Raw genomic sequence first — 264,527 nt, 5'->3', positions numbered from 1 at the left:
TTAGACTTTTTGGTGCAGAATTTTCCCTGAAGTTGATCACCATTTTGGAAAATCCCTTGTTAATTGGCATGTGGCTCATGGTATTTGTTTGCCAATACAACACACTTGCATTGTAGCTGCCACATGCACAATGAGTCTACTTATGAGCATCTGAGTCCTATATTAGTTATGAAGTTAATCAGACCAGAGAGCATTTAAGTATGGACTATAGGTTATTTAATTCTAATTATTTTCTTTGATTTCTCTTTTAAATTACTATCAAGAAATTATTCTCATTTTTTAAATGTGTGACCTGTGAATTTCAAGATAGTAACATGGACATTATAAAAAAGGTGGGCTGGTATTAAAATGCACTTTAAATGAAAATTACGATTCATTTTACTCTGTAGTAAAGGTACAATTCCATACCTGTATATATTTTGTATACACATATATGAATGTGAATAAGTATCTGTAAATTATACACACACACACCCTGATGAGATTTAGTAATGAAAAAGATATGTATTCTCGTTATTTAAATATATAAATATTCATTCAGATATAGTAACTTTATGAACCACAACATGTCATTTCATAATCAGGCCTTTTAAATCTTCATTACATGAAGATTTTTCAAATGAACTAGAATGGAACTGAGGAAAGTGTTTTATCTCTCGGTTGTCCAGATACCGGGTCAGAAATTTAAACCTAGAAATATAGGCCTTGAGTGGAAAAAAAGAAAAAAAAATCTTAAGATTGAGAAACTGCACTGGATGAACTTATATACGTTAAAGTTTAGTTATACTGCACTCTAAACCCAAGGTTTAGGTTTTTTTAGATATGATTTGATTAGGTCTGGATGCCAAAATGTTTTCCAGTAGGATCTTCCATACTTTCAACTTCATAAAGGAAGACAGTGAGAAAATTAGATTCCTATATCAGGCTTTGTTGAAACACAGCTACTGGAATCAAAGTACCACTAACCGACCTGTCTTGGAAAGAGCTCTCTGCGGTTCCTGCGATTTTCTAGCACTGTGATTAGTAGGTCCCTTCATACTGTAGGGAATGTATTAGAGGGCAGCAGATAATTAAGCTCTGGATCAAACACCAGGATGGAAGAACATATGTTAGGCCACTAATGTGGTCTTGGCACATTAAGCTTTCTGCACATGCTCTTCCCTGCTCTAAGGTCATTATTATCTTCATTCTGTAGAGCAGGAAATTGATGCAAAGGGGGCTAAGTGACTTACCTATTTTATACAGCTGGTAAATGAATCTGGGTCAATCTGACTTCAAAGCCTATACTGTTTTTAGAGCACAGTGCTGGCATTCTGAATTTTTAGTACATAATGTTTGAACCCTGTTTACTTTGTAAAGTTGTGGGGGTTTTTTGTTAATAAAGATCTATATTCCGCTCCCCCCCCCTTTTTTTGAGTTTTTGTACAATTGTTTATACAAATTCAACAAAGGTAAAATGGCCCGAGGGAAGGTCTAGGAAAACACCACCTTACAACAATGGCACTTACGAATGCATGACTTTACAGTTAGGAAATAGTCATGTAATAACCCTGAAACAAGACCTCAGTTCACACTTCAAAGGAGAGAAAAAGGAAAAGGAAGACTATGCTGGATCATTTATTCTATTTCATGACTCACTGTATAAATTAGATCTCTAGAGATTACAAGAACTCATGCTGGAGTGAAGCCCTCTTGAGAGCAAAGGTTGAAGTCTGAATTTTAAAATTTTGAGAATAAGGTGAATTCTATATAAAGGAAACTTGGCAGAGAGAATCTTACTCAACTAATAATTTACATATTTTCACAACATGCTTGTGTAACTTCTTAACTTACAGAGCAGGCTATAAAACTTCCAGTTAAACATGCTTTTATGTGGAAGATCTTAACCCACTCTGTCAGATCTGGGCACATTTGTAGATGGATCCTTTTGGTCGAATGAAATACAAGTTAAATTCTCTCCTACTTTAAAGAAACTGTGAAAATTGGCAATCTTAATAAAAACACTGGTATGTGTTCAAACCTCGCATAAATAACTTTTAAACAAAAATCGTTCTGCCTAATGCCAGATGTAACAAACCAAACAAAAAATGTGTCAAGATGGCAGCAGAAATGTGGTGTGTGGTCCGCTCTATAAAAACACTGAATCCTTGGACTATAAGGGATGAGGTGTCCAAAATACAAGCAAACCAAAAAAACACCATCAACAAAACTAACAAGTTCAAGCTTAAATAAGAGAATTGCCCCAAAGTCCGTCTCGTTCCTCTTTGATGGGAAGGTCTTCTTGATAAAGGCCGCCTTAGAAACCGTCTGTAAAGCAGTGCAGTTACGTTTCAGAAAGACTAAAGGAAAGGGTCCGGCCTGCTCATTCTAAGAACAGGCAGTTGAACAGTATTTTCCTTGGTGAGACTTGCAAAATGGAATCGTTCTGTGGTCTGTTGCTCCAAGTTCCAAACTGAAAATGAAATCCTTTGTTGTCAAGTCTTTCCCCATCCCCCACTGGGTTCCCTCCTGCCACCTGCCCAGTATTTACACACTTGCCCTTGAACTAACTCAGTTTTTGCAGTTTTTCTATATTCCCTTTTTTTTTTTAAAGATTTATTTATTTATTTAATTTCCCCCCCTCCCCTGGTTGTCTGTTCTTGGTGTCTGTTTGCTGCGTCTTGTTTCTTTGTCTGCTTCTGTTGTCGTCAGCAGCACGGGAAGTGTGGGCGGCACCATTCCTGGGCAGGCTGCACTTTCTTTCACGCTGGGCGGCTTTCCTCACAGGCGCACTCCTTGTGCGTGGGGCTCCCCCACGCGGGGGACACCCTTGCGTGGCAGGGCACTCCTTGCGCGCATCAGCACTGCGCATGGCCAGCTCCACAGGGGTCAAGGAGGCCCGGGGTTTGAACCGCGGACCTCCCATATGGTAGACGGACGCCCTAACCACTGGGCCAAAGTCCGTTTCCCTATATTCCCTTTTTTAATGTTCCATTATATACAACAACGTATTTATCCTATCTTCTATGGGATACTCTTTTTTTTTGCTTTTTAAAGCAAAAATGTTTCCTGTATGTAATGTGTATCTACTGTGTTATGAGAACATTCAATTCTGTTTTAGAGGGCAAGAAAAACCAAAAAAATGAAACTCATATGTTTGGGATAATTGGTAAACAAGTGTTTGTGAGATAGGCAGAATACTTACAATGTGTTAAGTGCAGAAAATATACTGTAAGACATGATAGAGAATAAATGAATATATGATAAAAATGATAGAACAAAAAAGTGTTACTAACAGAAAAAGATGGAAAGGTCAAGTCATAGGGACAGATGGTGCCAACTTCAGGCCAACGGCTAGGTCATTCCTAAAATGTCCACTCACTGTTGACATCCATTCTGGTCCAATGCATGATTTGTCCCAGAAACACAGACTGAAAACCTGGCTCTCAGCAGGCCATGAATCAGGCATACTTGCTCCTGCACGTACCTTACAAAGCAAGCTAGTACTGGCTCTAGGCACCCTTCCCTCCATCTGCTGAGCCTTGCTTTCACCCTCAGCTGTGGTCCTCTCAACCACCCTGTCAGAGGTGAAGCCTAAAGGAGCAGAGGCAGGCCATGTCCACATCAGGTGACACAGGATTCAGGTAATGTGGCGCTCCCACCTCTCGAACATCCTATCCTGTGTGTCAGCTTTCCCTTTAACTTTCCAATGTACTTCTCTCTGTTTCAAATTGATTCAATAAACCATGTAATTGGAGCATCTTAATTTGGCCTGAGGCTTCCTGCCCCATGATATCTGGGACCTGCCTTCTGGTCCATTTGGAGGCTGCCATTGCATCAAGGTGATTTCCTACATGACATCATTTGTACGTGGATCTTCACACAGATGTACAAATATTTCTATAGGACTATATCCTAGAATAAGCCTGTTCCAAAGAGTATGCAAATTTTAAATGTTGATATGTTTTGTCATACCTTTTTTTTTAAGATTTATTTTTATTTATTTCTCTCCCTTTCCCCTGGTTGTCTGCTCTCTGTGTCCACTCACTGTGCACTCTGTGTGTGCTTGCATTATCCGGCAGCACTGGGAAACTGCATGTCTTTTTTGTTGCATCATCCTGCTGGGTCAGCTCTCTGTGTGTGCGGCGCCACTCCTGGGCGGGCTGAGCTTTATTCACGCGGGGTGGCTCTCCTTGTGGGGTGCACACCCCCTGTGTAGGGGTGCCCGTACATGGCAGGGCACTCCTTGTGCACAGCAGCACTGCACGTGGGCCAGCTCACCACACAGGTCAGGAGGCCCTGGGGAATCAAACCCTGTACCCTCCACACGGTAGGCGGACACTCCATCAGTTGAACCACTTCCGCTTCCCAATATTTTGTCATACTTTTATTCTCTAGAAGTTATTCCAGTTTATCCTCATTAATAGTGTATGAAAATGCACGTTTTCACATGCCCTTGCCAAAGCTAGCTGCTTTTAATCTTCAAATAACTCCCAAGTTAGTAGGTGAAGAGCGTCTTCCCTAAACGATTTGTTTGATTACTAGAGGCGCTGAACATCTTTCCAAAAACTAATCAGTCCTTGATATTAATCCTTTTATGCATTGTTTTGCCTAGTTTTCTTCCTGATTATAAAGAGCTCTTTCTTTATAGGGGCTTTTTAGCACCTTCCCTATTTATATATTGCAAACATTTCCCCTAATTAGTAATGGCCTTTAACTTTTTTATGATATCTAAACCTTTTTATTTTTATGTAGGCAAATCTGTTCATCTTTTCCAATACATTTTCTGGCTTTTGTATCATGCTTAGAAAGCCTTTCTCTTTCCAAGGGAGGATTATAAAAATGCAATCTGTGGTTTCTCCTAGCGCCTTTACTGTTTGATTTTTTTAAGTGTACATAGTTGATCTAGCTGGAATTTATGTTGATACACAGAGTTAGGTTGGATTCCAAATGTATGCTTTTCCAGCTTGCTAGACAGGTGTCCCAACAGGTACTGAATAATAGTTCTTTCCCGCTGCCTTAGGTGATGGCTTCTCCAGGAGGAATTGCCTTAGGTAATCTTTTAGGCCTTGTTTAGTAAGTCTATTTCCTAATCAGCTAAGTGGACTGGGTAACTCTGTTATTATCATGACTAACACATTTCTATTACTCTCCAAAAAACAAATTGATTGTGCTCCAGGTACTTTTAAGTACACACTCTTAAGTACTTCATTTAGTGCTTTATCTAGAAGGCTATTTCTCCTGCTCTGCCTGACATCTCCCCTCATTTTTCAGATCTCGCCCTGAACGTCACTTCCTCAGGAAGGCCATCCCTACACCCCGCAGTTTTCACGTCTTATAATAAGCTGTCATGGCTCTGCATTTCCACGTAGCATCTATGCCATGGTTTTTGTTGTTGTTTGTTTTTTTAAAGATTTATTTTATTTATTTACTCTTCCCCCTTCCCCTCCTCCCACCCTTCTGTTTTTGCTGTGTTGTCTTCTCTTCTCATTTTCTCTCCTCTAGGATTCCCTGGGATTCGATCCTGGAGACCTCTGATGGGGAGAGAGGTTCCCTGTCAATTGTGCCACCTCAGTTCCTGGTTTCTGCTGTGCTTCACCTTGACTCTCCCCTTGTCTCTCTTTTGATGCATCACCATCTTGCTGCGTGACTCACTTGTGTGGCTCACTATGCGCACACTCACGCAGGCACTGGCTCACTGTGCGGGCACGCTTTTTTCTTCTTTTTCAACAGGAGGTCCCAGGGATCAAACCTGGGTCCTCCCATATGGTAGGCAGAATCTCTATCACTTGAGCCACATCCACTTCCCTGTGTCATGTTTTATCTTAAAAAGCTACAGTTTTCTGTCAAATCCCCTCACACACACACACACCTTTTCTGAGTAAAGAATGCAAGAAATGGATACACAGCTTAAATTGGCACTGTGCTTTTATTGTGATCCTAACACGTATTAACTACTACCAAGTCTTCATAAAATAGCCTGGTATCAGGTTTTCCATCATCTCCAAGAAAGAAAAATAAAAATAAAAAATGATTTGTCACAAAATGACAACATTTGCACAGAGATTACAGTATGTCAGCATAAAACCATGAAACTTGATATTTTGGAATAATATGTTTGGTGGCAAAATTATAGTCAGTATACTAGATCTGACTATACTATATAATATGATCACTGTGAACTGCATAAATAGTTCTGGAAACAGCTTGTAGTCAATATGATCCTAGGAACTCTGGTATTAGTAGTCGTTTTGTTTCATCTTCCCACCTTAAAATTGTGTTAGTGTGAACACGTGTGAAACACAGGGATAAAAGAAGAGTTGAGCATATGGGCTAAGAGCAGCTTGTGTCATAAATAGGTTTTTCCAAATCTGGAGCACGATCAATTTGCAAAGTACTTTTGACTTCAACTCAGGGTAAAAAAGGCAGAAAGTGAATCTGGCAGCTCAGTATTGTTGCCTTTTTGTTCTTTTTCTAGCATTCCAAGGTAATAAATGATAGAACTCTCCAACACTCAAAAAACACATGGAACTAAAGCCTTCTAATTCCATTCATTACACAGCAGTAAAGTGCTCTGTTCTCAATGGACACTCAAATATTTTTAACTGAATAAAGCATTTTTTATTACTACCCATCTAGGTTAAGATTGGTAATATGGCAGACCTATAGTTAACAATTGCAATATATTAGTTATGTCTCAATTTCCCTTTCTAGAATTGACCACTGCTTTTTAGTTATTTAATTTTTAAATCATCTATGGTGTTCCTGCAGTATAAACCCGGGTATCAATCAGAGGATTGACGTGGAGGTAATCAGAGCTTCTCAAAATTTGGTAAACATAAAAATTATCAGCTTAATAACAATGAATATTTCTGGCTTCCTGCCACAGAAATTTCGGTTCAGCAGGTCTGGGTAAAGGCCCAGGTTTCTGCATTTTAGACAATCATTCCAGTGATGCCGTTGTTGACATTACCAGACCCCACTTTGAGAACTGCTTTAATGGCCTTCCTGCTTTGTAAAGTCCTCTTCCTCTCTCCTATGCAAATCCTCCCAGCCTTCAAGCCTTACCTCTAGGCAGCTCTGGCCTGACTATCCCATTCAGAGATGGTCTTTCTGAATTCCCATAGCACTTAGTGTACAGCAGAGGTCTCCAAACTTTGATTTAACTACCCCTCAGCAGAAACTTTGAGCAGGCATTCCCAATTAATGTACTTAACTTACAAATCAGTATTGGGCTATACTAATATTTTATGTACATTATGAAATACACACAAAAAAAGAAAGTGCAAAGATGAATTAAAGAAAATAAATATGACAAATTTTTAATTAATGCAACAGGTCTTTTGGATTATTTTTTCTTAATATAGTATGATATGAGAGTGTATCATTTAAAATGAAGCAATCTTGAATATGCTTTATTTTTTAAAATCTTGATGTAGCCTTTTGACGTACTGTAATACAGATGCAAAGTCTAGTTCTAAGTTAAGTTGATTTCAATAACTGTTATAACTGAAATTGATACTTCATTGGCGCAAGAGAAGGACACCATTGGGTGTACTTAATAAATTATGGTATTAACTTTGCAATCTCATCTATCAATATTCATAAAGGTTTTTGTTTCAATTTAGCTTGTAAAATTATATTTCCCCTAATACCAGTCAATTCTTGCAAACTAATCATAAAATGTAACATTCTTTAAAGTATTTTTGGGGAGTGGACGTAGTGCAAGGGGTTGAGCATCTGCTTCCCATATATGGAGGTCCAGGTTCGATCCCTGGAACCTCCAAAAACAAACAAATAAATGAAAAAAAAAACAACAACTCTTCTTGGGGAGTGAATGTAGCTCAGTGGTTGAGAGCCTGCTTCCCATACATGAGGTCCTGGGTTCAATCCCTGGTACATTCTTAAAAAAAAAAAGGTACCTATTTTTAAATAGGTGACATATATATAGAACAATATTCAAAAGTGAAAAAATGAAAACTCTTTCTCCTAACCCTATTACTAGTCACCAGTCCCACTCCCCAGAGGCAGCAAGTGCATTTTCTATTCATTCATAAATAAGGAAGGACATTGGTTCTTCTATACCACACCCCCTCCATATTCCTCAACTTTGTTTTGTCACAATTTCAATACTAATCACTTAATATTATCAGACTAGGCAAATCCATTGTTCACAGCTAGGCCATAGAATCTTCACAACTACTCCGACTTTCTTAGGAGTAATTTTTCTTTTGTCAGTAACTGCTAAGGGTGTGTTGAAGTTTGTGTTCTCAATATTTGGCAAAAAGTTTGCTCTTTGGCTTTGACCTTGGCGTTTGGTAGGCTGAAGAGCAGAATGCCTCTTTCAGTATCATTTTTGGCATCCTGGCATCCCTGAAATTGTGCTCATCAATCATAATGGCTTTGTTATCAGATAAACATTATATCTGATCAGATTCACAACATCTGCAATATGAACAGGGCAAGTATATTAGTTAGGGCAGTACTAATTGCTAAAATAAACAACTCACACATTTCAGTGCTTCAGCACAGTACAGTTTACTTCCAGCCCACATAAGAGTCTGCGTTCCTGGTCTTTGGGCCTCCTTCCTCTCTAATGTGAATTAAAGATCTACTTCGCTCTTGTGGATCCACCATCCCCAAAGACTTTGTAGTCATCTGCCTCCAATCAGCAAAAGGAAAAAACAAACAAACAAGATTCATGGAGAAGAATACCCATTTCTAAAATACCTTGGCCTGGAAGTGAAACACACTGATCAGTTGGCACTGCATTGGAAAGAATTGACTGTAGGCCCTATCTAGATGCAAAGGAGACTGAGAAATACAAGGGCTGGCTAGCGATTTCTCATGATAACTGCAGAGTATGAAAAGGGGAGCACACATTTTTTGGTGGGCAGATAACTACTACAAATAATTGAGACTTATTGCTAATATACTGTATTAATATTCACTGGTAGATAAAGCAAACATTCTGGATATTAAAAAATCTCATTACAAATCTCCTGAGAGAGCTCATTACAAATCTTACTGGGACAACCAGTAAGATGGCAGCAGAGTAAGGAGCTCCTAGAATCAGCTCATCCTATAGGGCAGCTAGTAATCACCCAGAGCTATCTAAAGCACCTGTTTGGGGGCTCCAGGAGATCAGAAGAACATCCTGCAACATCTTTGAATGAATGTCTGTTCTCTGTGTCTATTTGCTGCATCCTTTTCTTTGTCTGCTTCTGTTGTCAGCGGCATGGGAATCTGTTTCTTTTTGTTGCGTCATCTTACTGTGTCAGCTCTCTGTGTGGGCGGCGCCATTCTGAGGCAGGCTGCACTATCTTTCACGCTGGGCAGCTCTCCTTACAGGGCGCACTCCTTGTGCGTGGGGCTCCCCTATGCGGAGGACACCCCTGCGTGGCACGGCACTCCTTGCATGCATCAGCACTGCGCATGGGCCAGGTGCATATGGGTCAGGGAGGCCCGGGGTTTGAACTGCTGACCTCCCATGTGATAGACGGACACCCTAACCACTGGGCCAAGTCCACTTTCCCTTTGTTTTTCCTTTTTAAGATTTCTGGCTATTCAGGACCTCTTACCCTTCCAAATAAATTTGATAATCATGTTTTTAATTTATTTAAAAAATGCTGGTGGAATTTTTTTTATCAAGATTGCATTGACTCTGTGTATCAATTTGAGTAGAACTGACATCTTAATGATATTTCATCTTCTAATCCATGAGCATGGAGAGTTCTTCAGGGCTTTTTATTTTTTTTTAACTTCGTTTAACATTGAGTTGTAGTTTTCTGAAAACAAGTGCATTACATTATTGGTTCAGTTTATTCCTGACTATTTGGGTTTTATCTGTCATATTTTATTTTCACCACTCTTTTGACACTTTTAGTTACTTTATTGATATAATCTTCATATCTAGACTCTCTTCCAGGCCTCTCTCTCCTGTCTTTTCTTTTCAGGCTGTAGCACACCCTTTAGTATTTCCTAGAAATCTTGTCTGTTGGTTAGAAATTTTTTCATTTTCTGTTTATCTGTGAATATTCTAAACTTGCCTTTATTTGTGAAAGACAATCTTGCCCAATACAAGATTCTTGGCTGGAAGTTTTTCTCTTGCAGTATCTTAAATATATACCACTGTCTTCTTGATTCCATGGTTTCTGGTGAGAAATCAGCACTTAATCTTATTTAGTATCCCTTTTATGTTACCCATTGCTTTTCTCTTCCTGTTCTCAAAATTCTCTCATTTTCTTTGGCATTTGACATTCTGATTAGTATGTGTCTTCGAATGGTCTATTCAGATTTTTTTTCAGATGGGTGTACGTTGTGCTTCTTGGACATGGATATCTATGTCCTTCAATTGGGTTGGGAAATTTTCTACCATTATTTCTTCCAATATTCCTTCTGCCCCTTTTCTCTTCTCATTCTGGGACACCCATGACATGTATGTTTGCACATCTCTTGCTGTCATTTATTTCCCTGAAACCTTTTTCATTTTTTCCCCACTCTTTTCTTTATCTGTTCTTTTGTATGCTCACTTTCAGAGGCCATTTCTTCAAGCTCACTAATCCTTTCTTCTGCCTTCTCAAATCTGCTATTTTATGATTCCAATGTATTTTAAATTTCATTTATTGCAACTTTCTTTCCCATAAGATCTGCTATTTTTCTATGTATGCTTTCAAATTTTTCCTTGTGCTTATCCAATGTCTTTTTTTTTAAAGATTTATTTATTTATTTATCTCCCCTCCCCCCCAACCCTGGTTGTCTGTTCTTTGTGTCTTTTTGCTGCCTCTTGTTTCTTTGTCCGCTTCTGTTGTTGTCAGCGGCACAGAAATCTGTGTCTCTTTTTGTCGTGCCATCTTGTTGTTGTGTCAGCTCTCCATGTGGGTGGCGCCATTCTTAGGCAGGCTGCACTTTCTTTCGTGCTAGGCAGCTCTCCTTACGGGGCACACTCCTTGCGCGTGGGGCTCCCCTATGCAGGGTCACCCCTGTGTGGCATGGCACTCCTTGCGTGCATCAGCACTGCTCATAGCCAGCTCCACATGGGTCAAGGAGGCCCGGGGTTTGAACCACGGACTTCCCATGTGGTAGACAGATGCCCTAACCATTGGACCAAGTCTGCTTCCCAGCATCCACTTCTAACAAGAAGTCTAAATGCCATTCTAAAAACTGGTCCTTTTTATGTAACCTGTTTTTTCCTTTTTTTTTTTTTTTTTTTGATAAGCTTTTAGGATCTTCTTTAACCCTGGCATTCAGAAATTTCATGGTATCTTTTTCATACACTTAGTGGACCCTTTAATCTTGGAGTCTCATATCCTACCATTTTTGAGAAATGTTTTTGTAATTTTTTTCTCTCACCGCCTTGCTGTGTTCTCTCATTTTGGAGCTCCTGGTAATCAGATGTTGCATGTCATGCTGATCTTTTGTTGTTGTTCTTTCCTATTTTCCATCTCTGCCTTTTTGTTCTTTCGAAATTTCTTCAACTTAATGTTACATCTACTGATTTTTAAAAAAATAGCATCCTGTTCTTATTTCGTGGAAGCAATACCTCCTCCTATGTCTTTGAAAATATTGATTTTAAGTTCTTTGAGAAGTTTTGTGTGCCCTGTATTATTTCCAGTTTTTTTCTCCAGTTTCCTTATTTGTTTGACATTGATCTTTCTTGACACTTTACTCAAATGTCTAGCAATCGTGGCTATTAGATTATAGTGAATTGAAGTGACCTGAAAGCCATGTATAAAAGAGCAGGGATTGTGGACTCTGGGCTTCACTGTAACAAATGGTCAACTGGCAAGTTGTTATTTATATTACCCATCTTTCTGGGTGGGTGGAGGGTGAAGCACACACAGGATGTGGAGTAGGCAGGGCTGGGTAGAAACCCAGTTGTTAGATTCTGTAGCTAGGAAGAGGGGGACTAGCGGGTCATAATGTTCAGAATACTTACTTTCTCTTAATCCTTGTGTTTTCAATATAGCACTTCATTACCACCCCACCATTCCTTGGTCTCCAGTTGTAAGTCTCTTTGGCCAAATTTCTCCAGAGAACAAGCTTCCAGTCTTTTTACTAAAAGAGGGATGGTCACCTGGCTACAAAGGAAGGGGAAAAATAAACTTTCAGCCAAACCCCTTGTTTTCAACTTTAATCCTCACATCCATCTTCCAGAGTACCTTGTACCTTCAAATCCTTGAGTTTTTTGGGGGATTCTAAAAGGCAAAGATGCTGTTTCAAATTTGTAGGTCTTTTCTGTGATGATGAATGTCTGCCAGAAATGGGCTATGAGGTATTTGAAAACAACCTTGACAACTAATCTCTCTACTGACAAGACGAATGAGAAAGTAACTTGGTTAAAACATTCACAAACAAACCCATACTTCCTTTTGAAAGAACATTTTGAAAATTTTCATGTCTGGAAATGTTTGAATGTTTATGTGATTATTTTAGCCAAATACAATGTGTCTCCTATAAAAACTCTATCTGCAATTGGGCTTCCTCCTCCACCACAGTTCTAATCTTGGAGGCAACTACTGTTACCCTCTCTCTTCTCCCATCAGGTATTTAGAGCTAAGTAAACAATATATAATGGGAAGAGCCAGGCTGTTTCCTGGGGAGCTACATGACTACAACCCAAACTTAATCAATGTTATTAACACATATATAGGGTTGCCACATACCATACTGGCCACCAGTTACATTTTAATTTCAGATAACTAATGAATAATTTTTTTTCTAGCATAAGCATATCCCGTATTTCGCTGTTTATCTGAAATTAAAATTTATTTGGGCATCTTGCATTTTCATTTGCTAAATCAGGCAATTCAGAACATTTAGAGAAATGTTTCATACGTAGAAAGTGACTAACGTAAAAAGAGACAGTGGTCACCACCATACAACTCACTTTGTGCTAACTTCCCATGGAATGCATTGGCTGTGGCTGACATTAATATTCAACCTTCAATTAACTTAGGAATTTGAGTTCTCCAGCTAGTAGGTGGCCCCTTAATAGTGTCACCAAAGCTCTGCCACTCTTATCATTTGGTTACTGAGGACTTCAATCACAAAGCTAATTGTATTAGTTTCCTGAATGTTAAATACCATGCATTGGGGTGGCTTAAACAATGGGAATTAATTGCCTCATGTTTTTGAGGCGAGGAGTTCAAAATCAAGGCATCATCAAGGTGATGCCTTTTTTCAGAAGACTGTGGTGTTCTGGGGCTGGCTGCTGGTGATCCTTGGTGCTTGGCTTTTCTGTCACATGGAAGTGGGAATGGCAACCTCTCCTGGCTTCTCTCTTCTATTCCTCTGGCTTCTCTTTCTCTGTGGCCTTCTCTAGAAGACCTTCTGTATCAGGTTTAAGACCCATCCTGATTCAGCTGTGCCATGCCTTAAATGAAGTAACCTCTTCAAAAGGTCCTATTTATAAAAGGCTCACACCCACAGGGATTTTTTCCCTGAGGTATATAGCTCCAAACCATCCCACTTATTTAGGGTCTTTTTTTTTTGATGGAAGATGGCCATCACCTTGGAATGTTCTAATAGTTCAGGCACCTTCCAAGTAAAGTTGCTCTTACTGGATCATTGCCAATATGTCATAAAACATGATTTGGTTTATTGGGCACAAGGTCCCTCAACTGATACCATGGAAGGAAGGATAACATTAAGCATGGGCTTAGCAGTAAACGCAATGATTTTCTTCAAAATAGGGAGCTATTACTGGTTCCTTAATTTACTATCTGCAATCCTCATTTTAACAGTTTCATCTGGCTTGCTGAAATCTAACTTGATAACCTCCAGCCCAGTTTCCATACACACTGAAGCTCAGTTTTAGTCTTGTTAGGCTGACCAGCATCATGGGCCTCCTTCTAGGTGATTTATAGTTAGGTCTTCTCTAGGCAAAAGGGCCTAACTCCCTGAACCCAGGAGTTCTCATATTTCAGGATCATGTTTCCCCAATTAAATTTACATTTTATGACCCAACTCTAAACTGTCGCTAACATTTTTTTTAACTGACTCCACAACTGCATGCTATCATGTATTCAGGCACATTCTCTGACACTCCTGAACAATTTTTGTCACTGAGTCAAATGCTCTAAAATACTCTCTGGAACTGATTTATATTTTTCCCCCCAAGGTTTCACTAGTCATAGCTTGCTGTTCAACTGCTGTTTAGAAGCAACCACCCTGGTACTATTGCCGTTATTTCAGATTATCTTTTCTTTTTCTTTTTTTTTTAAATTTTGGCATTCATTTTTGATACCTCATTGAGAAGAGTTGGTCTTAGCTCTCACAGCTCACAGGCAGCTGGGTAGCTGTGAAGTGTCAGGTCATTGTGGTATCTTCAGCCTTTCCATCTCCAAACCCTTTTTAAATATATAATCCCACTGCTGCCACCAATTGACAGGAAGAGCATGCGTACAACAGACTGAAACATACAAGTATTAACTAAACTTTGCTTTAAAAATTGGCAAGACACAATCATAGAGATTTTCCTCCTGATAACAGCAAATTGGCACAGAAGAAATCCTGTGGTTGGTTTCAGCTAGCATAGCTCACCTATTTTCCTCAGTTTCAATGGAAATTGCTCTTTGGTAGACTCATATGCCAGCAACTTGCATAATATGGTCTCATGAGGTCTGAGAAGTATTCTAGATTTTGGCAGCTTCTTTTATACACTCCAGACATATGAACGAAGCACATCTGGTACAGATCTTTGTGTGCTATTGCTTCCTGAACTTAGAATACACAACTTAAATCTGCATATAAAATACCCATATATTTTACTAACTCCCTTGGATGACTACCCCTTGGGAGTTTCTGTGGCATGTGCTCTCCACATAAATCTCCACTACACTTAGAAAGTCGTCCCACCTTTTTTTAAAAGGAGGTACCAAGGATTGAACCCAGGACCTTGTACATGGGAAGCTGGCAGTCAACACTGAGCTACATCCTCTCCCCAATGAGTTATTTTATTTTTAGGAGGTACCAGAAATTGAACCCAGGACCTTGTACATGGGAAGCAGGTGCTCAAACATTTGAGCTACATCTGCTCCCACAATTCTTTTATATGACCCTCTACTATATGCAGTTTTCAAAGTTGAAGGGACAGTATAAGGATTAGGGGTTGGACTTAATGTGATGCCAGAAAGCAGAAATGGTAACAATGGCTAGAATTTTTGGGATAATGTATATTCGTTCAATAAGATTTAAAACTAAGTTCTTATGCATAATTATCTTATTTAATTTTGTATTCCCAGTGCCTAGACCATAGGAGGCACACTATTATTGGATGAATGACCAAATTTCTAACTAGAGATATTTAAACTGAATGGGCTGCTCTAAAAGACACTGATTTTTCTAACACTGGAGCTAAAAGTAGAAAGCCACTTATTAGGTATTAGTATTTAAGAAAACAACCAAAATGACTTCTAATGACCCTAGCAGATTTATCTAATAGCAAAACTTTCTTTTCCAGAGAAAATTTTTAGATGGAGAAGTGTGATGATAGCTCCAGCAGGAAAACCCCTGACATCTACCCTCCGACTATGCTTCAATTTTCCCTTTTTGTAGGATGTAAATGCGATTAAAAGACCTAATTATGGTTGTCAGGGCTCAAGGTATCTGCTTATTGGCATTGAGAGAGAATACTTTTAAATAACTTGTTAATGTCCAGTGGTTTAGAAATACTACTTCTTTACTCCTTTGCTAAATATTTCTATAAATAGAGAAATTTGTCCTCTTTATCTTAATTGTAGTGTCTGCATTTAACCAGAAGCCTATATATATAGCAGAGTGTGAAAGTGGTAAAATTCACCTTCATCCGAAGTCCACGGCACACAAAAATAGGTCAAGCCTTAAGGCTTAGATAGCTATCATTTTGGGCAACCAGGGATCACCTAAAATGTACAAATGGATTCAAAGGTGGGTCTTCACTGAATATTTGACATATTTTTCTTCAAGGGTGTTTGTTCTCTAGAGCTGTGAAGTCACCTCCTATGAGTGATTATATATAGCTATATTTTATTAATTCTATTCAGCACTTAATAAACGTTGCATATTCCTTAAGCAAAGCAGGATCTATTTCATTTGTTAAAGAGAAATGACCAACTCTGTCCAGCATGTACACAGCTGTTAGTTTATTCAGTGGTGAAGCTGGGGATACACTTCCTCTTGGAGTGAGTAGTAAAATAAGTTCATAAGCAAGGCACTTTTATACACATACATAAAACCATATTATGGTTACATAAACATCACATACTTTAATTCTCAGAACCTACTCCCTACATCCTCCATTCCCCCCTAAAAAAAAATAAACAGGTTCTTGTAATACTTATAAAATCAATTTCACAGAACATCAACAACATTAAGAACAGTTTCTGATACATTCATTTTCAGTAACAATATGATATAGTTCAGGTCAGTAATTTTCCCACTAACAATTTTTTAAGCTACTGCAATTCCATTCTTCTTTCTCTTTAAAGTTGCTACACATTTATAGAATTTGTAATTCCATTACGGCTTCAATCTTTCTGATGTCACATTGCAATCTGCACTTAATTATGGAGACTAGGAAAAAGCAAAACTACAATAAGGGAGAGGACATAGGATATACTTTTAACAGTCCATTTTCTGATTCCTTTTAGATGCCCAGTCAAGGAGGCCCACACACAGATTTTCACTCTTTATTGTAGGGTGTGTTAAAATATTTAATGGTCTAAGGCTTATGATGATAATTTCTATATTTTGATTTATCTACATAAATACACCAAGCCTCATTTACAAGGGCACACACTCTTCCTTCTTCAGCTAGGAGAAAAGCTAAAGCTATTCTATTTAGAAAAACAATGCTGCTAAAACCCTGAACTTCAGGTTTTTTATGGTGAGGTTCTTTAAAGTTACAAAGGTTCCTGAAAAGTTTGCAATGGATGTGAAAACTGCATAAACTCTGCTTCAGGAAACGTTACAAAGATAAATATTTTAATCCATTAGAGGTTAATACTGGAAGTGTAAGTGCTCTTAATCCTATACCATTTGTCTTTTTGGCATGTGTTGGATTTGCTCTTGACAAAAGTCTGTACGCCAAGATGCAGGAAACAATTCCTAGAGAAAAGCTGCCTGTTTTAATCCCAAGGGACGATCTTATATATCAATTCAGCCAGAAACACCCCAGTGGGAGCCTATGATAGAGAATGTTCACGCTATAATCAAAGCCACCATAATAGGTCTGTTGTAATATAGACCAGGTTTGTAACTGTAACCCATACCCTCCATCCCCCCCCCCAAAAAAACAGGAGTCCCTAAACGGTGACATATGTAGGCCTATCTATTTATAAGTGGGAGACAAATCCATATTCCTACCACTTTTCTCAACATTTCCCTTTGTCCAGGTCAAGTTAATCCAACTCTCTAGCAATAAATATTACAGCAGAGTATGTTCTGAAAGGTTTTCTCATAAGTGGTCAACTTCCCACAATGGCTGTTCTGAGGGCTATGTAACAAAAAAGGTGATGGCATATTTGTTCCTTCCTATTAGTAAGTGGATATGTGGTTAAGAGTCCATTTAGATGGGTGGAGTAAACTGGGGGAAAGAAATGGGTGTTTTTGGAGAATAGTCAATTTATCTTTTGTAATATGGTCCCTTCTGAGTAATTCTCCTTTGAAGGTCTCATTTTCCCCCACAGTATTTGTTAAAGGGGATGCCCACAATATATACTTTCCATAGATGAACTAGGAGACCCTTGGGTATAAATATTCAATACTTGGTAAATTCAGCTTGTCAGGGGATGGTAGTTTGGTTGCAAAGGCATTAGTTTCTCAACTGGAGCTGTGTAATGAATAACTTTGTTCTCTTTTCTAAATTCGTTCTGAAAGAGAGAGTAAATGGTGGACCTTTATAGTGATGAGGTGAGGAGTTTATTGACTGCCTTTTGGAAGTCAGTGTAGGAATAAGTAGTGTTGATGGGTTCAGTGCGAGTTGTTTCCTTAACTGTCTTAGTTAGCCAGCCACAGCAACAACCAGAAACACAAGAATTAGGCATATGTTTTAGGTATTCAGGTATGGGGGTGGCTCTACTTAAAGTTCGGCCTAACTGTCTTGTGGCAAATTGTAGTGCTCCATTTAGAGTGGCATGATCTCTAGAGAGCCGGCTAGGGCTTGTAAGTGGCTTTTCAAAAGGTGGGACTCCACAAGAGGCGAAAGGGGGCCATTCTGGAATTGGCTCCAGTCTGGGTACACAATGGGAGCAATGGGAGAGTCTTAGTCCGATCTCTCGAAGTATATGGACCGGTGTGCTTGGATCCAGGAGTTTAGCATGATATAACCAGGAATTAGGATTTAAAGGTTTCCAAGTTGTAGAATATTTCAAAAGGCACTTAACCTGCCAAGCAAGACTCTCAAGAGGTGTTAGGTTGGGCACCACAGGATCCTCTTCTTCAGAGGAATCCCACTCTTCCCCAAAACTCTCATTTAGGTAGTTAGCATTTTCCTCTTCCTCACTTTCCGATTCTGATAGGGGATCAGGAGAGGGATTTCTGGGACCCATTAAAATAGAATAGAATAAGGAGCCAGAAAAAGGTAAACAATCTAAGCCAGCAAAACACTGACCAATGCTGGCAAATAGAAACAAGGGACTGAAAATCCCTTCAAAGAGATTAATCTGTCTCTCAGTCCATTACATACACACAGTATACCTCTGGTCTACAACACTGTGCACTTCTTCAAAAATATGCTGTATATTCTTCATTTACAAAGAGGACATCTCAGTTCTCAGGGCCAGTTCAGTGTAAGTTAGTCACTTACCAGTGGTGCAAATCCTGGCTATGCAAGAAGGGCCCCCATCTAGGTAAAGCTGATTTTCTTAGTATGATGTCAACTGGTAGTGATATTGTGAAGAGGCACTAGTGTACTCTGTTTTGTTGAAAGCGATATTTATCTAATTGGGAATGAAAAGCAGCTTGGTGGTCCGCTTCGTTGTCTGCTGGTGCCCTAGCTTCTGTACAGGGAATGGCAGGATGAGTTGTTAAGAGAATCTGGTGTGCAAAGATCCGATGTTTTCCGCAGGTGGTTCAAATGCTCTTGGAAACTGATGACTTAGTTGTTGAACTATCTGGAAAGGTAGCCTTAACCTGTGAATGATAAGACTAGAGACATGACATTAAAGCCTGAAAGCATTGGGTAATATTACTGACCATCTTACTTTAGGGTATCTGAGAGCATGGATGATGAGCAAGAAGCATAATAGTTCTCCCATCTCTATCTCATAAGCTTATGCCTATTTTCCTGTTGTGAATGGCTCTCACAACCACAAAATTGCAAGGGAGAGCCTAGGGCCATTTTAATCCTTTGTTGATATATATTTGGGCCAGTCTACAGAAGTAAATGTCTGGGCTAGAACACCATAGTTAAAAACGAAGTCAGATCCCTTATGCCCAAACTACAAATAGAGATCTATAAGTTATCTTTTTACCTTTCAGTGTGCTTGTTGGGATTATTTTTAAGGGCCCTGTCCTGGCTGTAGAATTGCTAAATTCTTGTTGAGACCCCTACAGGTATGAGTCGATGGCAGATATAAATCTTAATCTAGCAGCAATTACAAAAAATGAAAACAGGCAAAGTCACAATTAAAAGGCAGATACTCAGACTAGATTAAAAAAATAAGATTCAACAATATGCTATGACAAGAGATACTTTAAAACAAAGACACAGAAAGGCAAAAAAAGGATGTAAAGAAGATAGATCAGGGCACTGTGAATCAAAATAAAGCTAAGATAGCAATCTTAATATCCAGCAAAAAATAATTCAAGCCAAGAAATACCATAATGAACAAAAATGGATGTTAACACCAGTAAAGGGAAGAGAATTAGGCATAAACATACATGAACCTGAAAATATACCCTAAAAATTTATCAATTAACTTGATGGAACTGAGATTTTAAAACCTCACAGAAATGGATAGCTCAAACATAAAAAAAAAAATAAGCAGGAGTAAAAGAAGCCTGAAAGACATATTAAATATACAAGCCTCTATACCAAACAGAATAGACATTCTCTATGAGCACAAACAAAAAGTCATGTATTAGGTAAAAAGATAGAATTAGATTCCAAAGACTCAATTTCATACAGACCACTTGCATAAAACCATAAGGGCAACAAAAGGAAATATCAAAGATTAGCTAATAATAACCCATGTTTGGAAATTACTTTGCCAGTTAAAATGAAATCATAAAGAAAATTAAGAAATATTAAAACTGAATAATAATATAAACCCTATTAGGCAAAATTTGAGGGACAGGACCAAACCAGTACTTAGGAGAAACTCACGGCTTTGAATATTTATCAGGAAACAAGGACGTTTAAGCATCTACAAGTTAAGCTTTCAATTCAAGATATTGGAAAATGGACAAGAGCAGGAAAGAAGGAAAGATAAAGGCAGAAACTACCCCCCCCATCCCCCAAAAAAGACAAAGGCAGAAATGAATGAAATAGAATATAAAAAGAATATTACAATAGGATTAATAAACTAAAGAAATCACTAAATTACAAAAGATTATAAAATTCTAAAAGTTGTGTAGGAAGAAATAAATAACTTGAGTAGAACAGACCAGTAAGAATTAAAGAAAATGAACAGGCAATCAATGATTTCCTGTCTGATGGTTTCACAAGTAAGTTCCAGCAAACTGCCAAGGAAATTAATTCCTATCCTGAATAAGCTGTTCCAGAAAGCAGAAAAGAATGAAAACTGACCAACTCTTTTTATAATAAATTAATAATTCTAAATCCAGAGGACTAAATAAGGGCCATTTCACCTGCAAAAATTCTAAATAAAATATTACTTAAAAAACTCCAGTGTATTTTGGAATAAAAAAAAAAAAATGTTACAATATAGTGGTGCTTATCAAAGGAACGCAAGGGAAGTGGAACGTCCAAAGGTTTATAAACATAAGTTACCTGAGTATAGACTAAAGGAGAAGAACCAGATAATTTTATCAGTTGTGTATATTTAACCTTTCTTGTTATTGGTCAACTTATTTTGATTTAAAAACTAAACAAAATTCTTACTAAATTAGGAATATTAACTTCTTCAACTTGGTAAAAACTTTGAGCAAACATTATCCTAAATGAGAAATTTTAGATATATTCCTCTAAGAATGAAGTTAGATAAAGATGGATAATAACTGATACCATCTGACACATTATTGAAAGTTCTCAGCAATGTGATGAAAAAAGAAGAAATGAGAAAAGCAACAACTGGAAGAGAATAGATAAAACTATTAATTTACAAATGACATAATAAACAAAAAACATAAAATAATTAACATATAAAAAGAGTTTACCATGGTTTCAGCATCTGATATCAATCTATGAATACCCATTAGTTTATTTACTTATACAGCACTTACTATTTTCCAGGTACTATTTTATGAACTTTACAAGTATTAATACATTTAAAATTCTCCTAACAACCCTACATGGTAGGTACTTTTACTATTCCTATTTTACACAAGTGGATTAAGTTATCTGTCCAATATCACACATTTAGTAGGTGATACAGCCAGGACTTGAATCCAGGCACTTTTAACTTCTACACAAGCGATACTAACTAGGAAATACATATTACATAAGTACCATTTATAATGGGGATTGGGAGATGGAAATCAAACCCATAAAGGATCTAGGAATTACCTAATAATATATGAGATCTCCATGAAGAAAAACATATTATAATAAAGCTCTAATAAAGAATAAAAGATGACTTAAGATATTCTGGCTTTTGGATGTGACAACTTAACATTATAGATGTCTACTTTCTCGAAATTAATCTATAAACTCAAAGTAATCCCAATCAAAAGTTTAGGAAACTCTGTACCCAAACTTAAAATTTATATGGAATGGGAAAAAAAAAAAAAAAGTCAAAGAAACTGGATAAACAGAAGAGTAAAGTGGTTCTTGCCCTGTAAGGTATTAAAAGTATATAGTTAAGAGCTATAATGCAGGAGGGCAAGGGAAGAGACGACTTATTTAAAAAGCATTAAGAAAAAAAAAAAAGAAATATTCACATCAAAATTAACCATTTCTGGACAGAATTAAAGACATTAAGAACAAAGTTAACTAAAAATCACGAAGAAAGAGGCAGCAACCTTAAAAACAAAACACAACAACAAAAAAAATTTGACAGTACTTAGTCAAATTTATTACTTCTACATCTCATGATGCAGCAGTTCTACTTCTGGGTGTGTATATATATATATACTAAAGAAACTCTCCATAAGATCATCAAGTATGAGGAGGATATACACTGAAGCTTCATTTGTTAGGGAGGAGTTTGAAGCATTTTGGGTCTCCATCACTGGAGGCTATGTAAATTGTGATGGAAGCACATAGGAAGTATACATAGCAGCACGGCTGGACTTAAAAGGCATATTTCTAAATAAAAAAGCAAAAGAGTATCTCCATCTCATTTCTTTCATTTTTGAAATCGAAAGTCAGCAATTATGTCCAGCTTCAAATACACTGAGTTGTGTTAGCAAGGTCATATGAAATGGCTGCAGATCAGTAATTTTTCTCTAAATGAATATTTCTCTCATTTCCACACATTATTATTATTTTTTTAATCTCTTTCAGTTCCTAGCACAGTTTCTGACATATATTGGGGACTCAGAATATGTATTCAAAAGAATTAATGGGAGAATAATGAAGGCCTGCAGCAACTACACAAGCATGTTCTGTTCTTTTTTTCCAGGAAGACAAAAATTCCCCAATTATATTTAGGTAATTTTGTAATACATTGGCTAAAGGGAAGGTAAACATTTTTTCAAAGCAGTAGATACTACTTCTGCAGCAATAAAAAATGAACTTGTTGTAACTTGATATTTAAGAAAGTCATATATAAAAAGTAATATATAAACATGAATATAAGTATTTTTTATATTATTCCTAGTTCAATCTGAAGACAAAAACATTCAAGCTGTATCACAGACTGTAACTGTTTTCATTAATTTAGACAGGGACAACTGTTGACTTTTATCTCTTCTGTCCTTTTAGATTTTTACTGTTTTCATTTCAACTTAATTCCATCCACAAGACTATTATTGGTTACACTTTGAGTTACTCACAGCATTCTTAAAAAGGCTCGCTCTTTTTTCTTTAGCAGAAGAAATCTATTTGAAAGAATATGTAAATTCTAGTGAGCTCATAACTTGTTTTCTTCCTTCACATTCCACATGTATAATTTTTCACCCATAGTCTATATGTGCCCATGTATAAATTATTTTTAATGAATGACTTCTTGAATTTTGAATCTCCTTACTATTCATATTTTTTAGTTTTTGTTAACTCTGCAACTAACCTAAGTTATCGAGGACAGAAAAGACTTCTTTCAACTACGAGTTTACTTTCACAGTTGCTGCTGTTTGTTATTTTCTTCTATAGCATTAAAACCAAAGTCAGGAAGTGTATAAACTTAAAGGCAGTGAGATTATGATGTTTAAGTTTAATATCTTTTTTTTATTTTTAGGATTTGTTAAAAAATACTGAACAAAAACTTACAGTAATAATGCTAATCAAAATATAACTAGGCTGACCTCTGCTGGCCAGATGCCTCTTATCCCTCATTAACTATGATATGATGATGATAGTTAAGTCTTCCCTTCCAGAGGGAGAGAAGCAGGATGCACTTATGCACATCTCAGCAGGATCTCATTGAGTGCCAAAGTAAATATTGCCTCAAAGAGGGGCAACATCCAGACACTACTTGGGAACTTATGCTCCCCAGTGTCAGAGTTGGCTCAGTTGTGGTTTCCCTACACATGGCTCTTCTGCCCCTTCTATGTGAACCTGTAGTTAGTGCAAGAGTTGATAGGTTTATGTCCAAGAGACTTAAATCTTTGGGCTTTCTTTGTGCCAGTTGGGCCCTGAATCTCAAAATATTTGCAACATCATCTCTACAGTTCATTGGACTCACCCAGGAAAACTAACAAGGAGATGATGATGGACAGCGACCACCCCAAGGAAGAGAGAGTGTCTGTAACTGCAAGCAAGATAGTCCCATCCATCTGCCCCAGGGATCTAAGCCCCTTTTCAATTACAGGCAGAGTGGACATCACCATCCCAGAATCCTCAGGATTGGGGAATGAACGATGGACTAGAGTAGACTTTCTGGTATTCTAGTATAGACTTACTGTGATTCTATCAATGGAAGAGCTTTTATCATTGATATGGACGCCGTGGCCACCGGAAGTTCTGAGAGGAGGGAGAGGGAAAATCAGGTGTAATATGGGGATATTTTCGGGACTTGGGAATTGTCCTGAATGACACTGCAATGACAGATACAAGCCATTATATATCTTGCCATAACTTAAAAAATTGTGTGGGAGTGTAAATACAATGTAAACTATAATCTGTGCTTAGTGGCAATGCTCCAAAATGTGTTTACCAATTCTAACAAATGTACCACACTACTGAAGGATGTAGTTAATGTGGGAAAATGAACGAGTTGGGACTGGGGCATATGGGAAATCCCTGTATTTTTCATGTAACATTTATGTAATCTACGTATCTTTAAAAAAAACTATTTAAAAGTCTTATATTTAGTGAGCTATCCAAATAAAATATACATTTAAAGAAAATAATATTGTCAGAAACTTTAAAGCAAACAATAAATCAAAGATAGAAGGTATCCAGAGCATAAAAAGAACTGAGGAATTATTAAAGGCCACAACATAAGAAAAATAGCCCCAGAATATCAGTTTACTCTCATTTTTAGATTACCGGCTGACTTTATATTAAGAACAAATAATAAATGCAGAGGTTCTCAAAGTTGGAATTGTTCTAGCTGTCCAATATTGTCACCACTAGCTACATGTGCTTACTGAAATGCAGCTAATGGGAAATGATTTAAGTGTAAAATAGTATCCAATCTTAGAGATTCAGCATGAAAAAAGAAAGCACATTATCATTAAAATTTTATATTGATGACATGTTGAATGGATAATATTTTGGATATACTGGGTTAAAAAAATGCTCTTTCTAGGTTTCTCTTTCACTACAGCTTTTCAGCATTCTACATTTTAGCTACAGTGAGATTACAAATGTTATCAGTATATTCTATGCATTCTTGGACCTTTATGATTTTGCTTTAGCTGCTTACTCTGCATTACCTTTCTTGCATTTTCAGAAAGTAGACATCCTGATAATTCAAAATATGAACTCAAACGCTACCACATTAAACATTTGAACACCTACAATATTTCAGGAATTAGGGACATGAAGGCATAGACTGGATGAATAAATCAGTTTGTGCCTCCAGTTTCCTCATCTTAAAAGGAAGTAGAAATTTCGGAGGTTGTTTGTAATGATTAAATGAGGTAAAGTGCTGAGAACCTCAGAAACAGTTCTAATTTAAAACACGTATATGATTACTCATGTAATATTAAGACATGCAAAACAACGCAAAATTATTACTCAGGGATTTACCCATGTCGTTAACACATAAAAAATCGCAAGGCAAAGAGTCACAATAAATTCAGAAAAACCCTTACTTTTGGGGAGGGAAGGTAATCCACTAAAAGAAAGTTACAGGGCGCTTCGTCATGTTCTAGTTCTTTAGTTGGCAGTAGGTGCAGACATGTTCGCTTTCGTCTACCTGACACATTCTATTTTTTTTTAAAGGTCTCAAGACGTAGTTCCTGTTCTAAGGCATTTCAAATTCCTTTACCTCAACCACTATTGTAAAGACCCTCCACGCTCAGTGCCTTCCTTTGTTCACTTAAGTGACCTTACGTTTACTTCGTAAAGTAGGCCTCGAAAGTAGCTACGTCTAGAATCAGCTGTGATTGAACAGTAACTCTCCCCGCAGCGGTTCCAAAGGCGGCCCGGTTCCCAAGCAGACCCTCCAGACTGCCCTCCTCCAACGAGGACCTAAGGCCTTACAAAGACCCCGGCCCGTCTCCGTCGGCAGCTCTCGGGGCGCTCCCCTCCGTCGACGCCGGCCGACTGCCCAGCCAGGAGGCCCTGCCTTTCCCTCCTCGCCGTAGCCCCCAACGTACCCCTTCTGCCGGGACCGACCCCTGCGCAGGGGGAGGGCTTGCATCCCAAGGCAGACCCCCACCCCCGTCCCACGCAAGGAGGCTCCTTTCTTCCTGCTCACCTCAAGCCGGGCCGCACGACCCGAGCAGGCCTAGGGCTGCCAACTTTCCCTGCCAGTCGCAGGACCACTTGGCTAGCCCTCCCTGCCCACCCTGCTTCCGGCCGAGCCAACGCCGCCGAGTCCTTAGGCCACTTCCCACCCAGAAAACGGCTCGGCAGAGGCTGCGCGCATGCGCCAAAATGCGAGCGCGGGGGACGAGTGCGGCTCCCTCTCTTCCAGCTCCCGCCCCCTGTCGCTCTGGCTGCAGACTCGCGATATTTCCTCGGCTTCGCGGGAGTTATTTGAACTCTCTGGCGGTCGCCGCGCCCCGGACACTCCCGGGCCCTCGGCGGCTGGCTCACTGAGACCGAGGAGCGCTCGACTTCGGGTCGGCGGTCCAGTGGGTCCGCGGTAGCAGAGGGAGGGCGGGTTCCGGCCCACTCCCAGCGCCATGGGAGCCGGGAAGAGGCTTCTGCCGCTTAAGGAGGCCTTCCAGCTGGCCCAGCAGCCGCACCAGAACCAGGCGAAGCTGGTGGTGGCGCTGAGCCGCACCTACGGCACGGTAAGGGTGGCCGGCCCTCGGTTCCCGGCTCTCCCTCGTCGCCCTTCGCTCTCCCCGGCCCTTCAGCCGCCAGCCCCCGTCCTTCCCGGCCCAGCCTCTCTCGGGGGCCTCCTTTGACCCTCCGGACTGGGGCCGTCGCCACCCGTCGGCGCCCCGCGACCCCAAAGCACTTATTGAGTCCCCTCTCCGTGCCTGAGAGCTCGGGGACCTGCTTTAACCTTTCCGACCCGCTTAGGAGGGACCTGAGGTGCGGAGAGGGCAGGCGTGAGCCCAGGGCAGAAGGACCCTGAAGGCCGGAAACGGCTCACCCAGAGTCCCGCCTTCGCTTTTTTGTACGTACCCTCTCCCCTGGAGCTGCTGCTGTCCACGGCTCGGACCGTGGATAAGGACAGAAAGTTTAAAAGCACCCGGGCGGCCAGGCGCCAATTGTTTGGGCGGCAGAGGAGATCCTGACTACAGTCGCTCAGAGGGGGTTGTACCTCCTGTCACCGCCCGCAGCAGAAAAACCGCAGTCCTCCAAATTAATCCATCTCTGCCCCCACGGTTAAATTAGGTCTTTTCACCAAATACTAAATTACTCATTGTAACTAGGCACTTCTTATTCAAGCCAGTATTGTTTTGTTTTCTTTTGAGGGGAGCCCGGGGGAAGCATAACACGGCTTGAGGATATAAGAAATTATGAAAAAGTTATGTCAAAAAGTAATTGCTGTGTGATAGGAAGGCCTAAATGTAATAAATATAAAAGCTAGTGTTGATTTTGGCTTGTTCATTAAGGAGCCTGATTTTATTAAACTGATACCAAAGGCATACAGAAAAATTCAAAAATATTGAAAAAATAAAAATAATCTTTTAACTGTCAAAATTCATGTTTGCTCCCTGGGAGAGTAAATTATAGCCTGGACAAAAATTTGTGCAAATTTATTTCCCGTTTGTTGAAATTGAGTTTACCAAATAAAGGTTTTAGTTTGAATTATGGTTAGTGTTTTCAGCAGTCTTATGGTAATGTTGGAATAAAGGATTTTATCTGTGCAGTTTTTGAAGGGTTTCTTTTGTCTTTCAGATGGATAATAAAACAGTTTTTCATGAGGAATTCATTCATTACCTTAAATATGCTATGGTGGTCTATAAACGTGAACCAGCTGTGGAGAGGGTAATAGAATTTGCAGCAAAGTTTGTTACTTCATTTCATCAATCAGAGATGGAAGATGATGAAGAGGAAGATGGTGGCATTTTAAATTATTTGTTTACTTTCCTCTTAAAGGTATTATAAAAACTAACATTTTAGGGAAGTATTGTGGAAAATTTTGCGATATAAAAAGGATATGGGGGTTTATATCTTTTAGAGAATGAAACATCTAGTGTTTGGGAAAATGCCTATGAAAAAGTATTTTTTTGTAGGATATATTCAAACATTAATGGAAAAAAGTGGACATTTTAAATAACTGCAGCATTAAATTTTTAATGGCCTCTCTAAACCAGTTTTTGTATGCATTTCTTTTAAATGAGTTCTCTATTTTGGAAGGAAATAGTCCCTACAAAGAGAAATAAGCTTTTATAATTTAGCAAATACTTATTTCAGGCTGTTTATTTTGAGGCTACATAAAAAGTATATTTAGTATGCATATAGATCAAGGTAGCATTGTTATTTCTTTGCAGGAAATAAATTACCATTGTAACTTGAATTCTGAACATAGGGAAATTCAGGTGGTATGTGATTATTTAGGAATGGTAGTTGCCTGTGAATAAATCTTGATTTATTTCTATTTCAGTCTCATGAAGCAAACAGCAATGCAGTCAGATTCAGAGTGTGCCAGCTTATTAACAAGCTCTTGGGGAGTATGCCAGAAAATGCCCAGATTGATGATGATTTATTTGATAAAATTAATGAAGCCATGCTTGTTAGATTGAAAGATAAAATTCCAAATGTGAGGATACAGGCAGTTCTGGCTCTTTCACGACTTCAGGATCCCAAAGATGATGATTGCCCAGTGGTTAATGGTATGTGCAGCTTCCTAAATCTTTTTTTTCAGTTTTGTTGATTTTGTTAATATCTCAGTATTTGAATTTTTCTAGTATGACCTATATATTGGAAGATATAAGTTTTATATATATATATATATAGTTCAAATAAAAAACCAAATATCCAGATAACTGCTGCTCAGCTTTTAAAAAAAGGATATAAATAGTACTTTTGAAGCCTTCCCAGTGTCCCTCTCTCATTCTCCCTTAGAGTAACTACTATTCTAAATTTTGGGTTATTTATTCTCTTGCTTTTCTTTCTAATTTTACCACCTGTGTATATCCCTAAATAATGTTAAGTTTTGCCTACTATATTATTTCCTAGATATTTTATTATTCTCTAAGTATTTTCCTGTGACTTTTCTCTCAAAGTTATTTCTGATTCTAATGTTCATCCATGTTGGTACATTTATTTTTTACTGTATTATAGTGTTCTATTGTATGCATTTAATATTAGTAACAATGTTTTTAAGAGCAAAATAACAAAAGACAGTGTTGATGGACCTTTTTGTTTCCTGTTACTTTGCTCTTAAAAACAGTGTTACTGCTAGGAACCTTCTTGTACACAGTTTCTAGAATACATGCTTAAGAGTTTTTCTAAGAGTGAATACAGGGTTGCAAACATTTTTACACCAGTGTTTATAGCAACATTATTCATGGTAGCCAAAAGCTGGAAACAATCCAAGTGTCCATCAACAGATGATTATATAAACAAAATGTGGTACATATACACAGTGGAATATTACTTGGTCGTAAGAAAAAATAAAGTTATGAGACCTGCTGCAACATGGAAGAAACTTGAAAAGGTTTATGCTCAGTGAAATAAGACATATAAGACAGAAATTATACATTTATAAGAGATGACTAGAAATAGCAAATTCACAGAGATAGAAAGCAGATTAGAGGTTACAGGTGGGAGTGGGTGGGTAAGGGTAAATATGAAAAAAAAATGGGGAAAAATTTGCAAGATCATACTTATTCCATTCATTAACCTTTATTAAATATAATGGAAGGCATCAAATAACCAGAATAAATAAGAATTCTCAACTAAATAGAGATAGTTTGAAATACTGAACCATATCATAAGGAAACCAGCAATGTAGGCTGTCCTAGAAGAAGTTGCTATAGTTTCAACATATATTCTGTCAACTCCGTATAGACAAACCAGGTAGCTAAACTGAAATGCATACTCTAGACCTGTTTCACTCTAATAGATCCAAAAATACAATTTTTTTTTTTTTTAAAGGAGGTACTAGGGATCGAACCTGGGCCCTCATACATGGGAAATAGACACTCAACCACTTGAGTTATATCAGTTCCTAAAAATGCAGTTTTAAGTGTAATTTTTAATGCAGGAAATAAAAGGTTCTACAAAGCAATAAAGATGATCTGATTTTTTAATGGGCAAAGATAAAAACACTCATTTCACAAAAGAGGAAGTTAAAGAGGCCAATAAGTTTATGAAAGGGTGCTCAAAATTATTAGTGATCAGGGAAAAACAAATTAAAATTACTGTGGGAAATAAATTACTGTGAGATAACACCAGCCTCCTATAAAATTAAAAGGACTGACAATACCAAGTATTGGTGAGGATATAGAGCAACTGGAATCTCCTGCATTGTGGGTAGGAATGTAAATTTGTAAACTGGTCCAACTGTAAAGAAGTTTGATAACATTAACTAAAGATAAACATAAGCTAACCCTAAAGAAAATGAGTACATATGTTCTTTAGAAACAAGGTTCAAGAATGTCCATAACAGCCCCAAATCAGAAATACTGCCCATCAACTGTAAACTAGATAAATGTATTGATATAGACATAGATTAGAGAGATACTTAGGTAGATAGAGATAGAGATGGAAAACTACATAGCAATGTAAAAGAAATACTGCTACACTTAACAACATGGATCATGGTTACACAAGGAAGAAGAAAAGGGTTTTTTTAGGGTGTATACCTGGGGTAGACTTCCTGGGATATGTATTGGTTCAGCTTTATTAGGTAATATAGGAGTATTCTATAAAGAGACTTTACCAATTAATAGTCTCATTAGCAGTGTATAAGTTTTCATTGATCATATCATATCCAGTATTTTGTATTGTCAGACTCTTGTCAATCTAGTGGTGTGCATGGTTATGTCCTTACTATACATCTTTTCATGTATTTAGTGGCCAATTATATTTCTTCTCTATAATGCCTCTTAAAGTGTTTTGGCCATTTTTCTGTTGGGTTGTCTTATTGATTTATTGGTGTCCTTTATATATTCTGAAAAGAAATCCTTTGGTTTTTTTGAAATTCAGATATCTTCTTACTTGAAGTATCTTATTCTCTCACTCTCTTTGGAATATCTTGTTGAACACAAATTCTCTATGTCAAAATTTTCAATCCCATACTTGGCAGGGGAGATACCACGAGGCTTATCCATTTCACTCTGAATGTGCTGACTCCTGCAATTTCCCCAAACGTGAGAAACTCGACTACATAATTTGTGATAAGGGGGGGACTGCATTTGCGTTCTCCCCCATTTAAAAAATTTATCAGTCCCTTTATGATTTGTACTTTTATTTAAGAAATGTATTTCCTCTGGGAGCATAAAGATAGTCATATTTTACTTTTCTATATATGCTTAGGTATATTAGGGTGCCCTTCCCTTTCATTGTTCAATGTGTCTATCCCTGTAACCTCAGCTTTAAAACCAATCTTGGTAACTGGTATAATTAATATTTTTGGTGTTAAATTATATACAAAATAATCCTGTGCTAGACATCCATGTTTAATAGTCAACATGTACTTGACCATAAAGCTTGGAAAAATGTGTGAAGTAGAGGTAAAATAGAAATATTTAAACGTAGAAACTGGATTTTGTTTCAAGGAGTAAAACCAGGAAGTTATTTCTTTTTCTTACACATTAAAAATAAAAATAATATGCCCTATAAAATCTCATCAAAATAAACTGCCTGTCTCTTTTTCCTAAATCTTGAAGAATAGGTAAAGATGTAATCTTAATAATGGAATTTCCAAGGCCTTTATGGCTTTCTTTCAGTTTTAGCCTTTGTGCCCAGTCTGTTGACTAACTTCTCATACTCCTCTTAGAAGAGAAGTTTTGGGGAACAAGTCTTCACCTAAAATTAAATGTGTGAGGGTAAAAAATGGTATCTTTATCATTTAAAAAATCTTTTAAACATCAAAATATGAGCTCTTTTGTAATTATAGTTAATATTTCTTAAGTTTACTAAAAACATATTGCTCTACTTTTAGCATATGCAACTTTGATCGAAAATGATTCAAATCCAGAAGTTAGGAGGGCAGTGTTATCATGTATTGCACCATCAGCAAAGACTTTGCCGAAAATTGTAGGGCGTACCAAGGATGTGAAAGAGGCTGTCAGAAAGTTGGCTTATCAGGTAAATAAGTTCACCATCTTACATAGTTGTATTCTTTATAGATAAGACGTATTAAAGTAACCTTTGAAAAATATTTGGCATATAACAAGGATTTCTCCAGTTCAAATTTTTATGGAGAGTATAGGTAATTTAGGTAGACTCTTATTGCATTAAATGTGATTACATATACTAATTTTTTTTTTTTTTGAGATTCTGGGTAATTTTCTCAAATGAAAGGGATATTAGTTATGAAATCTTTATATTGTGTCGGGTTTAATGACCATCTTTTAAAAAATTATTGTTACTTCTTTAAGGTTTTAGCTGAAAAGGTACATATGAGAGCTATGTCCATTGCTCAGAGAGTAATGCTCCTTCAACAAGGTCTTAATGACAGATCAGGTAAGATATATGTCTTTATATATAAAATGTTAGTAGATTTTGAGGTCAGAATTACAAAATTTAGGAATTGACACTCGAATCCCAATGACTCAGGGGGAAAAGGAATGCAGTGATTTTGTTTTGCTAGGCCATTTGATTGTGAGCCTTACCTTTTCTAAGATTCATTTTATTTCTTTCCCCCCTACCATTACCCCCGTTGTCTGCTCTCTGTGTCCATTTGCTGTGTGTTCTTCTGTCTGCTTGTATTCTCTTTAGGCAGCTCTGGGACCCGATCCTGAGACCTTCTGTAGTGGGAGAGGCGATTACTCTCTTGCGCCACCTCAACTCCATGTTCTGCTATGTCTTCTTATTTTCTCTCCTCTGTGTCTCTCTGCATCGGCTGGCACTCCTGCGCCGGGTGGCTTTCCTATGCTGGGTGGCATTCCCACGCAGGGTGGCACTCCTGCATGGGGTGACATTCCTGCGTGGGGCCAGCACTCTGTGTGGGCCAGCTTGCCCTCCCCAGGAGGCCCTGGGCATCAAACCCTGGACGGGAGCCCAATTGGTTGAGCCACATCTGTTTCCCTCATTTTTTTTTTATATGAAAGTAAGCACCTTAGCAACTTTGCATTATCATTGTCAATAAAGACTTTTTTTTTCTTTATTATATTTTGTTCTGCCTGTAATCTCACATTTGTATTGTAAATATCAGCTTTTTTACATTGATCTCATAAAAGTTAATTAAAACAGACAAAATACAGGAAATGGAAGCTAGAAGGAGACTGTTCACTTATGTTTCAAATGACTTAACAGATGCTGTGAAACAAGCAATGAAAAAGCATCTTCTCCAAGGCTGGTTACGTTTCACTGAAGGAGATATCTTAGAGTTGCTTCATCGACTGGATGTGGAAAATTCTTCTGAAGTGGCAATCTCTGTTCTTAATGCCTTATTTTCAATGATACCTCTTAATGAACTTGTAGGAATGTGTAAAAATAATGATGGCAGGTACGTGTAATGGATTCATTATTTGAAATATATATTGAAATTGATGAACTTTCTGCATAAAGTTATTTTTTTTCCCTCCATAACTTAAGATTACTTCCATACCTTTTATTTACACCTCTTTTGTTTTCTTTACTCTGTTGAATATCTTCTTTTCCTGTTTGGTTTTTCCTCCCATAAGAACTTATTACTTAATTGTAGATTTATCTATTTTAGATACAGTTTTTATTTTAATTTTTTCCATTTTGTTACTTAAAGTTTTGCACTAGCCTGTCATGGGAAAATTAAAAACCATGTGTCTCTGTTATGTTTACTCATTGAAATATTTCTTTTTTTTCTTGATCTAAGTTTCTTCATTACTTTTTGTGTAGATAAGTTAATGATCTTGAAATTATAAAGGATTTGGTTATAAATTAGATCTACTTATTCCCATTTTTATATGCACTTCAAATTTTTTTTTCATTTACAATAATGACTTTATTTTAACAATATTTAATTACAGACATAAAATAGCTGGGGAAGGGGGTAGTCCCCAGCCTAGCCCTGCCCTGGGGCTACTGGGACACACTTCAAATTTTTAACAGGATATTAAGACTGTGCTCTCTCTCATTCTCTCTCTCTAAATGAAGGAAATTGATTCCAGTGGAAACATTAACTCCTGAAATTGCTTTGTATTGGCGTGTCCTTTGTGAGTATTTGAAATTGAAAGGAGAAGAAGGTGAAGAATTTTTAGAGAAGATTTTGCCAGAGCCTGTAGTATATGCAGAGTATTTACTGAGGTAAAATTTCTTCCTTTGTTTTGGACTGTGCTTGTATCGTTGCATATGTCAACCTTCCAGTTCCCTTCCTCAAAGTCATGATTGATTGGAAACAAGTTACAAACCAATTTTTTGTGGACATGCAAGGATAAATAGGTATGCACATTGGGACTTTCTGAATACTCTTCCATGCTGTTTAGTATATCAAAAGAGCAATGTCAATATGTTTAGGGTCATTTATTCAAAACTCTTAAGATGTGGCTATGAACATTTCTCCATAAAGTTGATGAGGATGTGTTACTTTTTGAAATTGATCTGCAAACTTTTTCTGCTAAATGCCAGGTATTTTAGACTTTGTTGTCCAGACCATTTCTGTCATGACACTCAAATGACACTCAACTGCCATTGTGTACAAAATCAGCCAAAGAACATATGTAAATATTAGTAATATATGTAGATGTTTTTGGTGAAACTTTTATTAACTTTTATGGACATTAAAATTTGAATTTCATGTAATTTTTACTTGTATATGTATTTTTTCTATTTAAAAAATACAAAATTTTTTCTTATATAGAGCTGTATAGTAATAGTGGATTTGGCACATGAGCTATTGTTTTCTGACTCCTTTTTTATATCATTGCATGGTGAACTTTTATAGCAAGTTTTATTAAGTAAAAACTGTTATCTGGTTTTTGCTTAAAATATTTTTGTTTCAAAATATATCTCATATATATAAATTATTTTTCATTAATTTCAACCTAATTTCACTGTTAAAAATTGTAAAAAACATGACTGCATTCTTTTCAATATATTCAAATTTAGAAATAAAAAATAAAAATGTGCAATTCCTCTTTTATCTCCTATACCTCCAATCTCACCAGTATCCATAGAATTGACTAAATATTTTTTCTCTGCATTTGTGTTACACATATCTCGCATATGCATAAATGGATTTCTTTTCAAAATATGTATGTTTTTTTCCTGCTTTATTTTTTTTTTACCTATTGATATCTGAGATCATTATATGTTGGAACAAACCTATCACATTAACAACTGCATAACATTTCATAGTATGATAGTAATATTTAATTTATTCCTCTATTGATGGACATTTAGAGTGTTTCAGTTTTCACTGATAAAAAATAATGATGTGTTAAACTTTCTTGTCCTTTCAAAAAATTATTTCCTTATTAACTTTTTTTTTGTTAAAAGAAGTTGTGGACTTATAAAAAAATTATGCATATAATACAGGGTTCCCATATCCCTTCTGTTTTTATCAGGTTGCATTGGTGTGATACATTTGTTACTATTGATGAAAGCACGTTTTTTAAATTGTGCTTTTAATTATAGTTCATAGTTTACCTTAAGGTTCACTGTGTTGAGCAATTCCATGTTTTTTTTTTTTTAATTTTCCTTGTTGTAACATGTGCAACCTAAAATTTTTCCTTATAACCATATTCAAATATATAATTCAGTGCTGTTACTTTTTCACAGTGTTTTGATATCATCACCACCATCCATCACCAAAACCTTCCCATCATCCCAGATAGAAACTCTGTACAATTAAACCTTAATTCCCTATTCCCTGTCCCAATTCCCTGCTAACCTGTATTCTAGATTCTGAGTCTATGAGTTTACTTATTCTAGTTATGTCATATCAGTGAGATCATAAAATATTTGTCCTTCTGTGTCTGTCTTATTTCACTAAGCATGATATCTTCAAGGTTCATCTAAGTTGTCGCATGTATGAAAACTTTATTCCTCTTTAGGGCTGAGTAATATTCCCTGTGTGAATATACCACATTTTATTTATCCATTCATCAGTGGACATTGGGTTGCTTCCATCTTTTGGCAATTTTTGGATAATGCCATTGTGAAAATTGGTGTGCAAATATCTGTTCAAGTCCCTGCTTTCACTTCTTTTGGGTATATACTTAGAAGTTGGATTGTCGGGTCATGTGGTAATTCTATACTTAATTTCCTGAGGAACCATTAAACTGTCTTCTACAGTGACTGCACTACTTTACATGCCCACCAGCAACGAATGCTATTTCTTTGTACCCTCTCCAACATTTGTAATTTTCCTTTTTTTAAAAATAGTTGCCATTCTAGTGAGCGTGAAATTGTATCTTGTGGTTTTGATTTGCATTTCCCTAAGGCCTAATAATGTTTAGCATCTTTTCATGTGTTTTTTGGCCATTTGTATGTCTTTGGAGAAATGTCTGTTGTCCATTTTGTATTTGGGTTGTTTGTCTTGTTTGCTATTGAGTTGAAGGATTTATGTATTCTAGATATTAAATCTTTATCGGATATGTGGTTTCCAAATATTTTCTCCCATTTGTAGGACTTTTTTAATGATAATGTCCTTTGAGCAAAATTTTCAATTTTAATGAGTTCCCATTTATCAACTTTTTACTTTCGCTGCTTGTGGTTTGGGTATAAAGTCTAAGAAACTTGCTTAACACAAGACCCTGAAGATGCTTCCCTATGTTTTCTTCTAGGAGCTTTATAGTACTGGCTTGTATATTTAGGTCTTTGAAACTTTTTAATTTTTGTATATGGTATGAGGCAGGGTTCCACCTTCATTCTTTTGCAAATCACGATCCAGTTTTTGCAGCACCATTTGTTGAAAACACTTTTCTTTCAAACCATTTGAGTGATCTTTGTCCTCTTGTCAAAATCAGTTGGCCATAAACGGGCCATAAACGTGAGGGTTGCTTTCTGATCGCTCAAATTGATTCCATTGGCCTATATAACTGTCCTTGTGCCAGTATCATGCTGTATTGATTACTGCAGCTTTGTGATTAGTTTTTTTTTTTTTTTTTCTATCTGGTTGGATCATGATCTTTTTTTTTTTGTCTTTATTTTTTTAATGTTACATTAAAAAAAATGAGGTTCCCATATACTCCCCACCCTCTCCCCCTACTCCTCCCCCCATAACAACCACCTCCTCAGTCATCATGAGACATTCATTGCATTTGGTGAATACATCTCTGAGCACCGCTGCACCTCATGATCAATGGTTCACATCATAGCCCACACTCTCCCACAGTCCACCCAGTGTGCCATGGGAGGACATAGAAGGATCATCATCTTTTTGGTGCATCGCTTTGCCGTGCGGGGGCCTGTGCCTCTTCGTGCAGGACTGGGGCATCTGTTTTCTTTTTCTTTTTCTTTTTTTTTTTAAACTGGGAGTTCCTGTGGATCGAACTCGGATCCTCCATATGGTAAATGGGAGATCAATTGCTTGAGCCACCACTGCTTCCCTATAATAAGTTTTAAGATCAGTAAGTGTGGGCCCTCCAAATTTGTTCTTTTTCAATCTGCCTTTGATTAGTCAGGACCTCTTACCCTTCCATATTAATTTGATGATTGGCTTTTCCATTTCTGCAAAAAATGACTTTTGGAATTTTGATTGGGATTGCATTGAATCTGTAAATTGTTTTGGGTAGAACTGACATCTTAACAATATTTAATCTTCCAACCTATGAACACTGAATGTCCTTCCATTTATTTAGGCCTTTGATTTCTTATAGCAACACTTTGTAGTTTTCTGTGCACAAGTCTTTTACATCCTTGGTTAGATTTATTTGCTAGATATTTGATTATTTTAGTTGCTATTGTAAATGGAATTTTTTTCTTTCTTTTTCTGATTCTTCACTACTCCTAGTGTATAAAACACTACTGATTTTTGGGTGTTTCTCTTATATCCTGCCACTTTGCTGAATTCATTGATTAGCTCTAGGAGCTTTGTTATGGATTTTTCAGGATTTTCTGTGTAAAGGATCATGTCATCTACAAATAGAGAAAGTTTCACTTTCCAATTTGGATGCCCTTTATTTTTTTTTCTTGCCTATTTGGTCTGACTAGAACTTGTACATTTTTATGTATGTTAATGATTTTGTGGTGCTGAAGTTGAATTGAAGGGGCAAAAGATTATGTATTTTGAAGATATTTGTATGCAAATTTTTAATTTTAATTTTTTTTTGGAGAAGTTGAAGTTTACAGAAAAATCATGCAGAAAATAGAGTTCCTATATACCATCTTCCACCCACTCACCCCCAGTTTTCTCATTTATTAACGTGTTGTGTTAGTGTGGTAGCTTTGTTACAGTTGATGAAATAATATTTTTATAATTATACTATTAACTCTATAATCTGTAGTTTTACTTTAGAGGTCACTGTGTTACACAGTCATATATTGTTTTTGTTTTTTTTAAATTTTTTGATAGTTGAATAATAATATTGACTGTGGGAGTCCTTGTCTTAGTCTCGATCTTAGAGAAAAAGCCTTTAGTCTTTCACCATTGAGTATAATGTTAGCTGTGGGTTTCTCATAGATGCCCTTTAGCATTCAAAGGAAGTTTCCTTTTATTCCTTGTTTTCTAGGGTTTTTTTTTTTTTAATCAAGATAGTGTGCTGGATTTTGTCAAATGCTTTCTTTTTTTGCATCAACTGAGATGATTATGTGTTTTTTCCTTTGCTCAATTAATATGGTATATTATATTTACTGATTTTCTTATGTTGAAGCACTCTTTCACACCTGGGACGTATCCCACTTGATCATGGTGCAGAATCCTTTTAATGTGCTGTTTGATTTGGTTTGCTAGTGTTTTGTTGACATTTTTGCAACTATACTCAAGGATATTGGTATATAATTTTTTCTTTCCTTCTGTTATCTTTATCTGATCCTGGTATGAAGGTGATGCTGGCCTCATAGAATGAGTTAGGAATTCATTCATCTTCAGTTCTTTGGAAGCATTTGAGCAAGATTGGTATTACTTCTTCTTGGAGTGTTTGGTAAAAATTTATCGCCAAAGCCATATGGTTCTTGGCTTATCTTTGTTTGGAGGTTCTTAATAACTGATTCAATCTCTTTACTAATTACTGGTCTTTTGAGATCTTCTGTTTCTTCCTGAGTCAGTTTTGGCAGTTTTTTAGGTATTTGTCCTAAATTCACATGGGTTATTTAATTTTTACATACAGTTGTTCATTATATTCTTTAAACCTTTTCTTTTTTCTGTGTGATTGGTAGTAGTGTTTCCCTCCTTTCATTTCTGTCTTTATTTATTTGCATCTTCTCTTTTTTTGCCAGTCTAAGTAAAGGTTTCTTGATTTTATTGATATTTTGAAAGAACCAACTTTTGATTTCATTGATTTCCTATTTTTTAATCCTTTATTTCATAAATCACTGTCTAATCTTTATTTCCTTCTTTGTGCTTGCTTTGGGTTTAGTTTGCTCTTCTTTTTCTGGATTTCTCCAGTTGTGAGATTGTCTCTGATTTGCGATTTCTTTTTTTCTAATGTAAGCATTTAAAATTCTAAATTTTCCTATGAACAGTGCCTTTGCTATATCCCATAGGTTTTGGTATGTTTTTATCATTTGCCTCAAAATATTTTCTAATTTCCCTTGTTACGTCTTCTTTGACTCATTGGTTATTTAAGAGTGTATTGTTTAATGTCCACATTTGTGAATTTTCCAGTTCTCCCTCCATTATTGATTTCTAACTTTATTTCGTTACATTCAGAGAAGATATTTTATATGATTTCAATATTTTAAAATTTATTGAGACTTGTTTTGTGACCTAAACATATGGTCCATATGTTCTTGATGAATGACCCATGTGCACTATAGTAAAATGTATATTCTGCTGCTGTTGGGTGGAGTATTCTATATATGTCTGTTAGGTATCGTTGATTTGTAGTATCATAAAGTCTTCTATTATGTTATTCATCATCTGTTTAGATATTCTTTCCAATATTAAGGATGGAGTATTGGCATCTTCTATTAATGTAGAACCATGTATCTTTTTCCCTTCAAATCTGTCAATATTTGCTTTTATATTTTGGGGCTCTGCAGTTAGTTCCTTGTATATTTAAAATGTGTTGTTGAATTGATCCCTTTAACAGCATATAGTGATTGTTTTTGTCCCTTGTAACAGTTTTTGACTTACAGTCTCCTTTGACTGATATTAATAGGTATCCCTGCTCTCTTTTGGTTACTATTTGCATGTTTTTTTACTTCATCCTTTTGGTTTCAACTTACTTGTGTCTTTCTTTGTATATGGCATGTAGTTGGATCATGTTTTGTTTTTTAATCCATTCTTTCTATCTCTTCCTTTTGACCAGAAAGCTTAATCCATTTATGTTTAAAGTAACTACTTATAATGCAAATCTTTATTCTGCCATTTTGCCATTTAGTCTTTGTAAGTGTTCTACCTTTTTGTCCTTCACTTTTTTTGTTAATGCCTATTTTCATGTTTACTTGTTTTTTAGGTGTATCATTTTGAGTCTGTTTTCCTTCTGGATATATTTTTCAGATATTTTCTTTGTGGTTACCATGTGCCTCAAATTTGCCTTAAATCTGTAACAATCATGTTTGATTTGATACCAACTTAACTTAAATAGCATATACTAACAAAATGTTCCCTATGGAGAACCATACTTGTTGATTGAATATAAACTTGGTTTACTGTAATCAGTTGTGCTGTTAATGAAAATAGAGTGACTGCATCTTGTTTATAATTGTCTTCTTACTATAATTTGATGACCACAACATTAAAGTACTAACATATGAGAGTTGTTGTCTAAATTGTATCAGTGATTGTTTGAAATTATATGGTTTGGTTTATTGCCATGTTGTGACAATTGAAAACAGTAAAGGGAGATAGTTTTAAAACTAGTTTATATGAAAACAGTGGACTTCTAAGACTTTAAAAAATCGTTGCTAATGAATATGATAAATCTGCCTGCAGGTTCCAATTAAACCCATTTTCTAGATGTTCCGTAAATTTAATTTTGAATAGTCATTATCAGTTTCTGAATGTATAGCAAATGGCAGCATCTTTCCAAATAAATATTTGTAATTGATTTCACTGGTAACTTCAAATTAAGAACAAAATATGATGTTTATACTTTATCCTGTTTCAGTATCATCCATTAATACTCATAAGAATATTTGCTTTATTGATGCTATTTTAAATTACAACAATTCTTTGATTCAGGTTGAAAACTATAAGTTCAGAGTTTTTGAACTTTAAAGTGAAAAAATTAAATAAAATAATCAGCAGATGTATATTAAAAAAAAAACCTTCCTTTTTGTTGCCCTTGTTGTAAATTTTATCTTTATCTGTTGTATATCCCAAGTCATAGATTTATCATTTTTTTAATGCATTTGCATTTTAGAATCTATAAGAAGTAAAAAGTGTAGTTAGATACCACAGTAGTACTGGAATTTATAATTAACTATATGGTTACCTTTATTAGTGGGGAGGTCTCCCCCCCCACTTCAATCTACTGTCTAGTGTCTTTTCCTTTTAGTCTGAAGAACTCCCTTTAGCATTACTTGTAGTGCAGTTCTGGTGATGATATAGTCACTCAGCTTTTGTTTTTCTGGGACTGTTTTTAATCTCTTCCTCAGTTTTTGAAAGTATTGTAACTGGATTCCTCTAGGTTCTTGGCTATGTTACATAAAAGAATTTAAGAACATATATTTTTAGTTAGGCCAGTACTTTATTAAGGTAATGAGAAAAAAGGAGAAAATAACAGATTACGGGTTCCCAGGTATATTTGTGGGCTGGTCTAGGTAAAAAAAGGGACAATTGTGCCTGTATGCTTGTTTTTATTTTTTATTTATTAAAAAAAAAAAAGATTTACTTATTTATTTAATTCCCCCCCTTCCCGGGTTGTCTATTCTCTGTGTCTGTTTGCTGCGTCTTGTTTCTTTGTCCGCTTCTGTTGTTGTCAGCGGCAAGGGAATTGTGGGCGGCGCCATTCCTGGGCAGGCTGCACTTTTTTTTCCCGCTGGGCGGCTCTCCTTACGGGCGCACTCCTTGCGCGTGGGGCTCCTCTATGCGGGGGTGTCCCCCGCGTGGCATGGCACTCCTTGCCTGCATCAGCACTGCTCGTGGGCCAGCTCCACACGGGTCAAGGAGGCCTGGGGTTTGAACCGCGGACCTCCTATGTGGTAGATGGATGCCCTAACCACTGGGCCAAGTCCGTTTCCCCCTATGCTTGTTTTTAAATCAATAATTACTTGTCCCTTTGTTAATGTTCAGAGGAGGGGTCCCAGCTGTTTCATATTTTGATTGGCTACCTCATCTGTCAATTCCCCTGTGGGGGTGGGGGTGGGGTTGGGTGAGGTGGGTGCCCAGTAACAAGGCCCCTTGAGAATATCTGGAGCTTTTCTTTGATCCCAGAAGAAATCTTGTTCCAAATGGAGGATTTTCGTGAGGTTCTTCAAGCAGCCTTTTGGTGGGGGGGTCTTTCCCTCAGGTGGGTTCCAGGCCAGTTCCATGGCCACATATTTCATAGCCATATTTTTCTGCCAGATTTTAGATTTGTCTCCCCATTCCCTAAACCAGCCTCCCTCAACTCTCCCCTCAGAGGGTTTACACCCTTTTTCTTAAGGGGGTGCTGAAGGACGATGGTCATTCTTCTGTAATTTCTGCTGGTTAGGGGCATTAGGCCCCTACTTGATGAGGTATAAAACCCTTTGCTACTTTATCACAGTTGAGGGAAGATGAATCTGGCACTATGGGTGGAACTGGATGAAGTTCCCTTATGGTTAACAAGGCATCAATTCTGGAAGAAATACATTGAATTAGAACTTTGAAGATATATGGTCCCACTAATAGCATACTGGATGACAGGAGTAGGTCCAGGTGCCTTCGGAGGCTGCATCCTCCCAAAGTTGATGGGAAACAGCATTTTTCCTTGAGTTCTTTTATGCTGTTCATTAACTCTAGGAAGAGATTGTGGTAGACCTGCTGGGTTTGGGTATAAACTGCCAACCCCAGTTCCCACAGCAGTGGTAATGCTTAGGACAACTAGGAAAGATATGGAGAGAGGCACTGCCCTAGACCATGTTATATAATGTGGTATCAACATCCATATTTGGACTGATAGGAAGATGAATAATCTTTTCTGACCAAATGGTGGGAATCAAATTTTTTTTAATGTATTCTTTATTTTATTAATTCTGCTTGTTTTAGTTATATTCAGAACATTCCAGTTGTTAATGATGAACAGAGAGGTGATTTTTCCTATATTGGAAATTTGATGACAAAAGAGTTCATAGGTCAACAATTGATTCTAATCATCAAATCTTTGGATACCAATGAAGAAGGAGGAAGGTATGTCTAAATGTATCGCTTGTTTTAATTTGCTTTTCTGACTTTCTGTATTAAAATATAGTCCTGTGAAAATATGATTAAATACATTTAAGCTAGCTACCTAAAGTGCTATATGAAGTTTTCTTTTCCCTTTATTTTTTAATATGCATATCAGCTTGTTATTCTGTTTTTTTCAAAATCAATAAAATTGCAGGGTTTTGTTTGGATTAAAAATCTGCATTATTCTAGAGATGGCTAGTAATACTATATAAGAGAAATTTTTTTTCACTTCCCATATTTTATCATTTCACTGTATTGGTTTACTAAAGATCATAGAGTTGTTTATAGAAATTATATTTTTGCAGAGCATGAAATTTTGACGTAAAGTCTTTACATAATGATTTTTATATGTATATTTATTTATTTTTAAAGATTTTATTTATTTCTCTCCCCTTCTCTCCCCCCCACCCCCGCCCCAGTTGTCTGTTCTCTGTGTCTATTTGCTGCGTGTTCTTCTTTTGTCCGCTTCTGTTGTTGTTAGCGGCATGGGAATCTGTGTTTCTTTTTTGTTGCGTCATCTTGTGTCAGCTCTCCATGTGTGCGGCACCATTCCTGGGCAGGCTGCACTTTTCTTTCGCACTGGGCGGCTCTCCTTACCGGGCGCACTCCTTGCACGTGGGGCTCCCCTACGTAGGGGACACCCCTGTGTGGCAGGGCACTCCTTGCGCGCATCAGCACTGCGCATGGGCCAGCTCCACACGGGTCAAGCAGGCCCAGGGTTTGAACTGCGGACCTCGCATGTGGTAGACGGATGCCCTAACTACTGGGCCAAGTCCGCTTCCCTTTATATGTATATCTATAAAATAATTGAAAGGACTGAGATAGATATAATTAAGTCTGCACAGTGAGTGAAATATTAGAAATAAAATGTCATAATGATATTAGGTTAAAATGACTCTTTTTGAATACAGGAAACGACTGCTGGCTATCTTGCAGGAGACTCTTACTCTACCCACAACACCTGTTTCCCTCATTTCTTTTCTTGTTGAGAGACTGCTCCATATTGTTATTGATGATAATAGGAGAACACAAATTGTAAGTAATTTTTCTCATTGTTAAAAAAGGCAAGAGGTTTTTGTTAATGACATTGTGGCTTATTTTATAATCTGTTTGGAACTTTTTCTTTCTTTCTTTTTTTTTTTTAAGATTTATTTCTCTCCCCTCCCCACCTCCCCTCACCCCCAGTTGTCTGCTCTCTGTGTCCATTCACTGTGTCTGCTTGTATTCTTGTCAGTGGCACCATGAATCGATGTCTCTTTTTGTTGCGTCATCTTGCTGTGTCAGCTCTCCATGTGTGTGGCACCACTCTTGGGCAGGCTGCACTTTTTTCGCGCTGGGTGGCTCTCCTTATGGGGCGCACTACTTGTGCGTGGGGCTCCCCTATGCGGGGGATGCCCCTGCGTGGCATGGCACTCCTTGCGCACATCAGCACTATGCATGGGCCAGCTCATCACATGGGTCATCACATGGGTTTGAACCCTGGACTGCCCATATGGTAGGCGGATGCTCTATCCGTTGAGCCAAATCCACTTCCCAGAACTTTTTCTTTATTTGTCTTTAATTATGTCTTGTTTTAGTTTTGTCTCTCCAAGTTTATATACTTCTTAAAACAAAATCTTAAAAGTAGCTTTCAGGGAAGTGGATGTGGCTCAAGCATTTGAGCTCCCAACTCCCACATGGGAGGTCCTGGATTCTGTTCCTGGTGCCTCCTGAAAAAACAAAAACAACCAGCAAAACAAAAAAGCCACTCAGGAAAGGTGGTGTGGCTCAGGGGTTGAGTGCCAGCTTCCCACATACGAGGTGCTGGGTTCAATCCCCAGTCCCCGGAAACTCAGAAAGAAAGAAAAAAATCAAATTCATATATCTTTTTCCTCTTCTTAGTATAACTGTTATTGTGTTGAATCAATTTGAAATGGAGCTTCATATTGAGCTAACATATGATATGAGGTTTTGCCTACGAGTCATTCATCACTACAGTGTTTGAGAGCTGGCTCAAGTTATACACAGCTGGGTTAAAATCCTCTCTGACACTTTTTGGCTTTGTGTCCTTGGGCAAGTTATTTAGCTTTTTTACTTGTCTGTACAACAAAACCTACCTTTCATTGTCCAGTGAGATAATGCTCATAAAATACTTAGTTAATACAGAAATTGTTACCTATTATAATACTTCTTTTAGAAATATTGTTTTCCCTGGGGCAGCCAAAAAAGACCTCTATTATTGCTTTTCATAAAAATCATATCTTTCCCAAAGCTTCCTAATACATAGGAAGTTATACATAAATTACTTTTTTATAACATTCCCATTAAGTGGTTATCCAGCCTCTGCTAAGTATATCCAGTTATGATGCAGCCTTTTCCTTAATAGGCCAATTGTAATGTTCCAGTGGCCCTGATTGGAAAATTCTTCCATATGTTCTCATTATGTATTCGTTGGCCAAAGGAAGAAGAAAAGAGTCTCCCATTTTTCTTCATGTAGCTGAACAAAAGAGGGATTGGGGATTGTAAACAGAGAATTTTAGTTTATAGTATTGTATTAGTCAGCCAAAGGATTGCTGATGCAAAATACCAGGAATTGGTTGGTTTTTATAAAGGGTATTTATTTGGGGTAGGAGCTTATAGATACCAGGCCATAAAGTGTAAGTTACTTCTCTTTCCAAAGTCTATTTCCACATGTTGGAGCAAGATGATTCCTGATGTCTGGGAGGATTCAGGCTTCCTGGGTTCCTCCCTTCCTCAGACTTCTTTTTCCTGGGCTCAGAGTTCCTTTCTTTCTAGGGGCTGGCTTCTGTTTCCTCTGTGAGCTTACTTCCCAGGGTTCCAGCTTAAGGCTTCAGCATCAGACTCCAACATCAACACTCTGACATCAAAAACCTCAACTCTGTCCTTTTCTATGGCTTTTATCTGCAAATCTGTACTCACCAAGGGGCGGGTACTCAACGCCCTCCTGACACAAGAGGTTTACTTGATTAAGTAATCAAGTAAATCTCTGCATCCAATATTATCTCATATGCCCAGAGGAAAAGACCAGTTTACAAACATAATCCAATAGTTCTTTTTGGAATTCATCAATAATATCAAACCGCTGCAAGTATCTACTTTTAGGTACCATAATTCATTCTGTTTTTCGAATACTGTATATGAGGGGTTATTTTCAACATCTATGTGCCAATTTACCTTCCTTTTTATTTTAGAGTTTTCATTTAGGTTTATTGTTTTGTTTTCCTCAAGCAGCTGTCTGAGGTGTTTTACAAACTAAATATATACTATTTTCACCTGGATACTTTGCTCTTTTTGCCAATAATTTGTGATATTTCTTGGCGTTTTATATAGCTGTTTTATATAATTTGCTGATATAGAAAATGTATTAAAGCATGTTCTCTGAATTATAACTTCCATTACTGATATCAGGTTACAGAAATTATCTCAGAGATTCGGGCACCAATTGTTACTGTTGGTGTTGATGATCCAGCTGAAGCAAGAAAGAAAGAACTCAAGGTAAGTCACTTCTAAATTAAATAAATGTCTGAGTATAGTATAGTTTTCTAAGTTAATTATTTCCTTTTGCTATACATTTTAGAAATTGTACTCAGAAAAGTCAAATTGTTGATTAAATATTAAACTATTAGAGTATCTAAAATGTTCAGATTATGTCAGCCTATCTGTTTCAGGAAGATTTTATAACTTTATCCCTATATGTCACCACTGTTTAAATTCTGGATTATTGAGCTATTAAATAATACTCTTTAGAGTGCTACAGATTTTCATAATATTTGGCGTTTAAACAATTTATATCTTTCTTAGATGGCTGAAATAAAAGTTAAACTTTTTGAGGCAAAAGAAGCTTTGGAAAATTGCATTACCTTACAGGATTTTAATCGGGCATCAGAACTAAAAGAAGATATAAAAGCATTAGAAGATGCCAGAATAAGCCTAATGAAAGAGACAGAACAACTTGAAATTAAAGAAGTCCACATAGAGAAGGTATAGGTAATGCTTGAAATACTAAACAGGTGCTATTAATCATCTTAACTAAATCTTGTTTTCTTAACCCAGAAAGCTGCCAAAATATATTTACTTGGCCGGGTTTTAGAACAGCATCATAAATCAGAATGAAAAAAAAGTATTTTTCCTTGTGTTCTTTTCTACTTTGGACTTTGAAAGGCTTTAATTAACTCTAATTATTCTAAGTAGGACTTTATTTGCTACCTTCACATGCTAATCCCTAAAATCTGAAGGTTTTCTTCCTTGTCAGAGAAACTTATCTTCTATTGGTTTCCTTCTGTAGAATATGTAGATAGATGAAAGTTCCCATAGTCTTAGAGAAAACAATGGGGACATCCTTACTAATGCTGAATATTTTGTCTCTCATTTTAGAATGATTCTGAGACACTACAGAAGTGTCTTATTTTGTGCTATGAACTATTGAAGCAGATGTCTATTTCAACAGGTATAGGTGCAACCATGAATGCGCTCATCGAATCTTTGGTATGTTGATGACCTCTAAGACTTTTTTCTTCTAACTTACTCTTCCCTGATTTTATAAGCAGTGTGTTCCCTTAGGGCTTAAAAGTATGGGAAAAAAATGTTATTTTAAACATCTGGTAAATACAAATGGTAAAAAAAATTAATATAGTGGCTACTTAGTATTGTGAGGGTTAAATGAGATAATACATGTGAAGGATTGTTACATAGTGAATACTTAAATACTAAGTTATAATTATTTAAATAAAGGTTCTCAGTATTAATCCACAGTATTATTTCATCATGTACCTAGTAGTAAAAAACTTTTGAGATAGTCTACATTGTTTTTCATTCTGTTCTCAACACATTTCAGTTTGGATGAGTCACACTTCAAGTGTTCAGGAGCCACCTGTGGCTAGTGGTTACAGTATTAGAGCAGCTCTACAGTAGTTTTCTTTTTTAAAATGGTATTACATATCCAAAGCAAATTCTGAATGTGCCCAAGCTCTTACAGGTCTCCCAAAATTGTTTTCACCTGGGATTAGTGAAAAGCAGCCAGTGGATGTCATCTGAAATCTGGTTGCTTGAGTTTTCATGAGTTTTCTAAATGCAGAAGACTATTGTTTATAACAATCAATTGCTTCTGATTCAAAACTAGATTCTACTCAACCATTAGATCTTAGTTTTATTTTTAGTGAAGATGTCTTCAGTGAAAAATGGTAATATTTGGGTACTTTGTCCTGTCCTATTATAAGAAAATGGATAAAGTAAATTATGACTTACTTAAGCAATTAAAGTAATAAATATGAAGGCTGTATATATATAGGAAAGTATATAACTATCGAGTGAAGACAACATAAAATGGAATGGGCATTTAGGTGGATATAAAAACAATCTATGGATAAAGATTAAAAGATATGTAGGAATGTAAACAGACCAGGTGTTTACATCAAAGAGTCGATATTTTTATCAAGTTACATTATAAATAACAATCCATGAATTATTCATTGAGTAAATATTTATTGAGTGCACCTATTATATACATTAAATTGTGGGGATAGATTCCTCAGTATACGAAACAGATATGGACTTTGTCCTCATGAGTCATTCTGGTCAAATGAGGGAACATCAATCAGAAAAGCAAATGGAACCTTTTTTCATTAATAAGTGCTCCAAAGAAGAAATACATGGTCAAATGTGAATTATGAGGGGAATGTGACCTATTCGTGGATAGCATGATATTTGATCTGAATTTGAGTAGATACTAAGTATAAAATGGAGAGAATGTTCTAGACCTGCTCTCTTGAATGCAGTAGCCACCAGTCATACGTGGCTGTTGAATGCTTGAAATATGTCTAGTCCAAATTGAGACGTGTTGTAAATGTAAAAATAAATAGGGATTCAAAGACTAGTACAAAAAAAGAGAACATAAAATATCTATGATAATTTTTTATAATGATTACATGTTGCAATAATATTTTGGTTATATTGGGTTAAATACATTAAACTTAATTTTACCTGTTTCTTTTTATTTTTAATGTGCCTACTAGGAAATTTAAAAAAAAATTACATATGTGGTTCTTGTTTGTGGCTTGCATTGTATTTCTATTGGATAGCTCTGCATAGGAGGCATTGAAATCAGACCAGTTGGACAAGCAGAGGATAAGGGGTAGCATGGTACAATGTGAACTTGGTAAAGATGACACAATGGGGGATCTTATTTGTCGTGTTAAGGAGCTTTACTTCTAACCTGTGATCATTGAGAAGCCATTAAATTAGTTTTAACACAGTGGGGTCTGCTATATTCTTCTGTGTTATCAATTTAATATTTATCCTTTTTATTTTTATTTTTGCTGAAAAATAACTTCTAAGTTAATAGACAATACAGAAATGAAGTAGATTCATGAAATTCCACAGGAGTTATTATTTTGACTATGTTTTTAATATAGTGCTTATCACTTCTTGCCCAGGCCACAATTATTTTATTTCTAATTCATTTTATTTTTTTTATTTTTTTCTTTTTTCTTTTTTTTTATTGACTTTGTAATAATATTACATCAAAAATATATATGTGAGGTCCCATTCAACCCCGCTCCCCCACCCCCCCCTCTCCCCCCCCAACAACACCCGCTCCCATCATCATGACACATCCATTGGACCTGGTAAGTACATCTTTGGGCACCTCTGCACCTCATAGTCAATGGTCCACATCATGGCCCATACTCTCCCCCATTCCATCCAGTGGGCCCTGTGAGGATTTACAATGTCCGGTGATTGCCTCTGAAGCACCATCCAGGGTAGCTCCATGTCCCAAAGACAGCTCCACCTCTCATCTCTTCCTGCCTTTCCCCACACCCATCGTCCACCATGTCCACTTTTCTCAATCCAATACCACCTCTTCTATGTGGACATTGGATTGGTTGTGTCCATTGCACCTCTATGTCAAGAGGAGGCTCAAATTCCACATGGATGCTGGATGCAATCCTCCCATTTTCAGTTGTAATCACTCTAGGCTCCATGGTGTGGTGATTGTCCTTCTTCAACTCCATCTTAGCTGAGTGCGGTAAGTCCAATAAATCAGATTGTAGGTGCTGGAGTCTGTTGAGGCTCAGGACCTGGCTATCACATTGTCAGTCCAGAGATTCAAATCCCCTAAATATATCTTAAATCCCAACGTTAACTGCTCCTCCAGCACATTAGCATGAAAGTCTTATGAAGGGAGATCCCATCTGAGTCCAGATTCATCACACATAAACACCATTTCCAATGAGGGGCCATCTGCCCTGGTAGTTAACCCCATCGGCCATGGCCAAAACTCTCATGGGTCTCTTTAGCCTTCAAAGGAACCAATATCTGGGGGTTGTATCTGCTTTATCTGTCTCTCTGACTCTGCTCAGTTGTGCATGAGGGCAATCCTTCTGCCAGCCTCCAGACTCTTTTTTAGAAACTCATAGCCATATAAACTCATTTCTCCTTTCCATTTCCCCCTTATTTTAGGTCAAACAGCATTTTAAAGTCATGTTATTTTATGTAGACATGGATATTCTGCTGATCCGCATTGAACCTTCAGTATAAGGTCCTTTTCCAGTTGCATCATCAGTTGGTATTTGATAGTGGTCCCTCGTTGCCAGGGAGGCTCGTCCCCGGGTGTCATGTCCCACGCTGGAGGGAAGGCATTGCATTTACATGCTGAGTTTGGCTTCGAGACTGGCCACATTTGAGTAACATGAAGGCTGACAGGAGGAAATTCCCAGGCACAATGTTGCTCTAGGCCTTGTTCTTATTTTAGGTTTATCAGCTCACAAGCATAGTCATTAGCATCAGGGGCTCACCGTTGAACCCTCACTCCCTCCAGGTCCCCGCCGCTGTACCTGGGAGACTGTCGCTGCTCCCCTAGGGACCGCGGCAGAGCACCACTGGCCAGGAACCCAGTACCCCCCCTGCTGTGGTTTTTAATTGTTGCCATTATGAGTATATCCAATCATTACCATGCACCCTGGACATATGTTCTGTACAGCTCCCTGTCAGCCATATATCACCTGTCATTGGTATCCCATACCTGTATCCCTCCATTGCCATTGTTGAAACACTCTGTGATCCAGAACTCCCCGAAATTTGAAGCCCAATATAATGTCATGGTCCCTTACTAGGGAATGGTATATAGCAATGGGTTTAAAGGATGGATAAAGAACTTGGATAAAGTTAGATAAAGAACTTAGATAAAGAATGTTGACTTGAAAAAATTCCACATCCTATCCTTTTCCCCCCCCCCCCCTAATTATTCAGCATTTCTTCACAGGAGTCCTAGACCACAGCAATGCATATATATAATATACAGCACTCCCATACATCCACCACAAAACCTTTTTCCTTCCACAGCTATACTCTTACACCCTTTTCACATCATATTTACTTAAGGTGATGTACAGAGTCTGAGATATTAGCTTTCTAACAAGGTAATATCTGTGCTTACATTATGGTGCATACCTTAGGATACACAGTTCTTTACATTTTTAGTTATCCTATGTTTTACATTATGGTTTACATTATCAGTCTGTCATCTCCTATATGTTATGGTGTAATATTACATGTCTTATATCCATCCTTGTGTACTCTCAAAAAACTCCTCTCCTGCCCCCCCTTTACCCTGGTTCCACACATTCAACGTCCACCTTCCCCTCCACCCTGGTGCCCACAGTGACAGCCAACCCCCGTTTCCCGAGGAGCCACCTCCAGAAATAGATGGAATAGTGTTCAGGGCCTAACTTGCTCAACTGCCCCAATGCCCTGGGAGCCACCCTTTCTCTCGAGGGATACAGTTCCCTCTATTTGGTGGCATTAGTCCTCCCCAGGATGTGGGTCCACCCCCACTCTCACTACTTGGGATTTTACCCCATGGTGTCACCCACTCTGGCAGAATGAGCATTTAGGCATTCCCCAGGAGCCCGTCCTGCATCAGACCCTCCCCTCCGAGCATTCTAAGCAGGTAACCCTCTTTATTATATTTTGATATGATTTTCTCGGCATTTTACTCTCCACCACCTCCTGACCCTCTCCTGTGTTCGTATGCTCCCCCTCCCTCCCCCCACTTTTGGGCAACGTTACCCAACCATCCCTCCCCAACCACCCTCAAACCCGTAAAGCCCCAACCAAAGGCAACCCCTTGCCCCCATTTTATCTCTTCTTTGTGTTCATACTTACCACCATCTCGTCTTAAATTCCCCCCCTGCAGACATCGGCTCATATCCTTCCTCCACCCTCCGATTTCCTGCAAGCCTATCGTTCAGTCTCTTGCTATCTAGGGCAGCTTGTTTATTTCATATCATTGAGGTCATGTAGTATTTGTCCTTCAATGCCTGGGTTGCTTCACTCAACATAAGGTTCTCAAGATTCATCCATGTTATCACATGTGTTTGTAGTGTGTTTGTTCTTACAGCCGAGTAGTATTCCATTGTGTGTATATACCACATTTTATTGATCCACTCATCTGTTGATGGGCATTTGGGTTGATTCCAACTTTTGGCAATAGTGAACAATGCTGCTATGAACATTGGTGTACATATATCGGTTTGTGTCCTTGTTTTCAGTTCTGCTGGGTATATACCCAGCAGTGGTATTGCTGGGTCATATGGCAAATCTATGGCTAGTTTTTTGAGAAACCGCCATACTGTCCTCCAGAATGGTTGGATCCTTCCGCATTCCCACCAGCAGTGGATGAGTGTTCCCCTTCCTTCACATCCTCTCCAGCACTTGTATTCTTCTGTTTTTTTCATAGCTGCCAATCTTATGGGTGTAAGATGGTATCTCATTGTAGTTTTGATTTGCATTTCCCTGATAGCTAGAGATTTGGAACATTTTTTCATGTGCTTTCTTGCCATTTGTATTTCTTCTTCGGAGAAGTGTCTGTTTAAGTCTTTTTCCCATTTTTTAAATGGGTTGTTTATCTTTTTATTTTCAAGATATAGGAGTTCTTTATATATGCAAGTTATAAGTTTCTTATCAGATATATGATTGCCAAATATTTTCTCCCACTGTGTGGGCTCCCTTTTTACTTTCTTGACAAACTCCTTTGAGGTGCAGAAAGCTTTAATTTTGAGGAAGTCCCATTTATCTATTAGTTCTTTTGCTGCTCGTGCTTTGGTGAGATATTCATAAATCCATTTCCTATTACAAGGTCCTGTAGATGTTTCCCTACACTGCTTTCTAAGGTTTTAATGGTCTTGGCTCTTATATTTAGGTCTTTGATCCATCTTGAGTTGATCTTTGTATAAGGTGTGAGATGGTAATCTTCTTTCATTCTTCTACTTCATTTTAGATCCTCCCTGGAATAATAAGTGTTCATCCTATAGTAAGAAATATGGCTGTTTTATGCTTGGCATGCTGTGGACTACAAAACCAGGATTTTGCAAGTAAACACTTCGTTTTACTATTGCAGGTAGGATTGATTTTCTTTTGTGACAAAACTTCAAGAAATATATACTGTCTCTGATGATAGTGCTAATACTCTATATTTTTTTATTCCAAGTTTTATTGAATTGAGTCCATGGATGATTTTCAGGGGCTGTATGATTTTCATTTTTTATTTCTTATTAAAACTCCTTTGAAGAAGAAAAAAGTCAATTATTTAAGATTTTTTAAAATTAATCATATAGGAAATATTGAGTGCATATTATGTGCTGCATGGTACTTTTCTGGTCTCAAATTATGTGACAGTGAAAGAAAAAACAAGATAAAAGTTCATTTCCTAATGGAACTTACATTCTAGAAGAGAAGAACACAATGAAAAATGTAGAATGTCAGATGGATAAAAATAAAATAGTAGGAAAATAATGAGTAGGAATAGGGAGAGAAAGCTGTTTTGTTGAGAAAAGTCTCACAAATAAATTGACATTTGGGTCAATATTGGAAGGAATTAGAGTGAACCGTGTGGATACTTGGGGTGAGTTTTCCAAGCAGAGGGAAGAGCAGGGGGAGAGGCCTTGAGGTAGGACTTTACTTGGCATGTTTAAGGAGAGTATTCTTGCCCTGTCCACAGATTGCTAGGGTAGATTGAGCAAAGGGGAAAATAGTAGGTGATAGGTTTGCAGGTAGCAAAATGGCCATTTCTTCTAGGGACTTATAGACTAAAGATTTTAACCTTTACTCTGCATAAGATGGTAAAGGATCTTAGGGTTTTGAGTAGAGGATTGGTCTGGTCTGACTGGTGTGGTATGGGGTAGGCTAGGTGTTAGCAAACCTTTTCTGTGAGGGGCCAGAATAATACTTTAGGCTTTGCAGACCATATAGTTTGTCTCAACTGCTCAACTTTTCGGTTGCAGCCTATAAGCTGCCATAGATAATACATAAATAAGTGTGTCTGTAAAGCAATAAAACTATTTGTGGACGCTGAAATTTTAATTTCATATGATTTTCACATTAGCATTTAAAAAGGTAACTTGGTATTAAAAGAGATCCAAACTTCCTATTACCCTGTTACCTTGCAGGCCTACAAAAAACAGATGGTGGGCTGCATTTAGCCCGCTGGTCATTTTAATACTTTGCAAATCCCTAGTGTTAACTGTAGAGGTCTGAGGATGGAAGCAGGGATACTGATAAGGAAAGTCTTGCAATATTCTAGGAAAAAAGATGATGATGGTTTTGACCAGGGCAGTGGTTATTAGGGTAGTGAGAAGTGGTAATCCAAGATTGAAGATAAAGTCTAGAATTTGCTAATGAATGTGATGTGATATGTAAGTGAAAGAAGTCAAAGATAATTAAGAATTTTGGCCAGAATAACTGGAAGGGTGGAATTGCCCTTTCCTATAATGGAGAAAACTGAGAGGAGCAGATAGTGTTCCTGTATTTATATCCAGGTTTCTATATTTCCAAAGGAGGAAAGAAAGAGGATGAGGAGGAGATAAAGAGTTTACTTTGGGATATGTAAATTCTTAAATTTGAGATCTAAGTGGATGTATTGATTAGACATTTGTAGGTGAGTTTGGAGTATAGTGGAGAGGTCCAGGCTGGTGGATGAACCTGGATGTCTTTATTCTATAGATGATATCCAATGCCTAGAGAATGCATGTAGCCAGAGAAGAGATCCAAACTTCCTAATACCCTGTTGTTGATTCACCATTTAAAGGTTGGGGAGAAAATTAAGATGAAATAGTAAACAGTAACAGGGAGAATGTGATGTACTGGATAGCAAGTGGAGATAACGTATTAAAGAGGACAGAATGAACAAACTGTCCAATGCTGTTGAAAGTTTGGTAAGGATTAATAGTTGACTATTGCATTTGGCAGCCAAGGAAGTATTTGGTAGCTTTCAAGAGAATAGTCTATGTGGAGGCAGCTTCTGAGAGGGCAGTTGATTGGGTGATATTCTTGATTAGGCAAGAGGGGTGGAATCTAGTTTATCAGTGGAAGGATTTTACTTTTTACTTTTTAATTCCTTAATTTTGGACATCTGTCTTAGAAATTTGGGACTAGCTTAAATAGAAAAAGATAACCCTCTTTCACCTCTAATGTGTAAAAAGACAGTGTAATTCATGGAGCCTCTGGTGTTGGCAAATGTAATGGGATAATAAAGCTGCAAGGAATTTTGGTGAAAGTTGCTGACCAACAGGTAAGTTAAGGTAGCAGAGAAAAGCTTTGTGTGCCTATCTTGAAAATAACATGGGACAGCATGGATCATCAATTTTCAACATGCCAATTTTACCCACCATAAACCCTTCTCTTGAAACATCCTTTAATGCTGCTTATAATTTTGCCAAGAAAAAGAATGCATACATTAGAGATCCTGGGGAAGTCATTTGTCCTGAAAACTGAATAGTGGCTTGTATTGATATAAAAAGCAATCCTCAGGAATTTCAGGATTTTGTTTAAATTTTCTGAAAGATCAAAGAGAAATTTGCAGATAATCAATTGATTTTAATATGCAGTGATGGAATTCCTGATGCCTCCTTATTTATATTTATCAAGCGCATACTGCTATTAGCAAAGGAAAAAATCCTATTTTGTGGGCCCCTTTTGGAAACTTGGAATATCAGCAACATATTTAAAATGGTGAATATTTTTTTTTTAAACTGGAAGAAAAGACTTGGTCCTTTGTCCAGATGAAGCATTGATAATGTTGGCCATACATACTTTTTTGATCCACTGATCCCCATTATGTTACGGGGCCTCATTACTTTCTAGGCATCAGCAGGCATTGGTATCAGTGATTCTCCCAGCCATTCTGAAGGAAGTCTTGTTTACTATTGTGAAATTTATTGACTTTAAAACAGTACATTTTTAAAGAGATTTTTGAAAGAAATTGTAGGAGTAATTTCACTGTTACACAGTTTACTGGCTTTCTAGAAGTTGGGTCTTGAAGTGCCCTTGGTCATTATTTTTTTTAAGTTGAAGAAAAATTGTATTAGAACTTTTCATAGAGAAGAATTTATTTATTTCTAACCTACTAAATGGTCATTTAAGGGAGCAGAAATGATGCAATATGAATTTAATACTTAATAATTGTCCCATAGCATTCTGGAGCTATTTAATAGAATATCATTTTCAACTTGACAAAGAGAGCTAAAAGAGCCTTGATACTGTTTGTTCCTGTGTAATCTCCTGTAGTGAAAAGGAATTGTCAAAATCAAATTGATGTAAAAATGAATGTTGCCTTATCAAGAATTTAAAAAAAAAAGAATTTTCTACAAATTCACTTTTTTTTCTTCCACCAAAACAGTCTGTAGCAGCCTTGTCATGGAATTAAATTTTTTTTAATTAAAAAAATATATATTTGTTTTATTTATTTCTATCCCCTTTCCCCGCCCCCTGCCCCAGTTGTCTGTTTTCTGTGTCCATTTTGTTGCGTGTTCTTCGTCTGCTTCTGTTGTTGTCAGTGGCATGGGAATCTCTGTGTCTTTTTGTTGTGTCGTCTTGCTGCGTCAACTCTGTGTGTGTGGCACCATTCCTGGGCAGGCTGCACTTTCTTTCGCGCTGGGCGGCTCTCTGTATGGGCGCACTCCTTGCGCATGGGGCTTCCTTGCGCATGGGGCTCCTGTACACGGGGACACCCCTGCGTGGCAGGGCACTCCTTGCACGCATCAGCACTGCACGTGGGCCAGCTCCACACAGGTCAGGGAGGCCTGGGGTTTGAACTGCGGACCTCCCATGTGGTAGGCAGATGCCCTATCCACTGGGCCAAGTCCGCTTCCCTATGGGATTAAAGTTTTAAAGAATTAAAGTCTACCGTTGTGTTTAAAATACCTTTGCTTTCTAAAACTTTCTGAGGAATTACTGATCTTTGCCTGATAAAAACATACCTGTTCTGTAAATTTAATCTTTTGTTTGAGAAGAATATTAGATTGAAATGCAGTAAAAAAAAATTGTACATGAAAATTTTTTTTGCATTTATAGTTTGTGTATTAGTCTAGAGTGAAGAGTTTAGATTTATCCTCAAAGGGGGAGTCAGTGATCAAAAGAAGATAACCACTGAATAGATTCAATTATTCATCTTTATTAAGGTATTTTCAGGGCTATCATTGGAGGGGAAAGCTAGTTATCTGTTTTTGGGGTAAGAAATCAGTCCTATTTTTGCTTGGTTTTAGTAACAAAAATTGATTTAAGAAATTTGTAAATACTTGTAAAGGTAGATGGGAGAGTAAATTATTTCTTTTTAAAATCTGCTTTCTTAAATGAGTATTCAGTATTGAGAGCTTTTGTTAGCCTGCAAGGGACTGGGACGAGCAAGGAAGTCCAAGTTGCTGCTGAGAAAATGATATATTTAGAATTTGTAGAGAACTGTCCTAACAGTATATGGTTATAAGCATTTGGCTTTGGCCTCAGAAAATATGCAGTAGATATGTCTTTGAAATTTCCTTCAATTTTTGTAAATTTGAGCCATTTTTTTTTCAATTTGCTGATTTGACCAAATTACAGGTGATTTTTGTTCATTCTAAAGGGCAAGTTTTATATAGCCAAGTAAGCTGTTAATGATTAACATTTAAGTGTATTAAAAGAGCATAGTAGGGAAACGGACTTTGGCCCAGTGGTTAGGGCGTCCGTCTACCACATGGGAGGTCCGCGGTTCAAACCCCGGGCCTCCTTGACCCGTGTGGAGCTGGCCATGCGCAGCGCTGATGCGCGCAAGGAGTGCCGTGCCACGCAAGGGTGTCCCCCGCGTGGGGAGCCCCACGCGCAAGGAGTGCGCCCATGAGGAGAGCCGCCCAGCGTGAAAAGAAAGAGCAGCCTGCCGAGGAATGGCGCCGCCCACACTTCCCGTGCCGCTGACGACAACAGAAGCGGACAAAGAAACAAGACGCAGCAAATAGACACCAAGAACAGACAACCAGGGGAGGGGGGGAAATTAATTAAATAAATAAATCTTTAAAAAAAAAAAAAAAAAAAAAAAAGAGCATAGTAATTCTCTTCATGATAGAAATATTCAGCTCTCTATATTTTTTCATAGTTTTCAAATTTGGTGTTTATTTTTTCTTAACCCAAGATAGAATAATACAAACTGCTGGTGTATGGTTACCTTCTTTTATAAAGCAGTCCAGTTCATTGGAAATTGAATTCACTATTAATGAAGTCTGAATTAATGTAGCTAATAAGAGAATATTTATTTTCAGTGAAACTTCATAACCTAGAAGAGTGTTGACAGTCATAATGAATGCTTTTTGTTTGTTAGGATTAAATGTTTTTCTTTTGATAGGTCAAAAAAATTTCCATATAATTGGTAGTTTTCTAGATTTTAAAAATAAAATCCAAGTTGAAGGCATTCTTTTTGAAATAAAAATGAGCAAGTAATAAAATTCAGCCTAATCCAGGTCCAGGAAATTTTTTGGCTTTGAAAATGAATTTTTTCCTAAAGGAAATATAGCTTTAAATTTTATAATAGAAATAAATTAAAAAATAAAATTTTAAATTCAATTTTTAATTTTATTTCTAAACAGTAATGTTTCTTGTAGACTTGATACTTGTTGAAATTAGAGTATGAGAAAACTAAGACATGTTAATTTTATTTAGGATAAGCACAATTATAACAATTTACTGAGTTTACTTTTTTTTGGTGGGGGATATCTCAATTTAGGTTTTGCAAATTGATGATGTGACAATAAAAATCAGTGCTTTAAAGGCAATCTTTGACCAATTGATGACATTTGGGATTGAACCATTTAAAACTAAAAAACTTAAGGCCCCTCAAAGTGAAGGTGCAGAATTAAACAGTGATGCTGAGCAAGAGTCAAAAGAAGCTGAAGAAGAGACTGCTACAGCTAAGAATGTTCTGAAGCTCCTTTCTGATTTCTTAGATAGTGAGGTAAGAAATAATCATAGCACTATGATTATGAAATATTTTCAGTTTGTATTTGTTTTTGCTATTTATATATTTTCTTTTTTTAATTTTGATATTTAAACCTGACTCAAAACTTTTTAATATGCTATTTTGAATATCTTACTTAAATTTCAACTATCACTTCTAATATATACCTGCCTTTCTCACTATATATACAGAGGATTGACATGCAGAGTAAAATGAAATGACTAGTGAAGGTTATTTACTGTTTTTCCATTTCCCCCCCATGGTTTATGGCCCTAAAAATTACCCCAAGAGCCTTAGGAAATAACTTATAACTTACTTTGGGTGGGTGGTAGGTCTAGCTTAGGGTATGGATTGGATCTCCTTCCTTAAGATACTCTTGAGCTGCATTTTTATAATATATATATAAATATTTAATTTTTTCATTTTGAATCATTAGCCAAGTGATATACTAACTTCCTGTTGGGAAGGGTCCAGTACCCTGAGCTTGATACTCTAATTCAGATTCTTGCCATTCAACTTAACATGAGTTACTATTGCTATTGGATATGTTTCTTATATTTAGAAATGTAAATAAAACAAAAGGTGCACATAGGCTTTGGAGCTGTAGGCTTGTGTTCTGGTTGCACATGTGCAACACTCAGATAAGTTGTTTACTGTCTATCCTGTTCCCTCCTCTGTTAAGATGAGGATAATAATGTTTCTTTAATTTGACTGTTCTTTAATTCATTCAATGAGTGTGAGTGGTAATTATGTGCTAGTCAGCAAACCCTCTTGAGAGTACAGTACTAAATGAAAGTTTTTGCCTTCATAGTTGTTGTGACCACTGAATAAACAACCACCACTTATTAATGTCATCAGCCTTTGTTTCTTCTCCCTTTTTAAGTTTTGAAAAATTTTTTGAAATATCTCTTGAATTTGCTCATTCCACTGTTTTCAGTTCTGTGCTTCTAGATTGCACTTGCTCTTTCATTCCTAGATTATAACCTGTCAAGATAATTTTCCTTAAATCTCACTTAAGTCATGTCTTCCCACCTTTTCAAAAATCATCAATAGCTCCTTACCCTGTATCACTAAGCTTGAATCTCTCTATCTAATTTTCATGGTGCTCTAACCTGACTGCCAAGCAACTTATTTTCCATTAATAATAATAAATGTTAATATTTATTGAGCATTTTCTTTGTGGTAGGCACTATCATAAGAGCTGTACAAGCAGTATTTCTTCATTCTTGTGACTGTCTTATGTGATAGCTACTTATATTATTTCCTTTTTGTGTATGAAAACAGTGAGTCACAGAGAAGTAACATGCACAGATAACACAGCTGGGTTGTGTCACGTGCTTGAAATTTCATAACCTTTTACTGAATGTTCTTGAGACCCAATAGCCAGTATTCTTAACCACCACTCTATTCCTGTACCTACACACAAATACCAACATATTCTTTTTTTTCCCTTTTCTTCCTAGGTTTTTTTTTTCTTGGAATGTCTTTTCTCACTTACAGACCTTGTGTTTATATCCTACCTATTATTTGTACATATTACCACTCTCACTCAGGAACTTTTGTTTATAGGTGCCTTCTCTGATGGCAGGGACTAATTATTGTTAAGAATTTTCTGTCTTAGAACAGTTAGCACTATGCTAAGTATTCAATTACATATTTTGTTTCTTGGCTTAGCAAAGTTTCTTCTCCTTGTTTCTTTCGTTTTAAAAAGTTTTTAAGGGAATTTAAGTTTTCATGTGTAGGCTATAGATACTTCATTTAGCCTTAAGTTCAAAGGGTTAAAAATCTTTTGTTGCCTTTAATAAATTCATAGCAGCATGAGTGATTTTTGAGTATAGTATAAATAAAAATATTGTAGGATGGGCTACATTTTAAAGCTTAAAAATGAAATCCATTAAAATTTATCTGCTAATGAAAGTCGATTTTTTAAGGTGTCTGAACTCAGGACAGGAGCTGCAGAAGGACTAGCCAAGCTGATGTTCTCTGGAATACTGGTCAGCAGCAGGATTCTTTCTCGTCTTATTTTGTTATGGTACAATCCTGTGACTGAAGAGGATATTCGACTTCGACATTGCCTTGGGGTGTTCTTCCCCATGTTTGCTTATGCGAGCAGGTATTGATTTGTATTGAAAACTCAAAATCTGACTTGAAGTCAAATTCAGGTCTCCCCATGAGTAATATTTATAAATGTCATTTTGTTGATAATTTGTTTTTTTAACTTGAGTGAATGAACAATGAAATGAGAAGAGCTTGATTTTTTCTACCTGAATTATTTTTGGCTCTTCCCTAGGTAGAAATATATTTTATCTTGATGGGATGAATCTTATATATAATATTCTTAAAGAATCATGTTTCTTTTCCTCCTAATATACTATATACTATTCTGTCAGCATACTTTCAACTTGTTTTTCAATAGGACTAATCAGGAATGCTTTGAAGAAGCTTTTCTTCCAACTCTGCAAACACTGTTCAGTGCCCCTGCATCTTCTCCTTTAGCTGAAATTGATATCACTAATGTTGCCGAGCTGCTTGTAGATTTGACACGACCAAGTGGATTAAATCCTCAGGCCAAAAATTCCCAAGATTATCAGGTGGGTGAGGAGTGAGCCTATGAATAGCAAGGATGATGGCAGGCAGATCACTGTTGTTTCGAAAAAATATAGATTGAGAGTCAGAAATTGGATTTTGATCTTGAGACTTCGGATCTTTAAGGTGGTACAAGGCACAAAGTAAGACAATTATTTGGAAAATCAGTACTGACATCTCTGTTACTGACAAGAAGTTACCAAAAGTTCATCACTCTTGTACTGGCTATCAACATTCCAAAATAATGGCCTAATGTTCTCCTTGAGTCTTCAAAATGTTGCCTTACTTAATATGTGCCTGATACAAGAAAGAATTCAATGAATGAAATGGCCCTAAAGCTTATTTTGGTTTTTAATTAAAGTAGACAAATCAACTACAAACTGACATACAAATTAAACTTAAGCTGGGTTTTGAAATCCTTTAATGTCATCTGATCAAACTTGTTACTACCTTGAAAATTAATCTGCTACTGGTAAATTGAAAGTATTGCACTTCTATCACTTTAATCGACATTTAGTGACTGCATACTCAAGTCACTATATTGTATGCTATTAGAAAGATAGGATTATAAAGAATATTAAGGCAAATTATGGCAGGAGTTGAGTCATACAGCTCTTAAGTGCTTTTAGTAGTTTCAGTCAAGACTCATGTGGTATGATCGATGTGTATAGTATTAGTAGATTAAAAAAAAAACTGTATAACACTGGATTAGGCTTCGTTGGGATTTGGAGAATGGTTTGGGAAGAAAGGAAAGGTATTTTAGTAAAGGTGGTACATGTAGCTGGGGTCTTGCAAGGCACATTAGATAACTATGAAAAAATCATTCTGGCTTCCTGAATGGGACTATTTGGGCAGAAAGCTGAAGCAGATTATAGAATTCTTTGAAGGCCAGGGTAAGCAATTTCAAGTTTGCTCTATTTGCAGTGATTAAATGGCAGGCTTTTGATGACAGAGTTACAGTGAAAGTGTTAATTTGGTGTTCATAGTGATGGCTACATGAGGTGGATTGGTGAGCAGATGTTAATAAAGAGACTGTTAAAAATCTATATAAATGAGAATTTTGAACTAGAGTAATAGAAACTGAAATAGAAATAAATATATGGGTATAAAAGCCTACAGGAAGAGTTTTTAAGCCTAGGAGGAAGAGCTTTGAGAGGTAGGAGAGATGGAAGAGTGCAAGTTCCTAAGTATGGATGACAGAGGACCCCAAAGGAACTGTTAACAGAATAGTTTATTGGGGAGTACTCACTCAGGATCAACATTTGCGGGAGGAGTGAGGGAAGTACACTGGGGCAGAAGGAAAAGTTAACTGCCATGTAGTTAAAGGCCCCAGCTGATCATCAGGAGTTCAGAACTGGGATGGCTGTCTGAATTGTCCAGAATTGAGGCAAAGGAGGCTGGGCCATTTCACTTGTACATCAACTAGTTATTGGATATAGATTGATTCTGGGGGAGGTGTGGCCTTGGGCAGAACTCACTGTCATCAGTCTGGATCATTTCTGCAGCTGGGAACTTTTAACCAGGACACTTGGAGCTACTAGGGGAATTGAGGACTTTAGTCCTAAAGAGGACAGATTTGGGTCCTGTACCACAGCATCCACAACAAAAAATCAAGAAGGGGAAGTTCTTTTGGGGGGATGATGTTAAATTTGGTTGTAGGCATTTTGCCTTTGGGATTATGACTAGATAATTAGTTGGGAATGTTTGTTACATGTGTAGGACTGTATTTTAAGCATACCTATTTACAAAGAATTTTTTCTTGATTTTCTAGGCCTTAACAGTACATGACAATTTGGCTATGAAAATTTGCAGTGAGATCTTAACAAGTCCCTGTTCACCAGAAATTCGAGTCTATACAAAAGTTTTGAGTGCCTTAGAACTCAGTAGCTATCTTGCAAAAGATCTTCTGGTTCTACTGAATGAGATTCTGGAGGTAAAAGTAGTTGTAAATTATTCTTAGTGTATATATATATTTATCAGGTAGAATTTACGTGGTTTTATTAAATTATACATGTTGTTTCTTGACTCAGACATTGTGACAAGTTTATTGCCTGTTTGAAGTAAACATTGCTCTTGTAAATTTTGAAAATGTTTTCAAAAACTCAATATTGGTCTATAAGTGTTTTGAAAGAAGTTTAGAAGATGTCACATTTAAAATACATTAATAATATTTTCTATTATAGCAAGTAAAAGATAGGACATGTCTGAGAGCTTTGGAGAAAATCAAGATTCAGTTAGAAAAAGGAAATAAAGAAGACTGTGACCAAGCAGTAGCAGCAGTGCAGGATGCTAAAACGACTACCATTATTCAAAATGAAGATGGTAATGATATTTTAACCTGAATAGTTTTAAGATTCTATTCCTTTCAACTTTACTAGACACATTTTTCTTCTCCTTTAACATGTGTGACTAATTTTCAGAAGTGATGGGAAATTTCTTTCAATTCCCTTGGAAGACAGAATTACTAATAAATGTTTATTCTACATTTCTGGTTTTTTAAAAAATGTAAATTTCTTACCTAATCAGCATGAGTACTATCTTTTTAGGAGTGTTTTGCTTATTTTTCAGTGTTCATATTCTTTAAAGATTGATTTATTGTAACTTTTTAATAGCTGTTAATGGAATTATCAGTTTGTTTTATGAAAGGTAGATTTGAAAAGATCAGTTAAAATACTTCATGAGGTGATCTTCTATTTACATTGTTGTATTTTTTCCTTTAATAGAAAAGAATAATGAAGTATATATGACTCCTCTCAGGGATATAAAATCAACCCAAGCATCAAAATCCAATCAGCAAAAGACTAACAGAGGTAATATATAGACTGATTCATGTGTAGCTCTAAGCTTTATAACTTTTCAAGTTTGTCTTCCAATAAAGTATTTCCTTTGTAGTTTTCCTTATCTTTGTTTCATAGGGATAAAGATTTTTAAATGTCTTAGGTATCCATTACTTTCAATTCTTTTAGTTGATATCAGTTTTTGCTTTGTTTCTAAAAGATAAAATTAATGCTGCTCTTAGGTGCTTTTGACTGAAAGACATATGATATGAAAGATCATATTGTAAGTGACTATTTGGGTTAAATTAAGATTTAGTCAAATGATGATTTTTATCAGTTGTTTGTTTTCTTGCCTTTATAGATCTAAGAGTTTTTGCCCCGTTTATTCCCCTCAGTATTTTTCTGGACTTCTCTTTTCCTTCTTTTCCTCTTATTTCATATTTTCCCAATTTATTTATATTCCAAGGGATATACAACAATAAGGGAGCTGTTAGGATCAAGTAAATGTTGAATATTAGGGCATCACTTGGAAAAAAATCTGAAATTCAAGATCTTTTAATTACTTTATTTTTACAAAAGTGGTGCATGCTTATTACAGAAGAATCAGAAAGTATGTCCAAGCAAACTACTTAAAGACTGCCGATAATCCTATCCATGAACTAACCACTATTTTAATCCTTAAAAAATATTTTTGTGGCCCTTCTCTACGCAGATTTAACTTTTTTCCTAAAATGGAATCTGCCGTAATACTGTCTTGTAACCAATCAGTTATTTAGACACAAGTCACTGGATATTATTCCCAGTTAGTTCCATATTGTTGGATGTTTTCTCGGTGATAAATGAATTAGAAATTTAAAAACAAATTGTGGGAAGAAATCACAAAATGTCTACATGAGTGAGTGGACGATATTTTTGACTAATTATATTGAACAACTTGGTTTTGATCAGAATACTTTTAGATGCTATACAGAACCTATACCCTTTTAAAAAAATGGCCCAAACTTCCTTTATACAAGCTGTTTTATTCCTTATCATAAATGAGGAATATCACAGGCCACACTTTATTATCCTACTTCTTCACTTTGTTTCTAGCAAGTAGAATTTTTGCAACTCCCACTATATAGTTTAATATTCTAATTTTTACATTAAAATATATTTCATAACTCTAACTGGCCATGCATATGTTTGAATATTTCACAAGATGCCATTGCCTGCTTACTAAAGTTCTACTTCTTTAGAACCTGTTTATGGGCTTACTCTTCCAACCTTAATTTTCATTACTTTATTTTATAGAACATATTATTTACATGATTCTGTACCCAACTACATTGAACTAAATTTTGTCTCATTATACTTTGCTCATAATTTCCATATTTTCCCTTACCCAGACTTAACAGAGCTTGGAATAGAAATTAATATAAATTTTACTCTTGCTTCAGTTCCTTTTCACTATGTAGTTCATAATTGGTAACCTGGTAGTAGGGAATAAGGAATAAATGTATTGATGAGGGAAAATAAAGGTACTGGGTAGCCCAGAAACCAGATTTTAAAATGATAAGCAATTGATAGTAAAGTTTCATAATGAATGATACCACCTTCAAGGACGGAGAAAAGTGACAGCTTCAGCTGTGGTGAACAGGAGACGTCAGACTGCTGAAACTGATTCTGAAAGGTATTCCATGCATGTCTATAATATAAAGGCCCGTCTTCTTTTATTTTGTCTAAAAAGAGAAAATATTGTCGTTTGCTTCTTCTATGAATGAGAAACTCAATATATATTAACATAGTGAAAACTATAAATGACTAGCTATGTCATATATATATACTAAAATTCCATTGCCAAGAGCATATTTGACTCCCTATGACTTGTGTTTTTGTTTATTAGCTGGCACGGCCTTTATTATTAGGTAGTCATCTTCAGTAATATTTTCTCATTTAATTTCTATTTCTATGTATTCTAATTATGTGGCCCTGTATGTATGTCTCCTCTAAATTTGATCTTGAATTACCAAATTTTTGAGATAACATTTTGGTTTTCTACTTTTACAGTGATAGAATAATTCTGCTTATAATTTAGATACATTAGTGGTTTGTGTGGCAGAATGTTTATTTTTGGTTAAGTTATTGTCGGAAGTTGAAAATTTGTAGCTGTTATGCATTTATTGGTAAAACTGGTATATTTTCAATACATATCTTTAAGTTAAGTTTTGACTAAATATAAAGTGCCATTTTTGGGAAATCTGCTCTCAGTATTTTAGAGTTTAATTGCCTAAATAACAAGGATTAAAAATTTTTTCACTCGACTTACAGAAAAAAAGTTGATGGTTGTTACAGTCCATTTGCTTCACTGAAGCAATGTTGGGACTTTTTTTTCTGTATAATACCAGTTCCCATAACATATAAAAATTTTTGCTAGGTTTACCATGATGCATTTTGCTGGATAGCCAGTAGTTTTTGGTTATTGAGATTTTAGTTTTTAAGTTGAGTAAATGGAATCAGGCTATCTGATTACACACTGATAGAATCAGTCAGAAACAAAAAAGAATGTTTTATTTATAAACTGTGGTTTTAAAGCTTGTACTTAAATTGGTGTATTTTTAACATCTGTTTAGTGATCATGAAGTTCCAGAACCAGACTCAGAAATGAAGATGAGATTACCAAGACGAGCCAAAACAGCAGCACTAGAAAAAAGTAAACTTAATCTTGCACAATTTCTCAGTGAAGACACAAGTTAGGAAGAGAGAAGATTTTAAAATGTCCTTTAATATTATGCTTAATTCTTGGCTTGAATTAAAGTTACCCTTGTGTCAAAATCAGTACAAAAAGCCTGGCTTCTTGTAAGACTTTCTGCTGTGTGACTCCACATTGTTTTGGCCTGTATTGAACATTAGAACAGTCTCAGTGTGGTCCAAGGAGCACCTGCATAAGTCAGACAGACTGTTCAATCAAAATCTGAGGTGGCCCAGGAATTTAAGCTCCTGTAGTGATTCTTATGAGTGGTCAAGTTTAAGATCATGGCACTGTGAAAAACTAAAATATTACTAAAACTCTAGTAGCTTGCATTTGAGCAGATCCCAAATAGATGAACACATCACAGAACACATTTAAAAAGTGACCTCTCAAGGACAACTGAAGTACCACAAACTGAATTGCAGGGGGTGTAATTCCAGGGAGGAGGAAGGGTTCAACTAAATAAGTCCACTAAGGTGGAAAAAAACCTCAAAATTGACTAGGGAAAGTAGGGAGCCTGTCTGAAATTCAAATTAAAACATAGATTTGTATGCAGTTTATCTTGTGACTCTGCTTGGCCTCAAGTTCCTGGGCCTCCCTCCATAGGACAGCACATTAGTCTATGATATTAGAAAATTAAAAGACATTTGGTTCTGGCTCTGGCATTGTGACCACCTATGTGATTCTGGATCCCAGCTTATTAATGAGGTAAGATTGAAAGAACTTCAGGCTAAGAAATGGGAAACCAAAATTCTAGATTCATTTCTCCTTTGTGCCACATGGAGTTAAAATATTCTTTTGCTCTGATCCTTACTTTGATCCTCTCAGATGAAGGGTTTATTTAGATCAAATGATTCTTAAGTGCTCTTCTAAGTTTTTTAAGGAAATGAACCAAAGTACCCATCACCCAATTTCAAGTTATCATTTTCATAACCTTCTTTCACTCTTTCTGTGCTGAAAATAATTTTGATAACGCGATACCTGCATGGATGATCTCTCTTCCTAAAGCATTTGCACATGGAGCCCTAGTTTGCTTATTCTTGTGCTGATGTTTCCAGTTTGGGGAAATATCAGCATATACAAATTCTGTTATAAAGTTGGTTTTTTGGGTTTTTGCATAATAAAAGAAATATTTTACTGTTAATAAAAAAATACTAGTGAGAATGACTGGAAGTCATTTTTATATATTTATGAGCACTATTTCATCACTGTCAATTCATGTCATCTTCTAAAATTGCACTTGCCTTATTTATGAAACTTAAAATTGCATGAAATCAGTACTCTTACCTTCTGTAATACACAACTTAAAAGCCCAACGAAACACCTTTTCTCATTAATATTCAAAATAGTAATGTCCTAACAATGGGCCTGTTTTAATAGTCATTGTGCTTTTTTAGGTTTATTTACCAGAGGCCATTTGTTTACAGTGATGGACTTAGATGGAGCTAAATAAAGTAAGATGGCTGGCTTTTCAGAACCAAATTGCTGTATTACATACATATGTGCTCTGTAGAACTCAGAACTATAAAAGGAGTCTCAAAGTTACAAAGCAAAAAAATACTTGTAAAACAAAAGGAAAAGACAGATATGGTGATGCTTAAAAAAATAAAAAACTGATGATTCTTTTTCTTCCTTCTTTTGGCTCTGTGTCTTTTCCTGTGCTTTAATTTTCTTATACAGGTCTAGATTCATCCCTGTCATTTAAAAGTTATTTAGGGGAGGTGGGTAGGGAGAAACAAGAATTTAAAAGGTATACAAAATAAGCTATGAGGAAAAGTCTTTAGAAACCTAAGTTAATAAACTAAATCCCATTTACCTCATGACCAGGCTATCTAAAAGGAAAGAAGCCATGTTTTGATAAACTTATATGGACCACCATACCAAAGTTTACTTTCTTTGGCATGAGAAGGTAAATCTAAGCACCAAATCTTTAATATTCTTACTACTGAAGTCTTGGACACAATCAGGTAGCCATTGCTGAAACTACGCTTTTCACTATTAGGGTTAAACTTGAGGACTATATTGCTTTTAAAAGATATCCCTTGAAACTTTAAATAAATGAATAGATAAAAGTCTGTTTACCATATTTCATTCAAGACTGGTAGCCCAGACAGTAATTTTGTCTGCAAGATATGGAGGCATAGGTTTACTAAAGAGTAATTGTACAGTTGTCCCATAGCTTTTACAGCCCACAGATTAAAAGAAGAGAGAAAAATAACTGCTCAAATTCTCCTAGAAATGGAAACATGCTTTTGGATGATAAACTGATTGATTTTTCTATACATATATAACTTTGAAAGAGAGATACTTCCAAGACACCTTTTTCTTTACCAATTTGCTTCGAGGTAGTTGGTATCCACCTACTATACAACTGTTAATAGGTCAGGTCATCATCACAAATCTTTACAATACTAGATTTCTAAATCACATAATGCATTATATTCAAACGTTTTTGCACAGAGGTAAACCAGGACAATTATGTCTTTAAACGTAGGGTATACAAAACTCACAAAATGTCATTAAAAAGAGAAACATCAAAATCCATTTGTACTACAAAGTTCCACAATGGTCCGGTGCAAAACATGTAAAAAAAATATATAAAGAATATAATCAAAATGATTAATGCTAATGATTTAATATAAAGACAAATCACAGGACTAGAAATATTTCAAGATCTATTGATAAATGCTTATTCTGCAGAAAGTATTGACGTACAAAATGATAGTGCAAGAAGAACTGCAATCTATTTCTCTTCACTTTTGAGATTTTGGTTATGAACTGTACAGCTCGCTAGAGATGCTGCTGTCAAATTCAGATTCCATTCAATGGGATGATTAAGGCACATCTTAATGGGGCTCAAAGGGCAACTTGATGTATTCCCATCAGACAAATTCAATTTCTCATCAGTTTTCATTTGTAGCATGCTGGAAAAAAAAAAGTTTAAGGCATTTTAGTTTTATTTTAATTTCAAAGATATCAGCTTCATGAAAGAAAATTCAACAGTTTATTGGTTGGACCTCTCAACATTGGAGTACACAGCACTTATCATCCTGAGTACCAGGGGTTTTTTGTTAGTTCCTGCCATCTTACCAAACTGAACTGAATACAATGAACAGTGCCAACTGTAAGCCAGAGGTCACTCAGATACCATTGGGGGGAAGAAAAACTTCACTGCATGAGTGGTATTAGTATGTCATTTAACCTACTGAACCTGGTAGAATTCAATCCTATAACTTGTCCTTTAACCTAAAGCCACCATGAAATAGAAAGGAATTAGCCTTTGTTGAATGTCTACTGTATTCCAGGTACTTTCACACCCATTTTATCATTTAAATTTCACAACCAAGCAAGTTCTACATACTATGATAGATGATAAAAGGGAATCTCAAGAGAGTTATGTAAAAATATGCCTGAGGTCACACAATCACCGGGCTGGAAGTGGAACACAGGCCTATTTTGACTCCAGAGCCCTTGCTCTTTACATTTTTGCTTGGTTCCTAGCTCTGAGGTTGCTGATGCACATCAGGAACAGAAAAATTAGTCCTATTTTGATGGTGGAAAAATGTCACTGTCCATAGTGTATGGTAGTCAGCTCATCAGAACAAATGTGACATCCATAAGATATTTATTCTGATTGCTTAATTCAAAGAATTTCTGTATTGATGGAAAAGTCTTTGGCTTGTTTGGATTTCAATTAGGTTGGACAGATCTCTACTCAGTAACTTTATTCCCTCATGCACACTCTGATCTGCTCAGTGAGCACAATCCCATCTGCTCATGAATGTTTTTCCCACCTAGAAAACTTTCCCCTCCACTTTGCTTAACTGACCACGCCTTAAGGCCTAACCCAAACCCCATAACATCTCTATAAACATATTTCTGGTCTTTCTATCTCGTTTTGGTACTATTCTGGGTTGTCGGCTACTGTTTCATGTGTGATAGTATGGTAACCCTACTAGACCTGAAGGGAGGGATGTTAACCTTATCTCTACAGAGACAAGAAGTGCTGAATATACAGTAGTAGCTCAAGAAAAAACTGATAAACATTTATAAAAATCATACAATGAAACATAGCTAGGTCAGAGTGCTGCTATTTAGACACAGAAATGAGTCCAAAGGGTAGCTAGTCCACCCTGTGACACATGTAATCCCTTATCTTGAATATTACTTATGATAGTGAATTCACATCTTCAGATATGAATCCTTATGTTTTTAAACTACTTTAAAGTTTGCTACACATAAGCTAATTTGACACTTAACTCTGACTAGTCTGGTTGGGGACCAGATCCCTCTTAAGCTTTCTCCATCTATAAGTCTGAGTTATGCTTTATTGAGGAAACCAAGGTGGCCAGTATTTAAGTGATTTGTTAGAAGTGGTCATTGCAGCAGCATCCAGATTCCAGTAGCATTTTTCACATCCCTCCTTGCATCTTCAACCAGCTGATTCATTTGTCATGCAATAAGCCACAGAGTTGCAACCTATCATTCCAAACTTTAACACCACTATCGTTGGCTCACAGCGGTCTCTCCAGGCACATAGTCTCAGTCTCACTGAGTGATGTGGGTCAACTTATGTCAGTATTACAGGTGTCAGACAGTTACACAGACTTCAAGGTAACTTAAAAAATTCCTAATAAAAAATTGCAATTGTTTTTAAAAAGCCAAAACAGAAATATGATTAATAAATTAATAAATCATGGCTAATGTGTGACAGGTGAAAAAAGCCAAAATACAATATTTGTATCAGAAATCTTACCTGATTTTTGAAAAAATTTAAGTTGGTTGCTATTAGGCTGATGGCTCAGGGACTTCAACTTTTTGTTCAAGTTGGCAAAGCTCAGATAAAGCAGTAATGTTTTCTCTTTGTATTTTCTAAAGCAAAAAGGTGTTTGATGTACAGTTTTTGGGAAATTCTAAGGAAAGCTATAAAAATACAATTATATTGAGAGCTTAGTAGATAAGTATATCAAGTGTTAAATTCCAAAAAAAGGAAGGCATGGAGCTACACGTTTTTCTGTTTTCTCTTCGCTATTTATTTTACCAAGTTGTATTCATTAAAGAATATTTTCACACCTGTCTTATTTTTCTTTTCAATATTTAAAGGTAATGTTTAAAAAAGTTTTGTAGAGCAGTGTACTCCAGAGTTGGGTACACAAAGCCCAGGGGTTCATAAGACTATACACACAAAGGGGACGAAAAAATTTTGTCTTAATAGGGAACTGAACTTTACTTGTACAAAATGACATGTTTAATTCATAAATACACTAAGACAAGTGGTGGGTATGCAAATAACGTTTGAGCACCACTGATCTACAGTACACTAGGAAAAGAACAATTCAACCATTTTTTGGGGTGTTGGAAGCAGAGACACTAGAACATTAGAGCTAGATGGGTGCTTTTTAGACCTTTTTCTTTATTTTAAAGAGATAGGGAAATTTAAGGTACAGAAAAATACACTGCCTTTTTTTCAGGGGTTTCTAAAACCAGATGTATCTGGACCAATTTAAAAACCTGAATCTCTGATTAATCTAATACCAGAGCACTTTTCAATTCCCTTTTCAATGCCACAGTCAATTCAATTTAATTATTTAACAAACACCTATTGAGAACCTGTTAGGAAAGCCCTTTTGGGAAGCAAACGAGTTCATGCTCTCAAAGAATTTGCAATCTAGAAGTTATTTTTTTCCTATTTTTTAAAAAAATGTTACATTCAAAAGATGTAAGAGGTCCCCACATATTCCCCAACCCCCAGAGGAGTTATTTATACATAGTCTTTTATATTTGGAAATTAAAAATTTGCCTAGTTAGGTTTGTCATATAGTCATGTACCTTTGTTCCAAGTGAATAATTAGTTCCTCAACTTTTCTTGATGTATTTTTTTTTTTTTAAAGATTTATTTATTTATTTTAATTTCCCCCCCTCCCCTGGTTGTCTGTTCTTGGTGTCTATTTGCTGTGACTTGTTTCTTTGTCCACTTCTGTTGTCATCAGCGGCACGGGAAGTGTGGGCGGCGCCATTCCTGGGCAGGCTGCTCTTTCTTTTCACGCTGGGCGGCTTTCCTCACGGGCGCACTCCTTGCGCGTGGGGCTCCCCCACGCGGGGGACACCCTTGCGTGGCACGGCACTCCTTGCGCGCATCAGCACTGCGCATGGCCAGCTCCACACGGATCAAGGAGGCCCGGGGTTTGAACCGCGGACCTCCCATATGGTAGACGGACGCCCTAACCACTGGGCCAAAGTCCGTTTCCCTTGATGTATTTTTTAAAGTAATTTTTTTCTTTCATAAATGTTTTAGAAATAGGTAATATGTTTGCAAAATTAAAAAATCAGCACAAAATGTTATACAATGAAATAAGTCTCTCTGCTCCTGTCCCTTTCCTAGGGACAACTATTATTACCAGTTTGTCTTATTTTTCCAGATAATCTCTTCACATTGTATTATATACTTATTTGTGCATCAACTCTCTCCTTCCCCTCCAAACAATTAAAACACTGTTCTCTCTATATATTTTTTAAAAGGTAAACATTTCGGAGATTATTTCATAACTGTACAATAGACAAATTTTTAACAACCTCATAGAATTCCATTCTATGGATATACCAGAGTTTACCAGTACTCAACTGAGACATTTTGGCTGTTCCAATCTTTTGCTTAAAATATCAGTGATGCATTGAACATTCTTGTATGTGTGTCTTTAATCATGTGTGCAAGTACAACTATAGGGTTTTGATTTTTAGGAGTTTAATAGCTGAATCAAAGGGTATGTGCTTTAAAAATGTTGACGAATTTATCAAAAATGCCCTTCATGGTGTACCAATCTGTACTCTGACCAAATATGTATAAAAATGTCTTTCTTCCCTCATACTTTTATAAAAGTGTAAAATAAAACTTAGGAATCTTTGAAAATTTGATAGGTTAAAAGTGGAATATCATTATTTTAATTTGCATTTCTCCTAAGGAAGGTTACATATATTTTCATATTTTCAAAGCCATCATTGTTTCTTTCCATGTGTCCTTTGCCAATTGGGATGAATATCTTTTTTATTAATTTTTAAGAAATTTAATCCTTTTTTACTGGAGGTACCAGAGACCTCATACAGGCAAAGCAGGTACTCCACCACTGAGCTGCATCTGCTCCCCCTGCTATATGTGATTTAGAATACCATCCTGTCTCCTTCCTCTCCCCCGTTTATTGTTTTCTACTTATGGTGATTTCATTGTGAATACATTTTAAATATTATATAGTCAATTTATCAGTGTTTCATTTCACAGCTTTTCTGTTTATCATGATTAGAAAGGTGAAGAACACAAATCTGATGTTGCTTTATCTGTCTACATTAAGGATTCTAATGAGAGTTAAGCAATAGTGTATACACAGGGGCCTCTCTAGATAAGTTGGGTAGGAGAATGTAAAGATCTGGTTCCAGTTCTGATAATAGTAATAGTCACCCTTATGACTTTGGAAAAGTAACTTTTATCTTCAGCATAATTTTTCTCATCTGTGAGAAAAGAATTAATGGCATCTTCCACCCTTACCTTAGAGAGTATTTTTATGGTCTAATGAGAACCAATGAACATGTTTTAAAAACCATAGGAGCTAATACAAATGCAATGGTTTGGTGAAAGTGGGCAGGAGGAGGAAGAGAAGTACTCATTATGTAATGTCTCTTCTATCAAACTGATTCTAAAAGGCAAGTGCAGGTTCAGCCAGGAGCAAGGGAGTTCCTGAAATGGTTATCTTGGCATCTAAGTCTATTTTCAATACTTCAAAAATCTCATCAATTCTAAATTAGAGCCCCCTTCTCCATTATCTGAATGGAAGTTTGCATATGGAAAGACTGAAAGATGGAAATCCAAACATCATTTGTGAGTTAATGATTACTGATAATTCTAATTTAAATTTCCGTATACCCACCTCTAATAATTTAAATTGTTTTACTCATGACTGGAAATATTTGACGATTCACTCCTGTCATACAGACACAAAAGCTTTCATATTAGCTAGCCAAGTAGTAGGAAACAAATTTTAGTGTGATGAAGACTGCTCTGGAAAAATAATTTATGAAGCAGTTGCTATATGCCAGCCTTTTCCTAAAAACTTTTATACATTATCTCACCCATTCCTAACAATCATCCATTAAGGATCAGAGAAGTAAAATGACTTCCTCAAGGCCAAACAACTAGCAAGTGGAAGTCTTTGGGGCCCATGATCTTTTACACTATACTACTTACTAAATCTTGGGTGGTTGTAATTCTTTTATGATTCCCTCTTCATGTTAATACCTATTTATCAATTTCTTCATGATACTTTACATGTGAGATTAGTGACAAATTTTGGACAAATATTCCTAAGCCCTATAGCCCTGACCCCAACCAAGAGAGCTGTACATTTAAGATCATTGCATTTCCTCACAGCATTCACCTAAGTAAGGAGCTGCTGCTTTTATCTTCAGTTTCTCAATGATGGGGGTGGGTGTGGATTGGGTGGAACCCATATCAGGGCATAAACTAGCATGTTTGAGAGCTACCATAAGAGTAGTCTTTGTGTCAAGGGTTTCAGTGAACACAAGTTCAGCTTTTGAAAGAAAAGAAGTCAGCAGTTTGTATGGATAAACTGGATTCTTGTATAGGACTTGGAATTTCAATAGTTACTATAATGTACATCACACCAGCAAACTTGAACTCATCTTTCTAACTCCAAGTTCTGGATGCCTTGTTAACTTTCTCCAGAGAATACCTCTGGAAATGGTGCCTTCCAATGTTAATTCAGTAAAAAATGTACTGAATACCTACAATGGCATAGCAGTATCTCTTTAGCTTGTGTCTCTACACACACACACGCACACACACACACATCATGGCAAGGTTGGTAAATGCACAAACCTAGATCACAAAACCTTTATGAAGGGGATAAGTGTAGTCCCATGTTTTTGAAGCAGTAAGAAAATATAAACATGAAAAGTCATTGGTCTATTGGACTCTTTTATTGTGATGGTTCCTAGGTTCCAGGAGGCTTTTATATACAGAACATTCTTGCCACAAAGTTGTGTTTCCGTTCTAGGAGGAACCAGTATATGTTCTTCAAGCAGGTCCAGTGGTGACTACAGTCAGAATTCTCCCCTCCACTACTTAACCAGTACCTAATGTATGATTACAAAAGAAAAGAGTGTCATGGTGTCTCTCTTCAAAAATTCTGCAGCTTGGTAAGAGAGCAGGGAAGAAAGTATACATAAATTACCAGAAGAAAAAGCAGTATGTGATAAATATAAAATAAGTAAACAAGAAGTAGGGATTACAAAGAAAGGAAATATTAATCCCAGGTGAGTGGAAGGATCAGAGGAAGAAACACTTAAAACTGGTCTTTAGGGATGAGAATTTAATAATTTGGGGCAAAAAATGTCTTTGTAGAGCTTGAGTTCCAATCCTGAATCCAACCACTGACCAGATGAGCACATTGATTCACAAAGCTTCAATTTCCTTAAGTGGTCAATGAATATAATGAAAGTACCCACCTCAGAGGGGTAATATGATTATTAAATGACTCTATGTAAAGCACTTGGCATTGAAAATAAGTGTAAAATATTTGGCCCACTGACTGACACATAATAAGGGCTCAATAAATGTGAATTAATATTGATACTATTAACAACAACAAAAAAATCCAAAGGCATGTGTTTTTATAGAGGATAGAATATGGCAATCTCTATGATTTGTTTCTGCAATGTCCATGGTATTAGGTTGTTCCTATAAATTGTGTAGAGATATGGTACAACAGTTTAATTTTGTATCTTTGGATTTAAAAGAGGTCAAATGTAAAAGAGTAGGATCTAGCCAGGTGAAACATGATCTGCCAGAGTGACACCATGAAGTTTAAAATTTGAGTAAATGCTTTCTCTGTCAGCAAACTGTTAGATTCTACAGTTTCTTGTAATAAAAAAGAATTTATTTCAAGTAAATTTTCCTTCTGGTAGGATCCTGTGAATTTAAAGGCTCTGATAGATTTTTAACAGCAGATATTAAGTCAAACTTTTCTTCTGATTTTCCTTTTGATTATCTGGTATTATTTGCAGGAGAAGCAGAAGAACAAGAGTTTGAAGTCAGATATTGTTGGATTAGAATCCCAGATTTGCAATTTACTAGGGACAATTTTAGGGAAAAAAAAATTGTATGTTCTTAATAATTAGTAAGTGCTATTATGACTACTCTGATAGTGTGCAAATCAGTGCAAATCAGGTGTGCCAGTATGAGATTTTATGAATCCAAAAAGAGAAAGATTATGTTTCTAAAGTGATCTATTCCTCTGGGTGTGATACCCTTTGATTGCATTAAACTCAACTGCCAGTGCCTTTGATTAGATTATCTGTTAAGATTAGACTTTTTGATTTGACTACATCAGAGAATATGACTCAGCCTGGGTTCCTGTCCCATTGTTGGGTCTGATTAAGAAGACAGAGAGGCAAGAACTTTGTCATTTTTGATAGAAAGGAGAAGGCTCAAACTGCTAAAGCCTGGGAAGAAAGAAACTCTTTTGCCTGATAGCTCACAGCTGAGATTGGCAAGAGAGCCAAGACTGATAAAGGAGGCCTGGAAAGAAAAAAAGCCCCATGCCAGGAGAGAGAGGACTTTACTTAAGCCCGGAGCTCAAAAGGAAGAGAGGAAGAAGCCCTGAGGGGAAGGCTGAAATTCAGCAGAGATCGCCTGCCAGCTTGCTTCAATATGGCAGCTGACTTTGGTGAAAAAGTATCTTTTATGGTACCCTGAGTTGGACTTTTCACTACCTAGGGACTATAAGCTTTTACCCCCAAATAAATACCCTTTATAAAAGCCAACAGATTTCTTGTACTTTGTATTGGCATCCCTTTGGAAGACTTTTACATCAGAAATTCATAAGAAAACAAGGAGAATGGAAAGAATGATTTTTCTCCTTGGAAATGGGACATGTAATTCGAACTTTCAGTTGAATGGCACATGAAGGTAATTATTCAGATCAAAAGCACAAAACCAATCCTATTCAGAAATAAATGGACACAGTTTGCAGGGCAATGCAATTTAGAAGTGTTCCTTGACCACAGAGGGGCCAAAAGACTTCCCCTACATATCTTAATCAACTTGTATATTAAATTAGAATAATACAGCTGTATCTAAAATAATGTCTTAACTATAAAAGATAAATGTCCAATGAATAAAGATTCAGACACCTTTTAAAATAGGATTAAAATAAGAAATTTCAATTTATATGAAATTAAAAGCAATTGGCGGGAAGCGGACTTGGCCCAGTGGTTAGGGTGTCCGTCTACCACATGGGAGGTCCGTGGTTCAAACTCTGGGCCTCCCTGACTCATGTGGAGCTGACCCATATGCAGTTCTGATGCGTGCAAGGAGTGCTGTGCCACGCAGGGGTGTCCCCCGCGGAGGGAACTCCACGCGCAAGGAGTGCACCCAATAAGGAGAGCCGCCCAGCGCGAAAGAAAGTGCAGCCTAAGAATGGCGCCGCCCACACGGAGAGCTGACAACAAGATAACAACAAAAAAAAGAAACACAGATTCCTGTGCCGCTGACAACAGAAGAGGACAAAGAAGAAGATGCAGCAAATAGAGAGAACAGACAACCAGGGTGGGGGGGGGGTAGGGGGAAGGGGAGAGAAATAAATAAATATTAAAAAAAAAAAAGCAATTGGCAAGTTGCTGATATAGAATAATGCTAATAAGAGTAAAAGACTGCAGAACTTGACATGATTTAGGATGTTTGGACCCTATACCCATTCTCAAGAACTTATCAATGTTGTTTTGTTATACCATCTGTGGCAGACTGATTGCTTTAATAGCCTCAGTTCTTCACCCATCCCTATATTCAATCTCTTTGCTCTACAGTTTTGCAGCGTTCTCCCATTCTGCCTCACCCATGTGATTTGCTATAGCCAGTGGGATGTTAGCAAACATGATGCAAAGTGAAACTTGAGAAACTGCTTAGGCATTCCCATGTATTTTTATATTTCTGCCTTTGTCATGAGAACATGCCTAGCTTAGCCTGCTGGATGGATGGAGAGAGAGAGACATGTCCCTAAGCTGTCCCACTTGATAGGCAGCTCACGCCAAGACATGAGGGAGCACAGCCAAGATGAGAAGCTCTCAGCCTAATTTGCCAACCAGAGATTCATGACTGAAACAAATGCACTTTTTCAGGTAATGAGTGTTGGGAGTGTAATATACCATATCTTTTTTCTCTACTGGGTCCTTTGCATGGTCTTTAAAAAAAGGCAAAGTTCTCACTCTTTCTTTTAAAAACACAGAAATAAAAAACAAGACTTCAATTTCTCATTTTCTTCAAGTTAACACTTGAAGAACCAGATTACTTTGAAGCGGCGTCCAATATTCAAAATCTCTACTTCCTTACCTCCTTACTCTTCAGTCTACTCCAATATGGCTTTCAATCCTTCCACTCCATGAAAACAACTAAATAAGTCATTGACCATTGACCTTCACAATGAAAAAATACAATGAATGATGTTTAGTTCTCAGCTTTCTTGCCATCTTAGCACCATTTAACACAGTCAGCCATTCCTACTTTCATGAAACTCAATTCTTGTGACATTCAAGACAACTCATGCTACTACTTGCTTGCTTCTTGCATTTTTTGTTCTTTACTGCAAATCATCCTACTCTTGTTGGCTAACAAATGTTGGGATTTCTCAATGCTCAGACCCAAGTGTTGTTCTGTTCTCTATCTATACTCTCTCTTTTTGGTCTCTCATCCATACTGAGTTAATGAGCACAGATACTGATTGTTGGTTTTGTTCCACACTTTATCTCCAGCACCTAGAATTAGGCCTAGTATGAAGTAGAAACTGGGAAGAAGGGAAACAAATGAGGTGAGCCCTGCAAGTTGCTCTGGCTTATTGCCTAGGGAGTTCCAGGCTGCAACACAGGGAGGGTGAACCCAAATGAGCTTGGAAGTCTCCCTGAGTTGAGGAGACAGAGTATGGAGTTCATGAGACAAAGACAGTACAGGAGAGGAGACAGCTGCAAAAAGGTGTGGGTTGGGAGGGAGGGCAAGTAAGCGAGCATGAGTGAGCACACCTGTGTGCTCCAGATATCTGCAGAAGGTTCCCCTAAAGTCTATTTACAAATACTGATCAGTACATGAATGTTTTCCAAGGCTGTGAAAAGGAACACTGAAAAGGACCAGTGAGAAATTCCTGGAGGTCATATAGGGTTGGATAATAGTTCATGTTCCCATCAGCCAAAATAGAAAGGCCTCCTAATACACGCAGTATTGAGTAGAGTCCTCAGAAAGCTATTGGTATTGCTTCACTAGTCGGGTAAAATTAGCCCTACAGCAGGGTTTATCAACCTTGGCACTTTTAATATTTTGGACAGGAAGTTTCTTTGCTGTGGGAGGCTGACCTATGCACTAGAGAATGTTTAACAGCATCTCTGGCTTATACTCTCTAGATGCTAATAGTGTCCCTAATTGTGACAACTGAATATATTTCCAGACATTGTCAAGTATCTTCTGGGGATAAAATCACCCCTGGTTGAGAAACACTGTTCTGGACTAATGGTTGTTCTGGATCTGCTTAACAATGCTTAAAGAAAGACTTGAAAGAACCAAACTCTTTCTGAGTAATTTAACTCTGTCTCAGAACAAAAACCCGAAATATTTGAAGCACTGCAAAAAATATCCAGCACTCAACAATATAAAATTCACAATATCTGACAATCAACCCAAAATTACCAGGCATGCAAAAAACTAGAAAATATGATCCATACTGAGAAAAATCAAACCATAGAAACAAAGAACACAGATGACAGAATTATAAGAATGTTAAACAGGTATTTTAAAAATATACTCCCTATGTTCCAGAAATGAGGAAAGCATGAGCATGATAAGAAATACTGTAGATCCAGGCAAACCTGGGAGATATTATGGGTTCCATTCCAGTCCACTGCAATAAAGCCAATATTGCAATAAAGCGAGTGACACAAATTTTTTGGTTTCACAGTGCATATGAAAGTTATGTTTATTCTATACTGTTGTCTATTAAGTGTGCAATAGCATTATGTCTAAAAAAAACCCCAACAATGTACATACCTTAATTAAAATGTGACAGACATGAAGTGAGCACATGCTGTTGGAAAAATGGTGCCTATAGATTTGCTTGATGCAGGGTCATGACAAACCTTCAATTTGAAAAGAACTCAATATCTGTGAAGCACAATTAAGTGAAGTGTAATAAAACAAGGTATGCCTGTATAAAGACCCAATTTGAACTTCTAAGAGGTAAAAAATGTAATTTATGAAAAGAAAAATATCCATAGTGGGATTAATAGAATAGACACTGCCAAAGAAAAGATCCGTGAACTTAAAAACATAGAAAAAGTAACTATCCAAAATGAAACAGAGATTAAAAAAAGTTGGAAAATAATGAGCAGAGTATCAGTGACCTGTGGGACAAAATACATGTGATTGGGATCCCAGAAGGAGAGGAGAAAGAAGAGCAAACATACTGAAAAAATCATTACTGAAAAACTTCCAAATGTGATGAAATCACATACCCAAGAATTTCAAAAAATCCTGAGCAGGAGAAACATGAAGGAAACCATGCCAAGTTACTTTATAATCAAATTGCTGGAAACCAGTGATAAAGAGAAATCTTAAGAACAGTATATAGAGATGAACAAAGATAAGAATCATAGCAGACTTGTCATCAGAAATAATACAAGCTAGAAGACAGTGGAGAAACAAATTAAAAGAAAAAGTAGGCAAAAATGAATTCTATATCCAGGAAAAATACCTTTCAAAAACAAAAGTGAAATAAAGACATACAAAGACAATGTCAAATTAATTAATCAGCAGCAGAACTGTACTATAAGAAATGATTTGGGCAGAAGAAAATGGTATCAGATGGAAATTTGGAATTTTGCAAATATGGAAGAGTGCCAGAAATAGTAAATTATTATTTTTTTTCTGAAATATCTTTGAAAAATAATTGACTTTAATCCAAAAATAGTAAGAATGTATTATGGAGCTTATAATATTTGTAGAAACAAAATGTATGATAAAAATAGCAGAGAGTTTGGAGGAGAAAATGCAAATATACTGTTGTAAAATATTTAAACTATACATAAAGTGATAAAATATTATTTGAAGGTAGAGGGTGTTAATTAAAGATGTATAGTGTAAACTCTACAGCAACCACTTAACTCAAATAAGAGGTTAAATAGATTAATATACTCAATGGATCCAAAAGAAGGCAGGAAAAGAAGAAAAAATGGGAGAGAGAAGAAATGGGACAAATAGAAAACAAACAGAAGGATGGCTAAATTAAACCCAATCATATCAATAATTACATTAAATGTAAGTGATGTATTAAACGGCAGGGACTGTCAAAGTGAATTAAAAAGAAATCCTCAACTATATGCTACCTAAAAGAAATTCACTTGAAATATAAAGGCACAGATAGATTAAAAATAAAATTACAGGAAAAGAAATACCATCTTAACTCCAGAGAAAAGTAAGCTGGAATGATGAAAGTAATATCAGATAAAGTAGATTTCAGAACAAGGAATGTTTCCAGGGACAAAGAGGTTCATTTCATAATGATAGAGGAGTCAATTCATCAAGAGTACATTAATTCTAAATGTGCTTACCTAATAATGAGCTTCAAAATACATGAAGTAAAACTTAATAGTCCTGAGAGGAGAAAGAGAAAAATCCACAATCATAACTGAAGATTTCAATACCTCTCTCAAAAACAAATAGAGAAAATCTCAGTAAGGATGTAAGATCCAGGAACAGCACTATCTATCACCTAACCTGCCAAACTGCCACTTATAGAACACTTACCCAATAGCAACAGAATACACATTATTTTCAGGTACACATGGAACATTCATTGAGAGAGAGATTGTGGACCATATAACAAGTCACAGTAAATTCAATAACTCACAGATCAACAAGAAACCTCAAGGGAAATAGAAATATATATTGAAGTTAGTGAAAATAAAAGCATAACAAAGCAAAATTAGTGAGATGCAGCTTTAGTAATGTTTAGAGGAAAATTGTAACATTATGCTTACAATGGTTCAGCACTAAAACACTTTACCTCTGTATCAGTGATTTTTAAAGTGTGGTCCTCGGACCAGCAGCCTCAGCATCATGAGGCAACTGTTAGAAATGCAAATTCTTGGGCCACACTCTATACCTACCACTGTTCTAGTAGTAATGGTTCTCTCATCTAGACTACCATAATGGTCTCTGCCTTCACTCTTGTCTACACCATTCGGTCTCCACAAAGCAGTTAGAAAGAGGTATCTGATGATGTCACTTGTCTTCCCCACCTATTCCCAATCCAAGTCTCTCTTCTAAGAGCATTGGGAAGCCATTCAAGTACAGAAGGTTAGCATGACTTAAAGAACCAGTATGGTCTGTCGCTCTACCTACTCCTTAATCCCTACCATCCCAGGCATCATGCTCCTCCTTGCTCTCTTGAATCCAACTAGCCATCTCTCATCTCTCCTACCTGCCATGAACCCCACTCCTCAGGTTTTTCCTACACGTAATCCCTTCCACACGGAAAATCACTCTTCCCCTACAGGTTCTCTGCTACTTGGCCTTGTTAATTAATACTCACCCTTCAGACCTCAGCTCAATGGCCATTTCTTTGGGAAGTCTTTCCTATCTCCCTGGATTGACAGAAATCTCTATATAATAACTCATAGTACCACATACTAATTGAGGACTTACCAGATTTGTGTATTTATTTAACCAATGTCGCTTCTCCAAATAAACTTGATGAGAGTAGGAACCATATCTGTTTTTGTCTTGCCATTATATCTCATATGTCCAGCATATTGCCTGGCACATAAGAGACAAATATTTTTGAATGAATAAATGAATGGATAATATGGACTGTATCTATAGATAGAGATTCTTAAATTTTGGCTTTCTATTGTTGTGTAATATAGAAACAAAGTAGCAAACAAATGGGTTTTTCAGATTGCCTGGATTGGGGAAAGGAAAAGGAAAACAAGGTACCAGCTAAACTGAAACAAAAACCCTAGCAGGATGGAATCATTCAGATACCTATCTATCCTGTCTTTTTTTTCCTTTTTGAAAACAGGTGAATTCAGTGGGATTAACATTAAGATAATCATAGAATGCTTAGCTCCACTGCAAAGGGAACAGTTTACTGCAAAAGCAAAAGAGACAGACAGAGAGAAGGCAGGAGAAATCAATCTGAAATTAATCCATTTCTAATAGGTTAGTAGCAGATGGTTAGGAAGGGGAGAAGGGTGACCTTTGAACTTACCTCAGATAGAGAAAGCAGGTCAGGAAGCTGCAGGGAGATAATAAAGATTTGCAAAACAAAACAAAACAAAACTGGCAGGACTCCCCCGGGACCACACTACTGGATAAAGACAGGTCTTGTTTCATAGAGGGAAAAAAACCAACACAAAATAAAACTAAAATGCCAGAAATTTTCAGAAATATATTGTGTGTAGAGAATGGGAGTTGGAGATGAATAGGACAGAATAATCTCAATCTATTAAAAAAATTCCAATGGCATTTTTTTCTAGTCACATCACATCAAAATTCTAATACTTTAAAGCATGGATGGCAAACCTCTACAAAGGAGCAAACAGTAAATATTTTAGGCTTTGAGGGCCATATGGCCTTTGTCTTAGCTACTCAGTTCAGCTTCTCTAGTGCATAAACAGTCACAGACAATATGTAAATAAATGAGCATAGCTGTTTTCCAGTAAAACTTTATTTACAAAAACAGGCCATGGGAAGGGCTCTAGGATTTAGATAATTAATCCTAAATTGGGAAATAGTTCTGGATTCCATATCTATTAGTAGGGAGAATCGACAAAATTATCATTCTTCAAGTTATACTATTTATGTTGCCAAAGTAAAACCAACTTAAAAACTCTTATTAGATATGTTCCTTGGGTTCCTTTGTGACTCTAATATCTAACACAATGCTTGGTAAATCAAAAGAGAAACTATACGATACTTGTTGCACGAATTGAATGGATATCTGTAAAAATTACTATATGGGGTAATTAGAAGTAGCAGGCTACCCCGTAAACTCAGTAATGGCTGGCATTACTGATATAAATATTCAAAAAAATTCTAAGAGAAAACATCAAAACAATGGCTTATCAAAGTAGCTGGTTTATATTTTAATAAAGCATGATGGCAAAAGTTAGACACACTTCAATGCAAAAAAAACCTTTTTTTACTCAATTCATAAGGAAATTACAATGGGAAAAAACCAATTGTAAGAATGTATTTTAATTTAAAAAAATAAGAATACTTCTAATAATGAAGTGAATGTTGTAATAGTTTTATATATGGCATGGGCAATTAGCAAAGTAGCAATATGAAACATAAAATAAAAGGATATGTTGTTGAATTATTTTTTACATTATCTATCTTTATTTCATTCAATATGTAACCAAATTAAAACTATGGTATATACTTTAGGAGACTGATCTTCTAAAGTTCACAGTAAGATATTTTCTCATTATGGTTTGCAAAATAGAAAGTAAAGCCTCTTGAACTGACTACTACCACAGCTGTTACCTTGTGGCCTGAATATGAAAGAAAATGTAATATACAAAAATGAAACTTAAAACAGACCTATCAGAATGCCATCATCTTTGGCTTAAAGGGATTTACCATAGCTCTCTTTTAATGGTGAACGTTAACAGAGCACTTCCAATTTAATATCCATTATCCTAACTTAATTTATATACAACAGGAACAAATCTAGTATATATACTTTATATTTTTACAATCAGTACAATCTCTCTGGGAATTTCACAGTAAAATAAAGAAAAACCTTAGGAGGAAACTATGTAGAGCTGTTTCCCAAATATGTTCCCCAAATTGTGTTCTGTGAGATAGTAATAGTTGTAAATGGTATACAAAACTAAAGGAATTAAATTTAAAATGCTAATGAAGCACTGTGACTCAGAAAGAGAGGGAGAACCCTTTGCACATAGAACATTTTAGGGAAACAGTGTTCCTTGGAATGCATCTTTGGAAATGGCTTGCATAGCTAATCAGACTAAGGTGACAGTGAATATTTGGAAATGCTCTTCTATCAAAATGAAATCTGGAAAGTCACCTACTCTATGCTTCACTTTTTTCCATTAAATGACAATTATGAAGTTGAATATTAGCACAAAATGATTTCTAACACTATATTCAATACTTTATAAAAAATGCTTAAGGATGTACTGTGCCAAGGATTGCCTCAATTACAAATTTAAAAGATCCTGAGTTAGAAGTCATGAAGTGGTAAAATGTTCATAAGAAGGATTAGAGGAAGATGCATTACTAGTCTTGGCTTCAGACAGTTGTAGTAGTAGAGTTAGTTAAAAATCACTCATCTCTGTGAAAACCAGAATTCTGGATGCAAAATGACAAAACAGAAGATGCCAAACTGAACTTTTTTTCCAAAAGTCATCTCATAATTCAAATAAAGTGTCAACTTGAATTTCTGAAGTTTTATGGAAAAATTTTACATGTTTTAGGATAAATGCTATTAGTAGAGTAGCTTCAAGTCCATATTAGGTTATTTTATTATGACAGTTTCAGATTTCTGTGAATCCCCAAAAGAGAAAGATAATGTTTGTAAACTAATCTATTCTTCTGCATGTGATTGTATTAAATTCAGTGAGGAGCCTCTGAGTAAGTTTACTTATTAAAATTGATTTAGGGCTTCTGATTGGGCCACTTCAATAAGGCATAACTCAGGTTGAGTCCCTGCCCCCTTGCTGGGCTGATATAAATGGACACTCACTCAAGAAGACAGCGGTGCTCCAGAATGTATTTGCCAGGTGCAGTGGATGTGCTGCAATGATGGAAGAGATTGTTGATGTGGGAGGGGTGGGATGGAGGAGGGGGTAGGGGTATATGGGGACCTCATATTTTTTGAATGTAACATTTAAAAGAAACAAGAAGAAGAAGAAAAAAGAAGACATGGGAAGAGAGAGAGCTCTGTCATTTCTGATCCTGGGGCCCTGGGGAGAGATGAGCCATTTGCCTGATAGTTTGCAGCTGACTTTGGGAAGAGACCCAACACTGATACACAAAACCTGGAAAGAGGGAAACGGACTTTGGCCCAGTGGTTAGGGCGTCCGTCTACCATATGGGAGGTCCGCGGTTCAAACCCCGGGCCTCCTTGACCCGTGTGGAGCTGGCCCATGCGCAGTGCTGATGCGCGCAAGGAGTGCCGTGCCACGCAAGGGTGTCCCCCGCGTGGGGGAGCCCCACGCGCAAGGAGTGCGCCCGTGAGGAAAGCCGCCCAGCGTGAAAAGAAAGAAGCAGCCTGCCCAGGAATGGCGCCGCCCACACTTCCCGTGCCACTGACGACAACAGAAGCGGACAAAGAAACAAGACGCAGCAAATAGACACCAAGAACAGACAACCAGGGGAGGAGGGGAAATTAAATAAATAAATAAATCTTTAAAAAAAAAAAAAAAAAAAACCTGGAAAGACACAAGCCCTATGCCAGGAGAGGAAGCCCTGAGAGACAAACCCTATGCCAGCCTGCTGCTAAGGGAAAGGAAGCCCAGGGGGGAAGGCTGAACCCTCAGTGAAATCAGTGACCTTCTTGCTTCAACACGTGGCAACTGACTTTGGTGAGAAAGCAACCGTGAGTTGAACTCTTTAGAGCCTTGTAAATACAACAAGCTTTTGCCCCAAATAAATACCCTTTATAAAAGTCAACAGATTTCTGGTACTTTGTATCGGTACCCCTCTGGCAGACTAATACATTTCTTCTTAAAAATTTCCTCAGAGGTGTCCAAAAACAGCTTGTTTACATCCAAATATTTAACAAGTAGAAAAAGGCCATATTTCCTTTTGAAACTTAAAAGACATTGATATTTTAAAAGGTCTATTATTTTCAATAGCTGCACTTCATGTTGGGCTGTCATAACTTCAAAAATCATTTCCTCCAACTGTCTCTTCACTCCATTTTGTACCCCAAATCTATATTGTGTGCTTATTATTAGAAAAGATTCTTTAGAGCTCTACTTTGATCATACAGTTTCTCACAATTGTTCAAAGACTGAAAAATACCCTTTAGGTTTGCTCTCTTTGTCCTTCTGTTAACACTCACTTAATGAAACCAACTACTATTAAATCTAAGGATCCACCTTTCTCCAAGCTTACATCTTGGCAGCTCAGATAAAACCACACAGTTATGCAATCCTTTATTCCTCCAGGCAGTTACCTGTCCTCCACAACTATTTCAAGCCTTATCCACCTATTCTTATCTATATTATTCTTACTTTACCTCTTGCTTCATAGAAAAATAGACCACATATAATATCCTCAACATTCTTCCCAAGAACTTACAAACTGTTTTCCAATATTTTTCCTACTTTTCTCATGTTGTAAGAGAAAGTGACCGTTCTGGCTATGACTAATCTCTCCTTACACCTTACATCCAGTAATCAACTCAGAGGCTTCACTCCATTTGCACTGTTTCCCATCTAATTTTTGTATCTTCAACCTCTCATTCTTCACTGTCTTCTTCCCACTGATATTGCTGGAGATTGAATCATGCCTCCCACAAAAGATATGTTCAGGTCCAAACCACTAAGTCTTGTGGAGTGAACCCATTTGTAAATAGGATCTTTGAAAGTGTCACTGAAGTATACTGGAAACAGAGACGACACGGGGACTAGCCAGAGCAGGAAGTCAATGGAACCCAGAAGAGAAAGGAGAAGATGAAGCCATGTTCATTGCTGTGTGGTAGAAAAACCAAAGAACCCCAAGGATTGAAGGCCAGCCAGACCAGAAGACACCAACCCTGAGAGGAAGCAAGCCTTCTAGCCTCAAACTGTGAGCTAATAAATTCCCATTGAGCCAACCCTCTGTATGGTAGTTGTTTTAGCAGCCAAGAAACTAAAACATTATTTAACCATCTTTAAAAATTTTTTCTTAAACCTGCTGTGAACCCCAAATTTTACTCTAGCACCTCCCTATGAATGCTCTCTTCCATCTCAGTGAATGCTATTACCATCTTTGCAGAAGCTCAAGCCCAAAATCTGGAAGTTATCCTTTATTCTTCTCTCATACTGATTCTACTTCATTAATCTCTCTCAAATCTATTTATTCTTCTCCATTTTTATTGCAGAAGGGCTCAAAACGTTTAGTTCATTAATTGATGTTGACCTCACCGTTTGGGGTATGCCTCTCAGTAGCTTTATCTTTTGCCATTCTATCCATGCCTCATTCCTATTTTATGCCTTAGGTATAGACTCAGTTTCCAAACAAGTCATGCTCTTTTTCATTCCCCAGGCTTTTCACATAGTGCTTGCTCTGCCTGAAACACTCCTCTCCCTACTTTTAATATTTGGTCTCTATTACTTCAAGTATCAGCTTAAATGCAACTATGTGGGAAAACTTGCCTCATTCCCTAAATCAGGGTTCAGTTTCTCTCCTACGTGCTCCTGTAGTCCAAATACAGTTCATCTTTATCCCTTATCATAGCACTCATCCTTCAAGTGAAATTGCCTATTCACTTTTCTACCCCTATGACACGGTAAGCACCATAACGGCAAAAACCATGACTTTACCCATTCTATTACTAATATGTGGCACACATTTAAAACACACTTTATTGAATAAATGATGTAGGCCTTCCACTTACATGGAAAGGGAACTTTTTGAATCTTCCACAGTGAGCATTTATTATTTGCTGAATTAAGAATGGGATGATCTAGAACTGCATTTCGTTTTCTTCCTTTCCATGTCTACTACAGCAGTACAAATAAGTGTGGTAGAAATTTTAAAACTCCTATGTATTAAACTATCTGAACAGTTAATCTCAAAACGTACAAAAACAAGACATTCGAGGTAAAAGCAAAGAATTTTCATCAATAGAAACGTTCCATAATTCATTATATACATTATCTGCCATAGGAATTTTTCTAGAAAAGTCCTCTTAAAAGTCAAGTTTAAAGTCACTAATTACTCTGTGAAGAATAGAAACACATATAAAACTAATAATGAGTTTTAGCATTATTTCCAAAAAGGCAAAAAGAAGTATGAAATACCAAGAATAATGAGTAAAAAAAAAAACACTTTAAGAAAACATTTAAAAATCAGATAAATATAACAAATGTTGTTATAAATACAATTTTGTAAAAATAATGTATTTGTTATTGAAAAAAGAATGTTAAAAAAAAAAGGAAAGTTATCAGTAAAAATAAAAACTTAAGCAGAACAGGAAATAGTACTAGTAATTTTAAAAATGAGAAAAGTAGGTGAAAAACAACTCTTAATATGATACTACAATTTTGAAAAATTTTGAAAAAGCAATATAAGGCATCTTCCATTTTATTTTTCTAGGATGTCTCATATTTAATGGGGTAAAGAATTATATTAAAATAAATTTTAAACTTATTCTGTAGGAAGATATGATGGTTAAGAAACTGGAAGGACAAAATACGGTTCTGTTGTAAAATGAATAATGCAAACTATCTTTGGTAAACGGAAACAGTATGAAATGAGGATGGTATAGACAATTAAAAATGAAACTTTACACTTTATTCTTCATTCATGGCAGTCTTTAAAAAATATTGGTGCATACTCTTAGCTGAATTATAAATTGCTTTTTTATTGCTATCTTAAAAATCACTATTAGATTTCTCCCCCTTTTTTTCCAAACAAAGTATTTGTTATTATGTTATTTTTAGTTTTCCTAAGGGCAGGAGACGAAGAACATTTTTTAGTTTTAATTTATTTTTCAATACTGGAGACTCTACTTTCATTCCCTTTAAAATTTTAATCACTGTATATTAGATATTACTGAATGGTATTTTAAAGTTATTCAGTTAAATAATTAACTTTTGGAGTTCATGGTAATCTAAACTATTACAACTCTAGAGTTTAATTACTGTTTTTAATATTTTAATATAAGATCAATACTACTGATTTTAGCCTTTAAAAAAAAAAAGTAAAAATAAAACCACCTACACACCCTCAACCCCCCAAAAAAACTTGTCTAAAATGTACCACGTAGCAATACATTAACTGTCCTTAAATTTCCAAATGTAACTTAGTACTCCTTCATGTTAGGGAAGCAATCAATAAGCAATACCATACCCCTAAATATTCTGGGTTGTCCAGCACATTTCACTAAGTTGGAAATGGCTACATTGGCAACCACAGGGTTCACATCCTATTTTTGCTAGGTTCTAAAGGTGACAGTACACCTGAGTAAAGCAAATACTTTGCTGAAGTAATTTCAGATTCTGTTCAGAATCGAGTATTACCTTAACATAACCTGTATATGACTCCTTCTCCCTTGCTAGGCCATCCTTTCTGTGGAAAAGATTCCTTATCTGTGGAAACTAATGTCTGACATGAACAAAAACCACTCAACCAGTTAGTTGATTTATTGAAAAAAATAAATTGTTCCTATGCCACTCTTCAAATAACCTGTCTCAAACTGGTCGCAGAAGCAATACCAAAGGACGTAAACAACTTAATCGTGTACAAAAAGTCTGATATCCCAGGACACTATATGTGATAGCTGTTATCAATTTAACCTTCAGATAATCTTGACTTCTATACATGGACTCACTGTTGCTATTTATTAAATTATTAAGGGAATAAATGTATCTTACTTAGCCTGAAGTATAGTATTAAATTATAGTTACTTGGGCATATTTATCTGTCAAAGTCAAACTGTTTTCTATACATTAGGTCTATTAAATATAAAATAATATCATTTTTACATTAATGATCTATTTTTATAAAAACTTTCTTTTGCCTGAAATCCTAGATACATTAAGATGTGGGGAAGTACACTAGTCTATTCAGTAGCACCTATTTTCAAGAGTTTCATACTAGGTGCCCAGAAACAAGGTTGTTCAAATATCTTGGAAATAAATTAAAACTGTGTCAGCTCCTTTTCTACCTATTATCTTATACTTTACTCAAGGCACCTACAATGAAACTTTAAAATTGAGAGAAAAACTTACCTAGTTGGGATTTTGAATAATAATTTGCCATTAGTCCATTGTTGCAAGACTGTTGTTTATATCTTTTTGTTGAGATTTCTGTGGTCTTCCATGGTGGTCTTTTTCTTTTGTTCAATTTGCTAAGTACTTCAGAACAATCAGGATGATTCCTGTTGTAAACACATTTATTTAATTTACTACTGTCCAGTTGGTCAGCAAATTTATTGGTTGAAGAATTACTTGCTCTAGCATTTTCTATTTCTTTAGATTGATTTTTAAAAGAATTTTGCTGAGCAGAATGGGATCTTAAGGTACAGCACTTTGATTCTTCCCTATTACTCTGGTGATTACTTCTACTATCAATAGGCTCAGGAGAGTAAATGATTGTATTTAACTTAAAAGTATTTCTGTGTTCAAGATAGTTGATCTTCCTCAAAAATATTCTACAATCTTTTAAGGATTTTGACCTCCAATTATTTGGACATATATTTCCTATTTTTGATCCCTTTTCTTCTTTTTGGCTGCAATTTGTTTCATTCTCCTTTGCTTCCGACTTACATTTATTCTCTAAACTAATGTGTGCTTTGAAGTTAGGCACTGCCATCCTCTGCTGCAGAAAGTCACCCCTGATCTCAGATGGCAAAATATACTGATGACTTAACGAGCTTTTTCCTTGGAGTGGGACTTCAGCATTTGTTCCTCTCTCAGTCTTTTTAAACAATTGATTCTGGCAGAAAAATCTTAAGTTTCTCTTTTTAGAGTTCCAAGCAACTGTTCCACGGTTATGCAGCTTTCTCTCTCTTCTCCATCTTTCATGTTGTAACCTCTTAAACTCAGTCCTTTTCAGTCTAGCCAGTGTTAAATGACTTTTCACATTTAAAACTGGAGTGCTAACCATTTTATGTAGGATACGAAATTTCCCTGCTGATTTTGAAGGAGAGGAGAGTGCAAATTTTTTAAAGTGCTTTTTGAAGGGGCTGGTATTAAAATCAGAATATTTGGTCCCTAATTTAATTCCTCTGGTATTTATTACTTCCAAAGGGTTTCGAGCATTAGCTTTTCTAACTAATGAAAGAGACTGTGTTTCTGTAGTTTGCATAAACCAGGTACAGAGTTCATTCAAATCATACTTTTTCTGAAAAAGCATTTTTACAGGTGAAACTTCAAGTTCTAAAAGACAGGTTTCCAAAGGGTTTGCTATTCTGAAATGATCATTTTCAATGTGTTCTCTTCTTTTATGAGCACAATTTTCAGCTTCATCTCCACTCACTCGCACCCAAGCATTTGTTATTTTCTCAAATCTATTGTTCAATTCCTCTAATAAGGAATCATTTGAAGTAGAAGTAGCCCACCACCTGAGCAAAGGCTCTGATGAAATTATAGGGTCCAAGGATATTTCAGTAAAAGGTATTAATTTATCCTCCAAACATTTTTTTGCAATCCTTGAATTTCTAGCTCCTAAGGTACCTTTAGAAGATATTTTTATCCTTGAATGCCTATGTTTTTCCTTCTGATCTTTACCTTTGTGCACATGGAATTTATATGATTTATGGAGCAGACCGTTTCTAAAAATAAGTGAGTTAGAAGATGCTAAGGAATGAAAGAAATGCAGAGATGGTTTTCTATCCCTAATAGAATGTCTCAGAGGTATAGAAGCAACCATACTTTTTGATCCATTCTTAAGTATTTTGGCTTCAGTGTGCCTTATTTTATCCATTTTACTGCATTGTTGATCACACTTTTCTTCAGACAGATTTTTTTCTAACATACTACTCTGTTCTAAAGGAGGTAAGCCACTGCTAATACTTACTTCTCTTTCCTGAGGTGAGATTCTATTAATAGTTACAGATATGCCAGAAATTTTCACTTTTGCAGGTCTTCCAGGCTTCCTAATTATTGCCAAAGGTTTCTGATTTGGTCGAATAATGTTCTTGGGAGTGTGAGGTATCATGAATTTGTTCTTGACAGGTCTAACATATTCATAGCCAGATCCCAAGACCTCATTTTCAGTAGTCAAACTTGGTACAGTACTTATTCTCTCTCCCGAGTCCATTTTGTGTGTTCTAATATGTCTCAGACTATTATATTCTGTGGAAAAATCAGCAACATTATCATTTGATGATCTAACATTGCTTACATGTATACTTCCTTCAGAAACATATCTTTTAGTTCTTCTTGACCTTCCATAAATAACAGTTACTGTGATACTTTTTTTATAAATACCTTCATTTACTTCTGATATGGGAGATTCTGGGCTTTTCTTTCCACTGCTAAAGGATTCATTTTTGTAAATAGCAATGTCTGTTTGATCATCTTTAGGTTTTGGTGGCCTTCCAATTGGCCTCTTAATTGGTTTCACAACTTGGGGACCTATTTTCTTAGGTCTACCTGGTTTTCTTTTGAAAGATGAGTTGACAACGCTGCTTGAATTTTCCTTAGGTTCTTCTTGTGGTTTATCACTATTCATATCAGTTATATATATTGCAGAAGATCCTGTAGTTTCTTTTGCACAATTAAATTTGTTTTGTTCTCTTCGGAGAGTGTCAATATTGTTATAACTACAATTTTCAAAGTTAGCAAATGGGATATCCTCATTATTTTCCATTCTTTTTCCAACTGGATGATGGGTTAGACATTTTTCAGAAGGAAGATCAGTATTTGCTTCAGAAGTACTGACTGAAGTTAAAGTATACTTGATTCCTTCGCTGCTTTTAACCTCAGATAGAAACATGAGTTTTATAGGACTAGAATAGTTGGAAAAAGAAGAGTTTTCAGTGCCTTCATATTTTGTTGGTATATTTTCAACACTGGAGACCAAGCTACCCGTATTTAAATCAGATAACTTTTTCAGATTACCAAATCTTTTATTACTCAAATCCATTGTAGGAATACAACTACATTTGATAATATTGCTGGATGCTACAACAGATTTTGATAAACTCTGCTCTTTGCACTTAATTCTACTCATGTTAAGAGTTGTAGTTTTACCAGCATTCTGGTCTTTACCATGGGCATTGTCTACCAATTTCTTGCATGTTTTATAGCCTTCTGATAATGGCTGATTATTCCAAGACTTTTTGGCCATATTTATGGTATCTTCCAAACGCTCAACAACAACTTGTAAATTAGAATTCATTGCAATTTTATTTAGGTCAATATTGTGTGAGCTTTCCAATTGAATATTTTTCATTACATCTTTTTTGTGTGTGGATTCAGATAACTTTTTGGCCTTAGGGGACTTTTTAAATACATAATTGTTTGTTACATATATAGAACACCACCCTGGAGGCACAACTCTTCGTTTGGTTCTGCTCAAAAGTCCAGGAACATCACTTTCCAAAGGAGTTTGGGTCTTCTCTAATTTTGGATTCTCTCTCTGATTTTGCAAAATTTTTTTCCCAGCTGCAGATTTCTCCTGTGATTTTATTTTCTCAGGTGAGGTTGTTTTAAAGCTTTCTGAAAATGTGTCAAATGTCATGTTAGTTTCTAAATGATGCAGAGGTAGTTGCAATGACTCTAATGGAAAATCTGGTGAAAAGGTTTCTACATGATTTTTATCTTGAAGACTTTCAGAATTTTGTAAAGATGTTCCTTGGCAATAATAGATTTCTTCTTGATCTGCTGAAAATATCTTACCATCATGCATTAATTTCCTTGAATTTTTTTCAGTATATTTTTTTCTTATAAAATTTTCATCAAGACTAGCAATTTCTCTTTTTATCTGTAAAGACTGCCTTCTAATCATAGGTAAATTGGGAGAATTGTGCATCGCAAACACGGTTTCTTGACGCTTTTGAAATCTTGTCTGAATAATTTTATTTTCTACCTTTTTATCATGTTGCCTCAGTAATTCCATAAAACTACAATCACTGGCCTTTGCATTATGCAAAAGAGAGGTTACTAAATCTCCCAATTTTATATCATTATCTGTATTACAATCACTGCTAGATAATTTTGCAAGGTTTGTCATATCTGTAGTTTCTATTGATTTTAATTTTTCATTAATACGATCCATTAAATCTTGAAAAATTACAGTATTTTCACTTTTTTCATGATTTACATTACAATTATTGCTGTCTTCTGAAAGCAAAGAATCAGAGATACTGGATTTTTCAATTTTATGTATTTTACGTTCATGATTAACCTTGTCACTGCTGATTTCTGCTGGTATGAGGGATGGAGGCTGGTTAATGTTTGTTTCAAGTTTGTTATTTTCTAAGGCTGAAGAATCTGAGATGGCCTCTTTCAAATTTTCAAATCCTTCAGTTTGTATAGGTGACAGTGGTGGGGGTGAGGGACTTCGAGATCTACAAACATCTTTAAGATTGACTGAAAGATCACAAACTTCCCTTGACAAAAGAGGAATATGAAAGGCAGATTTTGTAGAATGAATGCTTGGTAACACTCCAGAACACCTGTGAGAATTGTAACTGTTTGCAATTCCTCTATTTACTACTGTCTTAATGTGTTGAATAGTTAAGGTTTGGCAAGATAAACAATGTAAATCTTTAATACAGACTGGCAGAAGTGCTCTGCCAGGGTTTTGTCTTTCATTTTGTAAACACCCTCTTTCTGCCAGCCTATATTTACCACAACTACAGAATAGGCCAAGTAAGGCATCTTCAATTAGGGGATTTGGAGATCCTGAAGACACAGCATAAGATGTATTACAACAGCAAAGATAAGCAACATTTTGCTCTTGGACTAGGTATTTCAACATAGGCAACATTTGTTGCTGATGATACATGCACAAAGATTCCAAAACTTTGCTTAATGTTGATTTTCCTTTTTCCATTTTAGTAGCTTCCTCTGATTTTGCATCAACAGTTGAACTAAAAATAAAAATCAAACAAAAAAATGAATTACAGTAAAAATACCAGTAGTATAAAGGAGTTATAATGTTAAGTGTTTTAGACAAAAGATATTTTGGTATTGCTGGACTTCTAATTTCTACAGAGTTGCAACAATGACATCTTGATCACTGTTTGGCAAAATATAATGAAGTACTGATAATTTCTTATAATAAAGTTTAAGAGTCAAGGCAAAACCCTACTTTTGCAATATGAAAGCTGATGATTATGTTCATATATAGATACTTTTTAGTGTTTTGGATATAATAAGGATATTTCATAGAAAGTGCTTCAGAAGGAATTAAAGTTTTTGTAGACTTTTTAATGTTATTTTGATAATTATCAGCCCATATTAGTACAAATAAGGACATTATGAGGTAGAAATAAAATCTTCCCTATCTTTATTTAAAATAGATATTTTTTAAGGTAGTAAAGATACAATAATTAATTAAAAAGAGCTGTGCATAGTCACAAGAAAAAGTAAGGGATGTGGACTTCATATGAAAAACAGAATATCTTTTCTAAGGTTAAACTGTAGGCATTTGAACCTAATAAGAAAATTAAACTAAAATTTTTAGCTCTTTAAAAATGAAATCAATTTTAAATTGATTTTAAATACTTAAGTAATTACATCCAAACTAAAAGCATTACTTACCTAATTATTTAATTTCAAATGCTGGAAAATGTCCCACTGTAGAAACTAGTATACAGTTAACTTTAAATTTAAGACCCTGAATTGCTTAGCAACCAAAGTAGAAATCCACAAATATCTTTTTAAAAAATCTAATACCAGCAGCAAGAAAAACAAAATATATTAAAGAATTCTGTTTCAGAAAAGTATCTATTTTAATTAAACATATCACCAAACTCTGTACATGAAACTAGTGTTCCACTAGAGGTTTCTGAGATTTTTTGTTAATACATCCTGGTTGGTAGAAATTTTATTTAGGGTTGGAATTGGGATATGTTGATTGTGAATTGCTACCAAATAATGTATTTTGTTTAAATTAAGGCTTATTATACATCTCTAAAGTAAAATTAAAGCATTTTCTTTTATAATGAAAAATGAAATTAATCTTTTATTTTTGTCCCATAAAACTGGCTTAAACCTGTTTCAAAGTATGCAATATTTTGTTTACACTTATAAAAACAAAAAACAAAAAAACAAAACAACTAGGTTATTTGAGTAACAAGAACACCAAAGCAAAGTTTAAACATTTGATCAAAAGTTTTTTTCTGGATAAAAGGTAACTTTACTATATTCAACTAAATTCTCACTAAAACCAGCATATGATTTGACATCAAGTAGCTATCAAAGTAGGAAGAGTTATGAAATTACAAAGAAACTTGTTAAGTCTATTGCTGCTTCTAGATAGATGAAGACAGGACATGACACCAGTGTCTTTTCCTTTTCGAAGAATTATTTTTTGTAATTTTTATCATGGTTGGGAGAGTAAAATGATGGTAATTACTCCCAACATTCATTATTAGAGGATTTAAAAGCATATGTCGAGAACAAAGGCAAAAGGAAATGGTAGCTATCTCATATTGTTAAAAGTCATATATTCTTTTCAGCAAATAAAAATTGTAATTTTTACATAAACATTAGGAACCCAGAAAGTTCTGACAGGCGTGCTTCAACCGTTTCTTTAAATTACCTTGTGGCCTATTAAACATATCTGTTAACTAATTGAGAGACTTCACATGATTCTTGGGAAAATGTTATACTGTATTTTAAAGATTAATATTCTTCCATAAAAATTATGCTCGAAGGCTATTTTTACGTTAGTACAGTCAGGTGTAAAACAAGAATAATTTTTAAAAATCTAATGACCAGTGCTAAATATTCTGAAAAATGTTGTAATGTCAATTTGACAAAACTCATAAAATTATTATGAAAACCACCGCAAGATTTTGATATCCCTTTTCTTACAGGCCAAAGAAGTCTATACTTTAAAAGTTTTCTTAGCCAGTTTATTATTTTTGATAATGAAATTTCAAAAATAGCACAGTGGCTGGTAATTTCCATTCTAAAGTTAAATGAATAGCTTAATACAGTTACCAATTAGATATTCAGATATTTGATTCATATTTAAGTTCTCAAATTGTAGAACTCCGTAATATCCTTATTTGGTTTCAATTTTTTTCTTTTCCACAGTTCTTGTGTTTAGAATCTCAAAGAAAAACTTATATGAGGAAATAGTTTAAATACACATAAAAATCTCCAATCTAGAATTTATTTTCAAGTGACTGTATAAAAATTCTAAAATTGTATTAATAGATTTAGTTTTTAATGTTAAAAAAATTTGTAATTTTTTCCTGTTTGATTTATAAACCAAAACATTCTGCCTATTTTCTGTATGTTATTATCCATTTTGTCTATTACAAATCTTGTTGAAATATTTCTTCAGAGAAAGTAAATTTCTAATATTAGTGTTAATAAAACTGCTTCCTAGAGTGAATCAAAGAAGTCAGTGTAGTCAGGTTATTTTCATTGCTTCTTCTTTTTTCTTTTACTGAATGAGTAAATCAAGCACACGCAAACAGTGTTGTAAATTTCTGTGCAAAAGCATTTGAAGTGCTTTACTACAAATTACAACCTAGAAACACGTTAACTGAACAATTAAAATTCATACAATCAGATTTAGATATATAACAACACAAAGTAGGAACAGAATTACAGTACATTTACAACACAAGACAGATACATGAATTCATTAGAAAATATTGTAATAAATAATTCATGAATTATAGTGCAATTGATTTATGCATAAATATAACTAATTGCCTAACAATCAGTTTATATTAACAAAATCTGTCAAAATCAAGGCAGCCACAGAGTTTTACTAAATTACTGCGACAATGGAAATACTGCAATTAAAAAACAAATACAAGTATTTGTACTGTAAACAACTAAAAAAATCAGTCTCACTAAAGTTAGTATACAATTTAATATAAAATTGTCATTAGCTACCAGAAATGGTTTAAACAACTTTACTGAGCAGTAGTTCTAAAAACAGAGGCACTGTTTTTTCTTTTCTTTCTTTTTTTTTTTTAAATATAAAATACTTGAGGAACATTCAAATAAGTAGAAAGCACATATGAGTTGCTCTCACCTTCATTAAAAGTCTGCTGAAACTGTTTTTTTTTTTCCCAGAAAATTGTCACTTAATAAGTAGTAACTGGTAACTAAATTTATAAAGTACTTTGAAAGTTTAACATAAAGAACATCTTAATAGAATCACTGGGGAGAAGGGGAACCCATAAATTTCCCTGCCTTTCCTAGTTTGTATAATCATAAGTTAACTCAATAATTAGAAACATTTTGTTTCTCTTAAAAGTTATGGGTTGATCATTATCTATAAACTATCAAAAAATATTTTAATTTACTATTTCTGACCAAAAATAAATAATACAAGTACTAAAATGCTGCAAATTAACTATAATATTACCTATAAAACTACTGATCACTGTGAAGTCAATAGCAAAATGATCCCTGATTTTATGAATCCTGTAAAGTTTTTGGTCAGGTCATCTTTTAAATGATATAAAAGTGTTCTGTGTAAGTTTCCCTTTACTATAAACTTCTCAATCAATTTATTAATGTAAATATAGTGTGAGGAATAAAAAAGTTCGGTACAATATAAATATTATGTAATGCATTCACGCCCCCAAGGTTTTGCAAGTAAAATTCTGTATAAAGTGATATAACTGTTTGGAAATGCTAACTTTACCCTTAACTTTGTTTTTCAATGGGGGAAGGGATAAATATATTAAATAATCCAAGTTATAGTAAATAATCCAAGTTCTGGCCCTCACAAAATATGGCTTAATTCTTTAAAAAGAAAGATGACCCTGACATCTGCTGTTTTGTAATCTATTATGTATATTTTCTTGGGGGGAAAAAAAGAGCAAGAGGATTCATATCCTAGTATGCAGGTAACATTAATAGCTGAAGGGAGTTCAGTATAGATCTAAGAGACCAAGTAACTATGTGGTTGTGTAGTTTTTCACTCTTCAGTTTCTTTAAAAACATGTAAGCAGTTTTTATTAATTGCTGAAAATCTCTTTAGTATTCCATGTATATGTGATTATTAAATACACACAAACACAAGTGTAAAAACACAAGTGTTTAACAAAGTATACTTACTTTGTTTAAATTCAGCTAAAAGTATTCTTTTTGGATTTAGGAAAACTGACTTGGAAAAATGACCAGAACCTGAATTTTAACAGCAAAAAGGGGCACTCAAAGAATCTTGAATTTATAATGCAAAACCCCGTTTTTTAATATGGAGGCACACGCTTTAGAACATTTTACCATTAAAACTGCACACTCCATAAATCCAACATGAATACTCTGAACCGTATTTTAAAACTGCTATATAAAAATTACTGGTCTCTCTTATGAGTCTATTAAAAGTTAAAATGCACTGCCCAGCTTCTAACTACCCAATTAGTAGAAAGTTTACATTACTGAAAGTTCAAAACAGCTTCAGTGTTAAATATCTGTAAATCTATTCAAGACCCTGAACAAACTGCAAATTTGGTTATTAGCAAAATGATAATGTATCGCCCACCAAAATGAAATCTGTAATTCATTTTGATAAACTGAAAATGTTTTGAAATGTCACAGCAGCAAATATATTAAAGTTACACTGAGGTTTTTCAATAGGAGTGTGTCACATCCTTAAAATTTAAAGTAGTCATAACATCAACTAACCAGCACATTTAAACCAAAATTATCATTCTCAAGCTTTCTCTGTGCACATTATAAACATGCTCTAAGTTGCATTCCAACTTTCTTTTCTAAAAAACCTTACACATTAGCTTATTTTTCAAATGAAAAATGAAATTAAATTATTTTAATAATTAAATTTAAATTATTTTGTTTTTAGTATTCCATATTATATTAAAGGATTCTATAGCTGCTGGGGTTAACTGTCAGTTTTTTTTTAAAAAAGTATATATCATAAAAACCCCAACTTCCTGCTAAATCAACTATTAAATGATAAATATTAAATTTCATTATACATATCATTTAAGGTTTTCTTTTCTATTCCTGGTGGATGCACTGGAGTGCATTTTGTATTTCATAGAATGCACTGTAGTGTACTAATACTGTATATATTAATTTTTCTTAGTATGACAGCTGTCTTTTAAACTTTGATTGGTTGTTTGACTTACTTACAGTAACTGTAAGTATTTCTGTAAAAATGTTTACAAACTATTAGTATTATACTTCCATTAGATGGTTCAACTGAATGGCTGGAATAGTCTTTCACCAATAAAAATGCTTCACTTGACAATTACTCGTTTTCCCACAACGTTTTATGCTATTGACTACTAAAGAAAACCTGAATCTTTTTCACCTATTTATACAAGGATTAAATACAAACTATCAGAATTAAGTAAGGAACTATATAATTCTGTCCACAGTGAAAACCCTGAATAAAACTTTTTTTCAAAAGGCATGTAAGTGGTTTTTGAACTGTAAATTTTCATGTCTCCTGTCAGAGTGAGCATCTGTAATTCCCACACGTGTGTATATAGACACGCAAACACACACCTGTGCACATACACACACACGCACACATACATTTTCCTAACAAGTAATCTACATAGGCTTGCTGTTTTTGCAGCTGCCAGTCCCTGAATCTGTCATATTATATAACCCAGTGTCTGGTATTCGGAGTTTCTTCTTCGGAGGAGTCTTCAGTGTTCCAGATCTTTCTTTTACCTTGTATTCTAAAGTGCTGTGAGGTACCCCATAAATTCCTTGTGCTTTGGAAACACTCATTTTTCCACTCATTACCATTGCAATAGCCTCTTCCATTATTTCATGATCATATTGCCGATAGCGGCCACGCTTTTTCCTGGGCTGCTTATTATCTTTTCGATCTAATCCATCTTCAGTATTTTCAGAGGTTCCATCAACTGTTCCATTCTTAGAATTAAGACACAAAGGAGAGAGGTCCCCATGTAGAAAATAAGAGTCAACATTTGAATGAGTTACCGGTCCAGAACATTCTATTTTGTTCTGTTTAGGGAGTATATTTTTCAGTTTTTGGAGAGCTGATCCTTCTAGGACTGAAGAGGTTTTGGAAACTTGATACATAACATCCAGCAGACCAGAACCATCAGGTTGTGGTTTTGAAACAGAACTTACTCGTAGCTGAGGAATTTTTAACTGTACAGTAGGATTTGAAGTTTCAAATTGTAGGCTTTCATTTTTTTCTTTAAATTGAGTAACCATTTTCTGTAGAGTTAACTGATGGAGGTAACTGGAAGCTGTTGGGAATTTTAATTCTGAGGTTTCAAGTAGATTGAGTTTACTTTTTTCTGTGCGCTCTGCTTGAGCTCTTGCCCACAAGGCTACCTTTTGCAGCACTGCACAAGTTTCTTTACTGTCTTTATATGAGTAACTATCATTGAAATCTCGAGTTTTGTTTTTAAAAGATGCAGGCTTCCCTGCTGGTAAGGCTTCTAAGTGGAGAAGTAAAGTTTTTTGAGGTATGCCATAAAGTATGCCTGCTTTATTTATGTCCAGTGCTCCAGACTGAATGTCTTTCAAAGCTTTTGAGAGCAAACCATCTGCAAACTCAGCACTTCTTTCCACATAGTCCTCTCTGTTTCTGTGTAGTCTCCTGGATGGATGGAATGAAACGATGGTAAACTGATGCATGAGAGACTCTCACACAGCTATGGAAGGGGAGGGTCCACTCCTTTATTATACTCCTTGCTTAGGTAACATCACTGCTTATGACACTTTTAAGTCTGTGAGATGTAGTAGTTACTCCTTATCAAAGCAAACGCTACAGTCCTGGTAGGACAATGTGTCAATCATACGGTGGCCTCAACGGGCAAACCTTCCAAGAACATAAAATCCTAGCTCAGTATTTGTAAAAATATTCTCATGATGTTGCTATTCCTCTGACAGATGCTTGCAGAGCAGCACTTATAATTTTTATTTGTACAATTAGTGTTCCATTATAAAAAATACCCAAATCCTAAAGGAGTTTTTGTTAGTAGAAATGTGACGTTACCGCTAAACAAGTAATAAAAGAGTCAACCCCTTTAAAGGAAATTTGTAGTAGCAAGAATATTACCAAACACAAACATCCCATATTTCCACAAGACTAATTTTTCTCTAAACAAAAACTTAAGTAGGTAAATCATATTTAAAGTAATTTAATTTTAGATATTATAAATACTCTCACTATTTCGTGTATTGTACCTTTCAAAGTTTCTCAGACAGAAAGCTTACTATACCTGATGACTCAAATGTTACTTCAGCCTTAGTTGAAACAAATTACACTCTACATCTAAGATTTAAACGTGACATAAAGCTTCCTAGGCAGTTTGTTAATGGGAAGATGCAAAAAATACAAAGAAAAAATTTAAAAATCCAACAGAACAGCATTTCATTATTATTTATTTAAATTAATTCAATGACAGCTTTCAAAACATGAAAGGACTTTTTGTGGTGATTATTAGGTATATTAAATAGTTTGCCACCACGCCTAAAACACAATAAAAAAATGTGAACACTATAAGCTGGCTTAAAGAATTAAGTACAGTACTTTTAGAATTTGTTCATTGCTTTTAAAAAATTAAATATTGAAATTAAGTATTTCCCTTACAATTGCCTTCTGAATATTTAAAATTCTCTTTACTCATCCGGCTTCTTAGTTTGTTTTCTATGATTATGATGGTAGTTCATTTTAGCAACATGAACTAAAGTTTGGTGATTGTTCTGATAACTTTTCTTTAACAGAAATAATAAAAAAGAAAGAGAAAGGACAAATGAAAGGTATGAAAAAGACACACTTATGAGTGACGAAAATTCTGGAGGAAAACTATGTATGTAAATCTACTCAGAATAGTATTATGAGTTCTGCACAGAGGTAATTTTATATTAACATTAAATTTTATTCCCTAGATATTGCTTACCCAGCCACTGAATTTTCAGAAGAAAGATCACATATGGATGACTCTTCAGATTTTATGCTGGTTTTCTTTGTAGAGAGATCTAACACTCCATCCCCTATAAATTTTGCAAGAGAAAAAAGCTTTACATTTGTGACAGACAGGCAGTCCTTACATTTTAACATTTCATATTTTACCAATCTACTAATTTATGACCTAAATATTAATACTTGTATTTGACATTTGGCCATTACCTACTTATTTTATGGTTTTAGCAGTATCACATGACTGAGACTGCACTACATAGAAAGAGAGTAAAGAAGAGAAGCTAGTGTTGTCATGTGAGATGAAGAAACAAACCAACTGCATGACTTAAAATCAACTCTGACCATTACTACTGGTTACATCTGCCACCATTTTGCAATGAATCTGATTATTTATCCATAACTGTTTGTCACCAAAGTCTCTCAGATGATGCTTTGGGAAGATGGGAATGAAAGAAGTTGTACACAATGGATAGCATAGCAAATATGAAGACTAAGAGAACTGAATAATTAGCATTTACTAGGACCAGGAATATACAGAACATGTAACTTTAGGTAAGCTGCTATTCTATGTATAACCAATGTATTTTTTTAGAACTTAAAGTAGGCAATTTTACTATTTTCCACTATGAGATGTACAACAGTTGAGTTATTGCCTATGTAATATGTAATATATTGTGGCAAAATCTATGAGTGGATGAAGAATAATCAAAGACATAAGTTAAAACAAAATAATTTCATAGGAAAAATAACCTGTTATAAGATGACTGCCTAACTACTGATTTAAATGTAGTTATTTTTATTGTTTTATCATAATATTTAATTTTCATAAAACTCTGATGATTCACAATACTGTTAATCTGACAAAACTCCAGGATCAAAATGAATAAAAATATACTATGAATTTTACACATAGCAATAAATAATACTAAGACTATGCCCCTAGTGATAGCAAAAAAAAAAAAAAAAGGGAAATTTAAGCTATAAGGGATTGTTTTTTATTAGAAAATACATGTTAAATAATACACTAAAAAAATTCATCTGGGTTTTATTGTTACCATATGAATTCACTTAACACTTAAGTAACCTGAGAGTAAAAAGATGAATAAAAGAAAACATCCCATCCATAACATCTTACGTACACTTCAACAATTATGTATTGAGTGCTTACTATGTGCTAACCACTGTTTCAGGCATTAGGAGAACAGTAGTGAGAAAAGTCAGATGAATTAACTGTTCTCAGGATATTTAGCATTTAGTGACAGGATTCATACAATAAGAACAACAACAGTAGCAATGTAATACCAAACGTATTTCAGGTTGATGCTAAGTGCTATTAGGAAAATAAAGCCAAATAAGCTGATTAAGTAATGAGGTTAGGGCTGAGGGGACTGCTATTTTATAAAGTTTAGGCCTCTTTAACTTGAACAGTCCTGAACAAGGTTACCAATCAAGCTTTCTGGGGTAAAGCTTCTAGAATAAACAGTTTGTGCAAAGGCTGTTATATGCAATTACATATGGAATGTTTGAGGAAGATCAAATGGGGCAGTGTGGCTGGGAGGAATAAACTAGGCTAAGATGAGATGAGATCACAAATGTAAGAGATCACAAATATAAGAAGAAAGATCATGCAGGGCCTTGTAGGGCACGGTAAGAAGTCTGAATTCTACTTTGAAAGATAGGAAGCCACTGGAAGGTTTTGAGAGGAATACTCACGTGATTTAATTTATGTTTTTAGAGGACCAAACTCCTGTAGGGAGAATGGGTAGCAAAAGACTAAGGGTAGAGGAGGGAAACCATTTGGGGAAGTACTATGCTATTTCTCAGCTTTTACACATTCTGTTAGATTTCTCTGCCTAACATTCTCTTCCATCTCCCGCATTCATCCTAATTCTCACCAAATCTTATGTATCATTCAATCATTCAGGTCACACCTTGGACTTAGTTGGTTGTCATTCTTCTAATTTCCCATACTAGCAACAGTGACCTACATTATTTAGTAATTAACTGGCTGTATTCTAGTTTGTAAACTTAGCAATGTTATCCACCAGATAATAAGCTATGTGAAGGCAGAAACCACGTCTATTTTATTTATTGATGTTATCTCTATTGCCTAGAATACTACCTGGAATACAATAGGTGTTCAAGAAATATTTGCTGAATAGCATTTCAAGAATTTGAAAAAATTCATTATGGTTAGAGTGCCTATATTAAAAAGGTAAAGTGGAGACTGGAGAAGTAAGCAAACCCTCAGGCATACAGTACCTTAAAATATTTTTTAAATGGAATACTTGCCCTGGTATATCCATACAGCCTAATTTTCTATTTAGTCCCCAGCTCATCTCAAACCCCACATTCCTTATGTATCAAATCACTTAATCATACTCAAACAGGTACACAATGTCATGTCTCTGGAATTGCAGTACATTGTTTCCTATGCTTAGAATGCTCTTTCACCTATTCAACTTGTCAAATTCTTACTTTTCTTTAAAGATAAGATACCCCCCAAGCAGAAGGTGATCATATTCTCCTTTCTGTTAGCATCCTGTAACATTTATATATATTTATACTTGCTAGAAACTAAAAGAAATGTTGTTTTCTCTTTGTTTTACTATCATCATTTCTCTTCTTCAGCAATTAAAAATTTATTCTTACTTCTAGACCTTAACATCACTTCTTAAGTGATCTTAGGTGGTCACTGCCTAACTCATATTCAGGTTCATCACTGTATTCACTAATTTTGATTTTGCTCATGTTTCACGTACAGTTTGTGGCATAAAAAAACATTACTTCTTCCTAAGTCTGTTATTACCTACTAAAAGTTACAGAATAAATTAATGAAATTTTCCTAATTATAAACTATTCTAGACTTTTAATAAATTCATTTTTAAATTAAGTATTCCACAAAATAAAAATAGTAAAAGGAGGTACAGGGAACTCCTCTCTGCTTTACATAAACATTGTAAATAGGCTGTAACTTACTACTCTAGGTCAATAAAGCTACTCTTGTCCTTTTGATCCATCTTTTGCTGATTTGATGGCCACACATAGCACTAGTTACAGCTTATTTTAATCTTGAGGATAAGTTAAACCTAAACCCTGTTTCTCCTTTAAGAAACCTACCCCAAATCAGACCATTAGACCTGAGTCTTCCTCTTCGGGAACTACAAAGAATAACCCAGGCAAGGAATACTTTCATCTTTTTTCCTAAATTTCCTTCTTCACAACTAGGCTGCCTATGTTAAAAGTTCTGTTCTAAAAGAATTTGCTAAGTAAAGTTAACTCACTGGCTGTGTCTACGGAAAACATATTCCATTATATTTCTGGCACATTACATTATATTCTTTAATCAGGGAACACTGATTAGTGAAAAGATATATAAATATGTATATAAATAGTTCCGATATGCACTGAGGATTTTTAGGTAAAATTTAGTTATCTATAGGAAATCTCACTTCTTCTTAGCAGTATAAGCGCCTATACCATGATTTCCTTTTCTGTGCCTAATGCAGCTCAAGAGCTAGAAAAACAAAAACAGGTTAAACCTAGAATTGTCTGAACAAAAAAAGCAAAAGCAGTTAGAAGAGAGAGGAAAAGATAGATTGGGAATGCCAGAGAATAAGAAAGACTGGGATTTGAATAAAAGTTTATTTTCTTACTTTTGCTGATGATTACATCTATCAGCATCATGTACTAAAAATCTATTTACCATACCATAACTAATTTTTTTGGTATATTTATTTCCTAAGTACTAATTACCTCAATGGATGAAAACTAAGCATGCTAAATTCTCTAGAGTAGTATAAAACAAGTAAAAGAGATAAGATTTTGACAGTGTACATTTTACAGTCTAGCTAAAAACATTAGGTGGATTTATATGAAATAAAAAGAGGTAATATTCTCTAAGACAAGTATAAGATTTATAATATAAAAAGGAAATGTAGGAAACGGATTTGGCCCAGTGGTTAGGGTGTCCGTCTACCACATGGGAGGTCCGTGGTTCAAACCCCGGGCCTCCTTGACCCGTGTGGAGCTGGCCCATGCGCAGTGCTGATGTGCGCAAGGAGTGCCCTGCCACGCAGGGGTGTCCCCTGCGTAGGGGAGCCCCACGGAGTGCGCCGTAAGGAGAGTCACCCAGCGCGAAAGAAAAGTGCAGCCTGCTCAGGAATGGCGCCGCCCACACTTCCCGTGCTGCTGACGACAACAGAAGCGGACAAAGAAACAAGAGGCAGCAAATAGACACAGAGAACAGACAACTGGGGAAGGGGAGGGAATTAAATAAATAAATAAATAAATCTTTAAAAAAAAAAAAAAAAGGAAATGTAATAGAAGTTCAAATGGAAATACAAAAATTACCACAAAGTTGATTTGTCATTTTAATTACTAAGGATATGTTTTATCATAAGAGCTTATATTTTAAGTGGATACACAACTCATATGAAGGATAAAATTCTAAAGAAAATTATAAATAACCAAAATTACCTTAAAATTCTCTAGAGAAGCTAACATACTAGAGGTCAAAACAGACTCTGGGGAAACGGACTTTGGCCCAGTGGTTAGGGCGTCCGTCTACCATATGGGAGGTCCGCGGTTCAAACCCCGGACCTCCTTGACCCGTGTGGAGCTGGCCATGCGCAGTGCTGATGCGCACAAGGAGTGCCGTGCCACGCAAGGGTGTCCCCTGCGTGGGGGAGCCCCACGCGCAAGGAGTGCGCCCGTGAGGAGAGCCGCCCAGCGTGAAAAGAAAGAGCAGCCTGCCCAGGAATGGCGCCGCCCACACTTCCCGTGCCGCTGACGACAACAGAAGCAGACAAAGAAACAAGACGCAGCAAATAGACACCAAGAACAGACAACCAGGGGAGGGGGGGAAATTAAATAAATAAATAAATCTTAAAAAAAAAAAAAAAAACATTTCAAGTAAAATAATATTAAAAAAAAAAAACAAAACAGACTCTGTTTCCTCCATTGTTGGAAAGAATAAGCAATTTCTTTGCTTGAGTACCTTATGACATAGTTGACAGGTGTTCAGAATGCTTATTGATGAAAGATGAATATTTTTAAATATCTTTAGAGTAGCAAGGTTTGCACTTTGCTCACACAATGCTCTCTGGAAGACATGTCAGAACTGATTAAGAACAGTAGAATCTCATGCTCCATTTCATCTCACCGTGGAGCATTATGCTCACTGGATGAAATAAAGCAGAATTTCCCATACTTTTCCATGATTCCTTCTCTCTGAGTATTAAGCTCATATAGATTAAATAACCATATGATGCAAATTCATTAGGAATACATCAGAGTATTAGTCAAGAGTGAGACCTTTGAGCTAGACTGCTTCCAAGCTTAACTGTGTGACTCTGGGCTAATCTGCCATTCTTAAGTCTCTGTTTTCAACTCTGTAAAATAGTGATAATAATGGAGCTTACTCACAGGTTACTATGAGGTAAATGTGTTGATTTATGTAAAGTTCTTAGAACAATGGTCAAATTTTATGCTCTGTGTTTTTTTTCTAAGTTTCCAATTTTCTGTTCAAACTTCAAGGTCCATAAAGCAATGGTGGAGACTTCTAAATCAAATAGCAGACTGAGCTGATTGGAAGGCCCTACTCCTTCACACACATGGAAATGTTAGATTAATATTTAATGCCAAACATTTATTAAAAGTCAAATTTCATAATTTAAACAGTCTACCACTAAAAGACATTTGGGTTATTTCTAATCCCTTGCTATTATAAATAATGCAACAAAGAATAAACTGGAATATATATCATCCTATATTTGTACAGCTTTAATTATAGGCTTTGTTTCTTTAACTAGAATTGCTGGGTCAAAGGGTAAATGCCTAACTAATTTTAATTATTGTCAAGTCCCCTCCACAGAGATTGTAGCAGTTTGTATTCCACCAGTAATGTGTGACACTGCATTTCTTCATAGTCTCACCAAGTAGGATATGTTGCTAAACTTGAATTTTTATCAGTCTGATAGGTATGAATCATTTATGAGCATGGTTAGGCATACTCTTCTAAGTTTAAATGCTTTAAAAATTTCTTCTTCTATGAGTATGAGTGTAAATATGCTCATTTTTTTGTCAAGTTGAACCTATTACCTCTCAATATTTTGAAGCTCTTTATGTATTAGATTAATTCTTTATTTAGTAATATAAATGGAAAATATTTTTCCACAGACTATCATCTGTCTTTTCATATTTCTAACAGTATTTTCTTTTCTTTTATCACACAAGAGTTATTTATCGTTGTATACTGGAATTTACCATTCTCTTATTGTTAAGGTGCCAGAGAAATAAGAAGTACTGAAGGAAGAATATCTCTGTCAAAGGCAAGAGAGGAGGTTTTGAAGTGGCAAAGCTTGCCATGTGTCAGAAAAAGACAAATAGTATGACTTACACACAGCCAGGGAGAGAGGGAGGAGTAAGTCCAAAGAGGCAGACAAGGATAAGACCTTAGCAAAGTCCTAAAGGTCATGAAAAGGAATTTAAATTTTATTTTTTAAAGTAGTAGAAAACTAAGGAAGATTTTAAATATAGAAGTAACATCTGCTTTAAAGAATTAAGTTTTTTCTTAATGACTTTTTGTGAAAAGGATGATTAGGACTTCTTTAAACTTTTTAAAAAAGATTTATTTATTTATTTATTTATCCCCCACCCCCCCGCCCCTGCCGGTTGTCTGTTCTCTGTGTCTATTTGCTGCATCTTCTTTGTCTGCTTCTGTTGTTGTCAGCAACACAGGAATCTGTGTTTCTTTTTGTTGTGTCATCTTGTGTCAGCTCTCCGTGTGGGCGGTGCCATTCTTAGGCAGGCTGCACTTTCTTTCGCACTGGGCGGCTCTCCTTACGGGCGCACTCCTTGCGCGTGGGGCTCCTGTACACGGGGGCACCCCTGCGAGGCACGGCACTCCTTGCATGCATCAGCACTGCACATGGGCCAGCTCCACACAAGTCAAGGAGGCCTGGGGTTTGAACCGAGGACCTCCCATGTGGTAGACTGATGCCCTAACCACTGGGCCAAGCCCACTTCCCTTTTAAAGAACTTATTCAACCTGAGCACAAGAATCCATTTTGCACAATGATAATTTCAAGGATATGTGAGTTAAGGTAGATTTTATGAAAATTATCTCTTTAGACCCTGGCACGCCTGGTGCCCTCCTTTACCCCCTGCCTAAGGCAGTGTGGGGACAGCCAGTGCTCTATTGTGGTTCCCTGGCTTCTTTCTAGTTGGGAAAGCCTAACCTAGGACCTCCTTTTTGGCTTGCTTCCTCCATTTCCTGGAAAATACCCACTAGGCAGAAGAAGCTTGCAAGAGCAACTTAACATTTGAGTCAGGGAGCCTGTAAGGAAGACTTACATGTCTTAAATACTGTTGGGGAGCACTTGGGAGAGAGAGAGAAGGTATGTTTCCTAGGGAGTAAGGGAATATTCAAATTCTTATAAACAAGGAACTCCTAAAGCCACAAGGAATCACAAGGCCAGGACAAGATACAGATGCAAAAAAGAAAGGGAGGACTCTACACTTGCATTGCCTTAGGCTGACTTTCTTGATAGGAGAGCTGAAATATAAAAGAGACCATTGCAAAGCCAAATTTCAAAGACTATGAAAGGTGCCATTTGCATTGGTTTTATCCTTTGCTTAGTTCTGGCACTCAAGAAAATCTCTGGATACAACTCAAGAAACAGTCCAGGGATAACAAAAGATTACAAGACAAAGAAACAGGAAATAATGGCCCATACAAAGGAATAAGATAAAAATCCAGAAAACACCAATGAAAAATACCAGACTGAAAATATACCAGACCAAGACTTTAAAAATAAGATCTTTAATATGCTCAAGGAGATGAAGGAAAATGCAGTGAAAGGACTAAAGGATATCAGAAAAACAAAAACAATATGAGGAGCTCAATAAAGAGACAGAAATTTTAAAAAGGAATTAAAGAACTACTGGAGTTGAAGACTATAATAAATGAAACGAAAATTTCCCAGAAGGGTTTTAATAACAGCTTGGAGCTGACAGAAGAAAGAATCAGTGAACTCGAATACAATAATAATAAAATTAGTCAGACTGAGAAGCAAAAAGGGAAAATAACCTAAGAGACCTGTGGGACAACATCAAGTGTATCTTTACATGCATTATGGGAGTTCCTGAAGGAGAAGAAAGAGAAAAACCTGAGGAAGGACTATTGAAAGAAATAATGATAGAAAACTTCCCCCAAAGAGCAAAAAACATGAATATACATATTTAAGAAGGTCAACAAATAACAAAAAGGATAAATTTGAAGAGAAATATGCCTAGACACACAGCAATCAAACTGATAAATGCAAAGGACAAGGAGAGTATTCTAACAGTTGCAAAAGAAGAGTACAAGGGAGTTATGTACAAGGGAGTCCCAGTGAGATTGACAGTTTCTCATCAGAAACCATGGAGGCAACAAGAAGGCACCAGATTGAAATATTCAAAATGCTGAGAGAGACAAATGCCAAACAAAGAATTTTGTATTCAGCGAGACTGTCTTACACAAATGAGGGAGAGATTAATACATTTTTGGATAAGCAGAAGCTGAGGTAGTTCATTACCAACAGACCTGCCCTACAAGCAAAAGGAAAGGAAGCTAAAGTGGATCAAAACATGAGAAAGAAATAAAGACCTCTGGTAAAGGTAGCCATTTGGATAATTATAGATGCAAGTACTACTTAATGTATTTACTGGTACATAACTTTATTTCTTACTTCTTACAGATGCCAAAATACAAACGCATAAAAAGTTATTACAAATGAAGAAATTAAAGCTCTGATACTTAAGTTACTTGCTAAATAATTTATAAGTAGCAGAGCTAAAATTTTAACCTCAACTCCTATGTCCTAGTCTTTTTAGTATACTAAAGTGTCTTCCCCAAAGGAGATATAAAGGATGTAAGGCATGGAAAAGCAAAACAAAACAAAAGACTCTAAACACCCTTTCTGCTTTCCGATTTCCAGAATTCTATGTACTGATAATTTTTTCCTTATGCCTTATTAAAGTCATTTCCTTCTCTGTCTTATAACCTATCTAATTAATATCTTAATATTTCTCTGATCTGTCTACATAAATAAAATAATGCAACCTAAATTCAGGGAAGCAAAAAAAGAAAAGAAAAGAAAATTATTTCCATATATCAGCTCCTCTCAATTCTTTGCAAGATAGAAAAGACTACCTTCTTCAAACACTGACTTTACTGTTCTTTGGAACCCTGAACTAACACCACTGCCTTCCAATATCAAACTTAATACTGATTGCTTTCTGGCTTCATGAACTGACAACTCTCATCTCTAATTTGGTGTCAACAATAGCCACTTGATCTGTCTTTTCCAGGCAAACACTTATTTGGCATCCTTTATACCCACTTAAAAGGCTCTTCTGGGAAGTGGATGTGGCTCAACTGATAGAGCATCCGCCTACCATATAGGAGGTCCAGGGTTCGGTTCCCAGGGCCTCCTGGCCCATATGGTGCGTTGGCCCATGCGCAGTACTGCCGCGTGCAAGGAGAGCCATGCCATGCAGGGGTGTCCCCCTCATAGGGATGGCCCACATACAAGGAGTGCACCCTGCAAAGAGAGCTGCCCCATGAAAAAAAAACCACAGCCTGCCCAGGAATGGTGCTGTACACACAGAGAGCTGATGCAGCAAGATGACGCAACAAAAAGAGACACAGATTCCCAGTGCTGCCTGACAAGAATGCAAGCGAACATAGAAGAACACACAGCAAATGGACACAGAGAGCAGACAACGGGGTGGGGGTGGGGGGATAAATAAAATTAAATCTTAAAAAAAAAAAAGGCTCTTTCTTCCTTTTCTCTGTGAAGCCATGGTTCATCCTTCAACTAAATTCTATTAGATAAGTTCACTTCAGGCTCCTTAGGAAAAAGGTGGCTGGAGAGTTTATTATATGATTATACTATATCCCATGTATTAACATTCCACTTTTCCCAGTTCATCATAAACAACTGGAAAGCAAATCATTTATTTCACTATTTCTCACCAAAGCGCAAAAACTGAAGAGTAAATGTTTAATGTTCTTAGCTGTCCAGTATAAAAATAATTCTTTATCATAAACATCTCTTTACTTATATCCTTTATTTCTAAAGTGGTTTACTGACAATACACTTTAGATAAGCGATGACAGTATTTCAATCAAATTTCCTCTCTTATACAGTTAAATTAGTACTTCTTTCAAGCCCACATTATAAGTAGTAGTTTCCAAAATAAAGTTCTCTATGAATATAAACAGATATATATATTTTAATGGATATTAAAACACAAAATATTACACTTACCTTGCTGAGTACTTTGTTCTTGCATTCGATTCACAGTGAGATCTAAGGGGCCTTCCTGCTCTTCCTGTAGGGAGTTTTCTGCTTGATTCATTTTACAAATTAGACTTGGTCCAAATGAACCATTTCTATTCTCTTGAATTTTACCACTTTTGGAAATGTACTCAATTGCAAACTGACGTATCATCTTTTTCATTAATTCCTGAGCAACTAGGGGAATGTTAGGATCACAGTTCTGAGGAAGATCTAGGAAGAAATAAATATAATAAGCATTAACAAAGAGAAATGAAAAATAATATTTAACTTGTTTTTATTACAAGTCAATGATTGCAGATGACTTTTAGCATCATTCCATAATTGCCAGTTCTTTAGAACCCTGAACTATCCTGAGTTTCCAGGCTCAGCAATAGGAACCTCACAGATCTAGTTACCTTTATGATAATACATCAAGCCAAACCTTGGCATATTTGTTCATTTCTTACAAGTAAACATTTTGGTCCCAAACTAAAAGAGATAAAAATTAGACAAAGAGGTAGAACTTATTGCCACAGTTTCAATATTCACTCATATGTAATGTAATAGATGTTAAAACACTGTGTGTGAACATAATTTATATATCCAAGTAAACAATTTTAACTTAATATACATAATACAGGTATTAACATAGAAAACATCTAAACTCCTTTAACTTTGTATCCATTAAATTATAGATCTTTTACTTTCACCGACTTTTTTATATTAGAAAATTTAAATCATATTGAAACAATGAAAAAATTGGACAATAAACACGGACAGCCTCCACCAAGATTCAAGAATTATTAGTTTTGCCACATTTGCTTTCATTTTACTTTTATTGTTTGCTGAAAACTGAAAGTAAATTGCAAAACTATATTAATAGCATCTCATTCCTAAATATTCATCTAAGCATAAGTACAATCTCCTATAAAACCAGAGTCATTATTGAGGGTCTTTACCAAACCTCAATCCCAAAGCATGCTGATCAGCTACAACTATAATGAAGTTCAGCAGTGAAAAAAAAATTCTTCTCAAAACTTGTGTAACAGCAACAAATAATAAAAACTTTGAAAGTGAGAGGTATGACATAAAGACTGGCTCCAACCCTTTCATTTACTCTGCCCCTTCAGAGACAGAGTAATTAGTAAGTTGGAAAGGATGATTAGGCATACTTGCAGGCTCTATACATCTTTCTCTTGAAACTGGGCCTACTTCTAGACATACTGATTCTCTGCCTCAAAGCAGGACCTGAGCTGACATGAATTTACTTATGGCCTTCATTTTACCCATTTAGCCTATTTGCACATTTAACTGTAGAACTATTAATATATTTGATCATAGGGTACAGCCTCAGACCCTGCTGGAGGTGTCATATAATTTACTTTATGTACATTGTACTACCTTTTCCAAAACAAAGAATTTTAAATTCTGAAAGAAGGATCATGGGTCTATAATAAAAGTAACATGTTAATGGCCACATTTTATTCTGTTTAGGACCACACAGGGAAGAGGAACACTATTGATTATTAGTCTCAGAAGTAAGAGACCTACCTAGATTGGAAACCTAGCCACTGTCCATCTTTATGAACTTAGGCTAGTTGAATATCCTCTTCAGGTTTTAGTTTCCCCATCCATAAAAATGGAAATAATAATGGAGTATGAAAAATTATAATAGGATAGGGCTTTCTCATAAGGTTGTAAACAGGCAAACTAAGCAGTTATATTTTATTTAAATCACAAAATGGCAAATTAGTAATAACATACATTAACTAGGCTGATAAGAAGGAAAATAAAAAGATCATAATTTCTAAACCTATGTGGTATTTTTGAGCCAGAATACATAATATTAACACATAGAAATTGAAGTGAATTACCAAAGTAAGAAATTTCCACCTTTCCATGTAAGGTTCCCAATATCTACCATTTCTTAATATTCAAGGAATCTTTGAAAATTTCTGTGAACATACTTCTCCACCTAATCTTCAGATTAGGTGTTAAAAGGCAATAGAAAGTTAACTACCATGTACTCAAATTTCCTTGTTTTAAAACCTACAAATTATATAGCAGAGTAATCAAAACAGTGTAACGCTGGCATAATGACAAGAACATGGAACAACAGAATAAAACTGAGTCCAGAAATAAAGCTATGCACTTATGGTCAAATGATTTTTGAAAAGCTCCTAAGACAATTCAGTAGGGAAATAGTCTTTTCAACAAGTGATTCTGAGATAATTAGGTATTTATATATAAAAGAATGAAGGTGGACTCCTATCTCTACCTTACACCAAAATTAATTCAAAATGGATCAAATACCTAAAGGTAAGACTCTTAGAAAAAAAAAACATGTAAATCTTTGTGATCTTGGATTAGACAATGAATCTTAGATATAGCACCTATGCATATCTAAGAATGTATGAGCAAAGGAAAAAACAGATAAATGGGATTTCACCAAAACTGAACATTTTTTTTACTTCAAAGAACACCATCAAGAAAGTGAAACAGACAACCCAAGGATGGGGGAAAAATATATGCAAATCAAGTATCTGATAAGAAACATATCTAGACTATATGAAGAACACTTATAACTCATTAACAAAAAGGTAAACAATCCAATTAAAAGATGGACAAAGGATCTAAAGAGACATTTCTCCGAAGAATTATACAAATGGCCACTAAGCACATGAAGAAATGCTGAACACCATTATCATTAGAGAAAGATGAGATATGGAGAAATTGGAACCCTCATAAATAGATGGTAGGATTGTAAAATAGTACAGTTGCTTTGGAAAACAGTTTGGCAGTTTCTCAATAAGTTAAACACAGAATTACCATGTGACCTAGCAAATTAAACTACTTGGTATATACTAAAGAGTCTGAAAACATAAGTCCACACAAAATCTTGAATATGGATGCTCTTAGCAGTATTATTCATAATAGCCAAAAAGAGTAAACCTCCATCAACTGATGATGGATAAAGTATGGTATATCCATAAAATGGAGTATTAGTTATAAAAGGAATGAAGAACTGATACATGCTACAACACGGATGAACCTTGAAAACATGATGCTATATAAAAGAAGTCAGACAAAAATGGTCATGTATTGTATGATTCCACTGACAGGCAAATCTATACAGACAAAAGGATACTAGAAGTTGTCAAGGGATAGGAGGGTTAGGCAAGGAATGGGGAATAATTGCTATCTGCTAATAGGTATGTGCTTTCTTTTTAAGATGATGAAAATCAGACAGCTGTGATGATTATAAAACTGTGAATACAGTGAAGACCACTGAATTGTACACTCTAAAAAGGTATGTTTTATGGTATGGAATTATATCTCAATCTAAAAAAATAAAAGATGGATGACTCAGAGGGTGGACTCTAGCTCAGAAGGCAGAGTGAAGAGCCATAGAGAATTATTCCCAGGACTTAAGACTTCGTTAAAGAACTTCCATTATTTGCTAAGTTAGATTTCAGAATTGCTGTGAAACAGTGATGCTAGCATGCATCCCAATTCTCTATTTTTGAACAGAAGCATTTATAGGAGTTATCTTAAGCCTGTCCCATTGCTGCATGTTGGGTGTGCAGTGCCAGAAAATGTGTGTTCTTAAGTTTCATATATCTGTAAATAAAAGGAATTATACTTGATGTGCTGCACTGGGGATAAATTGATTCCCCTTTCAGCCCCCCTCCCTTGTATTCACACACTTGTTTAATACCCTTCCTTGCCAACAATTAGAGTTTAATGTAATCATGGAGGTACATAGGATAGCTGCACTTGGATTTTTTTTTAAAGATTTGTTTTCGCCTCCCCCACCCCCACCCGGTTGTTTTTGCTGTGTCCATTCACTGTGTGATCTCCTGCATCTATTTCTCTTTTTGTCTTCTCTTCTCATCCTTCTCCCCAAGAGTCATTCAGAGGGATTTGATCCTGGGGACCTCTGATGTGGAGAGTGGTGCCTTGTCAATTGTGCCACCTCAGTTCCTGGTCTGTGCTGCGATTCACTTTGACTCTCCCCTTTGTCTCTCTTTCGTTGCACCATCATCTTGCTGCATGACTCACTTGAGTGGGCACTGGCTCACTGCAAGGGCACTAGCTCACCACATGGACACTTGGCTCACCATGCAGATACTCGCACAGGCACTCAGCTCTCCATGCGGGCACTGGCTCACTGAGCAGGCATGCTTTCTCTTCTTTTTTACCAGGAGGTCCCAGGGTTTGAATCTGGGTCCTCCCATATGGTAGGCGGAGGCCTTATCACTTGAGCCACATCTGCTTCCCTGCACTTGGAATTAATGTAAGAATATTTGTTTTGGGCACAGTCTCAATGGGATTACTGATATGGTGACTTTAAATCATTAATCCAAAAAAAAAATTCAAACACCAGGATGGCGGCTTTTTAGTTTCTTCTCTTTTCTCATCTCCATTTCCTCTCTCTTCAAATTTGATGACAATCAATACTAACAGCAATATAGAATTTTATAGATCACAAATAGCTCTGACATATATTGATATCATTTTAGTAAAGGTAATGATATAAAGAAAAATAAAAGGGAAAGCAGAGTTGTAAAAACCATTTGTTACATATTTCTTACCTGCCTTTTATTTTTCTCCAAACAATTTATTTCCCAAATTTTCAATCTACAGAAAAGTTGAAAGAATACAATGTTTACCTTCATAAATTCTTTTTAAACATTTTATTCTGAAATACACTAAAACTTAAAGAACAGTACAAAAATAATGCAAACCTGATACAGAGAATTCCAACATCCCCTATCCTGCCCAGTTAGCCAGATCCACCAATTTTAACTTTTTGCCACATTTGTCTTTTCAGCCTATCTACCCATCTATATTAATCCATCCATCCATCCATCCATCCATCCATCCATCCATCCATCCTTCCATCCATCCATCCACCAATTTTCTAAACACCTGAACATAGGTTGTATACATCATAGTCTTTGAACACTTAATATTGTTGTGTACAATTCCTAAAAATAAGGTTATCACTTATGTAACTACTTTAGGTATAGTTATCAAGTTCAAGCAATTTAACATTGATATAAAGCTCACAGTCTATATTCCAATTTTTTCATATGTGCCAATAATGTCACTTTGAGCCTTTCCTCTTCCTTTGCTAGATCCCATCCAAGATCATATATTACATTTGTCACTTTCCCTTTAGTTGTTCTTTTTCTTTCTTTTTTTAGAATATACATGCATAATATAAACTTATATACATATATCCAAATAAACTTTCCCATCTTAATCACACCCAAGCATACCATTCAATGGGATTAATCACATTCAGAATATTAGGGAACCCTTACAGCCTTCCTTTAACAAAATTTTCCTGTCTCCCCAAACAGAAACCCTGTACCCATTATACATTAACTCCTCATTCTCCCTGCTTACTTGAATTCTAATTTCTGTCTCTATGAGCTTGCATATTTTCCAATATTATCTTTTAGTTACTCTAGGACTTAAATTTAACATCCTAAATATATAACTATCTCAATTTCTTTGATAACAACTTTACTTCAACAGTATACACAACTATGTTCCTATACCCCTGCACCCCTTTATTTTATGCGGGTCTTGTCACAAATTACATGTTTATACATTATGAGTCCAAAATCACTTATTTATCATTACATTTTGTGCACTGGCCTTTTAGATCCTGTAGGAAGTAAAAATTAGAGTTACAAACAAAAAATACAATAGTCCTGGCATTAACATTTACCCATATCCTCAGTGAAGATCTTCATTTCTTCATGAGGCCTCAATCTACTATCTACCGTCCTTTCCTTTTTAACTTGCAGAACTCTCTTTAGCATCTCTTATTAGGCTAGTGGTGACAAACTCAGATTTTGCTTATCTAGGAATGCCTTAATCTCTCCCTCATTTTTGAAATACAGTTCTGTTGGATATAGAATTCTTGGGTGGCAGTTTTTTTGTTTTTTTTTCGCTTTTGGAACTTTACATATATACCACTCTGCTTGCCTCTATGTTTTTTAAAAAAAGACATTTATAGAATTTTATTAATCTGATACTTGCTGTATTAGTCAGTCAAAAGGGGTGCTGATGCAAAACACCATAAATCATTTGGTTTTTATAAAGGGCGTTTATTTGGGGTAGACCATAAAGCGTAAGTTACTTCCCTCACCAAAGTCTTTTGCCACTTGTTGGAGCAAAATGGCTGCTGATGGCTGCCAGGGTTCAGGCTTCCTAGGTTCCTCTCTTCCCAAGGTTCATTCCTCTTTGGGCTCAACTCCTCTAAGTTTTCTCCACAAGGTCAGCTGTAGACTATGAGGCTCTCTAGGCTTTGTCTCTCTCCACAAGGCCAAATGCAGACTATCAGATGAACGGCTCTGTCTCTCTCTCTGGGGCATCTGTTGTGTCTAAGGAGCCATCTTTAATTCCTCTGTGTTCTTCTCCTGTGTGTTTATTTCCACAGCTCAAAACTCCAGCTTCAAAAATCTCCAACTCTGTCCTTTGCCATGTCTTTTATCTGTGAGTCCCCACCCCTTGGGGAACTGAACATCCTACTGACGTGGTCCAATCAAAGTCCTAATCATAATTTAATCAGGCTAAGGTACAGACCAGTTTACAAACATAATTCAATAACTATTTTTGGAATTCATTACTGTTATCAAACTGCTACACTTGTCTTTTAGCATTTCATTACATTGCATATTAACCACTTCTAATTGAATGTTAAGAGGAAGTTCCTCCATTGCACAATTAAATGGATTGTGAAATACAGAAATTTCTTCTGCACTTGCACTGAGATTCAAAAAATGCTGCTAGAACTGTAATTATTGCTTTGAAAATATACCCACCACAAATCTGTATAAGAGATATTTTTCTTCTAATTTTTAACAAGATCAGAAGCATATAAGCATTACTTGAGAGTCAAATATCATTAGCTATTGTCAAAATGACTATATTGCAGAATTAGTTTCATACATAAGTATTTTTTTGCTTTGTAATTTTAGATTAAATTTGTTAAGAAACATCGTCAAGTCTGCAGCAAAAGTTTATTCCCAAAGTTATTCAGTACTGTTTAATAATGGTCAATGGTCAGGGTCGTCGTCTAGAAAAATTTTAATCTTAGCCCTAAGCTAAAAAAAAAAAATTGCATTAAAACATTATCACTGCTAAGCCATTGTGATACAGCAAGTCAGGATATTTAATTTCTATTTCTGACAAAAATTCACATAATTGTGACAATAGTTAATAAAGTCCATGAGAATGAATGAAGTTCACTGTTGACCCTACTGGTTTAATAACACATGACAGATTTAAATACTTCCCACATAGTATCTGTTAATGAATAATACAATCAGTACCCATAGGCTTTAAACATCTTAGATTTTCACAAGCATCGTTAATTTGTCCAACTAAGCCTTTTTCTACTCCATGCTTTTTTTTTTTTTAATTTACTTTATTTTTCTTTTTATTATCTCCCTTTTCCTAGTTGGTAATCTTGTCTGTCTGTTCATTGTTTGTTTGCCTTCTCTAGGAAGAACTGTGTACCGAACCTGGGACCTCCCCACATGGGAGGCAAGTGCCCAACAGCCTGAGTCACATCTGATCTCCGTGGGCTGCAGCATCTGCTGCTTGTGGCATCTGCTTGTTTAGGTGCCTGCTCTTTGCAGTGGGTATGGTGCCTAGCTTGTTGCAGCATAGTGGTATGACATCTAGCTCACTGTGGTGCAATGGGCAGTATCTAGCTCGTTGTGGTGTCAGCCTGTCTTCTTTAGGAGGAATCAAGACCTGAATCTGGCACCTCCCATGTGGGCGGGCACCCAACTGGTTGAGCCACATGTGCTTCCCCCATGCATATTTTACTTCAGTTGCAATACATCTTAGCAGATTCCACTTCAGGTTTACTTAATGAGTTTTTATCTTCTGTGAAAATATACTTGCCTACAGTTGCTCCATGCAGCCTATTCATGGAGGTTCTTAACCAAGGGTCTGTGAGCTTGAATTCATATTTTAAAAAAAACACTATTCTTATGGGGATGTGTTGGTGTGGGTGTGATATACTTATTAAATAATACACAGTATAGGGTGGACTGTAAGGGGTCCGTAGTTTTCACCTAACTGGCAAAGGGGTCAGTGGAACAAAAAAGTCTGTGAACCCCCTACTCTAGGGACATTTCTTCAGCTGCAGTAATCAAACATGATTTAATTAACTCAACACTGGAGAATAGCTTTTCTTTTATGTTTAACAAATAAGTGACTCAGAAACTGCAACTTTGGTTTTTGTCTCATTTTCACTTTTTATTTTTTGAAGAAAGTCTGCTGTGATGGGACATTCTATTTTCTCATTTTCTGAACATTTCTTAGTCTAGTAATGTTAACATATATTGTATTCTTTTAGCTGAACTATAGTGTCATTGCATAATAAACACAATGCTTTGCCATCTAATTCAATAATAAAATAATCTAAGTTTAAACAGGTCTTAAAAGCATGACATTATATGTCTGTTTTTATACATCATGGATATGCACTGATATTAAAAACTAAAATGTCATGTACAATACATATGACACTTGAAATGCTTTTGAGCAGTAACTGTTACTACTCTTTGTAGAACACTGAGCAGCTGTGAGAAGAGATGAGAGCTCCACATTTTCTCTGTCAGAGCTACTCAACTCTGCTGTTAGTACCATGAAAGCAGTCAAAGACAACATTAAGTAAATAATTATGGCTGTGTTCCTATAAAAATTTATATAGGGATACTGAAATATTCCTAAACCTTTTCTTCCATTCTCTCTTCAAATTTTGTTTTGTTTTCCTTCCTTTTAGTAGGGAAATTTCAAATATATTCATTTCTTGGAAGAAAAGAAAAGAGTCATACTTGGCAAATGAATCATTGGCAGAAGGTCAATCACCTCTTTGCCAGAATTAAAGCAATACAGGAACATCCTTGACTTTCAACCAAGGAGCAACTGGGAGTATTAAGACAGGCTACTGCAGGTAGTAGATATGTAACTTTTCTAAAATAGCTCAACCACCATGATCATACATATATATATATATATAGAGAGAAATATTTACAAAGGAAATATTTCTATTTAGTTTTAAAATAATGCCGTAAAATGGAGATTAGATGAAACAAGGTTGATCATGTGTTGATAACACTGATAGTAAAGCTGAATGATGGCTTGTGGGAGGGAGCCTTCCTTAAATGAAACACAGCCCAAAGTAGGTAGCCACTGGCATAACCTGAACACTCATTAGTTAAAAAAAAAACAAGCCTCCCTGGAAAAAATAATGTACAGATGATACTGCAAACTATAATCTTCTCAAGGATGTATACTCCCTTCCCAGCCATAACATCATCAAGCAACCCATTTGTGAACTCTTGCAGAAACTCTGTTCTCTTACCCTATGGAATGTCTTTGCTCTGAAATCCCTTATATTGCCCCATTTTTTTCCTGCCTGTTTGTGAAGCACTATCTTCATTCTTTGAGAAGCCACCATTGAAGAGCCTCTCCTGTTCATAAGTCCCAATAAAGCTCATGTCTAACCCTTTGCTTGGTGCATTCTTTGGTCCTAGGCTGTCCCAACTCATGCCCTTCAAAGTTGGGTTGAAACAACTGGCGAGTCAGCCAGGAGACTGAAGGACCACGAGCAGTGGTGGGTATGAGCTTCAGAAAGGGAGAATCCATGGGGGGAATCCTAAGTTGGCCTACAATGTCCATGTAAGGAGGGGTGGTTGTCCTTCTGGTCAAGTGGGGACCAGAGAAGTGGTGACCACTTAGAGAATATGGGGTTGCATGCTTACTTGACTGTTGTGGAACTCTGTGTGAATATGGGGATGCCCTGAAAACGCTGATGAGAGTAGAGTGCATGGTTCTCTGTATCCTATTTGTGCTTCTTTATGCAGTTTTTCCTCTCTGGCAAGAGTTTGAGGGCTTCCCCACACTTCCAAAGATTTTGTCTCTATACCTGATCTCAAGTATACAGTAAAGGACTCAGTATCTTCATGGGGGCTTTGCTGTCTGATTTTACTAAGTTGTTCTAGATCACCTGATTTAAGGCGGAACTTATTCATTTCTCTGACTCCAGTTATGAAATTATTCTGAGTATACTTTGGTCCATACTCCTCCTTGGAGAGTTTTTTCTTTAATAGTGAAGCCTTGAGTTCTGCATCTATATTTTCTGCTGCTTCCTCAAACATTGGTACTTTGACAGTTAGTGATCCCTGTCCTCCTTTCTGAACGTTTGTGGAATGCAACTTCACATGACTCAGTTTACAAATACATGGGTGACTGCAGGAAACCATGTTTGGAAATCTTCCAAATGTCACTAAGTTCTGCCATTCCTAGTGGTTGCTAGAGCTGCAGACTGCCACCCTGCAGTGCAGACAGAGCTGGCTGAAGGAAGACCAGCCACATTTGTGGCATAGCAGTGGTGGCCAAGCCCAATAGTGGGCAGGGCAAGGACCCCTACTCAGACACCATCTTCTGCATCCGTGCTCTCGCTGCCAACAGCAGATGGCTCTATAGGCTGAAAATCTGCAGATACTAACTTACTTACGATTTCTGATGAGAAATCAGCACTTACACTTATTTAGGCGCCGTTGGATGTGACATATTGCTTTTCTCATGCAGCTTTTAGAAACTTTTCTTTATCTTTGGCATTCTAACAGTTTGCTTATATTATGCTATGGCATGGGTCTATTTGGACTAATCACATTTAGAGTTCTTGATGTCCTGGATGTGTATATTCATATGCTCTTCATTAAACCTGGTTAGCTTAACAGGCATTATTTCTTTGAATAGTCTCTCTGCCCATATCTCCCTTTCTTTTCCTTCTGGGAGTCCCACAGTATACACTGGTTCCTCAGGCTCTGTTCACACTTTAGTTCATTCTTTCTATTCCTCATATGGAATGATTTCAAGTGTCTTATCTTCAAGTTCACTCATTATTTCTTCTGCCAAGTCCAATATTCTGTGGTACCCCTCAAGGGAATTTTAAATTTGTAGTCTTCAACTCTGTTTGGTCTCTTCGTTAATACTTTGTTTCTGTTCATCAGTCTTATTGAGTTCCTTTAGGTTTTGTCCACGTTTTCCATTAGCTTGTTGAGCATATTTAGAACCATTTTATAAAAATTCTGTTTCATTTTATTCCACCTAGACTTCAAGTCATAATGAGAAAGGATTTGCCCTATAGCTTGGTTACAAAAAATTTTGCTAATATTTTCTTCTAGTTTTTCTGTTATATTTAAAGATTTATGACTAATTGAAATTTAGTCTGTTGTGTGTTTAAGGAATGAATCTAATTTATTCAGTTGGCTTTATAGTAATCCCCAAACCATTTATTAAAAAGTCCATTTCCCCCCCAGTGATTTGAAATGTCACTTGCATTACAAAAAATTTTCTTTGGGATATAAGTGTATTTCTCAACCAGTATGCTTGGCTAGTCAAGTGCCAGTAGCATAGTCTTAATTGTGTTATAGTATGTTTCAATATCTCGACGGGCCACTACTCCCTCACTGTTCTTTTTTACCAGGTTTCCCTGGCTATTCTTGCATATTTGTTTTTCCATATACTAGCTCCAGAAAAACACTTTCAGTATTAAAGAGACTATCTTACATTCATAAATAACTTAGAACTGAAATTTCTTGCATGTTTATTCCAAACTATTTTATCCTTCTATTACTACTACCAATAGCATTATAGCATTTGATTATTAGTATACAGAAAACTTATTGGTTGTTTGTTTTATATTATGATACTATATTAAATTCTTTTGTAGCTTGAGTTAATTTTATCATCAGTTCTCCTGGGTTTCTATTATAATTAGCCAGTAAAACTAGTTTCATTTCTTCTTTTCCAATTCTTATGTATCTAAAACATTTTCCTTTTGTTTAATTGCATTGGCCACAATGCCCAATACAATGTTAAATAGCAGTAGAGAAAAGGGGCAATCATGTCTTATTTTAATTTTAGTGGGAATGTTGCCAGTGTTTCCACAAAAAGTATAATGTTGGATTTAAAACTAGGGTAATATAGATTTTACCATGTTAGGAAATAACCACCAATTCCTATTTTATTATTTTTATCAAGAATATATATTCCAATTTGTCAAAGATCTTTTCAGCATCAATGGAAGGAACAGAATTTTTTTTATTGCTCTACAGAGTAACAGTTGAATTAACTGGATCCTTACAGAGTCATTCTTGCATTACCAGAATAAATATCACTTGATAGTAAGTATTATTAACTTAATGTAGTGTATAATCCTGTTTAAGATTTTGGGACTGTTATAAGTAAGACGTTTTTCTGTAGCTTTGTGTGTGTTTACTATCATTATAGGATTTTTATCTAGATAAATATATTGATGTTTTTCTATGCTCTGGACGCTATATGGAGCATAGGGAATTATGATTCTAGAAAGTTTGTTAAATATGTTTTTGAAACCTGAGTTGATGCTTTTGTTGTGTTTTCTTAATATCTTTATTTTTTTTCTGAAGAAATGTTCTGTTTATGCTTTCTATCTCTTCTGGGACAATTCTGGTAAATGGGATTTTCCTAGTAATTTATACATTTCATTCAATTTGTGCACAAAATAATCTTATGATTAAAAAATTTGTTTCAATTTTTCCCCTTGTCATGTCTTGTATATGTGTGGTGTCTCCCATTTACCCACTTGATTAAGTTAGTGGTTTACCTATTTTGTTGACTTTTTCCTAAAACCAGCATATTTTTTTATTTTTAAAAAGTCCTACTGTTTTACTACTTACTACCTCATTAATTTTTCTTTGCAAGTAGTCATTTAATTTTCCTATCACCATTTGTTGAAGAGATTATTCTTTTCCCTTTTAATTAATTTGACACTTTTGTCAAAAATCAGTTGGCCATATATGGGTGGGTTCATTTCTAGATTATCAATTCAGTTTCATTGGTCTATGTGTCTTTCCTTATGCCAATAGCACACTATTTTGATAACTGGGGCTTTATACCAAGTTTTGAAGTTGGGAATTAAATGTGGCAAATCATTTTGATGCCCTGTTGCACTTCCTTTTCTGTATATTTTTTAGGTATTTTCTTTGTAGTTATTATTTACATTTGACATCTCAAATATTCTAGTTTGAATTGATACCAACTTGACCTTAACAGCATATTCAATCTGCTCACAATTCTCTGTCCCACTCCCTTTATTGTGTTCATCACAAATTACATCTTATATTTTATGTGCCCAATAAGATATTTATGATAATTTTTATATATTTATATTTTACATTAAAAGGTTACAATCCAAGAATACAATAATAGTGACATGTATATTTATCCTTGTGATTACCTTTACCATGGATCTTTATTTCTTCATATGGCTTCAAGTTACTGTCTAGTGTTCTTCCCTTTCATGCTGAAGGATTTAGCCTGTTTTGTAGGGTAGGTCTAATGATAACAAACTCTCACGGTTTTGTTCATCTGGGAATGTCTTGATTTCTCCCTCATTAAAAAAAAATTATTAGGGAAGCTGTGGGTTTATAGAACAATCATGCATGCATGAACTACAAGATTCACATATCCTACCCCATCCTACCACCAACACCCTGCATTAATGTAGAACATTTGTTGTACTGATGACAGAACATTTTTATAGTTGTGCTATTTTTTTAAGCAATAGTTACATTTGTTACAACTGATGAAAGATTATTAAAATAGTACTATATTAACTATCATCCATAGTTACACTAGGTATATTTTCCCCATATACCAATCTATTAGTAACACCTTCTATTGGTGTCATACATTTGTTATAATTCTTTCATAAAAGAACATTTTTATACTTGTACATTAACTATAGTCGTTTGTCTGCAGGTTTCACTGTGTTGTATAATCCTATGTTTTGTCCTTCAATTTCTATTTTAGTAATTTATACATACTAAAGTTTCCCCTTTTAGCCACATTCATATATATATATATATAGTTCAGTACTGCTGACTACAGACACAATAATGTGCTATCATCACCACCATCTACGTCTAAACCTTTACCATCAGCCTATACAGAATACCTTTACAGGTTAAGCATCAACTCCCCACTCCCTAACCTGACTCTATCTCCTAATAACCTATACTCTAGATTCTAACTTCATAAGTTTGCTTATTATAATTAGTTCATAGTGGAATCAGACAATGTTTGTCCTTTCGTGTCTGGCTTTTTTCACTCAACATAACGCCCTCAAGGTTCATCCATTTTGTTGTTTGCATGCATCAGAACTTCATTCTTTTTTACAGCTGAATAATGAATATATATATATACCACATATGTATATTCCATCATTTGTATATATCACATTCTGTTTATCCATTCATCGGTTTAAGACACTTGGGTTACTCCCTCATTTTGAAGGACAGTTTTACCAGATATAGAATTCTTGGTTGATAGGTTTTTTTTTTCTTTCACCACTTGAATTATCTCTTCAGCCAATAAATTATTGTTGTTAAGCCAACCCAGAGTGAGATAATTTTCTTTTTATTTCTTTAAACTTATTAAAACATACTCACATTATACTATGAATAATTACAAAATCAACAATCTTTGAAGGTTTGGGTCCATTCTTTATAATTTCTGCCAACTCTTGCACATTATGCCTTGTTTGCTTACGTTTTATGATTTATATTTTTACCTGGATGGTGGTGGTGGCGGTGGTATTGAGCTTTTTGCTTTAGAATTTATACTGGAATTTGAGATATACATTTTAGATATGTTCTTCCAGGCACCTGGAGAAGTTACCAATGAAGTTGATTTTGAATTTAATTTCTGTACTTCTGAATTAGTATGAATTCAGATCTCTAAGCCAGGAGAGATTTTCACCTTTTTGATATAGATATATTTTCTTGTTCTCTATTTTTTTTTTTTTTTTTTAAGGTACTGGGGGGGCCAGGGATTGAATCCAGGACCTCATATGTGGGAAGCTGGTGCTCAACCACAGAGCCACATCAGCTTCCCTCAATTAATTTTTTTGTTTGTTTTGCTTGTTGTTACAGTTTTTTTTCAAGCAGCACTGGGAACCAAACCCAGGACCTCCCATGTTGGAGGTAGGTACTCAACTGCTTGAGCCACATCCACTCCCCTCTGTTAATTTTACAAGTTTTCTTTTGTTGTTGTTGTTGTTTTTTTAACTTAGCACTTCCTGCTGTTTCTTTAATGAGAAGCTTTATTATTTCTAACCTGTCATAATTCCAGAAATAAGTCTTCCCTTGGAATTATGAGGTTTCCTGTTATATCAAAGATTTATAATTAATCATACAAATTTTTAAAACTACGTTCTTTAGCAATTCATTTAACAAGGAAAGTATTCATAAACCTTAATTTAAAAAGGTATAATTTATATAAAGATTCAGAATTATCCTTTTAAACAATTTAAAGATACTATAAGGACTTACTAAATCTACCTTCAATAACCTTTTACATCTTAATGATTCAGATACATTTAAACTTTCTGTGAGACTCTTCTAGATAGCTCTAATCTCAGAGAAAAATTTTAAGAGTCTAAATGTAGACTCATAAGCAAAAAAAAAAAACCAAAACAAAACAGGATTTTTCAATGTTGTAATAATCTAAAAAAAATTACCAAAGACTTAGTGTTTAATCATCATAGGACAAGGGGAGAGACTGCTAAGTCCCCATAGTTAAGGTCTCTTCAGGCCAGGAATACCAATTCTGAGTAAAAGTACCTCTTTACTTTCTCTTCAAAATGTCTCAAAACTCAACATTCCTAGGCTTATTATAAGTGACACATTAAACAGAAGTTTTAAAAAAGAAAATGTTGCTGTAAAGCAACATATATTTAGGTAAGCTGGTAAAGAGAACAGTATAGCAGGCTATCCAACTTGCTGATCCATTATGACTTATTTAACACAGAAATGTTAAATAAGGTCTAAGAAGCTTATGGCAACAATTAAAAATAAAAATTGGATTAAGTGAAAAACCCATGATATGACTTCAAAATTTTTTCTTCCTTTAAAAAACTGTTCAGTAGATGGCACCAGAGATCTTTCAGAATGAGGAATCACACAATGCACTGTACTATTCATAATGCTTAGTTCTGATATTGAGACAAGCTTTGAGATTCATTTACTCATTAGTGAATAATCTGGTGATTCTGATAAAGAGTGTGTTACACACTCTTACTATATTTGTACTAATATTAGGTACAAAATATATACTTTCATAAGGAAGTGTGGTGGCTTGGAGTTACATATCCCTTAAGACATGTTCTTAATCTTAATTCATTCCTGTTAATGAACCCATTGTAAACAGGACATTGTAAATAGGACCTTTTGATGAGGTTACTTTAGTTAAAGTGTAGCCGAACTGAATCAGGATGAGCCTTAATACAATATGTTTGCAGTCCTTTAAGCAACGGAAATTGGACATGGAAGAGAGAAGCCACAGGGTACAGTTAAAAGCGGGAAGTCAAAGGAAGCCAGAAGAAAAAAGAAAAGATGCCACCATGTACCTTGTTCATGTGACAGAAAGGTCAAGGAACCACACAGACTGCACAGCAGCCACAATATACTGACCCTAGGAGTAGGGAAGCCTTCTAGTCTCAAACTGTGAGTCAATAAATTGCTGTTGTTAAGGCCAACCAATTGTATCATATTTGTTTCAGCTGCTGGGAAACTAAAACAGGAGGTAAATAATTCTGGAAATCTAGAAATGCAGATCCTGAAGAATTAAGGAGCAAAAGTAAATCTACATTATGAACAAATTAAAAAAAGTTGTTATATTAAGCCCCAACTCACTTTTTGACAACTATATAGCAAAGCCTTTTGATACTTCTTGACTACTTATGAGCAAGTATCTCAGTAAATCCTTTTACACAGTCTAAAAGCATTCACTAAATGTGACTTCAAAGCATTTAAAAATGTATTTTATCAAGTTGGTATAGAATAATATATGCTTTTGCCAAAAACTAGAGGGTAAAAACACATTATCATCAAGCAACCAATCACCCACTTTAGTACATTTACTAGAATTACTATTTAACATTTATTTCCATGAAAAAATTGAGGTTATTCAGAGTCCCAAATAAATCAAGCAATAAATTTTCAGAAAATAATTTAACTGTAGTTGAAGAGCAACTGAAAAACAGAATGAAATTAACTCTCGGTCCACATAAATTGAAAACTATCTTGGAAGTGAATCCCCTGATAGTGTACTACATTTTTCTAGGTAATACAAAGATATGTCTACTGATGTATCTCTGATTTGCCTAGAAATAATTGTATTAATCTTAATTCCTAAGAATAAGCTATGGTCACCACCTCTTTGAGAAATACACCTTGCACAATATTAGCACGGTGATACCCAATCTTCTATATATAGCTCTCTATTTGTGATTAAAAAACAAACACCAATAAGAGGTGAGCAGTTTTGTGTTGCAAATTTTATAAAATAAGAGTAATATACATTCTAGCCAAATATGAAGAAGCAGTTTTTTGTTCAATTTGCAGTCTTATTACAGGCAAATATATGACTTTTAGGCTTTCTGAAATGATAAAAATAGTTTTGGGACTCTCTTTACCACATTTCAGGACCACTAGAATTCTGGGTTCACCAGGCTGAGAGACAAAAATCTAATCCAATCCTGTCATTGCACAGAGAAAGAAAAAAAAGTACAGAAGAACCAAGCCAGAGATAGTGGCAGAGTTTAGAGCACTGACTTCCTATCTCCCAGATAAGCACTCTTTCTATCAGACCATGGAGTCATAGTAACAAAAAATACGAGTATGATTATCATACCTTACCCAATCTATTCAATTTCTGACTTCAAATAATTTGAAGAGTAAGTTCAGATAGCAAGATCTATTTGGCTACTAAGAGTTCAATAGTGAGAAACTTATTTGGAAAATGTATCCGAATACATTCAATTCCTGAGTTCAGATAATTAGAGTTCAAAAAAGAGGGAGATCTATATTTTATGAGAGGATGGAACAGAGACACTTTGATGTATTACTCTCCTTCTTGTCCAGGTGTTTCTTTTTTTTTCTTTTCTTTATTTTCTTTTAAATGTTACATTCAAAAAATATGAGGTCCCCATATAATCCCCACCCCACCCCACCCACGCCACCCCTCCCACATCGACAAACTCTTCCATCATTGTGGCACATCCACTGCACCCGGTGAATATATTCTGGAGAACTGCTGCAGCACATGGACAGTGGTCCACATTGTAGTCCACACTCTCCCCCAGTCCAGCCAGTAGGCCATGACAGGACACACAATGTCCAGCATCCATCCCTGCAGCACCACCAGGACAACTCCAAATCCTGAAAATGCCCCCACACTATATCTCTTCTTCCCTTTCCCGACAATTAGCAGCCACCGTGGCCACCCTCTCCACATCACTACAATTTCTTCCCTTAACTAATCACAGTATTTCCCCAGCAGAACACCAGTAAGTCCACTCTAATCCATACTCTATTCATACTCTATTCTTCCACCTTGTGGACCTGGGATGGCTGTGTCCAGTTCCCCTCTACAACAAGAGGGGGTTTAAGCAGGCGTTTCTAATTCATCTCAATTCCTAGGCATAACAGTGACTAAAATCTCTTTTTCTCTAATTTTCTTAGTATGGATGGTGAAAGGATAACTAAGTCTAATTAGAGAAGATCGTTCTAATTTCCTCCGGGTTGTTCTTAATGCATAATATTGAAGAAGCTTCCCAATTACCACCAGCAAAGCTACATAAAATAGCTTAAATAGATTAAAATGAACAGATAACATGCTATAAGTCAATATATCCAGTACTCAGGGATCATTTAACATTATTTTGTAAGAATTTTTGTAATTCATTATACACACTATATAATTTTATATAGTTTACAGTATAGGTTAAAGAATTTATAAAATGACATATATTAAGTGCCCTTTTGATTGATTCAACAGTTAAGAGTAATTCATCTTCAGCTTAGGTTGTGTCTCTATTCCTTGTGTCTATTCTGGAATGCCAAAATACTACTGCTGTGGGATAACATTCTAGTCATTTTAAAATTTTCAGTTTGCCAACACCCTATTGCAACTCTTTTTTTTTTTTTGCCATTTTTATTTTTTTATTGATTTTGTAAAAATATTACATTAAAAAAAAAAATGAGGTCCCATTCAACCCCACCACCCCCACCCCTCCACTCCGCCCCCAGCAACATTCACTCCCATCATCATGACACATCCACTGCATTTGGTAAGTACATCTCTGGGCATCTCTGCACCTCATGGTCAATGGTCCATATCATGGCCCATACTCTCCCCCATTCCATCCAGTGGGCCCTGGGTGGATTTACAATGTCCGGTGATTGCCCCTGAAGCACCGTCCAGGGCAACTCCAAGTCCCAAAGGCACCTCCACATCTCATCTCTTCCTGCCATTCCCCATACCCATCAGCCACCATGTCCACTTTTCCCACTCCAATGTCACCTTTTCTCTGTGGACCTTGGATTGGTTGTGTCTGTGCAACTCTTTTTCTAGCATTTAGTAACACACTTGCTAGACAGATTTCAACATAACAAGCTCTAGCATTTATACTGTATCAGACAGAGGGAAAAAACATTAAAAAACAAAGTTTCACATGTGGTAGATGCTGGACTATGGTTAACAGAACAAATATAAGAACACATTCACAAGAACTATAACAAATATACAATATTAATACATGGTGTTAATAAAAAGGTGATTTGTGGGAAAAAATATACTAATTGTAAACTATGGACTTTAGTTAGCAGTAATATTTTGATGATGGTCTTCCATCCTTTGTGACAAATGTTCCACAACGATACAAGGTGTTGATGATGGGGTAACATATGGGAATCTTTTATGTTATGTACTACTGTTGTGTAAATTCACAAGTTTTCTAACAAAAAAAAGGGGGGAGAGGATTTGGGAACACTGTATATTTTTTTCTTCTAACAATGCTATATGCCACAGATACAACCAAATTTCCTTGTCAGTTATACTATTTTACTCTGAGTCTTCTCTGAAAATACCTGTGAAGAACTTTACAGGAGAAGTAAGGCAAGTATATAATTTCAGTTCTGTCAATTAACATAACCCTGATAAAAGGTAAAGATGGGACACAAGCAAGTGTTCTGACAGGTCTTCTGAAAATCTTGAAAGTTATACAGCTAGTTACTTCTACGGGAAATAAAGGTATCCTGGTTGCCAAAGGTATTTTTTCTGGATAGATAAAGAGGCCCACATAGTAGCTAATAAAATATTAAACTTTCCTCCTGAGGAAGTCCTTCTTCTTTCTCAAATAAGATGGCAAAAAGCTCTGGAATAAGCCTAAATTTAATTAATGCCTAAGAGTTCCCTCCTGAAAACCTCCTTGTTACTCAAATGTGGCCTCTCTCTAAGCCAAACTCTACAAATAAGTTCTTACTTCCCCCTGACGTGGTATGACTCCCAGGGATAAGACTCTCTGTCAACGAGGGATTATTACCATGCATTAATCTATGATACATTTGGAGAAAGAAGTTGACCAAAAGAGGAAAATATTAAATAAAACAGAGTTTTTATGGCTAAGAGATTTCAAAGTGAGTTGGGAGGAAGCGGATTTGGCTCAACTGATAGAGCATCTGCCTACCACATGGGAGGTCCAGGGTTCAAACCCAGGGCCTCCTGACCCATGTGTGGTAAGCTGGCCCACGCACAGTGCTGACGTATGCAAGGAGTGCTGTGTCACACAGGGGTGTCCCCCGCATAAGGAATGTGCCCCGTAAGGAAAGCTGCTGCTTGTGAAAATAGTGCAGCCTGCCCAGGAGTGGCGCTGCACACACAGAGAGCTGACGCAGCAAGGTGACTCAACAAAAAGAGACACAGGTTCCTGGAGCTGCTGACAAGAATACAAGCAGACACAGAAGAACACACAGTGAATGGACATAGAAAGCAGACAACTGGGGTGGGGGGGGGGGGGGAGAGGAAGGGGAGAGAAATAAATAAAAAACAAAAAAAAACCAAAGTGAGTTGGGAGGTCATTCCGGAGGTTTCATTTATGCAAATCTTAGCAAGACTTCACAAGCTGCCACAACAAAGCTTCAAACAAAAGTGCTCCTGAGGGCCCTAGGTATGTCTGGACACCATCGGTAAGCCACATGGCCTTATGAAATCAACATCTCCTCAGTTGGCCCTATCTGGGAATATACGTACATATATTTCTCAATATAAACATATAGTTTTAATCATTTATAAATTCCCTAATCATGATTCATCTACTCCTTTTATCAGAACCTATAATTTTCATTTTATCTATTAAGTATATTTCTTAGAGATTTAAAGCCTTCAGATTGTTCATATGCCAGTTGAGCCCTGAAACTCAGCACATACACATTCAGCGTCTACTCTCCAGTTCTTCAGGTGTCTCCTGGTCAACTAACAATATAATGAGGACACATCAGTTTCACTCCAAAAACATGTAAGTATCTTCAATTGCAAGCACAGCAAGCCCATAATATCTATGTCCCTTCTCACCCTGAACAAGTCAAAACAGACCTTGTCCCAAACACCTCAAGACTGAGAAATGAATATAAATGGGGGGAGGAGAGGAGTAATCACTGATCAAAGCAGATTTATTGTTACTGTAGTTATCTTGTGTTTATTGAATAACTTGAAACACTGAAATAAATATTTTTAAAAGAAAGTTCTATTACTAAATACATGCCATCTTCTGCAATCACACCATATTATCAAGAAATAAAAACAGTATATGAATATATTTTACTTCTAAAGTATTCATAAGAGCAGAATCTAAGAATAGCTAACTGAATCTATGCTTTCAAAAGATACTTAATTTTCACTGATGATTTTACCTTCCCAAAATCTCCTGTGATAGTGGCAAATAAATGAAAAATCTCACTAGTTTAGATTTCTTCTTTTCCCCATCATTCTCCAGGGAAAGATATTAACAAGTACAACACTTAGGTGAAGAAACTGAACTAAGAAAATAAATGGATATCTGAGAGGTTGACAGAGGCTTTGTCAACTTTATTTTCTGAGATGGACTATAAAATTATTGTATATTTTAAATATTTTTATGTATCAAATTAAGCTTCAAATACAAAGAATGAAATAAAATTTTATTCACAAGATTATTATAGTATTTATAGAAAATATTAATTTGTAATGTCCAAGTAGTTGTCCACATGGCTTTAAGCAGGAGGTTAAAGCACTATTCAATAAACACAAAACTGAAAGAAGATTTGTATTTAAAATTTAAAATGAATGCCTACATATGAACAACAGTAAGCAAACAACCCAGGTAAAAATGGTTAAATGACTTGCATGAATCCTTTTAAAAAGTAGACATACAAATGGTCAATTAGAATAGGAAAAAGTGTTCAACATAATTAGTCTTCAGGGAAATGCAATTAAAAGCAAATGAGAGGAATGGACATGGCTCAAGTGGTTGAGTATACTCAAGCCCTCCTAGCTAAGCCAGAAGAGTCTATTCCACAAATAGTCTAGGAAAACTAGATATTCATATCCAAAGGAAAGAAAAAAGGCCCTTATCACACACTTTATACAAAAATTAACTCAAAATGGTATAAAGGACCAAAATATAAAACCAACAACCATAAAACTCCTAGAAGAAAATGTAGGAAAACATTTTTAAGATCTTACGGTAGGCAGTAGTTTCTTAAACCTTACACCCAAAGCATGAACAAAAAAGAAAAAATAATTTTGAGGAGGTATCATTTATCTAAACACTTCTGCACCTCAAAGGACTTTGTCAAAAGGGTGAAAAGCAATGGACTCAATGGGAGAAAATATTTGGCAACCACATATTTGATAAGGGTTTAATATCTATGATATACAAAGAGATCATACAACTCAACAATAAAAAGACAAACTACCCAATTTAAAAATGGGCAAAAGATTTGAAAAGACAATTACCCAAAGAAGAAATACAAGTGGCGAAGAAAACATGAAAAAATGTTCAACATCACTAGCAATTAGGGAAATGCAAATCAAAACTACAATCAGAAATAATTTCACACCTAGTAGGCTGGTCATTATTAAAAAGAAAACTGTAAATATTGGAAAAGACATGGAAAGATATGAACATTTATTCACTATTGGGAATGCAGAATGGTAGAGCCCACTGCAGAAAGCTGGCAGTTCCTAAGGAAGTTGAATACAGATATGCCATGTGACCCAGAAGAACTGAAAGCAGAGACATGACCAAACATCTGCACATCGATGTTCACAGTGGCATTACTCATGATTGCCAAAAGTTGGAAACAACACAGGTGACCATCAAATGCTGAATGGATAAACAAATTGTGGTGTATACTCATGAGGAGGTATTATGCAACAAAAAGAAGAAAAAGAAGTTGTGAAGCATATGACAACATGGATGAATCTGAATGACATTATGTTGAGTGAAACAAGCCAGACACAAAGGGACAAATACTGAATGACTGTGCTATAAACTAAATATACTGTGTAAACTCATGGAGTTAATAATTAGAATAATTGACTAGAAAATAGAAGAAAGGTAGAGAATGGAAAGCTGAGGTTTAATCTGTACAGAACTGTTATAAAGGTTGTTTGTAAATCTTTGGAAATGACTAGAAATGGTGAAAGCATATCATGGTGGTTGTAACTAGCAGTGCTATTGTATGGGTAGACAGTGACTGGAAAAGAAAAGTCTAAGGTCATGTATATTACTAGAAGGAAAGCTAAAAACTGTAATATGGGATATATGAGTGATATTGCATATATAAGACAGTTTTTACAAAATATAAATACAAATATACTAGAAAGAAAGAAAAAGAATAGCAGCTATGTACACCAGGAGAGGCACAGAGAAAGAGAGAGTGATGTGTTTTGTTTTTTATTATTATTATTGGAATAATGGAAGTGCTCTGAGAATGACTGGGGTGATGAATGCACAAACATGATTACAAGGAATACAAATGATTGTACTCTTTGGATGGATTTATGCTTTATTTATATGTATCAATAAAATTGAAAAAAAAAAAAAAGCTTAAAATAAAAAAGAACTCCTGATCTAGTAAGTAAAATTAAAGAGACATAAAAGTTTGATTAAACAAAATCATGCAAATTACAGCAGCAAAATAGTCTATGCTAATTTTAAATTGCACTAGTAAAATACTATACCCACTCCTTCATTTTTTTACAACTGTGCAGGGGAAAAACAGGGAAAAGTAAGAGGACAGTATGATATGCAAAGTAAGGTAAGAAATATCCAGAAGTTTTTGAGTATTTTCAGAAAAAGAAAAAAAAATCACATAGGATGTAATATTTAAAAATGTATCCCCATTAGGAATCACTTGATAACTATAACCATAGACAGTCAATACAATAATTATGCTAACTATAACCATAGACAGTCAATACAATAATTATGCTATTATCAGTGTACCTGGACTACCCACTCCCATCCTGCTTTATCAGTCTTCCACTTCTTATACAAACCACTGATCTATTCTACCAGGTTCTGAACAGATGAATGATAATGGTACAAGTCCTATTCAGCTGGCCTAACTGCTACCTAGAAATATAAAGTTAATTATGGTACTAAACAGGAAGGGTAAACAACTTTCCTCTAACAGGAATGGAGTCAGGCACTTTACTCCAGATACATTATCTTAATGGTCATATCTCTCTATAGAATAGTCTGCTTTGTAGTAGAAATTTTACTAGAAATTACTTGTAATACTGAGCCACTTCCCATGTTGTGATGTTTTTCTGCATCCTCAGCAGTGATGGCACTTGCTTACCTTAAGCAGTATTAATCTCTAATCCAACTAAGTGTTGTTCAGATAACATCTTATTTTTGGCACAGCCACCTTCAACAGAATTTAGAAGTCACTGCCCAGAGGCTAGTCTGGTGGAATTATAGCTGGGAGTAACACAAATGTTTGGCTTGTAAAGCACAGCCACTCTGGCCAATGTGGTACTTAGAGAGACATCGACGTCTCTAGACAAACTTTGAGAGCTGCTATGGCTGTGTTATTAATGGGAACAAATCGAAAACAAAGTAAAAGTATTGAAAAGCAGATTCTCTACCAAAGAATAGTCAGTATTTTAACAAGAGTGAATACCAAATAAGGTTATCAAAATTAGTTAAGCTTGATAAAGACTATACAATGGACCACTAAAGGATGTTAATCTATTTTTTTCTCTAGTCATAACTACAGTAACTGGTAGAAGGTGAACTGAGGACTGAGGTTAAATACTCAACTAGCAAGACTAATAATATTGCTCATACCTATTGCATATGAGCCATAAAAAATGCTTCCTAAATACTGTTTTCTTATTTTATCACTTTTAACTTTAAATGGCATGAGATCCTAAACAAAATGCAAATAAATTACTATTCTTAAGTGTTTAAAAAAATAGTGATAATGGATGGTGGTAATGTAGCACAACATCGTGAACATAATTAAGAGAAATGAATTATATATTTGAATGTGGTTAAAAAGGGGAATTTTAGGTTACATTAAATATTATTAGAATGAAAAAAAAACCATAGGACTGTATAACACAAACAGTAACCCTATTATAAATGATGGACTATAGTTAGTAGAACAAAATGTTTGTTCAGGAATTGTTACAAATGTACCACCCTAATGTAAAGTACTAATACTAATAATAGGGTAGTACAAGGTAACTCTATTTTATGTATGAGTTTTCTGTAAAATTACAACTTCTCTAATTAAAAAACAAGAATATGACCTCTACACATGCCTCTTCTCTCACTTTTACTGAACTGTGATTGGCACTGGGGTTTGTGCTCAGGACACTTGAATCTCTGGACTGCCCATGTGCCAGCTGGGCCCTGAGCCTCAACAGAGCTGCAATACCTACTCTTCAGTTCGTTGGACGTATCCAGGTCAACTGATGGGGAGGTGAGAATGGTCAACCACCACACCTGGGAACCAAGAGTGTCTACAACTGCAAGCAGGAGAATCCCATCCATCAGCCATGTGGGATTTACGCTCCCTCTTGATTTAGAGGTGGAGTGGACTTGGACAGTGCCATCCCAGAGTCTACAAGATGGAGGAATATAATATGGATTGGAGTAGACTTGCTGGTGTTCTACTATAGAACTGTTGGGAGAAATTGTATCATTGATGTGGAGACTGTGGTCACGGGAGTTGCTGAAGGCAGGGAGAGGGAGGAAGAGGTGTGATATGAGACATCTTCGGGACTTGGAATTTTCCTGAATGATACTGCAGGGACAGATGCAGGACATTGTTTATCCTGCCACAACCCACTGGATGGACTGCGGGAGAGTATGAACTACAAGGTAAACTATGGTTCATGTGGTGTGGCAGTACTCCAGGGTGTATTCACCAAATGCAATGAATGTGCCTTACTGATGAAAGGGGATGTTGATGTGGGGGCGGGGCGGAATGGAGAGGGGTATACGGGAACCTCATTTTTTATTTTTATTCCTACCCCGTCTGCTTTGTGTCCAGTTGCTGTGCGTTCTTCCGTGTATCTGTATTTATTTTTAATTATTCCCCCCTCTTGAGGCTTGCTTGTTGTCTGTTCTCTGTGTCCATTCACTGCGTGCTCTTCTGTGCTTTTACTTGTAAGTCTCCCTTTTTGTTGAGTAACCTTGCTGAGCTGGCTCTCAGCAGAGCTTGCGGGCCGGCGGCACCCTGTGGCACTTGTGGGCTGGGCAACACTCTGCGGCGCTTGTGGGCCAGTGACTCTCCGTGGCATGCGGGAAAGCCTGCCTTCACAAGGAGGCCCTGGGATGTGAACCCAGGGCCTCCTATATGGTAGATGGGAGCCCAACTAATTGAGCCACAGCTGCTTCCCCTCTTATGTTTTTTAACATATAATTTTGTATGATCTATTCATCTATATATATATAAAGAAAGGCAATAAAGGAAAAAAAGAACTTGTGAAAAAAAAAAGACTCTAATGTAATTATGTATGACATTTTGAATTTTGTGAACCCCCAAAATGGATTATGTTCTTAAACTAATCCAATCTTGTGGGTGTGGGGCTCTTAAAATGCATTAAGTTCAGTTAAGGGGCCTTTGATTAGAATACTTGGTAAGATTAATTCAGGGCTTTTAGTTGGATTATGTCAGTGAAGTATGAGCCAGGTTGGCTTTCTGCCCTCTTGCTGGGTCTGATATAAATGGAGACACAGAGAGAGAGAGAAAGTGAGCTGTCATTTCGGCCCAGCCATGTCAGAAGGACTCAAGTATCGCTAGCAGATAAAGGTGAAGCCCGAAGCCCCTCAGAGGCTGGGACCATGGAGAAGCTCAAGGTTCAAGAGATGAGCCATATGCCTAATAGCCCATTCAGAAAGAAAGCAGAACGACTGAGAATGACAGAAAGAGGCTTAGAAAGAGACAAGCCCTATTCCTGGTCACACAAAGCTGGGCTCCAGGGAATGGTGAACACAAAGGAGAAGGCAGGAAACTTAGCAGAGATTACCCATCAATTTGCTTTGCCACATGGCAGAAGACCGAGATCACCAAGAGTGGCGTTTGGTGAGAAAGCATCTCTGCTAATACGATGCTATGAACATTTCACAGCATTGGAACTATAAGTTTTACCCTAAACAAAATTTCCATTATAAAAGCCAACCCATTTCTGGTACTTTGCATCAGCAACCTACCGCAAACTAATATACTATGATACTTGCTCAGGGTAAAAAGAGACATCTAGGAAGAACGCATATTTTCTTCTCTTTGTGTGCTAACAATCCAGTGTGGAGGGAAACAAACTCTGTATATTTCCTAAAGGATCGTGATGCTCATGTGGTCTTCAATTTCAATATTCCAGAGTAAAGAGATTAAAGATAACAAAACAATTATGAGCACATGAACTATTCTATTGCATCACCATTGTCTCCAACTAAAATATGCCAGTCTCTTCCTTAAATACTGTGCCTTACTTATTCAGTGATCTACTATGGTACCATAACAGCATAATTCAATAAGCATGACATAATTGAATGCGTCTCCACTCTCCAGAGGATCAGGACTGCTAACAATAGAGCAATGAGTTAATTTTTTAAAATTAATAATCCATAAAAAAAACAAGGATGAGAGAATTATTCCCTTACTCCCTCACATCACACAAAAAGGTTGCAAAACAGTGGTTGAGAGGAATTATCAGGGAAAAATTATGGTTTTTTTTTTATCAGACTTATGAGCTAGTTGGTTCAAAAGACTGATAATGATGAAGCCTTAGACACTGCTTATGGTGCTTTCTCTTGGCTTTACTACTTCATGACTGAACAAGCAATGCTTTGTAAACATAAAATCAAAGATAAAGTGAGTAGGCACAGGTTTCCCAAAGCTTCCTTTTTATTCATTATGGAGGGGTGGCAGAAATTTGTTGGTCTCAACAATATACATAGATATGATGGTCTGGACAGTCCGTGCCAAATAAGAAATCTATCAGGTTAAGAGGAACACAGAAAACACAAAACCTCAGGATCTTTGCTTTTTATAACCTTTTAGGCTTTTATTGGGGGGTGGAGGGAGGGCAGGAGTAGAACCATGTTTTCATAAGAATCCCTACCATTATCACAAATGGAAACTCTTGCTTCACCCCAGTTACATACTTCCAAGTTTCATTTCTTACTCAGTTAGCCTGGTTGAGGTTTTAGTAAAAGCCATGGCATACCACAGCTTAATATAGCTACTCATCTGTATAAGGTCTTCCTTTAAAAAAGGATACAGGCATAACCTCTTTTAGCGTGAAATCTAACTTTTATCCTCTTTACCCTTCCTTCTCACCCCAATTTTTGCTTCTTTAAAGGCATGACTGTTATAATTGTCAGTGTCCTGGACTTCTTAAAGAAAAGTCCAATTCCCCTCTGACTATAACTTTCCCTATTACATCTTTCAGCAATTAAATATTCTTTGTAAGTTAGCTTACTAATTCTGTACTTTTTGGATTCTGGAAGAATCCATAAATCTCTAAGATAAAATACATCTTCAGAGCAGAGTTCTCCAAATGTTGTTGATTAATGCTCCTTGGTTAAAAAGAATTGAAAACTGTACTTTAAATACATGCACACTACTTATAAATAACAGTCACCCTAATTTTATGAGCCAAACATCTTAAAGCACAGCATATACTTGGAGTAAGATTCATCCATGATAGAATCTTTTTAAGTCACATTTCTTATTTAGAGACTTAATTTAGATAAAACTTCCTAGAAGAATATATAGCTCCACTTAACTGGGCCATATCAACTCCAATACATCACAACATTTTGAAAGCAAATCAAGGAACAAGTGTTCCTTATCAATCCCTCCTTGTTTGAGGAATTAAACTCTCACTCTTCTTTCCTCAGGGTATTAAGATCTCCTTTATTTGGCAGGAGTCATCTGACATGCATAAGTGTCACAGTCAGTACACTGAATACCAGTAAATTTCTTATTTTAAATTTTGTTTTTAATATCGAATTTTGAAGTAATTTTAGAATTATAGAAAAGTTTCAAAAATAGTATGAAGAATTTCTGTATATCCTTTTCCCAGCTTCCCCCAATGCTAGCAATTTTCCCACTAATATCCTTTTTCTGTCTGAGAATCCAACCCCAGATCGCATATTGCATTTAGTAGTCATGTTTCCTTAGTGTCCTCTAATAGGTGAAAGTTTTTCAGTCTTTTATTGTCTTTCATGACCTTGGCATTTTTTAAGGGTACTGGTCAATTATTTGGTGTAAGACTCCTCAATTTATTTGATGCTTTCTCATGATTAGATTGAGGTTATGCATTTTTGACAAAGAATAACACAGAAGTGATGTGCCTTTCTCAGTGTATGATACTGGGGTAAATAATATGTCATATTACTGACATATTAACTTTAATCACTTGGTTATAGTGGTGTCTGATGGGTTCCTCTTCTGTAAAGTTATTATTTTTCTGTTCGTAATTGATATATTGAAGATACTTTTAGAATCTGCAAATATTCTGCTTCTTTTCTAACTTTTGCCCACTAATTTTAGCATTCATCAGTGGCGTTATAAGGATGATTTTCATTTCCTTCATACTCCCTACAGTTTTTAATTGGAATTTACAATAAGGAAGAGTTGTCTTCCTTCCTTTCATTTCTTTCCCTTCCCTCCCTTCCTTCGCTTATATCTGTATGAAAACATGGATATTCATTTTATTCTATGGGTTATAATCCAATTCTATCATTACTTATTTTGTTGCTCAAATTGTTCCAGCTTTGGTTACCAGGAATTCTTTCAAATTGAGTCCTTCAACATGTTCTATCAACACATTTCCATTCTTTTTTGTACTTCCTGACTTTCTGCAAACACATGAGGCTTCAGGCTACAAACACTTCTCCAAGGAGCCCTGGTTCCTCTTATGGGAGATCCTCATTTTACCAAGGATAGTTTTCATCCTGTACTTAAATGGATTATCTCAAATAATACCTGCACTACATGCATGCACTATTTTGAAGAACACTGTTCTATAGCATTGTTCCATGACCATAAGTATCTTTTGTTCTGACAAAATATTCAACAGAAGAAAAGGAATACTCTCTGTTAATACCCCAAAACATTCCCAGGTTTAAAAAAGGCTGATTAATGTTTAAATAAATTAAAAAAAAAAGGATATGATAGGGAGATTCAGAGACTTGTCATTATTATCCATAGTTTAATCACTGTATTTCCTAGACATGTGTGAGACCTACAATTCTGGAGCTAACTCTAAAAAGAACTATGGAGCTAGAGGTACATAAACATACCTTAGCCAAGGCAGGACTGACTAGTACTCTCCAAAGAGTGATTCTTTTACAAGCAATGTCAGCAACATCAATCATGATTGTTAGTAAACTACACTTTTTTTTTGGTCTTTATTTTTTTAATATTACATTCAAAAAATATGAGGTCCCCATGTACTCTCCACCCCCCTCACCCTACTACTCCCCCCATAGCAACAATCTCGTCCATCATCATGAGACATTCATTGCATTTGGTGAATACATCTCTGAGCACCGCTGCACCTCGTGGTCAGTGGTCCACATCATAGCCCACACTCTCCCACGTTCCACCCAGTGGGCCATGGGAGGACTTACAATGTCCGGTAACTGTCCCTGCAGCATCACCCAGGACAACTCCAAGTCCCAAAAACACCTCCACATCTCATCTCTTCCTCCCATTCTCCACACCCAGCAGCCACCATGGCCACTTTCTCCACATCAATGCCACATTTTCTTCGATTACTAATCATTATAGTTCATGAATGGAATATCAGTAAGTCCACTCTAATCTTTTTAAGAAAAAAAAAATAAGTGGATAAAGACTTACAATGAATAACAGTACCTAAGATGGACTCAAAGATGGTTTTGTAGAACTCTAGAGCATTTTAGGTTGAAATAATGAGATGTATGGAAACTCAAGAGCCACTATGACAAATAATATTCAAAGGGATTTGGGGTCCAAATAATACTAACTAGTGTCTGGGATTAAATAAACTATCATATTTAGATAACATCATGGTCCCAATTGCTTATCAGAACTGTGATGGTTTGAAGCTGGATAGACCCCAGAAAATTATGTTCCTAAAGTTAATCCATTCCTGTAATGGTGGACCTATTGTAATTAGAGCCTTTTGATTAGGTATATTGTTCTGTTAAGGGCCTTTTGATTAGGCTATTTCAGGTGGGGTATGGCCCAGTGTGTGTCTTAATCCCTTCACTGGAGTCCTTTATAAGAGAATTAAATTCAAACATATCTTAGAGGAAGCCATGGAACCAAGAAGCTGAAAGCAACAAAATTGGGAAGAAAAGGGAGAGACCAAGAGATGCCACCATGTACCTTGCCATGTGAAGGAGTCAAGGACTGCTGGCAGTCACCCTTAGGGGAGAAAGCACTGCCTGATGATGCCTTGATTTGGAAATTTTTATCAGCTTGGAACTCTAAGTTTGTCAGCTAATACATCCCCATAATAAAAGCCAACCTATTTCTGGTATATTGCTTTAGGCAGCCTAGCAGATTAAAACACTGACTTAGTGTGTTAAAGACAGAAGCAATCCTAGAGCAGGCCACTTTTGAATATCTTCCTGGATTAAATAAAAAAGAAAATTACTTAAACACATATAAAAGCATTTTAACATTTCTGGTTACTATAAAGTACATTCTCAATTACCTACATCTAAAAAAGTAAAAAGCAATCTAAAACAATAAATAACCCTCCAGTAATATATATTTTGTTTTAGAATACATGATATTCCATTACATACATATATTCAAACAAGATTTTCATTCTATCATCTAAGTGAATATTTTAAAATTAATTTGCTTCTCAAGAGTTCTCAGAACATGGAAGGAACTAGAATAACGACTAACAGAATTGGCCAACTTTGTAAATTATCTCTGCTGAAGCTTTCCTTCAAAGTGACACACAATTATTAAGAGGCTGGTTGATATATGTGTCTTTAAAATAACTTTTCCAAAATTTCTATATGCTGTGTTCCCCTCCTTAAATGCTATATGGGCTAACAATATATAGCAATATACTTCAGCAAAACTACAGGGTTAAAATTTTTCCATTTGTCAACTAAGAAATTGAAGCACACAAGCGACTTGTTCATTTGTATAAAATAAAACAACCACAAAGAACCCTATAATTAGTATGCTATTCAGCTGACAATTCTACTCACCAAAGCATTCAAAGGGAACTATATTTGCTGCTGATAGTATACTTATCAATGACAAAAGTATTAAAATCTAAACTAATATCTATTGTTTTCATGAAACTATCTTTTTGTGGGTAAAGACAGATAAGAGTCTAAGCATCTACAATTAGTATGCCTCTTTTGCAGATAAGCAAACTAAAAAAAAAGCTTAAATTTTGTCAGAATCACACAGCTAATATATAAGTGGGGCTAGATCTGAATCTGTTTTTCAATAGTAAAGCTCATTTGTTGCCTCTTCCACTAAGGACAGAAATTTTAGAAGATTTTATTCAAAACATCTTATGAAGGGGAAAACACACAAAAATATAAATACACATGGAAAAAGGTAGGGGATGATTACTACTTGCTGCTAATAAATTCATGAGATCTAATCTCTAGATGAACTTTACCAAAGAATCACACAAGCTGTGGATATAATGGATAACTAGCAAACAGCTGACAGTAAATTGCAGCAGACTATTCATACTTATATGTATGTTTAGAATGGTGAGATGGCAATTTACAAACTAATCGCATTTTATAAGTACAGTATTAGTATTTGATTAATCCTCTGCTACAAAACTAGAATCCTTTTATCTGTGATATAAGAGAAAATCAGAAAAAATTCTACAGCCAACAAGCTTCCAATATCCCTTACAGAATAAGTAATTCTTGAAAAGAGAATTATATCTATATCATATTGAGACAGAAGTAAAAGAATATCTTTAATTTCTCAGAATATCTTTAGATTCTTTTTTTAATCTTTAAATTCTCAGTAAACAGAATAAAAGTGTTATGTCTACAAAAATTACACTTAAAAATGAATTTTATGTGAGAAAAAACTTGAAAATATCAGGCTCAAAATTATGACAAGATAGAACTTTAATCTTTTATGAAACAGTTAAGATGGTAGAGTAATTCAGTGGCTGGTTTATAACTCAGGTGTTTTTACTTAAGAGTTAATCACCCATAAAACTACAGTATAAGAAGAAAATAATCTGGAAAAAAAATAGCTAACTCAGCAACATACCCCTCCCTCTCCCTTTTTATTTCAATTTAGGATGCATGAACTATTTTGATGCTTGTCTAATTTCCTTGACCCATCAAGAGCTTTTTTGTTTTTCTTAAAGGCTCTCAATTTGAGATCCTAACTGCACTTCATTTAGTATGTTGGGATGTTGTATTCTTAAATTTGCAGCAAAACTACAATCGATATAATGATGTAGAGCTAAGAAAACAAGAGAAAATATATTCAAGAATTTTACATTAGAATTTTATTTGCATTATTTACAAATGCAATGAAAACCTTCCATATTTATGCTTTTATCATCTGAGTCTTAAAAACACCTAGGCAAAAAATCATCTCGGTAGTTTTTTACCAAAAAAGTTATCGAACAATCCACTGTTTTTAGTGGATTGAGCTATCATGTATAGTAAGTAGAGAATGCCCATTTTAAAACACATTCACATTTCACCTAACAACTCTGGAACTCTAGGCTATTCAAATACCTGGTCAATTTTAGACATCATTATTTTCTGAAGGGCTCTTCCCATCTTTTGGTAACCCACACTATAGATGGAAGAAGAGGCTAGATCTATCCTTTCTCCCAGAACAGCTAGGGTTGGGGAGGAAAAGCTGTTATATTAGGCCAATAGCATGATTTCCCTTAGGGCTTGGAAAACAAACATGAAATAGATGCATAAATAATAACAGGACATACAGACCTGTTATTATAACATGTGCTCTTGGATATGATTCCTTTGTATCCCTGGGTTCTTACTAATTTTCTAAGCTTGGTCCTCTAGACTCCAGCCAATTTTGAGAATCTGTACTACTCAAGAGCATCCCAGTAACTCCCCTTTTTATTTAAGATGGCCAAAGTTAGTAGTTTACCCTGATACAGGAGCCACCCATTTTCCTTTACTTTAGTCTACAGGGTAAATTCTGCTCAATTGTTAACATTTGTAAAGTCTGTACTGGCAACAATATATCTTCTCCCTAGCCCTCACTTCAATAATTTATTTATGACTTCTTCTGTGATTCCAAAAAAAATTTGTTATTCTCTCTCAAAACAAACACTTAACAAACAGTCTAGTATTGTGTGTGAAGAAGGCAATGATTCAGTAAAAAAGGAAGTTCAGAATGGTTTAAGAAATTTATGAACTATAAATTCTACATAATTGGAAGATCACAGGTGAAGCAGTTTCTGGTGACAGGGAACCTGTACCAGTCTTCCCCTATGAATTTCAGAAACTCTAGACATATTCTGGAGATATTGTGGGTTCAGTTCCATACCACTACACTAAAGCAAATATCGCAATACAGTGTATATAGCAATATTGTAAGTCACACTATTTTTTTATTTCCCAGTGCATATAAATGTTTGCACTATACGGTCATCCATTAAGTATGCAGGAGCATTATGTCTAAAAAAAAAAAAGCACATACTTTAATTAAAAAAAAAACTTTATTGCTAAAAAAAATGCTAACCCTCATCTGAGCCTTTGGTGAGTCATAATTTTTTTTGCTGGTGGAAGGCCTTGTCTCAATATTTACGGCTGCTGACTAAACAGGATTGCAGTTGCTGAAGGTTGGGGTGGCTGAGGCAATTTCTTAAAATAAGACAATGAAGAGTGCTGCATGGACTGACTCTTCATTTCACAAAAGATTTCTCTCTTTGAACATGCAATGCTGCTTAATAACATTTTACCCACAGTATAACTTCTTTCAAAACTGGAGTCAGTTCTTTGATACCCTACCACTGCTTCAAGTATATATTATAATAGTCTAAATCATTAGTTGTCATTTCGAAAATATTCACAGGAACATCATCAGGAGTGGATTCCCTCTCAAAGGACCACTTTCTTTGCTCTTCCATAGGAAGCAACTCCTCATCCATTCAAATTTTATAAGATGGCAATAATTCAATCACATTTTCAGGCTCCACTTGGAATTCTACTCTTGCTCTTTCCATCACATCTGCAGTTTACTTCCCCTACCAAAGTCCTGAACCCCTAAAAATCACTGACGACAGGGTCAGAATCAACTTCTTCCAAACTCCTATTAATGTTGATATCTTGACTTCCTGCAACAATTCATGACTGTTCTTTTTAAAACTTTTATTTGTAGGAGACACTAACTTATGTGACAGGTACAGTTTAAAAACTTTTTTATTAGAGAACTTGTGAGTTTACAAACCCATCATGCATAAAATAGATGATTCCCATGTACTACCCCACCACCAATACTTTGCATTGATGTGGAACATTTTTTACTATTGATGTTAGCACTTTTAAAAATAATCGTACTATTTTTATTAACAGTAGTTTCCTTTGTTACAATTGAGGAAAGATTACAATAGTTCTGCCTATTGTCCATTATTTACATTAGGTGTATTTCCCCCATAAACCATCTAATTATTACCACGTTGTATTAGTATTGTATATTTGTTCTAATTTGTGAAAGAACATTCTTATATTGGAATAACTAGGGTTAATTGACTACAATAGGATTTGCTGTGTTGCACAGTACCTTTATCTTTTCATTTTTATTCTATTACTAGAATAAACCTTTGCCATCAGCCTGAACAGAAAATCTCTACAAGTTAAGCAACAACTCTCGATATCTAATACCAATCTATCGCCTAGTAACCTATATTTTACATTCTAATTCTGTGAGTTTACTTATTATAATTAGTTCATTACAGTGAAATCAATGTTTGTCCTTGTGTCATTCATTTCACTCAACATAATGCCCTTAAGTTTCATCCATATTGTCACATTTATTAGGATGTCATTTCATTTTATAGCTGAATAAAATTCCATCAAATGTATATACCACATTTTGTTTATCCCTTCATTGGTTGATGAACAAGTGGGCTGCTTCCATCTTTTGGCAACTGTGAAAAATGCCACTATGAACAAGTGTGAGAATATCTGTTCACGCTCCTACTTTAACTTCTTCTGGGTATATACCTAGCAGTCGGATTGCTGAATCATATGGTAATTCCGTACTTAACTACTGAGGAACTACCAAACTGTCTTCCACAGCAACTGCACCATTTTACACCCCCATCAGCAACAAATAAGTGTTCCTATTTCTCCACATCCTCCCAACACTTATAGACTTCAGTTTTTTTAAATAGTGGCTGTTCTAGTGTGAAATATCTCATTGTGGTTTTGATTTTCATTTTCCTAATACCTCATGATATTACACATCTTTCATGTGCTTTTTGGCCATTTGTATAGCCTCTATGAAGAAATGTTGAATGTCTTTTGCCCATTTTTTAATTGAGATGTCTTTTGTTTGTTGAGTTGTGGGATTTCTTTATATAGTCTGAATATTGAAGCCTTATCAGGAGAAGTGGATGTGGCTCAAGCGACTGGACTTCCGTCTAGCATATAGGAAGTCCAGGGTTCGATTCCTGGGGCCTCCTGGTGAAGGCAAACTGGCCCTCGCAGCGAGCTGGCCCATGTGGAGTGCTGGTCCACATAAGGATGCTGGCCCACATGGAGTAATGGCCCATGTGGCGAGCTCAAGCAGCAACATGATTCAACAAAAAGAGACACAGAGGAGAGACAATAAGATGCAGCAGACTAGGGAGCTGAGGTGGTGCAAGAGATTGAGCATCTCTCTCCCACTCTGGAAGGTCCCAGGATTGGTTCCTGGGGCCGTATAAAAAGAAGACAAGCAGACACAGAAGCACACACAGTGAATGGACACAGAGAGCAGGTAGCAAGTGCAAAAACAATGGGGGAAGGGAGGTAGAGAAATAAATTTTTCCTCTTTTTTTAAAGCCTTATCAGATATGTGGTTTCCAAGTATTTTCTCCATTTAAGTAGGTGGTCTATTCACTTCTGTGACAGAGTCCTTTGAAGCACAAAAGTTTAAAATCTTAAGGAGGTCCCATTTATGTATTGGTTCTTTTGTTGCATGTACTTTGGGTGTAAAGTCCATGAAACTATTATCTACTACAAGATCTTGAAAATGCTTCCAGGAGTTTCAAAGTCCTGGCTCTTATATTTAGATCTCTGATACACTTTGTTGAGTTAACTTTTGTATATGGTATGAAATAGTAATCCCTCTTTATTTTTTGCATATGGACAGCCAGTTCTCCCAACATCATTTATGAAGAAACTTTTCTTTCACAACAGAGTAGACCTGGAAGCCTTGTCAAACATCAGTTAACCAATGATTGATTTCTGATTACTCAATTAGAGTCCATTGGTCAATACAGCTATCCTAATGCCAGTACCATGCTGTTTTGACCACTGTAACTCTGTAACATGCTTTAATATCAGAAAGTGTGAGTCCTCTAACTTCGTTCTACTTTTTCAAGGTGTTTTTGGCTATTCAGGGCCCCATATCCTTCCAAATAAATTCGACAATTGGCTTTTCCATTTTTGTAAAGTAGGCTGTTGGAACTTTTATTGGAATTGCATTTAATCTGTAAATCAATTTGGGTAGATGTGACATCTTAACAGTATTTATTCTTCTAATCTATGAACACAGAATGACCTTCCATTTTTTTTTTTAAAGCAATGTTTTATAGTTTTCTGTGTAAAAGTCTTTTCCATTCTTGGCTAAATTTATTCCTGGATGTTTGGTTCTTTCAGTTGCTATTTTTACTTGATTTCCTCAGATTGCTTATATATAGAACCACTGCTGATTCCTACTGATCTTGTGTCCTGTCACTTTGCTAAGCCCATTTATTAACTTTAGTAGCTTTTTGTACATATTTTGGGGACATTCTATATATAGGATCATGTCATCTGCAAATAGTGAAATATTTACTTCTTCCATTCCAAATCTGATCTTTTCTTTTTCTTGCCTAACTGCTCTGTCTAGAACTTTAGCACAATGTTGAAAAACTGTGGTGACAGTGAGCATCCTTATCTTGTTCCAGATCTTCGAGGGAAAGTTTTCAGACCACTGAATACAATGTTAGCTGTGGACTTTTCATATATCCCTTTTTATCATATTGAGGATGTTTCCTTCTAATTGTTTTGTTCAAGAAATGATGCTGGATTCTGTCAAGTCTTTTCTGTGTCAAGATGATCATGTGGTTTTTCCTGTTTGTTTTGTTAATGTGGTGTATGACATTAACTGATTTTTATTTTACTACCCTTGAATACCTAGGATAAAAGTCATTTGATCATGGAGCATAATTCTTTCAATGTGCTGTTGGATTTGATTTGCACGTATTTTGTTGAGGACTTTTTGCATCTACGTTCAAAAGAGAGATTGGTCTGTAATTTCTTTTTCTGGTAGAATCTTTATTTTGCTTTGGAATTAGGGAGATATTGACCTTATACAATAAATTAGGTAGTGTTCCCTCTGGTTCAATTTTTTATAAGAGTTTGAGCAAGATTAGTATTAATTATTCTTGGAATGATTTGGAGGAATTAACCTGTGAATCCATCTGGCCCTGGCTTTTTCTTTGTTAGGAAAATTGATGACCCATTCACTCTCCTTACTTATAAGTGGTATGCTGAGGTCTATTTCTTCCAGAATCAGTTTAGGTTGTTCATCTTGTTTCTAGGAATTTGTCCATTTCACCCAGATTGTCTAACTTGTTGACATACAATTGTTCTTAATATCCTCTTATGATAATTTTTATTTCTGTGGGTTCAGTAGTAATGATCCCACATTTTATTTATGTAGATCTTACCTTTTTTTTTTTGTCAGTCTAGCAGAGGGTTTGTCAATTTTATTCATCTTTTCAAAGAAATAACTTTGGTTTTGTTAATTCTATTGCTTTTTAAATTCTCAATTCCATTTATTTCTACTCTAAACTTCATTATTTCCTTCTACTTGCTTTGTGATTAGTGTGCTATTCTTTCTCTAGTTCCTAGAAGAGTGCAGTTAGGTCTTTCATTTGTCCTTTTTCTTCTTTTTTAATGTAAGCATTTAGGACAATTATTTTCCCTCTCAGTACTGCCTTTACTGCATTCTGTAATTTTTGATATGGTGTGTTCTTGTTTTTATTAGCCTCAAAGTATTTACTGATTTCTCTTGTAATCTCTTCCTTGACTGATTATTAAGAATGTTATTTGGCTTCCATATGTGTGTGTATTTTCCAATTCTCCAACTGATACTGATTTTCAGCTTCATTCCATTATGATCAGAGAAAGTGCTCTGCATAATTTTAACTTTTGTAAATTTACTGAGACTTGTTTTGTGATACAACATGTGGTCTATCCTGGAGAATGATCCATGCACATTTGAAAAAAATAAATATCCTGCTGTTTAGGGGAGCAATGTTCTGTATATATGTTAAGTCTAGTTCACTTATTACATTATTCAAATTCTATTACCTTACTGATCCTATGTATGGATGTTCTATCTATTAATCAGAGTGGTATACTGAAGTCTCCAACTATTACTGTAAAATCCTCAATTTCACCCTTCAGTTTTGCCAATGTTTACACCTCGTATTTTGGGGCACCACGATTAGGTGCGTAAATATTTATGATTGCTATTTCTTCTTGGTGGACTGCCCCTTTCATTAATATAAAGTGTCCTTTTTCTCTTGTAACAGCTTTTGACTTAAAGGCTATTTTGTCTGAAATTAGTATAGCTACCCTAGGTACTTCTGCTTACTATTTGCATAGAGTATCTTTCACCAACCTTTCACTTTCAACCTATTTGTGTCTTTGGGTCTAAGTGAGTCTCTTCTAAGTAAAATATAGTTGGTTCATACTTTATCCATTCTGCCAATCTTTGTCTCTTAACTGAAGAGTTTAATCCCTTTACATTGAATGTAAAGGCAGTACTTCAGCTATTTTAGCCTTTGGTTTTTATATGTCATATCTTTTTCTTTGTGTTTCACTTGACCATTTTAGTAACCTTTACTGATGATGATAATCTTCATTTCTTCTCTCTACTCCAAGCCTCTCTATCCTCTGTTTTCCTTTCAGCCTGCATAATTCCCTTTAGTATTTCTTATAGAGCATATCTTTTGTAGAGGAACTCTCTCTTTCTGTTCATCTCCCTCAATTGTGAAGGACGGTTTTACCAGATAAAGAATTTTTGGCTGGTAGTTGTTCTCTTTCAGTAACTTAAATATACCATACCACTATCTTCTTGCCTTCATGATTTCTGATGAGAAACTGGTACTTAGAATGTATAGGACAAATTGCTTTTCTCTTGCTGCTTTCAGAATTCTCTATTTTTGGCATTTGGCATTCTCATAAGTATTTGTCTTGGAGTATGTTTCACTTCTTAGGCATTGTGGAAGTTTGATATTATTTATGAATTCCAAAAACAGATATTGGATTATGTTTGTAAACTGGTCTGTTTCTCTGGGAATATTAGATTGTATTGGGTTCAGAGGTTTCACTTTTACTTGATTAAACTAAGATTGGGGCTTTGATTCAGCCATGTCAGTAGGAATGCTGAGTCCCCACCCCCCTTGGTGGGCAGACACTGATACAGAAGTAAATACACCGAGAAGGAGAACACAGAAGGAGATACACAGGAAGGGAGATGAGCCTGATAGTCTATAGTTGACATTGTGGAGAGACCAGAGCAGCTAAGCCCAGGAAGAAATGAGCTCCAGGGGAAAAGATGAGCCTTATGCCTGCCTACAGCTGAGATAGGAAGGAGCTGGGTCCACAGAGCCTTAAGAGGAAAGAGGAAGGCTGAATCCTCGCAGATATCACTGGCCATCTTGCAACACGTGGCAACAGAGTTTGGTCTTCATGGAAGTAACTTTGAGTCGGACTCTTTACGGCCTTGTAACTGTTAAGCTTCTACCCCAAATAATCTTTATAAAAGCCAACAGTTCTGGTAGTTTCCATCAGCAACCCTTCTGGCTAATACAGACATGTTGGGAAATTTTTGGCCATTGTTTCCTCAAATATCTTTCTGCCCCTTTTGCCTTCTCTTCTCATTCTGGGACAGCAATGACATGTATGTTTGCCCACTTTGTGCTTTCATCAAATCACTGAGACCCCGATCAAATTTTTCCATTCATTTTTCTGTTTTCCTGTAAGATTTCTATTGTCCTGTCTTCTAGTTCTGATTCTTCTGCCTGTTCAATCTCCTGTTGCATGCCTCTAGTGCATATTTTAATCTCCGTTATTGTGCTGTTCATCCCATAATTTCTGTTCTGTTTAAACTTTCAAATTACTTTTTATGCTCACACATTGTCTTAATACCTCTTAGCTCTATATCCATATTTTCTTTTATCTCCTTGAACTTATTTAGATGTTTGTTCTATTTTTTATTAGGTTTCCAAATTGTGTCTCCTCTGAAGTTTTAATCAGTTCCCTTGACTGAGCCATATATTCCTGTTTAATATGGCTTGTGAGTTTTTGCTGCTGTCGGGGTATGTAATTATTTTGATGTGTTAACTTTGAATGTTCTTCTTTCTTCACTAGGGTTTTATTTTTGATGCTTGGTTGAACTTACTTTGGACCTTCAGAGTAGGCAAGTTAAGTGGTTCAGATTGTCTCAGCTCTTCTTCATCTGATTCTTGCCCTGGATATGAGGTAAAATTTTTAAGATTGTACTTTTTGTGCAATTGTTACCCCTCTAGGAGTAAACTTCCTTTCCTCTGTTCCTTCTCCGGGAATCTTGAACTGTTCTGTTTTGTTTGTTTGCTTCTGTTTTTTTTAAAAAACATTCCTTTCATTACCGATAGCTGCTTTTGCCTGAAGGGCAAATTTTGGGATGAGGGTCAGTTGGGAAAGGAATTTCCCAAGTCAGTATTTCCCAGCCAAAACAGTGCCAGGGACCCAGAAAGAGAAAGTACACCAGCTCCAATGTCCCTTGGGGAGGGGATCAGGAAGGACACCAAAGGCCTCTGTTCTCCAAAGCTGTGTTTTCCTAGCCTACCCAGCAGATGCTGTCCTTTAGCAAACTGTTCCCCACAGCCCTGAGAAAGTACTGTGTCTTTAAATCTCTACCACCTCTACCCTTATGTGGTTCAAGCAATGGCTGTCACTGCCTTTGTATGAGGAGTGTTCAAATAGTTACTCAGATCCAGGACCCAGCCAAACAAATCTGCTAATCCAAAGCCACAATCAGTGTTCAGTGCTGCTCACTCCTGTTATTGGGGAAGAGCTGCCTTTCAGCACACTATTCACCACAGCCCAGAGGAGGCACTGTGTCTCCTCCACCCCTGCCAGGGCGGGGTTTAAACAATGGCTGCCATAGCCTTTATCTGGAGGAGGTTGAAACAGTAGCTCAAGTTAGGACCCAGCAATTGTAACTCATTAATCAAAAGCTGTCAGGAAGGAGATGTGGCTTACGTGATTGGGCTTCTATCATGAGAGGACCCAGGTTTGATCTCTGGGGCCTCCTGGGTAAAAGGGATGCCTGCACAATGAGCCAAGTGTCTGTGCAGTGACCCACATGCCAAGCCAGTGCCCATGTGACAAGCCATGAAGCAAGATGATAATGCAACAAAAAGAGGGAAGGGGAGAATCAAGGTGAGATGCAACAGAAACCAAGAACTGAGGTGGTACAAGTGACAGGGAACCTCTCTCCACATCTGAGGTCCCCAGGATCGAATACCAATGAATCCTAGAGGAGAAAATGAGAAAAGACAAAAAGAGAAATATACACAGAAGATCACATAGTGAATGAACACAGACAGGAAAAACAGCAGGGTAGGGGCAGGGGGTAGGGGGAAAAAAAAGCCATAAGAGCTTAGCCATACCCACCCTTGTTGTTGGGGAAGAGGATATTTATGTCCCTTTCTGTCAGAAGAACCTAGCCAGGAACTGCACTCCAAGGCAGTCTGCTGTGAGAGTGAGGGATGGGCACTAGCAGTCACTGCAGAGAGAGAGCTACCCACTGTCCTTTACTGTAGCTTATCAGTCTCTTCTTTCAGCTCTTCCCTGGATAGTGTACAGTGTTATTCTGGCTACCGGAGCCCCTGCACAGTTGTCTGAGACAGTTCTTGCCTGTTTAATAGCTATTTTGGAGAAAGTACTGAGTTCTGGAGCTCCCTACTCTACCATCTTCCCCAGAAGACACCAAATGTTCTTAATGGAAAATCCAGAATGGAGAATCTTTTCCAGAAGGTTTTCCATTTATTTTGTCTAGAACCATCAGAGAAATCACTATCTATGGTAGCTACAGCCTTATGAATAGTATTTTTTAAATAAAAAGACTTGAAAATCAAAATGACTCCTTGATCCATGGGATGCTGAATGAGTGTTTTGTTAGCAAGCATGAAAACAACATTAATCTTGCTGTACATCTCCGTCTCATGGATGACCAGGTGCATTGTCAGACCAGTCATATTTTGAAAGGAATCTTTTTTTTTTTTTTCTGAAAAGTTGGTCTCAACAGTGGGCTAAAAATATTCACAATACCATGTTGTAAATAGTTGTGCTCTCATCCAGGGTTTATTCTTCCATTTATAAAAGCACAGGCAGAGTTCTTAAGTGCCCTAGGACGTTTAGAATGGTAAATGAGCATTGGCTTCAACTTCAAGTCACCAGCTGCATTAACCACTAACAAGAGAGTCAGCCTATCCGATGAAACTTTGAAGCCAGGCATTGACTTCTCCTCTGTAGCTATGAAAGTCCTAGATGGCATCTTCTTCCAATAGAAGGCTTTTACATCTACAATTAAAAACATGTTGTTCAGTGAAGCACCTTCATCGACTGTCTTAGCTAGAACTTCTGGATAACTTGCTGCAGCTTCTAACTTGCATAAGCACTTGCAAGTTATGTTATAGAAATGGCTTCTTTCCTTAAACCTCATAACCCAACCTCTGCTAAGTTTAAACTCTTCTTTTACAGCTTACTCATCTCTTTCTGATTTCTCCCCTTTGCTAGGAAAGTCCTAGATGGCATCTTCTTCTAGTTGAAGACTGTTTTGTCTACATGGAAAATCTATTATCTATTGTAGCCACCTTCATCAATTATCTTAGCTAGATCTTTTGTATAAATTGCTAGTTTCTACATCAGCTTGCTATTCCAGCTTGCATTTTTATGTTACGGAGATGGTTTCTTTCTTTAAACCCCAATGAACCAACCTCTGCTAGCTTCGAATCTTTCTTTTGAAAAGCTTCCTCACCTCTCAGTCCTCATAGAATTGAAGAGAGTTAAAGGCTCGCTCGGGATTAAGCATTGGCTTATGGCAACGTTTGGCAGGTTTGATCTTTTATATAGACCACTAAAACTTTCTTCCTATCAGCAATAAGGCTGCTTTGCTTTCTTATTCATTTGTTCACCAATGTAGCAGTTTTAATTTCCTCCAACAACTTTTTCTTTGCATTCACAACTTGGCTAATTGTTTGCCACAAGAGGCCTACCTTTCTGCCTATTTTCAACTTGCCTTCCTACTAAACTAGCTTTTGATTTAAAGTGAGAGAGGTCTAAACCTTCCTTTCACTTGAACACTTAGAGGCCATTATAGGGTATTAATTGGCCTAATTCCAACAGTATTGTATCTTAGATAATAGAGATGCCTGAGGAGAGAGAAGAGAGATGGAGGAATGGCCAGTTGGTGGAACATTCAGAGCACACACATTTATCGATTAAGTTCACTGTCGTATACAGGTGTAGTCTGTGCCACCCTAAAACAATGACAACAGTAACATCAAGATCACTGATTCACTGATCACATATCACCATAACAGATACAATAATTATGACAAAGTTTGAAATATTCCAAGAATTACCAAAATAGGTCACAGAAGCACAAAGTGAGCACATACTCTTGGAAAAATGGTGCAGAAAGATTTATTAAACACAGGGTTGCCACAAACCTCCAATTTGTGAAAAACGTTATTTGTGAAGCACATTAAAATAAAGTGCAATAAAAACAAGGTATGTGTCTATTGTCAAATGTGTTTATGTCAGTCAACACATTTTCAATCATGATGAAACAGATTTTTTTGAAAAAAAAATTTCAAGTGTCCTTCAGACAGTAAAGAACAGTAGTAGAACACTAAGCTGTCCAAAGATAGTACAATACTGCTTTTAGGTAGAAATTGTAAAGATGATGGTAAGTTAAAACTTTTGTTAGTAAGTATTCCCAAAATGCCAGGGCCCTTAAGGTAATGTTAAAGAGAGCACTGCCTGTTTTACGATGTTCAAATCATAAAGCCTGCATGTATAGGCTGAAACTAGACTTCACCATTCATTAAACATATGAAAAAGAAAATCTTGCAAAGAAGACCATTCTGGTAACAGATGATGCTCATATACATATCTTTCTGGTCATGTTGATTTTGGGGATAATATTCAAGTGGTCTTGTTTCCTAATTAAATATCATTATCACAGCCTATGGATAAAAGTCATCAGATCCTTCTATGCATACTGGTGAATCAATATCTGGTGTGGGACGCTGATGAACTTGACATTTCTTTGATAAGGAAGTATGACAGAGCTTTGGTAAGAAAATATTCTAATTCAAATGCGGTTGAAAAGAGGCATCATGACAAACAATGAATGGAGTATGAAAGAAATTAGCTTTTTTCTCATCCCCTAATTTCCAGGAGTTACAGGAAATGATGGCGATAAAGTCTTAGATCTTGCTTAAAAGGTTGGATTTAATGAAGTAACAGTATACGTCTTAAAGAACTGCTAGCATCACATAGTAAAGGGCTCACAACTGAGAAATCTTATAACTTGATGCTCTTTGTTAGTGAAAAGAGTCACAAATACTTGACAAGAAATCTTTCTAAGGAATTTTTGATCATAGAGATAAACTGTTGTTACAAGTCAGTTTGATCATGACATGAGCAGACTCATCACAGTAAAAATGCAACTGCTAGCAAAGTTTTGGGTAACCAAGAGCCAAAAGCTGCAAGCGAAGGGACTTAAAAGTTCATCCATATTGAGTTTTGTTTTCTTCCCATTGCTTTGTCTACAGCTTCAGCTGATGGATCAGAGCTGGTTCTATGGATTCAGACATGGATGGACTTCAGGCATTTATTATTTCACTCACATCCTCCCGAATTTACTTTGGCTTACTTTTAGTCACCACCAAATAGCAAGAGTAACTAAAGCCTCTATCTCTTTTCTTACTATCAAACTTCACTCAGGCAACTTCATAATTCACTAAATTAAACATTTTTTAAACAGTCTTGCTTGATTATTTTGCTAAGTGCTATTTCAATATTAATTATCTTACATTATTTTATTATTTACATTACTGTACATGTTTCTTGGTCAAGTTATTTAATGGCTATACCTTTGTATGTAAAAGGAACAGAAACAAGTTCTAAATCCTCTTCTTGCTTTAAAACACTATAATTTTCAATTATAAGGAAAACAAATACTCTGTAAAAAAGAGGAATGGGAACAATAATTACCTACCACATAACCTACATGTAATTTTTCAAACTGATATATCTTTAACTCTTGAAATGTTCCTCTACTATGATACTGTATAGTTTGTCATCTCAACCTTTTTAAGTCTTTGCCCAGATGTCACCTATTCCTTGAAGGCTTTTCTGACTACTCTCTATAAAACTGAAATCACCACCTCATCCTGCCATCCACATGCTTCTCTCCCCACTTTGCTTCAATAGCACTTACCTACTATATATTCACATATATCCAGCGTATGTGTAAATGTGTGAGTGCATGAGCATGTGTGGGATACACCTTCAATCATAAAATATATAATTTATTTGTTTATTGCAGATCTTCCCTCATTGGAACATAAAAATCCGTAAGGACAGGGATATTTTTTGTCTTTTGTTTTCTGGAACGGTGCCTGACATGAAGTCTGAACTTAAAAGATGTTTGTTGAATGATGAATTGCCCTAATCATGAATCATTGTTTTATAAAGCTCAGTAGGCTAGTCCTGCTTGAGGAAAAGAAAACTTAAATTAGTAGCATTCTATAAAAGAACACAGGTTATGACACAGTTGGTGAGTATATCATGAGTTACTCCAGAAAAACAGGAAAATAATATAATAAGAATTTGTTAAAATTCAATAAATTTAATACTCAACAGTTATATAGTACATATTGGGTTCTGCTATTTCATTTGAAAGTACTTCTTATTTAGTACTTTGGTTATCGAATATTTTGAATATAGAATATTTTGGGTAGCATATATAGATTTTTGCTTATAGTGGACATAGGCTCACTTCACTGTCTGCCATATTAGAGACAAAAGCATAGGGAAGAAATATTACCCAAGGGGGGAAAAAAAAATAGGGCCCAAAATAGAATTCTATTTCTTCTGAGAACCAGGTCAGTGCTCTTACCTCTTATCTACTAGATTATATATTCTCAACTGAAATAGACTATGCAAAAAAATGATTTAAATAAACTCCTAAAGAATTATATATAAATAAAAGAACCATTTCTTCTAATTTTAAAACTTCCTTAAAGGGAATTAGGTCACGTGCAAAGCCATTCAAAGAATAATTCAATGATACTAAACATTTCTAAAGAACACAGAATTGCTTATATTTTTGTGGGTTTTTTTGTTTGTTTTTGGCTGATCCCTGGAACATCTTAAAATTTTGGCACTTGCCTCTCCCCTCAAGGACTAACCAACGATTTTTTTTTTAATGGTCTAGCACACCATGGCTCTGAGTCCCATTTTTAAAAAATGTGGGCAGGCAATTGTGGTTTTAAAGCTAAGTGCTATTACAATATTAATTACCTTAATAGTTTTGTGAAAGATTTAAATTCACTCAATTAGTACCCGGTACTAACATAAATATGGTAGTCAGGGGCAGTGCATTTAAACAGGTAATACTTGGGGATATGAAAGCTTGAGCAGTGCTCACTGATGGAAAAAGAATTCCAGATAAAGGTAGCAATAACAAGCATAAAGGCCCTGAGATGGGAATAAGATTGTTACATTTGAGAAATAGCAAAAATCCACTGACGCTGCAAGAAAATAAGCAAAATGAGCAATAAGAGATGCCATTAAAGAGAACATACAACTAGATCATACAGAGTCCTGAACAGATTTTATTCAAAGTGCCATGCAAAACCACTGGAAGTTTTTGGGCAGAGGAAAGATGATCTGGCTTATGCTTTAGAAAAATTGTTTTTGTCTTCTGTTTAGACAAAAAGGACTGGTGGGGAGGGGAAAGTAGAAGTAGAGAGACCCAGTTAGGAGGCTCTTTAGTAGTATAAGCCAGAGCCAATGTTCCCTTGGATTAGGGCACCAAGAATGGAAATGAGACATGGTGAGATTTAGAATTTGAAGGTAGAGCCAATACGACTTCATAAGGGGTTGGATGTAGGATGTGAAAGACAATGAAGAATTAAGAAAGGCTCCTAGCTTTTGCCTCTGACCAGCTAGGTCAACAGTGGTACTTTTTACTAAGATGGAAAAATCTGGGGAAAGGAAAGGCTTCAGGTTTAAAACCAAGTGTTCTGTTTTAGGCAGGTTATTATGAGATGCCTATTTGACATTCTAGTGAAGTAGTCCTCAGTTATCTCCTCTACTGTCACTCACTTGATGGCCCCACCCAGTCTTAAAGATTTAATTATTACGTGTGTGCTAATGACACTTAAATATTATATCTAATCCTGACTTTTCTTCCAGTTTGACAAGATTTGGGAGGTGGTAAAGTTTTAAGAATAACCATGGTGGCTGGAACGGAGTGAAAAAGGGTCAATGGAAATGAAGAGGTCAAAAAACTGAGAGGCCAGTGTGTTGGATGTGTCAGCTGAATAGATTCTGAAGTCACTAGGAACAATGATGGGACTACCCTTTGGAAGGAAGAAAGTGAAAATGCTGGTAGAGGTTTGTAACATGGTAATGTAGACAGAATAGTTTGACGGTGTATACTTCAGAAATGCTTGGGGTTTTGGGGTTTTAAGGGCAAATAATTAATTGGGAAGCAACTATGAAGATCTTGGCGGTTGTCTGCTAAATTTATTGCCCCTGTGGTACATAAAGCAAACAATTAAAAACAGCCACCAAATGAGAGGGATATAGGAGAAGCACCCTTCATGGAAAGATAGGTTTCAATTACAGCAATAAAATAAAAGAAACATTCAGAGAAAAGTCTGTGGACATATGGGATTTTGCTGATGAAAGACTACAAGGTTACAGAAGGCAAAGTAAAAAAGATTTAGGTTCTTAGAGATGGGAAAGGAACTGGGTCAAATTAGAGGTTGAAAGAGGCACTAGAAGATAAGAATTTGGGTGGTGATGAATGACCCAGAAGGTCTCCTTCAAATCCTAATACAGATGGTGTTGCAGGGAAAGGTTGATCGTACCAGAAATGGATAGGTTTTGAACAATTCAGATAAATGAAATTAAATCTTAAATCTAGTTGTAATTTTAGTTGTGCTTTTAACATTTACTTAATATATTCCAAGTATATGGTAAAACAAACAAGAACAAAACACAGCTCATAATGGTTAGTGAATTATTTTATGGCTCTGACATATAGCTCCTTGAGAGTCTCAAAAGAGAAAGACATATAAAGAGAAATTTGATGTATAACCAAAATGATAGTACAAAGGCACACTTGCATTAAAAAACCTTTAGGGCCTAAGTGAATCATGACCAATTTACACAGGCACATAGATGTGGGCATTTACAAAAAGTAATTTATTAAAGAGTAACACTCTCTGATCGTATGAAATAAAATATTTTATCATCAGTTAAAACTCAAATTAGTTGGTCAAAGGTGAATATGGACGTTAGCATTTACTGTATGCCATAATATGAAGTTTAAAATTTAAGATTTTGAAAGAAACACTGTTTTCATTCCCTGTTTTCAGAAAAAGCATGGAAAATGATATATACAAGGTGACTGTTATTTATATGTAACTTTTATATAAAATTTGGCTATCAATTAATTAAAGGGGAAAGCCTTGGTTAATAGGAACTTTAACTAACTGCATCAAATAAATCACTGAGATCTTTGAAAAGAGAAGGCCAGGATCATAGTTACCTGAATTCTAAATGTGTGTGGGAATAAAAGATAAAGTAAAATCATACTATGTTTTAAAGAAGATAGGTTTCCTTTTATTATGTATTTTAAAGTATGACTCATTCATTTACTATGTGCATACTATTTCACCCAATTTAGACAAGTCATGTAGTTGTCTTTAATCTAAAAATAAAAGAGACATTGTCCTGAATCATAAACCATGACTTATACTGCTTCAGGTGATCAAAGAATGTGAAGCTAAAAGCCAAAATAATTTAGTATACATTTCATGTGGACAGCTTTGGAAAAGGCATTTTTTATCTGTATGCCTATGTTTAGTCACATTAAAAACAATTTATTGTAATAAACCTACCACACTAATGAAAGATGTTAATGTGGGAAACTGTGGGACGGTATCTGGGAATCTCCTGTATTTTTTATGTAATCTAAAGCTTCTTTAAAAATTTAAAAAATTTAAAAAATCTGATTAATATTCAAACTGTACACAGTAATGCACATAGGTACAAAGTTGGGAAAGGTAACCTATATACACACATGTAAAATAATTTACATCTTCAAACAGAACAAATGAGATACTAATACTAATTTAGAGAAACTGAACCTAGAATACAGTTTATTTCAGTACTCATTCATTCAAGAAATATTTGAGGGCCTAAGATATGACAGATACTATTCTTGATAGAATAACCAAAACAAAGTTCCTGGTATCACGGAGCTTTCATTATATTAAATAATTTGTTTTAGGGTTAACCTTTAGAAGGAAATAAATTGGGAAAAATTTCTAAAGTAAAGAACATACAAAAGTAGTTAAGCATCCCCAACCCCAATTCCATTTATTCAACCCTGATAGGAGTATCTCTGTCTAGCTTTTAATTACATGGGCTCACACTAATTGCATTTTATGTAGTAAGTTTCTTTCATTCCCTGGAAAGTCCAATGCCAATGAGCATTCCAATAATCTATTATTAGACATTATAAGAATTATGAACTAAAATTGTTCATAGCTCATAAAAAGAAAACACAGAACATTTCTCTAATCTGCCTAATTCAATTAAAATAATCCTAATCCTAGGCTGCTAAACAGTGAATTTTTCCTCCTCGGTACTTAAAAGAATCTAGGTATTTCTCACAATGAACAACTTTCATCTTTTATATTTCTTATTGACAGCTTAAATGTACATTAAATAGAACTAAAAGACATGCTATTTAACTACTTGGTGCTTCATTGTCCTACTTCATAACACTGTTTTGGGATTAAACGAGTTAAGGCAAAAACAAACAAATAAAAAGGGCTTAGTGATCAATCATACTTTGAGAATATTAGCCATCATCATTTTAGACAGTAAATTCTCAGTAATATTAGTTTATATTTATCATTACCATCATCCCTAAACCCAGAAGTTGGCAAAGGCAAAAATACCAAGCTACTATAAGAATATTAAAAGATTTTTTTGTCTTGGTAAGATGACCAACATACACATGTTCCTCAAACTAAGCAACAGAGTTAGAGCATCAATAATACTAATTTTACCATTATCCACAATTCCTAAAAGTGGCTGAATGTGGAGGAATTTTCAGGAATCAAATAAAAGCATCACTAACAAGAAGCTTTATAAACATTTTATTTGCTATTCCAAAGACTAGGATATTTCCCATCTTTAAAAACATGATATATTTCTTGCAATTCATTTCAAGGTAGTGCTAACTGATGAATAATTTTTAAAAGCAAACAAAGGAGTTAAGACCATTTAAAAGGTAATATTACTATCTTCTAACCTGGTCCTAATCAGACTATACTGGAAATCTCTAACATGAGCCTATTCCAAGAAAAATAAAAACAAATAAAAAAGCAAACCCAAATAAACACACAAGCAGAAAATCCCTTACATTTAATTAAATCTGGAAAGTGATGATGGACTACAATGAAAGAATTAGCAAAGATAAGACCTAAAGTAAAGCCAAATATGGAAACAAATATTTAATGAAAAACCTCATGATCCTTCAAAGGATCTTGAAGAAAACCAAGAACTTTCCAAATGGAGAGGTCACTAAATATCCATGAACACTCACCCAACCATTCGTAGCAGACCTCTTGGAGACCCAGATGCTTGAATCAGCTGAAATAGTACCAAGTTTTTACTGATTACTCTTAATAGGGCAATGGAGCACAGGTTTACTCCATACTATCAAAAATTAAAATTAATATTGATAACTCTAGTTACTACCTTTACAAATAACTTAAAGAAGAAACTGAGTAATGAGTTCCCAAGTGAATAAAACTATGTGCATGTGTGCAAATGTATATATTTTCTCCTGTTCTCAGAATAACATGTCTGATAGCATAATCTGTCCTATAAATGTAATATACTGGTAGAATAAAAATGTCTAAATAAGTATAAAATTCTTAAAGAAAACATGTAATATACTTTAATTTTAATTCAGATTAATAATTTTGAAAGAAGCTTTCTTTCTTTAAAAATAATGTGAATATTTCAACATTAAGTACCACAATTCATTCAGTAATACACAGGAAAATATTTTCAGTTCCCTGAACTTAAAAAGGTATAGTTCTAGGGAGTGACTGTAGCTCAGTGGCTGAGTGCCTACTTCCCTTATATGAGGTCCTGGGTCCAATGCCTGGTACCTTGTATTAAAAAAAAAAAAAGCATGGTTCTTTACTTTAGGCCCTTTAACTACACTAATGCTTCCTTTAATCAGAGGATTTTCATATTTCTATACATAAAATAATTTGTAATACTTAAGATTAAACAAAAGACTCCTTTCTCAAAGGCAGGACTATTTCAACAATAGTAAGCATCAAACCCTGAAAATTAACATCAATATAAAATATCTGATGGTACTAATTCTAAACAGGAGCAAAGCAGGATCAACACCCAGATGAGAATGTGGCAATATGTTTTATTCCATCTCAAGAAGCTGGGTAGGATAAATTCACCACTCCAACCCCAACCTAATCTCCTTCGACTTACTCTGAAGATCCATTTGGTAAAAATTAAGACACTCTACGACTATAAGAATGGCTAAAAACAAAAAACTGAAGATTCTATATTTCTATATTTTTCCCAAATAACTAATACATAAAAACTACTTCTGTGTGTCAAATAAGGAAGTGAAACAATCCCAACTTAGTTTGAATAGCTTAGACAAGACGTAAAACGTACACTGACTTTCTAATGTTAAATAAGCATATTGCTATGAAATTAAACATTAAAATAGCAAGCCAGCAAATATGCTCCAACCTGACTGATAAATGACTTAACTGCTGCATTTCTAACATAGCTTTGCAATATAATATATGCATCACTTATTGTAAATGAAAGAATCTTTGAAGTCTTGAGAACAGGAACAAAATAAGGGAGATTGAGCATGCATAATTTTTAAAGGTGCCTAGAGGAGACAAGGAAAATGTATGATAACATAAGTTAGGGAGAAATTTGGAAACAGAATAAAGAAAAGTAGTGACTACTAAAAGACTAGCACTACAGTGACTGAGAGTACTATTATTCCTAAAATATGAAGTGTAATTAAGGGTAAAAATAGAAATCACCTGGAACAAAATACAGATAGACATTTAAAATATTTCTGTGTGAGAAAAATCCAAACATTTTAGATCTCTATGTCAAATATTAAATGACAAAGCATGTCAATATTACCTTTCTTTCGAAAGAGTGCATTTAGGTAATTTTCTGCTTGGCATTCAATCTTATCAGTGTTGGACTGGCCCTGAGATGATAGTTCCTCCGTTGGTGTTGACTGTGAAGAATCAAGAGATGGTATACAATCCTAAAATTACACACACACACACACATACACACATAAAAACATAACAAAACACTTTTTATTCATTCACAGAATTCCATTTAAAAAGGGCAAAGAAATTACTTCTCTAAATGCTAATTTGCCCTACATTTTAAATAAAACAAATTATATAAAGAGAACATAAGATTAGTGACAGGGTCAGGAAAAAAGAAATTTAACTCTGATAGAGGGCCCAATTAGTTTTATTCCGTGGCATAACTATAGTCAAAGGGAAGAGCAGATCAAAATATACTGCTGAATAAATTCAGTATATGACATGGCAGTAATGTAATCTTTTCAGAAGGTTTTAAGAAGCAGATATGTTTATCCACTAATCTGACCAAAATGGATGCAAGTTTTCAAGTTCTTATTTGTTCTCAGCCCATCTCCCAACAGTGTATAAGGAATTAGGATTTCCAACCATACAAAAATATGCTGCTTATGTAGTTTATACCCGATATACATTAGATACTTAATATTTAATCATTTATATAGGAGATAATTATGATATCCAACAGATTTCAAGAGTTAGTGAAAGGCTAAAAAACAGTAGCACACTATCCCCTACTAAATTATTCCCAAGAAATCAGACATCAAGGTGGCCTTAGACCAAACTAGGCCTTCAAGCTCACCCTAGACTATACCCAAATACAGAACAGACCTGACCTGAACTTTGAGACAGGAAAATTCAAGAAAGAATGGGAAATAAGCAAAAGAGATGAGTTTTCTCAGATTTTCACCTGAAAGTTAAGGTAAATGACTTCCAACATGACCCTTTAAAATATTAATCTCATTACCAAAATCAAGTATTTAACTTCCACTGTAAGTGACAATATTAGGAATAACTTAAATGAAAAAAAAAAAGAATTGTTTTACAATTATGAAATTCGGTTTAGACATAATTTCATAGCATTACAACTTACACTGACTGTTTCTCTCTGTAGGTTACAAAATGAACATTTTTCATCCATAGACCAGTCAGTCAGCTCTTCTGGTTCACAGTCTTTAAAAAAGGGAAAAATAGTAATTAAATTCACTAAATTTATTGAAACAAACTAAAATACTGCTCTCTGCAGCAATGGTTTATATAAAAATAAAACTATTCATAGTCAAGGAGGATTCCTAACTTTAAAATTAAAGTCATGACATCCAGAAAAGAAATAAACAGAAAATACTATAAAGAGAATAATTTGGCAATATTGTGGGACAAAGTAGCAAGAACAATAAACTGATTTTAAAGTAATTTTCAACAACAGGGTTTAAAGTATCCTCTAGCTTTGTGAAAGATACAATACAATTTACCATTGGCCATTAATTTTATTTTTTTATTTTAGCTCTGAAAGAAATCCTGACAAGGAGAGAGGAGCAGATGTGGCTTAAGCAGTTGAGTGCCTGCTTCCCACATGGGAGATCCCAGGTAGGTTCAGTCCCTGATGCCTCCTGAAAAAAACAAAAACCAAACAAGCTAAAACAAAACAAAACAAAACAAAAACAACAAGATTACAAAAGAAAAATCCAACTCAGGGGAGCTGATGTGGCTCAGTGGTTGAGTACCAGCTTCTCATACAAGGCCCCAGGATCATTCCCTGGCCCCAGTACCATTTAAAAAAAAAAAAAAAAAAAAAAAAGAACAAGGAGATATGTGGAGGAAAGGAATAAATTTTATATAATACAAAAGGTAAAATAAAATCAGAGTACTGGAGGGAAGCACCAGAAAAACCAAAGATTTGAGAAAATGAAATACTGCCATGAAAACAAGTAGAAATTCATTGCTAATAAATTAGATTAGATTTTTATTACATTTGTTTAAAGTTTTTGTTACAGGAATGAAGAAAAAAATACAGATAGATAGTAAGCTATATTATTCAACACAAAATGGATATTTCCATAAGAACATTTGTTCTTTATAATACAACTGTTTAAATATATTCGTTTCTGGAAGAAGTTTCTACTGAAGCAATTTTAGGAAATGTATAATAATATTGTCAAGCTAACTATAGTGGGTATAAACCAGGAGTTCTTAACCAGGGGTCCATGAGCTTGAACTGATATTTAAAAAACATTACCCTTGTGGGGACGAGTTGGTGTGGGTGTGTATATTTATTAAATAATACACAATATAGTGTGGAATTAATAAGGGGTCCATTGTTTTTGCCTAACTGGTAAAGGGGTCTGTGGAACGAAAAAGGTTAAGAATATCCCTGGTATAGACAGTGATTTTCAAATTTAATCCTTGCAGGAGAAATTCTCTCAATTTCTTTTCTCAAACAAATTCATATGTGGAACCTCAAATACATAAGAAAATGCACCATGCGAAGGCTAATTACGATCAAGGCAGGATTGTCAGTTATTAATTTTATTTTAATCCCAAGCAATCTCACATGTATTTTATAAGGTTAGTTTGCAAATGACAGATAATTTGGACTAAATATCTATATATAATCTATATAATTACAAACAGTCCTGTAAAATGATGAAACAGAAAGTTATACAGATTGCTCCTTCCAACAGGAAAACTAGAGCTGGAAAAAGAGATGGGAATTAACTAAGTGGTAAAACTGGAACTAGAATTAGAATGGACATTTAAACCAACTACAGGAGTGCCAGAGGAAGCAAGAGTCTGCTAAAGTTCAGTTTTTAAAAGTGAAATGAGAAACCAATCAGCTGCCCCTTTACTCATTACAGTCTCAGTGGCTATGGAGAAGCAGCCCAGATTCTGGGAATGGCCAAGGTAGGCAGAGGAAACTTCATCCTCTAAAATCTGGGGTAGAGAATAGAGGTCAGTCTGGGGGATCCCTGAGGGACCTCAGTTTCAGTCCTCGGAGCTTGTGGCTTCTGGCTTAGCAGCAGCAGGACATAAAGAGTCAGTATACCTTCTTTGGCTGTTTTTCCCTTTTTCTTCTGTGACTGTGTGTTTCCTGGTATGGCAGACTGTTGAAGGTCCAGCACTGACACTGGCCTATTTGGCCCTCTGGGCGGCAGTGGCTTCTGGTCTTCCACAAATCCTTGAGCATCCACTGGAAGGTTCTGAGCCAATGCACCTTTATTTCATTAGTTTTGTTTGTTTTGTAAGTGGATATTTCTTGGTCTGGTAGATCCATGAAGACCTAGCTAGCCTCAGTTTTATTCCTCTTGGCAACAGTGGTTTCTGGCTCCATGCCAGCACCGATCAGGACCTTCTTTTCTTTCTTATGGTTTTTTCTTTCTCAAGTTGTTTGGTCTGTGGGCCTAGGACCTGGTTTCAGCCCTCTCAGCAGCAATAGCTTCCAACCTTACATACTTGGACAACTGAAAAAGCCGAAACTCCTCTTTCTTTTATTGCACTTTTTAAAAACTTTCATAGTTGGCTGGTTTCCTTCCGCCCCCCCCCCCGCCCCCGCCCTGTTTTTTATGTTTTCTAGTAAAGCATATCCCAAAAAGGATGATCTCGGACACTGGAAGAGGTTTCAGTTTCAATAGCAGCAGTTTCTGGCTTCCTACTGGCACACGAGATATCTGGAGAGTGTCCAACTTCTCTTTCCTTGTTTTTTTTCATTTTAAAAAATGTATTTAATTAGAGAAGTTGTAGGTTTATTAAAAACACATATAAAAAAAAGACCCCATAAACCGACTCTCCCATTATCAACACTTTGCATTAATGTGATACCTTTGTTATAATTGATAAGAGAATATTATAACTAGACTATAAACTATATACTTTATAGTTTACATTAGGAGAAATTTTTTCCCCATATAACATTCTATTTTCCCATATAACACCTTGCATTAGTGTGGTACATTTGTTATAATTCATGAAAGAACATTTTTAAATTGAATTATTAAGTATAGCCCATCACTAATATTGTACAAGACTATGTTTTTTATTTTTGAATTTTTATTCTACAACCTAAAATCTCTCCTTTTAACCGTATTCACAAATATAATTCAGTGCTGTCAACTATACTCACAAAATTGTGCTACCACCATCACTATCCATTTCTAAAATGTTACATTCAAAATAGAAATTCTGTACAAATTAAAAATTAACTCCCCACTCCTTACCCAAAATCCAGCCTCTGGTAACCTATATTCTAGACTCTAACTCGTTAGATTGCTTATTCTAATTATTTCATATCAAACAAACAGTATTTGTCCTTTTGTGTCTTGTGTCTAGACTATTTCACTCAACATAATGTCTTCAAGGTTCATCCACATTGTTGTATAAACCAGAACTTAATTCCTGAATAATATTCCATTATATGTATATATATTTTATTTATCCCTTCATTGGTTGATAGACACTTGGGTTGCATGCACCTTTTGGCAATTGTGAAAAATGCCATTATGAACACAGGTGTGCAAATATCTGTTTGAGTCCCAGTTTTTAATTCTTTTGGGAATTTAGCTAGGAGAAGGTAATATGGTTATTCTACACTTAGCTTTCTAAGAAACAGCCAAACTGTCTTCCACAGCAGCTGCACCATTTTATACATTCACCAGCAATGAAGGAGTGTTACCATTTTCCACATTTCTGTAACACTTTAAATTAAAAAAAAAAAAAAAAGCTATTCTAGTGGCTGTGAAAAAGTATCCCATGATTTTGATTTGCATTTTCTGAATAGCCAATGATGTTGGACATCTTTTCATGTGCTTTTTAGGCATCAGTTTAACCTCTTTGGAGAAATGTCTATTCAAGTCTTTTGCTCATTTTTTAATTGGGCTGTTTACCTGTTTATTGTTGAGGTGCAGAACTTCTTTTTATATTCTGGACATTAAACCCTTACTGGATATGTGGTTTCCAAATATTTTCTCCCACTGACTAGGCGGTCTTTTCACTTTTGTGATAAAGAGCTTTGATGGAAAAAAGTTCTTAATTTTGATGATGGCTATTTATTTTTTCTTTCATTGCTTGTTCATTGGGTATAAAGTCTGAGAAACCACTGCCTAAAACAAGATAGTGAAGATGTTTCCCTACATTTTCTCTTCAGAGTTTTATAGCCCTAGTTTTTACATTCAGGTCTTAGATCCATTTGGAGTTAATTTTCACATATGGTGTGAACTAGAACTCCTCCTTTATTCTCTTGCATATGGACATCTACTTCTCTAAACACCATTTGTTGAAGACACTATTCTTTCCCAATTGAGTGGATTTGGGAGCCTTGTCAAAAATCAATTGGAAGTGAATGTGGCTCAACCGACAGAGCATCTGCCTACCATATGGGAGGTCCAGGGTTCAAACCCAGGGCCTACTGGCCCGTGTGGTGAGCTGGCCCACAAACAGCGCTGCTACATGCAAGGAGTGCTGTGCCATGCAGGGGTGTCCCCCATGTAGGGGAGCCCTATGCTCAAGGAGTGCGCACTGCATTGAGCCACCCTGCGTGAGAAAAGCACAGCCCACCCAGGAGTGACGCTGCACACACAGAGAGCTGATGCAGCAAGATGACGCAACCAAAAAGAGACACAGATTCCTAGTGCCACCGAGAATACAAGTGGACACAGAAGAACACATGCAAATAGATGGGGCGGGGGGGAGAGGAGGTAAGAGGAAATAAATAAATCTTAAAAAAAAAAAATCAATTGGACATAGATGTGAGGGTCTATTTCTGAAATCTCAATTCAATTCCAAGGGTCTATATACTATCCACATAACAGTACCAAGCTATTTTGACCAATGTAGCCTTGCAATAAGCTTTAAAGACAAGGCGTATGAGTCCTCCAACATTATCTTTCCTTTTAAAGATGGTTTTGGCTATTTGGGGTTCCTTACCCTTCCACATAAATTTGACAATTGGTTTTTTTACTTCTGGAAAGGAGACTGTTGGAATTTTGATTGAGATTGCAATAAATCTGTAGATCATTTGTGGTAGAACTGATATCTCAACATTTATTCTTCTAATCCATGAGTATGGAAAGTCCTTCCATTTATTTAGGTCTTCTTTGATTTCTTTTAGCAAAGTCTTGTAGTTTCCCACATATAAATCATTTAAATTCTTGGTTAAATTTATTACTAAATATTTTATTCTTTTATAGTTGGTATTATAAATGGAATTTTTTTCTTGATTTCTGTGCCAGATTGCTTATTGCTAGTACACAGAAACTTGCTGATTTTTGTACCCTGCCACTTTGCTGAATTCAATTATTAGCTCTAATAGCTTTGTTGAAGATTTTTCAGTATGTTCTCTATACAGGATCATGTCATCTGCAAACAATGAAATGTTTACTTTTTTCTTTCCAATTTGGATGCCTTTTATTTCTTTTCCTTGCCTAAGTGCTCTGGCTAGAACTTCCAGTACAATGTGGAATAACAGCAGTGACAGTAGGCATTCTTATCTTGTTCCAGTTCTTAGAGGGAAAGCTTTCAGTCTTTCACCACTGTGTATGATGTTAGCTGTAGGTTTTTCATATATGCCCTTTATCCTGTTGAGGAATGTTCCTTCTATTCTGATTTTCTAAGTTTTTTTATGAAGAAAAGACGCTGGATTTTGCCACATGCCTTTACGTATCAATTGAGATGACTGTGTGTTTTTCGCCTTTGTTTTGTTACTGTGGCATATTACATTAACTGATCTTACGTTGTACCACTCTTGCATACGGGGGATAAAACCCAGTTGATCATGGTGTATAATTCTTATAATGTGCTGTGGATTTGTTTTGTAAGTATTTTGTTGAGGATTTTGCGTCAATATTCACAAGAGAAATGATCTGTGCTTTTCTGGTAGAACCTTTACCTCTTTTGAGTATTACAGTGATAATGGCCTGATAGAATGATATAGACAGTGTTCCCTCCTGTTCAATTTTTTTTGGAAGAGTTTGAGCAGGATTGGTATTAATACTTCTTGGAATATTTGGTAGAAATTCACCTGTGAAGCAATCTGGTCCAGGGCTTTTACGTGGTGGGAGGGTTTTAATGACTGATCTTTTCAGAGAACAAGCTTTTGGTTTTGTTAATACCCTCCTTTTTTAATTCTCTATTTCATTTATTTCTGTTCTAATCTTTGTTGTTTCTTTATTTCTACTTGCTATGGGTTTAGTTTGTCGTTCTTTCTCTAGTTCCTCTAAGTGTGCAGTTAGGTCACTGATTTTATCTCTTCTTTTTTAATATAAGCATTTAGGGCTATACATTTCTCTTTCAGCACTGCCTTCTCTGCATTCCATAAGTTTTGATACGTTGTTTCTTGTTTTCATTCATCTTGAGATATTTACTGATTTTATGAATTCTTTTTTTTTTCTCCAAGTCAAACTGTATCCAGCTCTTATTAAAGATACTTTTCATAACCAATTATGGCATTTTAGGCAGGACATGAGCAGACAATTGTTAACAGTATACGACAACTTTCAAACTCCCTTCTTCAATGGACTACCAAAATCAGAAAGCCACTATAAAACCCAATGAAGTCTTTATGTGATGCTCTGAACAGAAGTTTAGAGTGAGGGTTGACATTTCACATTTAGCCTGTTGTTTAACAACTTTTCACAAGCCAACCCTGACTTTCAGGAAATAAAATGAAAACAGCAGAATTATCCATAATCTAAAAAAGGAATTGCTACGTTTTTGAGAGATGCCATATCCAAGGCATCACAGTAAAGTCCAGATTGCCTGACATCCGGTAACCAATTTTTTGGGGGTCAGGCACCAACAGGCCTCTGGGTTTAAGGGAGTCAAGTGTATGCTGAAGGCAGAGAGAGAGAAAAAAGGTCATGAGGACATAAAAATGAATTTTAGTTTTTCCACACCGCAAGGCATCTGTGCCAAGGTGAATAATGTTTATCAGTGTCAGGGACTCCCTTCTCCTGGGAGTCAAGAGGAAGGCTCTCAAAAAACTAGAGGGGAAAGGTGTTTTCTTCCATATTAACCCAGCTTCAGAGATATTCTATTAGTGACATTTGCCCCTTCTCCCCAAAACAATGAAGTGTTTGGTGTGCTAACAACATAGCTTAAAAAATAAAATAAAATAAAAATGTAGAATTTTGTTTTACAAGACTTGATAAAAAGTAGTATTTCAAACTGTAGAGTCACTACAAGTACACAGTTATCAAAAATGCACACCCTTCACTTGCAATCTCCAGCACCTTCAGCTTTCTGTGCCTGGTCTGTTTTGGCATCTCTATTTTCTGCAGGGTTATTCCCATCCTTGCCGCCATCAACTTTCCCTTTCTTCCCTTTCAGGACTATCTCTCCTTTCTTTGCAGGGGACTTTTTAGGGTTGGGTTCTGGCTTTGGAGGGCCAGGTTTAGCAGATAACCTTGCCGATCTTCTCGGTGGTTCGTCCTTTACCTTGGCTTTATCTCCTTTAACGTCCCCTTCAGCCTTTCTCTTTGGGCGTGGCAGCGGTGGTGGGATGTCGAAGTTGGACGCAGGGATGTAGCGGCACATGGTCTCTGGTCGGCCCAGGGGTTGCTTTTGACTCTTCTTCTTCTAATTTCTTCTTGAATTCACTAATTGTTTAAGAGTATGTTATGTTCAAGATGAGGGAACACTTCTTAACCATGAGGACACCACTAACCTGATAGCAAAGGCTTGCAAAGACATTACAAAAAAAGAAAACTACAGACCAATTTATCTTATGAATATAAGTGCAAAAATCCTCAACAAAATACTACCTTACCAAATATAAAAGCATAATAAAATGATTATAATAAGCATGACATAGTGAGATTTATCTGAGGAATGCAAGGGTGGTTCAACATCTGAAAATCAATGTAAAACACTACACAGAAAACATGATTATCTCAGTAAATGCAGAAAGGGCATTGGACAAAATACAGCAACTTTCTTGTTAAATACACTCAGAAAACTAGGAATAGAAGGGACTTTCTCAACATGATAAGGTCTATTTATGAAAATCTCAGAGCTAACCTTATACTGAATCATGAACCATTCAAAGCTTTCTCCCTAAGGTCAGATATAAGATAAGGATGACCATTTTCATCACTGCTATTGAATCTTAGAGTAGAAGTTCTAGCCAGAGAAATTAGGCAAGAAAAATAAACAAAAGGGACCCAAATTGGAAAGGGAAAAGTAAAACTATCTCTGTTTGCAGATGACATGATCTTATATATAAAAAAATCCAAAGGAATCTACAAGAAAACTATTAGAACTAATAAACTAGTTCAGGGAAGCGGACTTGGTCCAGTGGTTAGGGTGTCTGTCTACCACATGGGAGGTCCGCTGTTCAAACCCCGGGCCTCCCTGACCCATGTGGAGCTGGCCCATGTGCAGTGCTGATGTGCGCAAGGAGTCCCCTGCCATGCAGGGGTGTCCCCAACGTAGGGGAGCCCCACGTGCAAGGAATGCGCCCCATAAGGAAAGCCACCCAGTACAAAAGAAAGTGCAGCCTGCCCAAGAATGGAGCCTCCCACACGGAGAGCTGACAGAATAAGATGACGCAACAAAAAGAAACATAGATTCCCGTGATGCTGACAACAAAAGAAGCGGACAAAGAAGACGCAGCAAATAGACACAGAGAATAGACAACCGGGGGGGGAGATAAATAAATAAATAAATAAATCTTTAAAAAAATAAAATAAACTAGTTCAGGAAAGTGGCAAGGTACAGGATTAACACAAAAATCAACTGTGTCCCTTTATACTAGCAATAAACAATTTAAAAAGGAAATTAAGAAAGCAATTCCATTTACAATAGCATCTAACAGCATGAACTATCTAGGAATAAAGGTTTTAAATGACTTGTACACTGGAAACTACAAAACATTCCTGAAAGAAATGAAAGAAAACCTAAATAAATGGCAAGGCATCCATATTCATGGATTGGAAGAATTAATATTGTTAAGATGTCAATATTACCCAAAGTGAGCTACAGATTCTATGTAATCCCTATCAAAATTCCAGCAGTCTTTTTGCAGAAATGGAAAAATTGCCCTCAAATACATATGGAACTGCAAGGGGTCCCAAAGAGCCAAAGCAATTTTGAAAAAGTAGAAAGTTAGAACTCTCAAACTTCCCAATTTAAAAATGTACTACAAAGCTACAGTAATCGAAACATTGTGTTACAACATAAAGACAGTTAGACCAAAGAACAGAATTGAAAGACCAGAAGTAGAACCACATAAGTACTGCAAAATGATTTTTGACAAGGGTTCTAATAACATGCAGTGGGGAAAAAAACAGTGTCCTCAACAAATGATGCTGTTAAAGGTGGATATTCACATGCAATAATGAAATTAGACCCCTCATTCACAACGTAGACAAAAGTCAACTCAAAATGGATCAAGGACCTAAATAAAAGAGTTAAAACTATAAAAACTGTTAGAAGATAACATAGGGACAAATCTTCATGACCTGGAATTTAGCAATGGATTCTCAGATATGACATCAAAATCATGAGCGCCAAAATAAACAATAAATTGATTTTATCAAAATTTAAAAAGTTTGTGCCTCAAAGGCCATTATAAAGAAAGTAAAAAGATAACCTATAGAACAGGAGAAAACAACTGCATATAATATATTGGATAACTTTTATAGTGCAACAAGAAGACAAACAACCCAATTTTTAAAAATGGGCCACAAACTTGAATAGACATTTCTCCACAGAAGATATTCAAATGGCCAGTAAGTGTATGAAAAGACAGTCAACATCATTAGTCATTAGGGAAATGTAAATCAAAACCACGAGATACCACTTCACACCCATGGATAACTATTTAAAAATTTCGAATAACAAGGGTTGGAAAGAATTAATTAATACAAATGTCCCCAGTTTCTTTATAAATTACACTTAAGTTAGATGGGTTTTTCTAAGAATAACACTAAGTTGATGAGTATTATCAATGTTTTAAATCTGAACAATATTTTATAAAAACAGACAATAGTTAATATTTGTGATACTAAGTGTTAAAATATTAACAATTTAAAAAATTATTAAGAAATAAAAAAATTAAATGGCAAAGACAGTATTTTTCCCTTACTAATACTTTACAGGTGCAAGATAAAATGAATATTTTGGGAGAAAAAAGGGGAGGGGAGTGAGAGGAAGCAAAAGAGAAAAAGATGAACATTCTGGTTTGGGAACACAAAGCAAATATGATTCAGAAATGCCCTTCACAGCAAAAGGGAGCATACAACTGTTTAGACATGCTTATGGATATCAAAGTAAAAATCTTCAATAAAGTGACAAAAATGTGAAAGAGGAGCATGCACTGTTAAGGTTTTTAAAGGCATATAAAAAATGTATAATGCAATTAATATTTCATGCAGGCTTTGATGTGGTTACAAATTCACATTTATATACATGCCATGATGTCCAACTGAACCCTATGAATACTATGTGAAGAAACTGGAACTCTAGGGGGTATTGTTGGAGGCAAATGTAAAATGGTGCAACCACTCTGGAAAGCAATATAGAAGTACCTCAAAATGTTAAATACAGAATTACCATATGACTCAGCAATTCTATTCCTAGGTATATACCCCAAAAGAGTGAACACAGGTATTTCTACACCAATGTTTATAACAGCATTATTCACAATAACCAAAAGGTGGAAAAAGACCAAGTGTCCATTAACAAATAAATGGATAAACAAAATGTGGAACCTACACACAATGGAATATTATTCAGCCATGATAAAGAATGAAGTTATGAAAATGCTACAATATTGGAACATTACGCTTAGTGAAATAACCAGTGCACATAAGGACAAATATTGTTTGGTAAGGCTTATAAGAAATGATTGGTCATAGCAAATTTGCAGAGATAAAAAGATTAGAGGTTACTAGGACATAAATAGAAGGCAAAGGGAGAGTATGTATTTGGAAAAAACTTTATTTGCTGAGTTCAAAAATCTATGGCTATGTAGAGATATTTAATAATTATCCTTTCTGAAGCAGCTTTTGAATTTGAGTTCAAATAAATGATGATGTGATACATTTTAAATATATTTTTTATACTTTACTTTCATTTTTTGTATAAGCAAACCAGATTTTAAAAATCAACTCTCAGCCAGACTTCCCCCTTCCCAAGAGTATCTTTTGATTTATTAAAAATTAAATAAATATTGGCATAAACTAGTCATTCCATCTCTCAATATAATTTGACATAGAATCAGTTCTCTCTAAATTGTCGTCCTTTTTTGAAATTTTGAGATATAATGGTATAAACTCTAAATGGGTTAAATTATCTAAGTTATACTAATAGCCTTATTTAATAAACGGCAATGTTATATGAAAACTGAGAGTAAATGACCAAAAAGATCAACCTTTTCATCCTGTATATAAATTTCTTGTGGTTAAAGTCTGGCTCCAATAAGTTAATCTAACTTGGAAAGATAAGAGTCTATGAAATCAGAGAGCCCTGGTTTTTAACGACAGGTTTTCCCACACACTAGATATAACTGTGCAACTTTCTTAACTTTTCTGAGCTTCGGTTTACTCATCTGTAAAATGAGGATAATATCTGTATTTTAAGGATTTACCAGGAACTAAATTAAAATGTGTAAAACACCTAACCAGTTCAATAGATGTTACATTAACTTTTCTTCTTTTGAATGTTTTTATTCCTAATAGTAGCCTTTACAGCAAATAAACCTAGAGATCCAAAAGATGATCCCCAATTAGGAGTGTAAAGGGATAATGAGAATTTTCATAAGGGTCACCAGACACTAATAATAACTATGTTTATTCGAGAGGAATATACTGAACAGGGGAAAATACAATGAAAAAACAAAACAAAACAAAACAACTCCCTTCTGAAATAATAGGTTAATTATAATAAAAAATATAAAGAAGAGAAAAATCATCCATAAGCCCTTCATCCAGAGATAACAACTAACATTTTGCTTTATATCCTTCTACTTTATATTTTATGCTTTTTAAAAATTAGGTTATTACATACTTACCATAAATATTTCCCATGGTCAAGTATACTTCTAAATAATTTTTACTAGATAACAATATACCACCAAAAAGCTGTATCATAATTTAACCACTATCTCATTGGTGGATATTAGGCTGTTTCTCTGCTCTTTGTATTATAAACACTAAAATGAATACACTCAGATAAGTCTCACCTACATCTATGTTAAGAACTCAGAGAAGTCTCATCTATATCTATGTTAAGAACTAATCTAATTGACATAAATAACAATAAAATAGATTATTTAGTTTAAATTCTATAATACAATCAACAACTCATATTATAAAACTCTGATTTTGAGTTAAGACTAGGCCATGAATTCCTAGTAGGCAGAAAAGTCTATTCATTTTTCTTTCCTCATGCTTATCACAGTGCCTAACACAAAATAAGCATTAAAAAAATTTCATTCAATAAATTTTATTAAAAGGTAGTTCTGTCTCGATCACCATAGTATTAACAGTTGAAAAAAGGAAATTAAGTAAAAATAACTCATTTCAATCAATCATGTAAATCAGAGGTCAGCAAACTTTTCCAGTAAAGGGCACAATGGTCTGTGCCGCAGCTGGTAAACTCTACTGGTTGTAGTGCAAAAGCAGCCATGAAAAACATGTCAACCATTGAGAGTAGCCATGTATTTACTGGAAATTAAATTTGAGTTTCATGTAATTTTCAGAAGTCATGAAATATTAATCATCTTTTGATTTTTTTCAACTACTGAAAAAACTCTCTTAGCTCACAAGGCCATTTAAAAACAGTCAGCAAACTGGATTTGGCTCACAGATTATAGCTTGCCAACTTCTAGTATAATCTCCCTTTGATATGTGGACATACCTAGAGAAATATCATCCTCAACTGACCAGTTTTCACAGGCCTACTGCACTGAGATTCATGTTATATGGAATCTTTTTAAAATTTTGTAAATATCCATAGTCAAGATGAGTAAGTCAGATGATCCCTGGGATGAAAGAAACTAAAATATCAGTAAAACATGATTAACTAAAGCAGAAAACAAGAGTTCTGAATTCAACTTAAGAATTAACATATAGGGAAACGGACTTGGCCCGGTGGTTAGGGCGTCCGTCTAAAACATGGGAGGTCCGTGGTTCAAACCCCGGGCCTCCTTGACCTGTGTGCAGCTGGCCCATGCGCAGTGCTGATGCGCTCAAGGAGTGCCGTGCCACGCAGGGGTGTCCCCACGTAGGGGAGCCCCACGTGCAAGGAGTGTACCCTGTAAGGAGAGCCACCCAGCGCGAAAGAAAGTGCAGCCTGCCCAGGAATGGCGCCGCCCACACTTCCCGTGTCGCTGACGACAACAGAAGCAGACAAAGAAACAAGACGTAGCAAATAGACACAGAGAACAGACAACCGGGGGAAAGGGGGGAATTAAATAAATAATAAATAAATCTTAAAAAAAAAAAAAGAATTAATATATAAGCCTCTCAAGAGACTGATATATACGACATCAAAGATTTCAATTTAACTGCACACTGTGCCAAAGTTGAGTTTCATAGTGATGGTATGTACTTTTGTAATGTTCCATAGAAACAGTGGCCTGGTTGCAAACAGAACCTAAAGACCATATCATTGAAATGTGACAAAGATACAGTTCATTTACCTTTTTTTTTTTTTTAAGATTCATTTATTTTTCCCCCATCCCCTCCTCCTGCCATGCTGTTTTTGCTGTCTCTGTTGTCTTCTCATTTTCTTTCCTCTAGGATACGCCGGAATCTGATCCTAGAGAACCCTGATGTGGAGAGAGGATTTTCCATAGTGAACGGCTTCTATATGACTTTTTTTAAAAGAGGCTCTATACTTTGAAAGCATGGGCTTAAATTTCCTTCAAAACACAAGCCAGATTTATTACTAAAATTAGTATCACTACTTTATACCATCAAATTTGACTAGAATTTTTTAATTCAAGAAAGCAAGAGAAGAGAGGAAATATTTACCTAAGTTACCTAGAGAAAAGCTGTAAAATCTGGGATGAAAAAGGGCAATGAAATATGGACCTATAAGTGAAAAAAAAGACTGCTTGAGGCCCAAAGCTCTAGCTAATTTTATAACCCCTCTCCCCACAAAAAATGTACAGAGAAGACATAAAGTATAAGGATCTACGTGAATTAAAATAATAAATGGAATAAGTTATCCAGCCACGAGGTGTTAGTTAAAACCTTATAAAAAGATTCTCAAGGAAAATTGTGTAGCCATTAAGAATGATGCTTCAGAAGGATTGCATCCAGTATCCATGTGGAATCTGAGCCTCCTCTTGACATAGAGGTGCAATGGACACAACCAATCCAAGGTCCACAGAGAAAAGTGGCATTGGAGTGGGAAAAGTGGACATGGTGGCTGATGGGTATGGGGAATGGCAGGAAGAGATGAGATGTAGAGGTGCCTTTGGGACTTGGAGTTGCCCTGGACGGTGCTTCAGGGGCAATCACCGGACATTGTAAATCCACCCAGGGCCCACTGAATGGAATGGGGGAGAGTATGGGCCATGATGTGGACCACTGACCATGAGGTGCAGAGATGCCCAGAGATGTACTTACCAAATGCAATGGATGTGTCATGATGATGGGAGTGAATGTTGCTGGAGGGGGAGTGGAGGGGTGGGGGTGGTGGGGTTGAATGGGACCTCATATTTTCTTTTTAATGTAATATTTTTACAAAATCAATAAAAAAAAAAATTGGGAAGAAGGAAAAAAAAAAAAAAAGAATGATGCTTCAGAAGTTTATATAACCCAATAAAAATGTGTTCCTGATATACTGATGAACAAATATGGTAGTTATAAATAGTGTATATGTTATATGCATAGAATATCCTTATCTTAATAAGATAATAAATATATATAAATATATATTATAGTTACAGGAAATTGTTAACAACGGTTATATTTCTGGGTAGTGAGATGGGGTAATTCTTATACTTCTGGTTTATTTGTACTTTCTAATTTTCTAAAATAAGCAAGTATTACTTACATAATAAAAAGTTTTTTTCTTCTCTACCTCCCACTCCCCCTCCCTGCTGTTTTTGCTGTCTGTGTCCATTCACTGTGTGATCTTCTGTATCTATTTCTTTTTTTGTCTTCTCATTTTCTGGGGACCTTGATGTGGAGAGAGGGTCCCTGTCAATTGTGCCACCTCATTTCCTGGTCTCCGCTGTGCTTCACCTTGACTCTATCCTTCGGCTCTCCCCAGGTACACTGGCTCACCATGCAGGCATGCTTTCTCTTCTTCTTTTTCACCAAGATGCCCCAGGGATTGAACCTGGGTCCTCCCATATGGTGGGCAGAGGCCCTATCACTTGAGCCATATCTGCTTCCCCCCAATTTTTTTTAATGCAGAGATTTGTTTCCTTAGAATATCCTGTCTTTGTAGAGTAAACTGATCTCTGAAATAACAGACATACATATATATAAATACATAAGCAAACATAAATGAAAGTAGGTTAGCAAGTGGCTACTGCTCATAAATGCATCAGATAATAAATATTTAAGTGAGAAAATATACTAAAAAGAGATATGAGGATTCAAGTTAGGAGATTTCAGAAATAAGATCAGATTACCCAAAAGATTTATAAAACATTGGAATGAACACTTTTTGAACCCTCCATACTTAAAGTCATGTTCCTCATGGATGTCATTCTTCTGACTGAAGATAGATAGTTGGGTCAGATGATCTTTCACTGACACTTCTATTCTATTATGCATTATTCAATAATCCTGTGCAATATTAATGAAGAAATTACATTTCCAAGAGTGAGCAGAAAACTTTTGACTAGCTCCACAACACTATCAAACCCTCAACTCAAGATTTATTTATATAGAAAAGGGCCCTTACATATAACCTGGGTCGCAATAGAATGTAAGTTAACAGAGTTAGGATATTAAAATGACCAGATACAAGACTCAGAAATGATTCAATGTTTTTTTTTAAGTGAGGTGTTCTATAAAACTTAGGATAAGTCCACAGAAATATTCTCTGTTAGTGCTGAAAACCATGGTTACGTTTCCAAGGAAGCAAGGAAATACCTAAATTATGGTATCATAGCAATTATATCATAGATGAGAATCACCCCTCGATTTCTGTTTTCCAAAGACACAAGGCTCTTAGATCAAGTTGAGGATACTGGTCTAGAGAGAATCTCTCCCTCACCAGTTTCAGCATCTAAAGCAAAGTCCTTTGGTTACTGGAACTGTGGGCAGAAGTAATTATCTGGGACTGTTGTTATCCTCAAAAGGAAAAAGAAGGTGAAAGATAGTGAAGGCCTAGAGGCAGAAATGGTGAAGATGTTGTCCTCAAAACAGTAATGTCAAGGAAAAAATGAGGAGACATCTAGCCGGAAGGAGAGTTTCAGAAAGAAATTCTAAGCTGGGCACCCGCTGCAAACGCAGTGTGTCCAAGTATTTCTAGAGATTCTGTGAATAAGCCTGTAGTGTTTATTTTCAGTGGAACCAGGGAACTTCATTGTATGAAATTAACACTAAAAAACAAACAAACAAAAACACAGGACAGCTGAGATACCAAGCTGTTTATGGATAACCCTTCAAAGAGAGAAATAATTCTGAAAACAGGAATACTAGATATTGAAGTTATTCTCTGGCATATATCCCACCAGGATTTATGCTAGCATCCTGGGAAGAGGAGGCTATAATAAGTAGCTAATAGTATTAAGTAAATATGAACTCTGAACACACAAGGCAGTATTTCTTGGAGTGGTAATCTGAGGTCCTGGCTGTCGATATCATGAGCAACAGGAGATATAGCTGCAAACATGCAACCTACAATGACAACTGTAGCCAGGAACCCAAGGCTTTAATGAGTCATTCAGACATTTTTGAACACTGAGAAGTTGCTGGGAATACAAAATTGAAGACCATTTCCCTGACTTCAAAGACCTTAAGGTTGTAGATAATACATTTAAGATAACCCAGAGGTACTTTCAAAACTAGATGGGAAGAAGTGAAGAATTGCTAATATCTCTAAATACCTGCAAACTCCCATCCCCACTCCAAGCATAGTCTCAGAAAACTCAGGTTATACGTGAAAAGAAAGTGTTTATAAATTTGAGACTGCCAATAAAATTAAACTTCCTTTATGGTTCTATAATTTTATGAAATAAGATAAAGTTCATCTGATATTCCACATTGCTCTATAATAGTATTAAACACATAATATCACTGTAAAATCCAAATAGTTGAGACAAATAGCTAATACTCTTAATTTAAGTCAGTTATCACGCTTCCTTTGCAATATTTGTTTCAGTAAGACAAATAAAAAATCATGCATTTTTAAAAGATTTTAAAAATTATGTTATGCATGTTTCATATAGAAAAAGACAAGCATATAAAAGGAAATCAAAATTATCCATAATCTATACCTCCAATAAAACCACCAAAAATAATTTGGTAACTTTTCCTTCCGGTCCATTTTCTATAAAAACATACATACATTCCCCCTTTTTTTTTTTTTTTACAAAAATAGGGTGAATTTGAATATAGTACAATGAAAAAAAAAATAGGTAAGAACTCACACTTAGTGATGCCTCACCCCCTCATCCATCCTGAGTCTCTTTCACATATACTCATGCACTACTAATGTCCTTTCCCAATAGTAAATCCCCAAGTTGTCCCTGTCAGATAATGCACTCCAAGACTCCTCTTCCCCACTAGGCTGGAGCCCCATTTATTATGTGGAGCACCAAATTCAAATAAACCGTATAGCTCACTGAGCCAACTGCTAAAACCTCACACCTATAATGCTGTAAAAGGCACAGTGCACAGGTCCACATGTTCTTTGGTTCCTCACCTGCTTGGTTGAGCCTCACAATCTTGATGTGGTCTCCCTATGGAGCTGCCAGGTGTGCCACTCCTCTCTGTTCTAGGACCTGTGAGCATTAATAAACCTTTCTTTCATACATCTCTGGTGTTACTCTCCCTGCCACACCTGACTATCTATAATAAACACATAAATGCACTGCTACTTCCTAACAATGGGAATCTTTCCATGTCATTAAATCTACTTCTATAACATAGTTCTTAATGGTTGCATATAGTCCAATTATAAATATAAAGTAACTTATTAAATGGCCCCTTATTTTTTAAGACATATAGAAAGATAAATAAAAGAAGCAACCTCAAATTCATTTGCTATAGATTGAACTGTGTTCCCCAAATAAGATGTATTTAATTCCTAATCCCTGGTACCTATAAATGCAGCCTTATTTGGAAACAGGGTCTTTGCAGATGTATTCAAGTTACGTTGAAGTCATACTTAATTAGGGTAGGCCCTAATCCAGTATAACTGGTGTCTTTATAAGAAAAAGAGAAGACACAAGAGAAGACAGCCATATGAAGATGGAGGCAGAGAATGGAATAATAATACTACAAGCCAAGGAACACCAAGGAAGCCAGGAAAGAGGCATGAAATTGATGCTTCCCTAGAGACTTCAGAGGGAGCACGGCCCTGCCAACACCTTGATCTTGTAATTCTACCCTCTAGAACTCCAAGAGAATAATTTTCTGTTGTTTGGAGCCTCCCAATTTCTAGGTGTTGTTTATAGCAACCCTATGAAACTAAGACAGCTTTATAATGAACAGCTTTATCTACACAATACATCTTTTGCACACTGATTTTTTTCTGGAAATATTTAGAAGTAGAAATGCTATGTATGGATGTATATTCTTTACACTTGAGACATACTGATAAACTGTCTCTTTTAGAAAAGTTGTACTAGTAATGTACAAGGGGCCTGGGTTGTATAAGTAATATACAAAAAGTCCTTTTCCCATATTGTACTTTGAAAACATGAGGTTTTATCATTAATTACTTCCAATTTGATAATATACCTTTGTTCTTTGGAAGAAGCTGTATGACATATGATGGTAAGCATATAAGAAAACATTTGTAATATATTATATGACATACATAAAAAACATTAAGAAAACCATAGAAAATTATATAGATAGCAGAAGTAAAAGCCCACAACTTTTGGCAACTATTAGAAAAAACATTTTAGTATGGTTTGAAGACATAAATAAGTTTAAATAAAATAAAGTGGTAACATTAAGATAAATTACTGTTTAGGAAAATCAGTTCTATATACCAGTTGAAAAGAAAATCAAGGCAGACCATACATAATAAAAAATGTATTCCTGTTAAGTTACAAAAACAAAAACAAGGAAAAAAACCCCAAAAAACATATTGGTCAATATCAGCATCACACTGCAAAGCCACCTTTCCCTTAAACAACAGCAACAAAAGCTCCACTTATTTCATAAACTATCTGGAGTGAAGAGCCAAGTTTATAGATTAGAAATGTGTGGCCTTTTCAGGTCTAAGTGACCTTAAATGACCTTCCTAAATTCAGTAAGAATAAGAAAGAATCCGTTTTCTGACTTCTAACCAATATTCTATAGTCCTAATTGTAAAATCTGACAACACAACCTCTTCAGATTTTAGTAATGACAAAACAGATAAAAGGGGGTAAATAAGATATTAGTTCAACCACAGACACTCTATTATATTTATAACTGTTTTACTAAGAAAAATACAAAGACTATATAAAGATTGAAAAACTGAAAGAATAAAACTTCCTGGGACAGCTTTATAGAAGACATTTATTTAATTGAAACTTCTTTAAAAAAAAAGAGCATATAATATATAAAATAATAAAAGATAATTCCATCACTAAGCCAAAAGCAAATTTTGCTTTCTATTTTGATCTACTGTACAATCTTTTTTTGAAAGACTATATTATATAATGAAAGAAATAATCCTTCGATCATTTTTCTTACTCATTTAAAATTAAACAAAAACTAAAAAAACTCCATTTTCTAAGTGTGGTGGTTTGAAGCTATATGTATCCCAGAAAAAACATGTTCTTAAACCTAAACCATTCCTGTGGGTGTGAACCTATTTTAAGTAAGACATTTTTTTTGGGGGGGGTGGGGGAGGGCACAGAAAATAAAGGCAATACTTAAGCAAGCCATTCTTTTATTTTATAGGCAAGTTCATTAACTATTTAGAAAATGAATCAGGTTTAAGTAGGACATTTTGATGAATTAGGATGGATCACTGGAGTCTTTTATGAGCAAAATGAAATTCTGGGAGAGAAAGAAAATGCTACAGAGGAAGCAGTCAGAAGCTGAACATCAAGAGAACCAGGAAGAGAAGGCAAATGTCACTATGTGCCTTCTTGCCACGTGACCAGCTAGGGACTAAGAATCACCAGTAGCCAGCTCCAGAACACTAGTCTTTGAGAAGAAAGAATTACCTTGATGACACCTTTATTTGGACTTTCTCCCAACCTCAAACTGTGAGTGAATAAATCCCTATTTTTTAAACTGACCATTTCAATGTACTTGCTTGAGCAGCCTGGGAAAGGAAACCACTAAGTAAAAGGAATCACAAATTCTTCTTTAATATAAAGTTAGAGTAGAGCAAACAGTTAACATTTGTTAAATGAGGATGAGGCTAATACTTAAAAATAAGTAAAAAACATTACCTTCGAATAAACTGAGGTCTCTTCGTAGCCGTGGTCCATAGAGCCCTTCTAAAATACTCTCAAAACCTGTGTTTTTAAAGAAAAGAAAGTATATAAAATACTGGAAAAGCTTAATTTTACAATAATAAAAAACCATAAACTGTAAAGCAATCAGCAAATTAAAAATTTCACACACTATGAGTTGTTCTTTTTTTCTCTAGTGGAATTATTATTAATTAGCCAATATACATATACAGTAAATAGTCACACAGGACTATGAGAAGTAATATGAATGTAAAAATACTAAAATATTCACATGAAAATATTCACAACTAAAACAACAAGTAAAAATCATTGTCATTTAGAAATATTCCTGGGATTAAAATAGTTTGGGCAAATCTCTTATGTTTTGTAGAGAATGGAAGAATAATTAGAAGAGATATTTATTACCACTGTGTTAATTCTTATTAAAAACTATACAGTAGCATCTTAACTTGAATTACAAAACAGTAAGTGAATGCCAATGAATCCCCACTGTGAAAAGAATGAGCTATAAATTTAAACATACTAGTAAAAATTAAACACATTTTGTTCATAGTTATGGACTGTGTTAATTTTAAGAAAAAAGGAATCACTGAAAACCTTGCCAAGTTAGCAAAACCCCAGTTCACGAATTTACCGGAATGTTATTTTCCAATTTTACAAGTTACTTTATGTTTGAATCATATTTAGTTTTAAACACAGCTTGTTGGCATCCAAAGGAAATTGATTGGATGGGAAAATAATTGAGAAACCAAGAAAGGAATTGACTTATACTTGCTCACACTAGGGTGGCATGATAGAACAGACAAATGAAAGAAAAAAGTAGATTCCCTCAATAGTATTCCTAAATTATAAAACATTGGAAATACTCCTATAGAAATATTTCATAAATTATAAGATACTTTCAAAAAACATTTTAACATCTCTGAAATCCAGACAGATCTTTAAATCAGGGTATGTCATATATCTGACCGGCAACATTTGTTCATTTAGTTGAACTAATAATCTTATAATTGATTCTTAAATTTGTCAAAGTAAGGTACTTATCTTAGTCCTTGGTAAAAACATGCTCAATTATGAAATGACTTAGTTTTTATTAGTAGAAATTTTGGATAGAAAAGAGAATGAACTACTACTAGAGCGTCTTCAAGGATGTTATAGAAAAGACTTATAAAACAAAATAAGCCCAAACTCTCCAGCAAATATTAAGATGCTCTAGTTCTGTTTTGCTGTGATCCATGTGCTCCAGAAATATTAATGTAGTTTACTCTTTTAAGTTGTTTTTCTGTGATAAACTAGGTATGTACAGACTCTCCCTACATAAATAGGCCCACTGAATTTAAACAGTACACAGTTCCTGGATTTTCTCCTGAAGAAAAGAAAGCAAAGATTTATACTTAACTCCTCACTACACAGCGAAAAAAATTCTGAGATCATAAACGAACATAAATTATGATATATTAAATCAAAGTCTAGTAATCTGCCATAAATTTAGTCATCTATGTTATCAAATTATGGGGAAAAATTAAGAGGAAAGAGAAACCAACAGTGAATCCGGTTTACTGCAAACATTAAGGTTTCTTTCTTTAAAACAATTATATACTCTCAAAAGACTGGAGGTGCTCTAGAATCATAGTTCCTCCCTCTTTTCCCCATTCCCTTTTTCATCTTTCCCCTTTCTTCTCACTCACCCAGAAGTCTTTGTAGTCTAAAGAAACTCCTATGTTTGGGGCTTTGTGTTTGCTGCCCACGCTTACATGGAATGCTCTTCTCCCAAATAACCAAATGATTAATCTCGCCTCCTTAAGTCTTTGTTCAAGTGTCAATTCAATGGGGCATCCTGAAACTACCCTATTTAAAATAGCACAAACTCCCTTTCCAGGTCCCTAATGTCCTATTCTCTATATTTGCCTTGTTTTTTCCCAAAGCACTTTGGTGTATTAACTCTCTCCCCTATACAGAATATAATCTCTGCCTTTTATACTTGCTATTGTGTTTCCAGCACCGAGAACAGTACCAGGCACTTAACAGACAAATACTTTTTGAATGAAGAAATGTTAGTATGTTACAAACATACTATATAGGAAAATCAATTAGAGGGCAACATGACAAGATGATTAAAATAATGTTAGCTAATTCCAAAGATACTCATATTTGGCACTGACATGACTGATATGCTTTTATCCTAGTATCTTAAGTATACAGTCATAAATACAAGGTATACCATTATTATTTCCTTGACTTGTACAGAATATTTCAAATTCTAACATCTTCAATTCCAATCTGAAAAGATAAAGCATTAGCTCTAAAAAATAATCTGTACATAAAGTTCCCTGAGTTTAGAAAGTCTTTAATTCTTAAATGCCTGAATTTTACGCAGACAGTAGATAACAGAGAACATCAACAACACCCTTTATTTCAGCTTATTTTTTCTTCTCTCCTTACATTTTTGAGACCACTAGTCTCTATAAGAAATTAAGACTACTCTTTAAATTCCCTTTCATGAGATTTTGATCATTTACATTGTAACCCACCTTCTCTGTGTAGTGGATGGGATCTTGCTAACTTTGAGCATATTACACCCAAATGTTCCAAATATCACCACCATACTGCTAAATTTGGATAATTAAAAAATCCTGGCATTACCACTGAGCTCCAGGATTTTGGATACTAGACCTGTCTTGTTGAGCACCTCTCTGAAACCATTTTATGCAACCCAATCTTCTTATCAATCCTAACTCTGCTACCATTTTAGGTTTCATTCCCTCCCCCAAAACCCATCATGAAAGGGAAGACAAGTATGTATGATTAATGCCTGTTTCATTCCTTCCAGGCTTTTTGTTTTTTTTTCCAGCAATTTGGTGCGCATCTTGTCTTTTTATTCTAACATGGAGACACCTGGCTTTGGAGCTCCCTGACCTGTCCTCTCTGGAGCTGCTGGGCTGCCAGCCCCACTTCTAGTTTCAATCATCTGAATTTTTAGGCTTTGAAGTCTATATTTAATAAACAACCTCAATAAAGAGTTTCACAGACCTACGTTTCATAATCATGAAGTAAAAATCATTACTTCAATGATTGCCAAACTTACAAGTTACAGGTTTCTTGATAAGCTTAAGTCAATGCCCGAAATTGAACTATTTCAATGTCAGAAATTGGATGTATTGTTAGATGCAATTAGCAAGTATTTTATTGAGAATTTTAGCATCCAGATTCATTACAGAGATTGGTCTGTAGTTTTCTTGTGGCATCTTTTATGTGGCTTTGGGATTAGGGTGATGGTGGTATCAAAGAATGAGTTAAGTAGTTCCCTCTACTTCTATTTTTTTGAAGAGTTTAAGCAGGACTGATATTAGTTCTTTCCAGAATGACTGGTAGAATTCACCTGCGAAGACATGTAGTTCTGGGCTTTTCTTGGTTGGGAGGTTTTTGATAACTAATTCAATCTTGTTACTTGTAATTGGTCTGTTCTTCATAAATTTCTTCTTTCATCAATGTAGGCTGCTTGTGTGTTTCTAGTAATTTGGTAATTTTTAGTAATTTGGTTTCTAGAGATTTCTAGCAATCTCAACCTGCTGGGCTGGCTACAGCCAAGATTCAAAGTGGGCTCAGTTGGCCAAACTCACTGAAGAGAAACTACTCTCTGCCCTCCTCCAGACCCCTCTCTTCCTTCAGGGAGGAGGACTCTTTTCCCCCTCTCATTTGACTGCAGTTGAGTCAGGGATTTTACTGAGGCTATTTACCTTGAGCATGGAGGATATGTGCCATTTCCAGCCACAGAGGTTCACGGTTTTCATTTGGCCTGTTTGTTTTTCTGTCTGTCTCCCTCTTGGATGATGGGCAGTATTCTCCTGAGCTGCAGATTCCCAAAGCAGCTCCCTTGGATAATTTTTGCCCTTCCTTTGTTGTTTTTGTGGAAAACTGAGCCCTGCCTAGCTACTCTGATGCCATCTTCCCAGAAGTCCTTATATTTCTTATTAGAACTTTTTATATGGCACCATATACAATTCAAAATATCCCATTTTAGCCACTTTTATGTGTACAATTCACTGACATTAATTATTCACATTACTGTGTCATCACTACCATAAACAACCGGAACTTTTTCATCACACCAAACAAACTCTGTTGCCATTAAGGAACAACTCTCTATTTTCCATACCCTTAGCTCCTGATAAACTCTAATCTCTAGGAATTTGCTTCAAAATTTTAGGTATTTCAAGTAAGTGAACACATACAAGCCAATACATTTTATGGTATCTGCTTTTGGCAGCAAAGCAAAATAAAACACTTTCCTGTCAAGGACTTTAAACCACAGCACCCCTGCTAAGACTTCCCACGTCTTTATTGGGGAGAAGTAGAGGAAATCTTGAAGACACTTTGCTCCACTCTGACTCAGAATTTAGTGTTTTTCCACTCCTATCCCTTCTTCCTTTTCTTTCTCCCTGGCCCCTGGGTCCATAAACCTGTAAGAATCTTTTGTACAGTGCCCCTTCCCCCAACACACACAGTAAGACAACCCTCACATCTGTGCTGATCCATCTGACTCTTGTCTGGTGCAGTTTCATGGGGAAAATGGATGAGGGGGAGTTAAGACTTTCTCTGGGCTAGCTTCTTGACTAAAGGCTTACTGTTAGTTTCATTTCGGCTGCTGTCTTAACTGGTTACCTATTATTGGCTGCTCAGCTCAGCTCTTAACAAGTTTTCAGCTCACCTCTTAACAAGTATTCCCGATTGTCTTTTTAGTTCTTTTCTGTTTTTATTATTTTTTTTAATCCAGCATTTTTCAGTGTTTTCAGCAGAAGGATTGATCCAGATAACCTAGATCACCCTTATTCAAAACTATTTTATTCAGTTTATATATACTATACTTTCATATAAACAGACACGATCCATTTCCACAGACTACCAGGTGAGTTTTTTATCTTTTATTACAAACAGTATTACACTGAAAATTCTTATAAATGTATCATCCTCCCAAGTGAGTATCTTTTGGGTAGAAACTGTAAGTAGAATTACTTGGTCTAAGGTATGTGTATCTTCAACTTTACTAGGTATTGAATTATATGCTCCAAAGTAGTCATATATGCTTGGAATTCCATCAAAAAACATTTCTTGTTTTCACCAAATGCTTACCAAAGCTTGATATTATCAGACTCTATATTTGGTAAAATCATGAATGTTTTGAAGTTCCCTGATTATTTTTGATGTTCATCTTTTCAAATGTTCTATATTCAGATTTCCTCTTTTGTGAATTTCCCATTTTTATCTGGATGGTTGGTCCATTAATAACAAACTCATTGTTTTTTTAAATATATATATATATATATATAAAATAATCATCAATTTCAAGAATTATAAATGTCTCCCAATTATGGCCTGACTTTTCATTTTGTTTCATTTTGTCACACAAAAAGGTTTTTTTGTGTTTGTTTTTGCTTTTGTGTTATAGTGCCTTAGTCAAATATTTGTCACTTGCTAAGAAATTTTGCTGAAAGTCAAATATTATGTATGTGAATGTATATGTATTTCTAAAGTTTTGAAGCTTTGCCTTCGTGTAGTTCTTTAATCCATCAGAATTCATTTTTTATCAATTGCATAAAATAGAAGTCCAATATTGTACCATGCACTATAGTACTTCAATTGATTAGAAAGGGGAGGCAACATTTATTACCTATAAAACACCCAAATGTATGTGGGTTTGCTTTTTAAAGTAACAATTTTATTGAGGTATAACTATCATAAAATTTATGTTTTAAGTTTACAATTCAATGTATTTTAGTATATTTACAGAGTTGTGCAATCATTACTATAATCTAATATTAGAAAACTTCTATCATCCACCAAAGAAACCTTGTACCTATTTAGAATACATCCAGCCCCACCTCTATGTACCTATTTAACCTGTTTTCTGTATCTTTAAGATTTGCCTTTTCTGAATATTTCATGAAATGGAATTATAAAATATGTACTCTTTTGTGCCTGGCTCCTTTCACTGGGCAAAATAATGTCTTTGACATTCATTCACATTTAAGTACTTTATAGTTTTATATAATATTCCATTGTATGGATATACTACATTTCGTTTATCCATTTGCCAGTTGATGGTACTTTCACTTGTTCCCATTTCTTGGCTAGTGTAAATAATGCTGCTATGAATATTTATACCCAATTTTTTGTGTGGACATATATTTTCACTTCTCAGATAGATACCTAGGAGTAGAACTGCTGAGTCATATGGTAATTCTACTTAACATATTGAAAAACTGCCAAACTATTTTCCAAAGTGACTGCATCATATTATAAAAGCATTGCTTTTAATTTACAACACCCTCACCAACACCTGATATCATATGTCTTTTTGATTATAGCCATTGCACTAAATGTGAGTGGAATCTCAATTAGGTGTTTTTGTTGTTGTTTTCTGTTTTATTTTCATTGCTCCTTTTTATAAATTTTTTTCTTCCTTTATTACAGAAGCTGTAGGTTTACAGATCATGCATATAATACAAGATTCCCAGATACTGCCCTATTATTACACCTTCAGTGGGTTCTGATTTGCATTTTCCTAGAGACTAATGTTGAGTATATTTTTATGTGCTTACTGGCAATTTATATATAATTCTTTGGTGAAATATCTATCCAAATCCTTTGCCCATTTTCAATAGGGTTATTTGTCTTTTTATTATGCTGTAAGAGTTCTTTTAGATTTAAGTTCTTTTAATCAGATATAAAATTTGCAAATATTTTCTCCAAGTCTGTGGGTCATCTTCACTTTCTTGATAGTGTATTCTGAAATGCGAAAGTTTAAAATTTTTGATTATGTAAAATTTATTGCTTTTTCTTTGTAAGTATGTTGTTGGGCCCTCCACTGGCCTTTTTGTCTATTCCTAATGCTTAAAACATTATGGAATTAGCTTATTTGTTATGGATTGAATCATGTCACCAACAAAGACATTTTCAAGTGCTCTCTCTCAATCGTGTGGAAGTGAAGTGAACCCATTTTGAAAATAGGATCTTTGAAGATGTTATTAGTTAAGGTGAGGCCAAACTGAATCAGGTTGGGATTTAACCCAATATATAATAAGGTTTCTTATATGCAAAAGAAATTTGGACACAGTAGGAGGAGACAAATGGGGAGAGGGACAGCTATGTGACAGAGATTGAGTTGGTTATTGATTATCACCAGCCACCATCAGAATACTGCTTCAAAATAAGCATGATACTGTCAACATCTTGATTTTGGATTTCTGGCCCCCAAAACTGAGAGATAATAAATTTTGGTTGTTTAAGTTGTCTACAGTACTTTGTTATAGGAGGCCTGGCAAACCAAGTTATTATTATTCTATGTGTATATTCTAGTAGTATTTTGTAATTTTAATAATAAAGGTCTGGCATTTTGTTTCTTGGCGTTATTCTTTCTTACCTTATAGTTGTTACAGCCACCATCAATATTAACTTGAAAATATCTTATCTATTATTGGTGTAGATAGATGCCGCCAAATTATAACAAACTTATTGAACATTTTCACTAGTTCTAATAATATACCTAAATATATCTACAGATTTTCCTACGTCTGTCTACACAAACAAACATCCACGGGAAAACTCAATTTTATTTCCTCTTTCAAATCATTATGTTTAACATTTTCTTAATTGTTTTTGGTTAAGGCCTCCAGTAAATGTTTAAGCAAACTATGTGCATCCTTAATTCAAGAAATTACAAATGAAATTCTTCTCATGTGTCATAGTTAAGTATAACACTTGCTGTAGATTTTTGGTAGACATCCTTTATCAGAATAAAGACGACTTCCTTCTGTGGAATAAGTCTCTATTTTTTCCCAGAGTAATAGAATTTTGCTATTTATGGACAAACGGGGGAAAGGATAGATAGTATCAAGAGATAAAAGGTTTTAATAATATCAAAATGATTTTTCTGAGAGAAAATGTGGAGGATGATATCAAGCTACATTAGCATTTAAGATTTAAGATGTGGAAGAATTCTAGGCACATAGTCAACAGAAGTGTCTTTCAAACTTTTAGAATATAAATCCCTATTAGTAAAAATTTGACCATGAGCCCTCGATATCTATATACAGGTCTGAAATAAAAGAGAATTAGATAAAAATGAAATGAAAAACATTTTTAAATGTTTTCATACTGTTGAAGTGTTCGCACTCTCATGAGCTGATCTTTTATGGCAAGTGAATTAGTTTTCTATTGCTGCATAATAAATAACCATAAATATAGAGGCTTAAGACAAGTTTATTAGCTCACTGTTCCATAGATCAAAGTCCAGCAAAATGTGGTAGGCTCTTAATCAGGGCTCAAATCAAAATGCCAGCTAGGATGAGTTCTCATTTGGAGGCCTTAGGAAAAATCTCCTTCCAAGCTCAATCTTGTTCGCAGAATTCAGTTTCTTGCTGGTTGCAGGACAAAGGCCCTTGATTCCTTGCTCAGTTCCTACAAGCCACCCTTTTTCCTTGACACATGGCTCTGTCCAGATTCAAGCTAGCAAATGCACATCAAATCTTTCTTGTGCTTCAAATATCTCACTTCCCCTTCTGCCACCAAGAGGACAAAACTGCTTTTCAAGGGCTTATAGGATTAGGTTAGGCCCACTGGGATAATCATCCTTTCTTAAAGTCAAAAGTACCTTATTCTATAACCTAATCTCTGGAGTAAAATCCATCAAAGTCAGAGTCCTAGGAATTATGTAGGGCACAGACGTAGGATACAGGGAGTGGAGGTGAGGTTTTAGTTTGCCAGGGCTGCTGTAACAAAGAGCAGAGGGCAGTTGGCTTAAACAAGAGAAATTTATTGGCTCATAATTTTGGAGACTAGATGTTCAAAATCAGAATGTTGGCAGGGTAATGTTATTTTTAAAGTCTATAGCTGTTCTGGAGGTGGCTTTCCAGCCAAACCTAACTCAATCTCTGCCTTTATCATGTGGCTAGCTTTCTCCCTTTCCATCTCCTGCTATGTCCATATTTCCTCTGCTTATTAGGACACCAGTCATATTGGATTAAGGTCCACCCTGATCCAGTTTGATCTCAACCTTAACTAATAACATCCGCAAAGATCCTATTTACAAATAAATTTGCATTCACAGGACCAGGGATTAGGATTTGAGTGTCATCTTTTTGGGGACAAGATTCAATTCATAAGAGGGAGAATCACAGGGGTCCAGACAATCTTGCCTACCACATCATGATATACACTCAGGGTAAGAATCAAAATTGATGACATGGATATAAATTCACATATACCATTATCTTGATATGGTTCCATTTTTCAGTCTCATCTCTTTTCAAATCTGATTAAAATTTCACTGTTTTTACCTCATAATATGGCTAATCAAAATTCATACTAGGATGGCAGAAACATATCAACTCTGAAATTTCCTTCTTGTTAAGCTCTGCTTACTTATTAGTGCAGCTTCTTTGCAGGAACTTCTTTAACCTATTTATGTATTTTGTGAATCTTATTTAAAACTAGATTATAAAGCCATAAAAAATACACTTAACAGAGACAGGCAAACTCTATCTTGAAAGTGAATGTAAAAGTGACTGCACCTCTGCCAAGCTCAACCTTTGTGGAATGCACTCTCTTTCATCAGAATACCTCAAGTAACATAATTTGAAATGTGACCTCCTGACAAAGAACTAATATCAAGTTACACATTAATACAATAATCACTTTTTTAAAAAAACAAAGAATTACAACAAGATATTCTAATATTTTCTTATTCTATTCTATTCTTAGTAATCTTGCCTAGCTGAGTGCATCCCACACTGGAGACCATTTGTCAAAAGTACACTCCAGGGAAGTGGATATAGCTCAGTGGTTGAATGCCTACTGCCCATGGACAAAGTTCCAGATTCAATTTCTGGTAGCCTTTTTTTTTTTAAAAAAAAAAAAAAAAGGATGTTCCAGCTTTCACCCATAATGAAGAGCACTGTATAGAACACTGCTTTTACCCTAACAGAAAAAGGCCAGATAATATGCAATACCATAACTTTGCTTAAACATGTTACAGAGCTGAGGTTGCAGAGTAATCTGTTAGCCTGAAATCTATAAAACTGAAAAGTGCCTCCAAAGAGAGAAAGGAACATGAGAACTGGGACATGAAAACTCAGTCACCTGAGCATGGGATGAAATGGAGACACCATACAAGTGGGTAAGAAGAGGTCAACTAAAAATTTTAACTAATTGCTAAAAAATGGGACATTAGCTATTATGAACATATAGAATCCCTGCAAGCTGTGGCCATAAGGGAAGTTTACATGCACTCACAATCTCTTTTCCAAAGATCTCACCAATAGCTAAATGGGAAAGAATGGAAGAATGGTGGGAGACTGAAGAAAATCTCCCCTGATGGTGAGGCCTGGAAGAAGGGAGTGATGGCTGCTACTGGAAAATCACAAAGCCCTGCCCAGTCCCTTCTCCCTTAAGGAACAGAAACTTTAAGCTGCTGAGGGGAAGAGCAACAAATTAAATCACTCCCAGAGCACAGGGGAAGACCTACTGTTACTGGGGTAGGTGAATAAATAATCTCTCTATTTCCAGAGAAGTGGCAAGAAACTGTCCTGGTTCCCCAAACCATAAGATGTCACCCACAGCATGGAGGATAGCATGACTAAGAATATTCCACACTCAAGATTCAGGGACATAAAGCCTGTCAAAGACTGAGACTAAACCAGGACAAGAGAGAACCTTCTAACCCTAGCTGCTACCACCAAGCTAGCAAGCACAGAATAACAAGCCACTATGAAGCACAGGTACAGAGGGATAGCCTAAAGATTGAGGTGGAGCAAGAAGACTGAGAAAAAAACTCTCAGCAAACCAACCCCCACTCTAAGTAATAGGTAACACTAGAGGAATTTGAAGTTGGTGGTACACTGAATGTATCATGAAAATAACAAAATCGAAACTGAGCTTAACTCCTCACTGGACAGACTCAATTCCCAACAACAATAGCCCAGTAGAAGCAGAAGCTTGTCTATTCCCAGGCATATATACTATTAACCTCAGTTTCTACATTCTACAGCCTATGTCTGGCAATCAATAAAAAATTACATAAAAAACAAGGGAAAAAAAAACCTATCCACAATATCAAGAAACAAAGCAATTAATGGAACCATACTCAGAAATAACACAGATAATGAAAATATCAAAAAGGGACTATATGATTAATATGTTAGAGTCCAGGGGAAAAAGTGGTCAGTATGCATAAATAGAAGGGGAATTTCTGAATCAAATGAAAACACTAAAAACAAAAACACAGTGACAGAGATAAAGAATGACTTTAACGTGGTTCTTCAATAGTCAACATAGCAAATGAAAGAATAAGTGAGTTGAAAATAAACCAACAGAACACAGCTAAACTGTAATACAAATAGACAAAGAGTGGGCAAAAGAGAGTATCCAGGAGCCATGCGAAAATATTAATTGTCTAATGTAAATATAGGTGGAATCCCAAAAGGAAAAGAGAAAGAGACTAGAATAGAAGAAATATCTTAGAAGATAGTAACTGAGAATTTTAAAAAAGAATCTCAAAGAATACCAAGCAAAATAAATTCTAAGCAAAAACGAAGAAAACCACACATGCCAAAAAAGTTATAAAGCCCAAAACCTAAACATATCACTTTCTTAAAATCAAAGATAAAAAGAAAATAGTGAAGGCAAACAGAAAAAAAAGGACAAATTACATGCAGTGGAACAAGGATAAGAATTCAGCACATTTTATATTCAAAACTATGCAAACCAAAAGACCATGAACGGATATCTTTAAACTGCAGAAAGAAAAAAACTGTCAACACAGAACTCTATACCCAGCAAAAATATGCTTCAAAATAGAAGGTGATGGGAGCCAGTGTAGCTCAGTAGTTGAGCACCAGCTTCCCATATTCAATTCCCAGCCACGGTACCTTAAAAAGAAAAAAACAAAAAAACCCGATGAAAGACATTTCAAACAAAAACTGAAAGAATTCATTATCATTAGGTGTGCACTACAAGTAATATTAAACATTCAGGCAGAAGAAATATGTTACTATGCAGAAATTTGGATCTATACACAAAAAAATGATTTGTCAAAAATAGTTATATTAGTCAGCCAAAGGGGTGCTGATGTAAAATACCAGAAATCGGTTGGCTTTTATAAAGTGTATTTATTTGGGGTAGCTTAAAGTTATAAAGCCATAAAGAGTATGTTACTTCCCTCACCAAAGTCTGTTGCCATGTGCTGGAGCATGGCTGCCGGTCTCTATGAGGTTTCAGGCTTCCTCTTCCTCTTAAGGCTCCACGGTACCAGCTTCTTCCAATCTCAGCTGTAGGTTGGCATAAGGCTCTTCTCTCTTCCCAGGGTTAGTCTCTTTCTGGGCTCAACTGCTCTGCTCTCTCCACAAGATCAACTGTAAACTATCAGGTAAATAGCTCAGCTCTCTTCCTGGGGCTCCAGCTTCCCAAACTAAACTCTGTGTTCTCCTTCTCCATGTATTTACTTCCCTGTTTTTAAACAAGCATCTGTTTATATAGCCCACAAAGGGGCTGAGGGGTGGGGGGCAGGGACTCAAATTGAGTCACCCTAATGACATGGTCAAATAAAAGCCCTAATCTTTATTTAATAAAGTAAAAGTGAAACCTCTGAATCTAATACAATCTAATACACCCAGAGGAACAGATAAGTTTAGAAACACATTCCAGTATTTATTTTTGGAATTCATAAATAATACTGAACTGCCACAATGGTTAAGTTGAAAATAAATATAAAAGACATTTTTTCCTTTGTCGAAATTTTGCAAATATCTGATGAAACATTTGTATCCAGAATATATAAGGAACTCTTAAAACAATTTTAAAAAATCCAATTTTAAAAAAAGGGGACTAAAAGGTTTGAACATTATACCAAAGATGGCAAATAAGCACATGCTATGACGCTTATCATTATTGATGGCAAATTAAACCTTGTGACAATTTGAGATTAATTATAAATCCCCAAAAGAGAAAGATTATGTTTGTAAACTAATCTATTCTGGGTGTGATACCCTTTGATAATATTGGATTGAATTGAGGGCCCATTGATTAAATTACCTGCTAAGATTAGGGCTTTGATTCAAACATGTCAGTAAGGCATGACTCAGGCTGAGTTCCAGCCCCCTGGTGGGCCAATATAAACAGACACTCATTCAAGCAGACACGAGAAGACAGTGAGCTCTGTCATTTTTTAATTCTGAGGCCCTGGGGAGAGATGAGCCATTCGCTGAATAGTTCTTCAGAAGAGAAGAAAAAAACTGAGACTGATATAGAAGGTCCAGAAAGAAGCAAGCCCTGTGCTAGGAGAGAGAGGAAGGCCTGAGAGGCAAGCCCTATGCCAGTCTGCAGCTGTGAGAGAGGAAGCCCAGAGGGGAAGGTTGAACCCTCACAGATATCAGTGACCATCTTGCTACAACACATGGCAAGTGAGAAAGCAACCTTGAGTTGGACTCTTGTAATTGTTACCCCAAATAAATACCCTTTATAAAAGCCAAAAGATTTCTGGTACTTTGCATCAGCATCTCTTTGACAGACTAATACAAACCCCAATAAGAGTCATCATTACACACCTATCAGAATGGCTAATTAACAACAAAAGAACTATTAATACCACGTGCTGAGAAGGATGCAGAGCTAATGGTAGTTTCCATAAATTTGTTGGTGAAAATATAAAATGGCACAACAGCTTTGGAAGTTTGACAATTTATAGTAAGTTGAATATACTTACCACATGATCCAGCAAACCCACTCGTATATATTGAAAAACAAAAATTTGTGTTCACACAAAAACCCATATGCAACTCATCATATAGTTTCAATCATAATCACTCCAAACTAGAAACAATCTGAATGTCCTCTCAAATGTTGAATGTACAAACAAACTGAGGTACCATCCACAAATGGAAGAGGACTCATCAGTAGAAAAGAACAAAGCAATAAATGCCAAAACAGGGATGAATCTCAAATGCATAATGCTAAATGAAGGAAGTCATATTCAAAAGACAACTCATATGATTCCATTTATATGGCACTTTGGAAAAAGCAAAAAAGTAGATCAATGGTTGTCAATGCTTGGGTATGGGGGAAGAGCTAACTACAAATGGGAATAAGAAAATTTGGGGGGTGACAGACCTATTCTATATCTTGATTGTTGGGGCACTGTTACCCAACTGTTTATGCTTCTCAGAAGTCATAGGGCTGAAAGTTTCATAATCTTCAAAAATAGTCTTAAAAAAAAAAAAGTGTCTTTTTGCATGTGAATAGAACAATGAATTGAAAGTAAAGGCAAGATACAGACTACACATAGAAAAACTACCATTAAAGAAGAAAAAGAAAGCTTTTTGAAACAAAGGAATAAGGTGGATAGATATAGGAACAATGTGATTTGTTGATATGCATATGGAGTTTTTATTGAAGAGTTCATACCAGATGACCCTAATCCCTTCCCTGATAGGCGAAATACATATATTTAGAGGAAATCAGAAGAAATATTATTTTAAAAAACAAAAGATTTACCAAAGGATTTAAGTTAATCCTACTTTACCTAGCCAAACCTCTTTCACTATTAACCTTCCACTCTAATTAGATTTTCTAAGCCTGTCTCAACCCTATTCCTTCACTGGAGTCCTATATAAACTGAGGAGGGGGGAAGGAAAGGTGCCATTTTACCCTGTCATGTAAGAGAGGACTCCAGGATCACCTGCAGCTACAGAAACACATACACATGTAAATATTAAGAGATTTATTATAGGAATTGGCAACTCTAAATTCCATAGGAGGCTGCAAGCTAGAAACTCAGCGAAGGTGAAGTTATATTCCCCAGAAGAGAGCAGGCTGAAGTAGAGACAGAAATTCTTTCTGACTGCTTAACTCATAAGTTAAGACCTCCAACTGATTGGATGAGGATACTCCTTGCATTGCTGAAGACAATCTCTTTTGTTGATTGTCAGTGTAACCAGTCTTAGATACAACCATCTACCTAACTGTTCAAATCCATCCATGAAATACTCTGACAGTTATTAACAATATGGCCAATGCTTGCTTGACCAAACAACAGGATACCATAATCTAGCCAGGTTGACACATGAAATTAACCTTCACAGGCAGGTATCATATCTGATGCTTTCTATATACCTCACTCTGCTTATCACACATTGCTAATTTTTAATGTTGGTTAGGTGGTTACAAATGAAATACTATATTTTCATAATGAAAATACATTTGAAAGATGCTTTTCTACCTATAAACGTCACCTTTAGACTGTTCCTGAATTGCTAGAATTAATTCTAATTTTTAAACTCTAATTATATGTATGCACTTATTGAGGTCCTGAAGTTGCTGTAACAAATATGATAACTTTGACCTACATAACACAAAACTTTTTTTTCACTAAGGTAATTATTTAATGAACTTCTTCTTCAGTAAATAATGAGATGATAAATCCTTTTAAGTTTTTATTTTTACTTCTATGCTGATAAATCTATAAACCATATTCAATGTAAGTAAAGCTATAATCTGTTACAAAATTTCAATGCTTTCCATGTTATTAAACACTTAACTCCTGGATTTAAATGCAACAGACATTAAGTCAAAAGGCAATAACTTGTGACCTCTCTATGCATGCCTCGTCTGTCACTTTTACTGAACATGTGGTTGGCGCTGGAGTTGGTGTACGCTCAGGAGATATGAATCTCTGGACTGTCTATGTGCCAGCTGGGCCCTGAACCTCAGTAGAGTTGTAACACCTAATTTCCGGTTCATTGGACTTACCCTGGTCAGCTAACAGGGATGTGTGGATGGTCAACTACCACACCAGGGAACCGAGAGAGTCTACAGCTGCAAGCAGGAGAATTCCATCCATTAGTCATGGGGGATCTAAGCCACCTCTCAATTTAGAGGTAGAGTAGACATCCCCAGGACCCTCAGGATGGAGGAATAAAATATGGATTAGAGTGGACTTACTGGTATTCTGCTATAGAATTATTGTGACACTAACAATGGAAGAGATTATATCATTGATGTGGAGACAGTGACCACAGGAGTTGTTGAAGGCAGGGAGAGGGAAAAGGAGGTATGATATGGAGGCATTTTTTGGGACTTGGAGTTGTCCTCAAGATATGGACAGGGAGAGAGTGTAGACTACAATATAAACTATAATCCATGCTGTATAGCAATGCTCCAAAATGTACCCATCAAATGCAATGAATGTATCACACTAATGAAAGAAGTTGTCAATGTGGGATGAGTGGGGGTGTGGGGAGTAGGGTATATAGGAACCTCTTATATTTTTAATGTAACATTTAGTGTGATTTATCTATCTTTAAAAAGAACAAGATTTTTAAAAAGGCTATAACAGTTTGGGGTTGGGAGAGATAGGTAAGGATGACAGGGAAGGTTTTCCAGAAATGGTAACAACCAAGCTGAGTCTTAGTGGAAGAGCAAGAATTATCAAGGTAAAACAAGGAAGAGAATATCATACATTGAGAAAAGTAGCATGTATAAAGGCACAGAGGGAAAAGCAGATGTGACTCAAGCAATTGGGCTCCCGTCTACCATATAGGAGGTCCAGGGTTCGATGCCCATGGCCTCCTGGTGAAGGTAAGCTGGCCTGTGTGGTGAGCTGGCCCATGCAGAGTGCTGGCTTGCGCAGAGTACTGCCCTGTGCAGGAGTGCGGCCCTGCGCAGGAGTGCTGGCCCACCAGGAGAGCTGGCGCAGCAAGATGAAACAACAAAAAGAGACAGAGAGGAGAGATAGTAAGAGACACAGCAGATCATGGAGCTGAGGTGGCACAATAAGATGATCGCCTCTCTCCCACTTTAGAAGGTCCCAGGACTGGTTCCCAGAGCTGCCTAATGAGAATACAAGCAGACAGAGATGGATACAGAGGGTAGACACAGGGAGGGGAGAGGGATAAATTCTTTAAAAAAAAGGAAAGAAAAAAAGATACAAAGGAAAGAGAACTTGATATGCTCAAGAAAAGCCAACCCAACAGACCTTTCTGTGATGATAGAAATGTTCTGTTATCTGTACTGTCCAATATACTAGGTTACTAGTCACATGTAGTTACTGAGCACTTGAAACATAGATAGCGTGATTGAGAAACTGAGTTTTAAATTTTATTTAATTTTAATTCATTTAAATGTAAACAGGTCTAGAAATTGAAAAAGTATGCCACGAATAAAGAATGTGAAGAGAGGTGCAGGTCACAGATCTTGAAGGGCCGTCCATATTTTGCCAAGTAGTTAATTTTAATCCTGAAATGAGCCAAGGAAGGTCCTTAAGTGAGAGACAGACAGGATTAGCTTTGCATTCAGAAAAGATCACTCAAGCAGCAAGTGGCAAACAGACTGAAATGGGAGAAGAACAAAGAGAATGACTAGAAAGCAACAGAGCAAAGAAAAGACAAGACCGTAAATTTTGAAAGCTTATGAGAGAAAGGGGATCACTATGAGCAATTATTAATACAATAAAATGGAGGAGGCAAGATGGTGTCTGAGCGAGTGCACCTTATAGTCTCTCCTGCAAAGAAGTGGCTGGGCAGCATTGGAAATTCTTCAGGACCAGGCTGTTTCGGGATTTTGCAGGGCAAGAGGTGTCTGGACATAGATTTGGTGGGACGGTGACAGAGAAGATTCGTGTAAAAGGTAGAATTGATGCTCTCTTTCACGGAGATAGGGGCTGCGTGCAGGACGCCCCACCCTGGGGCGGGCCGCATGGCAGCGGCGATTCCTGGAGGCTCTGCGGTGCTGGGGAATTCATAAGCCCTGAGTGGGCTATTCGGGGGCTTGCAGGGCAGGAGGTCTTTTGAAACCGATTAGGTGAAACAGAGACAGAGGAGTCTTGCGAGGCGTGAAATTTTGGGTTTCTGACACGGAGATCAGCGCTTCCGGCTAGAGCCCTGCCCCTTAGGCCTGGCGGCCGATCTGCAGGGACCTTAAATCGGTCGCAATAGAGAGGCGCCCCCAGCACGCTGTTTCAGGGGCTTGCAGGGCGGGAGGTGTCCTGAAGTCAAATTGGTGAGACAGCAACAGAAGAGGCTCTTGTGAGAGGGGGAATTTTGGGTTTCTGACACAGAGGTCAGAGTTTGTGGATGTGACCCCCCCCATAGGGCTGGCACCCAGCTGCAGGGATCCCTGAAGGCTGTGTTGCACTGCGGTGCTCCCAGGCTCCCTGTTAACCAGATTTGAGGTTGCCAGGTCTGTGTCCCCTAAACTCTGGTGGCCCACACCCCAGAGACTCACACCTCTTGAGTCTGCAATATCACAGACTTCCCATTCCTGAATCCACCATGCCCTGAGGTCTATCTGAGGTCCTTGATTGTCCTAGCCCTCGACGTTTGTGCCCCCCCCCTTTTTTTTCCTCTTTCCTTTTTCTCTTTTTTCTTTTCTTTCTTTTTTTTTATTGTCCTGGTTGCTAACATTGCATTATCTCCTAGTCTTTTCTCCCATTGTATACCCCAAGGTCTTTTATCATTTATTTAGGGTTTTTTTTCCCTTTCTCTTTCTTCTTTCCTTTTTCTTGCTTGTTTCCCTCCCTTTTCTTTGCCCACACCCCCCTTTTTTTCCTTTTCCCTCTTTTTCTTCTTATTTTATCTTAATTATACAATAGGTGCTGCAGGGAACACCTCACATTTGCTGGGTTTCCTCATCCTCCATTTCCTCGTTTCTGTATGAATTGATTTTGGCCACCTACACTATCCCCTTTCCCCCATATCTTGATATCCTCCATCATCTACTGTCTCTCCTATATTCCACCTCCCTTTCTTTGGTCCCCCAATCGTCTAACTTTTAATTTCTAATACCTTTGTTTTGTTTTCTGTCTTTTATCCACTCTTGATACTATTGTCTTTCTTTTCTCTTTCCTTCTCATGAAAACACTGGCTTTTTAATTCATACTATATTCCTCCCATATTCAGCTGACTACCTCATTATAACTCTACACAACTTACATGAATCTAATATCCATCCTCCCAGATCTCATATTGTTGCTCTGTTAACATATATTACCAATACTACCTTACACATTTTCCTTTTATACACAATTGCCTTTCCCTGGCCCTAATATTTTCCTTCAAAGTGAACTCAGCCAGCAACAAGAAATTAGAAGAACAACAACAAAGTGACAAAGAGAAGATATAACACTTACGCAAGAACAGTAGCTAATTAATCCCCAAGACTAGACAAAGAAGCTAAGGAACTGATTAAACCTGTCAAGATAAAATGATGACCAGACAGCAACAAAAAACTACAAACCAAACCAGTAATCAAGAAAACATGGCTGAATCCAATGATCAAACTAAAAACCAGGAAGGGGAGCAGAACTTCGGACAAGTAATTTAAGATCTCAGAACATATATCAGAGACAAACTTAAAGAAGTAAAGGAAGAGTTTAACAATATGAAGAAAACACTTGGAGAGGAAATTGCAGACATACGAAAAAGATAACAGATATGATGGGAATGAACACCACAGTTCAAGAAATCAAAAATACACTCGCAGCAAATAGCAGCAGATTAAAAGAGGCAGAGGAGAGAATTCGCGATGTGGAAGACAGTACATCGGAAATCAAACAGATAGTAGACTTGATCGATAAAAAGATAGAAAAAATCCAGCTAGGACTTAGGGACCTGAATGACAATGCAAAACACACAAACATATGTATTATAGGCATCCCAGAAGGAGAAGAGAAGGGAAAGGGGTCAGAAGGGGTGTTGCAAGAAATAATGGCTGAAAACTTCCCAAATCTGCTGAGAGAGACAGATGTACATATCCAAGAAGCACAACGCACCCCAACATCATAAACCCCAACAGGCCCACCCCAAGACATATACTTGTCAAATTACCCAATGATCAAGACAAAGAGAAAATTCTAAAAGCAGCAAGAGGAAAGAAAACCATCACATACAAGGGAGGCTCCATAAGATTAAGTGCTGATTTCTCATCTGAAACCATGGAGGCAAGAAGGCAGTGGTATGATATAGTCAAGGTACTAAAAGAAAAAAATTTCCAACCAAGAATACTCTACCCAGCTAAACTAGCATTCAAAAATGATGGAGAGTTCAAAATATTCACAGATAAACAGAAACTGAAAGAGTATGCCAACAAGAAACCTCCCCTTCAAGAAATACTAAAGGGAGTTCTGCAGGAAGAAAGGAAAAAAACAGGACAGGCAGAGTTGGAGAAGAGTGTAAGAGCAACAAAAAAGACAAAAAGAGAAAAAAACAAACAAACAAAATATGACAAACACAAGTCCAATCAAAATATGGCTAACATAAAAAATTCCTTGAAAGTAATAACACTGAATGTCAACGGATTAAACTCACCTATCAAAAGATTCAGACTGGGACACTGGATAAGGAAATATGACTCATCTATAAGCTGTCTACAAGAGACACATCTTAGACCCAGAGATTCATGGAGGCTGAAAGTGATGGTTGGAAAACAATCTTACAAGCAAACAATAACCAAAAAAAGGCAGGAGGAGCTATATTAATATCAGACAAAATAGACTTTAAATGCAAAACAATTTTGAGAGACAAAGAAGGATACTACATATTAGTGAAAGGGACAATCTCTCAAGAAGAACGAACAATCATAAATATTTATGCTCCTAACAAGGGCACCTCTAAATACGTGAGGCAAACGCTGGAAAAACTAAGTGAAAGAATAGATGCCCCTAGAATTACAGTGGGAGATTTTAATACACCACTATCAACTCTGGACAGAACATCTCAAAAGAGAATCAATAAAGAAACAAAATATTTGAACAGTATATTAGAGGAGCTGGATCTAATAGACATATACAGATCATTACACTCAAATACAGCAGGACATACATTTTTCTCAAGTGCACATGGATCATTCTCCAAGACAGACCATATGCTAGGCCACAAAGAAAGGCTTAATGAATTCAGAAAGATCAAAATCATACAAAATAATATCTCTGACCACAGTGGAGTGAAGCTGGAAATCTGCAAGGGCCAGAGGCCCAGATTTCACACCAAGATGTGGAAATTAAACAGCACACTCTTAGAAAAACAGTGGGTCAAAGAAGAAATCTCAAAAGAAATCAATAACTACTTTGAAACAAATGATAATGATAACACAACATATCAAAACTTATGGGATGCAGCAAAAGCAGTACTGAGAGGGAAATTTATAGCCATAAATTCATACAGCAAAAAAGAAGAGCAAAAATTGAAGAACTGCACATTTGGAGAAATTAGTAAAAAAACAACAAAGTAATCCCACAGGAAGAAGAAAGAAAGAAATAACAAAGATAAGAGCAGAACTAAATGAAATAGAAAATAAGAAAGCACTTGAAAAGATAAACAAGACCAAGAGCTGGTTTTTTGAGAAGATCAATAAAATTGGCAAACCCTTAGCGAGACTAACACAGAAAAAAAGAGAGAAGATGCAAACACACAAAATAAGAAATGAGAAAGGAGATATCACCACTGACCCCACAGAAATAAAGACTATCATAAGAGGATACTTTGAAAAACTACATTCCAACAAAAATGACAATTCAGAGGAAATGGACAAATTCCTAGAAACACATAAGCAGCCCATATCGACGAAAGAAGAAAATGATGATCTCAACAAAACAATCACAAGTAAAGAGATAGAATCAGTCATTAAAAACCTCCCAACTAAGAAGCGCCCAGGGCCAGACGGCTTCACAGGTGAATTCTACAAAACATTCCGGAAAGAACTAACACCAATCCTGCTGAAACTCTTCCAAAAAATCGAAACAGAAAGAACATTGCCTAACTCCTTCTATGATGCCAACATTACCCCAGTACCAAAGCCAAACAAAGACACCACAAGAAAGGAAAATTACAGACCAATTTCTCTAATGAACCTAGACGCAAAAATACTTAACAAAATACTTGCTAATCATATTCAACAACACATTAAATGAATTATACACGACGACCAAGTGGGATTCATCCCAGGTATGCAAGGATGGTTCAACATAAGAAAATCAATCGTAATACACCATATAAACAGACTGAAGGAAAAAAAATCACATGATTATATCTATAGATGCAGAAAAAGCATTTGACAAAATACAGCACCCTTTCTTGATAAAAACACTCCAAAAGATCGGAATACAGGGAAATTTTTTGAACATGATAAAGAGTATATATGAAAAACCCACAGCCAACAACATCGTTTACAATGGAGAAATCCTAAAATTGTTCCCTCTAAATTCAGGAACAAGACAAGGATACCCACTCTCTCCTCTTCTATTTAACATTGTCTTAGAAGTACTTGCTCAAGCACTGAGGCAAGAACCAGATATAAAAGGCATTGAAATTGGAAAGAAAGAAGTCAAAATTTCATTACTTGCAGATGACATGATCCTATACATAGAAAACCCTGAGAGGTCTACAACAAAGCTTCTAGAACTCATAAATGAGTTTAGTAAAGTTGCAGGCTATAAGATCAATGTGCAAAAATCAGTAGCATATCTGTACGCCAATAATGAGCAAGATCAGGAGGAAATCAAGAAACAAATACCATTTACAACAGTAAATGAAAAAAAATTAAATATTTAGGAATAAATTTAACTAAAGATGTAAAAAACTTATACACCGAGAACGACATGAAACTGTTCAAGGAAATCAAAGAAGACCTAAATAAATGGAAGAATATTCCCTGTTCATGGATAGGAAGACTAAATATTATTAAGATGTTTATCCTACCAAAACTGATCTACACATTCAATGCAATCCCAATAAAAATCAACACAGCATTCTTTAAGGAACTAGAAAAACTTACTATGAAATTTATTTGGAAAGGAAAGAGGCCCCAAATAGCCAAAGACGTACTGAAAAAGAAAAACGAAATTGGAGGAATCACACTACCTGACTTCAAAACATACTACAAAGCTACAGTAGTGAAAACAGCATGGTATTGGCATAAGGGGAGACACACAGACCAATGGAACTGAATTGAAAGTTCTGATATAGAACCTCATATATAGAGCCATATAATATTCGATAAAGCCACCAAACCCTCTCCACTGGGAGAGAATGGCCTATTCAACAAATGGTGCCTGGAGAACTGGATATCCATATATAAAAGAATGAAAGAGGATTACCATCTCACACCTTATACAAAGATCAACTCAAGATGGATCAAAGACCTAAATATAAGAGCCAAGACCATAAAGACTTTGGAAAGCAGTGTAGGGAAACATCTACAGGACCTTGTAATAGGAAATGGATTCATGACCATCACACCAAAAGCATGAGCAGCAAAAAAACAAATAGATAAATGGGACTTCCTCAAAATTAAAGCTTTCTGCACAACAAAGGAATTTGTCAGGAAAGTAAAAAGGGAGCCTACACAATGGGAGAAAATATTTGGCAACCATATATCCGATAAGAGACTTATAACTTGCATATATAAAGAACTCCTATATCTTGAAAATAAAAAGATAAACAACCCATTTAAAAAAATGGGAAAAAGATTTAAACAGACACTTCTCCAAAGAAGAAATACAAATGGCTAAAAAGCACATAAAAAAATGCTCCAAATCTTTCGCTATCAGGGAAATGCAAATCAAAACTACAATGAGATACCATCTTACTCCCATAAGATTGGCAGCTATGAAAAAAACAGAAGAATACAAATGCTGGAGAGGATGTGAAGAAATGGGAACACTCATCCACTGCTGGTGGGAATGCAGAAGGATCCAACCATTCTGGAGGACAGTTTGGCAGTTTCTCAAAAAACTAACCATAGATTTGCCATATGACCCATCAATTCCACTGCTGGGTATATACCCAGCAGAACCGAAAACAAGGACACAAACCGATATTTGCACACCAATGTTCATAGCAGCATTGTTCACTATCGCCAAAAGTTGGAATCAACCCAAATGCCCATCAACAGATGAGTGGATCAATAAAATGTGGTATATACATACAATGGAATACTATTCGGCTTTAAGAACAAATACACTACAAACACACGTGATAACATGGATGAATCTTGAGAACCTTATGTTGAGTGAAGCAACCCAGGCATTGAAGGACAAACACTACATGACCTCAATGATATGAAATAAGTAAACCAAGCTGCCTCAGAGAGCTAAAGACTGGAAGATAGGCTTACAGGAAATTGGGGTGTAGAGGAAGGATGTGAGCTGACGTCTGCAGGGGTGGAATCTATGATGAGCTGGCGGTAAGTATGAGCACAAAGAAGAGATAAAATGGGGGCAAGGAGTTGCCTTTGGGTGGGGCTTTGCGGGTTTGAGGGGGGCTGGGGATGGGCGGAGGGGTAATGTTGCCCAAAAAATTGGGGGGAGGGAGGAGCAGCATACGAACATAGGAGATTGTCAGGTGTTCGTTGAGAGTATAATGCTGAGAAACCTTTTCAAAATATAATTAGGAAAGTTACCTGTTTAAGAAACTTAAAGGGGATAATCTGATGTAGGACAGACTCCTAGGGAATAGGTGAAAGCTCATTTTGCCAGAGTGGGTTATATCATTGGGTAGAGACCCATATAATGAGAGTGAAGGTATACCCACATCCTGGGGAGGACCAATGTCATCAAATAGAGGGAACTGTATCTCTCAAGAGAAATGGGAGCTCCCAGGGTATTAGGGCAGTTGAGCAAGTCAAGCCCTCAACACTGTTTCGAGTATCTCTGAACATGGCTCCTCAAAAAATGAAGACTGACTGTCACTGTGGGCCCCCAGGGGAGGGGGAAATAGATATTGAATAGATGGAACCAACGTAACTGTGAGGGCAATAGAAGTGTTTCACAAGAGTACGCAAGGATGGATATAAAACATGTAATATTACACCAAAAACATATAAGGGCTGACAGACTAATAATGTAAATCATAATGTAAAACACAGGATAACTAAAAATTTAGAAAATTGTATACCTAAAGTATAAACCACAATGTAAACACAAATTTTACCTTGTTTGAAAGCTACTGTCTCAATATCTGTACATCAGTTTCAGTAAATATGGTATGAATATGTTAAAAGATTATTGCTGTGGAAGGGAAAAGGTTTTATATTGGATATGTGGGAGTACTGTATATTGCATATATGAATTACTGTGATCTATGGCTCTTGTAAAGAGCAGCTTAATAATTAGGAAAAAAGAAAAGAAAAAGATAGGATGTAGAATTTTTCCACATCAACATGTATTCTATATCTAACCTTTAAACTCATCGCTATATTCCATTTTACTAGTAAGGGAACCTGGCATTATATTGAGCTTCACTTTTCAGGAAGTTTTGGATCACAGAGGGGTTCAACAATGGCAGCGGAGGAATACTGGTATAGGATGTTATTGACAGGGGACATAGGGTTGACAGGGAGTTATACAGGGCATGTGTCCAGGGTGCGTGGAAATGTTTGGATATACTCATAGTGAAAACAATTAAAAACTACAGCTGGGGGGGTGCTGGGTTCCTGGCCGGGGGAACTCGGTCGTGGTCCCTAGGGGAGCAGCGGCAGTCCCCCAGGTGCAATGGCAAAGACCAGGAAGGAATGAGGGTCCAACAGTGAGTCCCTGATACTAATGACTATGCTTGTGAGCTTATACACCTGAAATAAAAGCAAGGCCTAGAGCAGCAGTGTGCCTAAGGGTTCCCTCCTGACAGCCTCCGTGTTACTCAAATGTGGCCAATCTCAAAGCCAAACTCAGCATGTAAATGCACTGCCTTCCCCCCAGCATGGGACATGACACCCAGGGATGAGCCTCCCTGGCACCGAGGGATCACTACCAAGTACCAGCTGATGACGTAACTAGAAAATGACCTTGAATAAAAGGTTCAACGTGGACCAGCAGAATATCCCTGTCTACATATAATAACAGGAGTTAAAAATGCTTTTTGACCTAAATTAAGGGGGAAATGGACAGGACAAATGAGTTTATATGGCTATGAGTCTCTAAAAAAGAGTCTGGAGGTTGTCAGAAGGATTGCCCTTATGCACACCTGAGCAGAGTCTCAGAGACAGATAAAGTAGATACAACCCCAGGTATTGGTCCTTTTGAGGGCTAAAGAGACCCACGGGTTCTATGGTCATGGCAGATGGAGTTCACTGCCATGTCAGCTGGCCCTTCTTTGGAGTTGGTGTTTCTGCGTGATGGAGCTGGACTCAGATGTGATCTCTTTTCACAAGCCTTTCCTGCTACTTTACTGGAATTGTAGTTGGTGCTGGGGTTTAAGATATATCTAGGGGATCTGAATCTCTGGACTGACAATATGATAGCCAGGCCCTGAGCCTCAACTGACTTCAGCTCCTACACTCTGGTTTATTGGAGTTACCCCACTCAGTTAATATGGAGGTGAAGAAGGTCAACCACCACACCAGGGAGCCAAGAGTGCCAACATCTGAAAGCAGGAGGATTGCATCCAATATCCAAGTGGAATCTAAGCCCCCTCTTGACATAGATGTGGAATGGACACAACCAATCCAAGGTCCACATGAAGGAGGAATACAGTAAGGATAAGAGTGGACTTATTGATATTCTATTCATGAACTATTGTGGTTAGTAATCGAGAAAATGTGGAATTGGTGTAGAAAAAGTGGCCATGGTGGCTGCTGGGTGCAGGGAATGGGAGGAAGAGATGAGATGTGGAGGAATTTTCAGGACTTGGAGTTGTCCTGGGTGGTGCTGCAGGGACAATTACCGGACATTGTAGATCCTCCCATGGCCCACTGGATGGAACGTGGGAGAGTATGGGCTATGATGCAGACCACTGACCATGAGGTGCAGCGATGCTCAGAGATGTACTCACCAAATGCAATGGATGTGTCATGATGATGGGGGAGAGTGTTGCTGTGGGGGGAGTGGTGGGGTGGGAGTGGTGGGGGTGAATGGGGACCTCATATTTTTTGAATGTAATATATTTTAAAAATGAGTTAAAAAAAAAAGAAATGGGTATATTAGCCAGCTTTGCAATGATAGCAAAACTCCCCAAATTTGAGAGGCTTTCAATAATGAAGATTTTTGCTCACCCACAAGTCTTGTAGGCTCCAGGGTATCTATAGTTCTGAATGAGCTTTGCTCCAGGCCCAGGATGAAGGAACAGCCCCTTTGTGAGATATCCTCAATCTCATTCCAGAAAGGCCAAGCAGGAGAGGTGGTAGAAATTTGCCTGTTCTATATCATATCTGCTCAAATTCTATAAGTAAAAGCATGCCACTTAGCCAAGCTAAAGTCACAGAAGGTAAGGATAGACCTAAATAATAGTGAAAAATTAAATGATCTACCTGATGTAGAAAAGGAAAACCAAGCATTTCATATTTGAGTTATTAACAAATGTTTATGAATTACAAATACTAAAGTTTCAAGCTGGAGTATGAGAAACAGTGGAATAATTTATGTGACTGGGAAATCACAGCCTTACAGCTATTCCCAGAGTGGATCGTATACAAACATGTTTGAAGAATCTTAAAATTCTTACTGTGGGTACTTGGCGCCAGCATGAAACAGGGAATATGTCCATGCGTATAACAATGTAGGGAAAGTCTTATATAACAATTTATCACAAACTTGGTGGCTGAAAAAGTATAAAAATGTATTCTCCTATAGCCATAGACTCTAAAGTTCCAAATCAGTTTCACTGAGATGAAATCAAAGTTTTGACAGGGCTGGACTCCTTCGGAACTTGAAGAAAAATCTGTTCATTGCATGCTCCAACTTGTTGTGGCTGTCAACATTCTGTGACATTAGCAGCATCTCTCCAGTCTCTGTCTCCATGGTGACACTACCTTCTCTTCTGTGTGTGGACACTTGTGAATGGATGGATGTCCACTGTGATAACCATTGTCAGCATCCATAAAGAAACCACATATGCAGCCACCATTTCTCCAGACAAGGTAGCACGTACCTTACCCAGTGATTGGGACTTGGTAGCTTTAAGTATGCAGTATTCACCATAGTGATATTGACCTCTCAGGATCTATGTTCCAAATGGGAAGTCTGGGTGGAGCCCTGTCCAAGACCACACCCTGCTGCCTCTTCGGAGGAAAGCATGTGTGGATTCACTTCCTGTCCAGGAGACTTTTCAAAGGACACGATGTGCTTAGTAAATGCTGAAGTTAAAACATAGTCCCAATAGCTGTTACTGATGAGCATCTTCTCTGAGCCATGTAGTTTCCAATAGGTTTTAAAAGTAGTCCATCCCAATGGACAGAACAAATATTAGAGTGGTTTCTCATGAACTATAACAAACTTACACTACTAATACATGGATTTAAATAATAGGAATCGTATGGAAAAATATACTAGTATATTGAATGGACCATAGTTAGTGGTAATAGTCTGATGATGTTCTTTCATAATCTGTAACAAATATTCCACAGCAATGCAAGGTATTGGAGGAGGGGTGATATATTGGAATTCTGCTCATTCTGCATGACTATTTTGCAATCTCACAATTTCTCTAATAAAAAGTACAAAAGTAAAAAAAATAAAATAAAATGGAGACTACTTTGTGGCATAATTTCATTATTTTGAGTTAGGAATGACAGGAATCAAGATTTATGGTTTGAGAAATTAAGTAGATAAACATTCACTGAGATAGGAAATCCATGAGAGATTTTGTTTGTTTTATTTGAGTGGGAGGGACAAAAGTAGTTCAGTTTTGGGTATTATGAGCTGGATATGTTGGGTATAATTTTTTTTAAAGTCAGGGATAGAAATACAGACTTACAATTCAGCTGTTCATGGATGGAAGTTGGAACCTCATTTTCTAATTAAATTAATTAAAAGAGGTTTTCTTCAAGTACCAGAATCACAATATTTTAAAATTATCATTTAAAATTTTTTCTATTTTAATTGCTAATATTGTAATGATTTTTGTATTTCAATGTGGCAAGTAGCTACTGTCTTGGAAAGCACAAATACAGAACATTTCTATTTAATATTATCACAGAAAGTTCTACTGCGAAGTGTTATTCATCAGTATTTCAGTACATAACAGAAGAAAAATTAATATTACCATCTCATACCATGCCACTCCTAACCCCTCACCCCAGCCAACAGCCAAATCCTAAAAATTATTACATTGTGTCCCACTGCAACCATTTATTAGAAGCTGTTCCTTCAGCCTACAATACATACCCTTTCCTATTCCCATTCCTTAAACAAGTCTGGATAACTGTTACTTATTCTTCAAATCTTAACTTAAGAATCAATGCTCCAAGTTAAAAGCTGTATCTGATACCTCTGACTAGGCTAGACCCCACTGTTAAATTCTTCATATCATCTAACACCCTGTATTATTTATTCTCTTTGGAGCACTTATCATAATTCTAATTAATCATGAATAATTTTTAAAATATGTCTCTTCCCAACTATTCAAGTATTCACTTCAGAAATTCTCATGTCTACTAGATGTTCTAGCAGCTGGGGATATATCAGTGAATAAGAGATAAGACTTCTGCTCTCGGGAAACGGACTTGGCCCAGTGGTTAGGGCGTCCGTCTACCACACGGGAGGTCCGCGGTTCAAACCCCGGGCCTCCTTGACCCGTGTGCAGCTGGCCCATGCACAGTGCTGATGCGTGCAAGGAGTGCCGTGCCAGGCAGGGGTGTCCCCCGCGTAGGGGAGCCCCACGCGCAAGGAGTGTACCCCATAAGGAGAGCCACCCAGCAAGAAAGAAAGTGCAGCCTGCCCAGGAATGGCGCCTCCCACACTTCCCATGCTGCTGACAACATAAGCGGACAAAGAAACAAGACGCAGCAAATAGACACAGAGAACAGACAACCGGGGGAGGGGGAGGGAATTAAATAAATAAATAAATCTTCAAAAAAAAAGACTTCTGCTCTCAACTCAAACTGTGCTGGGGGTGGGAGGAAAAAATAATCACATAAATAAATTTGGTTATTTTTTGTTTCATAAATGCCACAACATTTTATAACCTTCAAGAAGAGCATTATGAAGGGGCCATTACGTTTGCCCAGTGCTTAGTCCATGGTAGGCACTCAAATATTTATTGAATAAATGTTTGGGGGGAAATTTTTACTCTGAAACCCAAGAAATACATTCTCAAATCAACTTTTAGAACATGGCCAATTTATAAGTTAAAAACTGTTATTAAATAATTATATTTCTTCACTAAGTATCTTTCAGAAATACAGAGCCACTTATTTATTTACATTCTACCTTGTTCTAAGACTAATCTATTTTTGTGGTTTGCATAGCCAAAGGGGTGCTGATGCAAAGTACCAGAAATCTGTTGGCTTTTACAAAGGGTATTTATTTGGTAAAAGTTTACAGTTACAAGGCCCTAAAGAGTCCAACTCAAGGTTACTTTTCTCACCAAAGTCTGTGACATGTGTTGAAGCAAGATGGTGGGTGATATCTGCGAGGGGTCAGCTTTTCTCTCTCTTAAGGCTCTGTGGGCCCAGCTTCTTCTGATCTCAGCTGTAGGCTGGAGGACTTGTTTCTTTCAGGGCTCTGATCTCTTCAGCTGAAAACTATCAGGAGAATGGCCAGGGCCCCAGGATGGAGTCCTCTCCTCTGCCGTGTCTATGGAATTCTTTCTATTCCCATGTATCTTCTTCTGTCTTCTTGATTGAGTGTTCATTTATATGGCCCAACAAGGGGGTAGGGACTCAACCCTGAGTCTCCCTAATGATGTGGTCGAATCAAAGCCCTAATCTTGATTTAATCAAGTAAACATAAAAACCTTTGTATTTAATACAATCAAAGGGTATCACACCCAGAGGAACAGACCAGCTTACAAACATTTACAATCTCAAACTGCCACACGTAGTTTAGTGCTTTTTCTGTGTCTTTGAATCTTGGAAGCTAATCATCCAAGACATGTAAGTTTCAGTGAAACCACTACCTCTTTCTTGAGCATTTTCTTACTGTTCTCTTTAGTCTGCTGTTTCTGTTGACTGATGTCAGATATATTTTCTACTACAACTTAAGGATTGCAACTGTTTCCTTTAGTAGAGGGGTCTCTATTACAAGGTTCTGATATCTTCCTAATCCCCAAATAAGGGAGTAAAAATGGAACTACATTTTTAATGACTGAAATAGCACCATTTCACTTAATTGAATGAGAGGTAGCCTAGTAGAGACATTTACACTTTGTTTCTTATATATACCTTACATTTGTATCTTATATTTATTTTAGTATTCTGGTGTTCCTATGAAATAAAGAGGAAGAAAACAAAGTAACTGTAGCAAGTCTGTGATTATGTATGAATTCCGAAAAGAAAGACTATGTTTGTTAACTGATCTGTTCCTCTGGTCATGATACCCTTTGACTGTATTAAATTCAAACTTGATTACATTAAGATTAGGGCTTTGAGTGGACCACATCATCAGGGCGATGCAGTTTGAGTCCCCGCCCCCTTTGTGAGCTATATAAATGGATACCCAATCAAGGAGACACACAAAAGTAGATAGCAGAAGAAATACACAGAGGAATAGAGAGCACTCCACAGATGTGGCAGAGGAGAAAACTTGATCTGGGGCCCGGAGGGAGATGAGCCATTCTCCTAATAAGTTTTCATTTGAAGAGACCAGAGCCCTGAGCAGCCAAGAAGGCCCAGAAAGAAACGAGCCCTCCAGCTTATAGATGAGATCTCAAGAAGCTGGGCCCACGGAGCCTCAAGAGGAAGAAGAAGACTAAATCCTCATTGCCTGCCATCTTGCTTCAACATGCAACAGAATTTGGTGAGGAAGAACCTCTTACGGTACCTTGAGTTGGACTCTTTAGGGCCTCATAACTAAGTTTTCACCCCAAATAAATATCCTTTGTAAAAAGCCAACAGACTTATGGTACTTTGCATCAGCACCTCTTTGGCTGACTAATATAGTAATATTGAAAGTAATTAAGAAAAGATCCAAATTCCTAAAAATGTGAACTTATCAATGTATTCAAAAATTTCAGGGAGGAAAATTCATAAAATAGAATGAAAATTAATACTTTTTACTGACTACCTCCAAAAACATTAAATCAGATTCTTTGCTCATTTGTAGATCAGTTAAGACAATCATTCTCAATCTGTGGTGATTTCGCCCCCTAGGAAATATCTGGCAATGTCCAGAGACATTTGTGGTTGTCACAAATGAGGTGGGCAGATGCTATAGCAATCTAGTGAGTGGAGGCCAAGGATGCTGCTAAGCACCCTACAATGCACAGGAAAGCTCCCCACAACAAAGAATTATCTGGCCCAAAAAGCCAAAGGTGCCAAAGTCAATAATTCTGAATTCAAAGTAAAAGAGAAAAATCCAAAGAATACCTTAATTATCTACCTCATTCCCTAATTTAAATTTATGCAACAAATGGAAACCAAACTAGTCAAAGATAATTACTGAGGAGTAAACAAGTATAAAATAAATGGTTACCCTATTCAAACCTTAATCACAGTTGACTTGATACTAGAATAATTATTTCTAATGAGGGAAATTGGTCTCACCCTCTTTTCAAGAATTCTTGGCATTCCCTGATTCTTATATCTCAGTCTGTTAAGCCCTGTCACCAAATAAACCATAATAGCTACGAAGTTAAGATCCAGGCTGGAGTCCCAGCTTTGTCACGTATTAGCTGTGTGATCTTGGACAAATGGTATAACCTCTCTGTATCACTAATTCCTTTTCCATAAAACCTGAGATAACAGTAACACCTCACGCTGAGAATTTAATTATTTTAATCGAAAAATTTACTAGAACACTTATATCCCATTCCATATTTGCATGGAAATTATTGGTAAAATGCAAAACAAGTGTTATCAGAAACTAGCATATGCAATGCAGATGTATGAACAAGATTTTACTCTGACCTGGGTAAATAGGCGCAAATTCAGGAGATACAAATTCTGACCAGGCTGTGTCCATACTGTTTCCCTTTGTTTTCTACTAGGGTTTTAAATTACTCTTATAAAATTGTAATGCTAGAATATTCATAAATTTATAGCACTGATATGCCTCTTTTTAAGCAATTCTTATATGTAAAATATCTAGATTTATTTACAAATCAAAATACAAAATCTGAGGTTATAATATACTTTAAGAAGCAATTTATAATTTAAATATTATAGAAGGTTTTTTTGGCATTTAAAATACACAGAAAAAGTCAATGTGGAAAAGAACAACTACTGTAAGATTGCACTATTATGAACTAAACATACAGTGTAAACTCATGGAGTTAATAATTAGAATACAAGTCACCAGAAAATAGAATGAGGGTAGAGAATGGAGGTTAATCTGTGCAAAATTGGTAAAAAGCTTATTTGTTAATCTTTGAAAAGGAAAAGAAATGGTGAAAGCACATCATAATGTTTGTAACTAGCAGAGTTATTATATGGGTAAGACTGGCTGAAAGGGAAAGTCTAAAGACATGCATATTACTAGAAGGAAAGCTAAAAAAATGCAACATGGGACTGTATAACACAGTATAATCTCATGTGAAATGTGAATATGTATAATATCTCATATGATTTTACAAAATATAAATACAAATAACCTAGAGAGACGGAAATAGAATAGCAGCTTTGTACAGCAGGTGAAGCACAGAGAAATTGAGAGGTGATGAGTTTTTTGTCTGGTTTTATTATTATTGGAATAATGAAAATGCTCTAATAATGACTGAATTGATAAATGCACAACTATGTGATTATACCAAATACCACTGATTATACACTTTGGGTGGGTTTATGCTTTATTACATATCAATAAAATTTGTTTTAAAAAATTGTCAAACTTTTGGAAAGACTGCTAGTACATATAGTAAATCTCACTCTCTACACATCAAGAAAAAATTATAGGAAGTAGACTAGCAATGCCACGTAGATGATTAATTGCAAGAGAAAAATATGTACCTCCAGGGATGGGGAAAAGGGAATGGGATGGGCAAATGAAAGACAGAAATTTCAATTTCATGTGTGATATTTTAATTCTTAAGGTGAAAGGTGCCTGCATATACATTATAGTCCTCTATAATGTTTCTTTTTTTTTTTTTCTGGAGGCCTGATATAGTTCATAAAATGAAAGGAAAAAAAAGTTTAAAAATTCCAAATAGTAAGTATTATTTTAAAGATTTACCTCTTTTGAACATTGTTTCTCTCACCAGTGCAGAAAATTTGGTGTTTACTGCAATATCTAATTACCAAGGCTCTAAGAGGGGATACTGGAATCACTTATCTAATCAACTGCTGCCTTTTAGAAGAGAAGACTATATCAATTCTGCTGAAAACTTTTCAATCTTGCTTATAGGATGAATGAAAAATATTCAAATATGGCACACTCCTCTGATCTAACCCCTGCCTATTCTACAATGTCATTAAGGTTATCACATCACCAAAAGTAAATTATATGCCATTTATAGGAAACCACTAACCCATCCCATGTTTACACATCTCAGCTTTTGCCTATGTTGTTCTTATCTGAAATGCTTTTTTCTCATCTATGTCCACAGGGCAAATGCCTCCTCTGTCTTCCAAACTAACCCACAACATTTTCTTCCAGCCTTATCACTAGCTGAGTAATTAACCATAGTAAGCAACAGTTTATTCATCTGTAAAATATACAGACCTGGCATATAATAAGTACCCTCTAAATGGTAGTTCAAAGCCCCCTTCTAATTTGTTACACAATTTGAGGTGTTTTGTTTTGTTTTGTTTTTGTCTTGTTGGGGAGGGGAAGGTAGAATGTTCAGCTCCTTGGCCAGAGCAACAAAGTTTTTGCTTTCCTATTATTCCCAGGATATGTCACAGTGATTCACCTAATAAAAAATGCAGTTGAATTTCATGGCTGATAGAGAATTTGGCATGAGGGGAGGGAGCGGCAATCTATATTTAACACTTTTCATGAAAGAGGTGGAAAACTTTTAAAATAATGAAAAAGATGACAAAGATGTAAAAACGAGCGCTTGTGGCAAATGACACTGCTTTCAGAGACTAAAACAGGTAAAGCCTTCATTCATACATTTACAACATTTTTATTAAGCTCCTAACAAACACTTCCCTTAAGATAGTTTAGTGGGGAGGAAAGATAAGCAGACAATATTAATAACAAGGGATTAGAAAGCTAAGTCTAAATGAAACAGGGATAATTAAGATGGTATTAACAGAAGGTACACTAACATTATTTAATCGAGGTGGGAGTGAAATCTTTAATTTCACAAGTGTAAGGAAAGGCTTAAGTTTAACTTTCACATAAAGGTAAAAGTTGGAGGAGGGAGGGAAACGGGTTCTAGTAACTTTGGCGCCAAGAATTTAAAAGGTGGCACCAAAGTGAGGGTGGGGCCAATGATGAGAAGCTGAGCAGAATCTGACAAGCAGAGCCAAGAGTCAAAGTGGTGCCGAGCCCACCTGGAATGTAAGGAACCGGGAGCAGCGATTCAGCAGGAAGCTGTGAAAGTTAGTTAGACCTGTTGGATAGGCTGTAACCCCTGAAGTACCCAATCAATGAGGAACAGGGAAGGACCTGTATGGTAGCTTTAGATTATAAATATCATTGTTTCTTGCTGTTTGGCACACCAGGCATTTCATTCAGGTCCCGTGCCCGTTCTTGCAAGATTGTTAATAAAATTCTTTTCTTCTCCACAATCGGGTGAGCTTTTGTTTTCTTACAGGTACACTTTCTTTCTAACACAAGAAAGACAAATTTAAGATGAACAAGGTTAAAAATGAAAAACAAAAAACTTTTCAACATTAATGAAATATTACTCTAGTATAAATTAAGTACAGAATAAGTAGCTTACAAAACCCAGGTTTCAAGGCAAAGGAACTCAAAGGCACGATTTACTATAAACTCTGGCTTATCTCAGTGGCTTAACTCTGCCTGAATCCAGTGACCAAATTTTGTTAAAGCCACGGCTGTTGGAAGGGGTAGGGGGGAGTCTATGTTTCTGAAATCTCAACTTACTTTTGATCATTCATCTAATTCTTCAGTCTTGGTTCCAAAAGTCTTATGGCTATTTCCAAAACTCAAGAACACCCTCTCAAAGGACAAACAGTGTATTTGCCACAAATAAGATTATTAAAAAGAAAACGCAGGAAACGGATTTGGCCTAGTGGTTAGGGCATCCGTCTACCACATGATGAGGTCTGCGGTTCAAACCCCGGGCCTCCTTGACCCGTGTGGAGCTGGCCCATGCGCAGTGCTGATGCGCACAAGGGGTGTCGTGCCACGCAGGGGTGTCCCCCGCGTAGGGGAGCCCCACGCGCAAGGAGTGCGCCCCCTGTAAGGAAAGCCGCCCAGCACGAAAGAAAGTGTAGCCTGCCCAGGAATGGCGCTGCCCACACTGAGAGCTGACACAACAAGATGACGTCACAAAGAGACACAGATTCCCTTGCTGCTGACAACAACAGAAGCAGACAAAGAAGACACAGCAAATAGACACAGAGAACAGACAACGGGGATGGGGGGGGGGGAAGGAAGAGAAATAAATAAATCTTAAAAAAAAAAAAAGAAAATGCCACAGTTATTTTTTTTTTAAGTATTTTGCACAATAGTCATGTCATTGAAATTCAGTGCCATGTCAGTTGGCCCTACTTTGGAGTTCGTGTTTCTGTGTGATGAAGCTGGACTCAGATGTGATCTTTGTCCACAAGTCTCTCCTGTTACTTTTACCAGAACTGTAGTTAGTGCTGGGGTTTAATGTATACCCAGGGGACCTTACTCTCTGGACTGACCATGTGATAACCAGGCCCTGAGCCTCAACAGACTTGCAACTCCTACACTCTGGTTTATTGGACTTACCCCACTCAGCTAACATGGAAGTGAAGAAGGTCAACCACCACACCAGGGAGCCAAGAGTGCCTACAGCTGGAAGCAGAATTGCATCCAGCATCCATGTGGAATCTAAGCCCCCTCTTGATATAGATGTGGAGTGGACACAACCATTCTAAGGTCCACAGGATGGAGGAATAGAGTATGGATTAGAGTGGACTTACTGATATTCTATTCATGAACTGTTGTGATTAGTAATCGAAGAAAATGTGGCATTGGTGTGGAGAAAGTGGCCACGGTGGCTGCTGGGGGTAGGGAGCGGGAGGAAGAGATGTGATGTGGGGGCGTTTTCAGGACTTGGAGTTGTCCTGGGTGGTGCTGCAGGGACAGTTACCGGACATTGTATGTCCTCCCATGGACCACTGGGTAGACTGTGGGAGAGTGTGGGCTATGATATGGACCAATGACCATGAGGTGCAGTGGTGCTCGGAGATGTATTCACCAAATGCAATGAATGTCTCATGATGATGGAGGAGGTTGTTGTTATGGGGTGAGGAGTGGAGTAAGGGGGATTGGGGGTATATGGGGACCTCATATTTTTTTAATGTAACATTAAAAAAATAAAGACAAAAAAAAATAAAGTTAACCCATAAAAAAAAATGAATATATAAAAGAGACAACATAGAGAAGTCTGGTGAGACCATTTAAAAATTTTAACATAACTTGATAACCTTTTTTTTAGGGTAATGCTGTATATCTAACCAAACAGAATAAATCAAAGACAGTGAGTAATTTAGTTTAATATCCAATTTCCATTAGACTTACACTTATTTACATTTCTTTAGCACTGGAAAGGTAAATGTATTCAAAATTCATTTACTTAGCAAATATTTGTTAAATACTCAGCAGATGCCAGGGAGATAGGGAAGAAAAATGTTGTTTTTTTTTTTTTTTTAACACATACGCACATGCTCAAACCTGATGGGAAATAAGTGAGCAGGCTATTACTGTATAGCATAAATGTTTATTATACAGGAAAGAGTGCTATATCAGTGCACATGTAAATGTACCAAACCCAACCTTGGAGAGGTTAAGAAAGGATTCCTAGAAAAAGTGACACCTAGATTATACACCTGAAGTTAGCTAGCTAAAATGAAGTTGAAAAATATTCCAGATTTGAACCAAAATTAAGAATGTTTAATGTGTAAGAATGTTTACTGTACCCTTATTTTTAATAGTCAAAAAATAGAAACAACCCAAACACCCTTCAAATGCAGAAAAGGTGAATAAATTATGATATAATTACATTAGATTATACAACAGTGAAAATGAATAAATTATATCTATCTACAAGATATATGGATGAATCTCACATAGTATTAAGTGAAAGAAGCTAGCAGACATAAAAGAATACATAACTATATAGTTCCATTTAAACAAAATATCCCAAAAGAGGCAAAAATAATCTGCAGTATTAGAAGTAAGAATATTATTAAACTTTGGTGAAGAGAGAGGGATTACTGATTGGGAGGCAACATGAGGGGGCTTTTGTGATTACATTACTTGACCTGGTGGGGGTTAAAAGAGTATGTTCACTTCGTTTACTGAGGTAAAAGTATATGATCTGTATACTTCTCTCTTGGAAAGAAGTTTTCTCTAGGTATGTTATACTTCAATTACTTCAATAAAAGGTGTTTACCAAAAAATAGCAGCATGAATAAACAAAGTATTCCAGAAGGAGAAAAATGTGCAAAAGCCCAGAGGCACAGTACTAGAAGATCTGAAAAGAGTTCAGTATGACTCCTCTATAAAATGCTAATTAATTATATCACATAGCTTCAAGATAACTGTGAGGATTTAAGGATATAATATTAGAAAAGCACATATCTGGCCAAAGTAGTAATAGGTGCTCAATAAACGTTAGCTGCTATTATTACTAAACTACCACTATTGGGCTACTGATGAAGAACTTGATGGTAGTCCTCAATGCAACATGACAAACATCAAGTTATCTAAGGCAGTAGAGAGTGACCAGATCATGGTGATTGTCTTAACCATACTATGGATTTAGACTTTATCCTAAGGTCAAGAGGGAACCAATGAAGATTTTAACACAGGGAGTAATATGATCACAATTGAGTTTACAAACATTATCCAGGAAAGATGTGAAGCTTTAAAAAAAAAAAGGTGTCAAATGTCAAAGATGTCAAAAGAAAGACTGTCAACAATCTTGCAGAGAGAGATTCAGGATAAAGACTGAACATGGAGCTAATTTGAAAATCAGTAAATAATAACTTTTGAGGGAATGGCTCATAACCTTCTCAAGGTCACATAACTAGTAAGTCTTACCTAGACTATATAAACTATAAGGTATAAACTCCAAAATTACAATTATTACAAAATCACAATACTTTTTATATAATTTTTAATTTTAATTTTAAGCACGTAAGCAGCAACAAAACATTTTCTTCAACTACTCATTAAAATGAAACTCAAAGTACTCATTTTTTAAGTCTCCTGGAATCATTGTTCATGACTAACAATTGTCACTAACTAAAAATTACATGTAAGTATATGTGTGTGCATTCTAAAATCAAATTTTCCAAAGCAAACATTTTAATTTGGTGTGGATTTTTAATAAACCTCTAAGACTTAAGTACCAAATCACCATCAGTGCTGCTAAATACTATAACAACAGAGTGAAAATATTCTTAATAAGTAATAATATTGTTATTTCAACAAGAATCAAATGAGATGAATGCTCTGAAGAAGCTGTATCGCTTTTAATTCTGTAGGTTTACAAGAATGAAAAACAATGAATAGCTGTTCAGCAAATGCAATGAGTCTATTAATAAGCAAAACCTTCTTTCACTGGTTTGCTTGATGAATATAAAATGTCAGGTACAGCCAAGACATAAGCAGTAGTTTCTTATAGATTTTAGAGCTATTCAAAATGGAGAACATAAAGAAGGTGCTCTTTCTAGACACTCTGGGGTTCTAGAACCCAACTTTTATTGCATGTAACCAAACTATGTACAACCAAAAACAGTTCATATGAAGCCTAAAAGCAAGCAATAAGATGTCATAAATGACACTTTGCACAATTCTGACGTAAATTCAGGACTACTGCGACAAAATGTATAATTAGGGTTTATTCAGATTAGAACATGGAATTTATTAAAGCTAACTTCGATTGAATCCCAATTAAATTCTAGAATAAAGGCCAAATTCCTCAGCACAATACAAAAAGTCAATCACAATCTGGCCTCCAGCCAACTTTTATATTCCTATTGTTTCTGCTACATTGCAACTTTTGGGGCTGCCATAATAATTCTCTAAAAACAGAACATTATCCTATGTCTCTGGTGCAAAGGGAAGCCATTAAAGGTCTGAGAGTAGAACAAACAGGTGATAAGATCTTTCTTTGTAGCACAGAAGACTGAACTAGAGAAGGATTAGATTGGAAGGGGGGAAACTTATTAGAATTTTTATAGTTCAGGCAAGTAGTAAGGCTGGCATGGAATGAAGAAAAAAATAGTGAAAATGGAGGGAAATGGATGGACTGAAGATATTTTTGGAAACAAAATAAATAATAATTGGTAGAAAAGCTTAGGAGATAAGAAAGAAGGACAGGGAAGCTGACAATAGATAGGGCGTCCGCCTGCCACATGGGAGGTCCGTGGTTCAAATTCTGGGCCTCCTTGACCCGTGTACAGCTGGCTCATGCGCAGTGCTGATGCACGCAAGGAGTGCCCTGCCACGCAGGGGTGTCCCCTGTGTAGGGGAGCCCCACACGCAATGAGTGTGCCCTGTAAGGAGAGTCATCCAGCTCGAAAGAAAGTGCAGCCTGCCTAAGAATGGCGCCGCACACCCGGAGAGCTTACACAGCAAGATGACGCAACAAAAAGAAACACAGATTCCCGGTGCCGCTGATAAGAAAAAAGCGGTCACAGAAGAACACACAGTGAATGGACACTTTGAGCAGACAACTGGGGGTGGGGATGGGAGTGGGGGGGAAGGGGAGAGAAATAAATAAATAAATCTTAAAAAAAAAAAAAAAAAGAGGGACAAATTAAAGAAGACTTCCAAGTCTCTAACTTGTGAAACAAGGTATACTGAAATGAAGAACAACAAAGGAAGCGATTTGGTGTTTGGTAGAGTAAGATCAAGAGTTAAGTTTCAGTCATGTTATGTTTAAGATACCTGAGAAACATGCAAGTAAGTGGAGAGAGGTCAAATAAACCAAAATATTGAGATAGGCTAGTAACTGCAAGGAGATATAGAAAAGGTAGTCAAGGAAATATTTTGCATTTTGTTTAAAGATGGAATCACTATATATATGTTGGATCTACCACGATCTAAGACCTCCAGTAAACCACGTTAAATTCACTCTACAAACATCAACATAGTAAGTGGAAATTGACCTGAATTAGCCTCTCCAAATTACTGATATTTATTATAAAATTATTCAACATATCCAAAAAATACAACATAAAATTACTCTGTCCATCTATGTCAAATTTTCCTGACAGATAAGCAATCAAATTAAAAAGAAAAGAAAAAAAAGATACACTACATACAAGAAAGAACTTTGGTGATATTATTCCCTGATAAAGGTATCTCAACAGAACCTGTAAGTCTGTTACATACATACAAACACAGAAGCCCCTGTTCTTACTTCAGTCCAATCATAAAAGACCAAGGAATGGGAATAGATGTGCTCAAGCAGTTGAGTATCTGCCTCCCACATGGGAGTTCCTGGGTTCGTTTCCCAGTACCTCCTAATGAAAACAAACAAACAATGAGCAGACAATGAGGAAAAACAATGAGCCAGGAGTGGATATGGCTCAAGTAGATGAGTGCCCATTCCCACATGGGAAGTCCAGGTTCAACTCCAGGTGCCTCTTAAAGAAAAAAATGAAAAAAGACAATGAGCAGACAATGAGCAAAAACAAGCAGAAAACAAGCACAAACAATGAACAAACAATGAGCAAAGGAGCGAAAAAAAAAAAAAGAAAAAAAAAAAAAGGCCAAAGAGGCCTAATTCCAGAATACTTTTCCCCATGACTGAAAAATCACGGTTCTGAAATGAAATGAAGAATAGCATTTCCAGTTTTAAACCCAGCTACCTAACCAGGAAGGATCAGACTTTCTACCTTTTTAACTGGTTTACTGGTTAAGAAAATAATATAGACTTATAAATATTAGCTATGATTTTTTCAAAGGGCAATCCTTACTGTTGAAAAATCTGTGAGATTGTAGACCTTTTATTTTCCCAACCTCTTTGAGAGTAAGTGGTCTACATGAGTGTTTCCTAAAAAGATATTCTCCTACAAAAACAACCATCAAAACAAGGCAATCAACATTGAAATATTATGCTCACTGCTACTGGAGTAAGGCTGCTCCCAAGCCTTTCTCAGAAAACCTTATAGGAAACGTGTGTGGATGTATATATATAGCATATATACATGCATACACATTTACTTCTTTTTTGTTTGTTTTGTTTTTTTTTTTAAACAAATTAATTTTATTGATACATATTAATAAAGCATACACTCCATCCAAAGTACAACCAATGGTATTTGGTATAATTACAAAGTTGTGCATTCATCATTTCAATCATTATTACAGAATTTTCATTTCAATAATAATAAAAACAGACTAAAAAAACAAAAACTCATCACCTCTTAATCTCTCTATGCTTTCCCTCATCTCTTAAAAAAAGAACAGCTTTACTGAGATCACATACCATAAAATTCTTCTTATTTTTTATTTTTATTTTTTATTTTTTTGTCTTTATTTTTTTAATGTTACATTAAAAAAATATGAGGTCCCCACATAGCCCCCACCCCCTTTCCCCACTCCTCCCCCCATAACATCAACCTCCTCCATCATCATGAGACATTCATTGCATTTGGTGAATACATCTCTGAGCACCGCTGCACCTCATGGTCAATGGTTCACATCATAGCCTACACTCTCCCACAGTCCACCCAGTGCGCCATGGGAGGACATACAATGTCCGGTAACTGTCCCTGCAGCACCATTTACTTCTAATTCCCATTGTTATATGAAAACCATGAATTCACACCAATACCTCTATTTCCAACCCAGTACTACAGAGACCCTCTCATCTCCCCCACTTTCATATTAGTAGCTCCCTTCTCTGACAGTGAATCAGAATGACTATCCCACATTATGCTTAATATTTACTAATTTCTCCCTGTATGTAACTAATCTCCCATTGTTGCTGCCTCCGCTTTTCCCACATGGATGCTCTCCTCACACCTCTCTGCCCCAACACACCCACTATTCCCCACTCTCCTCGCTCTTCTGGTCCCTACTCCTCATGCCTGGCACCCCTCCCACGATACCCTCCACACTCTTTTTAAGCTATAAAATCCCATATTGAGCTTACTCTCTCCTGGGATGCCTTCCTCACCCTAGCCTCAGGCTCTGAACACTTGCCCTGGGACACCCCCATGTGTGGACTCCCTTCCTCACCCTATTGGGGCCCCAATATACCCACACCAAGCTGCCCTTCTATCCATCCCCTTCTGGGTCCCTGACATCTCATGCAGGAACACACACTAAGCCAAGAGGATGCCTCCTCATCTCTCACTCTAGAACCAGCTGACCCTCCCCCATACAAGGCCAAGTGACTTCACGGATGTCATATTCACTCTCCTCGGGCTCCAACACCCAGCACCAGAGTACCCCTTCTACGGAGAAGCACTGCTCACCGGTCACACAATTCCATCATCCCACATGGAAACTCTCCTCACCCATTCCTGCTTCTGAGATGACATGGCTTCACACACACACACACACACACACCACCCAATAGGACCACTACCTATTTGGCCTCTCATGAAGGGTTTAATATTGAATTGCTCAAAAGGGAAGAAAGAGGAAAAGAACAAAGAGCTACCGATAACATTTTAAAGAAAGCAATACCAGTGCATAAATAGCCATAATCAGAGCCAATTAAATACCAGTTTATTTTCTGCTTAAAGAAAAATGTTCTATTCCTTTATACTAATTCCTTCTAAATTAAAATGTCAATTGAGGGAGTGGATGTAGCCCAAGTATAAGGTCCCTGGTTCGATTTCCAGGACCTCCTAAGAACAAAACAAACAAAAGAAAAGTACCAACTGAAAATTGATAAAAAGTAACCCTGATTTTTTTATCTAGTAAACATGCATTCTATTTATATATCTTACATAGGTCTGTAGAAAATCTTGCTAATTTTAAAAAGATAAATAACTACAAATTCTAAGAGTTCAGAAAATACAGTTATTTCAAAAACTAGGATTAAATATTAAGAAAAATATCCAGAAAATATAAATTTTTGTTTTCAAGATAATAGCAGCTGTACTGTTTCTGGTATACTTATTCCCAGATACAATCCTGCAAAAATTAGCCTCGATTATTAAAGGAGTAATACTTTTTCCTTACTTCTGGTTTTTATGAGGAAGGATTTTTCATAAGCATAATATGGGCCCCTTTTCACTCCTTGGGAAGTGAAGTGTCTTACCTGACTGGCGATTTTGCAAAGGGTAAGTGAATAGACAGAACTTAGTTCTGCTCTTCCCCTTAGGAGTTAGCTATCTAAGAACATACCTAGAGAAAAGTTCATACTCTTCTGCTTCCCTTGTCTTTTTGAGGACTGGCAAAACTAGTAGTATAAATCTGCCTTTGCTACATCACCTGAATCTCAGACCAAGCTATTCCTCTAACTGGCTTCTACTTATAATAAAAGTGTTATTTTGGCTCCCATCTTTCTACTTGTTATATTTCTCTCGTTCAGAACCCAGGCAGAAAAGAAGGGTGTCATTTTAGAGTATTTCAGCAATCCAACATTTTAATGAATATACTGAATTAGAGAATGTACATTTTCCCAGTTTTGACTTAAAAGGACTGCTTCATTTTGAGCTTCTTAAAACTATTATACACACACCCCTCTCAAACCTAAACTAACAAGATGTTCAAAAAAAAAATGAGCAGACTTACGTGATAAAGCTTACCACCGGTTTAAAACATTTTTAAGAACAAACAACTTCAAAAACTCCTAATTTCCTTCTAGAGGCCATAATCTATACTTACAGCTCTACTTTCTACCCCTACTTATACTCTAATAACACCAGAGCATTGGGTATTTTCAGAATATAATAGAATTATTTAGGCTTCCATATCTGTGCTTATATGACCCATCTGCTTTTCCCTCTGCCCTACTCTTAAGCTGAATCCTTTAACACAGGGATCAGCAAACTATGGCCTGCAAGCCAAATCTGCCTGCTTTTGTAAATAAAGTTTTATTGAGCCACAGTCATGCTCACTCATTTATGTACTACCCATAGCTGTTTTTACACTACACAACAGCAGATGTGAGTAGTTGCAACAGAGACCATATGACCCACAGAGCCTAAAATATTTACTATCTGGCCCTTTACAAAACAAAAAGATTGCCAACCAATGCTTTCACTCTATCCTTTGAAGCTCAGTTATCCAGATCTTTTAAGTAAAAATTAAATGCTCCCTCCTCTGCCTTTCCATTATATTAAACCAAGTCTAATACTTAACATCTCTGATAATTGCTAGCTCCTAAATCACGGTCTTAACCTTATTGCTTGTGCTGACACTAGTTTTTTTTGTCCAACCCACAGTTTCCAACTCTCCCATAAAATAGGGACTTCCACAAATACTTATCTTATTCTTGGGGTAAGTACACCGGAGGAAGCTTCTCCCAAAGGAAGGAGGAATGACTAATACTGGCAACATTCTAACAGCTGTCCCTCATGGGTTGGATTAATGTTTTAAAGATCATTTTTTCATTCATAGTCAAACCTCCAGCTCCTATGCCTAATGGTCATGCCTACCAATAAGCAAATCACATGGTAAACTCACTGGGATAGAGATTCCCTATATGACAGAAGAGGCCTAGAGTTCCTACTGCTCTGTTTTTGACTGAGTTATAAGTTCAATTCTGTGGGCTAAGTAGTAAGTTAGTACAATGTCTAATTTTGGCCTCAGTTCCAAATTGAGTTTTCCACAACAACCTTAAAATTTAAAAATCTTACACTTGGATCCCTGATTCCTAAGTCTACTTCTCACTTTGGAACCCAGTGAGGAAGATAAACAGAATTACACCCCAATCAACTGACACACAGCAGAACTCAACACATCTGATGACTGACAAATTAATCTGTAAAAATGTGTTACTTTAAAATGTTTAATGCACCAATGATACCTACCATATCTTAGCAATGAACTTTATTGAGTACTTTTTGAAGTTTAAAAAAAAAAAAAAGAATTTTAGGGCTCACGTTCATTAATTTAAACCAAACTCATCCTATTTCTTAATCTATTTGTCTGAATGTTACTATCATCTCTCAGGCTAATTAAATCTAACATATAAAAGAATCATGGATATCACAGATACAAAAAAATCAATCCCCATCTTACTTAATATCTTAAATGTCATCTCTCATCCAAAAAACAAATATCTGTAGACCCCTGATTCCTCCAGTTACAACCATATTTATCTCTTCTTCCTCAAAATCTAACTTCTCAAATGAATAGTCTACTACAAATGCTATTTCCACTCACACACATATTATTTACTTTCTTAATGTATTATACATGGCTTCCATCCCCACCACTCTGCTGAAATTCTTCAATTCAGTGTCACCCAGAAACTCCAGGTTGCCAGGAGCAATGTGCACTTCCCTGTTTCATGGTACCTGACATCTCATCTCATCCTTCCTATGACACTCTTCTCTCTCTCCTGGTTTTTCTACTTAGCAAATGATCTTACTTTTCAGTGTAAAAGGTCAGTGGCTTACTTTGAGATTTCTCTTCCTCCATCCAATCTCTGAATGTAAGGATTCCTTGAGACTTGGTTCTAGGACTCGACTACTCTCTAGCTATTCTATCTCCTACCCCTAGATGATCTCATCCATTTCTATGGATTTAAATATTTTGTGCTAATAATACCCTAAGAATTATTTCATTTCATCCATAAGATGAAATGACTTGCCTAAGGTTACAGTGACAGGCTAAAAAAAGAACGAGGTTCTTTCATGTATTAGTCCTTTTTATCATTTGTCAAGGCTTAACTTTCTTGTCACTCAACAATTTATTACTTAAATATGAAGACAAATGAACAGTTACCTTCAACACACACAGCACGTAACGAACATAACAGAAAAGAGTTGGCCAATTTGAATTAATGGAGGAAAGTCTCAAGTTTGTTTTTCAATAAATATTCTAGAAAAGACTCTAATTTGCAGTTCAATTTCAAAGATGAATGAAGATTCAGGGTAGAAGACATGAGTCATAAAAATAATATATACAAAAAGATGGAAAAGGTTGGTCTGTCTAAAGAAACTGGACAAGCAATTAGGGAAGAAGCAGTCTGGTAGCCTATGACCAACTAATTGAATATGGTCAGAAGCTTTTACTTGATAAAAAAAAAAAAAAAAAGACAAATGGGAGACACTACTGCTTTGTAAACTAAAAACTCCAAGGCAGCTATTTCAAGCAATGATTTAACATAGGTTATAAGCTAGACTCAAAAAAGAAAATCAGCCATGCAGATACTGATACAAACCAGAAACTTATCTGCATCTGCCTAAGTCCTTACCCCATCAGAAAAACTGAATCAATGAGATACTGTAAAGACAGCAGTAAGAATATGGCAATAGATTAAAGAGTAAAGAAAATTAATAAGCAACTGTAAGACCAAAGAGTTTAAATCTTTTTGATTGTTGCCAATTATGGGAAAACTATGAAAGGAAAGGAGATGAAATACAGAAAAGTGATTCTTTATCGTAAGTTCTGTTTTCTAGCAAACACAAAAATTTTCAAATCAAAATTTTTATTTAGCTTTAATTAAAAACAAAATGCCAATCCTCATATAAAGACAGCATAATTTTGTTACCTTAATTTTCTAGTGGTAGTAGTGGCTTGGTCTGGGCTCATTCAAATTTTCTTTAGATTCTGCTGTGAATAAAAACTTTTGAAAGTATTAATTATGGATGCAGGTCTTAAGTAGGGACTCTAATAAAGTTAAGTGCGTCTCCAAAATTTTGAACTTATGACCTTGGTGCTCTAACCAACTGGTAACTTTCACTCATGAATGTTAACCATATATAAAAAAAGCAAAGTATCATGAAAATAGGAAAAAGATAAGGAACTCTACACACACAAAAATGAGATGTAAAGTTGAATGAATGAATTTACTAATGAGGAAGAAAAAGTTACATAAGAAACGCTATGTGATAGAAAAATTGAAGACCAGCGCTGTAAGTCAGACAAGTCAGAGGAACGTGGAGCAACTTTTCACACCTATAGTCAATCAAGGAGGGTGCAAACATGTAGCCACCAAAGGAAGCAGAGTGCAAGACACAGTACCACCCAGAAACAAGGCTACATATTCAGACCATTCTGTAGCCCATATCTAACATCTGCAAAAATACAAAATTCACACACCAAAGATGGCAGAATTTTAACACTTCTAAGTACAAAATGATCCAGGAGAACATAGTATTTCAAAATGTGCAAGCAAAATTCATCAACTATTTTACAGAGAAACTTGGAAATATGTCGGAACCACCCAACTACTCATCATTGTCACATCATAGATTCCATTGCCTGATGTGTGTTATTTGATAGTACCACAATTTACACATCTTTTTAAATGGGTAATGTATTTGCTAGGGTTAAAAAATAATTGTAGCCAAGGTTTTTGGGTAATTTACCTATCCAAACCAGTCCACAGCAATCCAGATATCAAGATTTCTAAGTAAACCTTCTCTTCTGGGATTTACAAGATGAGGTAGAAGTTAGTGGTAAGGTAAAAAACAAACAAACAAAAAACCGTGAGGCAAGAAGCAGCTGGAAAGAAGTGTCAGGTTGATTAGAATTTTATTTACCTGGAATAGCCCATCTTTAAGTGTTTTAGCTTTATGAAGTGTTTCCATAACTCCTTCAGAGATCAAAAATGGAGGAAAAAAATATCCTTTGCCACTGATGCTGCTGATCATAATGTGGAAGGTAGTTTGGAAGGCAGGCCACTCTACAGAGAAAAGAAAGGCCACCTGTAAAGTGAGCAGAGCTGAGAGTGATGTGGCTAACAGGAAGAATAAAACAGACTAGATACCAGCAAAGAGTAGCTTCAAGATCACCCAGAAAAAAATTAAAAATTAAAAAAAGATGATCTAGAATGATATAGATTTTTAAAATGAATTAAAACGAATTTTTTGTATGCATTTACAACATAGTAAAAAAATTTCTTAGAATGCAGGAAGGACTCAAATGCCTTTTGGACTCTTCATACATAAAAAAGGCAGTTAGAGTAAATGTTACCCTATAATTCTAAAACTCTACGAGCCCATGGCTCTAGAATACAGATCGTTCAAGTCCTTACTATCTTTTCCTCTAATGTGCCCTATGATCTTTATATTGTTCATCAGTAGTCTCACTGGAAAGACTATATTGACAAAAGCATAAAGTTCAAACCTACAAATAGTCTATCTAAATAATAATAATAGCTAACATTTATTGAATCCTTTTTACATGGCAGGCATTGTTCTAAATGCTTTATTTATATTAACACAATTTTCTAATAACATGATCTCCATTTTACAGATGAAGAAAAAGAAGTACAGAGACATTAAGTAATTTATCCATATTGGTAAGTAGCAAAACCAAGATTCAAATGCAAGGAGTGTAACTCCAGGACCTATATTCTTAATTGCTGTACTACACAGTACAAATGAAATATTTGGAGAAAAATAAATCAATATATAGGTTTGGTTATACCAGCAGATTTTAAATAAGTGGGACCATGGTAACCAAGAGTTGGCTTGAAATACTACAGTACAGAGCTTGCTCCAACATGTGGCTATTAGCACCTAAAATGTGGTTAGCCCAATTTGCGATATGCTAAGTATAAAATAATACTGATTTCAAAGACTTAATATGAAAAAAGAATGTAAATTATCTCATGAATGAATTTACATAGATTAATGTTGAAATGATAATATTTTGGATAAACAATGTTAAGTAATGTGGCCACCGGAAAATTTAAAATTATATATTTGGCTCCCATTACATTTTTACAGTAAGACACTGGTATGTAGAAAGACAACAGAATTTATAGAAATGATTCTAATCCAATCTTCATTATTTGTTTTTACTGTGCAACCTTAGATAAATCAGGTACACTGAATATCAGTTTCAACATTTAAAAAAAAAAGGGAATAAAGAAAGTCCTGGTTGTGAACATAATAAAAGGCACTGAATTATACATTTTGATGTGATTAAAAGGGGAAATTTTAGGTTGTACACCTATTACTAGAATAAAAATTAAAACACAAAAACAAAAAACAGTACTGGAACCTAGCGCTCAGATTTTGGTTTTTATATCTATTTCCCACTAACAATACTTTGGAGAAATGACTGATGCCAGGACTGGGGCAGGTGAAATACAAAATGAACCTAGAATATCTTGTTTGGCAGAGAATAAGAAAATGCTTTAAAAAATCATATGGGGATTGTTATGGTTAAAAAAAACAACAAACCAAACAAACCACACAGGAGTCAACTTGAAGGGGCTCCCAAAGGCCAAACCTGGAACAATATGAGGATCAAAATAATAACAATGGGCTTAACCACTGAATAAAGTAAGAATCTATGACTTCATACTGATATAAATGAATGAGATAAATAATGGAAGAGATGGGAACACTTTCTTTACAACAGAATGTCAAAAATTACAGAAAGAAGGATAAAGCTTAAAAATCACCAATGGTATTAAAACTCAAAGGTGAAAGTTAGATGAGACTGTATAAATACCCTGTTCTTCAAAGTATCTCCCACAAATTACATATTAACCTCAAAGGATAAATACTTTTCAGTGGAGGACACCACCTTAATCACCTTTTCAAAGCTACTACCACCAACATTGGGATAAATGGACATCAGGAATCTCATGATACTAGGTACTGACAAGGAAAGAACATCATCTCTTCAGTGGTATTCCTCCCCGAAATGCTTAGTCAATCTAATCATGAGAAAACAACAGACAAATTTAAATTGAAGGGCATTCTACAAAATGACTGGCCTATACTTTTCAAAAATGTCAAGGTCAAGAAATACCGATTAAGAGAGACTAAGAGGAATGGTGACCAAATATCATGCATAATCCGGGAGTGGATCCTGACTAAAGGCTGAGAAAAATAACTATAAAACACATTACTGGGACAAAAGATAAAATCTGAATATGAACTATGAGTTACTTAATGGTAGTGTATCAATGTTAAACTTCCTGGTTAATAACTGCACTGTGGTTATATCCTTGTTCTTAGTAAACACACTGAAGAATTTAGGGGTAAAGAAATATGTCATCTCCAAATTATTTTCAAATGGTTCAGGAAAAAGATATAGAGAGATGGATATAGAGCAAGATTGATAAGGCAAATGAGGCACACCAAATGGTGAATGTGGATAATGGTATATGGGAATTCCCTGAACTATTCTTCCAACTTTTCTTGTAAATTCAAAATTATGTCAAAATAAAAAGGTTTTAAAAATGCTTGCCCTATCATCTAGATCAAATATACTAACAGATTTAGGCAAGTTCTGATGATATTTAAATATATACTAATGCATTACTAATGAACAAAAAATAAAAGCAAAGTACTCCAGATTAAAAGGCATTTCTTTTATTCTACACTTTACTTTTAGTTTTCTGACTTATCAAACCCTAATTGTATTATATCCTCCTTAATATCTGGGACTTTATCCATTCTCATTCCATATCATAGTGAACATTGGGATACTACTTGCTATATCCAAAAAAGACTCAAACATTTGTTAGATGAACATACTCAAAATTATAGCACAGTATAGAATGATTATAGAAAAATAATCAAATTATAAAAAGCACACATTACAAGAGAGGTATCATGTGGGTCATGGAGCTTATAGAATCACTCGTCAATTAAACTGCAAAAAAGGCAGGAATGAATCAGATTAGTAGTCACAAATCTAACCGTAAAGACATGTGTTCCACATAGAGAGGAAGGTAAATGTATCTTTCCTCATCAAGAGTTAAATATCTTAGCTTTTCAGCTAACTACAAGCAGTCATGATAACTAAAATAAATCTTTTTTCTCCATAAAACTAAAAACATAAAAATATACAGGTTATAAAAACAGAATTAGACTACGTGAAAGAGGTTAAGAACAGAGATTTAAAAAACTTCAGTACGGGTTCATTATTAATGTGCTGTACAATCGTGAAAACATGGCTGCAATTTCTGTATCTTACTTGAAAATAAAACTTTTGGACCATTTTCTTCCCCAAAGGCAAGAAAGATAATATCGTATAAAAATGGTTTGAAGCAATACTGCACTAAATACTCAACAGAGAAATATGAATACACACACCCATAATGCAAAGAAAAAAAAACATGATGTTTTTGTAAATATGCTTAAAAAGTAATAAATATAAACATATTAATAGCAACAGCTAACTAAAAAGAACTATACAAATCTTATTTTATCTCAATTCACACTAAGTACTTCACATATAAGGGCAATGAAAAAGTCCAATCAACAAGTGTATACCCTGAGTAGAAAGGTTTTATTGTTTATTTCCAAAGTGAACTGGCAAAAAAACAGAATATGAGATGAGTACTACTAGGTCTCCTGACTAGGACCAAGACTGTAGAAAACTATTCTCAGAGTTCGAGCCCTGCAAAAACTTTCCTTTCACATACATTAAGTTCTACAATGTAACCATAAACTATATTAGAAATGTAATATAAAGAATGCATATTAGAAATATAGTCTAACTTTTCAATATCTTGCTATATTACTTGCGTATCCAAGTAGGTTAAGGCTGAAAGAAATTATAGTTTTTTCCATCAAATCCAAATACTTTTTCATTTTATTAAATTTGCCTATCTTTCCAATGATCCATTATTAAATGTATGTAAATAAGCAAGAAAAAGAAAAAAAGAAAAAAACATCAAAATAGTCTATAACCTAAAAATTGACCAAAGACTTTCTCCAAATATTGTGTGTCTTGGTAAAACTCAAAACAGTAATATCCTGAGCCAGTAGTACAATGCTGTCATCCTGCATGAGTCTAACTGAATGGGCTCAATCTCTAACCAAGTTTTCAGTGAAAGGAATCTTTATATAAGCACTATATATAAAAACGTGTCCATGTTGCGTTCCAGAAGGGAAGGCACTTAGCTTTTTAAAACTTCTGAGTTTTTACATTTTTTTAAGAACTGAAATCACTGATGAATACTAGACTGAAGCTATTTCTCATCAACATTCCCCTTAAAATAACACCACAGTATAATTTGTAAGGCCAACAACAGTAAATTGTCTAAACGTCACTTAAATGCCCCTAATCCGAGCAATTTCCCTTTTTAGTACGTTTCCCTACATTCATCGTATTCTGCCGTGCACATTTCTGAATTAAAGTAGTGCCAGTTTAATCTACTACGACCCATCCCCTTCTCACTGGTGAAAACAATAAAGAGCTGTAGGCGCTAAACAAATCTGAGAGGGGTGGGGGAAAGGGGCCCGAGGTGGTGTAAGAACAGATGGAAACAAGGTAAAAGTTGTTTTCTTAAGGCACTAAGGTTACGCTTTAAAATCCAAATGCCAAGCATTCAACAACTTGAGTAGATCAAGCTGCTGCCACTATCCACTCCTTAGACAAAACCACCTTCCTCTCTACCTCTTCCCCTCCTCTCCTACTCATATCCTTCTTCCAAAACAAATACACATAACACTCTCATCTCATAACCCGCGTTATCCCGTCTGTGCCCATCAAACTAACCTGGTGGATAACAGCTCCAAGCACACGTCTCCCTTCTGCAAAAAGGCGACGGCAGCAAGATGGGGAGGTCCCACCACATCCAGGCACTCGGGGCAACCCATAGAAAGAGAGCCCCGAAGTTTAAAGGGAAAGGAACCAGACCCCATCAAAACAGGAAGGCGGAATTGCTGGGGAACGGGGATGGGAGGTGGGGAGGGCGGGGTGCGTGCGTGTGCATGTGTGTAAGAGTCCATCACATGACAGTAAAAGAGGACCAGAGTCGTTCAGGAGTCCGCGGGGGGGGGGGGGGGAGGGGGAAGGGGTGCCGTTGCCATGGCAACACCCCCCCATCCTTCCAGACTTCCAAAGAGGGAGGAAGAACTTCAAATCCCAACCGTCAGCGCTCGAGCGGCTCCTTCTTAAAGGGGCACACACAGAGCCGCCGCCGAGTGCGAGAGGGCAGCGCCCGGCGCCCCCCGCCCCTCGGGCGACGCCCCCGTCGCCCCTCGCCGGCCCACTCGCAGCCCGCGCCCCGCGAGGGCCCCCCGGGGGGGCGTCGGGGCCCCAGACCCCGGAGAGCTCGGCCGCTTAGGCCGGCCCGGCCCCCGGGCGGCGAGAAGGGGGTGTGTGCGCGCTCCGCCGGGGCGCTGACCAGCCCGCCTTCCTCCCGCCGGCTCCCCTCCGCCCGAGCGCCGACCCGGCCGGCGGCTTCCTCCCTCCTGTCAGGGGACCGCGGGCGCCGAGGAGTTGAGGGGAGAGCGCGAGCGCGGGCGACCGGTTTCCTCCGGGGCTCGGCGAGCGGGTCCGAACTAACAGTTCTTGGGGGAGCCAAAGACCTGACGAGGCGAAGGAGCGGGACCGCGCCGGGCGAGGAGCCCCAAGACAAAAGGCGAGCGCTGGAGCCGCCCGCGCCGCCGCCGCTCCCAGCTCTAGCCCCCCATTGAACTGACCCGAACCGGAGATTCAACTAAACCCCTCAGCCACAAACTCCTCGGGCTGCGGCAGCCGTCGCTCCGGGCGCCGGAGCCCCGGCCCGTGTCTCTCTTACCTACACAGTGCATGAGGCGGTGGCGCCAGGAGTCGAGTTCCCGCCGGAATCCTCTCCTCTCCGCCGCGCACCGAGGGCTCCGGCACTGAGCGGCCGCGGCGGCGGCGGCAGCAGCGGCGGCGGCAGCGGCCATTCTCTCTCTTCCCTTGTCCATCTGCGTCCCGCGTCACGCGCCCTCATTTACATACGAGCGGCGTAGGCACGAGGCAGGGGCGCGAGCCCTCGGCGCGAGCCCCGGAGCGCGCGCCCCCCGGAGGGGGGTTGATTGACACGTGTCACTACCTTCCCTCTGCCCTTCCCTCCCCCTCCCATCGCTCCCTCAGGGAGAGGCGGGAGGGAGCTAGCCGAGAAGGAAGCAACCTGCCGCTTCCGTTGACCCCGCCTCCCCATCCACTCCCCTCTTCACCCTCCCCCTGGAGCTTACTCAAGTGAGCCATACTGCTCCCGCCGCCCGCGAAAACCCCGAGCGGGAGCGAAAGGCCGGGAGTCCCGCCAGGAACCCGCGTGCTAACCGAGCAGACTAGCAACGCCTCCCTTCTGCCTTCACGACGGGCCGCGGGCGTCTCGGAGACTTCACTTCCCAGACTCCACTGCGCCGGGAGTCCGCCGCGGAGCCCGCCGCCGCGGCGCGCTGCATGGCGGGCCTGGTAGTTCGGACCGGGTGGGCGCGCACCGGTCCTGCTCCCACCCTTGGGGTTGCCGGCTGGCTCTCTGCTATTTCGCGCTGCACTGCTTCTGGGCTCAGCCTTCACTCTCTGCGCCCAGGACTGCGCGCTGCGGGCGTTGCCGGGTCTGACCTAGCTGCCCTAGCTTCCTTAAGCTCCGCGATCAAAACCGCAAGAGTTGTCGGCACCTTGCAATTCAGGCTGCACGTAGTGTTCTACCTTTCTTCAGTTCCCAGAGCGAAGAGAGATCTTGAAGAGTGGGAATATTTGCAAGGATTGTGAGGAAAGAAAAAAATAATGCGCGGCTTTTCACCGAAAATTAGTTACGGGGACTTAGGTGTGGCTGGGTGAAAATTCCAATAGGGAAACTTTTTCTAATCCTCATAATGTAAACTACTGCCAGCCGCAATCCAGTGGAACTTCCAGTGTCTGGCATAGGATTTAGCACTTTACAAATATTGTGGAATGAATTCTATTCTCTGCTACAGAATAAGAGAGAAAAAGAGATTTTGACTAAATTATAAGCTCCAAATATATGTTTGAGTAGAGAGACTGAATGTACAAAAGGACATGGCCAGATTATATATAAATATAGAACTCTGACCCACAACCTGCAAACAATCAGCCCTGGAAACCAAACCACAAATTCTGTAGCAATCTACCCCAAACTGTCAGGACTTGGTTAGTAACTGCCCACTTCCCTAATTTTGGCCCAGACAGACCGCCAATTTGGGTCTGAGAAAGCCAACTCTCTCCCCTAACCAATTGTAAAGGATGCTTTACTTGTAGTTAGCCCGCCTGTAGCTTCCCTATGCCAACAGCCTCCAATCAGGATATACCTTTTTTCCATTCTAACGCTCACCCACTCTTCTGCCTTCCAAAGTCTCTGCCAAATGCAAATGATGGTGGTTGAGTCCTTTGCTTGTAACAAGATCTCAAATAGTTCTTATATGAGTAGTCCTTTATTTCCAGAGTTTACCACCTGAGCAATTGCGTGGTTGTATATACACACGCAGAAAGAACTGAAGCTAAGCCACCTGAAATTTGCTTGGAAATACTGTGTATTACTTTAAATGTATGCACAAGTTTGTGGGAAATAGATTTTAACTTTTCTTGGAAACGCCTATAAATTCTGAGTTCAGTAATACCCTCCCTGTTTTGTGGCTTATCCTTATATATCTCTCTTCCTCTTCTATGAGAAAGTATTTCATTGCTCATCATTACCTCAGGAGTGAAGTATGATATTACCTTTTCTAGAATGATCACAACAGGAGAAGCAGGTGAAATCATTAGTAAAGGGGCTTTTGGAATTATCAGTCAATAATTTCAGTTATTATTCCACTCATACTGTAATTGCCAAGATGATCAGCTTTTGTAGTTTTCCTTATCACTTCTACAGAAATCTCCTGTGTCAGTCAGGATGGTGTAGGTCATGGTGCAGGATCCACGAATCTTAGTGGCTTACAACAACCAACATTTGTATTTCCTGCTTACCTACATAGTGACCTCTGTTAGGAGGAGGGGAATGGGGGACTTCCCACCATGTGGTTCTCTCCAAAGACCCAGATGACTTAGGGAGACTCTACCCTTTGAAACTTCCCCAGTTGCCTGGAAGGCAGAAGGAATATGATGTATGATAAAGTGGTTCTTTCTAAAAGTGATACAGTCACTTCCACCCACATTCCATTGACCAAAGCATAACATATTGAGATGTCGATCTTCATGAGGGGAGGGAAGTGAAACCCTGCATTTCCCTAGAATGAAGATAACCAGAATTTATTGGTGAACATTACCAATGATTACTGCAATCCATCCTTTTAGTCATCAGTTTGCAATTTACTTTACTTATCCTACAAAATTCATTCACTGCCATCATAAGTGAGACAATCCAAAAGTTCTGTTCAATAATGGTACCAATGTCAAAGTCCAACATATTTGGATGAAACTTGGTAGTTTTATGTTATAACCAGATATGACTTCTTTTGTTATACTGATCTAAAAAAACAAGGTCTCTATACTCTCTCCCCCATTCACCTGCATTCACACACAAATATATACACACACAGAGCATACAGTAGTAGAACTGAGAATGACCATGGTAACCATTATTTAGAAAGCGGAAGAATGAGAGACACATATCAGTAGTTTTACACAATACCTTACTTCAACTAGCATGGATTGCCAACTTTCCAACTTCTTACAACAGTTTCATGGCCACCCACCACTGAACTCTTAAGTCACAGTGACATTTTCTATCATAATTGCACCCCACTTCTGAGTACCAATTTCTATATTAATTAGAATGGGCTACATTATTCTGCAGTAACAAATCCCCAAATTTAGTGGCTTTCAACAAAGGATATGTCTTCCAAAGGTCAGTGTCAGGGAAGGTAGGAAGGCTGGTCTATGTCCAATCAGAGATCCAGGCTTTTGGAGCTTGTCCATCTGGAATCTCCCCTGTCACCATGACAAGAGAAAGAAGATGCTGAATCATACTCCAGCTCCTAAAAGCTTCTGACATAAGTAACACATTTCGCTGAATGAAGGAAATCATATAGCAATGCCTAATTTCAAGGAAGTGATGTATCAGATAGCTTTGGGAGCATAACAAACCAACCTTTAACTTAGCAGCTTAAAACATCAGCCAGTTTTTCAGGTCATGATTTTTTAAGATGGCAATTTAGGCTAGGCTCACCTGCACAGCTCTGCTGGCCTGGACTGGGTGGACTCAATCATGTGTTTGTGGTCAGCCGCTTGTCAGCTAGGAGATTCTGTTTCTGAGGATTAGCAGACAAGACAAGTGTCCATCATCATCTTGAGGCTAGCCCAGGCTATTCATATGGTGATAGTCACAGGGTTCCAAGAGAACAAGCCCCAATATAAAAGCACTTTGAAGTCTCTACTTGGGTCACATTTACTTCATTCCTAACATCTAAAGCAAGCCACATGACCAAACCCAGAGTCAGTGTGGGGAAATAGAGTCAACTTCTTATTAGGAATTGCCACAAGTCACATTGTAAATGGATATAAACAGAAGGAAGGAAATAATTTGTGGCTACTTTTGCAGTCTCCCACAGATAAGGAAGTGCAATGATGACTTGTGCTCACAAAGAAGGAGAAACAGAAATACTGATGAACAGAACTATTGAATATCACATCTCCAAAATATCTGGGGAAAGAGGAAAATCAAGGCCAAATATATTGAAATGCACAAATGGAGTTAACTTTGAAATTCAGTTTGACTTAGACAAGGAAATAATTTTCCATGGCAAGTTTCACAAATATATAATAATTACACCAAAACTTGACTTTAATCTAAGCTCAGTGAACACGGCAGACTGTGTTTTGAGTATTAGTGCTGTCCCAGGCACTTAGTTGGTGCTTAATATTTATTGATTGATGAAAGAGAGTCATATCCAAGATCATCTCCTACACTGAAAATCCAGTTACTCTCAGTGAATTTTAACCTAACAATAGATATATGATAAGAAAATGTTAATGATTTTGGAAAGATATTTTTCTTGTCATCTATTTCCTACACAAACTGTATCAGTTATTTATTGTCATGTAACAAACCATTCCATAAGTTAGAGGCTTAAAAGAACAACCATTTTTTAGGGCTCACAAATCTACAGGTTACCTGGACAGTTGTGCTGATCATCTCCACTGGGGCTGCTGATGCAGGAGGTTGGATGACCTAGGATGGCCCCACATGCCTAGAGTTTGGCTCGCTGTTTGTTGAGATAACAGGAATGACCAAGCCATGGGTCTCTTATCATCTAGAGGCCAGGTAGGGGCTGATTGACATTATGGCAACATATCAAACTCAACAAGACGGTAAGCACTAATATGCAAGTGCTTTGCCTGCATCAAGTTTGCTACTGTTCCATTGACCAAAGTAAATCGCATGGGCAAGCCCAAATTCCGAGTGGGAGGACACGAACAAATGACATGGGTATAGAAAGGTGTGAACAAATTAGGATTATTTCTGCAACCGAACCACCATAAATATTCACCCAAATTCACTATTATCCCTCTTAAACAGATAAGTCCATCTGTGGAATCCTCTTATACAATACAATACCAAGTATAGATATAAATTAATGGGCAAGTTAACAGTTTATTTATTGATTTATTTTAACATTTGTTAGTTGATTCTTTGTTTGGATGGTGCACACTTTAAGAGAACATGATTTAAAGATACAAATAAGTTGAAGTAGTTTGAAACACTCATGTCTCCACAGAAGAGAATTATAAAATTACAGAGGGGTATGGCCAAAGAAATGTTTTTTAAGATACTACCCAAAATGAAAGTTATCTTTTAATTTTATAACAAAGATGAGTAATCTAGTGTACTAGTAGGATGGTTAAACACCTATTCAATTATGGATCAACAAATGTGACACAAAAATAATATATATTTTGTAATTAAATGAAATTTGAACAAATTTTAATGCATTATGTATTTATAATTTTGCAGCATAACTATTAAAAGACTTAATTACAAAAGGTGTCATAAGGTTGAGAAAACATTTTTTTGATAAACTATATTGGCTTATTTCAAAAATTGCTCTGTACTCTATTTCCTTTAGTTCTTAACTGTAATGAATCCCAGTGATTGGAAATTAAAAATCAGAGACACATTTGATTAACAAATTATTTAATACAGGCAATAAATCACCCTTCCAGAAAATTTCTAATCAGCCACATAATCAAATCATGCTAAACTTCATAAAGATTCATCTAGGCTTATGAGTCAAGGATTTCTCAGTATTCTTTTCTCCATGGGAGTATGGACTCCCAAAACACCATTATATGAGAGGTATACATGCTGATATGCATGTGTATTCTAATATTGACATATACTAGGTAGAGATATCTGAAATAGATGAAGGATTTTGTCTTCTTGATGCATTTCCAAATATCAATTTTATATTTGTATATTTTCAAGGAACAAAGGTAAAATTTCACAAGATGAAATGAAAATGCAAGAAGCAAAGATATAGTAATGGTGCATTTTATTTCTTCTTTTTTAAGATATATTTTTTATTTTTTAAAAAGATACATAGATTGCACAAAATGTTACACAAAAAATATAAGGGATTCCCATATGCCCCATTCCCCAAGCCCCTCACCTTTCCCCACATTAACAACTTCTTTCATTAGTATGATACATTCATTGCAATTGATGAACACATTTGGAGCATTGCCACACAGCATGGATTAATAGTTTACATTGTAGTTTACCCTCTCTCCTACTCAATTCTCCAGGTTATGGAAGGATATATAATGGCCTATATCTGTCCTTGCAGTGTTATTCGGGACAATTCCAAGTCCTCAGAATGCCCCTATATTACACCTCTTTTTCCCTCTCCCTCCCTTCAGCACCTCCAGTGGCTACTGTCTCCATGTCAATGATATAATTTCTTTCATTGCTAGAATACCAATAACTTTATAGTAGAATACCAGTAAGTCGACTGTAGTCCATATTTTATTCCCCAATCCTGAGGATTCTGGGATGATGATACCCACTCCACCTCTAATTGAGAGAGGGCCTTGATCCCATATGGCTGATTGATAAGACTCTCTCGTTTGAAGTTGTAGACTCTCTCAGGTCCTTGGTATGGTGGTTGTCCATTTTCACCCCCTTGCAACTTGTCCTATGAGTCCAGTAAACTGGAGAGTAGGTGTTGCAACTCCTCTGAGACTCAGGGCCCAGCTGGCACATGAACAGCCCAAAGATTCAAATCTCTTGGATATACACCTACCAACTACAGAACGAACTATAGGTTCAAACAGAAGGAACAAAAGAGGTATGTGTAGAGAAGTCACTGCTGAGTCCAACTCTATCATGCTCAGGAGCACAAACTCCAAAGAAGGACCCACTGGTAACCAAACTCTAGAGCTATCTGCTATGACCATAGGACCTGGATGTCTCCAGAGCCCTCAGGAGGACCACTACTTGCAGTAGTAGTTACTTTGGCAGTCCATGAGATCCTGCTGAGATGTGCATAAGCGTTACCTCTGGGATGACCTCCCAACTGACTTTGAAGTCTCTTAGCCATATAAACTCATTTGTCTTTATTTTTCCCCCTTTTTAGTCAAGGTATTTTTTCAGTTGCATTGCTAGTTGTTGCTTGGTAGTAATCCTTTGGTTCCAAGGAGGCTCATCCCTAGTTATGATGTCCCATTCCAGGGCAAAGGTAATGCATTTATATGCTGCATTTGGCTTAGAGGAAGGCCAAACTTAAGAAACATGGAGGCTCTCAGAAGGTTAACTCATAGGCACCCCAGAGCACTAGGCTGAGTTGCAATTTCCAGAGCACAGGCTCATAAGCATAGTTGTCAATATCAAGGGCCCATCAATGGACCATCCTTCTTCACTGGTCAGTGCCCCTGATCTTGGGAGATTGTTGCTGTTCAATTAGAGAAAGGGGCAGAGCTCCCCAGGATGGGAATTCAATATACTTTCAGTTATTGTGTGAATCTATACCCACTGTGATAATGCCCCATGAACATTTGAACACATTTATATACTTTATATGTATGCCCAGGTGAACTTCCTCCCATGTTACCCCCATCACTGACACCTTATACCAATGATCCTCCCCTGCCTCAGTTGTAACCCTTCTGTGATCCAAAACTTCTTAAAAAATGAAGCCAAGAGTATTGTCAAATACAATTAATATGAAAATTAAAAAATAATAGGTTTAAACATAAGAAATAAAATATATATTAATTTAGAAATACTAAAACTAAACTAAAATAAACAATTGGGATATTGAAAAAAAATAAAGAAAAATCCTAAAAAAAATTTTTTTGACCTTTTGCCTTTCATTGCAGCAGCATCTTTTGTCCTGTATGTACATTGACATTTTCTTCTATTTCTTCCCAAATGTCTTACTTTTTTTCATTTTGTATTCAAAGAAGTTTTAGGTCACAGTAAAGTCACATACAGAACACAGGGGACTCCTGTATACCCAACATCCTCCCCCTTTTCCCCCTTCCTGTGTCAATAACCTTTTTATATGTGGATGGTACATTTGTTGCAACTGATGTACAATTATTGAAACATAGCCTCTAGCCATGGTCAATGGTTTACGTTATGGTGTACACTCTAGACTATACTTTATAAATTTTTGATGAAATTCAATATGGCCTGTATCCTTCATTGTAATATCATGCAGAACGCATCCATTGCCCCCTAAAACCCCCCTCTTCCATCTACTCTATTCCTCTTTTCCCCACCCCTCAGGACCCAGGGTGACCACCAGGCTTCATTCCTTGAAGGACCAGATTCATAGCTACTTGCAACAACACCGAGGGCTTGACACATTGGTCTCTCCTCCCCTATTAGGAACTGCTAATGCTCTCCAGAGACACCCACCCCTTTGTTTGAGAATATATCGGGGCTCCCCAGCATGGGAGTCCAACCCTTTCCCTCTCATTATGTAGGTCTCCACCCACTGATACAACACCCTATGACAAAATGACCACTTGTACATTCTCTAGAAGACTGCCAAAAGGGTGCTGATGCAAAATACCAGAAATTGGTTGGTTTTTATAAAGGGTATTTATTTAGGGTGGGAGATTACAGATACCAAGCCGTAAAACATAAGTTACATCCCTCACCAAAGTCTATTTTCACTTGTTGGAGCAAGATGGCTGCCAACGTCTGTGAGGGTTCAGGCTTCCTGGTTTCCTCTAGGCTCAGCTCCTCTGGTTTCTCCACAAGGCCAGCTGTAGACTATCAGGCAAATGGCTCTGTCTCTCCCCAGGTCTCCAGCTTAAGATTTCAGCATCAAACTCTAATACCAAAACTCCAACATTAAAAGCCCTTGCATCAAAACCTCCAACTCGGGAAACGGACTTTGGCCCAGTGGTTAGGGCGTCCGTCTACCATATGGGAGGTCCGCGGTTCAAACCCCGGGCCTCCTTGACCCGTGTGGAGCTGGCCATGTGCAGCGCTGATGCGCGCAAGGAGTGCCCTGCCAAGCAGGGGTGTCCCTCGCGTGGGGGAGCCCCACGCGCAAGGAGTGCGCCCCGTAAGGAGAGCCGCCCAGCGTGAAAAGAAAGAGCAGCCTGCCCAGGAATGGCGCCGCCCACACTTCCCGTGCCGCTGACGACAACAGAAGCGGACAAAGAAACAAGACGCAGCAAATAGACACCAAGAACAGACAACCAGGGGAGGGGGGGAAATTAAATAAATAAATAAATCTTTAAAAAAAAAACAAAAAAAAAAACCCTCCAACTCTGTCCTCCATGCCTTTTATCTGTGAGTCCCACCCACCAAGGGGTGGGGACTCAATGCCCTAATGATGTGGCCCAATCAAAGCCCTAATCCTAACTCTATCATACCCAGTAATAGACCAGATTACAAATGTAATCCAATATCTATTTTTGGAATTCATGACCATATCAAACTGTTACACCACCCCAGGTGGACCCTGCCCAGAATGACCCCCCCACCCAACACCCTAAACCAGTAATCCTTCCTTGTCATATTGGCAAGAGAGCTTTCCCAACATTGTAGTTTCAACCACATACTTGCCAATCCCCAGTGTTCACCTGCTCTTTCCCCCAACCCTACCCCAGATCCATAGACTGTCCAACCCACCATCCTCACCCTACCCTCCTGTTAAACTTGCACCACCCAAACCAATAATATCACTATATGCCTGTCTTATCCCTCCACAGCACAACTACTCACTTGCACCTTATCACAGATTTTGCTCACGTGGGCATTGGCTCACAAACCTCTCCCTTTCTTTTTCCTATAAACCTATTTTCCAGACTCTAGCTCTCTGACTCTGTTTGATTTGCTTAATTCATATCAGTGAGGTCATATAATATTTGTCCTTCAATGTCTGGCTTGCTTCACTCAACATAAAGTCCTCAAGATTCATCCATGTTATACCATGTGTTAGTACTGTATTCCTTCTTACAGCTGAGTAATATTCCATTGTTTGTATCTACCACATTTTATTTATCCATTCATCTGTTGATGGGCATTTGGGTTGATTCCAACTTTTGGCAATAGTGAATAATGCCTCAATGAACATAGGTGTACATACATTTATTCGTGTTCTTGCTTTCAGTTCTTGAGGGTATATACCAAGCAGTGAAGTTGCTGGATCATATGGCAGATCTATAGTTAGTTTTTTGAGGACCCTCACCAACACTTGTAGTCCACTTTTTAAAATGGCTGTCAGTCTAAAGGGTATAAGATGATACTTTATTGTAATTTTGATTTCCATTTCCTTAATAGCTAGTGATTTTGAGCATCTTCTCATGTGCTTTTTAGCCATTTGTATTTCTTCTTTGGAGTAGTATTCAAATCATTTGCTCATTGTGAGGGTTAGGCTAGTGTGTGGACTCAGTCAGGTAATTGGGCCTAGTTGTTTGGTCAAGCAACTGGGCTAATTGTAATACAAGAACATTTAAGGACTTTAGTCAAAGAGACTTTACTGCATAGATAGCTGATTACATCTACATCAACCAGGGAGATTGCCCTCAGCATGAGTCATGGTTTATCCAATGAGTTGGATGCCTTAAAAGGGGAAGTGATTTCAGCATTCAGAGAGAATTTCCCAGCTGTCTTTGGAGAGCCAATGTCTCCTGGAAATTCATCAAGGACCTTCGCTGGACTTTCATCTGAGCCTTGGTTTGCAACCTGCCTGTGGAACCTGGATTTGTGCATCCCCGTGGTCATGTGAGAGACTCTTATAAAATCACATACTATGAAAATATACCTCCTGTTGATTTTTTTTCCCTAGAGAACACTGACTAATACAGCTTGGTACAGGCAGTGGTTCTTGAGGAACAGAGTCTTTTTTTTTTTTTTTTTAATTTTTTATTGACTTTGTAATAATATTACATTAAAAATATATATGTGAGGTCCCATTCAACCCCACCCCCCCACCCCCCCTCTCCCCCCCCCAACAACACTTGTTCCCATCATCATGACACATCCATTGGATTTGGTAAGTACATCTTTGGGCACCTCTGCACCTCATATACATTGGTTCACATCATGGCCCATACTCTCCTCTATTCCATCAAGTGGGCCCTGTGAGGATTTACAATGTCTGGTGATTACCTCTGAAGCACCATCCAGGGCAGCTCCATGTCCCTAAGACGCCTCCACCTCTCATCTCTTCCTGCCTTTCCCCATACCCTTTGTCCATTATGTCCACTTTTCCAAATCCAATGCCACCTCTTCTATGTGGACATTGGATTGGTTGTGTCCATTGCACCTCTATGTCAAGAGGAGGGTCAGATTCCACCTGGATGCTGGATGCAATCCTCCCATTTTCAGTTGTAATCACTCTAGGCTCCATGGTGTGGTGGTTGTCCTTCTTCAACTCCATCTTAGCTGAGTGTGGTAAGTCCAATAGATCAGATGAGGAACAGAGTCTTAAACATGAGATATCTGAGGTGGTTCTGGGAGTTTTGCAATTGGCTCTCTACTCTAATTGGACTCAAGGGTACTAATGACTCCCTTTCCAATAATGAAGAGGATGCTAACAGTCCATGGCATGAGTTGGCCATAGTGATATGCAAAATATCATTACAAGATTCCCCTATTACCCCACTTATAAGAAGCAAGGATCTGGGTGAGAGTGTTTCAACACCTTAACAGTTTTGTGGAGTCAAACATATAATGATATAATGATGTTGGCTGGCTCCTCCAAAATATTCTGGACATGGTTACAAAAGAAAGAGATGAGTTAAAGTCTTCAAATTTGAAACTTAGACACTGCATGAATGATGCAAAAGTTTCTGTGTGTGCCCTAAAAGAAAATCTTCCCATCCCTAGCCCCCCTCAAGCTCATAAAGATCCACCCAAAGGTATCCCTATGCCCCCATTTTAATCCTTCCCTGTACAAATACTTACCTTCAGCTTATCATAGATTTCACCCATATAGGTGTCAGCTTGCAACCTTCCTCTACCCCCCAATTTCCTTTAACTTTATCATCCAGTCTCTAGCTGTCTGAGACAACTTGGTTTACTTATTTCATATCATAGACCACTGTCCATGTGGTGCAGTGGTGCTCCAGAATGTATTCACCAGATGTAGTGGATGTGCTGCAATGATGGAAGAAGTTGTTGATCTGGGAGGGGTAGGGTGGATGGGGTGGGGGGTATATGGGAACCTCATATTTTTTTAATGTAACATTTAAAAGAAAATAAAGAAGAAGAAAAAGAAAATCTTGTCTCCTGTAGCCACAGACTTGAAATATCTGAGACCCAAACACAGACTTTTATTATACAAGTAGCAGAGTTACAAAGAAAACGAAAATCTCAACCCCATAGGTTTTCTGCAGTTAAAGTGAAGGCATTGATTGAAAAGAAGTGGAACCCAGAGGATTGGGACAGAGACATATGGGATGATGATAGTTTTGGTGGGGATGTTGGAACCATAAAATCTGTTGAGACTTTACCAGGTAAACCTGCGAAGGAGCCCACTCCTTGTCAACTTTGTACCACCTAGCCTTCCATGAGCCCCAGGGAGTATGGACCTCCTTCCAGCTCTGAGGTGGGTACCAGTCAAACTCCAGCATGTACTACCCAACTGCTGGCCTGCCATAGGAAGTCTGGATCTCCTCCAAGCCCTCAGGCAGGTACCAGGGAAACTCCACCATGTACTGCCCAGCTACAGTCTGCTCTGAGGAATCTGTCTTCCAACCCCTGCCTGAAGAGATTAATCCTGTTTTACCAGATGAAACTGCAAAGGAATGCCCTGAGGTCAGTAGCTTGCAAGGCAAATCTAATCTTTCTCCTTACCCACTCCCACCACTCCTTGTCTCTTGGAGGCCTACCACTAGACTAAAATCACAACAAGCCCCCAAAGGTGAAATAACAAGTGTGACCCATGAAGAAGTATTCTATACTATGAAAGAACTGCATGCATTTTCAAGCTTATATAGACAGAAATCAGGGGAATATGTGTGGGAATGGATACTAAAGGTATGGGATAATGGTGGAAGGAATATAAAGTTGGATCAGGCTGAATTTATTGATATGGGCCCACTAAGCAGAAATTCTGGATTCAACACTGTAGCTTGACAGGTTAGAAAGGGCTCTAACAGTTTGTTTGGGTTGCTGACTGAAACAAGGAACAAAATATAGCCTAGCATGTCTGAGGTTGAGAAGCCCAATTTGCCATGGTACAAAGTAGAAGAGGGAAGTCAAAGGCTTAGAGAGATTGGAATGGTAGAATGGGTTTACCATTTGAGACCTGCCCACTCACCCCAGGAATGTCCAGAGGACACACCTTTAGCCAGGACTGTGAGGAATAAATTTGTAAGACTAACTCTGTCTTCCCTGAAGAACTCTGGGGTTGCTTTTCTCTGTAGTCCAGATATTACTGTAGGGAGGGTGGTAATGGAATTAGAATCCTTAAACATTATGGGGATGATCGGATCTCAGTCCAGTAAAAGTCAAGAATCGGCGGTTAATCACCAAAGACAAGGTGGGCGTGGCCACTGCAATGAAAGGCAGAATCAAAGCAGCACTTAAAATAGTCTGAGTCCCATAGAGTTTGGTGTTGATTAATACATCACGGGGCACCTAGAAGTGAAATAGATGAGCAATCTACTAAATTTCTTCTGGATCTGTGTAAACAGAAGAGTTCTAGGTCAAGTGAACAAAATCCTAACTCAAATTACAGATGCAGAGAATCACAGCCCCTTAATCAATTCCCAGACTTGAGACAGTTTACAGACCCAGAGCCCCTTGAATGAGGAGAAGTCCGGGTCCCCTTGGGGAAGGATCCTGCTAAACTGACAAAAATTTATACTGTTAATCTTCCTCCCACCTTTCCCCAAGTAGACCTACAGAGTAACTGTGAATTGGGAAAGAGGAAATGATCAGACATTTCAGGGATTATTAGTCACTGGCTCAGAAGTGACTTTAATTCCAGGAGACCCAAAATGTTACTGTGGTCCACCAGTCAGAATAGGGGCTTATGGAGATCAGGAGATTAAGGGAGTTTTAGCTCACATCCATCTCCCAGTTAGTCCATTGGGTCCCTGGACCCATTCTATGTTTATTTCCCCAGTTCCAGAATGCATAATTGGAATAGGTACAATCAGTAACTGGCAGATTCCCCACATTGGATCCCTGATTTGTGGAGTGAGGGCCATTATGGTTGGAAAGGCCAAGTGGAAGCCCCTAGAACTGCCCCTACATAGCAAAATTGTAAATCAGAAATGATATCAGACTCCTGGAGGGATTGCTAAGATTAGTGCCACAATCAAGAATTTGAAGGATGAAGGGGTAGTGATTCCCACCATGGCACCATTCAATTCTCCTATTTGGCCTGTGCAGAAAACAGATGGATATTGAAGGATGACAGTAGATTATCATAAACTTAACCAGGTGGTGACTCCAATTGCAGTTGCTGTCCCAATGTGGTATCATTGCTTTAGCAAATTAACACAAAACCTGGTACCTTGTATGCAGCTGTTGATCTGGCAAATGCTTTTTTCTCAATTGCCATTAGTAAGAACCACCAGAAACAGTTTGTTTTCAGCTGGCAAGTCCAGCAGTGTACTTTCACTGTCTTGCCTCAGGGGTATATCAACTCACTAGCCCTGTTCATGATATTGTCTGCAGGGACCTTGATGGTCTCTCCCACAAGACATCACACTGGTCAATTGTATTGATGATATCATGTTGATAGGCCCTAGTGAGCAAGAAGTAGCAAAGACTCTAGACTTATTGATAAAATATTTGCATGTGAAAGGATGGGAGATAAATCCAACAAAAATACAGGGTCCTTCCACCTCAGTGAAATTTCTGTGTGTATAGTGGTGAGGGCAAATCCTCCCATTGGGCAAAACTTTGAGCAGTGCACCTGGTTGTTCATTTTGCTTAGAAGAAGAAATGGTCAGGGGTGCATGTGTACACTGATTAATGAGCTGTTGCCAATGGTTTGGCTGGATGGTCAGGGACTTGGAAGGAACATGATTGGGAAATTGGTGATAAAGAAGTCTGGGGAAGAGGTATGTGGATAGAGCTTTCTGAGTGGGCAAAAACATGAAAATATTTGTGTCCCATGTGAATGCTCACTAGAGGGTGACTTCAGCAGAGGAAGATTTTAATAATCAAATGGATAAGATGACCTGCTCTGTGGCTGATGCTCAGCCTCTTTCTCCAGGCACTCCTGTCATTCCCAATAGGCTCATGAATGAAGTTACTGTGGAGGTAGGGATGAAGATTGTGCATGGGCTCAGCAACATGGACTTCCATTCACCAAGGCTGATTTGGCTACAGTCACTGCTGAGTACCCAATCTGCCAGCCAGCAGAGACCTATAATCAGCCCCCAATATGGCACCATTCCTCAAAGTGACCAGCCTGTTACCTGATGACAGTTGACTACATTGGACCACTTCCACCATCGAAAGAGCAGTGATTTGTTTTAACTGGGATAGACACATACTCTGGATATGGGTTTGCATTTCCTGCATGCAATGTTTCTTCCAAAACTATCATCCATGGACTTACCAAATGTCTTATCTACTGCCATGAGATTCCACATAGCATTGCTTATGATCAAGGAACCTATTTCACAGTAAATGATGTGTGGGAATGGGCACATGCCCATGGAATTTACTGGTCTTACCATGTTCCCCATAACCCTGAAGCAGCTGGGTTAATAGAATGGTGAAATGACCTTTTGAAAACTCAATTATGGCACCAACTAGGTGTCAATACCTTGCAGGGCTGAGGCAATATTCTCCAGGAGGCCGTGTATGCTCCAAATTAGCATCCACTCTGTGGTGCTGTTTCTTCCATAATCAGGATTCATGGGTCCAGGAATCAAGGGGTGGAAATGGGAATGGCACCACTCACTATTACCCCTAGCATCCCCCTAGGAAAGTTTTTGCTTCCTGTCCCTGTGAACTCAAGCTCTGTTGGTCCACAGGTTTTAGTTCCCAGAGGAGGAATGCTCCACCAGGAAACACAACAATGTTTCCATTGAACTGGAAGCCAAAGTGCCACTTGGCCACTTTGGGCTCCTCTTACCTCTGAACCAATAGGCAAAGAAGGGAATTACTGTACTGGCTGGGATGATTGATCCTATCCAGAGAAATAGGACTATCTACATAATGGGGGTAAAAAAGAGTTTGCCTGAAATAGAGGAGATCTTCTAGGGTGTCTCTAGTACTGCCATATCCTGAGATTAAGGTCAATGGAAAGTTGCAACAACCCAATCCAAGCAGGACTAACAATGGCCCAGAATCTCCAGGAATGGTAGTTTGGGTCACCCCACCACTCAAAGAACCATGGCCAGCTGAAGTGCTTGCTGAGGGTAATGGGAACATGGAATGGGTAGTGTAAGAAGGTAGTGATAAATATGAACTTCAACCACATGACCAGTTACAGAAACAAGGGCTATAATAGTCATGAATCTTTCTTCCTTGTTTCATTATGAGTATGATTGTATTTGTACACAAAACAAATTTCTTTGTTTTCTTACCCAACCTTTTCCCCTATCATATGACAAGATGTATTAGTTTCATGTCATAATATTTAAGTATGTCAAATTTAAGAGTGAATATTACCTAAGGATTTGCACCCTATTCTGTAGGGAGTTCATGCATTTCTGGTTGTACATAGGACACTTGAACACTGGTGGGTGGAAATGTGTATATATATATGCATGTCTGTTATTGTTTTTCACTTAGAGACTAAGTATGGTTTAAGGTAATGTATTTGGTTGCCAAGTTAACAAAGGGTGGACTGTGACAGTTAGGTTAATGTGTCGACTCATCCAGGTAGTTGTGCCCAGTTGTTTGGTCAAGGAAGCACTGGGCTACATGAAATACAAGGATGTTTATGGACTTTAGACTCCAGTGACTTTACTGCATAGATAGCTGATTATATCTATATCAATCAGGGAGACTGCCATCAGCAATGAGTGATGTTTTATCCAATCAGTTGAATGCCTTAAAAGGGGAAGTGATTTCAGCATTTGGAGAGAATTTCCCAGTTCATCTTTGGACAGGCAACATCTCCTGGAAACTCATCAAGGATCTTCAGTGGATTTTCATTAGAACCTGGACTTATGCATCCACACAGTCACATGAGAGACTTTTATAAAATTGCATACTATTGACAGATATCTCTTGTTGCTTCTGTTTCCCTAGAGAACCCTGACCAATACATTCACTTCTAAATGGGTTGTTTGTCTTTTTATTTTGAAAATATAGGATTTCTTTATATATGCTGGGTGTTAGGCTTCTATCAGATATATGGTTACCCCAAACATTCTCCCCTTGGGTAGGTGTCTTTTCACTTTCTTGACAAACTCCTTTGAGTGCAAAAGGTTTTAATTTTGAGGAGGTCCCATTTACCAATTTTTTTTTCTTTTGCTGCTTGCACTTTGGAAGTGAAGTTCATGAAGTCATTTCCTGTTAAAAGGTCCTGTAGATGCTTCCCTACGTTATCTTCCAAGGTCATTATGGTCTTGCCTCTTATATTTAGATCTTTGATCCATCTTGTATTGATTTTTGTATAAGGTGTGAGATGGTGTTACTCTCTCTTTTGGATATGGCTATCCAGTTCTCCAAGCACCATTTGTTAAAGAGGCCATTCTATCTCAGTTGAGTGGGTTTGGAGGACTTGTCAAATATCAGATGACTGTATATGTCAGGATCTATATCAGAACTCTGAATTTGGTTCCATTGATCAGTATGTCTATCCTTGTGCCAATACCATGCAGTATTGACCACTGTAGCTTTGTGGTATGTTTTAAAGTCAGGTAACGTGGTTTCTCTGATTTCATTTTTCTTTTTCAATGTCTTTGGCTATTCAGGGCCTCCTGCCCTTCCAAATACATTTCATACTTTCATTATCCAATTCAGTAAAAAACGCTATGTTGATTTTTATTGGGGTTGCATTAAATCTGTAGAATAATTTGGGTAGTATAGACATCTAAATGATCTTTTGTCTTCCTATCCATGAATAGGGAATATTCTTCCATTTATTTAAGTCTTCTTTTGTTTCTTATAACAGTGTTGTGTAGTTTTCTGTTTATAAGTAATTTACATCTTTAGTTAAATTTATTTCTAGGTATTTGTTTTTTTAGTTACTATTGTAAATAGTATCTTTTTCTTGATTTCCTCCTCAGATTGCTCAGCATTGATTTACAGAAATGTGACTGATTTTTGTGCTTTGATCTTATAACCTGAAACTTTACTGAACTCATTTATATGTTCTAGAAGCTTTGTTGTAGATTTCTCAAGGCTTTCTATGTATAGGATCATGTCATATGCAAATAGTGAAATTTTGACTTCTTCCTTTCCAATTTGGATGTGTTTTATATCTTTTTTTTTGCCTCAGTGCTTGAGCAAGTACTTCTAAAACAATGTTAAATAGAAGCTGTGATACTGGGCATCTTTATCTTGTTCCCAATCTTAGAGGGAAAGCTTTTAGTATTTCACCATTGTTTATGATGTTAGCAGTGGGTTTTTCATATGTACTCTTCATCATGTTGAGAAAGTTTCCTTCTATTCCTATCTTTTGTAGTGTTTTATCAGGAAATGGTATTGTATTTTTTGAATGCTTTTTCAACATCTATAGAAATAATCATGATTTTTTTCTTTTGATCTGTTTATGTGGTGTATTACATTGATTGATTTTCTTATGTTGAACTATCCTGGCATAC

The 264,527-nt window shown here is 36.5% G+C and overlaps 3 protein-coding genes across 10 annotated transcripts; 1 reads left to right on the top strand and 2 right to left on the bottom strand.

The window, feature by feature from the left end:
- Positions 1–17,731: 17,731 nt before the first annotated feature.
- Positions 17,732–18,603, bottom strand: DCAF16 (DDB1 and CUL4 associated factor 16). Its single transcript, XM_071217169.1, has one exon. The coding sequence runs from the start codon at positions 18,507–18,509 to the stop codon at positions 17,859–17,861; it is 651 nt and encodes a 216-aa protein (XP_071073270.1). The 5' UTR covers positions 18,510–18,603; the 3' UTR covers positions 17,732–17,858.
- Positions 18,604–26,076: 7,473 nt separating this feature from the next.
- Positions 26,077–69,346, top strand: NCAPG (non-SMC condensin I complex subunit G). Of its 2 annotated transcripts, XM_004474216.3 has the most exons (21): positions 26,077–26,652; positions 27,713–27,913; positions 28,422–28,650; positions 31,929–32,074; positions 32,368–32,452; positions 33,245–33,437; positions 34,064–34,213; positions 43,185–43,325; positions 44,276–44,399; positions 46,773–46,859; positions 47,166–47,345; positions 47,739–47,849; positions 53,641–53,760; positions 59,386–59,613; positions 61,548–61,729; positions 62,033–62,207; positions 63,974–64,135; positions 64,386–64,524; positions 64,926–65,012; positions 66,582–66,651; positions 67,592–69,346. In XM_004474216.3, exons 1-21 carry the CDS (start codon positions 26,542–26,544, stop codon positions 67,713–67,715), a joined length of 3,045 nt encoding a protein of 1,014 aa, XP_004474273.1. In that variant the 5' UTR covers positions 26,077–26,541; the 3' UTR covers positions 67,716–69,346. The 2 variants fall into 2 exon arrangements, with proteins under 2 accessions (XP_004474273.1, XP_004474274.1); XM_004474217.5 differs by lacking the exon at positions 66,582–66,651 and having other exon boundaries at positions 26,329–26,652.
- LCORL (ligand dependent nuclear receptor corepressor like) lies at positions 65,531–246,747 on the bottom strand. Of its 7 annotated transcripts, XM_071217163.1 has the most exons (9): positions 246,184–246,747; positions 191,558–191,623; positions 171,128–171,207; positions 170,060–170,189; positions 115,846–116,088; positions 105,507–105,600; positions 92,728–97,538; positions 70,426–70,634; positions 65,531–66,700 (listed from the first exon to the last, which is right to left on the bottom strand). In XM_071217163.1, exons 1-8 carry the CDS (start codon positions 246,335–246,337, stop codon positions 70,621–70,623), a joined length of 5,592 nt encoding a protein of 1,863 aa, XP_071073264.1. In that variant the 5' UTR covers positions 246,338–246,747; the 3' UTR covers positions 65,531–66,700; positions 70,426–70,620. The 7 variants fall into 7 exon arrangements, with proteins under 7 accessions (XP_071073264.1, XP_058156477.1, XP_058156442.1 ...); XM_058300494.2 differs by lacking the exons at positions 65,531–66,700; positions 246,184–246,747 and adding an exon at positions 245,157–245,394; XM_058300459.2 differs by lacking the exons at positions 65,531–66,700; positions 70,426–70,634 and having other exon boundaries at positions 92,560–97,538.
- Between the last annotated feature and the right edge of the window lie 17,780 nt (positions 246,748–264,527).

This window comes from Dasypus novemcinctus, chromosome 1, assembly GCF_030445035.2.
Source record: "Dasypus novemcinctus isolate mDasNov1 chromosome 1, mDasNov1.1.hap2, whole genome shotgun sequence".
NCBI lineage: Eukaryota > Metazoa > Chordata > Mammalia > Cingulata > Dasypodidae > Dasypus > Dasypus novemcinctus.
The sequence above is the reverse complement of the archived record's forward strand: the minus strand, read 5'-3'. Positions and strand labels throughout refer to the sequence as shown.

Bases quoted from the DNA above. Each gene is read 5' to 3' on its own strand.
- DCAF16 (XM_071217169.1), bottom strand. From the start codon at position 18,509: ATGGGTCCCAGAAATCCCTCTCCTGATCCCCTATCAGAATCGGAAAGT.
- NCAPG (XM_004474216.3), top strand. From the start codon at position 26,542: ATGGGAGCCGGGAAGAGGCTTCTGCCGCTTAAGGAGGCCTTCCAGCTG. The intron at 34,214-43,184 runs GTAAAATTTCTT...TGCTTGTTTTAG, and splicing joins TATGCAGAGTATTTACTGAG to TTATATTCAGAACATTCCAG. The intron at 47,346-47,738 runs GTATAGGTAATG...CTCTCATTTTAG, and splicing joins AAGAAGTCCACATAGAGAAG to AATGATTCTGAGACACTACA.
- LCORL (XM_058300459.2), bottom strand. From the start codon at position 246,337: ATGGACAAGGGAAGAGAGAGAATGGCCGCTGCCGCCGCCGCTGCTGCC. The intron at 116,089-170,059 runs GTAATATTGACA...ATTTCTTCCTAG, and splicing joins TGCACTCTTTCGAAAGAAAG to ATCTTCCTCAGAACTGTGAT. The intron at 105,601-115,845 runs GTAAGTGTAATA...CAAAATTTATAG, and splicing joins AGAACAAAGTACTCAGCAAG to GGGATGGAGTGTTAGATCTC.